The sequence below is a fragment of the Pseudophryne corroboree genome, chromosome 3 (genome assembly GCF_028390025.1).
Source record: "Pseudophryne corroboree isolate aPseCor3 chromosome 3, aPseCor3.hap2, whole genome shotgun sequence".
Taxonomy (NCBI): Eukaryota; Metazoa; Chordata; class Amphibia; order Anura; family Myobatrachidae; genus Pseudophryne; species Pseudophryne corroboree.
This window is the reverse complement of record NC_086446.1, coordinates 628,966,880-629,255,237: the sequence shown is the minus strand read 5'-3', so window position 1 is coordinate 629,255,237 and position 288,358 is coordinate 628,966,880. Positions and strand designations below refer to the sequence as shown.

Below are 288,358 nucleotides of genomic sequence, written 5' to 3'. Positions count from 1 at the left end.
AAACTGCCGTCTTTTTGACAGACAGCAGCTTTCGACTTCAATTGAATATACCCCTATAGCTCTTCCTGATAAACATCATCATTACGGCCAGACGGGTGGTCTTCTGTATGCCGGCGGTCGGGCTCCCGGCGCTCAGTATACCGGCGCCGGGAGCCCGACAGCCGGCATACCGACACTTATTTTCCCTCGTGGGGGTCCACGACCCCCATAGAGGGAGAATAAAATAGTGTGGCGGGCGTAGCGCGCCACCGTGCCCGTAGCTCATTTGCGCTCGCCACACTGTCGGTAAGCCGGCGGTCGGCCTCCCGGCGCCGGTATGCTGGTCGCCGGGAGCCCGACCGTCGGCCAGCCGTAGTGAACCCCGGCCAGACAACAGTAGAGTATTTGAATCAGGGCCATAGAAAAGGTGTAGAATTTCCTGCCACATCTGGAAGACAAGATAATAGCAGATAAATAAAAATAAATAAGATACATTGTTTAAAATTGAGCGCTCAGTATAATTAATTGCAAAAATAATTAGCAATTTTATTTGTAAATGTATGTATCTTAATTAATGGCATAATACAATTATTAAAAACATAAAATATAAACATAAAATATTGTCTCAGTCATCAATTTACAAAGCAGTGGAACCACCATTGGTCGACAGTGAGTAGGTCGACACCTGGAAAAGGTCAACATGGTCTGCAGGTTGACTCAGAAAAGGTCGGCATGGAAAAAGGACGACATGAGTTTTTGAAGATTTTTGGTGTCATTTTCTTCGTAGTGACTGGGAACCCCAATTAGTGCACCGTAAGGTGCCTTGTTCCGCTACGGCTGTGCTCAGCATAGGTTACTATTCCCAATCTTAATCCACGTGGAAAAGTGAAAAAAACGTTTTTTTTTTTGTTTTTTTTTAGAAAACAACGCATGTCGACATTTCCATGTGACATAAGTGATAATGGAAAGACCGGATAACGGAACCACTAGGCTCACCGACTTAATTGAAAGAAGGACTCAAGGATAAAGTTAATTGTTAACTCAGCAACTTGATAAACATGTATAGAAGCATGATGCAGAGCTGAAAGCAATTCAGCTATAATTGCTGCTACATTGTTTACACAGAACCAAGGGCCTAATTCTGAGCTGGACTGAGCGGTGTCTGTGTGTGTGTCTTTTGCTGTTTGCATGTCTGAGACTTTAAGCAGCAACCGTTACATGCCCGCCTTTGAGTCTGATTGTGTAAGGAATGGGACGCCCACTTTGAGCATCTCCAGACATTGTAGTCATGCTTGTTGTGTAATCATGAATGTTGTGTCCATCTTTGGTCACACCATCAAAACTTGCACCCACCCTATGCTATGTGCAGATTCTACATCTTATACTTAAGAAGGATTAGGCATCTGCGTAGGCAAAAACGTTTTGCCTTCTAAATGATTGCTGCTTTAAAAATATGGCAGACTCGCTGGAATTTTTGCACAGCGTGCAGCTCGCAGGTTATTATATGAGCATTCAGAGTTGATCACAGCAGCAAATTTGTTAGCAGTTGGGCAAAACCCTGTGCACTGCATGCGGGGGGCAGATATAACGTGCAGAGAGAGTTAGATGTGGGTGTGGTGTGTTCAAACTGTAATCTAAATTGCAAAATAAAGCAGACAATATTTACCCTGCACATAAACATAATAACGCACCCAAATCTAACTCTGGGGGTAATTCCGAGTTGATCGCAGCATCAAATTTGTTAGCAGTTGGGTAAAACCATGTGCACTGCAGGGGAGGCAGATGTACCATGTGCAGAGAGAGTTAGATTTGGGTGGGTTATTTTGTTTCTGTGCAGGGTAAATACTGGCTGCTTTATTTTTACACTGCAATTTAGATTTCAGTTTAAACACACCCCACCCAAATCTAACTCTCTCTTTGCAAATGTTATATCTGCCACGCCTGCAGTGCAAATGGTTTTTGCCCAACTGCTGACAAATTTGATGCTGCGATCAACTCGGAATTACCCCCTCTCTCTGCAAATGTTATATCTGCCACACCTGCAGTGCACATGGGTGGTCATTCCGAGTTGTTCGCTCGTTGCCGATTTTCGCTATGCTGCGATTTGTTGCTAAATGCACATGCGCATGGTACACAGCGCGCATTCGCTTAGCTATTTAACTAAAAACTTAGCAGTTTTGCTGTTGTTCATGCGGCACTTTTCAGTCGCACTGCTGATCGGTGAGTGATTGACAGGAAAGGGGCGTTTCTGGGTGGTAATTGAGCGTTTTCCGGGAGTGTGCTAAAAAACGCAGGTGTGCCAGGTAAAAACGCAGGAGTGTCTGGAGAAACGGGGGAGTGGCTGACCGAACGCAGGGCGTGTTTGTGACGTCAAACCAGGAACTAAATGGACTGAGATGATCGCAATCTAGGAGTAGGTCTGGAGCTACTCAGAAACTGCTTGAAAATTTTTAGTAGCAGTTCTGCTAATCTATTCTGCTAAGCTAAGATACACTCCCATAGGGCGGCGGCCTAGCGTTTGCAATGCTGCTAAAAGCAGCTAGCGAGCGAACAACTCGGAATGACCACCATGGTTTTGCCCAACTGTTAACAAATTTGCTGCTGTGATCAACTCTGAATTACCCCCCAGGTCAAACCTAAACCTAAACCCCTGCTACCCTTGTCACATACAGTATGTACTCCCAATTCCCTGCCCTTGTCATGTTTGGGTATTATCCTGTATAATAAATATATAAATAACCACAACCATTGCCACATTTTCTTTTAATAAAAAAAATAAATTAGTAAATTGAGACACCGCTAGTTACTCCCACCAGCAGCTATCTTACATCAATAGCTTGTGATTGGATAATTATAGGTGGTCTTGGGGACCTTTGCTGTTAGCACAAATAAATATCTGTTGATGTGAGAGAAAACCCATTAACCATTAATGCTGTGGAGCTGCATTCGTGTTAATGGCTTATTAGGGCCGCAACTAGGGGTGCACAAGTGGTGCACCACCAAGGACACAAGGTGAGGGCCAACCATTGCTTCCGTGGTGACACCTGTAATTTGCTTGCTGTGTGCCTGGAATGACACTCTGCAGCCTGAAGAACTACCCAACAACCACCCAAAAGAGTCATTAACCGATGCTCAAGCTTCCTGGTCCTAGCCCCCTCTTTGTGGATTTCATGACATCACATCTGTGTGTGTGGGGAGGGGAGGAAGGAAGGGTGGGTGGGTGGGTGGGGGGGGTAGTAGCATAGCAGCCTATGGCATTGTGACCATTTAATTTCAATGGCACAACTCCATTTAAATGAATGTCCCATTCCTATGGGAAAACAACAGTAGAATATTGGTGTAACTGCTCTTGTTTATCACTAGTGGGTATGTACAAAGGGTGCTCCTCATGGAGATGTATTGACTTTTTCTAAATTCAGCAAATATGCTTTGAATTTGAGCAGGCAGGTGAAAAAAATAAACACAGCAATGTAAATGCACAAAGAGACAAATATGAAAGCAAATGGGTATAAAGCATAAAAGATTAATTTGCATGTTTTGAATCTGTATGAAACATGCAAGTCAGATGTTAGAAGGTAAGCGACCGAAAATAAAACCTATGTAAGATTTGGTGACATTCTCCTTTGAATAATAAATTGGTAATTTTATATATACATTTTAGAGTATTGTCTCATAGAAAGCAGCAGGGGGAGCAAGATGTTTACATTTAAACATGTTATTAATTCACACCAGTTAGCCAGTACAAGTCCGAAAGGTCACCCACAAATGTATTGTATTAAAGCACAGTTTAGCAATTTCATTCAAAGAGAGATTATAAAATACAATCTTGATTTCTCCCACTCACACTCTGTTGTTTGTTTTAGGGAGTTTAAACCAAAGGCCTCTTGTAGGATTTTTATTTTTAGAAATACCCAACCACTAATGCAGAAGTACAGTATGAGCCAATAAAATAAATAAAGCAAATTCAATACAAAGTGTCACGCTCACACATCTCAAACCTGCACTACTTCTGCTGGGCATACATTATGCAATTATCGGCCCAATCTGTAGCTTATCAGCGGATCGGGACAGTGGGCCTTATTCAGAGCTGATCGCAATCCTTGCGATCCCTCTGAAGCCCGTGGTTTTGGTGTCATGTCAAAGTCAGAAAAATATCTCTATGCACACTACCATATTTGCACCTCACACAGGTCCGTGCTGCGCATGCGTACGCTCTCCCGTACGTGCGCATACTCACAGTCGCGGGCACCCGCAGGCGCACGGTATGCGTATTTACGGTAGAGTTTATGTGATCGTAGCGTGCGACTCAATCATTACATATTTTCACTATATAATGTATTTTGTAGATCATGGTCCCTTTGATAGATTCTGAAAGTTTGGTTAATATAGAATGTTCGTGAACAGAGAAATCCCCCTTTGTTTGATACGAAGGGTCAGACAGGAGTAATACAGTGGTGTTTAGTACCCATCGGAAGAGTATTTAATTAGCAATATTCCGGTGTTGGTTTGAAGCAGATTAATCGCTCGTGCGAATAGTTATGGACATAAGAAGTTTATGAACATTTACTGTATTTGCACTTACTTATCCATGCGGCGGGAAACCCAGTTTCCCTCCCACCTGAGCAGTTGGAAATAGTCACAGCCCACCTGTATGAATCAACCTATGACCTTTTGTTATAATGCGAGGAGGAATTCCTGTGTCCAATGAACAATGAGATTGTAGGGACCATTGAATTGCATTGTGTGTGGGGCATAAATAGACAGGCCGATCGCATCCAGCTCTCACTCTTCAACGGTTATCATTGCTGAAAATCGGGAGCTGGATGTCCAGAGGCGCATGCGATCGTTTCCTTTGTGCGTAAGTTTTCTCCGCAACTATATTGATCTTCTTGTTATTGTGGGCCAATCTCTCTCTCTCTCTCTCTTCTCCTCTTTCTCTCTTATTTTCCCTTAAATAGTAATTGTATTGTATTTCCTGTGTAGTTATCTGGTTAGGTAGTCTATGTTATATTGTAGTGTATGATTTGTATTTGTATTAATTCTTTTGCAAGTATATCATTCATAATATATATATATATTAGGCGTTGGACCCTAAGCCCAGGTATCTGTGTATTTCTTATAGTGTTAAGTATTCTCAGAGCGTTGGTGACGCTAGAACAGCTTTAAAGGTAATAAGGTTATACTGTGTTGCATTTACACTCTATCATTACACTAGGGTTTTATTGCACAATACACTGTTTATGGTTTAGATACAAAGGTTTAACATTGTGAGCGTCAGCGCCGCTGGTGATCTCCTCGTGGTCCCGAGCGTCCGCTACGCTATAGCGAATCATTACGTTAGTCGGCAGCCAATAGCGTGCCTGCCTGTGATCTCTTGGCCGTGAGCGAACGTGACGCTTGAGCGTCTCGACCACGGCTAAGCGATCGTTACGCAACGAGCGTACCCTTACGGTACTTCATACGTAGATAGCGTACAGCGTTCTTAGACCTCATAAAGGGTATTATATAAGATAAATATTTAGCTTTAACAATTGCGGGCTCGTCCTGTCCTTCACATATCTGCACTAGGTAATTTCAGCAGACATTATCCAGCAGCAAAGGGCGGGAGATCATATTCCTCGTAGTGCTGTTTGGATAAGCGTCTGCTTCTCTTAGTAAAGGGTGCTGAAGGAATCCGGGAACCGGAGGTAAGAACAACACGCTAGTCTCTTTTAAAACTGTTTATTTCTCTGTCTTGCGTACACACGCACGCACACATATATATCTGCATTTCTTTTTTTTTCATTTATGTATTTTCGTATATCACTCTCCTGTTTGCCAGTTTTATAGTTGATAAACGTGCTAAGAGAGATTTGCCGCTATTTCATAGTTTAAGAGTAAAGGTAACATAGTTAAAGTATAGACAAACACACAGGTTTGCCTGAGAGACAAGGCGAAGTCAGTGTGGTGCGTGGTAGATGATAAAGGATCATCTACATTGATAAACGTATAAATTGTGTTACGGTGGATCTTTGCTTTGCGTACACGTGTCTCTAACAAAGGACTGAGACTTGCGTACACAAACCAAAGGCCGACGCACGCAGCGTATATCACGCAGCGGAGCGTCCGGGTACGCCCACGTAACTCAAATCACAAGTGTTAATTTTTTTTCAACGCGATAAATAGCGCAACGCGGTAAATAACGCAAGGCGATAAATCGCGCAAATCTATTTTAACATTCGAAATTTAAATTAATAGATCCTTCTCCTAATTTGTAACACATCTGGTCTAAAGAGAAATTTCTGCGCAGAAATAGAAATAGAAACAAAAGTGTATATGTGGTGAGTGAGTGTTTGTTTTTACAATTTTTGAGGTTGAACCACAAGAAAAGTCGAGTTCTCGTGAGGTACATGCGTGTAAGTGACGTACATGGTGGCTAGGGAGGCATCCCTGGTTAAAACATACAATTTGAGCATTAGAGTGTAGCAGACCAGGAGGTCATACTGTAACAGACCAGGAGGTCATAGCAGACCAGCAGGTTCAGGTACAGCAGACAAGAAAGTCCGCTATACAGTCCACAGGCACAACACCAAGAAAGGGTTGGTGCAACACCCATATAGGCCATACAAGCTCTGGCTGAAGGAATTCGCAGCCGTAATTTTCGATTCCACTGGTCGCTCCGTACATAAGATTAGTTGCTTATGTGCTGAACGATTGTACCGCACGTAATTGTGTGCATTAGTAAACCTGACCGGTACTATTTGTGTACGAAGGTCATAAACGCTATTTGTACATTCTAACGTGATTTGTGTAATTTATTTTTATTTTAAGGGAGGTTCGCTGCTCACTCAGGAACTATCCAACAACCAATAGTTACTGGAAAGAGTAAGTGTTCTTCGGATCACCCTCACAGGTTCCAGTAAATAGAGGTTCAGGTCGCAGGGGCCCTGGGTCGAGTACGCCAGCACCATATCGGTGTGATCAGGTCGTATTGGTCGGCGTGGGCGAGTGAGTGGGGTACTCGGTAAACCGCCACCGTCAGCCTATTTTGAACATTTTGGTTTGCGTAAGGGTTGGCTGAATAAAGCAACACCTTCGAACTATGGGGGCCACTTGTTCAGGTAGGGGGCGATCAACCTCGGTTCGGGTTGATTCAGTGAACCGACCAGTCGGGTCGGCAAGATACGTAATGTGTGAGAAATACGGAAGTCACACAGAAGCTTTATGTGATGAATGGGAGAGAATGACAATACATGACGGGGAGAAATTCCCAAGAGTAGGTAGCTTCAGCACAGAAGTGTTAACGAATTTAAGGAGAAGGATATGTCTCATTAAATCAGCAAAGAGACGAATCAAGCATTATGATTATTTACAGTTGTGGCAACAGGAGGGTGACATACAGAGAGGATTGGCTCAGGCGGCGGGATCTGGCTCGATCAGAAAACTGATAGCCACGGCCCCACCGCCACCATATATATCGGGAGAAAAATTGGTTGCGGAGAATGACGCACTAAGGTGTAACACACAAACACTTAGCAACTGTGTAAATGTTAAAGATAATGTTAACCAATTAACCAATGCAAGTATTAACCCGTGCAAGTTGTACCCTGTTTTGAACTTTCCTCAGGAGTGTGATCAAGAGGACGAATCGTCAACAATTTCAGCGCTCTCTCTAGCAGCCACCATAGCAGAGACCACAGTAGGCACAGCTCCACCCCCGAGATTAGTAACAAAGGCCCCTAGCGGAGGGATAGGTGAGGTCGTATCAACGGGTAAGTACGGCACCATACACTATGCTGAAACTATTTCACCACAGCCTGTAGAATCTACACAGAATGAGGTTGTTAGAGTTAATCCTGTTAAGGTAATAGTAGTTCCAAATGGGAAAACAGACACTTCAGGAGTCACTCCTGTTAGGAACATTGCCATGTACAGCCCATTTTCCCGAATGGAATTAAGGACCATAGTGTCGGAATTCCCTGACCCTAGAAAAGACTTAGTTGCCAGCCAAAAATACATCAGAGACCTAGGTAACACTGTAGAGCCCAACAACAAAGACTGGCAGATATTGCTGAGAGCATGTTTACCCTCCAATGTCGACGCAGCTCAATTTTTAGCTGACTGTGGATTAGATCAGGATGTACCTCTTACAGATGTGTACAACAAAGACAATGTAAAAAGAATAAGTTTACAGTTAAAGGAGTATTTCCCAGCCGTAGTTAAATGGAACAAAATATTCTCCATTAAACAGAAGGAGTCAGAAACAGCTGCAGAGTATTTTCACAGAGCATTATCAGAAATGGCAAAATACACAGGCATAGAGGACATTAAAACAAACATAAACCATCGAGAAGTAGCAGTATCGGTACTGATGGATGGTTTAAAAGAATCATTAAAGACTAGGGTACAGACCACACAACCATGTTGGCGAGGTCTGTCTGTGGCTACTTTGAGAGAGGCTGCTATTGATCACGATAGGAACATCACCAGACACAGGGAACAACAAGGTGATAAGTTAATGGCAGTAAGTATACAGGCCCTGACCACAAGGCAGCCTTTGTTTATATCACCAAACCCTGTGGGTAAGTCAAATGTGGTTACTTGTTACTCTTGTCATAAACAGGGACACATGGCACGAGATTGTAGAATGAAGAATTCACGAAACTCATACCAACCCCCTAGACAACGACACGACACACGACATTGGGAGCAGGGTCCGCAGAAACGGAGTTATGAGCCACATACAGGGGAAACAAAAAGATATCCCCCGAACAGAGACTGGCAAGCCTCTGGTAGCTCCCAATTAACTCCATCACAAGTAGTTGCTGCCAGCGGGATTCAGGGAGGTCACCATACCCAATAGGGGTGTGGCCATACCTGTAATCTGCAGCCAGTAAAATTGATTGCAAGCCTTGGAAGTGAACCAGAAATTGCAATCAATGTAGCTGGTAAATCATTAAACTTTCTTGTAGACACAGGCAGAGCCGGATTAACAATGGGGCGGGTGGAGCTGCAGCTCCAGGCCGTCCATCAAAATAGGCCCACAGTGTCTCCTATACTGCTGCAGCCAGGAAAAGGTTTTTTTTTTTCCTGCTATAGCAGCCTGGCAGTGTCCGTGTGAAGCCCCGCCCCCTCCTGCACGCAGTGACCTGATCCCTACCCTCCCGCGGCCGCCAGGGGATCAAATACCGGCATCTGTAATGGCTGTAGTCACAGTGTCTCGGCGCCGCATGAGGTACCGGTCTATCACTAGTCAGCTCCCAGGAGCTGCAGCCACCCTTTTTTGATGCAAGTGTATCATTGGTCGCGTCAGTGAGCGGAGCTGCTGTACATGAAGGCCGGGTCCTCGGTGAGTGATTGATCATTCAGAGGGGTGTCAGCTCAGTCCTGGCTGCTGCAGCTGGGCGGCACAGTGTTGATCCTGCCTTCTGATCATTCACACTGGTATGCAGGCATTGAAAAGATAAAAAAAATATATCTGTATGTGTATAATTATGTGTTTGTGGGTTTATATGTAGTATATATATATATATATATATATATACACACACACACACACACACACACACACACACACACACACACACACACACACACACACACACACATATATATACACACATACATCTATATCTATATATACTGTGTGTGTGTGTATATATATATATATATATATATATATCTACTGTATAAAATCTGTATTTATATGTGTTCATTTTACTCTGAAATTGTGATTGAGTACTTATATAGAGCAAGATGTACTAATGGGAAAATGCGACCAAAAGCCCATTTTCAGGCTTTGGACACATTTCCCATATGTATTAAGCCTCGTACGCTTGGGGTTCAGTGCGGAGGATAATGCCAGCAAAAGCTGGCAGTACCTCTCATCTGTGCTGTAGAGCGATCCAATCGGATCCCTCCTTGCATTCCCTGCAGCAGCCGTAGCCCTCTCCACATGTGCAGAGCGACTTCCGTGGCCGGAACCTAGAAGTGTGGCTTCGTAAAAGACAGTTCTTATCGGGAAAGCTGTCCTTTGTGATACTAACTGCATATGTAAGTACTTATGCAATTAGTACCGATCTGGTAAGTGGCGGGATGTACCGCAAAGTCTTGCTACATATAAAATGAGTGGGTCTCGGGAAATGCGCTCTGCATACAGCCAATCACCTGCCTGTGACTGCGGCTAATGTCTATCTCCCCGTGACACACTGCGGCTTAATTGGCACCACTGGCAACGCATGGCTGTCTGGACCTTAGTACCCTACAGAACACTAAAGGGCTGGATATATAAAACTGATGTGTATAGAAAATACTGTTTTTAATTTATTTATTTTTTATTTTTTTTGGGGGGGAAGGGGGGGGGGGGTCGGCGGGAAAGCAAACCGAGTGTGCTGCCTGCAGAGTTTTATACCACCCCCCCCCCCCCAAAAAAAAAAAGGTTTTCTGTGTATAGCCCCAGAAAATAACATACAGAAAGTCCTCTCAATTTGCTTTATACATTTTGGCACCATTAAAAAATATATATAACTGACAAATTGAGCCTGATTCTAGTTGGACTCAGGCACGTCCATGTGTACGACTTTATGTTAATATTGGTATGACCCTGGTGTACAGCTATGTGTCTGAATATGCAAGTCCACTTTGAGCTTCTATAGACATTGGTGTGTCTTACAACGCAGTCATCAAAACCTGCACCAGCCCATGCTTGGTGCAGAACCTCTGGCAGACTATGGCCTCCAATGTTAGTAATGAAGCGTCTAAGTAATTTCCCAAACACTTCAGTGACACTCTCATAACATGTGCATAAGGAATTGCTTCTCCATGCTTGTATTAGAGATAAGCAATTCGGTTTTGACTCAGTTTTTCTCTGCAGAATCAGATCTGAAAACGAAGCAAAACACAATCTTTCCAAAGATAAAAAAAAATCTGGAAATCCAAAATGTCCATGAAATATGATATTTTGACTAGTTTTCAGATCCGAATATGACATGAAAAACTGTGTCACAATAGAACCTCTCATCTCTTGTATATATAAACGTTGCTATAAGGATGGGATGATGACCCATTTATTTAACTGATTAGTCCTACTGCTGCTAGTGCCGCTTGCTGAATTAGGAGTATATTCAATTGAAGTCGGATCCATTCTGGCATTCATTTGTCGAAATGGATCCGACCTTAGCTATTCAATGCAATCTCAATTCGACTTTTTAAAAAGTCGAATTGAGATGCGGGAGCAGAGACGGGGGAGAGCCGCGGGCAGACGGGGGAGAGCAGCGCTACAGCAGCTGCAGCTGCTGTCCCCCATCTGCCCAAATTGAGATGGTCGAAAAGGGGGCCGAAACCTGACGGTTTTGGCCCCGTTTTCAACACAAGCATGCGGATCAGCAGCTATTCCGCCGATCCACGTGCTTTTCGACAAGTCGAATTCCTAGTATTAAAAACAATGAGTGCAGGGTGTGCAATGTGGCCCCTCCTGGACACCCTCAAAAAATCAACCACATCCACCACATCACTAGTCACACCCCCACATCGTTTTTGCCCTGCGGCGGCAAAAAATAGGCCCTTTTTCAATTTCAGCTCCAGGCCCATGTGGACCTTAATCTGGCACTGGACACAGGGGCGGCCAAATCAGTGATAAATTCGACAGTGGGCATGAGAACCACTGGTAAGACAATTCCAGCCATAGGGGTAACGGGAGTAGTCCAGCACTACCCTGTTAGCAAACCAGCCGAGATTACAGTAGGGCCTTTACATACCAAGCATTCCTTTTTGCTGGCTGCATCGGCACCGACTAATCTCCTGGGAAGAGACTTACTGTGTAAAATGGGGTGCGTCATTTATTGTACTCCTGAAGGTGTATTCTTGGACATACCTGAGAATCACGCTCAGGAAGTGCGAGACATGTTAGACTCCCCGTCAAAATTAATGTCACATACCATTATGACAAATAGGACTCCCTCCCAAGTAGAAGAAATGACATCTCAGATACCAGAGTCACTTTGGACTAAAGATGGACAGGACACTGGATTAATGGCAAACGTAGCTCCGGTAGTTGTACAAGTAAAAGATGGTAGGATAGGTCCAAAAATCCCACAGTACCCTCTGAAGCCAGAGGTGGAGTTAGGAGTTTACCCAGTAATAGAGCGCTTGCTACAACAGGGCATTCTGGTAAGAACGTCCAGCACTGCCAATAGTCCCATCTTCCCTGTTAAAAAGAGTGGGGGGAGGGGTTACCGGCTAGTGCAGGATCTAAGGGGGATTAACAAAATAGTTGAGAGTCAGTTCCCCGTAGTGCCAAATCCAGCTGTCATCCTAATGCAAATCCCTCCCACTGCGAAATTTTTCACTGTTATTGACCTCTGCTCCGCTTTCTTTTCGGTACCTCTGCACCCTGACAGTCAATATTTGTTTGCATTTACATACAGAGGAGTCCAATACACATGGACTCGATTACCACAAGGATTCATAGATAGCCCAAGTATATTTTCTCAGGCTTTACATGATTGTTTACAGTCTTTCCAACCAGTGAGTGGATCAGTATTAATACAGTACGTGGATGATCTACTACTGTGTTCTGATTCATTGGAAGCATCCCTGAAGGATACGAAACAGCTCCTGTTTCATCTTTCAGACACAGGACACAAGGTTTCCAAAGACAAGTTGCAATTATGCCAAACTAAGGTAAAATATTTGGGACACTGTCTAACACAAGGACTGAGACACCTGACCGCTGATAGAATTCAAGCAATTAGAGACATGACTCTGCCCCAAACCCAGCAACAGATCAGAACATTTTTAGGAATGTGTGTGTATTGCCGTAATTTGATCCCAGGGTTTTCCATCCTGGCGTTACCCTTGCAGGAGATGGTCTCCTCAAACAAACCTGATCGGATTTCGCATACAGACGAGTCTGAGACAGCATTTGAGAGACTTAAACAGTGCCTAACGCAGGCACCAGCATTGGGTATGCCAGACTATGGGAAACCCTTTGAACTATACAGAACAGAAAGTGCTGGTTGCGCGGCAGGCGTACTAACCCAAAAGCACGGTGATGCCAGCAGGCTGGTAGCATATTACAGCGCTCAGCTAGATACGGTAGCGCGATCCCTCCCCACATGCTTGCGAAGCGTTGCTGCGATAGCATTGCTAGTAACGAAAAGCGAAGACGTCGTGCTAGGTCACAACCTCACAATTCATACACCACATGCAGTGTCAGCCTTGTTAAATTCTGCCCAAACCAGACACGTCTCATCAGCGCGGTTTACAAGATGGGAATTGGCACTAATGGCCCCCGTAAACATCACCATAAGGAGATGCAGTGCATTAAATCCTGCAACATATCTCCCAGGTGTGCCTGGACAGGCACAAAGGGTGGAGGATGAGAGTGGTGGGGAAGGAGAATTTAATACAAAGGAAGACACACATGATTGTATGGAATATTTGACCCAAAATTTTACCGCAAGGCCTGACATCAGTGACAACCCACTGGAAGATGTAGAACTTACGTTCTACACGGACGGTAGTTGTCATAGACAGTCAGACTCGGGAGACTTGTGTACTGGATACGCAGTCGTAGATGACCAAGGCACCATAGAAGCGGAACCGCTAGGCCCACCTCACTCAGCTCAGGTTGCTGAACTGGTCGCCCTAACCAGAGCATGTGAATTGGCTAAGGGCAAATCAGCCAATATCTACACCGATTCTAGATACGCATTCGGGGTAGTCCATGAATTCGGAGCCCTATGGCGCCTCAGAAATTTCATGACGGCAGCTGGTACACCGGTAGCGCATGCAGCTCACATAAAAAGGCTTCTAACAGCGATACAGGAACCCGACAGAGTGGCTGTTATCAAATGTAAAGCACACACATATAGCCAAGACCCAGTATCACTTGGTAACAGCCGAGCAGACGAAGCTGCTAAATTAGCAGCTGCTACCCCCAGACAGACAGACACCACACAACTGATGGTACTTAATACCATCAACACACAGAAGTTGTGTGAGATGCAAAATTTGTGTTCCACACAGGAAAAGGCAGTCTGGAAGGCAAAAGGATATGGTCAGGAGTCCTCAGGACTCTGGACGGATGGACACGGTAAACCAGTGGCCCCCAAAGCATACCTTCCATGTTTAGCTGAGGCAGCTCACGGGCTGACTCATCTGGGCAAGGAAGGGATGTGCAAGTTGGTAAGAGCATATTGGTGTGCCCCAGGATTTTCATCTCATGCGAGTAAAAGGGCAATGTCATGCCTTACCTGTCTGAGAAAGAACATCGGAAAGGCAATACCTACAGAACCATCTCATATCCCACCTGCCGGCGGCCCTTTCCAGGTAATACAGATTGACTTTATTCAATTACCCCCTTGTCGAAATTTGAAATATGTACTTGTTTGTATAGATGTTTTCTCAAATTGGGTCGAAGCATTTCCGGCGGCCACAAATACCGCTATGTTTACTGCTAAGAAAATTGTGCAGGAATTTGTATGTAGATACGGTATCCCTAGAATTATCGAAAGTGATAGGGGTACCCATTTTACAGGTGATGTCTTTCAAGGAATGTGTAAATTGATGGGAATTGATAGCAAGCTGCACACTCCATACCGTCCACAGGCGAGTGCGAAAGTGGAAAGAGTGAACAGCACTATTAAAAATAAACTGAGTAAAGTGATGGCAGAGACAGGATTGACATGGCCAGAAGCTTTACCCATTGTACTGTACAGCATCAGAACCACTCCCAGGTCCCCTCTTAATCTGTCTCCTTTTGAAATCTTGTTTGGTCGACAACCGCATGTTATGATTAACCCTCAGGATGATTTGAAGTGTAACAATGAAGTAACTGTAAAATACTTGATTAACATGAGTAAACAGTTAAGGAATCAAAATGATAATCTGAAGTTAGTGATTCCTGATTTACCAGATAGTAATTGTCATGACATTGAACCTGGGGATTATGTAATGATACGGAATTTTCTACGCTCAGGTTGCCTTATTGACAGATGGGAAGGACCATACCAGGTCTTATTGACTAGCACTACAGCATTGAAGGTTGCTGAGAGAGAGACTTGGGTTCATTTGTCCCACTGTAAAAAGGTTGCTGATCCAGAGAGGCCCCGTGATAAGGAACAGACGGTAGAGGTTGTATCACTGGAGTGTCTGTTCCAGGAGGATTGAGGATTGAGGATTGAGCATTGAAAATCACAAGACCAAAAGCAGTTGTCGATCCCCTGTCCCCTTTTATTGTTTTTCTCCAACTTCCCATCCCATCTCCCTCAATTATTTTTTTCCCCCTTCTCATTCTTCTTCGTTTCCTCCTATAAGATGGACTTGCCCCAAGAGACTGTGATCCGGATTTTCCTGTTGACCATGATGTTGACCAGAGCAGTCTGTTCCGGCGAGAGTATCATGGAGGTCGAGAGAGGTTCTGGAATGGGTTCTGATGACAGAGATGGAGGCGTAGTTTTCCAAGAACAACATAATCAACAAGCAAAGGCGAGTATCAGAAAACGATCCGATAGCATTGACCATAGAAGGAATTGTGAAGGATTGTTAGCTGAAGAAAACTGTATCTGTCGGCTCTCAATGTCATTGAGGATGGGTGCATAAAGAAATGCCAATCCAGTTTTAATATCCATATGGACCGGCATCCATTGAGTGACTATCACTCCTTAGTTGGTAGTGTGTTAAATAAAACAGATTGTTGGGTATGCTCTCAAGTACCTCAAGGTCATAGCAAATCAGGGCTAGTACCATTTCCTTTAACGTTAGGGGAGGTACTTGAGTTAAGTGGTGGGAGACCGGTGGACAGGAGGTTTAATATCTCCAGCCCTCCTAGTTTGAAGCTCCACCAATACCATGTGGATAGGTCCCTATTATGTTTTAACATCTCCAATCCCCGAAAGCCGGGAAATTGGGAAGTGTCATGGAGTAATCAAACCATGACCTTTTCGCATAGAGCAGATAGAATGCCTACAGATACAGAGCTTATACGCCACATAGCCAGTAGAGGAAAATCTTTCCGGTATAGGTATACCTTAGGAAATAGGATTACTAGAGTTGGAGAGGTATCACCAGGATACTGTGCACATATCGTACAACCTGATACGTGTACTAAGCAGATGGAAGAATTAGGGTTAGGAGATTTCACATGGAAGGTGTGTAATATGGTTATGTCCTACTCCGTCCCATATGTTCTCCCCGATGATGCATATTTCATATGCGGGAGAAAGGCGTATAAGTGGCTTGCCCCAAACTCTGAAGGATTGTGTTATATTGGAAAAGTACTGCCTGAAGTAATGACTGTATCACATGACAAAATGAAAGACATACACCGTGTTGCCCAAACTCCTTATACTCACACCCATTACGAGCACGTAGTTAAACGGCACCTGATAGAAAGAACAGAGCATCCGGCCTCTGACATGATCCATGAATCCACCGGGATTCAGTTTCTAATCGCGTTAGATATCACTCGCACCGCTAGAGGAGTGTTGAATTATAAATACATATCTGCGCTCACCAATTTGTTAGATAATATCACTGAAATGTATGATGACACGTTTAGGTATACTGGAAGAGAACTTCAGGCTTATAAAACAGAACTGGTACAGCATAGAATGGTTCTTAATTACCTCACAGCAGTGACAGGCGGATATTGTGTCACACTGGCAACACAATACGGCGTGAAATGTTGCACATATATTACGAATAGCACCGAGGACCCGGTCGAGGTCATAGACCAAAAGATGGACGATATTCTCCAACTGAAGTGGGAATTTCGCAGGAGACACAATCTCACTCTTGCTGCTGTAGGTAATGAGCTGACTGGTTGGGGGTCATGGTTGAACCCGCGAAATTGGTTCTCTGGTTTAGGAGACTGGGCTCAAGGAGTCATAATGGATGTTGGGAAGTTTCTCCTATGTATCTTAGGTGTTATCATAACGATTGGCTTGATATTTAGATGCGGTCAGGCTTTAATGAGGTGCAATCGTCGTACTAGGGTAATGAGTTTAAGGAGTGAGGAAACTGTAATTCCAATGGATTTGATTTATGACCCAAATGTAGAAACAATGATGGGATGAAAATGCGATTTCTACGGTCCGTTTCTTTCACCTGTTTTTCCGTTTCCTCCAAGGTAAAAAGACCCACTTGGACGAGGAATTTGATGAGCCGATATACAGACAACAGAGGGATTAAAGAAGAAGTTTTGACAACCTGATACACAGATTTTCTGATGAACTATGCCATGGATCCCCAGTTTCCCTAGAAATTTTAAAATTACGCTAGCCCAACACTTTTGTAAATCTATGGACATTGACAGCTTTTGCTCGCACCTTATGGGCAAAAGCACAAAGAAGACTGCATTCAACAGACACCAAACAAGACCTCAATCGACGAATGTACATTTACCTGACATAGAATACCACCGCATTTACCGTAATTATGTCTTTTCTTCATTTCTACAACCCTCAGGTAATGACACACATAGTCGATAGGGAATACAGGCACAGATATCAGCAACCACATATCTCCCCCATTCATGTATCATCAACTAAAATGTGCTCCCCCATTTTGTTACAACCAAAGCCGAAAAGAGCTCGGTAAAGTTTGACAGCCCATCCACAGACCCGTACCACGGGATAAGAAGGAATTCAAATGTATACTTCGCAATACCTCGAAGCTTGATTTAAAACACGTACGGCACGATGATACATGACCCCCAAGCACGGGTTCATACACACATGCTTCTGCTATCTCACTAGGTCATACCCTTTTCCTACCTTCTCCTCTCCTCCCCTACCCAACCATGTAAATGTATTAACCCCTGACATATATTTTTCTCCTTTTGAAATGTTTTAGAAGGTGGCAGTTATTGTTGACTGCCAAAGGGTGGACTGTCAAAGTCAGAAAAATATCTCTATGCACACTACCATATTTGCACCTCACACAGGTCCGTGCTGCGCATGCGTACGCTCTCCCGTACGTGCGCATACTCACAGTCGCGGGCACCCGCAGGCGCACGGTATGCGTATTTACGGTAGAGTTTATGTGATCGTAGCGTGCGACTCAATCATTACATATTTTCACTATATAATGTATTTTGTAGATCATGGTCCCTTTGATAGATTCTGAAAGTTTGGTTAATATAGAATGTTCGTGAACAGAGAAATCCCCCTTTGTTTGATACGAAGGGTCAGACAGGAGTAATACAGTGGTGTTTAGTACCCATCGGAAGAGTATTTAATTAGCAATATTCCGGTGTTGGTTTGAAGCAGATTAATCGCTCGTGCGAATAGTTATGGACATAAGAAGTTTATGAACATTTACTGTATTTGCACTTACTTATCCATGCGGCGGGAAACCCAGTTTCCCACCCACCTGAGCAGTTGGAAATAGTCACAGCCCACCTGTATGAATCAACCTATGACCTTTTGTTATAATGCGAGGAGGAATTCCTGTGTCCAATGAACAATGAGATTGTAGGGACCATTGAATTGCATTGTGTGTGGGGCATAAATAGACAGGCCGATCGCATCCAGCTCTCACTCTTCAACGGTTATCATTGCTGAAAATCGGGAGCTGGATGTCCAGAGGCGCATGCGATCGTTTCCTTTGTGCGTAAGTTTTCTCCGCAACTATATTGATCTTCTTGTTATTGTGGGCCAATCTCTCTCTCTCTCTCTCTTCTCCTCTTTCTCTCTTATTTTCCCTTAAATAGTAATTGTATTGTATTTCCTGTGTAGTTATCTGGTTAGGTAGTCTATGTTATATTGTAGTGTATGATTTGTATTTGTATTAATTCTTTTGCAAGTATATCATTCATAATATATATATATATTAGGCGTTGGACCCTAAGCCCAGGTATCTGTGTATTTCTTATAGTGTTAAGTATTCTCAGAGCGTTGGTGACGCTAGAACAGCTTTAAAGGTAATAAGGTTATACTGTGTTGCATTTACACTCTATCATTACACTAGGGTTTTATTGCACAATACACTGTTTATGGTTTAGATACAAAGGTTTAACATTGTGAGCGTCAGCGCCGCTGGTGATCTCCTCGTGGTCCCGAGCGTCCGCTACGCTATAGCGAATCATTACGTTAGTCGGCAGCCAATAGCGTGCCTGCCTGTGATCTCTTGGCCGTGAGCGAACGTGACGCTTGAGCGTCTCGACCACGGCTAAGCGATCGTTACGCAACGAGCGTACCCTTACGGTACTTCATACGTAGATAGCGTACAGCGTTCTTAGACCTCATAAAGGGTATTATATAAGATAAATATTTAGCTTTAACAGTCAGCACACGTGCACCGGCCGTAGTGCGCATGCGCAGGCTATAATGATGCAATTGCATCCAGAGGTGGTGATGCGGCATTGGGGGGAGGAGGGCTAGAAACACAGGTGTGTCATGGGTGATGATGTTGTCTGCATTTCCTACACGTGGAAACATGGTGGGCGATGGCGTCGCCTGCATTTCTTACATGTGGAAACATGGCGGCGGTGCCTCTACCTACACAGCCAGGCTGTGTAGACTGGGGTCAACCTCTGTTCGATGTAATCGCAATTAATTTGTGATTGCACTGCGGGGCTGCGCCACACATGCTTGGCGGTCTTGCCCTGTGCTGGGCAGCCCCCAGCATGTGAGTATATGGTCGCAAATGTTAACCCCCTGTAATTGCATAATGTATGATCATGACAGATCAGTAGTTTGTCGGACATGATAAAATCATCCAGCACGTCCAATAGATCTGATTATTGGTCGGCCCCACTGGCAGTGTATGTGCTGCCACCCACCCAATGATTTTACTGTACCTTCACAGCGGAGGAATGGGGAAATGTCACCTCCCTAGAGAAGGAAAGCAGATATTGTGTGGCCTATCATGGTGAGATATCGCACAGTGTATGACCACAATACAGTATCTGATTGGTTTCAGAATGTCAGATATCTGATAGTGTAGGCCCAGCATAAGGAAAGTAATGACCAGAAACATTAAAATAGTTTTGTTCAATTAACATTGCAACTGTTTCTCTAGAATATTGCAGATATCAACATTGGTACAGAATCAGATTATATATAAACTAATTATTAAGCCGGGTACACACTAGCCGATGTTTTGGCCGATGTCGACGTTAGGGGAGTGACAGGGGGAGCGGGGGCCATGCTGCAGCTGCGGCATGGCCCTTATTACCGAGGTCCTCCCTCGGCTTGACTGTTCAGATGAGGGAGGGGGTAGTTAACAATGCGCAGGAGCGCGCATCATTAACGATATTGATATTGATACACACTAGACGAGATAGTAAAAGATATCGCTCAGAATGGCCCTTCTGAGTGATAGCCATAACTTTCTTGTCTAGTGTGTATGGGGCTTTAGACTAAAAAACTATGCATGGGTGTTTTCTGTTATGCCCACCATTCTATGTAAGCCAGGCATCCCCAACCTCAGTCCTTAAGGCACACTAACAGTCCAGGTTTTAGTGATATCCATGCTTAACCACAGCTGACTTAGGACCTAATTCAGACCCGATCGCTGCAATGGCGAAAGCATCTCACTGGTGTATTCGCCTCTGCCTGATTGACAGGCAGAGGCAGTTATGGGGTGGGAGGGGACATTGGGGGGGGCACTGTTGGGACAAAGCAGGCATGGCTGGACTGTTGCTGGTGCGGGCTGCGGCGGCTGCGTGGTGTCACACGCAGCCGCCGAGACCCAGAACGTGGCGGGTAGCCGTCTGCCAGTGTAGCTAGGCTCCGCAGGCAGGGAGCTACTCGGCGGGTGCGAAAGCTTCACTGCTGTACAGTGCTTTCGCACCCGTGCGGGAGGGGGTTAGGGCCTGTGCTGGGCATCCCCCCACATGTCAGAGAATCTGATCGTAGATGTGCTAAATTTCACCCCCTTAATTAGTACCTCAGTTATTATGATTTTACCATCTGTGCTCAAGCATGGATATCACTAAAACCTGGACTGTTAGTGTTCCTTAAGGACCGAGGTTGGGAATGCCTGATGTAAGCTCTACAGTTTGTGTGTGACATCACGGGAGAGCAGCAGTTTCTGAGATACTTAATGCTCATCATCTGGCACCGACAATCATTGTCCTCTGTTGTGCATCATATTATATATGGCACTGAATGGAATCTACAATCACATGCAAGGAGTCAGCAGGAAAAGACAAGAGGTTGCAGGATTCTCCAACTGAATTACATCTCCATGAGTGCTGCTTTCATTTTTTTTTAATGAAATCTCTTTATGCTTAAACTCGTTTAAACTAGCCTAACCCCCAACCTTAACCTCAAAGATAATTCTACTCTATGAAACAACCTCAGCATGATTACAACACAAAATATGTCCTGATAACCTCAAACCTATGCCTAACTCTAACCCCCAAGCCTTAATTAAAACCTTACTGGGGATGTTAAAAATGTGATTATATTTCAAAACTGAAACCAGCACCTTTGAAGAGTAGTCTGAACGATCACACAAACCCAACCCGTTTGAAATATACTGGGTGGGTTAAAAATATAAAATGGACAATTAGTGTAAAAGCCAGCTGTAATAGAGAGTATAGACAATAGAGGGAACACTGGGGAAAGCAATCATCTGCTATCACTGGGATGTGGAGGAGTCAGCAGTACTGGGAGGAGCCAATCAAAATGGAACACAGAGGAGTAAAGCTGGGTATTCTACAATCTTGGTAGTTTTGACCAATCTGCACAACCTAATCAATCATTTAAATATATAATTCATCATATCGTCTCACCTAATTAGCTGCAAGTCAAATGGGACGAAGCAATGTATGATGTGGTGCACATTGTGTAGTGTGTACGCATGACCATATGACCACACAATGGGCCTAATTCAGATCTGATCACTCGCTAGCGTTTTTTGCAGTGTTGTGACCAGATCAGAACTGCGCATGCGTATGCACCACAATGAGCAAACGCATTGCACGGGTACAAAGCAGATCGATGCTGTGCAATGGGTTTTATGAAGAATCCATCCGCACAGCTGAAAGCAAGGAGATTGACAGGAGGAAGGCGTTTGTGGGTGGCAACTGACCATTTTCAGGGAGTGGTTGGAAAAACGCAGGCGTGTCCAAGCGTTTGCAGGGTGGGTGTCTGACGTCAATTCCGGCCCCGGACAGGCTGAAGTGATCGCAGCGGCTGAGTAAGTCATGGGCAACTCAGAAACTGCACAACGTTTATTTGTACTGCTCGGCTACACAAGCGTTCGCACACTTGCATAGCTAAAATACACTTCCCTGTAGGTGGCGACTATCTGATCGCAGCGCTGCAAAAAACTGCTAGCGATCGATCAAGTCTGAATTACCCCCAATATGCGTCACAATATCTGAAGTTTGGCACTGTTCTTCTGTACTGTGAAAAAGTTTTAGGCAGATGTTGAAAAAATGCTGCAAAGTAAGATTGCTTTCAAAAATAGAAGTGTTAATGGTTTATTTTTTTATCAATGAACATAATGCAAAGTGAATGAGCAGAAGAGAAATCTAAATCAAATCAATATTTGGTGTGACCACCCTTTGCCTTCAAAACAGCATAAATTCTTCTAGGTATTATTATTATTATTATTATGTATGATAATTTTGTAGAAAAAAATTAAGTAAATATGTTCACAGAACCTAAGATTCATGGGAGGTTACATCATAGTTTCCTACCCTCCCTCATTCTGCAGGAGACTCCCTGAAATAGCAGCAATCTCCCTCACTCCCTGAATAGACCAGCAATCTCCCTGATTGCACCTTACACCCATTATGTAGCTGTTACATTCTTGGGGGTGGGGGATAAATCATAGATATACAGTATACATTCAAATGGGATCATTAATGCCATGTGATACAGTTTCGAACCATTGTTTCTGAGCTCCGCTTGAATGATGATGCACTAAGACCCGCCTTTTGGGAGGAACTTTCTGGAAGAATTAAAAATGAAGTTGCTTCCTGCGACCTACTAGATGAATTGATTTCTCTTTGTGTCAAAATTGGTCTTCGTATTTATGAACAGACTGAAATCCCGGGATGCTTGATTCAACTCACGTGCTATTCCTCAAAAAAATAATAATAATAATAATAATAATAATAATAATAATAATAATTTCAGGATTGTACCCTTATGCTGCCACAGAGACGATTTTTGAGAGGATGTGCGAAAATTGCTGAATGAACAGGTGCAGGGATTAGTGTAGAGACGCCTACCAGAGGCTTCGCGGCTGCCCACTGCTTTGTACACATTTGCAGCATTTATGCAGATCTGGAAAATATTGTAGTGTGATGTTTATTTGGTATTACTATCACATGTTCATTTTATACTTTGATGTTGTATTGTGATAAATATGTTGTATTGATATAATGATGGTTGTGTGAAATAAGGAATAGCAGTGTGAAGATGTGGTGTTAATAGTGCTGTATTGAGGCACAGTTACAGCTGCAATTACAGTGCAAATTGTGGTATTGTAGAGTAATGTGACAAAAGTAGCAATGGAAAGGTTTTTTTTTTGGGGGGGGAGGGTAGTAAGTTGTAAAATGAGTTTAAAATTGATGCTTTTTCTTATAATGGTTTTTAGGATGGTATATCTAATGGGTGTGGAATGGAAGGTCGACCACAATTGGTCAACAGTAACTATGTCGACAGGGTTTCTAGGTCGACATGTTGTAGGTCGACAGGTCAAAATGTCGACATGAGCTTTTTAAAAAAAAATTGGGTGTAGTTTTCTCCATATAGTGACTGGGAACCCAAATTAGTGCACCGTGTACCCTCGTATGGTGAGCAAATTCGGGCAAGGTGCCTTGCTATACTACTGCTGCGCTCAGCACAGGTTACTATTCCCAATCGTAGTCCACGTGGATCGTTATGTATAAAAAAGTTCAAAAAAAGAAAAAAATTGTGAAAAACTCATGTCGACCTAGTTACTGTCGACCAATAGTGGTCGACCTAGACATTGTCGACCTAGAGACCGGATACCATATGTAACCTCCCATGAATCTTAGGTTTATGAAAATTGAAAGGGCATGAGCACTTAAAATGGTAAAGAAACACTGCAGTAGATGAACTCTGAAAACTTCTGGAGGTGAATTGTGTGTTGACCCTACTGCATTGTGAAAGTCTATGTTGTACTGTGATGTTCTGCTGTGTGACATGAGGCAAAGATGGAGAAGTGGAGTAAGTATGTGATAATGCAGGGGAATGGCATGTTACCAAATATTCCGCTGTCTAGTATGTGTGTCTATTTTTAGCAGGGAGTCATTTTCAAGGTTCTCATTGCCTACCATATGGTCTAGTAAGGATCATGTGTACATCTACTAATCACCCTCAGAAAGTCTGGCACAGTTTTGATGGGCAAGGATATTTACAGAAGGGTGGGATTAGTTAAAGAACACCTCTAAACACCTGCATTTACCAGATAGTAAAAGAACATGTTCCATGTTTGTTTCTCAATGAAAGCATGTTATAGAAGATTCTGAAAGCGTTGCTAATATTAATAAAATTGTAATAAATACTCAACTGAAATATAAACTGTTTTGTAAAGCAAACATAATATGTACCTTTTATTTTTGCTAAACAAATTCCACACAAAATGAATATTTGGGGAAAAAGTGATGATAAAGAAAGAAAATAATGAGGTATCAGTACTTAGTCAAACTTAATAACTATGGTCAAGTGATGAGGAATGCTACATACCAAGTCTTGTGCAGTTTCAGTCTCTCTGTTGCCCTCTGTAATGTACGACAGTCGGTATGATGCCCTTTGGTGGTCACTGTGATGCCCTCAGTATTACATGATGTTCACTATATTTGATGCTCTCTTCTGTATTATATGACAGTCACTGGGATTCTATCTGTATTGTATGACAGTTACTGTGATGCTCTGTGTATTGTATGGTGGTCACGGGGATGCCCTCTATACTGTATACTCCATGTATTAAATATCGGTCATGGATACTCTCTGTTGTGGGTTAAATAGTGTTATAAAGGCTCACTTGCTTTTTGTCACACTTCTGAGATATAGTATCCAGTCTGACTAGGGCTAGCACTGGCAGAGTTGAGACACACTGTCTAAAGAACACCCTTGGTATTCACCATGAACCGCCACAAGGTCAAATGGACATCGCAGATCATGAACCTCAAACTGCCCTGTAGAGAGTGCAGGTATGAGGGTGCAGGCAGTGGAATGGTCAAGCAGGCAAGGATAAAGGTCACAGGTTTAGAACAAACAAGAAAAAGTTCATGGTCACTAATCAAGGTGCACTGGTGATGTTCAGCTGACATCACCAGTCAGTGACTGATTTACACACACAGTGGATCACAAGGTTTACTTATAGTTTTGATAGCACAACATTGTTTACTGGGGGTCATTCTGACCTGATCACACGCAGCAACTTTTTGCTGCCCGTGCAATCAGGTAGACGCCACCTATGGAGGAGTGTTTTTTTTGCATAGCAAGGCTGCGTTCGCTTGTGCAGCCGTGCTATGCAAAAAAAGTTTTGTGCAAAAGTAGACTAGGGCTAGACATACTTACCTTGTGTGATCACTTCAGCGTGGCAGGTCCAGGAATTGACGTCAGACATCCGCCCTCCAAACGCCTCGACACGCCTGTGTTCAGATCTCCACGCCCCAAAAATGGTCAGTTGACACCCAGATCCGCCTTCCTCCTGTCAATCTTCTTGCGGTCGCCGCTGCAACCGCTTTCTTCATTGGAAGCGTTATTGCCCGTCGCCGGGCAATGATGCACCTGCGCAATGTGGCCACAGCACATGCGCAGTTCCGACCTGATCACACGGCTGAGAAGAAGCGCAACGTGCGATCGTGTCAGAATGACCCCCATTATCACAAAGTAGTTGGCCACCACAAGGTTCTTAAAACCAATTCTTAATTCTTTTTAGGCCAGCATAGCCCGAGAAATTAAACTGGTGAGTCCAAGTCAAGAGCTTAAGGAATGAAGCTCAGGAGGCACAAATGTCTTCCCAATGGAATCTTAGAATTAATGTACATAGTATTGGCTAGAATAACATACCCTGGTTCCAGAATTGATTTAGGCTATATATGTCATGTCAGTGGCATCAAAAGACTGAGAACAGAGCCCATGTGGATGGCATTTGCTATCGTTCTGTTGTTGGGATAATACTGCCCCAACTGTAAAAGAAACGTCCCCTTCCAGAAAAAAGTGCATTGAGATATCTGGCCGACAGGGCCGGCTCTACCATTAGGCAGCTTTAGGCTGTGCTGACATGTGTAACATAAAGTCATGTGAAGGCACATAGGGGAGGATGTAACTGTGGATCCCGGGGGGGCACCCCTACGTCCGCTTCTCATAGCCCTGATGCACCTCCTCCAGGCCCCTAGATCCCAGCTCTCCAGCAGCAAGCAGCACCTGACTACATGTCAGCTCCCAGCAACGTCGCTGTAATGCTGCTGCCGCCTGTAAGAGGAACCAATCACCAGGAAAAACAAGGAAACAACTTTTAGGTAAGTAACCCATGGGGGTTCTGTGGGACCACAGACAGTGCTGATCTTACAGCCCGATGGGTGGTTTGCACTTGTAAACAGTTTAATAGGGAAAACACAGGCAGTGGGGCACAATGCAGTACATGTGGAGGTAGAGGGGTCAGTATTGAACTTACAGATGGGGGAATGGAACACAATAAGGAGCAAACAACTATATGTATGTGTGTGTGTGTGTGTGTGTGTGTGTATATGTAGCAATACACATCTAATTAAATATCCCCACCAGACCCCATATGCAGATGCATATGCATATCTCGGCACTTAGAGAAAATGTGAAATTGGCCCCAGTGTACTATACAATCCCTAACATGCCGGCTAGCGTGTATACATAGGCAGAAAGAATGGTCGCCACTCAAGGATTTGAAAGTGAAAGTACAGTATACTGTGAACAAAGTCACAAAATGTTGTGATTTTGATTACAATATACTTTTTCACCTTAAAAGTCCTTGAGTGTTGTCCCTTTCCTCTGTATAAGTATAATGATGCAATTCACCCCAGCCCACCTAGTGGCCAACTGCATCTACCCTCCGAGAGGTGGTGGTGAGGTTTTTTTTGCAGGTTAGGGGGCGCCAGGCTGAAGCTTTGCCTGTGGTGCAGAGAGACCTTGCACCGACCCTGCTGGCCGATTGAGAATAGGAATGCTGACAAATGCTTTCTGTAATCTTTTGAAGGTTTGAAAGACCTTATCTGGCCAGTTTTTTGGGTTAGCACCTTAGCAGGCGAGAGCAGTAATGGAAGCAATTAGTGATGAGTACCTCTTAATGAACTGTCTACAATAGTTTGTGCACGCAAGAAAACACTGGGTAGAGTTCAACTGAGATGATTAAGGCCATTCAAAAATAACTTTAATGTTCTTGAGATCCATTTGTACACCCTGTCTTGCAAGAATGCAATCAATAAAAAGGAAAGGTTTGTTCAAAAATGCACTTTTCAAATTTGCTATACAGTATAAATGATTGTATCTTAACCATTGTAAAACTTCTCATACATGGAGATGATGAATGGAGAGAGACTTGGAGAACATCATAATGTCCAAATAGAGATCCATTGAGATCCATTCTTCTAGGGAATGTCTCTAAAGATTACTTTCACAAAATTCTATTAAACCGCAAGAGCATTACTAAGGCTGAATGGCATTACTAAATATTCATTATGTCTGTCTTTAGTATAAAATAGTGTTTTCCATTCATTACCAGGTCTGATGCAAATTATATTGTAAGCAATTCATAGGACTCGCTTATTGATTTAGGCCCTTTTAGGCAATCAAAGAGTACAGATGAGGGCTAAAGTGTATTTATATTTTGATTGTTATAGAATACAACCATTATAGACAATGGAAGTATGAAGAAGGCTCCCATCCTTCTTTTTTTACAATAAAGAATCCTGCTCCTGCAGAAAATTACAATTTCTTTATAAAACTATGTTACAAATGTTTCTTAATGTAGTTCCACATGACATATGTTCCCAGGGATCAGGTCGATGGTACAGTCATTAAGTTCTATGAGAAAGAAGCTTCTCAGTCTGTTGTTTATTAAAGATGTCAGCATAAGCTATATATTGTGATGGTATATAAAGCCTGTTTTCAGGAAAACCAACCATGGCCCATCTATAGGATAAGATTTCTTACTTCACAGACCATGACAAATTGAACTCTGTGATAACACCTGATCCATCTTTCAGCTGAGATTTGAAGAATGTAATTGAAGTGAAGGTAAATCCAAAATGATGGGGTTTTGATTGTGAACTAAATGGCACCCAACGAAAGTTTGTTCCTATCAATGCTTATCAGACATATTGTTGTTATGTTCTCTGTACTTGGAACCCAGGAGACAGGTTGGCGGCAGAAGAATTCCAAGTACAGATGCATGAAACTGCGACAGAACTGGGATACGCAGCAATACCTAACGGGAATCCTGACTCTATTGTCTCTCCCAAGTGGTCGGTCAAAGCCTGCGAGACTATGGTTTCTTAGGCCCACGGCAGCCGCGTTTGATGGGTGGATTATGTCTGCCCGACTCCGATGCCCCCCGGTCTTAGTAGGTGACAAGGCGTTAACCGAGACAGAGAGATAACAAGGAGAAAACTAACTAAGACAGACACACAAGAAAATCAGGGGAAACCACTAAAAAACAATAAACTAGTATATGTGCGGCGCGGCCGCCAACAAAACTTACCAAGGTAATACTGCCCGAACACCAAACACGACACCGTCATAATTCGTCGAGGACAGCAATAGCAGAAACGTCCGCAGAGAAACACAAAAGCCAGAAAGTAAGAACAAATACGGCCACAGCCGTAAGGTGCAGCAGAGCCGCTACTCACGACACTGGTAAGGGTGCACGCAGAAGGAACAGGAACCCCAAGGCTGCATATACAGGATAACAGGACTGGAAGGCTGGATAAAAATTCCAATGATCAGTCTCCGGACACCAGGACTCAGGATACAGAATTTACTGGCTGCACAGGAACAATCCAGGGGCAAGCCACAGCTCCACAAGAAGCTGACAGGTTCTCACTGAAGGTAGGAACGCAGGTGGAGAGTAATGAACTCCAGATTATGTCAGAACTGAGTACACAGGATTCCAGCTGGATACCACATGGAATATAATAGCACCAATACAGGATTCCACTATCAGAAAGGGGCCTGGACACAGATGCAATACTGGACATAAAACTAACCAGGAACATACAGGAATCATAACAAACTTCTATTACCAGCACTGGACTGCAGGTCTAGCTGGGTAATAAGGGAAGCATGCCCCAATCAGGATGGCTGGAAGCCAGGCACAAGGTAATGGGCAAAATACTGGCAGGTGAGGTTACACAGACAAAAGCCAGACTGCAGTACACAGACTCACCACATAATGACCAAATATCTGACTCACCACATAATGACCAAATATCTTAATACATAGAAACAGGCTGCAGTTACACAGACTCACCACCGGCGGCCAACAAGAGTCTTCTAAACAAGTACAAGAGAAATCCTGAAATGCAAAAAGAACTATAACATAAAATTCATGAACAGAAAGCAAACAGGAATGAACCACTGCTTCTGGTTCATAACAGTACCCCCTCCTTAAGGGTGGACTCCGGACACCCCATAAAAGCCAAGGGAAACAGAACAGAAGTATAACACAAAATACATAACTAAAATGCAAAACAGGAATGAGCCACTGCCGTGGCTCATACCACATACTAGTTGTGGTAGTGTTCTAAGGGGGTTACTCAGAGTTGTTAGCAAGCCAATAAAGTTAGCAATTGGGCAAAACCCCATTGCACTGCAGGTGGGGCAAATGTAACATGTGCAGAGAGAGTTAGATTTGGTTGGGTTGTACTGTTTCTGTGCATAGTAAATACTAGATGCTCTATTTTTACATTGCAATTTCGATTTTCAGTTTGAACACACTCCACCCAAACCTAACTCTCTCTGCACATGTTACATCTGCCCCACCTGCAGTGCAACATGGTTTTGCCTATAAGTGTGCTTTTTTGGTTTACTAACAACTCTCAATAACAGCCTGAGACACAATTGCTTCACTAGTTGAGCACTTATAAAGTTTTCCCCAGCTCAAGTATCCATAAACCCAAAAGTGTTAAGATTCTATTAAGCAGAACTAGAGAAATTTGACTGGAAAACTGAGACAGAACCTAGAATATCTTCTCTCTCACTTTCTAGGCGTTGGAGTTTCTCAGCTTATTGCCTAATCAATGCTATGATCTGGGGTTCTACAATAAAGACACAAATTATTTTTCAGATGTTATCTCTCCAAGGTTGAGATAATTTAAGGCCCATACACACTAGCCGATTTTGAGCTCAAAGTTGCTCACTTTTGACGTTTTGAGCTACTTTGAGCTCAAACTCGGCCAGTGTGTATGGCCAGTGTCAGGAATCGACTTACCGCTGTTATGTCTGTCCGCCGGAGCGGACTCCGTCCGGGGTCACTGCATGTTGCTGTCACCTGTCGCCCTGCTCGTGGATACCATCTCAGGCCTGGGAGCGCCCCTGGAGTCAACGGGCGTGTGGGCGCGCCGCGTCCCAGCCGGGCTGCGTCATGGGCGCCGCCATGACAGTTTTCCCCAGTGTAACTGCGGCAGCCAATCCGGAGCTTGGCCGCACCTCCTCGTTTCACTCCAGCCAATACCTGCCGGTCAGGGGGTATATCAGGAGCTGCAGGGTGAGTCAGAGGTTGTCCTGAACTTTGTGTCACTCCTGCGACCCGTGTGTCTGGACCTGTTCTCCTGTTCCTCCGTGTTCCTGGATATTCTCCTGATCCTCCGTGTTCCTGGATATTCTTCAGTACCTATTACTTCCGTGGAACTACAAGTACCAGCACCAGCAATACCTTTCTGGCTTCACACCTTCTACACCTGCAGTGTGCTCCAGCCTACAGCAGTAGAGACTCTCTCTCCAGGTGCATTCCGTCATCTCACCTGTGATTCAGCCTGCATGCTGATTGTGCACTTCCAACAGCACAGTGAACATTACCATCCAGTCTCCTGCATTGCTACCAGGTTTGCTACCATTATTCCACCTCTGCTGGCTCCACGTTTTAATTACTCTGGTTCCATTTCTGCATTACAAACTCTGCCATAGACTTTCAGTTTCAAACCATATTATATCATTGCCATTACCATTGCCGTTACCATTGTCATTTCCATTGCATTCGTTTGTTTACTTTCTGCTGCATTATTATCTGGACTTTCTGTTATTAATAAATCTACATTGTGCACATGCGCAGAAACCCAATACTGCCTCCTCACTTCATTTCACCTACCTCCACTGACCCACTAGCGCCCCCTCCGGGGACACAAACTAAACCGACTCTGACAGTAAGTTCAGGACCGATGGACTCGGACGGTGGTCAGAGTGTGGGGTCAGGGGCCTTACAAAACCTGGTCTCCCGTTTGGATGGACAAGAGGCTGTGCAGCAGCAGATATTCCAGTTTCTGCAAGGGATGTCCTCCCGGATTGATACGTTACAACAATCTCTGCTAAGTGCGCCTGCACCTCCAGTTCCTGTTACCTCTGCACATGCAAGTGTAGGGGGTTCTTCTTCTCCGGCTACATCTGCTCCTGTATCTCGTTTGCACCTGCCTGTGCCTAGCAGGTATGATGGCAGTCCGAAGTTATGCCGTGGGTTCCTCAACCAGTGTGAAGTCCAGTTTGAACTTTTACCTCATAATTTTCCCACGCCAAGATCCAAGGTTGCTTATATCATTTCACTGCTCTCTGGATCAGCCCTGAGCTGGGTGTCTCCTCTATGGGAACGTGCCGACCCGTTGATGAACAACTATGCTGAGTTTGTTTCCATCTTCAGACGCATCTTCGATGAACCGGGTCGTGCAACATCAGCCTCCGCAGATCTTCTCCAGCTCCGTCAAGGGACTCGCAGTATGGGCCAATACGTCATCCAGTTCCAGACGCTAGCCGCAGAGATCCAGTGGAATAACCAAGCCTTGGTAGCAGCCTTCTGGCATGGACTCTCGGAGAGGATAAAAGATGAACTGGCAACCCGTGATATCCCTGTGCAATTACCAGAATTAATCTCCCTATGTATCAAGTTGGACTCTCGCATCCGCGAACGCAATAGTGAGCGTGCTCGTGCTGAGTGTCGCAAACCAAGAATGGTACCTCCTGTACAGTTTCAGCCTCCACCTTCTGACGAGCCTATGCAAATTAATAGGTCCTGCTTAACCTCTGAGGAGCGGTCAAGGAGACTTCGTGAGAGACTGTGTCTGTATTGTGCTGCAGTAGGTCACCAAATAAATTCTTGTCCAGTGCGTTCGGGAAACGCCAGATCCTGACTTGTAGGGGAGGAGTCAAGTTGGGATCTTTCAAGCAAGCTCCTTCAACCCAAGATTTCATTCTCCCTGTGACCTTAGAGACGGCGGCTGGACTCCAATCTGCAACTGCGTTGGTAGACTGTGGTGCAGCGGGGAATTTCATCACTCAAGCTGCGGTAGACAAGTTTCATCTGCCGGTCTATGAACTTCCATATCCAGTCTACATCACGGCAGTTGATGGTAGTCGTATTTCTAAGGGGTATATCACTCAACAAACCCGGCCAGTGATACTGGGGGTTGGGTTCCTGCATTCTGAGTTAATAAAATTTCTAGTTATTCCTCAGCCAACTCAGGAGATTGTGTTAGGTATGCCCTGGCTCCAGCTACATAACCCACAGATTGATTGGGCTACCTTACAACTAACTGCTTGGGGTTCACATTGCCGTCAGTCCTGTTTAGCCCAAGTTGTTCCTGTCAAGACTTCTGAAATCAAGACCCAGTCTACTCTTCCTATGGCCTATCAAGATTTCGCTGACGTCTTCAGCGAGAAGGCCGCTGATGTCCTGCCGCCCCATAGAGAGTGGGATTGCCCCATCGATCTCATTCCTGGTAAAAAACCACCTAGGGGGCGCACCTACCCGTTATCTGTTCCTGAAACCGAAGCGATGAGCGAATACATCAAAGAAAACCTACAGAAAGGATTCATCCGTCCCTCATCATCACCTGCTGGGGCAGGTTTCTTTTTTGTTAAAAAGAAAGATGGAGGACTACGTCCATGTATTGACTACCGGGGACTTAATGATATTACCGTTAAGAACAGCTACCCGTTACCTCTTATTACCGAGTTATTTGATAGAGTCAAAGGAGCCCGCATCTTCACCAAGTTAGATCTCCGCGGTGCCTATAATCTCATCAGAATCCGCAGCGGTGACGAATGGAAGACAGCTTTCAATACTCGGGATGGCCATTACGAGTACCTGGTAATGCCATTCGGGTTGAGCAATGCTCCAGCAGTGTTTCAACACTTTGTTAATGAAATTTTCCGTGACGTTCTATACAAGTATCTCGTTGTTTACCTGGACGATATCCTCATCTTCTCTCAAGACCTCCCTTCTCATCGTCTCCAAGTCCGTGAAGTCCTCCGACGTCTTCGTGAGAATTGTCTTTACGGCAAATTATCTAAGTGTACCTTTGAGGTTACCTCCATACCCTTCCTGGGGTATATAATCTCTGGATCGGATCTCCAGATGGACCCAGCAAAATTGGAAGCTATTGCCAATTGGTCCATTCCGAACACTCTCAAGTCCATTCAACGATTCCTGGGCTTTGCCAATTATTATAGGAAATTCATCCGAGGCTTTTCAACTCTCATTGCTCCTATTACTAGCTTAACTCGGAAAGGGGCAGATCATTCCAACTGGTCAGAAGATGCCCTGGCTGCGTTTCAAAAAATCAAGATGGCTTTTGTTACCGCTCCAGTTTTGTTACAGCCCGATATTAATAAGCCATTCGAGTTGGAGGTGGATGCTTCCACAGTAGGAGTGGGAGCTGTTCTCTCTCAGTTGGGAGCTGACGGGAAGATTCATCCCTGTGGATTCTTTTCCCGTAAGTTTCTTCCTGCAGAAGTTAATTATTCCATCGGAGATCAAGAGCTTCTGGCGATTAAACTGGCCCTTGAGGAATGGAGGTATCTCCTGGAAGGGGCGAAGTTTCCATTTAATATCTATACGGATCATAAAAACCTGCTCTACTTGAAGGCAGCTCAGTGCCTTAATCCTCGCCAGTCCCGATGGGCTATGTTCTTCTCCCGTTTTAAATTCAAGCTCCATTTCCGCCCAGGTTCTCAGAATACCAAAGCAGATGCCTTGTCTCGATCCATGGAATCTGAGGACGAGATATCCGATCCAGTACCACGCTCCATCCTGGATCCTGTTGCTTTTGCCTCTTCACAAGTTTCTCCAGCCCCGCCTCCTGGTAAGACTTTTGTTGCTCCTGAACTCCGTCCTAAGTTGTTGTCTTGGGCTCATCAGTCTAAATTTACTGGGCATCCTGGTGTCCTAAAGACTTTTAAATTTCTCTCTGAAACATACTGGTGGCCGAAGATGAAAGTCGACATCAAAGACTTTGTGGCGTCTTGCCCTAAATGTGTGCAGCACAAAGCTCCTCGTCAGTCTCCAGCAGGTCAGTTACAGCCGTTATCCATTCCCAGCCGTCCTTGGTCACATCTGTCTATGGATTTCATCTCTGACCTTCCCTCCTCCCAAGGATTCAATACCATCTGGGTAGTGGTCGACAGATTTACCAAAATGGCTCATTTTGTTCCACTCCAAGGACTTCCTTCCGCTCCAAAACTGGCTCAAATCTTCCTACGGGAGATTTTCCGTTTACATGGACTACCCACTGAAATAATATCTGACCGTGGAGTTCAGTTTGTGGCAAGGTTTTGGAGAGCTCTCTGTTCTGCCATGCAGGTCCATCTCAAGTTCTCGTCAGCGTATCATCCTCAGACGAATGGGCAGACAGAGAGGGTAAACCAGGAGTTGGAAACTTTCCTGAGACTGTACATATCATCTTCCCAAGATGACTGGGTAGATTTGCTCCCGTGGGCTGAATTCGCTCACAATTTCCGCTACCACACAGCTACTGAAACTACTCCGTTCTTCGCTGTTTATGGGCAGCATCCACGAGTTCCTGATTTTCAAGACCTTCCTAGCATCGATGTTCCTGCTGCCACTACTGTCCTCAGTCAGTTCTCAACAATCTGGAGGAAGATTCATACTTCACTCAAAAAGGCTTCTGCCCGGTACAAATTCTTTGCCGACCGCAAGAGACGTGCAGTTCCCAGCTTGAAACCTGGGGATAAAGTCTGGCTGTCAACCCGGAATCTTCGTCTTAAAGTGCCTTCGATGAAGTTTGCACCACGCTTCATTGGTCCTTTCTCCATTGAAAGAGTTCTAAATCCTGTGGCTTACAAGCTCAAGTTACCCTCTTCATTGCGTATTCCTAATGCTTTCCATGTCTCTCTCCTCAGACCATTAGTCCTAAATCGCTTCCAAAGAGCTCTTCCAGCTGGCCCCAGCATTCCAACTCAGCGGGGCATAGAGTTCGAGATAGAGAAGATCCTGGACTCCCGTCACCGGTATGGTCGTCTGCAATATCTCATCGACTGGTCCGGCTATGGTCCTGAGGAGAGGAGTTGGGTGAACTCTGCTGATGTCCACGCTCCCAGGTTGGTCCGTGTTTTCCACAGGTCTCATCCTTCCAAGCCACGTGGGTGTTCGGTGCCCACCCATAAGGGAGGGGGTACTGTCAGGAATCGACTTACCGCTGTTATGTCTGTCCGCCGGAGCGGACTCCGTCCGGGGTCACTGCATGTTGCTGTCACCTGTCGCCCTGCTCGTGGATACCATCTCAGGCCTGGGAGCGCCCCTGGAGTCAACGGGCGTGTGGGCGCGCCGCGTCCCAGCCGGGCTGCGTCATGGGCGCCGCCATGACAGTTTTCCCCAGTGTAACTGCGGCAGCCAATCCGGAGCTTGGCCGCACCTCCTCGTCTCACTCCAGCCAATACCTGCCGGTCAGGGGGTATATCAGGAGCTGCAGGGTGAGTCAGAGGTTGTCCTGAACTTTGTGTCACTCCTGCGACCCGTGTGTCTGGACCTGTTCTCCTGTTCCTCCGTGTTCCTGGATATTCTCCTGATCCTCCGTGTTCCTGGATATTCTTCAGTACCTATTACTTCCGTGGAACTACAAGTACCAGCACCAGCAATACCTTTCTGGCTTCACACCTTCTACACCTGCAGTGTGCTCCAGCCTACAGCAGTAGAGACTCTCTCTCCAGGTGCATTCCGTCATCTCACCTGTGATTCAGCCTGCATGCTGATTGTGCACTTCCAACAGCACAGTGAACATTACCATCCAGTCTCCTGCATTGCTACCAGGTTTGCTACCATTATTCCACCTCTGCTGGCTCCACGTTTTAATTACTCTGGTTCCATTTCTGCATTACAAACTCTGCCATAGACTTTCAGTTTCAAACCATATTATATCATTGCCATTACCATTGCCGTTACCATTGTCATTTCCATTGCATTCGTTTGTTTACTTTCTGCTGCATTATTATCTGGACTTTCTGTTATTAATAAATATACATTGTGCACATGCGCAGAAACCCAATACTGCCTCCTCACTTCATTTCACCTACCTCCACTGACCCACTAGCGCCCCCTCCGGGGACACAAACTAAACCGACTCTGACAGCCAGGCAATGAGCGCTGATGTGTGCTCCAGCATCATCGCTGGCTGCCGCCGTCCTTCGGGCTGTTTGAACAGCCGAGTGAAACACTTTCCACAGTCTCCTCCCCCCCACCCCCGTGAACATCGCTGGGCACAGGAAAAATAGCTCAGGGTGTATGCACTGAGCTGTTTTCCTGCCAGCGATGTTCACGATCATCGCTATCCATACACGCTGGACAAAAATAGCCCAGTGTGTATGCACCTTTAGAGTAATCCAACTGCATGGGTTCCTCAAAAGAGAGTGTAGGAGAAGGTGATTACGGCACCAAAGGAGTCTGCATGCCAGTTCAAACTGGTTCTTGGTATCAGATCCTTTCTCTTGATTGTGACAAATAACCATCTTGTTATAACTGCTAAAGAGCAGAACTTTTTGGAGTTTAACAGAGATTTGTTAGTGCCCTGTGCCAGAAAGAGAACTGGCCCAGTTTTTCCAATAGGGACATAAGGCACATACTCTCATGGAGAAAGGGCATGACAACATTGATCTCTGAGAAGCCCATGCTATGATACCCCTTCCCACATTATATACACATTATATACAGCATATATACACACACCATGGGGTATATTTACTAAGCTCCCGATTTTGACCGAGATGCCGTTTTTTCTTCAAAGTGTCATCTCGGTTAATCTCGGTAATTTACTAAACACTAATCACGGCAGTGATGAGGGCATTCGTAATTTTTTGCAAGTTCAGGTAAAAAATTACGAATGAATACACCATCGGTCAAAACGCGGCTGTTTAAGTATGAATCTCGGTCATTTACTAAGAAGTGCAAAGCCAAAAAAGAACAAACACTGCCGTGAAAAATTACAACTCGTAAAAAAGTGCTAAAAAAAAACAGACCTTTTTTTTTTATTCGTGATTGGATAGGCATGCACGGATCCATGAGATCCGTGCATGTATATCAGTGGGAAGGGGTGGGAAAGTGCTTATTTTTTCAAAAAAAATTGCGTGGGGTCCCCCCTCCTAAGCATAACCAGCCTCGGGCTCTTTGAGCCGATCCTGGTTGCAGAAATATGGTGAAAAAAATGACAGGGGTTCCCCCATATTTAAGCAACCAGCATCGGGCTCTGCGCCTGGTCCTGGTCCCAAAAATACGGGGGGAAAAAAGAGTAGGGGTCCCCCGTATTTTTAAAACCAGCACCGGGCTCCACTAGCTGGACAGATAATGCCACAGCCGGGGGTCACTTTTATACAGCGCCCTGCGGCCGTGGCATCAAAAATCCAACTAGTCACCCCTGGCCGGGGTACCCTGGGGGAGTGGGAACCCCTTCAATCAAGGGGTCCCCCCCCCCCAGCCACCCAAGGGCCAGGGGTGAAGCCCGAGGCTGTCCCCCCCCATCCAATGGGCTGCGGATGGGAGGGCTGATAGCCTTTGTTGTAAAATAAAAGATATTGTTTTTAGTAGCAGTACTACAAGTCCCAGCAAGCCTCCCCCGCATGCTGGTACTTGGAGAACCACAAGTACCAGCATGCGGCGGAAAAACGGGCCCGCTGGTACCTGTAGTACTACCACTAAAAAAATACCCAAAAAAACACAAGACACACACACCGTGAAAGTATAATTTTATTACATACATACACACATACATACATACTTACCTTATGTTCTCACGCAGGTCGGTCCTCTTCTCCAGTAGAATCCAAGGGGTACCTGTTGAAGAAATTCTACTCACGAGATCCAGGGGTCCAGGCTCCTCGGCAAATCCAGGGATAATCCACGTACTTGAATAAAACAAAAAAACGGTTGCCCGACCACGAACTGAAAGGTGACCCATGTTTGCACATGGGTCACCTTCCCACGAATGCCAGAAACCCACTTTGCCTTCTGGCTAAGTGGGTTTCTTCAGCCAATCAGGGAGTGCCACGTTGTAGCACCCTCCTGATCGGCTGTGTGCTCTTGTCCTCACTGACAGGCAGCACACGGCAGTGTTACAATGTAGCGCCTATGCGCTACATTGTAACCAATGATGGGAACTTTCTGCCCTGCGGTTGACCTAAAGTGACGTCACCGCTGAGCAGAAAGTTCCCATCATTGGTTACAATGTAGCGCATAGGCGCTACATTGTAACACTGCCGCGTGCTGCCTGTCACTCAGTACAGGAGCACACAGCTGATCAGGAGAGTGCTACAACGTGGCACTCCCTGATTGGCTGAAGAAACCCACTTAGCCAGAAGGCAAAGTGGGTTTCTGGCATTCGTGGGAAGGTGACCCATGTGCAAACATGGGTCACCTTTCAGTTCGTGGTCGGGCAACCGTTTTTTTGTTTTATTCAAGTACGTGGATTATCCCTGGATTTGCCGAGGAGCCTGGACCCCTGGATCTCGTGAGTAGAATTTCTTCAACAGGTACCCCTTGGATTCTACTGGAGAAGAGGACCGACCTGCGTGAGAACATAAGGTAAGTATGTATGTATGTGTGTATGTATGTAATAAAATTATACTTTCACGGTGTGTGTGTCTTGTGTTTTTTTGGGTATTTTTTTAGTGGTAGTACTACAGGTACCAGCGGGCCCGTTTTTCCGCCGCATGCTGGTACTTGTGGTTCTCCAAGTACCAGCATGCGGGGGAGGCTTGCTGGGACTTGTAGTACTGCTACTAAAAACAATATCTTTTATTTTACAACAAAGGCTATCAGCCCTCCCATCCGCAGCCCATTGGATGGGGGGGGGACAGCCTCGGGCTTCACCCCTGGCCCTTGGGTGGCTGGGGGGGGGGGACCCCTTGATTGAAGGGGTCCCCACTCCCCCATGGTACCCCGGCCAGGGGTGACTAGTTGGATTTTTGATGCCACGGCCGCAGGGCACTATATAAAAGTGACCCCCGGCTGTGGCATTATCTGTCCAGCTAGTGGAGCCCGGTGCTGGTTTTAAAAATACGGGGGACCCCTACTCTTTTTGTCCCCCGTATTTTTGGGACCAGGACCAGGCGCAGAGCCCGATGCTGGTTGCTTAAATATGGGGGAACCCCTGTCATTTTTTCCCCATATTTCTGCAACCAGGATCGGCTCAAAGAGCCCGAGGCTGGTTATGCTTAGGAGGGGGGACCCCACGCATTTTTTGGGGGGATTTTACATTGTTTAATTAAAAATAAAAAATAAAAAGAACCCCAGCACGGATCACACAGATCCGGCCGAGATTGATTGTAAAAAAAACGGCAGTGTTTTGCTAATCACTGCCGTAAAATTAGGAAAAAAAAAACGAATGACATCGACATCGGAAGAAAAGAAAAACACGAATACGACAGCTTAGTAAATCCATCGTAATAAATTCAAAAAGTTGCAGTTTTACACTCTCGATGTCATTCGTGATTGAACTTTGACCTATTTTCGGAAATTACGAATGTTAGTAAATATACCCCCATGATTTAAACCCATGCCCTGTGGCATTCCAGTCAAACATCCCACTCATTAAGTTATGTTTTTCTGCATAAAAACTATCAAACTATGAGTTTCTAACTATAATCAGCATTGCAATAGAGCAGATCTATGTAGTGTGCAGCCACAGATGCAATCCCTTACAACCACACACTGCATAGATCTGCTCAGCGTTTCACAAAGTGCAAGGTATCTTTCAAATAGTTAGAATTCTCTAGCATAGAATGTTCTAGCTTTCTATGTAAAGGCAGAGAGCTCAATGAATAGAGTGTCTGTATTATCAAGACTACTCAGTCTCCTGGGTTATAAAGTGGGACCAGGTGATGCTCACGCAATTACCCCTTGCCCAGCGGTCTTTTAGCCTCATGTGATGCTAGGCTTCTCCAATAGCAGCCACCTTTCCAGGGTGAATTAGGTTCACCCCGTACTCAGATGCCCCTAGGTTTTATGTATGGACAAGTTGACTATTGGAGGCTGGGCAAGAGTAAATGCAGTACTGTGAGATGTCACAGGACAACCTTGATAACCCTGCCCAATACTCAGACAGGAATAAAAAACGAACTGTACACAGGTGCAACAATGCACAGGGTGATATTATAACAAACACTCAAAGAATATAAAATGCAACAATGCACAGGGTGGTACAATAAGTGATGCTAATGATATGTAAATGCAACAATGCAAAGGATGATATGAGCAACTTAGCTAAATACAGTATAAATGCAATAATGCACAGGGTGGTATAATAATCCAACACATATGGTATTAAATGCAACAATGCACAGGATGATATTATAATCAACCAATACAAATACAAGTAACCAATGAAAATAACCAATGAAAAATCCAAGTACATAGCTTAAACTGTCTGATGTGGATTCTGAAGAAGCCCAGAATTTGGAACTGGAACAGAACCCCCTGAAGGGGAGCAGAGATCCAGAGACACTGAGACTGAGACCGGCTTCAGAGCAGGATTACACTGTGTGAAGTGATAGCAGGCTTGGCAACTGGAACAGCCAGCACTAACTGCACAGATTCTAGATTCCACCAAGGACAGGGATCGGACACAGGTACAAACAGGAAACAGGAAGCTTCAAGCTATAACCGGCCTCAGATGAAGGGAAGGCTGGGTAATAAAGGAAGCAAGCCCCAATCAGGATGGCTGGAAAGCCAGACAAAAGATAATGGTCTAATTATCTGACAGGTGAGACTGCACAGGCCACACATACAGGAGACAGGCTGCAGTTACACAGACTCACCAAAGGCGGCCCGCAACCGTAACCCAAACAAGTACATAAGAAAACCTGGAATGCTAACATAAATACAACAGACACAACATAAAAACATAAACAGAATGCTAGCTGCATTCGCAGCTTGTAACAGTCTAACTGCATTGCCACATTTATGGGTTTGAGTCCCAAGTATGTCAGCATCTTGAAATGTAATAAAGGACAGTGTGACTGAATAACAAAAAGCTCTCAAGTTTATGAATGTTGTATAGGTATTAGCGATGGAAGGGGTGAAGGAAGGAGACAGGAGTGGTCAGAAGATGCTGGGTTTCAAAAAGGGGGGAAGCTACAAGTGAAAGTAATTAAAACAGATTATTGATAAGTGCTACCAACAGCGCTCCCTACCCTGCAGCCCCATGTGCAGTGGCACACACCGTGCATACCTTCCTGTATGGTTGGGAGAAGTTGCTCTTGTTGAATGTTTTTGTACCATTGTGTATTCATGGCTATGTTGCTGAGAAGCAACCCCGCACATGAATGGTCTCAGGATGCTTTACTGTTGACATGTCACACGACTGATAGTAGCACTCACCTTTCCTTCTTTGGACAAGGGCTGCAAAGAAGACTCTTCTCTCCAGGAAAAAACATTAGGGACAGACTGATTTTCTGCAAAAAGTACAGGGATTGGACTGCTGAGGACTGGGGTAAAGTAATTTTCTCTGATAAATCCTCTTTCAGATTGTTTGGGGCATCTTGAAAAACACTTGTCTGGAGAAGAAAAGGTGAGCGCTACCATCAGTCCTGTGTCATGTCAGCAGTAAAGTATCCTCAATCCTCAAGAGGTGGGTGGACAAACAAAACCCCACAAATTCTGACAAACTTCAAGCATAGATTAGGCAAGAATGGGCGGCCATCGGACAGTATGTGGCCCGGAAGTTGATTGACAGCATGCCAGGACGAATTGCAGAGGCCTGAAAAAGAAGGGTCCACAATGCAACAGCATATACTTAATGTAATTGTCAACGAAAGCCTTTGACACATATGAAATGCTTGTAATTTTACTTAAGTATACCATAGTAACGTCTGACAAAATGATCTAAAAACACTGAAGCAGCAAAGTTTGTGAAAACCAATACTTGGGTCATTCTCAAAACTTTTCGTATTCTGACTGCCAGGATTCTGACTGCCAGGATCCCAAAAGCCGAGATCCTGACCAGATCCCACTACATCTACGGCACCTCCTTGATGTATTATTTTAGTCATAGAGTCAAACAAGTCAATAAGATGTGTTTGGCATATTCTTCCAACAGTAAATCCATGCTGTTTGGGACCCTATAAATTGTTTGATTTAAGATATTCCACAACTCTTTCTTTTAAGAGAGTGTTTCCATTACTTTCCCTACTACTAATGAAAGGCTTACTGGTTTGTAGTTGCTTCATCCTTCCTTCCTTCCTTCCTTCCTTCCTTCCTTCCTTCCTTCCTTCCTTCCTTCCTTCCTTCCTTCCTTCCTTCCTTCCTTTTTTGTGCAGTGGCACTACATTCACTCTTTTCCAGTCCTCTGGAATTGCACATGTAGCTAGTGACTGAATCAGAATAATTTTTTTTTTGGGGGGGAGGGGGGGGGGAGTAAATAAGCATATACAAGGAATTTTTCCTGATTTTCTGGTGGAATAATTCTGTTAATGATGCTACCAGCACGTCTTTTAGCTCTTTTAGTATCCTTGGATGTATCCCATCTGGTCCTACTGATTTAGCCACTTTAAGTTTTGAGAGTTCGGTTAGGACTTTCTCCTCTATAAATGTACTTTTATCTACCTTATTTATATGAATGTCCTTGCAACTTAACTGTGGCCCATTCCCTTCTCCTTATCTAGTGAATACTGAGCAAAAATAATTATTTAGATGATCTATTGCCTTGTCTCCCTCCACCAAATTCTCACTCTCTGTACTAAGTCTTATTATTACTCCATTTGATTTTCTCCTTTCACTTACCTTTCACTTATATACTTAAAAAAAGGTTTGCCCCCTTTATCTACTGACTGAGCCATCTTCTCCTCAGCTTCTGCCTTTGCACGCCTGATGGCTTTCTTAACCTCCTTCCATCTAGCAAGATACATTTCTTTGTCTTTATTATTCTGAGTCTGTTTGTATTTCCTAAAGGCCATCTTTTTTGCTTTCAAACTAGTTGATACCCCTTTTGTGAACCACACTGGCTTCATTTTCCTGGTGCTTTTCCTAACCCTTTTGATACAAAGGTCTGCTGCTTTTAGTATTGCACTTTTTATTTTTCTCCTGCAGACTTATCCAACTCTTGCTGCATCAACAGTATACAATGATCCACAAACCTCTCCAATACACCAGGCACCTTGGAATGTAGAGAGAGATGAGCATTTGATTATCTTCAGCTACTTGTTTACCAGAGAGTAGAGGTAATCTGTGATGCGGCTGTTCTCAGTCACTTGGCATGGAGCATGCTGCATACTTACTGTCACAGTCACCATGCAGTGCGCTCCCAGGTTATCAGTGCCTGAGAGCAACTGTATCATGGGATCCATCTATTCTACATGCAGCTGGAAGAGCCTGAGAGGCCAGAATCCAGAAGGTACCTGTTATCTCACTGCCCCCAGTCCAGTGTGTTTTGATACTGTAACAAGCAGGATTTATGGATTAGAATCCTGGGTATTTTTGGGACTCAAAAACGTCTGTGATCCCGTGATCAGGAATCCCGGGATTGGCATTGGGTATTTAAGAAAGATTTGGGGGCAAAATTTTCAAGCATATGAAAAAAAAATGAATACCTGGTTGGGCAAGTATAGCAGATCTTCAATTCTGGAATAGTGGACGTCTTGAAACTGGTTTTAGAGGGGAGGAAAATCCTGCTAGATTGGATTTATTGTTAGTCTGTCCCATATGGTGAAAATTGTCTTAATTGTTGGAACTGCAATAGACTGAGGCTGGACTGTGTTTCTTTGGAAGCCAAGGAAGCATTTCCAGACTGTTTTCATCTAGAACATCCCTCTCAATATCTTTCCATTTATTAACTCCAGCTGGCATATAGTGGAGCAGCTTGATAATATCTGCAGAATATTGTGATATTAGTGCTTTTGATCATATTGACCTTTTATATATTTCCAAATAAACGTATTGCAATGTTTTTGTATAGAATTGAGGGTTTAGGTTAGCGAATAAAACTGGAGCAGATACAATAGTTGTGGAAGGGAAATCATTATTATATTCTATTCTATATTATATTCTCTCATAATGCTATATGATGATTCAGTAGAATTAATAATTAAGATTAAACCAGCCGTGGTGGAGGGTGCCATTTCTCAGATATAGGTAAGTTTACATGCGCGGGGGGCATTTTTATCACATTTACTTAATGTGATATGCTTTATTTACGATAAATATACTGTATATATCGTATATGCATGGATTTTCACAAATGAATACATTTATTGCTGAGTAAACATTAGCACAGTATGGCAAATGAGTAAAAACTGTCCATCTCTTGCACAATTTCCAGCATACATAGTAAATTCTCCTGCTCAACCTCATGACTCCATAATTTTGCCATATCCTATCTCACACTGTAGACTTAGTATGTCACAATGTACTCTCCTAAAGGCCTGCACATAGCACGAGCCGTAACTAGACATTTTGGTACCATGTGCCAGGAAGAGCGTTGATTCCCCCCCCCCCCCCAATATTTAAAATAAGGGTATTATGTGCCTTAGGCTTCGTGGTCTTGTGGGTAAGGGCATGACCACACAATAGTACCCCCAGTTGAAAATATTCCATATAGTAGTAGTGCCCCTTACATGTTATACCACACAGGAGTAGTGCCCCTTACACGTTATGTCACACAGTAGTAGTGCCCCTTGCACATTACACTATACAGGAGTAGTGCCTCTTGCCCATTATGCCACACTGTAGTAGTGCCCCTTGTACATTACACCACGTAGTAGTAGTGCCCCTTACATATTATTCCCACAGGTATGCACTATGGGGATTTCCCTGTGTAGCCCTGCAGTGGCTAACCGGAATCCTCCAGCCTGCATGTATTGCTCCTGAATAGCTTCCTTTACACTGCTGAGAAAGCACAGTGACTGCGGTGGTTCCCAGCTAGATGACTCACTCTGGCACTGGGTGATCGGTGGTGGGTGGCTGGGGTACAGTTATCCCCAGAGGAGATGGTGTACAGTATGTTGGCGGTGGGCAGGGGTGTATCTTCCTATTGGCCAGGATGGCACTCGCCAGGGGCGCCAGCCGAGGAGGGGCGCCGTCCTGAGGTGCCGCCCGCGGGCAGTAGGTAGATTCACTTTTAGAGGCAGCAGCTATCCCCCCACCCCTGTGTAGTTCCTCACCAGTAGGGACGCCCGGTAATTATCACAGCATGCAGCAGTGGCTGCTGGGAGGTGTAGTTTATGTGCTGCTGCTGCTGCTGCTGCACTCTTTGATCATTAATGGGCATCCCTGATGTTGAGGAACTACACGAGGGTGGGGGGATAGCTGCTGCCTCTAAAAGGGAATCTACCTAAAAGTGCTGCCTTTAATAGTAAAATCAACATGGGGGCATACGTGTGTCTGGCACTGTGGGGGCATACGTGTGTCTGGCACTGTGGGGGCATACGTGTGTCTGGCACTGTGGGGGCATTTGAGTGCCTGGCACTGAGGGGGCATATGTGTATCTGGCATTGTGGGGCATATGTGTATGAGGCACTATACTCTGAGGCATTATGTGTATCTGGCACTGTACTACTGGGGTCATTATGTGTAACTGTCACTATACTGGGGGACATTACGTGCATCTGACACTATACTGGGGACATTATGTGTAAGGAGAACTACTGTGGGTATTGTGTGTAAGGCTGCTAATTGTGTGTGTGTGTGTGTGTGTGTGTCGGGGGTGTGATTATATATTTATAGTTTGATATAATAATATAAAATTGTGAGGCCACACCCACATTCCAAGGAGCATGCCCGCCTTCCCATATATATATATATATATATATATATATATGGGCCCTACTGTATGGCATAATGTGTATAAGGGGTACTACTGTGTAGCATAACGTGAATAATGTACATTACTGTGCTGTGTAATGTGAGTAAGGCACACTAACAGTGGCGTAGCTTTGCAGACAGGGCCCCATGCCGCGTAACAGGCCCGCCCCCCGCTGCCGCCACGCGTGCACCTCCCCCCCCGTGGATTACTCCATAGAAACCCCTTCCCCACAACACTCACCATTAGGGCTGCACTTCCACCTCATCCGCTCTCCTGGCCGGCCCGGCTCCACCTCATGTCTCCTCACAGACTCTGGGAGGAGGCGTGGCTGTGGTCCAGGAATGTCCCTGCAGAGTCAGACACGCCTCCTCCCAGCATTAATACTCAGGAGAGGCGGAGCTGGTGGCCGGGTGAGCAGGTGTGGCTGCAGTGTGCAGCAGCACACCGAAAGGTAAAAGATGCCAGTACCGAGGCTCACTCAGTAACTACAGTAGGTGCATAGCAGTCGCATCCCCTGAACCTATAGTAGCTACGCCCATGCACACTACTGTGGTGTAATTTGAATTGGGGTACTATTGAGTGGCCACCCCCTTTTTTAGGCACACGTGCCTACCCTATTTCAAATGAGGGGGGGGGACGACGACCAGTCCTTTACTTTGCCAGGGGCGCTTGGACCCCTAAATACACCCCTGGCGGTGGGTAATGGTGTTCAGTTCCACCCAGAGGCATCTGCACTCTGTGCGACAACACCAGCTACACAACCCTACCCGTACGTCTCTGAAAATACCTTTAGAATGCTAAATTCATAATGCTACCATATAGTTTCATACACTACTGTATACTCTCATTTCACACACTACTATATAGATCAGCTCCAGTCCCCGAGAGCTACCAACAGTTAACGTTTTCCAGGTCTCCTCACAGCATCACAAGTGAAGTAATTTGCTCCACCTGTGGATCTTTTAAAAGGTGTCAGTGAGTAATGAATACACTTGTGCACCAGCTACGTGGTCTGGAAAACATGAGCTGTTGGTAGCTCTCAAGGACTGTAGTTGACTACCCCTGATATTGACTCTCTATTGTCCCCTCTTTACTCTTCTCTCTCTCTTCAATGCCCTACCATTTTTCTTCTCTCTTTCCTGCCTCCTCTCTTTCTCCACCTTACACATCTCCCTCTTTCTTACTTTCCTTTCCACCACTCTCTCTCTCTCTCTTAACTGTTTCCTCTGTTCACCCCTTCTGTCTTGCTCTTTAACCCCCCCCCCCCCCCCCACTCATTATCCTATCTATGTGTCAGGGGCTATCTTAACAGCATTGAAGGGCCTAATCAAAACAATGCACTGAGGCCTCTATGCACCAATTCATGGGAATAAATAATAAAAAAATCATAACTTACCCCTCCTGCTGCCCCGCACCGTCTCCCCACCCAATCAGTAAGCTGACAGCCATTTGCACTCTGGCTGTAGGCTGGGAGACAGGTAGAGAATGCTGCTGGCCACTCTTTTTTGAGACTTCAATATCACCTCTTTTGCTGGCCTATCTTCAGTTCTTCCAGCCGCTGTCAAGCCAACCAGCGACTGGCTGTGGTGCACTCTTTTCATGACACTGTGGCCTCTGCTTATGTGTATGGTGGACCTAATGTGCATGTGCACATGCTTGATTGTGTTTTGAAATTTTATGAAGAGCTAGTTTAATCATTTTGTATTTTTTATATGAGGGGTGCAGAAGTGGAAAGAGTGTGAGGAAGTTTTTTTTAAGTTTTAGAAGACTCAAAGAGCTGGTTAGGTTTTGCCAACATGGTTGTATCATTTTATTTTATCAATTATTTTTAGCATTATGGTGTGGCGTATAAAAAAAATTGCAGAAAAGCCACAATCCACAAAATTATATTGTTGCTATTTGAAAATAATGGGTAGGTTGTGAGGTAAAAATTGTCACGATCCGGGTATCTGGACGCCATTTCTTACCCATCAGATGCCTCCTAAGGCTGGCTCAGCGCTCCAGGACCGGATCCCATCTGTTATCCTAATGTTCACATTCCTGCATCCTCTCCTGTCTCTCTGAGACGCTGTCACAGTAACGCCTTATTACATCTGGCATGGCGTCTCCCGCGGCCTCCGCCGCCGTCCCTGAGCTTCTGCATGCAGAGTGTCAGAGTGGCGATTACGTCAGCCGCGGCCTCCGCTGTGTCCGCGTGGTTGGATGTGCACTTGTCAGCCTGGCGTCTCCTGTCTCCAGTGGCCGGCGCCGCCATTACTGTTTTCATTACCACATGGATTACAAACCAAACTTCCCTCCAAGTGTCTGCATGGGCGCAGCCATCTTGGATTCTGTCAGCTGATCATTTCCTCCAATCTGTTGTCAGTATTGTTAATCTGCATAATTGCCTAGCCAATCCCTTCCTTGCTGCAGGTATAAATACACTGTGCCTGAGCAAGGAAGGCGTCAGTGCTTTGGTTGTCAAACCTAGTTCCTGTTTGTCTCTCTCCTGTGATTGTCTTCCAGGTTCCAGCTCCTGTCTCAAGACTTCCACCATAGAGACCCGCACCAGCATTCCACCTGCGGTGTAGCCTGACTCTCCAATCCATTGTGGATTCATCTGTTTCCAGCTACAACATTACCTGCTTCCAGCTCAGCTTCCAGCAGAGTACAGCTTCCCTTAAAGGGCCGGTGTCCTTTCTACACTTTACCACTCTCCACCGGTATTATTATTTCTCCGCTCTCAAGTTCTACATTTCAGTTCATATTTCATCGCTCCCAAGTTCATTTATTATTTAACTGGTTCCAGCCAGTATCCACTCCGTGCTAACAACATTCTGGTTCCAGCCAGTATCCACAGCAGCTGTTTTATCTTCAGCAACCCAGCTTTTCCTGGAACACCAGCTGGCACAATCCTGGGTTATCTCCATTGCTACAGTCGGGCCTGGTAAGGACTTTCCATCTAGAAGATCATAAGAACTATCTCACACTACCAGTGCCCTGTGGCTCCTGCCATCCTGTAGTACCCAGGAACTGTATTTATTCTTTGCTGACTTTTACGTTTTCTTTTACTGCTGCTGTGTTGCGGAGTTGTCATAATAAACATCATTTACTTTTATCCAAGTTGTCGTGGTCACGCCTTCGGGCAGTTATTATTCATGTTACTTACATGTCCAGGGGTCTGATACAACCTCCCAGGTTCCGGTACATCTCAGCCCCTACAACTGAGGCTGCCTCCCGTCAGCTCAGGCCCTCAGTTGTGACAGTAAGCACTGACCTAATGAATCCAGCCGGAGACCAGGATCAAGCAGCCAGGCCGATGCAAGAACTGGCAGCCCGACTAGAACATCAGGAGGCTGCACAGGGCCACATCATCCGCTGTCTCCAGGATCTCTCTACTCGGCTGGATGGGATTCAGACAACTCTCCGTGGATCAGGCGCGTCTGGTGCGTCAACCACAGTGACTCCAGCTATAACCCCACCCACCTTACCCATTTCTGCTCCACGTCTTCATCTTCCAACGCCAGCAAAATTTGACGGATCTCCGAGATTCTGCAGGGGATTTCTCAACCAGTGTGAGATTCAGTTTGAGCTACAACCTGGCAATTTTCCCAGTGACCGTACAAAAATTGCCTACATTATTTCTCTTCTCAGTGGCTCAGCCCTTGATTGGGCATCACCGTTATGGGAGAGGTCCGACACCCTGCTATCTTCCTACACTGCCTTCGTGTCAACATTCAGGCGCATCTTCGACGAGCCAGGCCGGGTAACCTCAACTTCATCCGAGATTCTCCGTTTACGCCAGGGGTCACGTACTGTAGGACAATATCTGATACAGTTCCAGATCCTGGCATCCGAACTGGCATGGAACGACGAGGCCCTGTATGCTGCATTCTGGCATGGCTTATCTGAGCGTATTAAAGATGAGTTAGCTACCAGAGACTTACCTTCTAAGTTAGATGAGCTAATCTCACTCTGCACGAAAGTTGATTTACGTTTCAGAGAGAGAGCAACTGAGCGTGGAAGATCATCTGCTCCAAAATCTTCTGCTCCTCCTCCTCGTCAACTGTCACCATCTAAAGATGAGCCCATGCAACTTGGCCGTTCCCGTTTAACTCCTGCTGAGCGCCGAAGACGTCTCTCCGAGTTTCTCTGTCTCTATTGTGCAGCTCCGTCTCACACCATTAATGCCTGTCCCAAACGTCCGTGAAACTCCAAATCCTAGCTCGCCAAGGAGAGGGCCGGCTAGGAGTAATGATCTCCTCTCCATCTCCTCAAGATTGTAATCTCCCAGTCTCACTTCAAGTTGCTCAACGTTATCGGAACGTCATTGCCCTCCTTGATTCCGGAGCAGCTGGGAACTTTATTACCGAAGCCTATGTTAAACGGTGGTCCCTACCCACCGAGAGACTTCCTTCGTCCATTTCTTTAACTGCCGTGGATGGCAGCAAAATTTTTGATGCAGTTATTTCTTTGAGGACTCTACCAGTTCGTCTGAGAGTGGGAGTTCTTCATTCCGAACTTATTTCTTTTTTAGTGATTCCAAGAGCCACACATCCTGTGGTCCTGGGCCTTCCATGGCTCCGTCTTCACAATCCTACAATTGATTGGACGACTACGCAAATCCTGGCATGGGGTTCCTCCTGTGCTGAGACATGTTTGTTTAAAGTATTGCCTGTCTGTTCTTCCTCCCCCAGGTCGTCTGATGTTCCACCTCCTCCATATCAAGATTTCGCGGATGTGTTCAGTAAAGCTTCTGCTGATATCCTTCCTCCTCATAGAGAATGGGACTGTCCGATTGATCTCGTTCCAGGGAAGGTTCCACCTCGAGGCCGAACTTATCCGTTGTCTCTGCCTGAGACGCATTCTATGGAGGAATATATTAAAGAGAACCTAGCAAAGGGGTTCATTCGACCTTCTTCTTCTCCAGCCGGCGCAGGCTTCTTTTTTGTAAAAAAGAAAGATGGTGGTCTGCGGCCGTGCATCGACTACAGAGGTTTGAACGACATTACCATCAAGAACCGTTATCCTTTACCCCTGATTACTGAGCTCTTTGACAGAGTTAGCGGAGCTACCATCTTTACAAAGCTGGACTTGCGAGGTGCATACAATCTCATCCGGATCCGTGAGGGTGACGAGTGGAAGACCGCCTTTAACACCCGTGACGGACATTATGAGTACCTCGTCATGCCCTTCGGATTGAGCAATGCTCCAGCTGTCTTCCAGCATTTTGTCAATGAGATCTTCAGAGACATTCTATACCGTCATGTCGTGGTCTATCTAGACGATATCCTCATTTTTGCCAACGATTTAGAGGAACATCGTTTTTAGGTTAAAGAGGTTCTGTCCCGTCTCCGTGTCAATCATCTCTATTGCAAATTAGAAAAATGCGTCTTTGAAGTCAAGTCCATTCCGTTTCTAGGGTACATTGTGTCCGGTTCCGGACTAGAGAAGGATCCTGAGAAACTACAAGCAATCCAAAATTGGCCGGTACCCTTAACCCTCAAAGGGGTCCAGAGGTTCTTAGGGTTCGCCAACTATTACCGAAAGTTTATACGAGACTTTTCCACCATTGTGGCGCCTATTACTGCTTTCACTAAGAAGGGTGCTAACCCGTCCAAGTGGTCTGAAGAAGCCATGCAAGCATTTCATCTTTTAAAACAAAGGTTCATCTCTGCGCCTGTTCTGAAACAGCCTGACATCGACTCTCCTTTCATCTTAGAGGTGGATGCCTCCTCCGTTGGAGTAGGAGCGGTGTTATCTCAGAGGGCTAAAGATGGCCATTTACACCCTTGCAGTTTCTTCTCCCGGAAGTTCTCCCCAGCTGAGCGCAACTATGCCATTGGCGACCAGGAGTTGCTAGCCATCAAGCTCGCTCTAGAAGAGTGGAGGTATCTGTTGGAGGGAGCTTCTCATTCAATCACCATACTTACAGACCACAAGAACCTTTTATACCTGAAGGGCGCACAATGTCTCAACCCTCGTCAGGCCAGATGGGCACTTTTCTTTTCCAGGTTCGACTTTAAACTCCAGTTCTGTCCGGGCTCTCAGAATCGCAAGGCCGATGCCCTTTCCTGCTCATGGGAGCAAGAAAATGAGTCAGAGTCTTCAGACAAGCATCCTATTATAAATCCGTTGGCATTCTCCACGGTAGGGATGGACTCTACGCCCCCATCAGGGAAAAGTTTTGTGAAGCCGATGCTAAGGAAGAAGCTCATGCATTGGGCCCATGCTTCCCGTTTTGCCGGACATACAGGTATCCAAAAAACCCTGGAGTTTATCTCTAGGTCCTATTGGTGGCCAACTCTGAAAAAGGACGTCTTGGAGTTTATTGCATCTTGCCCAAAGTGTGCCCAACATAAAGTATCCCGCCAGTCGCCTGCGGGGCAACTGGTTCCACTATCCGTTCCCCGTCGACCATGGACCCACTTGTCGATGGATTTCATTACAGACTTACCCATGTGCAACAAGTTCAATACCATCTGGGTGGTAGTTGACCGGTTCACCAAGATGGCACACTTCATTCCTCTCACCGGTCTTCCGTCAGCTTCCAAGTTGGCTCAAGTATTCATACAAGAGATCTTCCGACTCCACGGTCTTCCTGAAGAAATTATCTCAGATCGAGGAGTTCAATTCACAGCCAAATTCTGGCGAAGTTTATGTCAAGTCCTCCAAGTCAAGCTAAAGTTTTCCACGGCTTACCATCCTCAGACCAATGGTCAAACCGAGAGGGTGAATCAGGACTTGGAGGCCTTCCTCCGCATCTATGTGTCCTCCTCTCAAGATGACTGGGTTCAATTACTTCCCTGGGCCGAGTTCTGTCATAACAACCAGTATCATTCATCATCTGCTTCAACACCATTCTTCACTAACTTTGGATTCCACCCTAAAGTCCCTGAGTTCCAACCGCTTCCAGCAACTTCTGTTCCCGCAGTGGATATCACCTTGCATCAATTTGCCAATATCTGGAAGAGCGTACGATCAGCTCTGCTCAAGGCATCGTTCAGGTACAAGAAGTTTGCGGATAAGAAGCGTCGAGCAGTTCCTGCTCTCAAGGTGGGTGATCGGGTATGGTTATCCACGAAGAATTTGAGGTTAAGAGTTCCCAGTATGAAGTTTGCACCTCGCTATATCGGTCCTTTCAAGATTGAACAAGTCATCAATCCTGTTGCTTACAGACTCCAGTTGCCTCCCTTCTTAAAAATACCCAGGACATTCCATGTTTCCCTGTTGAAACCGCTGATCTTGAATCGGTTTCATTCCTCACTTCCTCCAACTCCGAAAGTCCAAACTCAACGAGGCGTTGAGTATGAAGTGGCCAAGATCCTGGACTCACGTCACCGTTACGGTCAACTACAGTATCTTATTGACTGGAAGGGTTACGGCCCTGAGGAACGTTCATGGACCAATGCTTCTGATGTCCATGCTCCTGCCTTGGTCCGGAGATTCCATTCCAAGTTTCCTCAAAAGCCAAAGAAGTGTCCTGGGGCCACTCCTAAAGGGGGGGGTGCTGTCACGATCCGGGTATCTGGACGCCATTTCTTACCCATCAGATGCCTCCTAAGGCTGGCTCAGCGCTCCAGGACCGGATCCCATCTGTTATCCTAATGTTCACATTCCTGCATCCTCTCCTGTCTCTCTGAGACGCTGTCACAGTAACGCCTTATTACATCTGGCATGGCGTCTCCCGCGGCCTCCGCCGCCGTCCCTGAGCTTCTGCATGCAGAGTGTCAGAGTGGCGATTACGTCAGCCGCGGCCTCCGCTGTGTCCGCGTGGTTGGATGTGCACTTGTCAGCCTGGCGTCTCCTGTCTCCAGTGGCCGGCGCCGCCATTACTGTTTTCATTACCACATGGATTACAAACCAAACTTCCCTCCAAGTGTCTGCATGGGCGCAGCCATCTTGGATTCTGTCAGCTGATCATTTCCTCCAATCTGTTGTCAGTATTGTTAATCTGCATAATTGCCTAGCCAATCCCTTCCTTGCTGCAGGTATAAATACACTGTGCCTGAGCAAGGAAGGCGTCAGTGCTTTGGTTGTCAAACCTAGTTCCTGTTTGTCTCTCTCCTGTGATTGTCTTCCAGGTTCCAGCTCCTGTCTCAAGACTTCCACCATAGAGACCCGCACCAGCATTCCACCTGCGGTGTAGCCTGACTCTCCAATCCATTGTGGATTCATCTGTTTCCAGCTACAACATTACCTGCTTCCAGCTCAGCTTCCAGCAGAGTACAGCTTCCCTTAAAGGGCCGGTGTCCTTTCTACACTTTACCACTCTCCACCGGTATTATTATTTCTCCGCTCTCAAGTTCTACATTTCAGTTCATATTTCATCGCTCCCAAGTTCATTTATTATTTAACTGGTTCCAGCCAGTATCCACTCCGTGCTAACAACAGTCTGGTTCCAGCCAGTATCCACAGCAGCTGTTTTATCTTCAGCAACCCAGCTTTTCCTGGAACACCAGCTGGCACAATCCTGGGTTATCTCCATTGCTACAGTCGGGCCTGGTAAGGACTTTCCATCTAGAAGATCATAAGAACTATCTCACACTACCAGTGCCCTGTGGCTCCTGCCATCCTGTAGTACCCAGGAACTGTATTTATTCTTTGCTGACTTTTACGTTTTCTTTTACTGCTGCTGTGTTGCGGAGTTGTCATAATAAACATCATTGACTTTTATCCAAGTTGTCGTGGTCACGCCTTCGGGCAGTTATTATTCATGTTACTTACATGTCCAGGGGTCTGATACAACCTCCCAGGTTCCGGTACATCCCAGCCCCTACAACTGAGGCTGCCTCCCGTCAGCTCAGGCCCTCAGTTGTGACAAAAATCAGTTCAAAAACATGAATTGTTGCTGCCACCAAAATATGTATATACCAAGTGCGTGATATTTGAATATTAGGTTTAAAAAGAGGAGTGTGCCACTGCACAGACTCCAGTCATCCTATTCTCCAGGAAAGTTTCATGCCATATCCCAAGATGGCCATAGGGACCTCTACTAAGCACATGCCGGAGCCATTTTGAGACTGTATGAGACTGTGTACAGTGACATGGTGGGAGACAGAAGTCTCCTGCTTAACTCTTATGTGAGATTTTGTTTAACAGAGATGTGCGGGTTCAAATTTACTTGGTTCTTAACACCAAATTAGCGCAAGTTTGGATTTATCTGGAATTTTCTTATCGGCTATCCAAAACAGCCAGATAGCCAATACGATGCCATTTTGAGATCTGAGTAAATCCGAGTAAATACGAACCCGCACATCTCTAGTTAAAGCCTACATATAAAACTGATCTATTAGAGCATGCATGGCCAACCTGTGGCTCTCCAGCTGTTGTGAAACTACATATCTCAGCATGCTTTGCCAAAGGTTTAGTATTCCCTAATGGCAAAACTGTTGCAGGGCATGCTGGGATTGTAGTTTCACAACAGCTGGAGAGCAACTGGTTGGCCAGGCCTGTATTAGAGGGTTAGTTACCTGGTAGAGTAGGAACATGGATAAACATGGCAGCTTGGTTTGTTTCTATAGAAACTACACCAAGATCCGCCCTGCTGCCAATTATATTTAGTGTGTCAGGCACTGGTGCAGAATACGGAATTTGGGATCAGGTACCAAGTGGTTGACATTACCCAGAACAGATGCGGAGTCTAACACACCGGGAGGTTTTCACCAGGGAACTCTGCAAGGGGATATGGGCTTGGCAGCTCCTGACGTGCAGGTCGCGGCCCCCTGACTGGGTCACTTGATACCTGAACTGGACTAGAGTTATGTCAGAGGTGTTGTATGATAGTCCAGATGTATATGACAAACCGCAGGGGTACGCAGGAACAAACAGGAACTGGAGACGGTGGCAGGGTGCGTACGGCCAGATGGTACACTGGGGCCGTGGAGATGGAACAAAGGCAGGAACTCTAGGAGAGACACAGGAGGTAGCGGTACATGGACGGACTGGAGTGCAGACACTTGGAGACAGGGTAACAGTAGTCGGCAGACTACGTTCATCAGCAAGATGGTGAAGCTGGAATTCAATGCAGGAGCATGGCAAAATGCACTGGACAGATGTACTGAGACCAGAGAGGAACCAGAGAGCAGAACACCATATGGAGTAGCTATAACTGGCAAAGCATCTTGGGATTGAGAGGCTTAAAAGAACAGGCTTGACCAATCAGCTGTGAGCACCAGACAGGCCCCCAAGTAATTGATATATCATGCAGCTGCAGTGCAGACTGAGCAGGCCGACAGGCTGAATAGTAGGATTCAGGTAACCAGCTGTAATTACATAATGCAGACACCTGTGGAGTCAGTTGCTGAATGCAGGAGCAGAGGCACTGGGAGACAACTATGCAGGAGCTAGCTGTGACCTGTAGTTCCACAAACTGAGGCAAAGATAAATCATAAGAATAACTAGCAAAACATGAGTAATATGCTCAGGAAAAAACAGTATCCCCCCCCCCCCCCTCCCCTGAAGAGGGGTTAAGAAGCCCTAGAACCATGCTTATCTGGAAATTCATGGAAGAAAGACCTCTTAAGTCTGGGTGCATGAAGAAACCTCTCTGGTACCCAGGTTCTCTCTTCCGGACCATGACCCTTCCAATGTATGAGGAAATGTACTTGACCCCTCCTGAACTTGGAATCCAGAATCTTTTCCACAACAAACTCCTGGTGACCTTGAACCAACACAGTGGCAGGCCTTCTGGAAGGAGATCTTCTAAATCTCTGGGACAGAAATGCTGGTTTCAACAAGGAATAGTGGAAATTGTTATTGATCTTCAGTGATTTCGGTAAAAGGGGTTGCGGTTGGAGAGACCCCCCAGCCACATGTGTAATGGTGGCCGTGGCACTGAAGGGGTTAACCCCTAGCTGCCCAGCGCCATTATGAGGGCAATGGGCGCTTGGCGCCACTTTTAAACTTGCTCTGGCACTAGGCGCCATCTTTAAAATGTATTGCAGGTGCTAGGCGTCATGTATTTAAAAAATGTATTTTCATGTGTGCCGCGGTCCCGGACCTCTCCAGTGAGGGTAGCCCCGGCACACTGAGAAGGGGGAGCTTCTGCAGCCGGGAGATCAGCTCCCACTGCAGCGCTCAGTGTGTGTGCTCACGCCAGCCAAGACGAGCGTCCCGGGCTGCAGGGGGGTGTGCCGCTCATGGGGGACTGGGCTAGCCGGCTCCCAATGCGACGGGGGGTGAGCAGGATGTTGAGCGCTGGGGTCCGGGAGCTGTGCGCTGGGCACATTACAAGTAAAAACAATGTGTTTAAATGTAACAAATAATATATATTGTATGATGAGGCACTGCAGTGCCTTGGTGTGTGGAGCCTGTGCAGGGCACAGGCTCAGTGTATTTAAACAGACATGTATGTGAAGTGTATTTTAATGTATTTTAAGGTAAAATGCACTTACTTGGTTATTGTGTCCCAGGAGGGGTGACTCCATGGCTGTGCAGGCTGTTGGATTCCCCCAGTCCTTTTCCTCAAAACCGAAATTACTTCTCCTCTAGCCTCCCACATCAAAATAGCATGGGGAGAGAGAGGAGAAGCTCAGCTCTCCAACAAGCTGAGTGGTTTTCTGGAGCTCCATAGAAATCACCCCCGGTGAGCAGGAAACTCTGACCGGGGATCTAGACTGTCCAGCTCTGGAGCCCAAATTCAAGCTGCAGATGGTATGCTAGGTCCCGGGCAGAGTTATGGAAGTAAGTTTAGGCAGGAAAACTTCCCTCCAGCTAGACTGAACGTCACCGGGGCGGATACAGATTCTCCAGGATGGGGCGGTCAAAGGAGAGTGACCACTCCCCACTGTCCATAGATGACAATGGTAGCTGTTCATGTGACCAAGGCATGCACAGCACCTGAGTAAACAATGATTGGTTGTAAACCACAGGGCAGACTTACCCCCTGTGGTACTGTGTGGAAAATGGACATAAAAAGGAGGCCTGCGAGCCTCCAGAGTTGTATTATACCATTTTCACTCTGCTGTAACATCTTGCTGTATTGCTGAGTCTTATTGTAGACTGTATTGGGCAAATAAAACATCTTCTGCCTCAAGACGACCGCTTCATCTTGTGACCTGCAGGGCTAGGCGAACCCTAGCTCCATTTTCTAGCTGTCCGGGGTACAGTACACCCAGCGTCTCCAAGCTCCGCATTCCACCTGCTACCGTGCTGTGCTTAGGCAAGTGACGATTGGAGAATTCGTCAACACCACACAGGGGTGGTAAGACAGCGTGTCGACGCATACAGAGCAGAACAGTGGTTCCAGACGCCATGGTGTATAGGAGTCTGGTTGTGGCAGTGTAGTATCCATCCACTGCGCAGTGGGTGGAGTCAGTAAAAGGCGGTTACTGACGGTAAGCGGGAATCCCCTATGTGGACAGGTCCCGTGTGACCTAAAAACCCCATTCTGTGACTGGGGACGGGAAGCGAAGTGGTGAGGGCTCTCGTACGGGACCGTCCGGTCACAAGAGTTGAAAGGCTACTGGATTAATCTTTCTAATAATCCAGAATGGACCAATGAACCTAGGCACAAATTTATGACAGGGCTGGCGTAATTTGATATTTCAGGTGGACAGCCACACCAGGTCACCTACTTTAAAAGTACAAGGTCTTCAATGTCTATCAGCAAATCTTTTGGAACAAACAGAGACTTGGTTGAGTGCTAGATGTACTCTCCTCCAAATTTTCCTCAGACGAGCTAAAGGATCAAGGGAAGAAGTCTGTTGCATACAGGATGTCAAAAGTGTTAGACCTAGGATGGAAACCCGAGAGACAAAAGAAGGGTGACATGGATGAAGAAGAGTGACTGGAATTATTTTAGGCAAATTCAGCAAATGCCAGATGGTCCACCCAATCGTTATGGTACTTGGAAACATAACAACGGAGATACTGTTCAAGAGACTGGTTCACTCGCTCAGTCTGTGCATTGGATTGTGGATGATAACCAGAGGACAGACTAAGATTAATATCCAAGGCTGAACAGAAAGCTCGCCAGAATCGAGCAATAAACTGAGTTCCTCTGTCAGAGACGATGTCCTGTGGTAATCCATGTAATTTAACGATATGTTGGATAAACAACGTTGCCAATTCTCTGGCACTGGGGAGCTTGCAAAGAGGAACAAAGTGAGCCACCTTAATGAACTGGTCTACCACAACCCAAATGGTATTGTACCCTGATGATTTAGGAAGATCAACCACAAAGTCCATAGAAATGTGGGACCAAGGTCTTGAGGGAACTGCAAGAGGCAGAAGATGTCCCATGGGAGCTTTACGAGGAGTTTTATGTTGAGCACAGATCTCAAAAGCAAGAATGAACTCTCTAACGTCTTGGCACATGGAAGGCCACCAAACTGAACGAGACAATAAATCCAGAGCCTTAGAAATCCCTGGATGTCCAGAGACTCTTTTTGCATGACATTCAGAGAAACCTGCTGTTCTGTACTCTTTAGGGACAAAGAGGAGTCCTGAGGGAGTCCTCATGGTTGCGAGAGACTGTTTGGCTTGAATCTGGGAGACTAAATCTTAAACAAGACCATCATGGATATTGGAAACAGGAATAATTGGTTTCAAAGAGCAGGATAAATTTTGAATTGGAAGGAAGCTTTGTGACAAGGCATTTGCTTTAAGATTCTTTGATCCTGGCCAATAGGAGATCACATAGTTGAATCTAGTGAAGAATAACACCCATCGTGCCTGTCTTGGATTCAGTCTCTTGACTGACTCAATATAGGATAGGTTTTTATGGTCAGTGAGGATTGTAATCACATGTCTCACCCCTTCCAACCAATGCCTCCATTCTTCTAGAGCCCACTTGATGGCAAGCAGTTCACGATTCCCAACATCATAGTTGGCTTCGGCAGGAGAGAACTTTCTGGACAAAAAAGAGCATGGGAGAAGTTTAGAATCCACGGGATCTTTCTGCGATAGGACTGCTCCCGCTCCCACTCCCACTTCAGAAGCATCCACTTCCATAATAAAAGGCAGATCAGGATTTGGATAACTAAGAACAGGTGCGGATATAAAGGCTTTTGTTTAACTTGATAAAAGCTTGTAGAGCTGTAGGTGACCAATGTGATGGATCCGCACCTTTCTTGGTCAAAGCAACAATAGGTGCAACAATGTCTGAAAACGAACAAATAAATCTCCTGTAATAATTAGCGAATCCAAGAAAGCATTGTATAGCTTTAATGTTAGTAGGTTGTGCCCAATCTTGAATTGCTTGAAGCTTACTGGGATTCACAGAGAACCCCTTAGGAGAGATGATGTAGCCTAAGAAAGCAACTTCCTTCACTTCGAAATCCCATTTTTCTAACTTGGCGAATAGATGGTGCTCCCGGTGTTATGAGCCACGGCTGTGGCTCATTCCTGTTTTGCATTTTTGTTCTGTATTTTATGTTCCCCGTGGGTGTCATGGTGTGCTCGGAGCTCACCCTTAAGGAGGGGATACTGTTATGAACCACAGGTAGTGGTTCATTCCTATTTTATGTTTATAAAGTTGTCTTGCATGCCAGGATTTCCCGTTGCTCTGTTTTAGAATACTCTTGTCTGCTGCCGCTGGTGAGTCTGTGTAATTGCAGCTTGTTCCCATGTGTTCAGCCTCACCTGGCTGCTAATTGCATCTTGTCAGTTTAGAGTCATGCAACAGGGCAGCTGCATGGGATTATTAATTAGGCCTCTCTGTTATATGCTGGCTGTTTGCAATTCACAGATGCTGGTGATATTCCTTGGTTTGCAGTCTGCTTGAAGTGTGAGCTGGTTCCTGTCAGTCCCTGTGTTGATTCCTGTGTCAGTCCCTGTGTCGATTCCTGTGTCTGATCCCGTGTCCTCCTGTGAGGCGTTCCTGCCCTGAGGTCCAGTGGCTTTGCCTGTCCCTGGTCAAGTCTTCTGGCTTCCTGGTGTCCACCGGTCTGTCGTTTGGGATTCTACCTGTCCTCCAGTTCTGAGAGTCGGTGTCGGCAGCATTAGAAGTTCCTGTCCGTTTGCCAGTATTTCGTACCGGTTCCGTGAGTAGCGGCTCTCCCGCGTCCGTTGGCCTAGGCCGCTGTATTCCATTATTGTTTCTGTCCCTGGTGTTTTGCAGAGGGTTCTGCTTATGCTGTCACCGCCGGTACACAAAGGTATTGTGTCGGCGTGTGATCAGCATTTCCTTTGTTGTTCTTTTCCTTTGGCGGTTTTTCCACACATACTTTAGGTTTTTAGTTAGCTTGTAGCCCCTGGCCTGTTTGCTTAGTTAGAGGTCCTCTTGTTATCATTCTGCCTCGGATTTCCCTTTGTCTCTCATTAAGACCGGGGGGCACCGGAGTTGGGCAGACATAATCCGCCCTTCAAACGTGGCTGCCAAGGGCTCAAGAAACCATAGTCTCGCAAGGGATTTCCGATAGCACGGGTGAGACAACAGAGTTAGGGCGCCAGGGGCTATTCCCTTTCCATTCCCCTTTCCCCGCGTTCCGTCCTGGTGCTCTGGACTCACTTCATGAACATCTCCCTTGTTCTGAGCACCAGGAACCTAACATTCGGAGCTTTTGCAATACCATCTGGACATGGACTCGATGCTGCTCAAGTGACCGTGAATATATCAGGATGTCATCCAAGTAGACCACAACAAATTTTCCCAGTAATTCTCGGAGCACATCATTGATAAAATCTTGGAAGACGGCAGGAGCATTTGACAATCCAAATGGCGTAACAAGGTGTTCATAATGCCCAGAATGAGTGTTGAAGGCCGTCTTCCACTCGTCACTGGCCTTAATTCGTATGAGGTTATATGCCCCCCGATGATCAATTTTAGAGAAGATTTCTGCCATCTGGAGTTTATTGAACAACACGGAAATTAAAGGCAATGGATAAGAGTTCTTAATAGTGATCTTGTTGAGTCCTCTATAATCGATGCATGGATGTAAGGAGCCATCTTTCTTTGCCACGAAGAAGAATTCTGTTCCTACTGGTGATTTTGAGGGACGAATTACTTAGGTTCTCCCAGGATATAATCCTCCATAGTTTTGGTTTCCGGCAAAGAAAAAGCATATAATCTACCCTTAGGTAATTTATCTTCAGATACCAGACTGAGTATCCGCCTTTCTTTCTTGGAGAAGACATCCACAAATGAATGATATGGAGTCGGTAGCCCTCCTGGTATAAGTTGAGAGGATCACACTGGCAAGGACAGACACCTTCCTGTACACTCCGTTCACCACTGTAAGAGTTCTCCTGTCTTCCAGCAAATGGATGGATTATGGGATTTCAACCATGGAAGGCCTGAGACTATGGAAGCCATGGGGCAATTGAACAGGAGGAAACTAATCTTCTCCAAATGCAGAAGACCGGTAGTTAAATGAACAGGAGGAGTTTGCTGAGAAACTTGCCCAGGGGGTTACTGTCCAGGCCACAAGTAGTCACAGGAGGCTCCATCCTTAGATATCTGCAGTCAAGCAAGCTGCCCTCTCACCAGAAAATGATGAATATTAAGCCCACTCCACTATCCACTCCTTCCCTGCATCTTAAACACCCCATACCACCCTGGAAGTCATGTACCGGAACACCTACATTGAGCTCAATGACCCCTTCTACAGTTTAGTGTTCTCCCTCCTGCACCATCACCCACCATCTGTGCAGTAAAGGAGCAATTAGCAGAAATTACTGCTCCAGGTTCTACATACTGAGCAGAAGATAGAACACCCCCTACAACCTGCAGGACATCAAAGCTGCCACTGATAGCACCCCTACCGCTGGAGTATGGGTAGGGGCCCCAGTGCATTGCTTTTCCCAGGAGCAAACACTGCTGTTAAGATGCCCTGCCTGATTATGCCTCCTAAAATGTCTAAAATGTCAAAACCTGCCTCTCAGGTCGCTTTCTTCAAGCCATCCCCTGAGGCCTCTAAGGGAGCTAGGCATCTACTTCCCCAAAGAATCCTCCCACACCTTCCCCTAGAGATGCTGCCACATATTCGATGCTCTCACTGTTGGCACTTTTAAGTATCTCCTGTCCCAATTTAAAGAGGAAGTGGCTACTGATGTCCGTGCCATGCTTCAAGTATGCCAACAATCTATAGATGAACTTGATCATCTGGAGACTAAAATGGGAGAGGTAGTGAGTTCTCACAATGATCTGATCATGTCACATGAGACCTTACAAGCAGAAGTGACTGCCCTTCAAAACAATGTTAGCCACCTGCCTCTTTGCATAATTACTGGTCTATAAAATTACAGGTCTATAGCTTTGCTGAATACTGATGTTAAAGTATTTGCAAAATTAGTAGCTAACCGTGTGTGCCCCCTTCTGCCTACCCTTATTAAATCTGACCAGGCAGGGTGTGTGTTAGACATGCAGGCCCCAGACAATACGCGCAGGGTTCTAAATGTTATCGGACATTGTGTGTTCAAGAAGCTACCCTTATTAGTCCTGTCATTAGATGTCGAAAAGGCATCTGAGAGACTTCACAGGGGTACCCAAGACTCTATATGTGGCCCTATTATTGGAGGTTCTTCACATAAGATAAGTCTGTTTGCAGATGATATCCTACTGTGTGTGCTCCGCCCTGAAGCCTCTCACCCCGAGTTACACACGATTTTAGACAGGTACGTGGCGGTCTCATATACTACTAAGACGAGGCCCTCCCATTTAATATTCCTGAGGATTCTTTGAAAGAACTGAAGGAAATTTATAGCTATGTTTGGCAGCTCAGGTTTCTGAAATATTTAGTTGTTAATTCAGCAAGTGATAACATTATAACTATGCCCCCCCCACTCCCCCCCCCACTCCCGTCTGAAGGCTTTTGAAGGTCTGACTGCAGAGTGGATGATGCATGAGGTGTCTTGGCTGGGACGGATTGATGCAACGCAAATAGTACTTCTTCACAAATTAATGTATTTATTCTATGCCATTCCCAGCCCACTTCCAAAGTCGTTTTATAACAGATATAGTCAGATTTTTGTTACATACATTTGAAAGGGCTCCAAGTCTAAGTTTGCAAAGAGTACTCTATCTCTTCCTCAATTTGTAGTCTTCCCCAGTGCTTAAAGTGGTCCTAGAGAGGTGGTGGAACTCACCCCTCTTCCCCCAGCGCCCATGTAATAAAGGTATTGCGTGCACCAAAAAGGGGGCGTGGTCTCAAAAAGAAAGGGGCGTGGTCACACAATAGTAATAATGCCCACAGTAGAAGCACCCCTAATACACATAATGCCCACAGTAGTAGCACCCCGTAATACACATAATGCCCACAGCAGTAGCGTCCCTTATACAAAGCCCACAGCAGTAGTACTCCTTATGCAATGTCCACTGTACTGGTAGTGCCCACAGTGGTACTGCCCCTTATATAGAGCCCATAGTAATGGTGCCCCTTATGCAATGCCCCCAGTAGTAGTACCCCTTATGTCCCCAGGAGCGATGCCCCTTATGAAGTGCCCCCTTTACAACGCCCTCATTAGTAATACCCTTAATGATAATGGCCCTGTGTAGTATTGCCCCAAGTAGTAATGTCGCCTGTAGTAATGCCCCCTGTAGTTTAGCCCCTGTAGTTATGCCCCCAGTAGTTTAGCCCCCAGTGGTAATGCCCCTGCAGTTATGACCCCAGTAGTTTACCCCCCCAGTGGTAATGCCCCCAGTAGTTTAGCCCTCATGTAGTTTGCCCCATGTAGTTTATCCCCCCTGTAGTTTAGCCCCCAGTGGTAATGCCCCCTGTAGTTTAGCCCCTGCAGTTATGGCCCCAGTAGTTTAGCCCCCCTGTAGTTTGCCCCCGTTAGTAATGCCCCCAGTAGTTTAGCCCCCCTGTAGTTATGCCCCCTGTAGCGTAGCCCCAGTAGTTTGCCCCCTTGTAGTTTAGCCCCCAGTAGTAATGCCCATGTAGTTATACCCCCAGTAGATTAGCCCCCTTGTAGTTTGCCCCCTTGTAGTTTGCCCCCTTGTAGTAATGCTCCCAGTAGTAATGCCCCCCTGTAGTAATGCCCTCAGTAATTTAGCCCCTGTAGTTATGCCCCCAGTAGTTTAGCCCCCTTGTAGTTTGCCCCCAGTAGTTTATCCCCTTGTAGTTTGCCCCCAGTAGTAATGCCCCCAGTAGTAATGCCCTCAGTAGTAATGCCCCTGTAGTTATGCCCCCAGTAGTAATGCCCCCTGTAGTTTGCCCCCTTGTAGTTTGCCCCAGTAGCTAGCCCGTCTAGTTTGCCCCCAGTTACTTGACCCCTCATAGTTTGCCCCCAGTAGCTTGCCCCCTTGTAGTTTGCCCCAAGTAGCTTGTCCCCTTGTAGTTAGCCCGTCTAGTTTGCCCCCAAGTAAATTTCCCCCAGTAGTTAGTCCCTGTCTAGTTTGCCCCCTCATAGTTTTCCCCATTGTAGTTTGCTCCCAGTACCAGCGCCTCTTACACTGAATCATATTTAAAAACAAAACACCATACTTACCAAGCCTCTCTCCCACGTCCGACCGCAGCAGTCCTCCCGGCTTCCGCTCCTCGGCACTATGAGAGAGACGTCATGACGTCTCTCTCATAGCGCGCACTGATAGGGCCGGAAGCCGGAGCTCAGTAGTGAGCTCCGGCTTCCGCTGTGGAAAGCGAGAGCCGGGCGATCTCAGCGGGCGCCCGGCATCTCCGTTCGGCGCAAGGCACCCATCGGGTTAGGGGAGCCGGTGGAGGCGGAACTGTGTTCCGTCTTCGAGGGGAACTGACGGAATGCAGTTCCGCCCCGTTTCCGGCTCACTTTAACCCCTGGTCTTCCCAGACATGGAAGAATATCACTCTTCTTGTCTTTTGAGCCAAGCAATCTCCAAACCATGGGTCCTTATAAATACTGTAGATGCATCACACGTCCTTTAGCCCTCCCAGACTTGTTTTAGATGCCTCCATCTGTTGTTCCCACGCTGTCGGGCTTATGTAATGCAGTTAGGATCACATTAGTTGCTTAGCATAAGGTGGTTTCTTCCAGTGCAGAAATCACTTTACAATCTCCAGCTTTATCACTAAAGACCATAGTGACCCTGATCCTGAATCTACTACTTGACACTTGGACCAGGGGCGGTCTCTCCACGTTAGGCAATTTATTTTTAAGAGATAAACCTTCAGGAATGGTATGGTGTCCAGAAGCAGGACTTTTTTAAGTACTTACAATTGTGACATTGGCTAAGCTTCAGACTAATCTTCCCTCACTACTTGTTGTTTTGCCCATACACCTAAAGATTCCTCTACTCATAGGTGAGGAATCTCCTGGTGGTCAAATTACCAACTTTCAGAAAGAAAGAAGGGAAAGTTGGTATACCAGATGAACTAGAATTACTTTTTTTAGGACTTTTTTGGAAGAAGAGTGGGGTGTTATATTTCGTACTTGCTTTAAACTCTCCAAATGTATTAACCTCTCAGAAATGTGTTATAAGTTGATCCAGGGAGCATACTTCACTGCTGAGCACAAAATTTGGCCTTCTATTTCTCAGTATTGTTGGAGCAACTGCGGTGGTGTGGGTGACATATTTCACGTCTTTTGGGTGTTTCTGCACCTGCGGGCGCTCAGGAGTGCAGTGTTACTTATGGCCAGTAAGGTGATTGGAATAAGAGTTATTATAATGAACGCTAAATGAAACCTAAAACTCTATATCATCACCTAATATAATCAGGCCAATGGCCGCATGAATATTGTAAAAGTATAAAAAAATTTATTAAAAGCAGTGTCGGACTGGCCCACAGGGGTACAAGGCAAACTCCCGGAGGGCACTGCTCACTGAGTACCCACCCTCTCGTCTAGGGATCAGGTTCCTGAATGTGCACATGATTTAAACTAGTGATGTGCACCGGTCATTTTTCGGGTTTTGTGTTTTGGTTTTGGATTCGGTTCCGCGGCCGTGTTTTGGATTCGGACGCGTTTTGGCAAAATATCACCGAAATTTTTTTGTCGGATTCGGGTGTGTTTTGGATTCGGGTGTTTTTTTTCAAAAAAACCTAAAAAACAGCTTAAATCATAGAATTTGGGGGTCATTTTGATCCCATAGTATTATTAACCTCAATAACCATAATTTCCACTCATTTCCAGTCTATTCTGAACACCTCACACCTCACAATATTATTTTTAGTCCTAAAATTTGCACAGAGGTCGCTGGATGGCTAAGCTAAGCGACACAAGTGGCCGACACAAACACCTGGCCCATCTAGGAGTGGCACTGCAGTGTCAGGCAGGATGGCACTTCAAAAAAATAGTCCCCAAACAGCACATGATGCAAAGAAAAAAAGAGGCGCACCAAGGTCGCTGTGTGACTAAGATAAGCGACACAAGTGGCCGACACAAACACCTGGCCCATCTAGGAGTGGCACTGCAGTGTCAGACAGGATGGCACTTCAAAAAAATTGTCCCCAAACAGCACATGATGCAAAGAAAAAAAGAGGCGCACCAAGGTCGCTGTGTGACTAAGCTAAGCGACACAAGTGGCCGACACAAACACCTGGCCCATCTAGGAGTGGCACTGCAGTGTCAGACAGGATGGCACTTCAAAAAAATAGTCCCCAAACAGCACATGATGCAAAGAAAAAAAGAGGCACACCAAGGTCGCTGTGTGACTAAGCTAAGCGACACAAGTGGCCGACACAAACACCTGGCCCATCTAGGAGTGGCACTGCAGTGTCAGACAGGATGGCACTTCAAAAAAATTGTCCCCAAACAGCACATGATGCAAAGAAAAAAAGAGGCGCACCAAGGTCGCTGTGTGACTGAGCTAAGCGCCACAAGTGGCCGACACAAACACCTGGCCCATCTAGGAGTGGCACTGCAGTGTCAGACAGGATGGCACTTCAAAAATATTGTCCCCAAACAGCACATGAAGCAAAGAAAAAAAGAGGCGCACCAAGGTCGCTGTGTGACTAAGCTAAGCGACACAAGTGGCCGACACAAACACATGGCCCATCTAGGAGTGGCACTGCAGTGTCAGACAGGATGGCACTTCAAAAAAATTGTCCCCAAACAGCACATGATGCAAAGAAAAATTAAAGAAAAACGAGGTGCAAGATGGAATTGTCCTTGGGCCCTCCCACCCACCCTTATGTTGTATAAATAGGACATGCACACTTTAACGAACCCATCATTTCAGCGACAGGGTCTGCCACACGACTGTGACTGAAATGACTGGTTGGTTTGGGCCCCCACCAAAAAAGAAGCAATCAATCTCTCCTTGCACAAACTGGCTCTACAGAGGCAAGATGTCCTCCTCATCATCATCCTCCGATTCCTCACCCCTTTCACTGTGTACATCCCCCTCCTCACAGATTATTAATTCGTCCTCATTGGAATCCACCATCTCAGATCCCTGTGTACTTTCTGGAGGCAATTGGTGGTGAATGTCTCCACGGAGGAATTGATTATAATTCATTTTGATGAACATCATCTTCTCCACATTTTCTGGAAGTAACCTCGTACGCCGATTGCTGACAAGGTGAGCGGCTGCACTAAACACTATTTCGGAGTAAACACTGGAGGGAGGGCAACTTAGGTAGAATAAAGCCAGTTTGTGCAAGGGCCTCCAAATCGCCTCTTTTTCCTGCCAGTATACGTCTGACGTGCCTACTTGGATGCGGTCACTCATATAATCCTCCACCATTCTTTCAATGGTGAGAGAATCATATGCAGTGACAGTAGACGACATGTCAGTAATCGTTGGCAGGTCCTTCAGTCCGGACCAGATGTCAGCACTCGCTCCAGACTGCCCTGCATCACCGCCAGCGGGTGGGCTCGGAATTCTTAGCCTTTTCCTCGCACCCCCAGTTGCGGGAGAATGTGAAGGAGGAGATGTTGACGGGTCACGTTCCGCTTGACTTGACAATTTTCTCACCAGCAGGTCTTTGAACCTCTGCAGACTTGTGTCTGCCGGAAGAGAGATCCAACGTAGGTTTTAAATCTAGGATCGAGCACGGTGGCCAAAATGTAGTGCTCTGATTTCAACAGATTGACCACACGTGAATCCTGGTTAAGCGAATTAAGGGCTCCATCCACAAGTCCCACATGCCTAGCGGAATCGCTCTGTTTTAGCTCCTCCTTCAATGTCTCCAGCTTCTTCTGCAAAAGCCTGATGAGGGGAATGACCTTACTCAGGCTGGCAGTGTCTGAACTGACTTCACGTGTGGCAAGTTCAAAGGGCTGCAGAACCTTGCACAACGTTGAAATCATTCTCCACTGCGCTTGAGTCAGGTGCATTCCCCCTCCTTTGCCTATATCGTGGGCAGATGTATAGGCTTGAATGGCCTTTTGCTGCTCCTCCATCCTCTGAAGCATATAGAGGGTTGAATTCCACCTCGTTACCACCTCTTGCTTCAGATGATGGCGGGGCAGGTTCAGGACTGTTTGGTGGTGCTCCAGTCTTCTGTACGCGGTGGCTGAATGCCGAAAGTGGCCCGCAATTCTTCGGGCCACCGACAGCATCTCTTGCAAGCCCCTGTCGTTTTTTAAATAATTCTGCACCACCAAATTCAATGTATGTGCAAAACATGGGACGTGCTGGAATTTGCCCAGATGTAATGCACGCACAATATTGCTGGCGTTGTCCGATGTCACAAATCCCCAGGAGAGTCCAATTGGGGTAAGCCTTTCTGCGATGATCTTCCTCAGTTTCCGTAAGAGGTTGTCAGCTGTGTGCCTCTTCTGGAAAGCGGTGATACAAAGCGTAGCCTGCCTAGGAACGAGTTGGCGTTTGCGAGATGCTGCTACTGGTGCCGCCGCTGCTGTTCTTGCTGCGGGAGGCAATACATCTACCCAGTGGGCTGTCACAGTCATATAGTACTGAGTCTGCCCTGCTCCACTTGTCCACATGTCCGTGGTTAAGTGGACATTGGGTACAACTGCATTTTTTAGGACACCGGTGACTCTTTTTCTGAGGTCTGTGTACATTTTCGGTATCGCCTGCCTAGAGAAATGGAACCTAGATGGTATTTGGTACCGGGGACACAGTACCTCAATCAAGTCTCTAGTTGCCTCTGAATTAACGGTGGATACCGGAACCACGTTTCTCACCACCCAGGCTGCCAAGGCCTGAGTTATCTGCTTTGCAGCTGGATGACTGCTGTGATATTTCATCTTCCTCGCAAAGGACTGTTGGACAGTCAATTGCTTACTGGAAGTAGTACAAGTGGTCTTCCGACTTCCCCTCTGGGATGACGATCGATTCCCAGCAGCTACAACAGCAGCGCCAGCAGCAGTAGGCGTTACACTCAAGGATGCATCGGAGGAATCCCAGGCAGGAGAGGACTCGTCAGACTTGCCAGTGACATGGCCTGCAGGACTATTGGCTTTCCTGGGTAAGGAGGAAATTGACACTGAGGGAGTTGGTGGTGTGGTTTGCAGGAGCTTGGTTACAAGAGGAAGGGATTTAGTGGTCAGTGGACTGCTTCCGCTGTCACCCAAAGTTTTCGAACTTGTCACTGACTTATGATGAATGCGCTGCAGGTGACGTATAAGGGAGGATGTTCTGAGGTGGTTAACGTCCTTATCCCTACAAATTACAGCTTGACAAAGGCAACACACGGCTTGACACCTGTTGTCCGCATTTGTGTTTAAATAATTCCACACCGAAGAGCTGATTTTTTTTTGTATTTTGACCAGGCATGTCAATGGCCATATTCGTCCCACGGACAACTGGTGTCTCCCCGGGTGCCTGACTTAAACAAACCACCTCACCATCAGAATCCTCCTTGTCAATTTCCTCCCCAGCGCCAGCAACACCCATATCCTCATCCTGGTGTACTTCAACAGTGACATCTTCAATTTGACTATCAGGAACTGGACTGCGGGTGCTCCTTCCAGCACTTGCAGGGGGCGTGCAAATGGTGGAAGGCGCAAGCTCTTCCCGTCCAGTGTTGGGAAGGTCAGGCATCGCAACCGACACAATTGGACTCTCCTTGGGGATTTGTGATTTAGAAGAACGCACCGTTCTTTGCTGTGCTTTTGCCAGCTTAAGTCTTTTCATTTTTCTAGCGAGAGGATGAGTGCTTCCATCCTCATGTGAATCTGAACCACTAGCCATGAACATAGGCCAGGGCCTCAGCCGTTCCTTGCCACTCCGTGTCGTAAATGGCATATTGGCAAGTTTACGCTTCTCATCAGATGCTTTCAATTTTGATTTTTGGGTAATTTTACTGAACTTTTGTTTTTTGGGATTTTACATGCTGTCTACTATGACATTGGGCATCGGCCTTGGCAGACAACGTTGATGGCATTTCATCGTCTCGGCTATGACTAGTGGCAGCAGCTTCAGCACGAGGTGGAAGTGGATCTTGATCTTTCCCTATTTTAACCTCCACATTTTTGTTCTCCATTTTTTAATGTGTGGAATTATATGCCAGTATCAATAGCAATGGCCTACTACTATATATACTGCGCACAACTGAAATGCACCACAGGTATGGATGGATAGTATACTTGACGACACAGAGGTAGGTAGAGCAGTGGCCTTCCGTACCGTACTGCTATAAATACTGGTGGTCACTGTCAGCAAACTGCAAAACTAAAATGCACCACAGGTATAGAATGTAGATGGATAGTATACTTAATGACGACACAGAGGTAGGTACAGCAGTGGCCTTCCGTACCGTACTGCTATATATAGTATACTGGTGGTCACTGTGTCAGCAAACTGCAAAACTAAAATGCACCACAGGTATAGAATGTAGATGGATAGTATACTTAATGACGACACAGAGGTAGGTACAGCAGTGGCCTTCCGTACCGTACTGCTATATATAGTATACTGGTGGTCACTGTGTCAGCAAACTGCAAAACTAAAATGCACCACAGGTATAGAATGTAGATGGATAGTATACTTAATGACGACACAGAGGTAGGTACAGCAGTGGCCTTCCGTACCGTACTGCTATATATACTGGTCACTGTGTCAGCAAACTGCACAACTGAAATGCACCACAGGTATAGAATCTAGATGGATAGTATACTTAATGACGACACAGAGGTAGGTACAGCAGTGGCCTACTGTACCGTAATGCTATATATTATATACTGGTGGTCACTGGTCAGCAAAACTCTGCACTGTACTCCTCCTATATAATATTATACTGGTGGTCCCCAGTCCCCACAATAAAGCAGCACACTGAGCACAGATATAGAGTGTTTTTCAGGCAGACAACGTATACTGGTGGTCACTGTCAGCAAAACTCTGCACTGTACTCCTGCTATATAATACAGCTGCTCCCCAGTCCCCACAATTAAGCAGTGTGAGTACAGATATATGCAGCACACTGAGCACAGATATGGAGTGTTTTTCAGGCAGACAACGTATTACTGGTGGTCACTGTCAGCAAAACTCTGCACTGTACTCCTCCTATATACAGCTGCTCCCCAGTGCCCACAATTAAGTAATAAGCAAGCACAAAATATTTGCAATGCATCAACATAAACGGAGAGGACGCCAGCCACGTCCTCTCCCTAACATTTCCAATGCACGAGTGAAAATGGCGGCGATGCGCTGCTGCTTATATAGAATCCGAATCTCGCGAGAATCCGACAGCGGGATGATGACGTTCGGGCGCGCTCGGGTTAACCGAGCCATACGGGAGAATCCGAGTATGGCTCGGACCCGTGTAAAAAGGGTGAAGTTCGGGGGGGTTCGGTTTCCAAGAAACCGAACCCGCTCATCACTAATTTAAACATACATAAGTTACCTTAAACTGCACTGGACTATGGTGTATGTTCTACAGTGTATTGATGTTATTAATTTGGTACATTATCATGATGCACTAGCAGTACTTACTATAGCTATCAAGGGGCCCAGACCATGCAATATCTAACGGTTAGCCAATCCTCTGGCCACAGTGCATTTCCCCGTTGGGCTCTTCTTGCCTAAGTCTGACACTGATTAAAAGTTACAAATTCGCACAATACCAGAGCAATGTTTACTCAATACAAATTTGTATTTTGCCCCTATTGTGAGGGTGCTAGTGTTCAGTTGTGATTCCTCATAATGGATCTTTACAGCTTATGTTACTTTACGCGTTTCATCTCTGTACGATATTTGATCAGTGGTATCTCTTACCAATGGGGCAACCTGGAAAAAAACTCTGGGGTATCGAAAAAGGTTTATCAAGCTGATGAATCCCCAGGCAGATTCCAGCTTCTTAGCTTATAAGGGGACATCACATGGTAAACTTGTATGTACCAATTCACATCGCCAAAGTAACCCGGCTTTTTCCCGGGTTGCTGCTGAGTCGACCCGGGTAGAGGCGCAGTGTGAATGCGCCAGGTTGAATATCCCGGGTCGTCTAACCCAGTATTTGTTCCCGGGTTAAAAGAAGGGTTGTACATGTGTCGGACCGGGTTATTTTGCTCTAAAAAGGTACAGTCCCGGGATATTCGTCCCGACCCTGAAGCAATAGCGCTGATTGGCTGTTTGTAGTCAGCTGAGGTTTGTTTACAGTACTACTCTGCAAGCACACGTGTCTTAAAGCAACCTGCACAGCTTAGCATTCATTTGGACCAGTTCAGCACTTATTATTTGGACCAGTTCAGCACTCTTTGGACCTCATTAACCATGACAAACTGGGGTGATGATGAAGTCAGTGAATTTCTGCGGATCAGGGGTGAGGAGGAAATCCGTTGGCAGATAACGGGTACAGTCAGGGATGCGATAACATATTGCAGCATCACAAAAATGCTTGCGGCATCAGGCTTTATTAGGTCCCAACAGCAGGTGGTCAATAAATTGAAGGCACTCAAGAAACACTTCCACAAGGTTACTGACCACAATAGGAACCGCAGTGGTGGTGCCTGCATGGATTGGCAGTATTTTGAGTTGTGTGTCCATGCAGTTGGCCATACCGCCTTAAGCAACCCTGTGACATTGTCATCCAGTCTGGCTGCTGCTGAAACAAGCAAGGCCTGTGCTGCAGAACCCCTCAGTCCTTTAGTGACCCCAAAGACACGGTCATCTCCGCCACTTGCATTGCTTGTGGATGAGCCAACACCCATGGCGGATGATCCACTGCTGATGGGAGAAGCTGGTGTGCTGCCTACACAGGCTGATGAGATCCAACCTGGACCTAGTGTGGGCGCAACAACACCAACATCAGCAACCCCAATGCAGCCTTTAATCAGAATCAGCTTTATTGGCCAGGTACACTTGCGTATACTAGGAATTTGTTTTCGGTTTACAGTGCAGCAGCCAGGGGGGAACACGTAGACAAGAGGGGGGGGGGGAAGGAATATATGTAGTATACAGATTAAGTAAAAGTACACAGTGTTCATTCCAATCAGAAGATCGGAGTAGAGCAACTGGACAGTCAGTCAACCCAGCGATTTGTCAGGAGTTCAGCAGGTGGACTGCTTGAGGAAAGAAGCTTCTATTGGTTCTGGTGGGAATGGCCCTGTATTTTTCCCCGGATGGCAGCAGGTTGAGCTCGCCATAGCCCGGGTGTGGCGGATCATTGACTATTCTAGTCGCCCATTTTTTGGCTCTGGACCGGTACAGGTCATGGACAGGTGGGAGGTCAACTCCGAAGATCTTCTCAGCAGACCTTACCACTCTTTGGAACCTGCGTTTGTCTCTCTCGCTGGCGGAGCTATACCAGACGATAATCGAGGAGCACAGGACAGATTCTATGATTGTGGAGTAGAAGAGGAGCAGAAGATTCTGTGGGATGTTAAACTTCTTAAGTTGCTTTAGGATGAACAGCCTCTGCTGCACCTTTCCGATGGTGGCATTTGCATTTGGTCCCCACTTGAGGTCTCTAGAGATCGTAGTCCCCAGGAACTTGAAGGAGTCCACTAGCGGCTATGATTAGTGGGGGTGCTTCAGCTGGTTTCTTCCTAAAGTCTACTACCATCTCGACAGTTTTAAGTGGGTTGAGCTCCAGGTTGTTATATTTACGAGGACCATGTAAATTAACGATTATTTATTTTCACCAAAATCTGGACTATAGTGGCCAATCCCGGGATCGGGATCGGCGGGATCCCGGGATTTAGGCCCAAAAATGGCCGGGATTCAATCCCGGGATTGGAAGCTCCAATCCCGGGGATTGAGGGATCAGCATTGAGCGTCCACAGGACGCTCAGACGCTGCCCGGCTTCCTCTTTCCGGGTCCCCAGCGCAGCGTGAGAGGTCACGCTGCACTGTCACCGGCTCCCAGCAGCGATCAACGGATGTTCCCCTCCCTCCCTCCCGCCCGCGGTATATGGTAACTTATATGTGCGGGGTGGGTGGGGCGAGGGGGCGGCCACCTAGCTAAAAGCCAATCCCGGGTATCCCGGGATTGGCCATTTTTCAATCCCGATACCCGGGATTGAAAAAATGGCCCGGGATTGGCCACCCTAATCTGGACATACACTTGTTTTATTATTTGGCTACTTGTCAACCGATTCTAATGTATTTGCCAGAGAAAACGTGTAGTAAGTGGCCAAATGATAAAATATTCAAAAGTAACTGGAGAAGAATTACAACTATAATAATATTAAAAATGATAAATATTGCAGTGTATACAGTGTGTAGGTGGGTGGAGACCACAGACATGCTTGCTATCATCACTGCAGTTTTCTCTAGCCTCACTGCAATTACCAGAAATTTTTGATCTCTTGTGCCCACAGTATATAGTGTACCGCCACACAGGAGGAGGCCTAACAAGACAGAACAGGCAGCCAAAGCCATGACGACTGTTCTGCTGGATAAGCTGGAGCAAATGGACGCAGCCATGGCAGCCAGGGAAGATTCTCGCTTGGACCGTTTCCTGGCAGCGGAACAAACCATGCAGAACCAGGAGTTTCTCACATCTCTGTTTGTGTTAGGGTCTCCTGCTCTGTGCTGCCACGTCGTCATGGCAACCGGGAGACAAGTGCTAGCGGAGTAACCTGAGCGTAGCTGATACTCCGGTTCGGGTCTTTTGCTGTGCAGTGGTTACAGGCTCTGTGCACGGCAGGGGATCCGGTGCTGGTTTTTGTGCTCACAGTCTGTGAGGTCTGAGTGGGGCGTGGACAGCACCTGCTATATAAACCCTCTTCTCAGGTTAGGCAGATGCTGCTGAATCTTTGTTGGTTAGTCAGTTCCTGAAAGCTAGCTAGTACTGTGTAAACTTTGTATTTGTTTGTTGCTTGCTGCAAATAGGCCTTGGGATTTGGTATTACACTCTGCCAATCCAGACCTAGCAGTAAGACTGGAGTCAGTCGTTTAACCTGCTGGGGTTCTTTTGCTACTCTGTGAACCTAGCAAGTTTGCGGCTGTATTCTCAGACTTGCCTGCCAAAATCCTTTCTCACTGTGCAAGGTGTTCAGGTGTCAGTTTAGTGGCAGTAAACTGAACCAGTGCACTGCAAGTGAGGACTAGGATTGTGGAGACTCTCCTTGTGTCTATTATTCCATCTCTGACCAAGGAGTTTACTGCCACACCCGTTGGTAACCCTTTAGGGTTTTGCTGTTGCCCTTAGCAACAGCATTTCGGGTTCTCTACGTATTAAATCACTACATCTCGCTTCTTTCCATCTGAGCATTCCTAATACTAGGGAGACACCCAGTTTCTTAGCCTTTGGGCTTCTCTGTTCACTTTGTGTTTATTTTGTTACCCTATCACCTTCTGTGTATGTAATGTCATATTCCCCAGTCTGTCTGTGAGTTCATATGTTTTGCATCCCACACCGTTCAGACACCAGTACATTCCTGCTGGCACTGGTGTGCATAAAATATTCAGCAGCCTAATACTCCTGTTGAAATTTTGTGGGAATATGGAGCATACCCCTCAAAATACTTTGCAACAGGTGGTCGATCAGGTGCAGGTCCTGACTCGACAATTTAATGATTTGTCCATTAGAATGCACACCTCACAGGCCGCTGGCGGAGCTCCCGCAGCAGCAGTACCTTCAGGGGTTAAATAGCCGAAAGTAAATCTCCCGGATCGTTTTTCTGGAGATCGCTCGCAGTTCTTTTGTTTCAAGGAGAGCTGCAAGCTATATTTCCAGCTTAGGCCTCAGTCTTCTGGGTCGGAGAGTCAGCGGGTGGGTATAGTGATTTCCTTGCTACAAGGAGACCCACAGGTCTGGGCATATGGGTTGCAGCCTGACTGTCCGTCGCTTAAAAGTGTTGATGCTTTTTTTACGGCACTGGGCATGTTGTATGATGACCCTGACAAGACGGCCTCAGCCGAGGCTCAGATTTCGATCCTTAAGCAAGGGCGAAGGCCAGTTGAGGTTTATTGTACGGAGTTTCGGAGGTTGGCCCATTATACCCAGTGGAATGACCCAGCCCTGAGACACCAGTACCGAAGAGGTCTTTCTAACCAGTTAAAAGACCAACTGGTACAATATCCCTTGCCTGATAGCTTGGATCAGCTCATGCAGTTATCCATTCGGGTGGATAGACGGCTGAGAGAGCACAGGCTTGAAAGGGAGACCGAGGTTTCCTTCTTTCCCAAGGGAACCTCAGACTCTGAGGAATTTTCCGAGGAGCCTATGCAGATTGGGGCTACCCGCCTCTCCTCGCGTGAGAAGACGCGGAGGAGACAGCAGGGGTTATGTTTGTACTGTGGGAATAAAGGTCATGTGGTAGTATCATGCCCAGAAAAGCCGGAAAACTTCAGGGCCTGAGGGTGATGGGAAATATCCTGTCAGGCCAGAAGTCAGAATTTCCCAAGAAGACTTTTATCATTCCGGTGACCTTGAAGATCCTCGGTCAAACTGTCAAGACTGAGGCCTTTGTGGACAGTGGGGCCGACGGGGTTTTTATGGACCGCCAATTCGCCCTGAAACACTCTGTTCCCTTAGTACCCTTGGCATCGGAAATTGAGATTTGTGGGTTAAACGGGGAACCATTATCCCAGGGTAAAATTACCTCTTGCACTAGCCAGATTTCTTTGTTTATTGGAGCCACACACTCTGAAAAATTGTCCTTTTATGTGACTGTCTGTACTTTTGCCCCATTGGTGTTGGGGTTACCCTGGTTAAGGGCCCACAATCCTCAATTTGACTGGGTCTCTGGGGAGATTCTTAGTTGGGGTACTGATTGTTTCAGGAGTTGCTTGAGCCTTCCAGTCAGGCTTTCGCAGCTAAGTTTGCCAGGATTGCCAGGATGTTATGCAGATTTTGCGGACGTGTTCTCCAAAAGAGTTGCAGAGGTACTACCTCCCCATCGCTTCTATGACTGTGCCATTGATTTGTTGCCGAATGCTAAGCTTCCCAAGAGCAGGTTGTACTCCCTGTCACGTCCTGAGACTCAGGCTATGGCAGAGTACATTCAGGAGAACTTGGCTAAGGGATTTATCAGACCTTCACAGTCTCCAGTTGGGTCGGGGTTCTTCTTCGTGGGTAAAAAGGATGGTTCGTTGCGACCCTGCATCGACTTCAGGGAATTGAACCGTATCACGATTAAAAACTCATACCCACTGCCTCTCATTTCGGTCTTGTTTGACCAGCTTCGTACTGCCACCATTTTTTCTAAGATTGACCTACGCGGTGCGTACAATCTAATCCGAATAAGAGAGGGGGATGAATGGAAGACTGCCTTTAATACCCACTCAGGGCATTATGAATATTTGGTGATGCCTTTTGGGCTCTGTAATGCCCCGGCAGTCTTCCAGGACTTCATGAACGATGTGCTCAGGGAATATTTGGATAGATTCTTAGTTGTATACTTAGATGACATCCTAATCTTCTCCCATTCCCTGGAGGAACATCGGAAGCATGTACGCTTAGTCCTCCAGAAACTCAGAGACCACCGGCTTGGGGCGAAGCTGGAGAAGTGCGAATTTGAAGTTCAGCAAATCGCATTTCTAGGATATATTATCTCCCCAGAAGGTTTCCAAATGGAGGGTTCCAAGGTACAGGCAGTCCTGGATTGGGTGCAGCCCACTAATTTGAAGGCGCTTCAGCGTTTTCTGGGCTTTGCGAATTTTTATAGACGATTTATCGCTGGATTTTCGTCTATAGTGGCGCCCTTGGTGGCACTCACTAAGAAAGGGGCGGATGTTGCTCACTGGTCTTGTGAGGCCAAAGCGGCTTTTGCCCGTCTCAAAAGGGCATTTGTCTCCGCCAAGGTGCTGCGACACCCAGATCCAGAGCGTCCTTTTGTGGTGGAGGTGGATGCCTCTGAGATGGGTATTGGGGCAGTGCTCTCTCAGATGGGGGTGTCTGATAATCGCCTTCATCCCTGTGCTTACTTTACCCGTAAATTTTCGCCTGCCGAGATGAATTATGACGTGGGTAACCGGGAATTGTTGGCTATTAAGGATGCACTCGAGGAGTGGAGACACTGGCTTGAGGGGGCTAAGTTTGTGGTCTCAATTCTCACCGACCATAAGAATTTGGCATATTTAGAGTCAGCGAAGCGCCTCAATGCCAGGCAGGCACGATGGGCTTTGTTTTTTGCTCGCTTTAATTTTCTGATAACATATCGCCCTGGGTCAAAAAACATCAAGGCTGATGCGCTCTCGCGGAGTTTTGCTCCAATCCAGGAGACCACCGAGGAGCCATTGCCCATTGTGTCCCCATCATGTATTAAAGTGGGCATTACCCAGGACCTCTTATCATTAGTCCTTAGAGCACAGGAGCAGGCTCCTCCAGACCTTCCGGTAGGTCTTTTGTTTGTGCCTCCTAGGTTAAGACAGCGAGTGTTCCTGGAATTCCATGCCAAGAAGTCGGCAGGTCACCCGGGTATTGCCAGAACTCGTGAGTTGCTATCTAGGGCGGTGTGGTGGCCCTCGGTGGCTAGGGATGTGGATCAGTGGGTTCGGGCATGTGACATCTGTGCCCGAAATAAGACTCCTAGAGGGGTTCCTGTTGGCCCATTACATCCACTCTCTATTCCATCTAAGCCATGGACCCACATTTCAATGGATTTTGTGGTGGATTTGCCCAAATCCTCGGGGATGACAGCCATTTCATTGTTCCCTTTTAAAACGGGCGATTAGTAATCCTTCTTCCAGTGGAAGACCTTCCCCTCTTCTGATACGTGGCCAGAGGGAGTTTGTTGTTGAAAGGATTCTTGACTCCAAGATGGTTCGGGGTCGGCTGTCATTTTTGGTGCACTGGAAGGGGTATGGCCCGGAGGAGCGGTCGTGGGTGCGCAGTTGTGATCTTCATGCCCCCAGACTGTTACGCTCTTTCTTCTCGCAGCTCCCCGATAAACCCGGTGGTAGGGGTTCTTTGACCCCTCGTCAGAGGGGGGGTACTGTTAGGGTCTCCTGCTCTGTGCTGCCACGTCGTCATGGCAACCGGGAGACAAGTGCTAGCGGAGTAACCTGAGCGTAGCTGATACTCCGGTTCGGGTCTTTTGCTGTGCAGTGGTTACAAGCTCTGTGCACGGCAGGGGATCCGGTGCTGGTTTTTGTGCTCACAGTCTGTGAGGTCTGAGTGGGGCGTGGACAGCACCTGCTATATAAACCCTCTTCTCAGGTTAGGCAGATGCTGCTGAATCTTTGTTGGTTAGTCAGTTCCTGAAAGCTAGCTAGTACTGTGTAAACTTTGTATTTGTTTGTTGCTTACTGCAAATAGGCCTTGGGATTTGGTATTACACTCTGCCAATCCAGACCTAGCAGTAAGACTGGAGTCAGTCGTTTAACCTGCTGGGGTTCTTTTGCTACTCTGTGAACCTAGCAAGTTTGCGGCTGTATTCTCAGACTTGCCTGCCAAAATCCTTTCTCACTGTGCAAGGTGTTCAGGTGTCAGTTTAGTGGCAGTAAACTGAACCAGTGCACTGCAAGTGAGGACTAGGATTGTGGAGACTCTCCTTGTGTCTATTATTCCATCTCTGACCAAGGAGTTTACTGCCACACCCGTTGGTAACCCTTTAGGGTTTTGCTGTTGCCCTTAGCAACAGCATTTCGGGTTCTCTACGTATTAAATCACTACATCTCGCTTCTTTCCATCTGAGCATTCCTAATACTAGGGAGACACCCAGTTTCTTAGCCTTTGGGCTTCTCTGTTCACTTTGTGTTTATTTTGTTACCCTATCACCTTCTGTGTATGTAATGTCATATTCCCCAGTCTGTCTGTGAGTTCATTTGTTTTGCATCCCACACCGTTCAGACACCAGTACATTCCTGCTGGCACTGGTGTGCATAACAGTTTGGTAGCCAAAGTCAATGTTTAGGGCACCCACATAATGTGCCTCCCCAATACAGTCACTCATATCCCCATTTCAATCCTGCACCATACCCAGCACCATATCAGTATACTCATCCCCAACCACCCCCCACACAGAGGTCGGTGGACCCTAATGCTCCGGTGTACCCAGCACCGTATGAGTATACTCATCCCCAACCACCCCCCACACAGAGGCTGGTAGACCCTAATGCTCCGGTGTATGAAAATATACCCTAATCTCCTTGCCTTTTAATTTATTACCAGAGTATTTGCAGACTTGTTGTTGCTGTTGGTAATTTGTTTTAGAAAAACGTTAAAACATTTATAATATGCTATATGTTAACATAGTATTGTTATTTTGTATGTACAGTTCTTGTTTTGTACAGAGTAAAAAGGTGTCACACCTGTTTTGTAAACTCCACTGAAATGTAATTTTGCAACCAAAAAAAAGAGTATCACACAATCAGTTGAACATGGGCACAGAAGTTGAATGGGCAAAAACTGGGAACAAATCAAGTCCTTTGAAAATTACATCACACTGGTTTTAACATGGGTGACCCCGGTTGAGCAAAAAGGCACCAACACTGCAATAACCCGGGAATAACCCAGGTCAGTATTGCGATGTGAACGTCTCTTACCTGGGTTGGAGCCGGGTTGGAGCCGCGTTCAAATCCCAGATCTGATCCAGGTTTGCGATGTGAAAGGGGTATAAATGATGACCACCAAGCAAGCCAGACTTAGCAGAATCCACTAAATGGTATAGGAGGATAAGAGTGCTTGGGTCTGTGTAAAACAATTTGCCACCCAGCATACAGAGACACAAGACCATGCCCAATTAGCTGTGACCATGCTCCCTTTTCATGGGCACATGCAGTCACATCCCTCGCAGATACTTGTATGTACGGGCGACCCGCCAACTGACCCATATGCCATCGTTAGATTGGCCGGCTGATCCATTGGCCAAGTGTGCAGAGCCGGTCATAGGCATAGGCAAACTAGGAAATTGCCTAGGGCATTTGATATGCCTAGGGGCATCAGCAGCTTTTGCTGATTAAAATGATATGCGGCATGCCTATATTCTGTGTGTAGCATTTCATATGCAGATACAGCCACAGTCTCACACAGTATATAGGCATGCTGCATATCATTTTAATCAGCAGAACCTGCTTGTGCATCCTAGCCACATAGCAATGCAAATATGATGCATTTTCATAGAAAAAAGGTGCTCGACATTAGCACTGAGGCAAGATTTATGAGGACACATCTGTATTAAAGCAGAGGCAGAGGTCACAGTGTTAGTTGCCATGTGAGTCCTGTGTGCATGTGAGTGGGTTGGTTGTGCAGTAGTGTTTGGAATATGTGTGTCATGTAAAAATGCATTAATAATGTGCAACATATGTGTAAAGGGGCACTATGTGTGTCATTATGTGTATAAGGGCATTAATAATGTGCAGCATATGTGTAACAGGGTACTACTGTATGTGTGTCATTATGTGTATAGGGGCACTAATAATGTGCGCAAATGTGTAGGGGCACTGTGTGTGTCATTATGTGTATAAGGGTGTTAATAATGTGCGGCATATGTGTAAGAGACATTACGTGTAAAAGGGCATTAATAAAGGTTGTCATATGTGTAAGGCACATTATGTTTATAAGGACATTAATAATGTGTCTCATGTGTAACGGGCATTACTGTGTAGAATTATGTGTATAAATGCATTACTAATGTGTGGCATTATGTGTATAAGGTGCTCTACTATGTGGCATTGTGTATAGAAAGGGCACTACTGTGTCATCTAATGTGAATAAAGAGCAATAGGGTGTGATGTAATGTGAATAAGGGGCTCTACTGTGAGGAGTAACGTTTATAAGGTAAAGTGATACTTCTGTGGGATGTAATATGAATTATGGACACTATCGCATGACAAAATGTGAATAAAGTTGCAGTACTGTGTGGTGTAGTTGGAATTGGGGTTACTATTGTGTGGCCATGACCCTTGCCAGCAAAAACACGCCCCTTTTTGGGCTGTGCGCCAAATGTGCGAACTGTTCCTATTTAAAATATAGGGGGTACAAACACCAAAATAAGGACTGCTATGGGTGAGGGGTGATGGTGCTGGGAAAGAGGTGCAAGTTCAGAGGTGGAACCAGCGGTGGTGCTAGGGGGCACCAGACAAAATCTTGCCTAGGGCATCATATTGGTTAGGGCCGGCTCTGCAAGTGTGTACCCAGCTTTATATAGTACAATCATTCAAGTGGTATTATTAGGCAGGAAAAACTCACAATAATCAATGCATGAAACATACATAAGAAATTCATCAAGTCATTAACATGTTTCACTAAGTGCAATATACATGGTTTGGCATTCCTGTAAAAGCTGTATCTATTCAATGAGGAAATAACCATAATTTACTGCAATGTACGAAGCAGAAAATGGGCAACATGTACTTTATATGGAGAAATGTTCTACCACAAAAGTAATGCCCAGTTTCTTTTTCTGCAGCAGTATGTATGTTTTAAAATTATACACAATATTTTAAAAATGAGGCTTGGGGATGTGTGTGTGTGTGTGTGTGTGTGTATATATGTATGTAAATATATATATATATATATATATATATATATATATATATACATACATACACACAGTTATATGAAACATATGAGTACATGATGGTTGCCAAAAGATAGACCTTCCGCCCCCCAAATTGTAGAGAAACACAGAAAAGGCCTCTCTTTTTTTAATGTAAAAGGAAGAGAGAGAAATAAAGTAAAAAAAAAAAAAAAAAAAGACATTTTGCAAAAGTTCCCCACTTCTATACCACGTGACCCCCCCTCCTCAAGGAACAAAAATAGTTCCTAGATCTAACTAAAATATCCTTCCGCCTGAAACTTGGTTTCTCTCTCTTCGCTAGTTAACAGAGATTCACGTCTGGGTTACTAAGTACCGACCGGCCACAAGCGGTCGCATTGAGGCCGGAGGGGTTGCTGAGGCTGTACGGCGAGGCCTCTGGTGGGGTGATGTGGCGCGGACTATATAGCCGGCGGAAGGATACAATTAAAAACAGAGACGACAGCGGAAGGATACGCGAAACCTCCTCGCTGACTCTCGCAGGGAAGCCATGATGGGAGCCTGAGCGTGCAGCAGCAGCGGAGACATGAGACGCGGCAGGCGGGCTCCTGCACCGACCAGACCGGTCCTTCCCTCACCGGCCGTCTAACGGTCCAGCGGCCAGGAGCAGCCGCGAGAGGCAGGGAGCATCGGGCCCGGACACACGGCTTCCCCGCAGCAGGATCAGCAGCAGGATCAGCAGCAGAGCGAGCCCGTGCAGGGTGGAGGGGGCACCCGGGAGGTGCCCGTGTACCCCGAGCTGCAACCGAGGACGGGGCTGTCATTGCTGGGTACCCCGGGACTCTATCATTGTGTGCGGCCCGGAGCAGCAGGCCGCATCCCCCCCACTTGCCCCCTTTTCCCTCCCGGCCATACTCTGGCCTCCCCCGGCAGCCCCCGGAGCAGCAGCAGCACCAGGAGGAGGAGAAGGGGGCGGAGAGGGGACCTGAGCGGCCGGGCAGAGGAGGCAGATCACGGAGCCGGGGCCGCTGCTGCCGCCCCCCACCAGCAGCAGCACCTCTCGGCCCCCCTCTCCTCCTTCTTCCCCACCCCCAGGCTCCCCGACATGACCGCCATCATCAAGGAGTTCGTCAGCAGGAACAAAAGGCGATACCAAGAGGATGGCTTCGACTTGGACTTGACATGTATCCCTTTATGTAGCCCTGTATCTGATCCCCCATCCCCCTCATGCCCAACCTGGGGCAACTGGAAGGGCTCGCTGCTGGGCACCCTTACTCCAGGGGCATGGGAGACCTGGTATGGGGTGTATGGGAAGGGCTTTGGGCAGAGTTGGAGATCATTGTTGGTATTGGAAAATTACATTGGTTGAGGTGTCTACTTCCTTCAATGAATTCTAGTAATTGGATCCATCTTGGACCTGTTTGCCTCCAGCATGGTTGTCTAGGATCAGATGCGGAGTGTGTATGGAGGCCAATGGTTTTCCAAGTGTGTCAGTCAAGTAACGATGGATTTGAAAGTATTTGGCTTGCTAGGATCATGTATTTAATCTGGTATGTATCTGGGGAGCATGCTGGGCCATCCGGTGCAGAGAGGGCTAAATCAGTCATTTGTTGCATACAGCCCTTTAGATGGTAATGTTAATCTTTTGGATTGCACTTGAGCCAATAGTCCTGGATCAATATTGTAGGTGTGTCAAGATGGTCTACCACACTGCCAGTGTTTCAGATCTTAGTTTGTGATCTGTTGTAGTAGTCTTTGTGGCGCCTTGTACCTAGCCAGCATTTTTCCTTTGGTATTACAGGGCTTTATGGTGCCATTATTATTTGCAGGTTGTTTTTATGGATGACGTGTTTATAGGACGTTTTTAATATAGGTAGGGTTATATGTTATTTTTGTACGTTGCTGCGTGCACATGTATGTTGAAGAGCATTTAGGCATTTTATTCTGTATGTGCAAAGGCTGCATGATCTGTTTTGAGTCTTAAAGCTAATCTGAAGTGTTGCATGCTTTTGCCATTTTATGACAGAAATCTGTTTCTTATATGAATAACGTACTCCATTTGGTGATCTGTGCAATCCTCCATCCTTTGAAAGGCAACGAAGATCTCATTCTTCAGTCTTCTATTTACCATTGAAAATAAACCCAGCATGAAAACCTATTGTTGCGTCCAGATCTTCAGTTTTGAAATATCTGGAACATTTGGCCATGAAACAATGACATCATCAGAAATTAATATTCCTATATTGCCAGTGTCAGTGATTTAGATTAATGTACTGGCCTGCTTGACTCTACTGTGGCTCTGAGCAGGGTCCCATAGAGTCTGATTACTGGTGCATGTCAGGAAGTAGCCATCACCTGAGGTCTAATATATGTCAGATGAGTCAGCCTGCACTGAATTTACAGTACATCAATCCAGACACCTACACTATAGTGATAAGCGCTAACCTTTTTCCTTAACTAAAACGGATCAGCAGCATCACTTTTCTAGCATAAAATCCTGTGCATGCAATCTTCTCTATGATTACGTAACCTTTTCATTACTCTTTTTAATATCGGTTTGGATACATTTTACTTTATAAATGATGGGATTAGATACTAAGGAATAGTTTGACATGTTTGTCGATCTGTTTGGGTCATCGGCTGTTGCTTCTCTGCTCTTAAATGATATGAAAGAATTACATTGTGTGTGTAGCCAGAGCTCAGTCATAGATCAGATTAAAATGAAAATTAAGGTTGCACGTACAAGGATTGCATCAGACTCCTTGCAGTCATATTTTTTTTTTGTTATTTTTTTTTTTTTTTTGTTCCCTTGGTAGAAAGAAAAAAGCTGGTGGACTGAAAACTTTAGCTGCTACGACCTCAAATTTAAAACCTGTTTGATTTTTCAATTTGGTTATGTAGATGAAATGCTCCTGGTTTCTGCAACTCTAAAGCATATCAATGGCATCCGTTTTGAAGCATTTGTTTTCAAGTCTGCATTTCCTGTTTGTTTTTATTTATTTTAACTTTATTATTTAGGGAACTAATTGCAAATACATTGGTGACGTCATAGTCTGAGCTCTACTTTGGTGTTTTTTTGCAGTTTCCGAATTACTATGCAAATTTGTAGTTTCAGGAGAAAATGAAAATGTGTATCTTATTTGTATATATTTTGTTTTCTTTACATTTACAGTAAGATTTTAGGTCTAAGTAACTAACTTGTTTAATATTCATTTTCATGCTGTGTAGCAAACACTGTTATACTGAATTCGGTCTTCTCCATAAAATAGATGTTTATGGGTATTTTTGCAACATCAAATGTGGTTCTTGTGTACCTTTCTCATTCTGAAGGTACAGTATGTTGCCTCAGCATTCATATTTTAGGTTAGTGGCTGTATGCCTCAAGGGTACAAGTCTGTCATACCTTTGGAAATGCTCATGTGGCTTATTAGTCCTGTATGAGTTTGCATACTCATCCAATCCCCCCCAACACACACACACACACACACACACACACACACACACACACACACACACACACACCCACACCTTACTGCAGACAGACCACTGTATTGAAATGCTTGTAGCTGTACCATGTGAAAAGACTGCTGGCATTGGATTATTTATCCACTACTTGCTCAGCTGGTCAAGAATATCATGTTAGTTATACTTGCTGCTGCATCATTAGACTTGTATGAGTATCCCAAACTGTGCTAAGTATTCCCATTAAATAGAGGAGACTTCAAACCTGTCACTCGCATGTCTACCACTCCCAGGAACCTGAAGCTTCACTCCATTAAGCATGAAATCTGTCCAGCATAGCTAGGGACATCACATCCTTCTCCTAAGTGCACCTCAATGATGGTTTTTATGTGCTGTTTACTAGGAATTTGCTTCTAATCATGTAAAAAACCATACCCAGTACCATTTTGTTAGTGTCTGGTTTGCGTCTCGTCCTGAATGCAATGTGTCTTTTTTACTGTTACTATGGCTAAATGTATTGGAGCCAGCAGGAAGTGTTACAAACCTCCTGACATGTTTGCGTCAGTACTGATGGTGTAATGGTTAGCATTACTGCCTCACAGCACTGAGGTCATGGGTTCGGTTCCCGCCATGGCCCTAACTGTGCAGAGTTTGTATATTCTCCCCGTACTTGCGTTGGTTTCCTCCCACAATCCAAAAATATTTTAGGTTAATTGGCTCCCAACAACATTAATACTAGTGTGAATGTGTCTGTGTGTACATGTGATAGGCACTATAGATTGTAAGATCCACTGGGGAAGAGACTGATGTTAATGGCCAAAATATTCTCTGGAAAGTGGTACGGAATATGTGTGCGCTATATAAATAACTGGAAATAAATAAATAAATGGCAGTTTTGTATGAGGCCTCATTGCAAGTAGCTGCCTCTTATATTGTACAGTGTAGGAGAATGTTTGTGCCATATAAGTATTTCATATACATTTGTTGCCTAATGCTCGGCATACACAATATACTTATCTGGCAGATAATCTGCCAGATCTCGCTGGTTGGACTGAAAATCTGGTAATGGATGAGTGTAAATGACAATTGAACATTTGCTCCCAAACACTGAAAACAGAAAAAACTGGTGTGCATAGAAATTGGTTAAATCCTTAATTTAACCAATTATGTCTGAACGACAGGTTTTGTCTATTTTCCAATGTTTAGGAGCAATTGGTCAATTGTTTGCTCTCATTCATTACCAGATTTTAGAGTCTATTTACTAAGCCCTGGATGGAGATAAAGTACCAGCCAATCTGCTCCTGTCATTTTTTCAAACCCATCCTGTGACATGGCAGTTAGGAGCTGATTGGCTGGTACTTTGTCTCCGTCCACTTTATCTCCATTCAAGGCTTAGCAAATGGGCCCCTTTCTTTCCAACCAGCCAGATCTGGCAGAATATCTGCCAGATAATTGTATAGTGTATGCCCAGCATTACTCTTAAGGCCCTATGCACTGGACGATTTGAACAATTGAATAGCGCCGGGAATTAGCTCCCGTTGCTACTCAATTTTGCTCATGTTAAGTTGGCGAATGCCCGTTCTCCTGTACTTAACAGGTTGATTTGTCGGTAGAACGGGCATTCTCCAACTTAACTGCCCAGCGCGATGCTGATTCCCGACAGAATCAGCCTCGCGCTGGCCGCATGCCAGCACTTTAATCGGATTTCTGGAATTCCCGACAATTAAGTTTCACCTGGTGCTGTATTGAATAGCGCCGGGAGCTAATTCCCGGCGCTCTTCAACTGTCGGCAAATTGAATTGACCCCAATGAACGATTTTTCAGTAACAAATTTTTGCATACCAACTGTACGATTTGTATGAACAATTTGACATTGCAAACATCGATATCATCCAAATTGGCTCGGAGTGATAAACGATGATAGACCTATGAGGAACGACTGTAGGGACGCGCATCGTTCATCATCTGTACCTCCACACTGAACGATGTATCACTCATTTTTGAACGTTATCTTTCATATCTTTCTAAAATGTCATCCAGTGTGTAGGGCCCTTTACTGTTTTTTAAAATATTGCAAACATCGAGGAACTTGCTTGTGAGTATTTATTTACTCTCATGATGATGTAAATGGCTAAATGTCTGTAGTATTGTGTTTGGACACATTTATAACAGTAAGTTTTAAGTCTGGTTTCCTTGTATTCTGTTGTTGAAAGATTGTTTCTATATATAAATGGAAGGACTGTTATCCGGCGGTTGAGTTACTATGTATTGGATTCTGGACAGTTTTGTGACTAACCTTGTGTAACAGTCATGATTTTGGTTGTTTGCTTCCTTTTTTTTTTTTTTTTTTTTTAATTAAAATATTAAAAACATTACATTGCTTGCCATTGCTAAAATTCTGTGACATGCCAGATCATAAAATTGTGTGTTAATTCTAGTCTTCTAGCTGTGGCAACTTGCTACCAGTGCATTTTTAAAAACTACTTAATGTAAAGTGAATTTGCTGAAATAACGAATAATGAGTCAGATTTTTTTTTTCCCCCCTTCACCTGATCAGCTGCATTCTTCATACTGGAATACCCAGCCTTTATGTTTCTCGCCTTTCAGGTTTTTTGGAACAGATTCTAAAGGGAATTTTCAGTAACTGACTTTCCTTTTCAAGAGTTGTGTAGTCTTTCAGTACACGTTTGTGTCTTACTGACTAGTAGGGAATTGGTGTTTGGCAGGGCCTAACCACAACCTCCCCCCCCCCCCCCCCCCCCCCCCCCCAGTAAATTTCTATTTAATGTTAAATGCTTCAGAATAATAAAAATTTTGCTTAAAATATTAAGAAGCTCTTTTATATACACTTAAGTTATTACAGTTGGTTTTCATTTTTAGCTCCCCTGCGTTTCCTCTAATTTAATGTTCCTCATTGATGTTTAGCAAAAATAGAATGTAGCCAGAGGCAGTTTTAATTTCATGATTCTACATCTAAAAGCCATAATGCTGGTCGGGTTCCTTCTCACAATGGGGTCGATTCTATTCGGCAACTAATGAATAGCGCCGGGAATTAGCTCCCGACGCTATTCAATTCAGCAACTAGTTACGTCGGCGATGGCCCGTTCTCGCCGACAAAACAGGTTGAATTGTCGGGAGAACGGGCATTCTCCGACTTAACTCCCCGGCGCGAGGCTGATTCCCGACAGAATCAGCCTCGCACCGGCCGCGAGGCAGCACTTTTGTCGGGTTTCTCTTCTCATCCCCCGGGGATGAGAGAAGAATTCCCGACAATTGCAGGTAATTAGTTGCTGAATTGAATAGCGTCGGGAGCTAATTCCCGGCGCTATTCATTAGTTGCCGAATAGAATCGACCCCAATGATGGTATAGTACTTTTTTTATTAGTGTTTTAGTGGAGTGCTGCTGCCATTTTACTGGGAGAGCACTACAGCTCAGCTGGTTGTGCCAGACTCTCTGGGGCCGATTCAATTGTTTTACGCCACAGCTACCACTAGGAGGCACAAAATGGAACAATTCAATTGTTGCTCCATTTAGACGCCCAATAGCTGTGGGGGTGACATTTCATCTCAAAGCCTCCTCGGGTGCGAAAAGAAATCTACGTGGCACTTTGGGTGTTCAAATGGGAGTTTGGGCGCCTAACGGAGCTGTTCAGTTTTTCCTCTGTTCAGGCATGAATGGCTGCCGGCGTCTGCATTTTAGTTTACACGTCCCAGGGGTGGCAAGCTGAAATACACACAAAGTGAGCCATTTGGGTGCCCAAACAGCATTTTCGCAATTGCGCCCTACACTTTGGTTGGGTTGACATCTATGGGCGCAATAAATATACAATTGAATATCGCCTCCGTGATCTTCCATCACTTTAGACAGATTGGCATGATAATCAATTTAAAACCACCCAAATAGGGCCAAAAAAAAGTTTTATACATGTATGGACTGGGTACTATGTGCCATTGACTGTCTGATCAGTTTGGGGTGTATCCAATTGCTTGCAATGCCATTTCGGCAGGTGAAAACGGCAGGATATTGTGATTACCGCAGTATCCTATTACATGCCTTTTCCAGTTGGCGGAAACGGACCTGCAATCGCACGATGACACATGGGGGTCGATTCAATTCTCCGACAGTTGAACAGCGCTGGGAATTAGCTCCCGTCGCTATTCAAGTCAGCTCATGTTAAGTTGGTGAATGCCCGTTCTCCCGGACTTAACAGGTTGATTTGTCGGGAGAACGGGCATTCTCCGACTTAACTCCCCGGCGCGATGCTGCTTCCCGACAGAATCAGCCTTGCGTCGGTCACGCGGCAGCACTTTTGTTGAATTTCCTCTCGCGTCCCCGGGGGTGAGAGAAGAATTCCCAACAATTGTCACTTGGCGCTGTATTGATTAGCACCAGGAGCTAATTACCAGCGCTATTCAACTGTCGGAGAATTGAATTGATCCCTTGCGGATTATGCTTCGGGTGCCAAAGGCATCAAGGGGAGGAGCAAACCGCATTGGGGCTTATAGAATAGACTCTGGCGATACAATGAACCCCCGCTTTGCGTATGATGCTATCCACTTTCAAGAAACAGGAGTCTGATTATAATGAGATGGATATCTTAGAGAAGGTTTCTGCCATCTACTTGGGGTATTCAGCTGCTTTTTATAATGTTGAAATTCTTGCTGACTACACTATTTTAGCATATATGTTATCTGGTTTTGTTTGATACGCTCACCAAGTGGCACCAAAACTGCTCCATAAGGCAGGACAAGATGATTTGGCTGTGATACATTTGGTCTGACATTGTGTATATTGTCTTTAAATGCTTTTGCTAGATCTGTGAGATTTGACTCTGTATTGCTGAATCTGATTTTTTTTTTTTTTTTTTGTGGTTGCTTTTACGGAGCATATTTCCTAATCTTGTTCTTGGAATAATACCACAGAATGAGATTACATTGAAGCAATGTCCAGTTTACAGCATCGCGTCCAGCACTTACTGTGAATCAGGAAATACTGTTTATCCCAACTAAGAGCCATGCATTAGTCATGGTAAATGGCATCTCATGACGTAAAGTGTTAGGTACGATGCTGTCAATTGAATAAATCCGGGTGCTAAACCTAGGAGCTACATCACCGTGTTATGAATTGAATTCCCCCCATAGGTTGGATGTATTTTATTATAGCTGCCATTACAGTTATGTGCACTGTTTTTCTTGCATCACAAGATGCAGGAGTGATAGGATTATAGAATGTGCAGATGGCTAATAAGTGTCATGCTGGTTAAACAATCATGACTAAATTGGTTAACCTGCTGTACAGACTGTATATATACTCTTCTGAAGGATTTAAAACCAGTATTACATTGTAATGTATCACCCTTTTTGTGTAGTACAAAAAAGTACCAGATTTAACTTTTCTGTTTTATGGATTTTATTAAAATGTTTCTACTTTTGCAGCATCAGGTCTGTAGCTGCTCCGTGAAGGTCTACATTAACGAACATCTTTAGTTTAATTCATTTCTGAAGCCACCTTATTTATTCCTTCAGTTGCAAATGGCTAGTTGCGTGTATTTTGGATTTTATGGGCCAGATTAAATTCTTATAGTTCATTTCAGCTTGCTACCCCCGAGGGTGGCGAGCTGAAATGTGCCTTATGAGACCTGTTTGGGCGTCCAAACGGATCTTTTCATGCTTGCGCCCATTAGTTTAGTCGGGGTTGGGTGCTTTGCGCTCCTAAACCTGAGTGTAATGGGCGCGATTAGGGGGGGCAATTGAATATCGCCCAGCAATCTCCAGTCTCTTTATTTGATCCAGTCTCCCATCTAATCAGTTGAATTTCCTCCTATAATTCTTAAGGGGGGTACTCACGGAGCGATATTCTAAGCAATCTGACTAGATTGCTTAGAATATCGGCAGGATCGCTCCGTGTGTAGCCCCCTCGGCGATAGCGATGCGCGGCCCCGCACATCGCTATCGCCGCTGCTAGATTGGCCTGCATGCAGGCCAATCTAGCGGGTCGCTCACTTCACCCGCTGGGTGAAGTGAGCGGCCCCCCCGTCTCCCCCCGCACGCTCAGCACAGATCGCGCTGTGCTGAGCGGCAGGAGAGATGTGTGCTGAGCGGTTCGCTCAGCACGCATCTCTCCTTGATCGGCCCGTGAGTACTGGGCTTTAGGATGAGTGTCTAAAGTGCTTAGGTAACCGTGCTAGTAAAAGTTACGTACAGGCAGGGAACCAATAAATCTATCAAAAGAGCCAACTAGCAAGAAAATTCAGAGTGCTATTTAAGGTTTAAGTAATGTATACTGTAGAATTAAAGTAGAAAACTGTGGTAGTCTCTCTTTTTAAAGGAACACTTAAGTCAGAAATTGAGTGTTACATCCTTGCTCCTCTGTTTAGGTTAGGGCTACATAATCCTAAGGGCAATGTAGCCAATGCATGTCATAACAGCTCTTGTTGCCTACAATATGGGTGGTATTTAATTGTTCCGCTGGCAGCTAGTAGATTGCGCCTAAGAGAGCTATTGAATTCAGTGTTTGCAAAAATGCGCTATAGCGTGTATTTTACGTGCTATAGTCAGTGAGTGACTCAATTTTAAAATATAAGCGGGTCCTGCAGGACGCGCTCTGACTCCCTAACCTATCATCACCACCGTTAGCGTCCCCCCGCCTGAGTAAATCGCCGCCGGCAGCGTCCCCCACCTGAGTCTCAGCGAATCACCACCGGGCCCGCCGTGTTGCAGGCGCAGCTCCTCCTCCAAGACTCCTGGTCACCGGAGCTGTACTGCGGGGAGAGAAGGCAGCGGAGGTCCGCTGCTGTGTACCGTGCACCTCTCACTGCGCCTTGATCAGCCGGGGGAGGCTTCCTGGCTGCTGTGTCCCCCCCCCTGCCAGCGCCAGTGTGCCCCTACCCCCCTGCCAGCTCCAGTGTGCCCCCTCCAGCGCCAGTGTGCCCCTACCCCCCTGCCAGCGCCAGTGTGCCCCTACCCCCTGCCAGCGCCAGTGTGCCCCTACCCCCCTGCCAGCGCCAGTGTGCCCCTACCCCCCTGCCAGTGTGCCCCTACCCCCCTGCCAGTGTGCCCCTACCCCCCTGCCAGCGCCAGTGTGCCCCTACCCCCCTGCCAGCGCCAGTGTGCCCCTACCCCCCTGCCAGCGCCAGTGTGCCCCTACCCCCCTGCCAGCGCCAGTGTGCCCCTACCCCCCTGCCAGCGCCAGTGTGCCCCTACCCCCCTGCCAGCGCCAGTGTGCCCCTACCCCCCTACCCCCCCTGCCAGTGTGCCCCTACCCCCCCTGCCAGTGTGCCCCTACCCCCCCTGCCAGTGTGCCCCTACCCCCCCTGCCAGTGTGCCCCTACCCCCCCTGCCAGTGTGCCCCTACCCCCCTGCCAGTGTGCCCCTACCCCCCTGCCAGTGTGCCCCTACCCCCTGCCAGTGTGCCCCTACCCCCTGCCAGTGCCAGTGTGCCCCCTACCCCCCTGCCAGTGCCAGTGTGCCCCCTGCCAGTGCCAGTGTGCCCCCTGCCAGTGCCAGTGTGCCCCCTGCCAGTGCCAGTGTGCCCCCTGCCAGTGCCAGTGTGCCCCCTGCCAGTGCCAGTGTGCCCCCTACCCCCCTGCCAGTGCCAGTGTGCCCCTGCCAGTGCCAGTGTGCCCCCTACCCCCTTGCCAGTGCCAGTGTTCCCCCTACCCCCTGCCAGTGTGCCCCCTACCCCTGCCAGTGTGCCCCCTACCCCTGCCAGTGTGCCCCCTGCCCGTGCCAGTGTGCCCCCTGCCCCCCTGCCAGTGTGCCCCCTACCCCCCTGCCAGTGTGCCCCCTACCCCCCTGCCAGTGTGCCCCCTACCCCCCTGCCAGTGTGCCCCCTACCCCCCTGCCAGTGTGCCCCCTACCCCCCTGCCAGTGTGCCCCCTACCCCCCGCCAGTGTGCCCCCTACCCCCTGCCAGTGTGCCCCCTGCCCTCCCCCTGCCAGTGTGCCCCCTGCCCTCCCCCTGCCAGTGTGCCCCCTGCCCTCCCCCTGCCAGTGTGCCCCCTGCCCTCCCCCTGCCAGTGTGCCCCCTACCCTCCCCCTGCCAGCGCCAGTGTGCCCCCTATCCCCTCCTGCCAGCGCCAGTGTGCCCCCTATCCCCCCCTGCCAGCGCCAGTGTGCCCCCTATCCCCCCCTGCCAGCGCCAGTGTGCCCCCTATCCCCCCCCCCCCCCCCCCCCCCCCTGCCAGCGCCAGTGGGTCCCCTCGTTCCTGGCCCTGGGTGGTTGGTACCCATTCCCTCTCTGCCCCAGGTGGATGGTTCTAGTCGGTCTTTGTTCTGCTATAGACCAGATCACATCAAGCTTGGTACTGCATATAGCAGGGGGTAAATTTACTAAGATGGGAGTTCTATTTAAGATGGGATGTTGCCCATGGCAACCAATCAGATTCCGGGTGTTAACTTCTAGAAGGTGCTAGATAAATGAGAAGGAGAATGTGATTGGTTGCTATGGGCAACATCCCATCTTAAATAGAACTCCCATCGTAGGAAATTTACCCCCAGGTCTTTGTGTGTAATCACGCTGACTAAATGTTTTTTTTTTTTGGGTTGTTTAATGTATGTCTATGTGCTTTACCTGGTGCAGTGTGTAGAATGTGCGCTGCCTTGCGCAAAGTGTATAACGCGCTCTACTTGGCGCAATGTGCATAACGTGCTCTACCTGGTGCAATGTGCATCACGTGCTCTACCTGGTGCAATGTGCATCACGTGCTCTACCTGGTGCAATGTGCATCACGTGCTCTACCTGGTGCAATGTGCATCACGTGCTCTACCTGGTGCAATGTGCATCACGTGCTCTACCTGGTGCAATGTGCATCACGTGCTCTCACGTGCTCTACCTGGTGCAATGTGCATCACATGCTCTCACGTGCTCTACCTGGTGCAATGTGCATCACGTGCTCTACCTGGTGCAATGTGCATCACGTGCTCTCACGTGCTCTACCTGGTGCAATGTGCATCACGTGCTCTACCTGGTGCAATGTGCATCACGTGCTCTACCTGGTGCAATGTGCATCACGTGCTCTACCTGGTGCAATGTGCATCACGTGCTCTACCTGGTGCAATGTGCATCACGTGCTCTACCTGGTGCAATGTGCATCACGTGCTCTACCTGGTGCAATGTGCATCACGTGCTCTACCTGGTGCAATGTGCATCACGTGCTCTACCTGGTGCAATGTGCATCACGTGCTCTACCTGGTGCAATGTGCATCACGTGCTCTACCTGGTGCAATGTGCATCACGTGCTCTACCTGGTGCAATGTGCATCACGTGCTCTACCTGGTGCAATGTGCTCTCACGTGCTCTACCTGGTGCAATGTGCTCTCACGTGCTCTACCTGGTGCAATGTGCTCTCACGTGCTCTACCTGGTGCAATGTGCTCTCACGTGCTCTACCTGGTGCAATGTGCTCTCACGTGCTCTACCTGGTGCAATGTGCTCTCACGTGCTCTACCTGGTGCAATGTGCTCTCACGTGCTCTACCTGGTGCAATGTGCATCACGTGCTCTACCTGGTGCAATGTGCATCACGTGCTCTACCTGGTGCAATGTGCATCACGTGCTCTACCTGGTGCAATGTGCATCACGTGCTCTACCTGGTGCAATGTGCATCACGTGCTCTACCTGGTGCAATGTGCATCACGTGCTCTACCTGGCGCAATGTGCATCACGTGCTCTACCTGGCGCAATGTGCTCTCACGTGCTCTACCTGGCGCAATGTGCTCTCACGTGCTCTACCTGGCGCAATGTGCTCTCACGTGCTCTACCTGGCGCAATGTGCTCTCACGTGCTCTGCCTGGCGCAATGTGCTCTCACGTGCTCTGCCTGGCGCAATGTGTATAACGTGCTCTGCCTGGCGCAATGTGTATAACGTGCTCTGCCTGGCGCAATGTGTATAACGTGCTCTGCCTGGCGCAATGTGTATAACGTGCTCTGCCTGGCGCAATGTGTATAACGTGCTCTGCCTGGCGCAATGTGTATAACGTGCTCTGCCTGGCGCAATGTGTATAACGTGCTCTGCCTGGCGCAATGTGTATAACGTGCTCTGCCTGGCGCAATGTGTATAACGTGCTCTGCCTGGCACAGAGTGTATAGGAGGTTCTACCTGGTGCAATGTGTATAAGCGGCACTACTTTGTGGTGTAATGTGAATTGGCACTATTATGTGGCCATGCCCCTTCCCCACGAAGCCACGCCCCTAAATTTGGCGTGCACTATCCCTTCTTTCGGAAATAGGAGGGGGAGCACCAATTAATTTTCTGCCAAAGCGCACCAAAATGTCTACTTACAGCTCTAGTGCAGTGTCCTGTATGCTACACAGCCCAGCAACTGTGTGTGTCCCCCCCGCCCCCCCCCACCTGCAACCCTTTTTTGTTTGCAGTGTCCAAATCAACTCTGTTTTTATATTTGAATCATTTAATAAGAACCTTAATTCCGGTGGGACCCAGAAAAGGACAGTTACGACCCCAGTTTGTAAAAGTTAGTGGTCCCTGGGACCCACTTTTTTTTTTTTTAGATACAATCCAACCTCTCTGCGCTCCACAATCATGATAAACAGAAGCAATTGAATATCGAACGCCTTCACTTTAAATGGGAGATTGTTTATCGTTCCCAATCGAATACCGCCCTATGACTGTTAGTTGACATGATGCGTACACATCATCTCTAGCACCATAAAAGTTCATGCTGAACGCTAGATTTTATTAACATTGCATTACATTGTTTTGCCCACTTCTGAAGAAGAGTAATATTGCTACTGAATCCCGGCACCTCCATTGTCCTGCTGCCTAACCAGCATGATTTCCTCTTTACCCTCACTGTCATTTGATGAAAAGAAGTTGCTTCCATTAGGCTCAAATATTCTTCTCTATACTTGGTACCTGTGAGCCTTAGGGTGGGTACACACTAAAACGATATAGGGACTATTTGCGCGACAACTCATCTAGTGTGTACACACAATTGTGGGTCGCATGCAACATCGTCTGGGTGGCCGTGCTGTACGGTCAATCAGACAATATTGTATGCCCAAAACTAGAAGGTGATAACTGGGAATTTGCCGGCTTGATAGACCTGGCAAATTCCCTTGCTGCATGTGTCAAAGGGGATGTAGTCAGGATCCCGGTGTCGAAATCCCGACTGTCAAAATACCGATTCTGGGAACCTGACCGTCAGAATGCCGGCAGCGCCGCCGCAGCTATTCCCACTCCTGGGTGTCCATGGGGTGGGAATAGAACAGAGTCTGCAGTGTGGTGAGCCCACAGCGTTGCGAGTGAAGTGAGCCAGCGTTGCGAGTGACACTCGCGCTCCCCCCCCTTCCCTCCGGCATTCTGATGGTCAGGATTCCAGTGTCGGTATTTTGACCGCTGGGATTCCAACCGCCTGGATCCCGTACCCAACCTGTGTGAAAGAGCTATAACTTTGCACCATGGTAAAACCGTACTGCACTGCATGTGAGGAAGATTTAACATATGCAGAGAGAATGTAGGCCTTCATACATCTGGCTGCCAATTCCCAGATTTGCCGATCCTGACCATTTTCGGGTTGGAATTGGTGAATCAAGATCTTTAAACCTGTTGTATAGTCGAGTAATCATTAATATTCAACAGGCATAGGTAATTGAATCAATCCGACGCAGATGTATGGAGGGGTGCTATAGATTTGGGAAAGGTGTGTCCAAAAGCAAATCTAAACTACAGCATTTCTGGATTGCATGCAAAAGCAGCAAAAATGATTTACACCGCTTCCATTGCAACATAGGAGCCGATTCAGTTGTTGCGGCTGCCACTAGAGGGTGCAAAACGGCAGGAATTCTGTTGATCTGCCATTTAGGCACCCAGCGCCCGCGGAGGACACCTTTTTCTCGAAGGCTCTTGAGGTGCGAGTATTTGTTGAAACTGGGCATGGGGTTAAGAAGGGTTTAGTTGTTTTAGACGGCTCAACCCTGTTTGGGCGCGACATGTGTGATGTGCATGGGCGCCCAAACACAATCGAATAAGACTTTTTAGATGCCCAAAACAGTTGAATTTCCATATACATTACTTCTTGTTTTGCTTTGCTTCCTACAAGAATCAGCCTTAGACATGTTACAGTATGTTCCGGTTCAAGCTGCATTTCTTTACAGGTGCTGGCTCTTTGCATGATTTAACCAGTAGCTGATGCAGCCAAGCTACATGCAGCTCGGTGATGATGTCTTGATGCAAGACAGTGCTGTTTCAAAATGTGTATTTGCACTGGACTATGTAAATTGTAAGTTCCTGCCCCAATCATTGCACATAGTGATATCACTGCAAGTTGCCATTTCCCACTACAGTTAGTGACCGGAGCTCCTACAAAAAGATATCTCTGTGGTGACAGCAATGAAATGGAAACACATTTTGGGCACATTTCAGCCATTTAGGATGATGAGCTGTATTGTTAGTAAAGTGAGCCAACAGCATGAAGGATCTTTCTCTGGCTGGGTGCACAGGATTATCCACAGGATAACATTGGGATATTGTCGAGCGACAGTGAAAATGGCACCAACACGGTCACAAGCTTTCTGGCCTCCCAGGATGCATTGGGGCCTCCACTATATAGTCCCGCCCACTGACTCAGTCAGATCAGTTTTTTGCTTGGTATGGCAGGAAGCCACATGGTCACAGGGCTGCTGTGGAGCAGCCTCAAGTTTTCATTACTTTATTTTTATAGGCTTACTATAATGTTTTTTAGAGCGACTTCTCTTAACAGCGTCTTAAACGCATATTAGAAAGAGTCGCTCCAACAACTCCCCACCGGGTCGCAACAACGCTTACCTTCGGGTATCAGTGCTGTCTCGACGGGCGTCTGTGTCGGATGTTCTAGCAGGTCCAGCAGACGTAACCAGGCTGTGGCCGGAGCATGGGGAGACGGTGAGTCTATGGACTTCCTCTTACTAGAGGGGTCAGGACACAGCTACACTGATTTGGTGGAGACTACAAACAGTGTGTTGATGCGCCGAACATCTCGAGTGTGACAGCGTTACGCTCCGGGGATCATAGGCGCCAGGACTAGGTAGAGGCCGCGATCCTGGGAGTTTGTCAACAGGGGGAGTCAGATGCTCTCCTGGCCGTCCCTCCGAGTTCATGGCCAGTTCCCGAGTGTCTCTCGTTTCATGAACTGAATTACCTCACTTCCGGCTCAGACGCTACCACGAGGGTACTCGGTCGCAGTTTAGACGCTGCGGTTGTGTACATTGGAGATAAAACCCGCCAGACCGAGTCGCAGGCCTTAGCGTCTGCATACACGTGGAAGTCGCTCAGCGTCCGTGTCCGTTGGTGAGCGTCCGTGTCCGTTATCAGTTACCAAGAGCGGCAGTGTACACCAGTAGCGTCTGAATCCATTCGGCGTCTTTTATGAGCGTATTTGCTTGGATATGGAAGTGTGGTGAGTCTCCCTGTATCCCGCTCTACGGAGGCAGGGTATACAGTACTAAAGATTCTCTCTACTTCTTAGTATGCATTGTTAATTTTTAGTACCTATTGCATATGAGACCTGTATATTACTGTGTTTTTTGCATGCTATGTTGAAAAAAGAACCAGTTTAAAATAGAAGTCCAATTTTCCTACTTATGTATAAGTTGTTATGGAGGTTGTATTCTCATATGACAATGTCTAATGCTTTAACATGTGACTGACTGCTAGTATGTGTGCTGACTTTTCTGTGTAATGTCAGTCTTGTTCTGACCCTCAAATCAGGTGCACTGTGGTCAGATTGATCTCACCTCTATATACTGACATATAGGGTGTTTTTCAGTCACAAAATTGTGTAGTCAATAACAGATTATTACTATGTCTGTGAGCGGCAAAAGTGATGAGCAGAATTTATCAAGCACTCCTATAGCCCTAACATGTTTATCTTGTAAGTCGGGGGTAATTGATATGAATCAATTGGTCACTTATGAGGGATTGTGTGCAAACTGTTTCGCTTTTCAGCGAAGTAAAAAACAGGAGGTGGTTCAACCACCAACAGAGCCACCATGGAATATGTTCGCGAAGACTCTATCTTCTATAGCGGACAAGTTAACGACTAGCTCCACCTCAGGGGTTAGGTTACACTATGAACCCATACATGCAGCTCCCTTCCTATGGTTTGGTTCCAGTAGCCTCTACAAGCAACCAAGGGGCAGGTAAGACTAAGACAGATACGTCTGTGTGGCAGACTACACAAGATGATATATCGGATGATGATCAGTCGCAGAGTTTTAGTTCAGATGATGTAGCTGAACTTATTAATGTTGTGAAGGCTGTTCTTTCGTTGGAAGAGCCAGCCAAGACAGTGTTAAAATCTAAAGCACCTGTATTTAAACGAACAAAATCAGTGAAAGCTGAATTACCAGCGTCAGATGAGTTGACGGAAATGATGGAAGAATCTGCCCAGTATTTAGAAGAAGCAGCAATTGATGTAGGCACTGTTGCTTCTAAAGCTTCAGCCTTGACAGTAGTCGCTCGCAGAGCAGTTTGGCTACGGACCTGGAAGGCGGATGCGGAGTCCAAGAAAGAATTGGAAGCATTGCCTTTCGTGGGTAATATATTATTTGGAAAACCTTTATCGGATATCCTAGAATCAGAGGCTGATTTCCGGCTGCTTATAACCCTAAGTCCAAGGGTTTAAAATTTAGCTCTTTTCGTTGGCAAAGCGAAAGCTAAAGAGGAGCCTAAGCAACCCCAGTTTAAATCCAGGGGTAGGAAGCAGTGGGCTAGCAAGAAGCCAGCTTCCAAACCTGAACAGAAACCCTCAGCCTGAAGGGACGGGCCTCCGCCTGGAGGATTCCAGGGTTGGGGGCCGACTCCTTCAATTTGCACACATATGGCAACAGTCAACAACAGATGCCTGGGTGCAGAAGGTAGTATCTCAGGGGTATGGGTTCCCATTCAGGAGGCAGCCTCCTCAAAGATTTTTTTGCACCAGCCCGTCTCGTATAGAGTCGAAGGCCAATGCCCTGCAAGAAGCAGTCCAAAAATTACTGCACTCAGGTGTGATTGTCCCAGTACCTCCATCACAAAAGGGACAGGGGTATTACTCCAATCTATTTCTTATCCAGAAACCAAATGGGTCATATCGACCAATTCTAAATCTGAAAAAGTTGAACAGATACATATGGATACCGAAGTTCCACATGGAGACGTTACGCTCCATAATGTTGGCTACGGAACCGGGAGATTACATGGTATCTCTGGATGTACGGGATGCTTACCTACATGTGCCTATAGCACTATCACATCAGTGTTACCTCAGGTTTGCCATCCTCAAGGAACACTTCCAGTTCCAAGCTCTGCCCTTCGGGCTAGCTACAGCACCCAGGGTGTTTACCAAGATCATGGTGGTTATGGCAGCTTGTCTGCGCAAACAAGGGATAAGAATATTCCCATACCTAGACGACCTATTAATCTTAGCACAGTCGCAAGATTTACTGTTGAGCCATCTCCAACAGACGATAGTTTGTTTACAGAGACACGGGTGGCTCATAAATTGGGAAAAGTCGTCCCTGAATCCGTCACAGCGGATGGTTCATTTGGGAGCCATATTGGATTCAGACCTACAGAAAGGTCTCTTACCAGAGAAAAAGATAGTCAAGGTGCAGGTCATAGCTCAGGAAGTGTTGCAAGCCCAGACAATTTCAGTCCATGCAGTAATGCGACTGTTGGGTCTGATGGTATCAACCTTCGACATGGTGGAATATGCGCAATTCCACTCCAGACCGTTGCAGCATCTCATTTTCACCAAATGGAACGGAATTCATCAAACGATAAAGAAGCAGATGATAAAGATTCCACTAAATGTAAAAAGGTCTCTAGCGTGGTGGCTACAGACAGACCATTTAAACAAGGGGAGACCCTTTTGGATAAGAGTGGCAAGTCCTGACAACAGATGCCAGCCTGCAAGGCTGGGGAGCGGTACTCTGAAGCCTATGGTTCCAAGGAAAATGGACCGCAAGGGAAAGTCGCCTGCCGATAAATCTGTTAGAAATAAGAGCCATTTACTTGGCTCTGGTTCAGGCAAAGGACAATCTACAAGGAAGACCAGTCCAGATCCGCTCAGACAATGCGACGGCAGTAGCATACCTCAATCATCAAGGAGGAACTCACAGCAAGAGATTGATGGAGGAAGTAACTCCCATTCTAAAATGGGCTGAACTCCATCTCCCGGCATTGTCAGCAGTATTTGTTCCGGGTGTGCTAAATTGGGAAGCGAACAAAGTTCCGAGGTACGGATCAAGAACAAGGGACCCAGGAGCGGTCCTGGTAGACGCACTGTCAGTAGAATGGAGGTTTCAGCTGGCATATCTGTTCCCACCAATATCTCTGTTACCCAGAGTAGTGAGAAAGATAAAACAGGCAAAGGGAGCAATCATTCTAATAGCTCCAGCTTGGCCAAGAAGGCATTGGTACACAGATCTGTTGAGAATGTCCGTGGAAGCACCGTTACTGCTCCCTCAACGTCCAGATCTGTTAATGCAGGGTCCTTGTTGTCACAGTCATCTGGACCGCCTATCATTTACGGCGTGGCTGCTGAAACCTCTATCTTAGAGGCTAAAGGATTTTCGAAACAAGTAATCCAAACCATGCTTAGAGCAAGAAAGCCGCCTTCGGCTCGTGTGTATCATAGAATATGGCAAGCCTATATTCACTGGTGTACTGAAAAAAATTACAATCCGAGATCTTTTAAAGTAGCTAGGATTTTGGATTTCCTTCAGGCAGAATTGGATAAAGGGTTGAAAGTTGCTTCCTTGAGGGTGCAAGTCTCAGCGTTAACTGTATGGTTTCAGCAGAAGATTGCTGACCTACAGGATGTACGTATGTTTTTCCAAGGAGTAGTACATATTCAACCTCCATTTGTTCCCCCTGCAGCTCCCTGGGATTTGAATTTAGTTCTTAAATTTCTCCAGGGTCCTCTGTTTGAACCACTTGATAGAGCAGATCTTAAGTGGTTAACGGTTAAAGTTCTTTTTTTACTGGCAATGGCGTCAGCCAGAAGAGTGTCAGATTTAGGAGCATTATCATGTAAGTCTCCTTTCCTAAGTTTTTTTCCAGACAGAGCAGTTCTCAGAACGAGATCTAGTTATCTTCCAAAGGTGGTATCAAAATTTCACCTGAATGAAGAGATTGTAGACCCAGCTTTTCAGGTATTGGGACTATCTGCGGGAGAAGCGTCGCTGGACGTGGTCCAAGCTTTGAGAATCTACATAGATCGTACTAGTGCCATCAGGAAAATAGATTCTCTCTTCATCCTATATGGATTCCATAGAAGAGGATGGCCTGCTAGTATACAGACGCTGGCGAGATGGCTCCGAATGGTAATATCAGAAGCTTATTCTCATGCAGATCTCCCTATTCCGGCTAATGTCTTTGCACACTCTACACGTAAGGTAGGTCCTTTTTGGGCAGCACAACAGGGTGCTTCAGCAGAACAGATATGTAGGGCAGCCACATGGTCTTCCATAAACACATTCATCAGACATTATGCCTTGGATACTTTTGCCTCTCATGACACAGACTTCGGGCGAAAGGTCCTCCTGTGCAATCAGGAGCGTCCCCACTACTAAAATGGCTTTGGGAATCCCAATGTTATCCTGTGGATAATCCTGTGGACCCAGCCAGAGAAATATACGTTATGGTAAGAACTTACCATTGATAACGTGATTTCTCTTATATCCACAGGGATCCCACCCTGACGCATCTGATTTGAGGATCTAGACAATCACTAAAACCTCTTCCTCCTTGTATGGAAGGGTGTGCATGTGTCTTCTTATCGCCTGTACAGGTCTCTACCTAATGTTCCTGCCTAAAATCGCTGTGGAAAGAACTGATCTGACTGAGTCAGTGGGCGGGACTATATAGTGGAGGCCCCAATGCATCCTGGGAGGCCAGAAAGCTTGTGACCGTGTTGGTGGCATTTTCGCTGTTGCTCGACAATATCCCAATGTTATCCTGTGGACATAAGAGAAATCACGTTATCAACGGTAAGTTCTTACCATAACGTATATTTTTTAGTGCGCTAGTTAGCATACATTGTCAAGTTCACCAGCAGTAGCTGTCATGCCCTGTCATTATGTACAGCAGTAGCAGAAATGCTCAGCAGTATGTACACCAGCAGCAGTAGTCAGAAATATGCCTACATTAACAGTAATACCAGTAATGAAAAATGGCACCAGTCAGTTACTATGCTTCAGTAATACCGACAATAAGATATCTTTAAAAGAAATAAGCTACCAGTAGCGAATGTAAATATGCCTCATAAATAGTAGTAATCAAGAAAATGCCCACAGTAATAGTCCCCAGAAATATGCCAACAGTAACAGTATTTCCCATAAATAAGCCATGTGTATTGATGCCCAATAAAAGGTTGCCATAGAAGTTGTGCCCAGCAATGTTAATAGTAACATTATTGCCCTTTCATACAGCAAATGTAGTGTTACAGCATAAAGAACGAGCAATTTTCAATGACGCAAGATTAACACTTCTATAAGGCTGACCCTCCCTCTCGTTCCTGCCTATTATTCCCAGTAAACTGGTTGTGGTGCTGGGAGTACAGCGGTGCTCACGGTCTCTTGATGTGAGGACTTTGCTGCCATCTTCTAATCGCCCACTGTCTGCGTCCAATTACACTGGTTGGTACACATTCTTGTTGGTGGCAGGAGGTAAAGGTGTATTTTTAATTGTAAATTGTTTAGCCTCCCTTCACCTTCCCTTTTTATTTTTTTATTTTAATTTTTTTAAATATGTTGAGAGGATCATCCCAAATCATGTCCTTGTCTGCAAAGGCAACCCAAGATACCGCCAGCTGCTCAAAGGGGGCAGTTCATTTTGTCAAGGTCACTGCAATGCACAGTTATAGAAAGGAACATTACATTTAATTGGATTGGCCCCAAGTAGTTTAGATGCTAGTAACATTTAAGCTACTGTTAGAGGATGCTTATACAGGTTGCGTATCCCTTATCCAAAATGCTTGGGACCAGAGGTATTTTGGATATCGGATTTTTCCGTATTTTGGAATAATTGCATACCATAATGAGATATCATGGTAATGGGACCTAAATCTAGGCACAGAATGCATTTGTGTTACATATACACCTTATACACACCGCCTGAAGGTCATTTTAGCTAATATTTTTTATAACTTTGTGCATTAAACAAAGTGTATCTACAGTCACACAATTCATTTGTTTCACATACACCTTATACACACAGCCTGAAGGTCTTTTTAATACAATATTTTTAATAACTTTGTGTATTAAACAAAGTTTATGTACATTGAGCCATCAGAAAACAAAGGTTTCACTATCTCGCTCTCACACAAAAAAGTCTGTATTTCAAAATATTCCGTATTTTGGAATATTTGTATATGGGATACTCAACCTGTATATGACCTACCACTAAAATATGGTTCAGAGAGCCACTTTAGGAGAGTGGTTATAGAGCACTTTTCATTGCTGTTGCAGTGGCTGAATTTGGTTCTGGGTATGGTTCCTGGCCTTAACTTGGGTACTAGTGTCTGTCAGGGACAGAATGCAAGCACAATTGATGCGCATATATATTTCTCTAACGTCCTTGAGGATGCTGGGACTCCGTAAGGACCATGGGGAATAGACGGGCTCCGCAGGAGATAGGGCACTTTAAGAAAGCTTTGGACTCTGGGTGTGCACTGGCTCCTCCCTCTATGCCCCTCCTCCAGACCTCAGTTTTTTTCACTGTGATCAGAGCAAGATGGGTGCACTGCAGAGAGCTCTCCAGAGTTCTCTGCCTAGAAGCATTTTTGTTTGGATTTTTTTTCTACCTTTTACTACTTTTTCACAGGGAGCACTGCTGGCAACAGGCTCCCTGCATCGAGGGACTGAGGAGCAGACCTTCTTGTCAAAGATAGGCTCTGCTTCCTCGGCTACTGGACACCATTAGCTCCAGAGGGGGTGAACGCAGGTTCTTACTGGGCGTCCACCCCCGGAGCCGTGCCGCTGTTCTCCTCACAGAGCTAGAAGTACAGAAGACAGAAGTCGTCAGGCGGCAGAAGCCTTCAGCTTCACTGAGGTAACGCACAGCACTGCAGCTGTGCGTCATTGCTCCCATACACCTCACATACGCCGGTCACTGTAAGGGTGCAGGGCGCAGGGGGGGGGGGGGGGGGCGCGCCCTGAGCAGCAATATAAACCTCTGCATGGCAAAAAGACTATATACATGTACAGGTGGGCTCTGTACATGTATATAAAAGAGCCCCCGCCATATTGTTTGAGTGGGACAGAAGCCCGCCGCCGAGGGGCCGGGCCTTCTCCCTCAGCACACACCAGCGCCATTTTCTCTCCACAGCACTGCTGAGAGGAAGCTCCCCGGACTCTCCCCTGCTTACACACGGTGAAAGGGTGCTTAAAAGAGAGGGGGGAGCACATAATTGGCGGTTTACATATTATACAGCGCTGCTGGGGAAAAACATTTTGTCGGTCTCCAGGGTTATTGGGCTGGGGTGTGTGCTGGCATACTCTCTCTCTGTCTCTCCAAAGGGCCTTGACAGGGATACTGTCTTCAGGAAAGGGGTTCCCTGTGTGTGTGTGAAGTGTGTCGGTACGCGTGTGTCGACATGTTTGACGAGGAAGGCTCGCTTAATGTGGAGGGGGAGTGCTTGAATGTCAGGTCGCCGTCGGCAACCACGACACCGGAATGGGTGGATATGCTGAATGTCTTGAATGCAAATGTCAATCTATTGCATAAAAGATTAGACAAGGCAGAAACTAGGGATCAGTCAGGTAGCCAGTCCATGCCTGTCCCTGGGGCGCCAGAAGCGCACCATATCCCAGATCGATGACACAGATACTGATTCTAGTGTCGACTATGAAGATGCTAAATTACAGCCGAAGGTGGCTAAGGGTATACGGTACATGATTATTGCCATTAAAGAGGTTTTGCATATTACTGAGGAACCCCCTGTCCCTGACACGAGTGTACACATGTATAAAGGGAAAAAGCCTGAAGTCACTTTTCCATCCTCATTTGAATTAAGTGACTTGTGCGAAAAGGCTTGGGAATCACCGGATAGGAGACCACAAATTCCCAAAAGGATTCTCATGGCGTATACTTTTCCACAAACTGATAGGATACGCTGGGAATCTTTGCCAAAAGTTGACACGTTTGTCCAAAAAGGTGGCACTGCCTTCTCAGGATACGGCTTCCCTCAAGGAACCTGCTGATCGCAGGCAGGAAATTACCTTAAAGCACATTTACAATCATTCAGGTACTATTGCTCGACCGGCTATGGCGTCGGCCTGGGTTTGTAGTGCGGTTGTGGCATGGGCAGATTCCTTATCTACGGAAATTGACACCTAAGATAGGGATGCCATTCAAATGACCATAGAGCATATCAGAGATGCTGCCTTGTATATGAGGGATGCTCAGAGAGACATTTGTTTATTAAGCTCCAGAATAAATGCTATGTCTATTTCTGCTAGGCGGCTCTTGTGGACCCGACAGTGGACGGGAGATGCCGATTCAAAGCGGCATATGGAGTCCTTGCCTTACAAAGGGGTGGAGTTGTTTGGAGACGGCCTCTCGGATCTTGTCGCTACGGCTGGTAAGTCAAATTTCTTACCTTATGTCCCCCCGCAGCATACAAAAAAGGCACCTCATTATCAAATGCAGTCCTTTCGTTCCAATAAAAACAAGAAGGTACGTGGATCATCCTTTGTTGCCAGAGGGAAAGGCAGGGGAAAAAAGCTGCACACAGCTAGTTCCCAAGAGCAGAAGTCCTCCCCTGCGTCTGCAAAGTCCATCGCATGACGCTGGGGCTTTCCGAGGGGAGGCAGATCTGGTGGGGGCTCGTCTTCGGTTTTTCAGCCACGTCTGGGTTCACTCGCAGGGGGATCCCTGGGCATTAGAGATTGTTTCTCAGGGATACAGGCTGGAATTCGAAGACTTGCCACCTCGCCGATTTTTCAAATCTGCTCTGCCGGCTTCCCGTCAGAGAGGGAGCTAGTGTTGGCAGCAATCCAAAAATTGTATATTCAACAGGTGATTGTCACAGTTCCTCATCTCCAGCAAGGAGAGGGATATTACTCAACCCTGTTTGTGGTCCCGAAACCGGACGGTTCGGTCAGACCCATTTTAAACCTGAAATCTTTGAACCTGTACTTGAAGAGGTTCAGGTTCAAAATGGAATCACTCAGGGCGGTCATCGCCAGCCTGGAGGGGGGGGATTGGATGGTGTCCCTGGACATAAGGGATGCTTAACTTCATGTTCCGATATTCCCCCCGCATCAGGCGTTCCTGAGATTTGCAGTGCAGGACTGTCACTACCAATTTCAGACGTTGCCGTTTGGGCTTTCCACGGGCCCGAGAATTTTCACCAAGGTAATGGCGGAAATGATGGTGCTCCTGCGCAGGCAGGGGGGTCACAATTATCCCATACTTGGACGATCTCCTCATAAAGGCGAGATCTCGGGAGAGGTTGCTGGACAGCGTGTCTCTGTCCATGAAGACGTTGCAGATACACGGCTGGATTCTCAATATACCTAAGTCCCAGCTAGTCCCTACAACGCGTCTCACCTTTTTGGGGCTGATTCTAGACACAGACCAGAAAAAGGTTTTTCTTCCGATCGAAAAGGTTCAGGAACTCGTAGCCATGGTCAGGAACCTATTAAAGCCAAAAAAGGTTTCAGTGCATCATTGCACGCGGGTCCTGGGGAAGATGGTGGCTTCCTACGAGGCCATCCCTTTCGGCAGGTTCCATGCGAGGACTTTTCAATGGGACCTCTTGGACAAGTGGTCCGGGTCCCATTTACAAATGCATCAAAGGATCACCCTGTCTCCCAGGACCAGGGTATCTCTCCTCCAAGAAAATAGATTTACCGGTAAGTAAAATCTTATTTTGCCCTGCTGCACCAAAGGGTTAAATATAGTGCTATCATTTGTTACTTGCACTATTTTGAGGGAACTACGTAAACATTTAATTACATTTTAAACTTGTATGTTTCTTTGCATTAATTTCATTATTATTCATAGTTGTGATTACAAATACTTTATGAATCTATCTATTTTCTTTGTTTGCCTATTTCCATACCTATATTGAGATGACACTTAAATGTCCATATCAAGCTTTCCATATGAACCTGACGATGTTTGTATATTTTATGGCACTATACTTTGTTGGCTGTTTGAGTAGTTAAAACCCTTGTATACATGAGCCGTTCGTTCTAATTTGCTGTTATGTAACAGATGCAGTGACAGTAAATTGGAATACGTGATCTTGGTGTAGATGACAATTAATTCAATTAGTCAGGTCTAATATAAGATCAAGCAAAGATGCTGGATTCTACACAATGGTGATGAGGTGCCCTATTTACCTTGAAGGGGCCAGCTGTATTCAGTGTTGAGTTGCAACCCTGAATATGCTCTTTTATACATTTGACCTTACACCATATGGTAATCATTGATGTATGACAGCCAAAGGGCACAGTACAGATGTTGAATATGGGGGATGGATGGTAAAAGTTGCATTTTAGCATAGTTTTACGAAATACTTGCATTTTTATTGCACCTCTTTTGATCCGTGCACTGGGCTAAAGCTTTGTAAGAGAAGACATGAAGCTTTCCCAATAAATTCCATTCAACTCCCATGTCCAAATAATGTATTGCTGTTTTGTTTTTGTTTTTTCCCTTCCCTTTTTCTGATCTTTTTGTAGCAGCTAAATTATTTCATTATAACCGTGATTGACATATTTTGGTTTATTCATTCTAAAGTTGGATACACACAGATACAGATCTGTCCAGTCTTACTGTTTGGAGCAAAAATCTGGTAATGTATGTGAGTAAAGGACAATCAACCATTTGCTTCCAAAAGCCAGAAAATGGTCAAAAATGGTTATTCAAATAAATTAACTTAACAAATTTGTCTGAATTGTCATTTTGTCTGTTTCCAGTGTTTGGGAGAAAATGGTCTATTGTCAGAAAGATTGGACAGAATTTTTTTTAGTGTCCAGCTTTGGAAATGTGATTGCATGCTCAGCTCCACCCATCAGACACATAGGGCTTGATTCAATTCAGCACGGATTTAATAGTGCCGTTAATTAGCTCCTGGTGCTATTCAATACAGCGAGCGGTCATGTTGGGAAAGGACAGTTCTCGCAGACTAAACGGGGTGTTTTTTGCGAGAACCGGCGTTCTCCGTCTAAAGTGCCCAGCACGATTTTGTTTCAGCTGCGCTAAGGGTTAAAATCAACACCAGCACTTTTGTCAGATTTCTGCTCGCAATTCCGGAGGGGTACGAGAAGAAATTCTCATTGGGTGTCACAGTGCGCTGAATTGAATAGCCCCTGGGATTTAATTCCCGACGCTATTCAATCCGCACTGAATTGAGTCCAGCCCATATAGTACTTCAATCACTACTAGTTTTCCTGTGCATCTCCATGGGGTTTAGAGGGAACATGGGATGTGGATTGAGACTATGGGCCATACCGGAATGGTACATTTTATCATCGTCCCCCCACTGTGGATTGAATTGCTCCCATTGTGAGCATTTGAATATGACTTTTCCAAATGAGCTCAGCAGAATAGTTGCACTACATGGTATGCATAAATAAAGCATAACTTGCAGTGGTAGTACTGTTTTTAGTTGGGATCTTATGAGTCCATTTGTGGTACAACATTGTGTAAATTTCTTAATCCGTCTTCCTTGCCCACGTGATGTTTGATCCACAAGTACTCTCTACTATTAACTTTGGGGGCGTAAAACAGGCATTCTTAGAAGAACATTTCTGAAAGAGTTTCAAGCCAAAAAAGGATTATTTCCTGCCCCAGGATTTGAAGTTTAGAATATAACAGTGCTGTTTTCAAGTACAGTCACTTCAGAAATGGGCTTGGCAGACACCATGAATATATCCCCTATGCTGAAAATACCAAAGGCGTTTTCCTTGGACTAGCTGTGGCAGTCGGAGCACAAAGTGCTCACTGTTGAAAGAGGAGATACTGCAGAAAGTCTGCACTACGGCTGAGAACAGACACCGCTTTATATCCCCCTTTAGGCTGGTATTTTTAACTCCTTTTTCCTCTGCAGACCTGAAAGTTCATTACTGGTTCAGTGTCCAATCAACCACTACGTTTGTGATACTTTTCCATAGTATGTAAATATTTTACTGTTGAAGATGCTCCGCATTGAAATTCCCATCCTCTTGCAATTAGTTGAAGTTAAACCAGTGGGCGACCTGATGAAACTAGTTGCCAGATTGGCCCAGCTGGGATTGAAAATTGTGAAGCACTTGTCTTTACTGAGCAATGGCTGATTTTTCTCATTTTATGCAAGTAGAAGTAATGCTGCATTATTTATCCTATGTATAAGAGGCAGATCTGTCTATATGTTACGATTATTATGAATTTTTAGATTTAGGGAGCAATTCAATTCGGGTCTTGGCTATGTAGCTCCTGGATCAAGTTCCCAGAAGTATGAAATTGCTCCTGTGATAAATCCACCCCAAGCATACAAACGCTGGTATCCTTAAGTTGAATAGCTCTGGCCTCTTAACCCAGGAGCTACATCCCCGCCATATAAATTGTATCACCCCCTTTAATGTGTTTAAAAGACAGATTTCATCTAAAAAAACAGATGTTTGTCTTTGTATATAATTAGCAAAATGAAAGTATGAAGTATCTGTTTATTTCTCTAACGTCCTAGAGGATGCTGGGGACTCCGTAAGGACCACGGGGATAGACGGGCTCCGCAGGAGACATGGGCACTTTAAGAAAGAATTTAGTTCCTGGTGTGCACTGGCTCCTCCCTCTATGCCCCTCCTCCAGACCTCAGTTTTGATACTGTGCCCAGAGGAGCTGGGTGCTTTTCAGTGAGCTCTCCTGAGTTTACTGATAGAAAGTATTTTGTTAGGTTTTTTATTTTCAGGGAACTCTGCTGGCAACAGACTCCCTGCATCGAGGGACTGAGGGGAGAGAAGCAGCCCTACTCTCTGAAGCTAGGTCCTGCTTCTTAGGCTACTGGACACCATTAGCTCCAGAGGGATTGGTACGCAGGATCTCACCCTCGCCGTCCGTCCCAGAGCCGCGCCGCCGCCCCCCTTGCAGAGCCGGAAGATAGAAGCCGGGTGAGTATGAGAAGAAAAGAAGACTTCACAGGCGGCAGAGGGCTTCATGATCTTCACTAGAGGTAACGCACAGCACTGCAGCTGTGCGCCATTGCTCCACACACCTCACATACTCCGGTCACTGTAAGGGTGCAGGGAGCAGGGGGCGGCGCCCTGGGCAGCATTTGGGACCTCATGTTGGCAAAAGTACACATATATACAGCTGGGCACTGTATATATGTATGAGCCCCCGCCAAAATTACTGTATAAGCGGGACAGAAGCCCGCCGTCGAGGGGGCGGGGCTTCTCCCTCAGCACTTGCCAGCACCATTTTTTCTCCACAGCACCGCTGGGAGGAAGCTCCCCGGACTCTCCCCTGCTGATACACGGTAGAAGAGGGTTGAAAAGAGAGGGGTGGTACATAATTAGGCGCAAAAACTATACATACAGCAGCTACTGGGTTAACATTAAGTTACAGTGTTATTCCTGGGATATTATAGTACTGGGGTGTGTGCTGGCATACTCTCTCTGTCTCTCCAAAGGGCCTTGTGGGGGAACTGTCTTCAGAAAGGACATTCCCTGTGTGTGTGTGGCGTGTCGGTACGCTTGTGTCGACATGTCTGACGAGGAAGGCTATGTGGGAGAGGAGCGGGAGCAAATTAATGTGGTGTCTCCGCCGACGGCGCCGACACCTGATTGGATGGATATGTGGAAGGTTTTAAATGATAATGTTAATTCCTTGCATAGAAGATTTGACAAGGCTGATGCATTGGGACAATCAGGGTCTCAACCCGTGCCTGACCCTCTGTCGCAGGGACCGTCAGGGTCTCATAAGCGCCCACTATGCCAAATTGTTGACACAGATACCAACATGGATTCTGACTCCAGTGTCGATTACGATGATGCAAAGTTACAGCCAAAATTGGCTAAATCCCTTCGATATATGATTATAGCAATAAAGGATGTTTTGCACATCACAGAGGAAACCCCTGTCCCTGACACGAGGGTGTATATGTATAAGGGAAAGAAGCCTGAGGTAACTTCCCCCCTCACACGAACTGAATGAGGTATGTGAAAAAGCTTGGGAATCTCCAGATAAGAAAATGCAGATTTCCAAACGGATTCTTATGGCGTATCCTTTCCCGCCAACGGATAGGCTATGATGGGAATCCTCCCCTAGGGTGGACAAAGCTTTAACACTCTTATCCAAAAAGGTAGCCCTGCCGTCCCAGGATACGGCTACCCTCAAAGATGCTGCTGACCGCAAACAGGAGGTTACCCTGAAGTCCATTTATACACATTCAGGTACCTTACTAAGACCGGCAATTGCGTCGGCCTGGGTGTGTAGTGCTGTAGCGGCATGGACGGATACTTTATCTGAGGAATTGGATACCCTAGATAAGGATACTGTATTATTGACCCTGGGGCATATAAAAGACACTGTCCTATATATGAGAGATGCTCAAAGAGACATTAGTCTACTGGGTTCTAGAATAAACGCTATGTCGATTTCTGCCAGAAGGGTCCTGTGGACTCGGCAATGGACAGGTGATGCCGACTCAAAAAGGCATATGGAGGTTTTACCTTACAGGGGTGAGGAATTGTTCGGGGAAGGTCTCTCGGACCTGGTCTCCACAGCTACAGCTGGAAAGTCAAATTTCTTGCCTTATGTTCCCTCACAGCCTAAGAGAGCACAGCATTATCAAATGCAGTCCTTTTGTTCACAAAGAAACAAAGTCCGAGGTGCGTCCTTTCTTGCCAGAGGAAAGAAGCTGCACAACACAGCTAGTTCCCAGGAACAGAAGTCCTCACCGGCCTCTGTAAAATCCACCGCATGACGCTGGGGCTCCACTGGCGGAGTCGGGCCCGGTGAAGGCACGTCTTCGGAATTTCAGCCACATGTGGGTTCACTCCCAGGTGGATCCTTGGGCAATAGAAATTGTGTCTCAGGGTTACAAGCTGGAATTCGAAGAGGTGCCTCCTCGCCGGTATTTCAAATCGGCCCTACCATCTTCCCCCCAAGAGAGGGAAATAGGGTTAAACGCAATACAAAAAATGTATCTTCAGCAGGTGGTGGTCAAGGTTCCCCTCCAACAGGGAAGGGGTTATTATTCGACCATGTTTGTAGTCCCGAAACCGGACGGTTCGGTCAGACCCATATTGAATTTAAAATCTCTGAACCTATACTTGAAAAGGTTCAAGTTCAAGATGGAATCGCTAAGAGCGGTCATCGCAAGCCTGGAAGGGGGGGATTTTATGGTGTCACTGGACATAAAGGATGCGTACCTTCATGTCCCCATTTATCCACCTCATCAGGCGTATCTAAGATTTGCGGTACATTATTGTCATTACCAATTTCAGACGTTGCCGTTTGGTCTCTCAACGGCCCCGAGGATTTTCATCAAGGTAATGGCGGAAATGATGGTGCTCCTGCGGAAGCAAGGTGTCACAATTATCCCGTACTTGGACGATCTCATAAAAGCGAGATAAAGAGAGCAGTTGCTGAATAGCGCATCTTTCACTGAAAGTGTTACAGCAACACGGCTGGATTCTCAATATTCCAAAGTCGCAGTTGGTTCCTACGACTCGTCTACCGTTCTTGGGCATGATTCTGGACACGGACCAGAAGAGGGTTTATCTCCCGATAGAGAAGGCCCAGGAACTCATGACTCTGGTCAAGAACCTATTGAAACCAAAACAGGTGTCCGTGCATCATTGCACTCGAGTACTGGGAAAGATGGTGGCGTCATACGAGGCCATTCCTTTCGGCAGGTTCCATGCGAGGACTTTCCAATGGGACCTACTGGACTAGTGGTCCGGGTCACATCTTCAGATGCATCGGTTGATCACCCTGTCCCCCAGGGCCAGGGTGTCACTACTGTGGTGGCTGCAGAGTGCTCACCTACTCGAGGGCCGCAGATTCGGTATTCAGGACTGGATACTGGTGACCACGGACGCAAGCCTCCGAGGTTGGGGAGCAGTCACACAGGGAAGAAATTTCCAGGGTCTTTGGTCAAGTCAAGAGACTTGTCTTCACATCAACATCCTGGAGCTAAGGGCCATATACAACGCCCTACGTCAAGCGGAGACCTTACTTCGCGACTGACCAGTTCTGATCCAGTCAGACAACATCACCGCAGTGGCTCATGTAAACCAAGGCGGCACAAGGAGCAGAGTGGCAATGGCGGAAGAATCACGTGCTAGCACTGTCAGCAGTGTTCATTCCGGGAGTGGACAACTGGGAAGCAGACTTCCTCAGCAGGCACGACCTCCACCCGGGAGAGTGGGGACTTCATCCAGAAGTCTTCCAGCTGATTGTAAATCGTTGGGAAAGGCCACAGGTGGACATGATGGCGTCCCGCCTCAACAAAAAGCTAAAAAGATATTGCGCCAGGTCAAGGGACCCTCAGGTGATAGCTGTGGACGCTCTAGTGACACCGTGGGTGTACCAGTCGGTTTATGTGTTCCCTCCTCTTCCTCTCATACCAAAGGTACTGAGGATAATAAGAAAGAGAGGAGTAAGAACTATACTCATCGTTCCGGATTGGCCAAGAAGGACTTGGTACCCGGAACTACAAGAAATGATCTCAGAGGACCCTTGGCCTCTGCCGCTCCGACAGGACCTGCTACAGCAGGGGCCCTGTCTGTTCCAAGACTTACCGCGGCTGCGTTTGACGGCATGGCGGTTGAACGCCGGATCCTAATGGAAAAGGGCATTCCGGTTGAAGTCATTCCTACGCTGATAAAAGCTAGGAAGGATGTGACCGCAAAACATTATCACCGCATATGGCGAAAATATGTTGCTTGGTGTGAGGCCATGAAGGCCCCAACAGAGGAATTTCAGCTGGGTCGATTTCTGCACTTCCTACAGTCAGGAGTGACTATGGGCCTAACATTGGGATCCATTAAAGTCCAGATTTCGGCCCTGTCTATTTTCTTTCAAAAAGAACTGGCTTCACTGCCTGAGGTTCAGACGTTTGTTAAGGGAGTGCTGCATATTCAGCCCCCTTTTGTGCCTCCAGTGGCACCTTGGGATCTCAACGTAGTGTTGGATTTCCTAAACTCACATTGGTTTGAGCCACTTCAAACCGTGGAGTTGAAGTATCTCACGTGGAAGGTAGTCATGCTGTTGGCCTTGGCCTCAGCTAGGCGTGTGTCAGAATTGGCGGCTTTGTCCTGTAAAAGCCCATATCTGATTTTCCATATGGACAGGGCAGAATTGAGGACTCGTCCCCAATTTCTCCCAAAGGTTGTATCAGCGTTTCATTTGAACCAACCTATTATGGTGCCTGCGGCTACTCGGGACTTGGAGGATGATTCCAAGTTGCTGGACGTAGTCTGGGCCCTGAAAATCTATGTTTCCAGGACGGCTAGAGTCAGAAAAACTGACTCGCTGTTTATCCTGCATGCACCCAACAAGCTGGGTGCTCCTGCTTCAAAGCAGACTATTGCTCGCTGGATCTGTAGCACGATTCAACTTGCACATTCTGCGGCTGGACTGCTGCATCCTTATATCAGTAAAAGCCCATTCCACGAGGAAGGTGGGCTCTTCTTGGGCGGCTGCCCGAGGGGTCTCGGCTTTACAACTTTGCCGAGCTGCTACTTGGTCGGGATCAAACACTTTTTTGCAAAATTCTACAAGTTTGATACCCTGGCTGAGGAGGACCTTGAGTTTGCTCATTCGGTGCTGCAGAGTCATCCACACTCTCCCGCCCGTTTGGGAGCTTTGGTATAATCCCCATGGTCCTTACGGAGTACCCAGCATCCACTAGGACGTCAGAGAAAATAAGAATTTACTCACCGGTAATTCTATTTCTCGTAGTCCGTAGTGGATGCTGGGAGCCCGTCCCAAGTGCGGACTTTCTGCAATACTTGTATATAGTTATTGCTTAACTATAGGGTTATTGTTCTGAGCCATCTGTTGAAGGAGGCTCAGTTGTTGGTCATACTGTTAACTGGGTATAGTTATCACAAGTTGTACGGTATGATTGGTGTGGCTGGTATGAGTCTTACCCTGGATTCCAAATCCTTTACTAGTAATGTCAGCTCTTCCGGGCACAGTTTCCCTAACTGAGGTCTGGAGGAGGGGCATAGAGGGAGGAGCCAGTGCACACCAGATATAGTACCTAATCTTTCTTTTAAGAGTGCCCAGTCTCCTGCGGAGCCCGTCTATTCCCATGGTCCTTACGGAGTACCCAGCATCCACTACGGACTACGAGAAATAGAATTACCGGTGAGTAAATTCTTATTTTTACTTACCGGTAAATCTATTTCTCGTAGTCCGTAGAGGATGCTGGGCGCCCGTCCCAAGTGCGGACTTCTTCTGCAATACTTGTATATAGTTATTGCTTCAATAAGGGTTATGTTATAGTTGCATCGGTCTTGAACTGATGATATGTTGTTTTTATACTGTTAACTGGGTAGTTATCACAAGTTATACGGTGTGATTGGTGTGGCTGGTATGAATCTTGCCCTTGGATTAACAAAATCCTTTCCTCGTACTGTCCATCTCCTCTGGGCACAGTTTCTCTAACTGAGGCCTGGAGGAGGGGCATAGAGGGAGGAGCCAGTGCACAGCAGGAACTAAATTCTTTCTTAAAGTGCCCATGTCTCCTGCGGAGCCAGTCTATCCCCATGGTCCTTACGGAGTCCCCAGCATCCTCTACGGACTACGAGAAATAGTTTTACCGGTAAGTAAAATCTTATTATTTCTCTGACGTCCTAGTGGATGCTGGGACTCCGTAAGGACCATGGGGAATAGCGGCTCCGCAGGAGACAGGGCACAAGAATAAAAGCTTTAGGATCAGGTGGTGTGCACTGGCTCCTCCCCCTATGACCCTCCTCCAAGCCTCAGTTAGATTTTTGTGCCCGAACGAGAAGGGTGCAGGCTAGGTGGCTCTCCTGAGCTGCTTAGAATAAAAGTTTATTTTAGGTTTTTTATTTTCAGTGAGTCCTGCTGGCAACAGGCTCACTGCATCGTGGGACTAAGGGGAGAAGAAGCGAACTCACCTGCGTGCAGAGTGGATTGGGCTTCTTAGGCTACTGGACATTAGCTCCAGAGGGACGATCACAGGTTCAGCCTGGATGGGTCCCGGAGCCGCGCCGCCGGCCCCCTTACAGAGCCAGAAGAGCGAAGAGGTCCGGTGAAATCGGCGGCAGAAGACGGTCCTGTCTTCAGACTAAGGTAGCGCACAGCACCGCAGCTGTGCGCCATTGCTCTCAGCACACTTCACACTCCGGTCACTGAGGGTGCAGGGCGCTGGGGGGGGGAGCGCCCTGAGACGCAATATAAACAGATAATACCTTAGGTTGGCAAAAGAATACATCACATATAGCTCCTGGGCTATATGGATGTATTTTAACCCCTGCCATTTTTACAGAAAAGAGCGGGAGATAAGGACGTCGTGAAGGGGCGGAGCCTATCTCCTCAGCACACAAGCGCCATTTTCCCTCACAGCTCCGCTGGAAGGACGGCTCCCTGACTCTCCCCTGCAGACCTGCTACAGAATCAGGGTAAAAAAGAGAAGGGGGGGCACTATTGGCAGCTAATAATAATAAACAGCAGCTATAAGGGAATAACACTTATATAAGGTTATCCCTGTATATATATATATATATATATATAGCGCTTGGTGTGTGCTGGCAGACTCTCCCTCTGTCTCTCCAAAGGGATAGTGGGGTCCTGTCCTCTATCAGAGCATTCCCGGTGTGTGTGCTGTGTGTCGGTACGTGTGTGTCGACATGTATGAGGAGGAAAATGATGTGGAGGCGGAGCAATTGCCTGGGTTAGTGATGTCACCCCCTAGGGAGTCGACACCTGACTGGATGATCGTATTTAAAGAATTAAGTGATAATGTCAGCACTTTGCAAAAAAACTGTTGACGACATGAGACAGCCGGCAAATCAATTAGTGCCTGTCCAGGCGTCTCAGACACCGTCAGGGGCCCTAAAACGCCCGTTACCTCAGTGGATCGACACAGACCCAGACACAGATACTGAGTCTAGTGTCGACGGTGAGGAGACAAACGTAATGTCCAGTAGGGCCACACGTTACATGATCACGGCAATGAAGGAGGCATTGAACATTTCTGACACTACAAGTACCACAAAGAAGGGTATTATGTGGGGTGTGAAAAAACTACCAATAGTTTTTCCTGAGTCAGATGAATTAAATGAGGTGTGTGATAAAGCGTGGGTTTCCCCCGACAAAAAACTGCTAATTTCTAATAAATTATTGGCACTATATCCTTTCCCGTCAGAGGTTAGGACGCGTTGGGAAACACCCCCTAGGGTAGATAAGGCGCTCACACGTTTATCTAAACAAGTAGCGTTACCGTCTCCTGATACGGCCACCCTCAAAGAACCAGCTGATAGAAGGCTGGAAAATATCCTAAAAAGTATATACACACATACTGGTGTTATACTGCGACCAGCAATCGCTTCAGCCTGGATGTGCAGTGCTGGAGTCGCGTGGTCGGATTCCCTGACTGAAAATATTGATACCCTGGATAGGGACAATATATTGTTAACTATAGAGCATTTGAAGGATGCATTACTATATATGCGTGATGCACAGAGGGATATTTGCACCCTGGCATCAAGAGTAAGTGCTATGTCCATTTCTGCCAGAAGAGCGTTATGGACGCGACAGTGGTCAGGGGATGCGGATTCCAAACGACATATGGAAGTATTGCCGTATAAAGGGGAGGAGTTATTTGGGGCTGGTCTATCGGACCTCGTGGCCACGGCAACGGCTGGAAAGTCCACCTTTTTACCCCAGGTCACTTCACATCAGCAGAAAAAGACACCGTCTTTTCAAACTCAGTCCTTTCGTTCCCATAAGTACAAGCGAGCAGGGCTCACTCGCAAGTGGACCCCTGGATTCTACAGGTAGTATCGCAGGGGTACAAACTGGAATTCGAGGCGTTTCCCCCTCGCCGGTTCCTGAAGTCTGCTCTACCAAAGTCTCCCTCCGACAGGGAGGCAGTTTTGGAAGCCATTCACAAGCTGTATTCCCAGCAGGTGATAATCAAGGTACCCCTCCTACAACAGGGAAAGGGGTATTATTCCACGCTGTTTGTGGTACCGAAGCCGGACGGCTCGGTGAGACCAATTTTAAATCTGAAATCCTTGAACACTTACATAAAAAGGTTCAAATTCAAGATGGAGTCACTCAGAGCGGTGATAGCGAACCTGGAAGAAGGGGACTATATGGTGTCTCTGGACATCAAAGATGCTTATCTCCACGTCCCAATCTACCCTTCTCACCAAGGGTACCTCAGGTTTGTAGTACAAAACTGTCATTATCAGTTTCAGACGCTGCCGTTTGGGTTGTCCACGGCACCTCGGGTCTTTACCAAGGTAATGGCCGAAATGATGATTCTTCTTCGAAGAAAAGGCATCTTAATTATCCCTTACTTGGACGATCTACTGATAAGGGCAAGGTCCAGGGAACAGTAAGAAGTCGGAGTAGCACTATCTCAGGTAGTGTTACGTCAGCACGGGTGGATCCTAAATATTCCAAAATCGCAGCTGATTCCAACGACACGTCTACTGTTCCTAGGAATGATTCTGGACACAGTCCAGAAGAAGGTGTTTCTCCCGGAGGAGAAGGCCAGGGAGTTATCCGAGCTAGTCAGGAACCTCCTAAAACCAGGCCAGGTGTCAGTGCATCAGTGCACGAGGGTCCTGGGAAAAATGGTGGCTTCTTACGAAGCGATTCCATTCGGAAGATTCCATGCAAGAAATGCAAGCCTGAGAGGCTGGGGAGCAGTCACACAGGGAAATTTCCAGGGCTTGTGGTCAAGCATGGAAACATCTCTTCATATAAACATTCTGGAACTAAGGGCCATTTACAATGACCTAAGTCAAGCGAAACCCCTGCTTCAGGGTCAGGCGGTATTGATCCAATCGGACAACATCACGTCAGTCGCCCACGTAAACAGACAGGGCGGCACGAGAAGCAGGAGGGCAATGGCAGAAGCTGCAAGGATTCTTCGCTGGGCGGAAAATCATGTGATAGCACTGTCAGCAGTGTTCATTCCGGGAGTGGACAACTGGGAAGCAGACTTCCTCAGCAGACACGACCTCCACCCGGGAGAGTGGGGACTTCACCCAGAAGTCTTCCACCTGATAGTAAACCGTTGGGAAAAACCAAAGGTGGACATGATGGCGTCCCGTCTAAACAAAAAAAACTAGACAGATATTGCGCCAGGTCAAGGGACCCTCAGGCAATAGCGGTGGACGCTCTGGTAACGCCGTGGGTGTACCAGTCAGTGTATGTGTTCCCTCCTCTGCCTCTCATACCAAAAGTACTGAGAATCATAAGAAGGAGAGGAGTAAGAACTATACTCGTGGTTCCGGATTGGCCAAGAAGGACTTGGTACCCGGAACTTCAAGAGATGCTCACGGACGAACCGTGGCCTCTACCTCTAAGAAAGGACCTGCTCCAGCAGGGGCCTTGTCTGTTCCAAGACTTACCGCGGCTGCGTTTGACGGCATGGCGGTTGAACGCCGGATCCTGAAGGAAAAAGGCATTCCAGATGAAGTCATCCCTACCCTGGTCAAGGCCAGGAAGGACGTAACCGCAAAACATTATCACCGCATTTGGCGAAAATATGTTGCGTGGTGTGAGGCCAAGAAGGCCCCTACAGAGGAATTTCAACTGGGTCGTTTCCTCCATTTCCTGCAAACAGGACTATCTATGGGCCTAAATTTAGGGTCCATTGAGGTTCAAATTTCGGCCCTGTCGATTTTCTTCCAGAAAGAACTGGCTTCAGTGCCTGAAGTTCAGACATTTGTAAAAGGGGTACTGCATATACAGCCTCCTTTTGTGCCTTCAGTGGCACCTTGGGATCTCAATGTTGTGTTGAGTTTCCTAAAGTCACATTGGTTTGAACCACTCACCACTGTGGACTTAAAATATCTCACATGGAAGGTGACGATGCTGTTAGCCCTGGCTTCAGCCAGGCGTGTGTCAGAATTGGCGGCTTTATCATATAAAAGCCCTTACTTAATTTTTCATTCTGACAGGGCAGAATTGAGGACTCGTCCTCAATTTCTACCTAAGGTGGTTTCTGCATTTCACATGAACCAACCTATTGTGGTACCTGCGGCTACCAGGGCCCTGAAAATATGTTTCCAGGACGGCTGGAGTCAGAAAATCTGACTCACTGTTTATCCTGTATGCACCCAACAAACTGGGTGCTCCTGCTTCTAAGCAGACGATTGCTCGTTGGATTTGTAGTACAATTCAGCTTGCACATTCTGTGGCAGGCCTGCCACAGCCAAAATCGGTAAAAGCCCATTCCACAAGGAAAGTGGGCTCATCTTGGGTGGCTGCCCGAGGGGTCTCGGCTTTACAACTTTGCCGAGCAGCTACTTGGTCAGGGGCAAACACGTTTGCTAAATTCTACAAATTTGATACCCTGGCTGAGGAGGACCTGGAGTTCTCTCATTCGGTGCTGCAGAGTCATCCGCACTCTCCCGCCCGTTTGGGAGCTTTGGTATAATCCCCATGGTCCTTACGGAGTCCCAGCATCCACTAGGACGTCAGAGAAAATAAGATTTTACTTACCGATAAATCTATTTCTCGTAGTCCGTAGTGGATGCTGGGCGCCCATCCCAAGTGCGGATTGTCTGCAATACTTGTATATAGTTATTGTTACAAAAATTCGGGTTATTATTGTTGTGAGCCATCTTTTCAGAGGCTTCCTTTCGTTTTATCATACTGTTAACTGGGTTCAGATCACGAGTTGTACGGTGTGATTGGTGTGGCTGGTATGAGTCTTACCCGGGATTCAATATCCTTCCTTATTATGTACTTTCGTCCGGGCACAGTATCCTAACTGAGGCTTGGAGGAGGGTCATAGGGGGAGGAGCCAGTGCACACCACCTGATCCTAAAGCTTTTATTCTTGTGCCCTGTCTCCTGCGGAGCCGCTATTCCCCATGGTCCTTACGGAGTCCCAGCATCCACTACGGACTACGAGAAATAGATTTATCGGTAAGTAAAATCTTATTTTTGATCAAAATCGGGTTCCTTAGAGTTTGTATTTTCTATGAATAAAGGTGCCTCTGCTACTGAAGGTCCTGTGGCCATGATAGTCTCTCCCTGGTCTTAGAAGCAGGTGGACTGGTGTGATGCAAGTTCAGGGAATGAGTGGTAAGATATACCAGCAATGACTGAATACAATGTCCTATTTCCCAAAGGGAAATAACAATGCAGTGTTACTTTTTATTGTCTCGTACCATCAGAACCCCACCCCCCATCCACTGGTGTTGCACTTAGAACCATTTGAATGCGCCTCTGTCTTGGTGACTGATATGTAGCTTGCTGGCTTGTAAGCTACATCCAAAAGGACTTTTTAGCTTGATTGAGTGGCAGACTAGACATCATTCGGTGATATTTGTAAACAAGTTTTGATCTTATAAATTATTGGTGTATACTGTGTGGCTTTATCTATAGAAATTTCTTTTTTTATTTAGAAAGTGCTTTATACGAACACTACTTTATTAATACAGTGTGTATTCTGTTTTAAACTACTCTGATCTGTTTAGATATCTAGGAACAAAAATGAAATACTCTCCCAAGGTAACATAAAGTCCTTAATGAAACATACAGAAACTCAACAATGCTTAGCGAAGGTTCTGTACTAACTAGTAACACAATCCTCCCTTACTTATTGTGAGGGGATGTTTTATGGCAAGAAAAAAAAATCATGACTGATAGCGAAGAACCACCAGTTATGTATTGAGCTTTAAGAAGTTTTACATTGCAGAAGTCATAATGTGCGGAATATAAATGTTTGTCCGCTGGCAGCCACTAGATGGCGCCCAAACGGGCTATTCAATTGTAGCTCCGTTCGTGCACAATGGCTGTCGGCGTCTGCAGTTCATCTCGTAGCCCTATGGGTGGCGTACTGAAATGTGCAAAAAGTGACCTGTTTGGGCACCCAAACGACACTTTTCACAATCGCGCCCAGCACTTTGGTCGGGTTTAGCTGCTTTACGTGTCTAAACCAGACTTCTGTAGGCGCGATCAGCGTTATAAAGTAAAACTCGCTGCGAACAATAATCTGCGAGTCTGGCGGTACCGTAATTTAAATGCGGCATATAACTGAACTTACTCGCAGGTGTGATTTAATTCCCCCCCATAATGTGTTTTTCATGTTTTACTTGTAATGCTGCTGGTAACATGAAAAATAAATTATGCTGACTCTTCATTCTATTTTACATGTAAAAAAAAAAAAAAAAAACATTTGTGAGAGTCAGTAGTAAACTATATTGTATGTTCTTTTCCTGTACATTAGTGTATTGCACTTGTAGATGCACTACTTACCTGGCTATGTGGCTGCTGATACCACTTTTCCACTGTCTTCAAAACCCCAGGTTTTTGCAAGTGAATGCACATATACCCAGGTTTTTGCTCTGTAAAAACAGCTCCTTCCACAAAAAAACCCAGGTCCAGTGTCCTGATAGCAAGGATGGTTGGACCCATTCGCGCAGCATCCAATGCACAGAGCGGGCAGCTGCCAGAGTGCTTGGCTTATCCCCAGCGTGACATGTACATAGGGGTTTGACATGCAGTCACGTTCCTAAAACCAGCATCAATGAGGGGTGTGTGGCTTAATGGGACCAAGGCCACATCCCCCGATCTACCGGATTTCCCAGTGCCTGGAGATATCATCATCTCCAAGCAATGGCAGAAGGGACACTGTACCCGTGTGCAGCATAAACTGCACCGATCCGGGCATAAACCGTGTCAGAGCCACAGTGGGAGCGGAGACTTACCTGAATTGGAACAGTGGAAAAGGGGTACTGGTGTAGTGGCCACTACTGTGTTTTCAGTAAGAGTACAATATCCAAAAGAAAAAATACCTTTTGAATGTCCATTGATACAGAAGTAAAAATAATTACAGTATTTGATATTTTAAAATGGTAATATAATTGTGGATTATGTAGCCTTTTAGGTACTAATATCTTGTTCAAGTGGTTCTTGTTCACGTACAATTAGCAGGAAACATTTGTGACGGGAAGGTTTAGGGAATATACAATAAATTACTGTATTTAGAAGGGCAAGCAGTTGAATGACTTGGTAAGCTAAACATCAGTTACATGCATTTTCTAAGGAGCAATGTACACTCCAGTATTGTAGTAAAGATGTACAGCATGTGTTGCTTTGAATCCCCCTCTTTTTAGGCTTGATGTTCGTTCAAAGCAAACAGTTATATATTTTTTTTAACTACATCCTATAGTAACACTGCCTTCACTTCATCATATTCACTCTGCAGAATTGTTCATTTAAATGTATTTAATAATTTAACTTTTTGTAACGCCACCTAGTTTTGTGGGTTTTTTTTGCGATGTGTTTTAAGCTGGGAGCGCTGAAATGTGCTGTGGCCTTCACTTTGCTCATAGCGTTTTCATGTTTCAGAAGTCTCCTTTCACTGGCTGATGATACGTACGGTCAGCCTGGGCGCTGATCAAGTGGATCTTTCCAATCTGATCACTTGTGTGGGTGGTAAAATTAGGGTGACGTGCTGAGATGTGTGGTCTCCCTAACCAGGGGGTTAGATGGGTTTAGTCGCTTTACATGGCTAAACCTGCTGCTTTGGAGTGCGACAAGCTCAATAATTGTCACCCAAGACAGCTGATTTTAGTCGGGTGTGCATTAATTAGCATGGCGCCTATAACAATTAAATCCCCCACTCCCACATGGAGTCTCGCTGTGCAAATGGGTTTCAGTATGTACTGTAAGTGAGCTTTTCATCAATACATGTGCAAAACTGATGTAGATTATGGGGGGAACTCAGTTGTTTTGTGGGCGCCCACCGGTGCAATTCAAGTGTCGTTGCGCTCCCCCTCCTTGAGCACGCTTGCCATGTGTGCACGCCAATTAGTACCGAGTTTAGGTGCGAAAAGCGGCGAAACTCATCTAAAGTTCTATATAGGGCACTCAAATTCCTGTTAGTGCCCAAACCATTGTGTACTGGCACATTTCAGCTCTCACCTCAGGAGGAGACTGCAAGCTGAAATGTGTCCCCCTGCTGCATGCGTGCCCGGAAGGAGAAACAATTGAATTGTTTCTATCAGGTGCTTTCTAGTGCACTCGGGAGGGAGGGGGGCAATTGAATTCCCCCTTGTATTGGATACAATTTATATACATGTCGGTAGTATCTATTTTAAATATATTTTGGCAGATATTGTGTGGATTTATTTATTTGGCAACATGCTATGTGGATGTGATATAAAAAGTTTGCTTGTATTGCAGGTATGTAGCACAAACAAGATTTTGGCTATGCACAGGACAACCATGTTTTACATATCTGGTAGTTTGGGGATTAGGTTTAACAGCTGGATCATGACACTTCTCACATTAGTCAAGGTGGATACTGGATGACCACATTTTGGCTTGGCAGAACAAACTGTTCCCTTGGCCATGTGTCACATCCGATTATTATAAAATTATCAAAATGGCAATATTCAATTGTGCTTGGGCTGTCTCTTATGCACATGATCCATTTTATTGCTGGAATTAACATGTTAATAACTACCAAACTACTGTAACAGCCGATACTGGTGTGGAAACTGTCTGGATTATCTACAGGATACCAATTACGAAATGTTGTTAGTTTTTTTTTTTTTTTTTTTAAATCTCTTAAAATACAGTGATCACTATCTTGTTTCCTTAACTGCCAATTCTCAGATATTTATCCCAACATAATTGCCATGGGTTTTCCGGCAGAAAGACTTGAAGGTGTATACAGAAACAATATAGATGATGTAGTAAGGTAAGTAGTCCTTTCCACTCTGCTTTTCAAATATTGTTGATATATGGGTGTCTGCTTTGTGTCCAGTGTGTGTGTTTTTTTTTTTTTTTTTAATGATATTGATGTTATTTCCTGAGATGCTTTTTCTTTGTTTACCTTGGTGGTATATCCTGCTGCAGTCTCTAATCTTGTCTGTTATTCTTCATTCCCACCACCCCTTCTACATTTAACGGGAGCTCCTGGGGTGCAATTTATTTAGTTCCGATGTTCTGCAGGATATTACTGCTACCCACATCTGGCATATACGGTACATGCAGCATCGCTGTTTTTTCTACGCAACTATTCTAGGCCCTGATATGCTGTTCCTGAAAGGCACGTTGCAGCCATTGCCACTAATTGAATTTGTCCCTTCTGTGTGCTATAGAGCATATATGTAATAAAATGTGTTCTAGTGTTCATAATCTTTCTCAGTTTTACTAGAGATTGCTGAGAAGCAAACGTCATTTATTTCCATGCAAACAATATATATTTTAACATGGCTGACCTAAAAGTAATCATGTACAACCAGTAGCAACATGACCCTCTTCTAAACTGTGATCTTTCCTTAAGGCAGTGGGTTTCTGCTGTATTGTTTGCATGGAAATAAATGACGTTCTAAACTGTGATCTTTCCTTAAGGCAGTGGGTTTCTGCTGTATTTTCACGTGAAATTAGTTATTGCAGAGTGACAATCTGTTATGTGCGTCATGCTGAATATATGACTGTATAAAGCTATATACCATTCTCGATCACATTACTTCATAATGAATTCTCTATTTTCAGGTGTCATTCACTTTTAATATTTCCAATTTAAAATGCTTCTTTGTTCTCTGTATTTTGTTGGTATATTGACATGTCGGAATTGCAACTGTTGGTATCCTGGCTATGTTGGGATTTTGAACATGTCGGCATAATGAATGTTTGTATTTTGACCGTGTCGTTATTTTGACTGTAGGTCAGTGGCTGTTGGGATTATGACCATCGGTATTGTCCGTCGGTAAATCATGCTGAACCCGTGTAACAATGTATAATAGCCTTTTACATCCATGCGAAACGTGCCAGTTACTGGAACGTCTTCCCTTTTACATATGTTTTCACCCTTGCTTGGTGATATACTTTTCTCCTTTTACCTATCTGCTACAAATGAACTATATGTGACCCAGGTTGCATTGTCTAAACAACTTCCTTCATTTTTTTAACAGGATGTTCTGCTACACAAAGGCACCAAAATGCCATCCATGGTAAATCGCGTCATAAGGCTGGTGGTTCCTGTATGCCTTTGTTCTGTTTTATAATCAAATTAGGTTTAGCTAGAGGCAGGAGGCTTTTGTAAATCTGTGGTTCCATTATGTAGCGTACAGTAAATGTTTTGCAAAGTATATATTTGGGTTGTCCAGGCCAAAAACTGATCAAGGGCCAGTTTCTGTTTCAAGCATTTAATTTCTGGTGTATGAGCAGAAACAAAGTAATCGGTGCAGCCTTATTGAAGCTCCCTTTTTCTCTAACAAGAAAAAATAAACTAAAAAAAGTCCGTATTTTTCTTTTTAGCTAAAGCAAATGCTAGGAACAGGTTTTGTATACTTTATGGGGCCAAGTCAATTAGTAATTACGTCCTGGTAGTAGCATCAGTGTTCTGTTTCTGCATGTTCTTAAGGTTATAAACGATGATGTGAGCATCTACTATCCCGGTAGTGTGTAGATAAATACAATTTGCCAAGCTGCTACAAAGCTTCACGGCCAATTGAATCGGACTCTTGAGTATTTGTGTGTTTTGTATATTTTTTTTGTTTCTTTTTTAAAGTTTGGTTATTGGTGTCAGACAGGATGGCTTGTGTATCTCAGAAACTGATGATCTCTTGGGAATGTGGGTTTAACGGATTGGTAATGAGTGAGAATGATTGCACAAGATCAAGCTCATAGGAAGGTTGACAGTAACTCACCCATGGGGTCGATTCAATTCTGCAACAGATGAATAGCGCCGGGAATTGGCTCCCGACGCTATTCAATTCAGCTAACGTTAAGTCGGCGAATGCCTGTTCTCGCCGACTTAACAGGTTGAATTGTCAGGAGAACGGGCATTCTCCGACTTAACTCCCCACGGCGATGCTGATTCCCGACAGAATCGGCCTCGCGCCGGCCGCGCGGCAGCACTTATGTCGGTTTTCTTCTCTCACCCCCAGGGGGTGAGAGAAGAATTCCCGACAATTGCGGGTAACTAGTAGCTGAATTGAATAGCGTCGGGAGCTAATTCCCGGCGCTATTCTTCTGTTGCCGAATTGAATCGACCCCCATGTGTTTATACAGTCTGCATGCATAGTATACTAAACCTCTCTGGATGGGCCATGACACCACACTGGGTTCCATACATATTCCCTAAGAGCAGGAGCCTGTGCCTTACCAAAAGTGAGTTTTGAATGAGGCATAGGCTCCTCAAAGGGGTCAATTCTATTCAGCGACAGTTGAATAGCGCCGGGAGTTAGCTCCTGACACTATTCAATACAGCGCCAAGTGACACCAATTGTCGGGAATTCTTCTCTCACCCCCGGGGGATGAGAGAGGAAATTCGACAAAAGTGCTGCCGCGCGGCCGGCGCGAGGCTGATTCTGTTGGGAATCAGCATCGCGACGGGGAGTTAAGTCGGAGAATGCCCGTTCTCCCGACAATTCAACCTGTTAAGTCGGCGAGAACGGGCCTTTGCCGGCTTAACATGAGCTGAATTGAATAGCGACGGGAGCTAACTCCCGACGCTATTCAACTGTCGCTGAATAGAATTGACCCCAAAACTGGAGTTCAGTTCAGCGGGAAGTGCCGCTGGACACTGCTGCAATACCTAACTGGCACATTGTGTCAATGTTTAATTAAATCCACCCAACAGATTGGGAAAATGAAGCTCTTAATATCAATTTTTCATCGTTTAAATCTTTTAAGGAAAGTTTCCAGTACCTTGTTGCATCCACACCACGAAGAGCTCTGGCTGTTCATGGGAAAGGGGTACTGAATAAAGGTGCCACGTAGTATTCATTGGTATTTTAAATTCTAAAGGCATCCCTTAAACTATTTGCGCTAGTTATTGGTTTCTTGATTTTGTTATATTGAATGTGATTAGTGAGTGAGCTGGCTCCTCTGACTGAATCCCTGCAGCTATATAAGAATGCCATTGGCTATTTTCACAGTTGAGCTGTCTGTCCCAGGAGCTGCGCTGCAGGTTCACCGCTCCTAATTCTCTGAGGCAGTAGTTAGAGCCAGGACAACTCCCGAAATGACTGTGGTGGTCCGTTTCTGCAGAACATTATTCATGCTCAAATAGAATTAACTGTTGTAAGGAGACAGGCTGTTAAAAAATATTTAAATCAGGGTTGGCTGGTTTTGACTATAGTGTAAACCAAACCCTATTGTACTAAAAAATAGTGGTTTTATTCAAAATGTTTAATGCCAGTGGTATGCACAGTGCTAATGCTCAACTCCTCCTTTTCTTATGTGTGTTTCTCTGAAAAGAAAAAAACTTTATTATGACTTTTTAGATTTATTCAATTATAAGTAATTAGGACTAATTCTTAACATTAACTTGTTCTTATTTTCAATTTAATCTCTCACTTTGTATATTTTAATGTTTAGTCTACATACATTTAATCAGCTGTATTAGGCGTAATAATCAGTAAAAAGGTTTTATTTAAATATGTAAAATAATATCAAAGCCTAATAACTTTTGGTTGTTAGGGCGGTATTCAAATCATATATCATGCCCAATCTCCTTTCTGTGATCCCCGTCATTGCGCATATTGCGCCCATAGTAATTGGGTTTAGCTGCATAAATGGTTGGGTGCCTCGCTACCTCAGGGGTAGCAGGCTGAAATTATATAACACCCATCAGCAGAAACAGAACGGGTGTGGAAGGGGGTGAAAATAATTGAATACCGCCATTATTGTTAGAAAGCATTAAAACATGGTTGATCAAAGTTTCTAATACATAGCAAAGTTTCACAGTATTAATAAGCAAGATTCAATTTTTTTCCATTAAAACATGAATGCAAAAAACACTGTTTAAAAATACTTTTATTTTAAACTGTTCCCCCCTCCCCCCCCCCACAATACTGATTTAAATGAGTAATTATAGAGAAACATAAGGCAACGTACATCAGACAATATACAGCCATTTTTGGCAATGTGGTACAAAAACGTGGGGTTTCTTGTTCAGGAAAGTAGTTTGGTGACTAACTACTTTGTGTAAACCTGATACACCTCACCTTATGTTGCAAGCCTAAAGCTCTGCCTCCAGGGAACAACCGCACAGAGCTTTGTATTATGCTGATGTGATTCTGCAGCCATGGTGATAACAAGCCTTTAGCTCATTCCAAAATGAGACCTGCAATATCTATTAACTGCAGACAAGTGTATATCTGTTGGGTACTGTTAGTGCAGTCAGCAGCTGTCATGTGAGGTACACTGAAGCACATGGCTTGTTGGGCAATTGGTCTGTAATCCGTGCCAGTTTCCTAACAGAAAGCACATAGACCTTCTTATGTTTATTGTATTACTCTAATCTGGGACTTTTTTTGTTTTTTTTTAAACCATAAAAAGAATTCCTTAGGTAAAGTTTTATATGCAAAATATTGATCTCTAAACTGTTTTCTATTTGGTATATACAGTATAGCAATTATGATGAGCAATATTTGGCCATGTGCCCTAGAATAACTTCAGACCTCGAATATTTGCAGCTACTGATTTTAATGTGGGACTTGTAAAGTGGGCATTTTTAAAAAAATATTTGTAAATAGTTTGCATTAAATACTCTAGTATTATGTTCTGTTACCAAGAGCTTAGTAGGGCAAAGAGGTATATACCGAACATATTACCACTTGCACAGTACCAAGATAGGGGTGTACTATGTGATCCCGGCGCCCAGCATACCAGCGCTGGGATTCCGACCGGCAGCGGGGCGAGCGCAGAAGTGCTCCTTGCAGGCTCGCTGCGCTCGCCATGCTGCGCTCGCCACGCTGCAGGCACTGTACGCACCACGCTATCTGTTCTGCCTCCAGGGATGTCGTGGACACCCCAGGAGGGAGAATAGTTGGTATGCTGGCTGTCGGGATCCCGGTGCCAGGATCCCGACAGCCGGCATATCGTATGCCTCCCACAAGATATGGTAGAAAGGACATTCATGCAGTAAACTTTTAAAATTTATTCATTATTGAATTCTGTACAGTAGGCTTAATGAAGCAATCGTGATGCCCAAAGTCTGTCTTCAAGTAGCTTTAACCAACATTAAAGACAAGGGGTGTGGTGTATTCAATAGCTGTCGAGTCCTTTCCAACGGAAAGGACCCGATGGCTCTCTATTCAATGCCAGGCCAAACCGTGTCAATCCGACTTTCTGCTGCGGGGGAACGCTGGGCTCCACAAGGATTAACATCGGGGTGTAGAGTAGGATCTTGATCCGAGGCACCAACAGGCTCAAAGCTTTGACTGTTCCCAAGATGCACAGCGCCGCCTCCTCTATAAACCTGCCTCCCTGCACAGGAGCTCAGTTTGTAAGTTGGTGCCATGCAGTAAGCAGGCAATCAACAGGAGGGCTGGTCCTGCAGCCCATTTTCTAAGGCCCTTGTATTTACCAGGACTGGCTTTGACGGCATGGCTCTTGAAGCTTCCATCCTGAGGGCCAAGGGTTTTTCTGAGGCGGTTGTTCAAACTATGTTGAAGGCCTGTAAACTGGCTTCTGCTCGGATTTACCATAGGGTCTGGAATGCTTATTTTACTTGGTGTGCGTCTCACAATCATGACGTTTTCAAGTTTAGCATGGGCAAACTGTTGGCCTTCCTACATCAGGGCCTGGATTTAGGCGTCTGGCTTCCCTCAAGGTTCACATTTCGGCCTTGTCGGTTTGGTTTCAGAGAAAGATTGCTGCCCTTCCTGATGTTCATACATTCACTCAGGGCGTGTTGCGGATTCAGCCTCCTTGTGTTCCTCCTGTGGCCCTTTGGGATCTGTCGGTGGTGCTGGAGGCCTTGCAAGAGTCCCCATGTGAACCTCTTGCTTCTGCTGACCTTAAGTGGCTTTCCCTTAAGGTGCTATTTTTGCTGGCTATTGCTTCAGCTAGACGGGTCTCTGACTTGGGTGCCTTATCCTGTAAGTCCCCCCCCATTTGATTTTTCACCGTGACCGGGCGGTTCTTAGAACGTGACCGGGTTATTTACCTAAGGTGTCTTCCTTCCACCTTAACCAGGGGATTGTGGTTCCGGCCTTTAATTCTCCTGAGTTGTCTTCCAAAGAGCGGTCTTTAGATGTGGTACGGGCTCTCTGTATCTATGTGAAGAGAACATCCTCCATTAGGAAATCTGATTCTCTGTACTGTTTGGTTTTCACAAATGTGGCTGACCTGCTTCCAAGCAGACCCTGGCCAGATGGATTAGAATGGTGATTGCACATGCTTATTTACAGGCTGGTCGTCCAGCTCCTGCTACCATCAAAGGCCCATTCTACTCTGTTGGTTGGACCTTCTTGGGCGGCCCACCATGTTGCGACCCTTGAACAATTGTGCAAGGCGGCTACGTGGTCATCAGGGAACACGTTTATAAGGTTCTGTGCCTTCGATACTTCCGCCTCCCAGGATGCTTCCTTTGGACGCCCGGTTCTTGTGCCCGCTTCAGTGCATCCCCTCCCATAAGGAACTGCTTTAGGACATCCCCGATGTTAATCCTTGTGGAGCCCAGTGTACCCCGCAGCAGAAAAAAAGATTTATGGTAAGAACTTCCTGTTAAATCTTTCTGCAAGGTACACTGGGCTCCACAAGGCGCTCACCCTGACGCCCTTAGCTTCTTTGGGTTGGTGTGGCATATTTGCTGACACCCTCTCCTGTGGTGAGTGTGTGGTGTAATTGGCTACGAGCGATTGTCGTCTCTAGTGCCTGTTACTGCATTGGGCTGGTTAACGAAACTGAGCTACTGTGCACGGAGGCGGGGTTATAGAGGAGGCGGTGCTATGCATTCTGGGAACAGTCAAAGCTGGAGCCCAGTGTACCTCGCAGAAAGATTAAGGTAAGTTCTTACCATAAATCTCGTTTAAAAAAAAAAAAAAGTTGGATTGGCATTGTCAGAAACGGGGCTAAAACCTGTATGGTATGGCCCTGCTTCCGACAATACACGTGGTCTGCCAATCCACGTGTATTCTGACAAGTCGGATTTCCCGACTTGTTGGAAGAAACGGCCTGACTTTGAATAGGTCGTAACCCCTTCCGACCTCAATCAGTCGGAAACTGCTGTCTTTCCGACAAGACGACAGTTTCCGACTCTTATTGAATATACCCCCAAGTCCGCCTTTTGTCTGTAGTCCCATAGAGATCTTACTCATATGGACATTGCCTTACACATTGGAGCAGTTACTGATTTGCAGATAATCTTCATGCTTGGTTATGTGTAATACCATGCACACTCTCTACATCATGCATTCCAAACCTTGGTCCTCAAGGCATACTAACAGTCCAGGTTTTAGAGAGATCCATGCTTGAGCGCAGGTGTCCTTGTGAACTAGCCAATAGGAAGGTGAAACATATGTTAAGGACGTCTGTGCATTGCGTCGTTTCTGGTAGGCGGACGTACGAACTCTGAAATGCGAGATTTCCCTGGTTCATGAACGAGCGGCACACACGTCAGTATCCATACCCAGCACTCCATTGTAAACACAGTGGCCACATGCGGGCACGATAACTGCACCACCTCCCTCCTTTTTTCCCGCTCTGTTGCAGGTATTGCCGCCGATGGTCGGACCACTGCTTACAAGTGACTGAGCTGCGTGAACCTTTGTCTAAGCCTAATAGAGCATACACACTGAGCTATTTTCCCAAAGAGCAAGAGATTTCAGGAGACGAAAGACTTTGCTGAAAATCTTTCATTAGAAAGGCTATTTACATAACGGGCTGAGTTTAGTTTGAATTCCAAGGGTGGCAGCATGGGCCAATTTAAAAAGGGGGACTCTGCTGCCTTAATGTGTAAAAACGGGGAGCCTAATTCAGAGTTGATCGCAGCAGAAAATTTGTTAGCAGTTGGGCAAAACCATGGGGCTGATTCAGACCTGATTGCTGCTGCTCGTTTATGCACAGCGTGCGATCAGGCACAAACTGCGCATGCGTATGCACCACAATGCACAGGTACGTCGCACGGATACAAAGCGGATCGTCGCTCAGCGATGGGTTTGTGCAACGGATCCGTTCACACGGGCGATCGCAAGGAGATTGACAGGAAGAAGGCGTTTGTGGGTGGCAACTGACTGTTTTCAGGGAGTGTCTGGAAAAACGCAGGTGTAGTAGACAAGTGGGGCCTACCAGATGTAGACCTGATGGCGTCTCGACACAATCACAAGGTTCCGGTCTTTGGAGCAAGGACAAGGGATCCTCAAGCAGCGTTCGTGGACGCACTGGCAATTCCATGGAATTTTTGGCTGCCATATGTGTTTCCTCCAGTGTCACTCCTGCCCAGGGTAATACGGAAGTTTAAGCAAGAAGGAGGAATACTACTTGTAATTGCTCGAGCGTGACCCAGACGGCATTGGTTCTCAGACCTGCAGGGTCTATCGATAGAGCGTCCTCTTCTACTTCCTCAACACTCAGACCTCCTCGTTCAGGGCCCTTGTGTCTACCCGGACCTGGTCAAAATGGCTTTGACAGTGTGGCTCTTGAAGCATTACTCCTGAGAGCAAAAGGATTCTCCGTGGCGGTCATTCAAACTATGTTGAAAGCCTGTAAACCAGTTTCAGCTCTGATTTATTACAGGGTTTGGAATTTTTACTTCACTTGGTGTGCCGATAAGAATTATGATGCATATACTTTAAAAACTTCCAGGCTTTTGGCTTTTCTACAACAAGGCCTAGACTTAGGCCTTCGTCTGTCCTCCCTCAGGTTTCATATATCTGCCTTGTCGGTGTGGTTTCAGAGAAAAATTGCGTCTATTCCTGACGTTCAAACTTTCACTCAGGGTGTTCTAAGGATTTAGTCTCCCTATGTCCCTCCTGTGGCTCCATGGGATCTGTCTGTCATCTTAAATGCCCTGCAAGAGTCTCCATTTGAACCTCTTGAGTCTGTGGACCTTAAATGCCTTACGGCTAAGGTCGTGTTTCTGTTGGCTATTGCCTCTATAAGGGTGTCGGACTTAGGTGCTCTGTCCTGTCGTCCGCCCTTTCTGATTTTTCACCACGACCGGCAGTTCCTCAAACTCGACCTGGTTATTTACCAAAGGTGGTATCATCTTTTCACCTTAACCAGGAGATTGTGGTTCCGGCCTTCATCTCTCCAGGTTTGTCCTCTAAAGAAAGATCTTCGGACGTGGTTCAGGTTTCGGACTGCCTCTATCAGGAGGTCAGATTCTCTTTTTGTACTTTTTTTGGTTTTCACAAACGTGGCTGACCTGCGAATAAGCAAACCTTGGCCAGATGGATTAGAATGTTGATTGCACAAGCTTATGCACAGGCTGGGCTCCCAGCTCCTGCTGCTATCAAGGCCCATTCTACTCGGTCGGTTGGACCTTATTAGGCGGCCCGCCGTGGCGCGTCCGCAGAACAATTGTGCATGGCGGCTCCGCGGTCTTCAGTGACCACGTTCATTAGGTTCTATGCCTTTTGATACTAACGTCTCCCAGGATGCTTCCTTTGGGCGCCAGGTTTTTGTGCCCGCTACAGTGCGTCTCCACCCATGAGGCACTGCTTTAGGATATCCACGATGTTGTTCCCTGTGGAATACCAGTGTACCCCACTGCAGAATAGGGGATTTATGGTAGACTTACCATGGTTAAATCTTTCTGCGGGGTACACTTGATTCCACAGGGCGCCCACCCTGACGCACTTAGCTTCTTTGGGTTTGTATGGCATTAGCCGCTAGTCCCTTCTCCTGTCATGAGAAAGTGGTTCTATGTGACTAATATCTACTGTCTCTCTTACCTGCTACTGCATTAGACTGGTTAACAAAACTGAGCTCTAGTGCCTGGAGGCGGGGCTATAGAGGAGGCTGTGCAGTGCATCCTGGGAACAGTCAAAGCTTTAGCCTGTTGGTGCCTCTGGATCAAGATCCAACTCTACACCCCAATGTTATTCCCTGTGGAATACAGTGTACCTCGTAGAAAGATTTAACAATGGTAAGTCTACCATAAATATTTTTTTTTTCCCCTTGTCTGTACAGTAATTGCCTTGTTAGTAAACAGAAGACATTAATCTGAACATTGCTTCCACCAGCTTATGTGACTAAAAAGACCCCATAAATCAGACTGCTGTTTCCCCAATACGCTGATCAAAAACACACACTGCCAGCCATTGATGACAGGTGATTTGTTGGGGATTGCGGAAATTCTACATGTTAAAATTACCATTTTTGGTTGGGATTGGCAAATCTGGAAAACTCAACATACTGACATTGTGCAAATCTGTAGCAGATATTAACACAATTGGGAGAAATCAATTGTTTTGGGTGTTTTTAAAATCCTGTCTAAACGGGGCTGTTTAGACACCCAAACAATTGTCACTCACTTGTTTGGGAGCACATGCACATGACGTGTTCAAACAGACCGGGTTTAGCTGTGTAAAATGGCTAAACTGGTCTATAGTCTAGATGTATGGGGGCCTTTATTGGGCGCAGATCAGTTTGCTTTTTTCTAGGTTAAAACTGTGAATTCACTTGTTTCCTTACTTCAGTGCGGATATCAGGCAGCCAAGTGTCTCGGATTCGATCACAGTTGTATATAATCTATGTTGGGCATCCATTGCTAAAGTAGTCACATTTTCTTAATATCTGAATTTACTGTGCCCATGTTGTGAAGGATCATAAAGTCCTTTTTGCAGCCAATTATGTCTAAACTTGCTAATTAGCTGTCAGAATTGAGAGTATGGGCAATACGAGGTGCCATGTTCTAAATAAACAAAGCTATTAACTCAGATAAATTTAGAGAACAATGTAAAGTATAATAGGATTACTTAAGCAAATATAGTATTGAAGTAAACATTGGGTTGTACTGATTGAGCCAGCCTGCCCATCATATTACTGGTTGTAATCTACCTTTTTCAGCAGATTTTATTTAATTTTTTTAGCCATGTTTGGATGTTTGTCAGATACTTTACGATGGTATGTAAAAAAAATAAAAATAAAATAAGGGTAAGTTTAGAACAATTGAGTCTATATCTATTTTCTGAAGGATCTTTTAAACCCTAATCTAAAGTGCAAGATGGACAGTGATTTTAAATAAACTTCTCCAAGAAGGGGTTAACTGGGAAGTCAGGGAAGTCTGTGATGATGATGAAACAAAGCTAGAGTTGTGTGGAGGCGGTGGGCACAGGAGTGTCTAGACAGGAGCGGGGGAGTGCTACAGCATACCTTTGCCATGTCTGGGGAGGAAGTAAAGACCTTTTTGGTGTTACGAATTTAACCACTTCACTGTCAAAGGAAATGATCATGACACTTTCTTCAGTAGACAAACCAAAGCTGTGCACTTCATGTTACAAGAGCAGACTGAAGTGTCCTGCATACATGGGTTTTACGCCCACCTGATGCCTGCACTAGGCCGTCTTACTGCTTTTATGTTTTATTACTCCACAGGCAGTACTGGGTGGTAACAAGTAAAAATGTAATGCTTGACACTTACACTAACGTGTTTTATTATCTAACATGTGTGGAGTTCAATTTTGTGCAATGGTGGTTGTCCGTGCCGGTCACCCAATGGAGCAGTTCAATTGTTGATTCGTTGGAGTGCAAACAGCTGCCAGTGTCTGCATTTCTGATCACAGCCCCCTGGAGCTGCAGGCAGAAATGTATGAATAGTGTCCCATTTGGGTGCCCAAAACGCACTTTTCGTGTCGTGTCGCGCCCAGCACACTTTGGTCAGGTTTAGCCGTTATGCTGCTAAGCGTAGTCCGTCTTAAAGCGACAAGTGTCTTAAATAAAAAAAAACCACAAACCATTGAGTTGCATCCCCTATCTCCCATCGCTTTAGATTGGATGCGCATCGACATTTGAATTATACCCTGTTTCTGATTTCCTAACATTTCAGTGCCTTTTAAAAGACTTCTGCAGTTGGGCAATATTGTTGTTTTGTTAGGTCACTGAGATCTGAGTCTGGAACCACCTTCAGGGCCTTCACGCGATGTGTCCTCATCCACACAGTACTGGCAATTGTCTCCTCATCTTTCAGACTGAATAGTGTAGGGGTTTGGCTGTGAGCCAATCTGTACAATGACAAATAAAGGTGGAACATATTGTGGATACCAGTTACACAAGGATCACCCGTACGGAGATAAGAATTTGTATAATGCAGTGATTATGCGGTGTAGGCTACTCATGTTCCCTAGCAAGAATGAGGAAGTTCTATATTGCTGCTAAAACTAATTTCTCTTTCCTTTTCATGTAAAAAAAATAATAATAATAATAATAATAATTAACTCAATTTTTTGGTTCTTTACAGCAATGTTTAGAAATGCATAGGTTTCCCTTTAAAAATATTTTAATTTTTTTATTTTTACACGAACCTCCAATAAAAATCCACAACCTCTACTAAAATGCATTTATAGGAGTCAAAGTAACAGCCTGCGAATAGTAGACTGCCATACGATTTTAGCAATGTACGCTGGACCTTTTAAGTGGCATTTAAATGTTTGTGCTCTAAATTACCGATATCCCATGTCTGCCTGCAACACACAGGCTATTACATTTACACTACAGTTTTATCCTAGTACTATAGTCTTAAATATACACTGTATTACCTGGTTATAAGAGCAGCAAAACTATGCTTTTTGGAAGTGACCTGACACATTGTCATTGTGATTTGTAAAGACAAAAAAAAGTTCACTGAGAAAACTGTTTGAGCACAAGTTTTCATCCCCCCCCCCCCCCTTTTACTGATTGACTGCCTAAAAACACACACACTCACATGACTCTCCTTGTCCTGTCTTGCCACTGGGTCAGTTTTAAGCATTCAGTGTTCCTTTGCAAGACATCTGTTGTCTCATTCTTCATTTATGGGACTCTAAAGTGTAGCAATGCCACAACGGGAGATCCCACAGAGTTGTGGCTCCACTCGCCTGGTTTGCAGCGTATTGTGTGTTTTTGACTGTTTTTTGTGGACTATATTTTTAACTTACGAAGCATACAGCAAAATGGACAAAGAGATACGACCGAAACTGAAGCAAAATACGTGTTATCTCCAATATTTATTTATTCATTCATTTGTGTATGTTGATTAGCAGTTTCCAATATGTCAAGCAGTATGTCTAAAAAAGAATATGCAAGAAAATGCAAAAGAAAAGTGTCCTAGAAAATAAGATTTTAAACCTACCGGTAAATTTTTTTCTCCTAGTCCATAGAGGATGCTGGGGACTCCGTAAGGACCATGGGGTATAGACGGGCTCCACAGGAGACATGGGCACTATAAAGAACTTTTTAGTATGGGTGTGCACTGGCTCCTCCCTCTATGTCCCTCCTCCAGACCTCAGTTAGAGAACTGTGCCCAGAGGAGATGGACTATATGAGGAAAGGATTTTGTTAATCTAAGGGCAAGATTCATACCAGCCCACACCAATCATACCATATAACCTGGAATACACGCAACCAGTTAACAGTATGAACAAAAACTGTATCAGTCAAAGACTGATTCCAACTGTAACATAACCCTTATGAAAGCAACAACTATATACAAGTCTTGCAGATGCAGTCCGCACTGGGACGGGCGCCCAGCATCCTCTACGGACTAGGAGAAAAAGATTTACCGGTAGGTTTAAAATCTTATTTTCTGTTACGTCCTAGAGGATGCTGGGGACTCCGTAAGGACCATGGGGATTACACCAAAGCTCCCAACCGGGCGGGAGAGTGCGGATGACTCTGCAGCACCGACTGAGCAAACGCAAGGTCCTCATCAGCCAGGGTATCAAACTTGTAGAATTTAGCAAGTATTTGAACCCGACCAAGTAGCAGCTCGGCAAAGCTGTAATGCCGAGACGCCTCGGGCAGCCACCCAAGAAGAGCGCACCTTCCTAGTGGAATGGGCCTTTACCGAATTTGGTAACGGCAATCAAGCCGTCGAATGAGCCTGCTGAATCGTGTTACAGATCCAGCGAGCAATAGTCTGCTAAGAAGCAGGAACGCCAACCTTGTTGGCTGCATACAGGACAAACAGAGCCTCTGTTTTCCTAACCCTAGCCGTCCTGGCAACTTAAATCTTTAAGGCCCTGACTACATCCAGGGACTTGGAGTCCTCCCAGTCCCCCGTAGCCACAGGCACCACAATAGGTTGGTTCATATGAAATGAAGAAACCACCTTAGGCAAAAATTGAGGACGTGTCTTCAACTCTGCTCTATCCACATGGAAAATCAAATATGGGCTCTTGTGGGACAAGGCCGCCAATTCGGACACCCGCCTTGCAGATGCCAAGGCCAATAACATGACCACCTTCCACGTGACAAATTTTAATTCCACTGTTTGAAGAGGTTCAAATCAGTGAGATTTCAGGAAACTTAACACCACGTTAAGGTCCCACGGTGCCACTGGGGGCACAAAGGGGGGTTGGATGTGCAGCACTCCCTTCACAAACGTCTGGACTTCTGGGAGAGAAGCCAATTCCCTCTGAAAGAATATAGATAGGCTCCATTAAGGTACAGATTTCAGCCCTAACTTCAGGCCCATATCCACTCCTGTCTGTAGAAAGTGGAGAAATCGGCCCAGATGGAAATCTTCCGTAGGAGCATTCTTGGCCTCACACCAAGATACATACTTCCTCCAGATACGGTGATAATGCTTTGCCGTCACCTCCTTCCTAGCCTTTACCAGAATAGGGATAACTTCCTCTGGAATACCTTTCCCAGCTAGGATTCGGTGTTCAACCGCCATGCCGTCAAACGTAACCGCGGTAAGTCTTGGAACACACATGGCCCCTGCTGTAACAGGTCCTCCCTGAGAGGAAGAGGCCACGGATCTTCTGTGAGCATTTCCTGAAGAGCTGAGTACCAGGCCCTTCGAGGCCAATCTGGGACAATGAGTATTGTCTGCACTCTTCTTTGTCTTATGATTCTCAATATTTTTGAGATGAGAGGAAGAGGAGGAAATACATAGACCGACTGAAACACCCATGGCGTCTACTGCTACTGCCTGAGGGTCCAGAGAACTGGCACAATACCTCCAAAGCTTTTTGTTGAGGCGTGACGCCATCATGTCTATTTGAGGAATTCCCCAAAGACTTGTTATCTCTGCAAAAACTTCTTGATGAAGTCCCCACTCTCCCGGATGGAGATCGTGTCTGCTTCCCAGTTGTCCACTCCCGGAATGAAGACAGCTGTCAGAGCGCTTACGTGATTTTCCGCCCAGCGAAGAATCCTGGCGGCTTCCGCCATCGCCACTCTGCTCCTTGTCCCGCCTTGGCGGTCTACATGAGCCACGGCTGTGACGTTGTCTGATTGAATTAGAACCGGTAGGTCGCGAAGAAGATTCTCCGCTAGTCGTAGGCCGTTGTATATGGCCCTCAATTCCAGTATGTTGATGTGTAGACAAGCCTCTTGGCTTGACCATAGTCCCTGAAAATTTCTTCCTTGTGTGACTGCTCCCCATCCTCGGAGGCTCGCGTGGTCCGTGGTCACCAGAACCCAGTCTTGAATGCCGAATCTGCGACCCTCTAGAAGGTGAGCACTCTGCAGCCACCACAGGAGATCCACCCTGGCCCTGGGGAACAGGGTTATTTTCTGATGTATTTGTAGATGGGGCCCGGACCACTTGTCCAGAAAGTCCCACTGAAAAGTCCTCGCATGAAACCTGCCGAAGGGGATGGCCTCGTAGGCTGCCACCATTTTCCCCAGAACTCGAGTGCATTGATGAACAGACACTCTTTATGGTTTTAGCAGGTCTCTGACCATGTTCTTGAGATCTTGGGCTTTTTCCATCGGGAGAAAAACCCTCTTTTGTTCCGTGTCCAGAATCATGCCTAGGAATGATAACTGAGTCGTTGGAACCAATTGTGACTTTGGCATATACAGAATCCAACCGTGCTGTTGCAGCACTTTCAGGGAGAGCGACGCGCTCTTCAGCAACTGGTCTCTCGATCTCACCTTTATCAGGAGATCGTCCAAGTATGGGATAATTGTGACTCCCTGCCTGCGCAGGAGCACCATCATCTCTGCCAATACCTTGGTGAAAATCCTCGGGGCCGTGGAAAGCCCAAACGGCAACGTCTGAAACTGGTAATGACAGTCCTGTACAGCGAATCTCAGGAACTCCTGATGAGGGGGTATATGGGGACATGAAGGTATGCATCCTTTATGTCCAGTGACACCATCAAATCTGGGGGGAAGGGGGGGGCCTTCCAGGCTGGATATTACAGCTCGGAGCGATTTCATCTTGAATTTGAACTTTTTCAAGTACAGGTTTAGGGATTTTAGATTTAAAATGGGTCTGACCGAACCATCCGGCTTCAGGACCACAAACAGGGTTGAATAATACCCTTTTCCCTGTTGGACCAGGGGAACCTTGACCAGCACTTGCTGTTGACACAGCTTTTGAATTGCAGCTAACACTACTTCCCTCTCCGTGGGTGAAGCTGGCAAGGCCGACTTGAAAAATCGGGGGGGGGGGGGGGGGGCACCTCTTCGAATTCCAGCTTGTAGCCTTGGGAAACAATTTCCATCACCCAAGGATCCACGTCTGAAAGAATCCAGATCTGGCTGAAAAGTCGAAGGCGCGCCCCCACTGGTGCGGACTCCCTTAGGGGAGCCTCAGCGTCATGCGGTGGATTTTGTAGAAGCCGGTGAGGACTTCTGCTCCTGGGAACTAGCCGAAGCAGGTGTTCTCTTTCCTTTACCCTTACCTCTGGCAAGGAAGGAGGAGCCCCGACCTCTTCTGGATTTATGCGACCGAAAGGACTGCATCTGATACTGTGGAGTTTTCTTTTGCTGTTGGGGAACAAAAGGTAAAAAGGTAGATTTACCCGCGGTAGCTGTATCAACCAGGTCCGCGAGCCCCTCCCCAAACACTTCACCCTTGTAAGGTAAAACCTCCATATGCTTCTTCGAGTCTGCATCACCCGTCCATAGAGCTCGTCTCGCAGAAATAGCCATGGCATTGGCTCTGGAACCCAGCAGCCCAATGTCTTTGTGCGTCCCTCATATACAAGACTGCGTCTTTAATGTGGGCTAAGGTTAATAAAATGGTATCCCTGTCTGGGGTATCGAGGTCAGCTGACAAGGTATCTGTCCATGCTGCAACTGCGCTACATACCCACTCGTTAAGCTCATGAGATGGGGGAAAGGTTACCTCGGGTTTCTTTTCCTTATACATGCGCACCCTCGTATCGGGGACAGAGGGGTCATCAGTGATATGTAAAACATCTTTTATTGCAATAATCATGCACTGAATACTTTTTGCTACCCTTGGGTGTAATTTTGCATCATCGTAGTCGACGCGGGAGTCAGAATCCGTGTCGGTACCAGTGTCCACTATTTGGGATAGAGGATGTTTTTGAGACCCAGAAGGGCCCTGTGACCCAGTCCAATCCGTGGATTGACTCCCTGCTTTCTCCCTGGACTCTGCTTTGTCTAGTCTTTTATGTAATGAGGCCACACTCGCATTTAACATATGCCACATATCCATCCAATCATGAGTCGGCGTTGCCGACGGAGACACGCCACACATCTGCTCCTCCACCTCCTTGGACGAGCCTTCCGCTTCAGACATGCCGACACACACGTACCGACACCCCCACACACACAGGGATATATCTATAAGGGGACAATTCCCCAACGAGGCCCTTTGGGGAGACAGAGAGTATGCCAGCACGCACCCAGCGACAAACTGACACTGGAATAACCCAGATAGCGCTTTTTATATATATAATCAATTTTATACACTCACTGCGCCTTAAACATGCCCCCCCCCCCCCCCCCCTCTTTTCAGCCCTCTGTTACCGAGTTCAGCAGGGGAGAGTCCAGGGAGCCAGCTTCTCTGCAGCGTTCTGTGGAGAAAATGGCGCTGTTGGTGCTGAGGGATCAAGCTCCGCCCCCTCCAGCGGCGGGCTTCGGTCCCGCTTCAATATTCAAAAAATGGCGGGGGATCTCTTCATTTACTGCCTCCGCAGCCTAATGTAGACTTTTTTTGCCAGACCAGAGGTGTATTGCTGCCCAGGGTGCCCCCCCCTGCGCCCTGCACCCATCAGTGCCCGTTCTGTGTGTGTAGCGTGTGGGAGCAATGGCACGCAGCGTTACCGCTGCACGCTTACCTAAGTGAAGATCTGAAGTCTTCTGCCGCCTTGAAGTTTTCTTTTCTTCTTATACTCACCCGGCTTCTATCTTCCCGCTCTGCGAGGAGGACGGCGGCGCGGCTCTGGGACGAACGGCAGGGTGAGACCTGCGTTCCGACTCCCTCTGGAGCTAATGGTGTCCAGTAGCCTAAGAAGCAGAGCCGATAATTTAAGTAGGTCTGCTTCTCTCTCCTCAGTCCCACGATACAGGGAGCCTGTTGCCAGCAGTGCTCCCTGAAAATAAAAAAACCTAACAATTCTTTTTCAGAGAAACTCTGGAGAGCTCCTCTGTAATGCACCCTATCTCCTCTGGGCACAAAATCTAACACCGGTCTGGAGGAGGGGCATAGAGGGAGGAGCCAGTGCACACCTATACTAAAAGTTCTTTATAGTGCCCATGTCTCCTGCGGAGCCCGTCTATACCCCATGGTCCTTACGGAGTCCCCAGCATCCTCTAGGACGTAACAGAAATCTATTTACACCAGCAGGAATGTGATTTACATCTGCAGTTAGCCAAACAACACTATAAACCATTGAAAAAGTTATGCTCATATGTTTAAGAGCAGCATGGTTTGTTTAATGGTTAGCATTGCTTGCCTCGCAACACTGAAGTTTGAGAGTTAGTTTCCCACCACGGCCTTGTGTGGCGTTATTATATTCTCCCCATCGTTGTATGGGTTTCCTCCCACTCCAAAAATATGCTGGCATGTTAATTTGCTTTTAACCGTTGTCTGTATGTATGTTATAGGAAATATAGATAGTAAGTTCCACAGTGGCAGAGACTGATGTGAATAGACAAATATTCTCGGACAAATGCTGCGAGTTATGGGAGCGCTATATAAATAACTGTTAGTGCATAATAAGATTTCTAAAAAGCAAATAAAAAAAAACATACAACTTAACAAAATGATTGCCCCTGTAGAACTCCTGCCCAGCCCCAGACTATCCAGATGAGCAGCTGTAGTAAAGGAAACTCCAACTATGTTGCTGCTGCTGATGATGATATTATTATTATTATTATTATCCTCCTCCTCCTTTATATGGCGCCACAAGGGATCCACAGTGCCCATTACACAGTACATAATCAAACGAGCAAACAAGAAAAAAGCACTTACAGTTCAAGACAATATAGGACAGGTATTGAAAACTCGGGGTTAGGTGCCATCAAAGGGAGTATGGAGTAAAAGATAGTGTAAGTAAGAAAAGTAAAGGCACATGAGGAAAGAAGTCCCTGCTCTTGTGAGCTTAGACCAAATACGGTCTAATTTGGCTATAACATTCCTGCCAATGTAAATAAATGTCTCATGGCTAATTGTAGTATTAAACAGGGACACCCATTCAGGGAAACGTATGGATAGCTTTTAGTAATCCCAGAGACATTGCAGTCGCTCTTGTCATTTGAAATGGCTGATAGTAGAGGAATAGTTTACACAGGATTGCAGAATATTTAGGTGACCATACAAATAAAGGTGACCACTTCTGATAGCTCCAGACTCACTGATTTTTGATCTGAGTCCCATAGGGTGGCATAACAAAATCTACCTGTCCAGGGTGAGGTCCACAGCTGTCAGATCTGCGCTGCTGTAATGGCAGCTCACTCCTAATTGAATGGACCCCTTAAACGTTTCTTGTGTTAAATGTGAAATATCCCAAAGTTTATTGATATATGGGATATTTACCCATCCGTATATATGTACCTGAGGAACAATTTTATTAGGTGAAAGGCTAAAGACCCTGGGCTATTTGTCGCTTCCGGATGAAGCAATAAGCTCCCTGGAAAGCCTGTTCCTGCAGGCTATACAGCTATGGAGCCAAACAGGAAGTTAGTAACAGATGGAGTGAAGGGAGAGCTGGTGTGGAAAAATGCTATCGATTTGGAGATCAAAGACCCCCTCACCCATTTCTAGAGATAATTAGAATTTAAGTACAATGTCTGTTTTGCTTTTTATTTGCTGCTAAGAGAGATCCCCACTGTCATTTCTGTGCGTCTTTTTGTGTGATTGTGTATAGCTCTCATTATTGTACAGTTCTGATGATTTAATTATATTTCTCTGACGTCCTAGTGGATGCTGGGAACTCCGTAAGGACCATGGGGAATAGCGGGCTCCGAAGGAGGCTGGGCACTCTAGAAAGATCTTAGACTACCTGGTGTGCACTGGCTCCTCCCACTATGACCCTCCTCCAAGCCTCAGTTAGATTTCGTGCCCGGCCGAGGTTGGATGCACACTAGGGGCTCTCCTGAGCTCTTAGAAAGTAATAGTCTTAGATTTTTTTATTTTCAGTGAGACCTGCTGGCAACAGGCTCACTGCAGCGAGGGACTAAGGGGAGAAGAAGCGAACTCGCCTGCTTGCAGCCGGATTGGGCTTCTTAGGCTACTGGAACACCATTAGCTCCAGAGGGATCGACCGCAGGCCCAGCCTTGATGTTCGGTCCCGGAGCCGCGCCGCCGTCCCCCTTACAGAGCCAGAAGCAAGAAGATGGTCCGGAAAATCGGCGGCATGAAGACTCAATCTTCACCAAGGTAGCGCACAGCACTGCAGCTGTGCGCCATTGCTCCTCTCACACACTTCATACTTCGGTCACTGAGGGTGCAGGGCGCTGGGGGGGGGCGCCCTGAGGCAGCAATAAAAACACCTTGGCTGGCTAAAATACCTCAATATATAGCCCCAGGGGCTATATATGAGGTAAATACCCCTGCCAGAAGTCCATAAAAAGCGGGAGAATAGGCCGCGAAAAAGGGGTGGGGCCTATCTCCTCAGCACACTGGCGCCATTTTCCCTCACAGCTCCGTTGGAGGGAAGCTCCCTGGCTCTCCCCTGCAACAGAAAAGGGTTAAAAAAAGAGAGGGGGGGCACTAAATTTAGGCGCAGTATACATTATATATATATATAAAAACAGCAGCTATAGGGGACATAACTCAGTTAGTCCCTGCAGTATATAGCGCTCTGGTGTGTGCTGGCATACTCTCACTCTGTCCCCCCAAAGGGCTTTTGTGGGTCCTGTCCTCGTTTAGAGCATTCCCTGTGTCTGCGGTGTGTCGGTACGGCTGTGTCGACATGTTGAATGAGGAGGCTTATATGGTGACGGAACAGAGGCCGATATATGTGATGTCGCCCCCGGTGGGGCCGACACCAGAGTGGATGGTTAGATGAAAGGTATTAACCGACGGTGTCAACTCCTTACATAAAAGGGTGGATGACGTAACAGCTGTGGGACAGCCGGCTTCTCAGCCCGCGCCTGCCCAGGCGTCTCAAAGGCCATCAGGGGCTCAAACACGCCCGCTCTCTCAGATGGCAGACACAATGTCGACATGGAGTTTGACTCCAGTGTCGACAAGGTTGAGACATATACAAAATCCACTAGGAACAGCCGTGACTTGGTCCCGGCAATAAAAAAATGTGTTATACATTTCTGACATTAACCCAAGCACCTCTGAAAATGGGTTTTTAGGTTTGGGGAGAAAAAAACAGGCAGTGTTTTGTTCCCCCATCAGATGAATAAATGAAGTGTGTGAAAAGCGTGGGTTCCCCCGTTAAGAAACTGGTAATTTATAAAAAGTTACTGATGGCGTACCCTTTCCCGCCAGGAGGATAAGTTACGCTGGGAGGTATCCCCTAGGGTGGATAAGGCGCTCACACGGTTGTCAAAAAAAAGGTGGCACTGCCGTTTTAGGAACGGCCACTTTGAAGGTACCTGTTGATAAAAAGCAGGAGGCTATCCTGAAGTCTGTATTTACTCACTCAGGTACTAGACTGAAACCTGCAGATCGTGCTGCTGCAGCGTGGTCGGTGACCCTGTTAAGCATACTAGTTTGCTAATATGAGAACATATTAAAGACTTCGTCTTATATATGAGGGATGCACAGAGGGATATTTTGCCGGCTGGCATCCAAAATGAATGTAATGTCCATTCTGTCAGGAGGGTATTAGAGACCTGTCACTGGACAGGTGATGCTGACTTTAAAAGGCACATAGAGATTCTGCCTTATAAGGGTGAGGAATTATTTGGGGGTGGTCTCTGGGACCTCGTATCCACAGCAATGTGCTGGGAAGAAATATTTTTACCTCCGGTTTCCTCACAGAAAAAGGTACAGTCCTGTCGGCTTCAGAAAAGCAAGCGGGTCAAATGGCGCTTCCTTTCTGTACAGAGACAAGGGAAGAGGGAAAAAGCTGCACCAGCAGCCTGTTCCCAGAATCAAAATTCTTCCCCCGCTTCCTGTGAGTCCACAGCATGACGCGGGTGCTCCACAGGTGTAGCCAGGTATGGTGGGGGGCCGTCTCAAAAAATTTCAGCAATTAGTGGGCTCGCTCACAGGTGGATCCCTGTTTCTTTCAAGAAGTATTTCAGGGGTACAAGCTGGAATTAGAGATGTCTCCCCCCAGCCGTTTCCTTAAATATGCCTTGCTGACAACTCCCTCAGGCAGGGAGGCTGTGCTAGAGGCAATTAATAGGCGGTATTCCCAGCAGGTAATACTCAAGGTGCCCCTACTTCAACAAGGACGGGGTTACTATTCCACACGGTTTGGGGTACCGAAACCGCATAGTTCGGTGTGACCCTTCTTATATTTAAAATCCTTGAACACATACATAAAAAAATTCAAGTTCAAGATGGAATCGCTCAGGGCGGTTATTGCAAGCCTGGACGAGGGGGATTACATGGTATCCCGGGGCATCAAGGATGCTTACCTGCATGTCCCCATTTACTATCCTCGCCAGGAGTACCTCAGATTTGTGGTACAGGATTACCATTACCAAGTCCAGACACTGCCGTTAAGACTGTACATGGCACCGAGTGTGTTTTATCAAGGTAATGGCCGAAATGATGATACTCCTTCGAAAAAAGGGAGTTTTAATTATCCCGCACTTGGACAATCTCTTTATAAGGGCGAGGTCCAAGGAGCAGTTGGTAGTCGGGGTAGCACTATTTTGGAAAGTGCTACAACAGCACGGTTGGATTCTAAACAGTCCAAAGTCACAGCTGGTTCCTATGACACGTCTACTGTTCCTGGGGATGGTTCTGGACATAAACCAGAAATAGTTTTCTCCGGGAGGAGAAAGCCAAGGAGTTGTCATTCTCTAGTCAGAGACCTCCTGAAGCCAAAACAGGTAGCGGTGCATCATGGCACGCGAGTCCTGGGAAAAATGGTAGCTTCCTACGAAGCAATCTCATTAGGCAGGTTCCATACAAGAACTTTTCAGAGGGACCTGTTGGACAAGTGGTCCGGATCGCATCTTCCGATGCATAGGCTGATAACCCTGTCTCCAAGGACCAGGGTATCTCTACTGTGGTGGCTGCAGAGTGCCCATCTTCAAGAGGGCCGCAGGTTCGGCATACAGGACTAGGTCCTAGTGACCATGAATGCCAGCCTTTGAGGCTGGGGGGGCAGTCACACAGGGAAGAAACTTCCAGGGACTTTGGTCAAGTCAGGTGATTTCCCTACACATAAACATTCTGGACCTGAGGGCCATTTACAATGCCCTGAGGCCGGCAAGGCCTCTGCTTCAAAACCAGCCGGTACTGATCCAATCAGACAACATCACGGCAGTCGCCCATGTAAACCAACAGGGCGGCACAAGAAGCAGGATGGCGATGGCAGAAGCCACAAGGATTCTCCGATAGGCGGAAAATCATGTGTTAGCACTGTCAGCAGTGTTCATTCCCGGAGTGGACAACTGGGAAGCAGATCTTCTCAACAGACACGACCTCCACCCGGGAGAGTGGGGACTTCCTCCAGAAGTCTTCCAAAGGATTGTACACCATTGGGAAAGGCCACAGGTGGACATGATGGCGTCCCGCCTCAACAAAAGCTATAAAAGATATTGCGCCAGGTCAGGGGACCCTCAGGCGATAGCTGTGGACGCTCTGGTAACACCGTGGGTGTACCAGTCGGTTTATGTGTTCTCCCCTCTGCCTCTCATACCAAAGGTACTGAGAATAATAAGAAGGCGAGGAGTAAGAACGATACTCGTGGTTCCGGGCTGGCCAAGAAGAGATTGGTACCCAGAACTTCAAGAATTTATATCAGAGGACCCATGGCCTCTGCCACTCAGACAGGACCTGCGGCAGCGGGGGCCCTGTCTGTTCCAAGACTTACCGCGGCTGCGTTTGACGGCATGGCGGTTGAACGCCGGATCCTGAAGGAAAAGGGCATTCCGGAGGAAGTCATTCCTACGCTTACTAAAGCCAGGAAAGAGGTTACAGCAAATCATCATCACCGCATATGGCGGAAATATGTTGCATGGTGTGAGGCCGAAAGGGCCCCAACAGAGGAATTTCAACTAGGTCGATTTCTGCATTTCCTGCAAGCAGGAGTGACTATGGGCCTTAAATTAGGTTCCATTAAGGTACAGATCTCGGCTCTGTCGATTTTCTTTCAAAAAGAACTAGCTTCAGTACATGAAGTTCAGACATTTATAAAAGGAGTGCTGCATATTCAGCCCCCGTTTGTGCCTCCTGTGGCACCTTGGGACCACTAAAGACTGTGGATCTGTAATATCTCACTTGGAAAGTGGTCATGTTATTGGCCTTGGTTTCGGCCAGGCGAGTATCAGAATTGGCGGCTTTATCATGTAAAAGCCCTTATCTGATTTTCCATATGGATAGGGCAGAATTGAGGACTCGTCCCCAGTTTCTCCCTAAGGTGGTGTCAGCGTTTCACCTGAACCAGCCTATTGTGGTGCCTGCGGCTACTAGGGACTTGGAGGACTCCCAAGTTGTTAGACGTGGTCAGGGCCCTGAAAATTTATGTTCCAGAACGGCTGGAGTCAGAAAATCTGACTCGCTGTTTATCATATATGCACCCAACAAGCTGGGTGCTCCTGCTTCTACGCAGACTATTGCTCGTTGGATTTGTAGTACAATTCAGCTTGCACATTCTGTGGCAGGCCTGCCACAGCCAAAATCTGTCAATGCCCATTCCACAAGGATGGTGGGCTTATCTTGGGCGGCTGCCCGAGAGGTCTCGGCTTTACAACTTGCCGAGCTGCTACTTGGTCAGGGGCAAACACGTTTGCAAAATTCTATAAATTTGATACCCTGGCTAAGGAGGACCTGGAGTTCTCTCATTCGGTGTTGCAGAGTCATCCGCACTCTCCCGCCCGTTTGGGAGCTTTGGTATAATCCCCATGGTCCTTACGGAGTTCCCAGCATCCACTAGGACGTCAGAGAAAATAAGAATTTACTCACCGGTAATTCTATTTCTCGTAGTCCGTAGTGGATGCTGGGCGCCCATCCCAAGTGCGGTTTATCTGCAATACTTGTACATAGTTATTGTTAACTAAATCGGGTTATTGTTGAGCCATCTGTTGAGAGGCTCAGTTGTTTCATACTGTTAACTGGGTTTCATATCACGAGTTGTACGGTGTGATTGGTGTGGCTGGTATGAGTCTTACCCGGGATTCAAAATCCTTCCTTATTGTGTACGCTCGTCCGGGCACAGTATCCTAACTGAGGCTTGGAGGAGGGTCATAGTGGGAGGAGCCAGTGCACACCAGGTAGTCTAAGATCTTTCTAGAGTGCCCAGCCTCCTTCGGAGCCCGCTATTCCCCATGGTCCTTACGGAGTTCCCAGCATCCACTACGGACTACGAGAAATAGAATTACCGGTGAGTAAATTCTTATTATTTATTACCAGTTATTTATATAGTGCACACATATTCCGCAGCAGTGCTTTACAGAGAATATTTGGCCATTCTCATCAGTCCCTGCCCCAGTGGAGCTTACAATCTATATTCTCTACCACATGTACACTATGCTAGGGTTAATTTTTTTTGGTTGTTTTTTTGTTGGGAGCCAATTAACTTACCAGTATATTTTTGGATTGTGGGAGGAAACCAGAGTACCCGGTGGAAACCCACGCAAGTACGGGGAGAATATACAAACTTCGCTCAGTTAGGGCCATGGTGGGAATTGAACCGATGACCTAAGTGTTGTGAGGCAGGAATGCTAACCATTACACCATCCATACTGCCCCATTTATAATAGATAAAAACAGGCGCAATTGGGTATTTTTTTTTAGAAAGGTCTTTCTAGGTGATAAAATCAAACTCAAACGTTGATAAAATTGGCTTTGGAGACTTGTAAATATAATACTACAGGTCTGATTAAAAGTTAAGGGCTGCTGTTGAATGCTCTGTTGGGATGCCCACTACCTTACTATTGTTGAGAAGTGACAGTAAAATGCACTTTTAAATTAGAGAATCTTTTAGGAACCGCAGCACACAGGTGCTTTTACAATACTTATTTTATTTTTGCCTAATTATGGAGGTGCGTCTTTCTACTGGTAATAAACTCTTAATTAATTTCTTGTTTCTGAATGATTGAGGTGACAATATATTGATTGCTAGTAAATTGTCACCTATTTCACACTGGATAATTTACCCTAATCTGCCAATGCATAAAGAATGGGCTCAACGTATGCAGCAATATATTTATGATAGACCACATTTGTAGTCATAGGGGCAAATTCAGTTATTGCGGCTGCCACAAGAGGGCGCCCAACGGCAACATTTCAATTGTTCTGCTGTTCGGGCTGCTGCGGAGGACACCTTTTTTTTTTTTTTTTTTTCTTCTCGCAGCCGCCTGAGGTGCTAGAAAAGAATGTCTGTAAACTGGGCACTTTGGGCATCCAAAGCAGGGAATTTAGACGGCTAAACCCAGTCTGTTTAGGCGCAACGTGCATGGGTGCCCAAGTACAATTGAATTGTGACAATTGTTTGGGCTTCTAAAATATTGATTCGGCCCCATAGACTTTGATCAGTGAAGCACCTAGAACAGGGGTGGCCAGACTTTTGGAGTCGGCAATCTACTTTGAAAGCTAAAAAGCTTTTGTGATCTACCTAGGAGGAATAATAATGTGCGCCGTAGGCGTGCGTGCAAAAAGGGGGTGTGACATAACAAAAAAGGGGGCGTGGTATAACAAAAAGTGGGCGTGATATAACAAAAAAAAGGGACGTAGCCTTGCTGCACAGTGTAATGACTGCCTCACACGAAATAACACATTGGCCCCCACAGGTAAAAACTTCAAACACACATGCTCCCACAGTGCCAGATACACACATGCCCCCACAGTGCCAGATATGACCCCACAGTGCCAGATACAGATATGTCCCCACAGTGCCATGTGCCCACAGTGCTAGATATGCCCCCACAGTGCCAGATTATAGATATGCCCCCACAGTGCCATATATGCCCCCACAGTGCCATGTGCCCACAGTGCTAGATATGCCCCCACAGTGCCAGATTACATATATGCCCCCACAGTGCCATGTGCCCACAGTGCCAGATATGCCCCCACAGTGCCATGTGCCCACAGTGCCAGATATGACCCCACAGTGCCAGATACAGATATGCCCCCACAGTACCAGATATGCCCCCACAGTGCCAGATACAGATATGCCCCCACAGTGCCATGTGCCCACAGTGCTAGATATGCCCCCACAGTGCCATGTGCCCACAGTGCTAGATATGCTCCCACAGTGCCAGATTATAGATATGCTCCCACAGTGCCAGATATGACCCCACAGTGCCAGATTATAGATATGCCCCCACAGTGCCATGTGCCCCCAGTGCCAGATATGCCCCCAGTGCCAGATATGCCCCCACAGTGCCATGTGCCCACAGTGCCACATATGCCCCCACAGTGCCAGATATGCCCCCACTGAGCCATGTGCCCACAATGCCAGATAGATATGCCCCCATAGTAGAGCTCACAGTTACTGTGTGGTGAGCGCAGCGCGCTTCTCCTGCCTGCCGCCCTGCTTTTCAGTCTGATCTCCAGCGGTGATGGCAGCCAGCGTGTATGTCTCAAATCAGGCGCCGGTCCGCGAGCTCTCATTGGCTAACGAACCGGCACCTGATTTGAGCCATACACTCCGCCGTCACTGCCGGAGACCAGACAGAGGGGCAGGGCGGCAGGCAGGAGAGGTGCGGCTTCGGGTGGCTGGGCGGAGGATCGCGATCGACTGGTCACATGTCCGCAATCAACCAGTCGATCGCGATCGTCTGTTTGGCCACCCCTGACCTAGAATGTTTTGTCTTATTTTCTTTATCCACGGTTGTAGGTAGTAAACCTACAATAAAAGAAATTAGGGAATATTAGGGATAGTAAGCAAGGCTAGCATGGAAGAGGCGAATATTGGGGTGCATTTGGTGCAACTGCTGAAAAAACGGGCCTTGAAGCGCATATTCCAGCATGCAGATATCGTTACATTCTTGTGGTGCATGGAAAAACAGTTGTACAATCGCAAAATCAATTGACTGCCAGTGTCAGAATATGATGTTACATAATGATATTAATAAAGTACTTCATTCCACAGAACATGGTATCTCAGTCTGCTTGTAGTGCGAAAGCCGCTCATCACGTCTGCCAATGAACGTCTTGTGAGTTCAGTGGTAGAGCATGGGCTGTGCACTAGTGAGTAGTAGAGGAATGTGATATGTCAGATGAATTCATTCCTTTGCTATGTGGTTGACAGTGAGCTGAGTGCGCCAGTGGTGCCAAACTAAAAAACTTTTAAGTAATGAGTTTGTTTCCAACATTAATTGGTTCTGTAATATGGGAAGCATTTTCCTGCCATGGCTTATGTGCAGCATTTTACAATAAATTCTGTATACAGTGTCAATATAGGTTAAAACAGTGGTAGGCAACTTCAGACACTCCAGCAGCCTGGAACTACACACCCCAGCATGGCCTGCCACCATTTTGCTACATGGTACAACTGGTAAGGTAAGCAGGGGTGTATATTATAGAGTTTACCTCTGGCTAAAAGATGGTTCGCTACTAAATGTAGCTAGCTTTCTCCAAATGGAACTTGGGATTTCCGAACTTCTACTATTATTATTATTATTATGATGATGATGATGTCATTCAGGCACTTAAGTTACCGTCAAATCCCAAAGTGTAATAATTCAGATATGTCCTTAAAATCCATAGGCCTTTGTTAAACTTAGTCCATAGCTGCTCTGCTTAAAAAGTAAATTATTACCTCCCCACTCACTGAAAGGGGGATCTTATAAAAAAAAATGTGGCCACCTGATTTGCTGTGACATCGCTGGCCCTGCCCTTGTTCATTAAAACAACCAATCCACATTGCACATTCCTGTGTAGTAAGTTTGTTAAGCAGGCTGGTCAGTGTATCCCCACTGTGTTCGAGCCCTCTCCCTTCCCCCTGCTCCAGATATTGCATTTCATTTATGTTGCCAGCACACCAGTTAACACAACCTTTGAAATAAATGTGGACAAATGGCTTTACTTGTTTACTGAAATCTAGTTTTCTCTATCGTCCTAGTGGATGCTGGGGTTCCTGAAAGGACCATGGGGAATAGCGGCTCCGCAGGAGACAGGGCACAAAAAGTAAAGCTTTTCCAGATCAGGTGGTGTGCACTGGCTCCTCCCCCTATGACCCTCCTCCAGACTCCAGTTAGATTTTTGTGCCCGGCCGAGAAGGGTGCAATCTAGGTGGCTCTCCTAAAGAGCTGCTTAGAAAAAGTTTAGCTAGGTTTTTTATTTTACAGTGATTCCTGCTGGCAACAGGATCACTGCAGCGAGGGACTGAGGGGAGAAGGAGTCAACTCACCTGCGTGCAGGATGGATTGGCTTCTTGGCTACTGGACATCAAGCTCCAGAGGGACGATCACAGGTACAGCCTGGATGGTCACCGGAGCCGCGCCGCCGGCCCCCTTGCAGATGCTGAAGTCAGAAGAGGTCCAGAATCGGCGGCTGAAGACTCCTGCAGTCTTCTAAAGATAGCGCACAGCACTGCAGCTGTGCGCCATTTTCCTCTCAGCACACTTCACACGCGGTCACTGAGGGTGCAGGGCGCTGGGGGGGGGCGCCCTGGGAGGCAAATGTAACCTATATAAAGGCTAAAAATACCTCACATATAGCCCCTAGAGGCTATATGGAGATATTTAACCCCTGCCTGATTTCTCTAAATAGCGGGAGACGAGCCCGCCAGAAAAGGGGCGGGGCCTATCTCCTCAGCACACGGCGCCATTTCCTCTCACAGCTCCGCTGGTCAGGACGGCTCCCAAGCCTCTCCCCTGCACTGCACTACAGAAACAGGGTAAAACAGAGAGGGGGGGGGCAAATTTATGGCGATATTTTGATATAACAAAGCAGCTATAAGGGAGCACTTATTATAAGGCTATCCCTGATATATATATATAGCGTTTTTGGTGTGTGCTGGCAAACTCTCCCTCTGTCTCCCCAAAGGGCTAGTGGGTCCTGTCTTCGTTAGGAGCATTCCCTGTGTGTCTGCTGTGTGTCGGTACGTGTGTGTCGACATGTATGAGGACGATATTGGTGTGGAGGCGGAGCAATTGCCAAATATGAGGATGTCACCCCCTAGGGAGTCGACACCAGAATGGATGCCTTTATTTATGGAACTACGGGATAGTGTCAACACGCTAAAGCAGTCGTTTGACGACATGAGGCGGCCGGACAATCAATTAGTGCCTGTCCAGGCGACTCAAACACCGTCAGGGGCTGTGAAACGCCCTTTGCCTCAGTCGGTCGACACAGACCCAGACGCAGGCACTGACTCCAGTGGTGACGGTGACGAATCAACCGTATTTTCCAGTAGGGCCACACGTTATATGATTTTGGCAATGAAGGAGGCGTTACATTTAGCTGATACTACAGGTACCACTAAACAGGGTATTATGTGGGGTGTGAAAAAACTACCTATAGTTTTTCCTGAATCAGAAGAATTAAATGACGTGTGTAATGAAGCGTGGGTTGCCCCTGATAAAAAGCTGATAATTTCAAAGAAATTATTGGCATTATACCCTTTCCCGCCAGAGGTTAGGGAACGCTGGGAAACACCTCCTAGGGTGGACAAGGCGCTAACACGCTTATCTAAACAAGTGGCGTTACCCTCTCCTGAGACGGCCGCACTTAAAGATCCATCAGATAGGAGGATGGAAAATATCCAAAAAAGTATATACACACATGCAGGTGTTATACTACGACCAGCTGTAGCGACTGCCTGGATGGGCAGTGCTGGGGTAGTTTGGTCAGAGTCCCTGATTGAAAATATTGATACCCTGGACAGGGACAATATTTTACTGTCGTTAGAACAAATAAAGGATGCATTTCTTTATATGCGTGATGCACAGAGGGATATCTGCACACTGGCATCACGGGTAAGTGCTATGTCCATTTCGGCCAGAAGAGCTTTATGGACGCGACAGTGGACAGGCGATGCGGATTCAAAACGGCATATGGAAGTTTTGCCGTATAAAGGGGAGGAGTTATTTGGAGTCGGTCTATCAGATTTGGTGGCCACGGCTACAGCCGGGAAATCCACCTTTCTACCTCAAGTCACTCCCCAACAGAAAAAGGCACCGACTTTTCAACCGCAGCCCTTTCGTTCCTTTAAAAATATGAGAGCAAAGGGCTATTCATATCTGCCACGAGGCAGAGGTCGAGGGAAGAGACAGCAACACGCAGCTCCTTCCCAGGAACAGAAGCCCTCCCCGGCTTCTACAAAAGCCTCAGCATGACGCTGGGGCTTCTCAAGCGGACTCGGGGACGGTGGGCGGTCGTCTCAAAAATTACAGCGCGCAGTGGGCTCACTCGCAGGTAGATCCCTGGATCCTGCAGATAATATCTCAAGGGTACAGGTTGGAATTAGAGACAGATCCACCTCGCCGTTTCCTGAAGTCTGCTTTACCAACGTCCCCCTCCGAAAGGGAGACGGTTTTGGAAGCCATTCACAAGCTGTACTCTCAGCAGGTGATAGTCAAGGTACCTCTTCTACAACAAGGGAAGGGGTATTATTCCACTCTTTTTGTGGTACCGAAGCCGGATGGCTCGGTAAGGCCTATTCTAAATCTGAAGTCCTTGAACCTGTACATAAAGAAGTTCAAGTTCAAGATGGAGTCACTCAGAGCAGTGATAGCGAACCTGGAAGAGGGGGACTTTATGGTATCCTTGGACATCAAGGATGCGTATCTCCACGTTCCAATTTACCCCTCACACCAGGGGTACCTCAGGTTCGTTGTACAAAACTGTCACTATCAGTTTCAGACGCTGCCGTTCGGATTGTCCACGGCACCTCGGATCTTTACAAAGGTAATGGCCGAGATGATGATTCTTCTTCGAAGAAAAGGCATATTAATTATCCCATACTTGGACGATCTCCTAATAAGGGCAAGGTCCAGAGAACAGCTAGAGATGGGATTAGCACTGTCTCAAGAAGTGCTAAAACAGCACGGGTGGATTCTGAATATTCCAAAATCCCAGTTAATGCCGACAACTCGTCTGCTGTTCCTAGGGATGATTCTGGACACGGTTCAGAAAAAGGTTTTTCTCCCGGAGGAAAAAGCCAAGGAGTTATCCGAGCTTGTCAGGAACCTCCTAAAACCAGGAAAGGTGTCTGTACATCAATGCACAAGAGTCCTGGGAAAAATGGTGGCTTCTTACGAAGCAATTCCATTCGGCAGATTCCACGCAAGAATTTTCCAAAGGGATCTGTTGGACAAATGGTCAGGGTCGCATCTTCAGATGCACCTACGGATAACCCTGTCTCCAAGGACAAGGGTGTCCCTTCTGTGGTGGTTGCAGAGTCCTCATCTATTGGAGGGCCGCAGATTCGGCATACAGGATTGGATCCTGGTGACCACGGACGCCAGCCTGAGAGGCTGGGGAGCAGTCACACAAGGAAGAAACTTCCAGGGAGTATGGACGAGTCTGGAAACGTCTCTTCACATAAACATTCTGGAACTAAGAGCAATATACAATGCTCTAAGCCAGGCAGAACCTCTGCTTCAGGGAAAACCGGTGTTGATCCAGTCGGACAACATCACGGCAGTCGCCCATGTGAACAGACAGGGCGGCACAAGAAGCAGGAGTGCAATGGCAGAAGCTGCAAGGATTCTTCGCTGGGCAGAGAATCATGTGATAGCACTGTCAGCAGTGTTCATCCCGGGAGTGGACAACTGGGAAGCAGACTTCCTCAGCAGACACGATCTTCACCCGGGAGAGTGGGGACTTCATCCAGAAGTCTTCCACATGCTGGTAACCCGTTGGGAAAGACCAATGGTGGACATGATGGCGTCTCGCCTCAACAAAAAACTGGACAGGTATTGCGCCAGGTCAAGAGATCCGCAGGCAATAGCTGTGGACGCGCTGGTAACGCCTTGGGTGTACCAGTCGGTGTATGTGTTTCCTCCTCTGCCTCTCATACCAAAAGTATTGAGAATTATACGGCAAAGAGGCGTAAGAACGATACTAGTGGTTCCGGATTGGCCAAGAAGGACTTGGTACCCGGAACTTCAAGAGATGATCACGGAAGATCCGTGGCCTCTACCTCTAAGGAGGGACTTGCTTCAGCAGGGTCCCTGTCTGTTTCAAGACTTACCGCGGCTGCGTTTGACGGCATGGCGGTTGAACGCCGGATCCTAAAGGAAAAAGGCATGCCGGAAGAAGTCATTCCTACTTTGATTAAAGCAAGGAAGGAAGTAACCGTGCAACATTATCACCGAATTTGGCGAAAATATGTTGCGTGGTGCGAAGATCGGAGTGCTCCGACGGAGGAATTTCAACTGGGTCGATTCCTGCATTTCCTGCAATCAGGATTGTCTATGGGTCTCAAATTGGGATCTATTAAGGTTCAAATTTCGGCCCTGTCGATTTTCTTTCAAAAAGAATTGGCTTCAGTCCCTGAAGTCCAGACCTTTGTTAAGGGAGTGCTGCATATACAGCCTCCTGTGGTGCCTCCAGTGGCACCGTGGGATCTCAATGTGGTTTTGGACTTTCTAAAATCTCATTGGTTTGAACCACTAAAAAAGGTGGATTTGAAATATCTCACTTGGAAAGTGACCATGCTTCTAGCCCTGGCTTCTGCCAGGAGAGTATCAGAATTGGCAGCTTTATCTTACAAAAGCCCATATCTGATTTTCCATTCGGACAGGGCAGAACTGCGGACTCGTCCGCATTTTCTCCCTAAGGTGGTGTCAGCATTTCATCTGAACCAGCCTATTGTAGTGCCTGCGGCTACAAGTGACTTGGAGGACTCCAAGTTACTGGACGTTGTCAGAGCATTAAAAATATATATTGCAAGGACAGCTGGAGTCAGAAAATCTGACTCGTTGTTTATATTGTATGCACCCAACAAGATGGGTGCTCCTGCGTCTAAGCAGACGATTGCTCGTTGGATCTGTAGCACAATCCAACTTGCACATTCTGTGGCAGGCCTGCCACAGCCTAAATCTGTAAAGGCCCACTCCACAAGGAAGGTGGGCTCATCTTGGGCGGCTGCCCGAGGGGTCTCGGCATTACAACTTTGCCGAGCAGCTACGTGGTCAGGGGAGAACACGTTTGTAAAATTTTACAAATTTGATACTCTGGCTAAGGAGGACCTGGAGTTCTCTCATTCGGTGCTGCAGAGTCATCCGCACTCTCCCGCCCGTTTGGGAGCTTTGGTATAATCCCCATGGTCCTTTCAGGAACCCCAGCATCCACTAGGACGATAGAGAAAATAAGATTTTACTTACCGATAAATCTATTTCTCGGAGTCCGTAGTGGATGCTGGGCGCCCATCCCAAGTGCGGATTATCTGCATAAATTGTACATAGTTATTGTTAACTAATTCGGGTTATTGTTGAAGGAAGCCATCTTTCAGAGGCTCCGCTGTTATCATACTGTTAACTGGGTTTAGATCACAGGTTGTACGGTGTGGCTGGTATGAGTCTTACCCGGGATTCAAAATCCTCCCTTATTGTGTACGCTCGTCCGGGCACAGTACCTAACTGGAGTCTGGAGGAGGGTCATAGGGGGAGGAGCCAGTGCACACCACCTGATCTGGAAAAGCTTTACTTTTTGTGCCCTGTCTCCTGCGGAGCCGCTATTCCCCATGGTCCTTTCAGGAACCCCAGCATCCACTACGGACTCCGAGAAATAGATTTATCGGTAAGTAAAATCTTATTATTTACAATCTAGGCAAATTTAACGTTTAATCACATTGATTTCTTTAGCATTGTTTGAGCTCCCAAAAGGGTAATTTTTTGCGCTGATGTCTTGCCCGTCGACATCAAGATTTGAATCTCGCCCAATGTTTGGCTCCTTGTCTTCATAACTTTGTTACAATGGTAATTGTTTTCTTTGCATCCTTGTTCGCCTGTCTAGCTGTGGTCATTTCTTAAGGAGTATGGCTATCTATGAACATTGCCTTTATTCTGATAAGGATGAGCTGTGTGACCATGCATATTTTCCTTTTAGAATTTTTTTTCAGAGCTTCAATAAAAATGAGAAAAGCCTTCTAAATTGCATTACATACTTTGTTTTGTTCTTTCTGTAAAAATGGCCATAATATGTGGTTCAGCAGGTAAAATAAAAAAAAGTATTATTTTCAAGACTGTTAATGGGGGAGATTTATATGTTTGAAAAGTCAGTTGGGTGTCTGTTTTGTCCTGTCTTTTAGATAGGAAAAAACAGACACCCAACCGACTTTTCAAACATTTGAATCTCCCCCAATGTTAATATAAGCTGTCTGGAGCTAATTCGTTATGACTCCCTGTGTCCCATGGCATCAGAGAAAGCACATTGGCTAATGAGATTTATTATATTTTTTTTTCTCCAAGGTTTTTGGACTCCAAGCATAAAAACCATTACAAGATCTACAATCTGTAAGTATATTTTAAAATGCCTCCTTTTCCAAACACCATGGTTCAAATATTAACCCTGAGTGAAAGTGGAATGCTTTTAATTTCTATAGACTAGAGTGGCAGGGTATTGTTTTACCAACTTGCAAGTCTGAAACAATTAGTTGGTGGAGCCTAATAGAGAGTTTTGTTAGCTCAGTTGTGTTGGTGGAGTGATGAGGTTAAATGGAATTTTGGCAGGCGTTCATGTTACTTGATCTACTTTTAAATGACTTGGAATGGAGCCCACTTCATGGCCTGTGACCATGTGTTGAATGGAAATAGAATGCATGGACAATACATTTGACTTGTGAACTTTTGGGTAGAGCTCCTGGAAATCACACAGGTGGATGTATTTATTTAGAATGTGTTCTCCATCTCCCCTCTTGGTTGTGATTCAGAATCTTATTGTGTAAATTCACACATTTTTACTGACACTGAAAAGATAGCTGTATATGATAGATAGAGAGGTGTGTGTGTGTATATTATCCTTTATTTATATGGCACCACAACAAGGATATATGGATGTACATAAAAATCCAAACACATGCATTACCCTTTTCTAAGCTCTACCGACTATTCTTGTGCAAAGGTGGGAGAATATTACAACACCTATTTAATTAATCTCCTTTCAGGCCACATTTTGCGGGTCGCACCCGAGATCCGCAAACGGGTGCTTCCTGGGTGTGACCTGCTCAGGCCCCTTTCACACTGGCATCCCCAGCCCGGCATATTGCCGAATCAGGGTAATCAGCGGTGACGCTTGCGGAGGCGGATCTTGGAGATGATCATTTGATCTCCAAGCGCCGCCCGTCCATACAGTGTGAACTGGAAACTGGTCGCTACCAGGGTTGAAAGGTTGCTCGACCCGGGATATTTCCCCTCATATCTTTCAGACCGCGCAGCAACCTGGTTTACTGCGCACACATATGCAATAACCTGAGTTACAAGCTGGCGGTCTGAAAGGGGTATTACTAGCAGTTCCGGTAGGAGCCTAGTCGTAGACTTGATATAGATAAATGTGGTTGAGCTGGACATTAAGTGGGAAGGCTGGGGGGTGGGGGAATTTCTGGTAGAACTTCTCATCTGTCATAGCAGTTCAGATTTGCAAAGCTGAAAAATAGGGAACAATATTTACAATTCCTATTAGTGGGTTTGGCTTAAAATTGCCTTTTTGCAGCGTTTTTTCTCACTGCTTTTTTAAGTCACTAGAAATGTTTTGATCAGACGTGACTGAAAGGACCCCAATGCTAGAAAATTGTTTCCCCTTAATAGAAATATCAATTACTCTCATATGTTAGAGATCTGATATCTTCAAATTATTTGGTTTAGAAGGTCTTTCTGCTGCGGGGTACACTGGACTCCACAAGTCTGGACAATGGGGTGTAGAGTAGGATCTTGATCCGAGGCACCAACAGGCTCAAAGCTTTGACTGTTCCCAGAATGCACAGCGCCGCCTCCTATATCACCCCGCACCCAGCACAGGAGCTCAGTTTGTCAGTTGGTGCTGCAGTAAGCAGGCACTTAACAGAGGGTCTGCTCCAAGCAGCCCTGAGAAAAGCTTTTTATGAGGTAAACAGTGAAGACTTCAAGGGCAGCAGCGGTGGTAAATATCTTGTTCACTGCTGCAGCTCCAGCTCTCCCCAGCGGCGCTGTACACTCCCGAGCCCTGGTTGCCGGGTACCTACAGCGGAGGCTCCGGTTTTCTTCATGTAAGACACACACGGCTGGGGCTCTCCAGGATCGCGTGGCCGTGCTTCGGGAGGTGGTAACTGGGTCCCGCTCGCGGGACCTGGTCTTTATCGTGGTCAGTGGGAGGCGGGCCGCGCACGCTGGCGGTGGACACAGGATACAGGCGATCCCGCTAGATCGCCAGGGCATGGGCGCAGGTCAGGTTTTCTCTTAAAACCGATTTTAATATCGCCCACAGTACCCGGCGGTTTTGCCAACAAGGGGGATAAGGCTTAGACCTGAAGCCCCTCCCCCAGCCCCAGGGCGCCATTTCCAGCAAGTGTTCCCGCCCTGGAGCTGCATCTGTCTTTTCCTCACTCCCTGTCAGTGTCTGCGGCGCCATTACTCCTCAGCTCACTGTTCCTGGGACTGCTTGTGCAAATCCTCCTATGTAAAGCCGCCTGGTTGTCAGCGCTGTGCCTTTACATAACACTTAAGTATTCTACCTGCCTTTTTAGTCAGTGTTGGTAAGACACTGCATTTAGTCAGGGGTTTATAGTACAATTACCCTGTGATATACATCCAGTTTCTTACTGTGTAGTGTTATATCTATTGACTATATAGCTGTGTAAGCTAGTCCAGTGCAGTATTATTGTCTGTAATAACCTCTGCATTGTACAAACTGTGACTATTTGTGTGTGCATTGATAGCTGAGTGGTGTCCATCTCGTGTCTTTCACTCAACTTGCTATCCCTATATTCTATAACCTGAGGGGGCTTGGTGCGTCAGGTGTTATTTAATATAGGATTTTCACAAAGATATACTGCATTACGTATTTTTCTCTGATTTAGTCACCATATCTCTCCTTTATCTCTGCTGGTGCTGACTACACTGCGCAGGGGTTTGGGTTTAGGGATATAGTGCTGCTAATAATTGTACTGTGTTACCTCATACTGCAAGTTATATCATGTCTGCTTCTGAGGGTAACGGTTCTGGGGCGGAATACACTGCTGGTGTTGCTGAAGCCACAGGCACATATGGGGAGAATATAGCAGCTGTGGGCTCTGGTTCTGGGGGCTCCTTGCCCCCCAGTGGGACTGTGGCAACGGAGGCACATACTGACCCTCCATGGACCGCTTTTTCCACGCTTCTGCATACGCTAGTTCATAAACTAACACCCCCTATGGGACCCCCAATGCCGGTACAACCGTATGTGGTTCCTGCAGCTAACCCGCCGTGGGCGGTCGATTTATCTGCTCAATTAAAGAAGTTGAACCAGTCCCTGACTACTAAAAAGTCTGACCATCGCTCGCCTAAGTCCAAGAGGTCCTCTAAGCGAGTGCTCGTCTCCTCACAATCCACTGCTGTCACTGACACCTCGTCTGATAAAGACAGCACATACACTGACCCCACAGGTTCTGACTCGGATACGGCTGATGGGGAGGGTAGTTCACATGTGGATGTTCCTGATCTTTTGGAGGCTATTAAGTTAATTCTGCAGATTACGGATGATCCCGAGCCATCCGTTCCTCATAAGAAACCAGATAGGTTCAAGCATCAGAAGGTGATTAAACAAGTTTTACCTCACTCTGACCACCTAGTGCAGTGGTTCTCAAACTCGGTCCTCAGGACCCCACACAGTGCATGTTTTGCAGGTAACCCAGTAAGTGCACAGGTGTATTAATTACTCACTGACACATTTTAAAAGGTCCACAGGTGGAGCTAATTATGTTACTTGTGATTCTGTGAGGATACCAGCAAAACATGCACCGTGTGGGGTCCTGAGGACCGAGTTTGAGAACCTGTGACCTAGTGGATATACGTCAGGAACCCTGGCAAAGCCCGGGTACGAAGTTAGTGCCTCAAAAGAAGATGCTGGCTCGCTATCCCCTCGCGCCAGAGCTGTCTAAGAATTGGGAAACGCCTCTTCCAGTAGACTCACATGTGGCTAGGATGGTGGTTTCCTCAGCTCTACCTGTCACTACCGTCACGTCTCTAAAAGAGCCTACGGATAAACATGTCGAGGGTTGTCTAAAAGCGATTTACACCCTCACGGGTGCTGCACAAAGGCCCACTATTGCAGCTACATGGGCGGCAGAGGCTATTGAAGCATGGACCTTGGAGTTAGAAGCTGAAATCTCCTCTGACCATGCTAGACAATGCTTGTCATATATTGTCACAGCTTCTCGCTATATTAAAGAGGCGGCTTCTGATGCCGATATCCTAGCAGCCAAGGCCTCTAGTACGTCAGTCTTGGCTCGCAGGATATTGTGGCTGAGATCCTGGTCTGTGGATCTGGACTCTAGAAAAGCCCTGGAGGTACTCCCTTTCAAGGGGGATATTCTGTTTGGGGAGGACTTAAATAAGATAGTGGCTGACTTGGCTACTGCCAAAACTGCCTGTCTGCCTAATACAGCTCCTTCTGTGTCGAAGGCCAAAGGCACGTCCTTTTGCCCCTTTCGTCCTTCAGGTAAAGCAAAAGGTCAGGCGTACCATAAGCAGCCCCGCACTTCCAAACCTGGTAAGCCGAAGCCCAAAAGAGCCTGGGCTGCCCGTCAGCCAGCAGCCAAGACCGATAAGCCTGCCGCATGACGGGGCGGGCCTCCCCCTGGGGGATCCCAGGGTGGGGGGGCCCGGCTTCTAGGGTATACCTACGAATAATTGAAGACTACTTCAGATGCCTGGGTACGGGAAGTCGTCACTCGAGGTTACGCCATAGCCTTCAAAAACCGACCCCCTCATCGATTTTGCAAGACAGACGTCCCGTCGGACCAGACAAAGGCAAAACACTCTGCTTTCGGTGGTACAGACCCTCCTGGATACAGGAGTCGTAGTACAGGTGCCTCTTGCTCAGAGGGGCCGGGGGTACTATTCTCCGCTGTTTCTAGTCCCGAAACCAAATGGGTCCTCCCGGCCCATTCTCAACCTCAAGGCACTGAACAAGTTTGTGAAGGTTTCCAAGTTCCGTATGGAAACCCTTCGCTCTATAGTTCTGGCCTACATGGTCTCCCTGGACATACAGGATGCTTACCTGCATATTCCTATAGCAGTGTCGCATCAACAATACCTGAGGTTCGCTATTGGCAACCTCCATTACCAGTTTCGGGCGTTACCTTTTGGTTTAACAACGGCTCCGCGAGTCTTCACCAAAGTTATGGCGGTGATGACGGTGGTACTCCGCCGTCAAGGGGTCAGGATACTGCCGTATCTGGACGACTTGTTAATCCTGGCAAATTCCCCAGATCTTCTCCTGCATCATTTGGATATGACGGTCCGGTTTCTACAAGCCCACGGGTGGCTCATCAACTGGAAGAAATCCTCCCTGGTCCCTGCTCAGAGCATGGTGCATCTGGGAGCGCTGTTGGACACTCACAACCAGAGGTTGTTCTTGTCTCAGGAGAAAGTCCTGAAACTTCAGGACAGGATTCGTTGCTTCCTTTCTCGTCCGCAAGTGTCGATACATTCGGCAATGCAGGTGCTGGGCCTCATGGCATCAGCATTCGACATGGTGGAGTATGCTCAATTCCATTCTCGCCCCCTCCAGAAGCTGATTCTAGCCAAGTGGGACGGCCTGACTCACCGGATCAGGTCTCAAATGATCTCTTTGACTCCAGAGGTTCGTCTGTCGCTGCTCTGGTGGCTCCAGGACCGACAATTGTGCAGAGGCCGTCCCTTCTGGATATCCAACTGGGTCCTGTTGACGACAGATGCCAGTCTAAGAGGTTGGGGCGCGGTGCTGGAGCAGCACTCCTTGCAGGGTCGGTGGACCAAGGAGGAATCTCTCCTCTCGATCAACATTCTGGAATTGCGGGCGGTCTTCAATGCGTTGAACCTACCCCAGCATTTGATTCAGAACCGTCCTGTTCAAGTACAGTCGGACAACGCCACCACAGTGGCTTACATAAATCATCAAGGCGGCACTCGAAGCCGTTTGGCAATGAAGGAAACCTCACGGATTCTACGTTGGGCAGAATGCCATCTATCGGCAATATTCATTCCGGGAATCCTGAATTGGGAAGCGGACTTTCTCAGTCGTCAGGACGTGCATGCCGGCGAGTGGGGCCTCCATCCAGAAGTGTTTCAACTCCTCGTGGAAAGGTGGGGTCTTCCAGATGTGGATCTGATGGCGTCTCGACACAATCACAAGGTTGCGGTCTTCGGAGCAAGGACAAGGGATCCTCAAGCAGCATTCGTGGATGCGCTGGCAGTGCCGTGGAAGTTTCGGCTGCCGTACGTGTTCCCTCCAGTGTCACTCCTGCCCAGGGTCTTTCGGAAGTTCAAGCAAGAAAAAGGAAATCTGCTTCTCATAGCACCGGCATGGCCCAGCCGGCACTGGTTCTCAGACCTGCAAGGCCTATCGTCAGAGCGTCCACTTATACTTCCACAACGCCCAGACCGCCTTGTTCAGGGCCCCTGTGTCTACCAGGACCTAGCCCGGCTGTCTTTGACGGCGTGGCTCTTGAAGCTTCCGTCTTAAGAGCTAAGGGTTTTTCTGAAGAGGTCATTAAAACTGTTGCGGGCCCGGAAACCGACCTCTGCTCGGATTTACCATCGGGTCTGGCATTCCTACTTTGTTTGGTGCGCGTCTAACCATTATGACGTTTCCAAGTTTAGTACAGCCAAACTTTTGGCTTTTCTACAGCAGGGCCTAGATTTAGGCCTGCGTCTGGCCTCCCTCAAGGTTCATATTTCTGCCTTGTCGGTGTGGTTTCAGAGAAAAATTGCGACTTTACCTGATGTTCATACTTTCACTCAGGGTGTGTTGCGTATCCAGCCTCCCTATGTCCCGCCTGTGGCTCCTTGGGACTTGTCGGTGGTTTTGGAGGCGTTGCAGGAGCCTCCATTTGAACCTCTTGGTTCAGCTGACCTTAAGTGGCTTTCCCTTAAGGTGGTGTTCTTGCTGGCTATTGCCTCTGCTAGAAGAGTGTCGGATTTGGGTGCCTTGTCTTGTAGTTCCCCATATCTGATTTTTCACCGTGACCGGGCGGTTCTTAGGACTCGTCCCGGATATTTACCTAAGGTGGTTTCTTCGTTCCACCTTAATCAGGAGATTGTGGTTCCAGCTTTTGTCTCTCCTGATTTGTCTCCCAAAGAGCGGTCTTTGGATGTGGTAAGGGCTCTCCGTATCTATGTGAAGAGAACTGCTTCTATTCGAAAGTCTGATTCTCTTTCTTTTGTTTGGATTTCACAAACGTGGCTGGCCTGCTCACAAGCAGACCCCATCCAGGTGGATTAGAATGGTGATTGCGCATGCTTATGTGAAGGCTGGTCTGTCAGCTCCTGTTCACATTACGGCCCATTATACTCTGTCTGTTGGACCTTCTTGGGCGGCCCAACGTGGTGCGACCCTTGATCAATTGTGCAAGGCGGCTACGTGGTCCTCCGGGAACACATTCATAAGGTTCTATGCCTTCGATACTGCCGCTTTCCAGGATGCTTCCTTTGGACGCCGGGTTCTTGTGCCCGCTACAGTGCGTCCCCTCCCATAAGGAACTGCTTTAGGACATCCCCATTGTCCAGACTTGTGGAGCCCAGTGTACCCCGCAACAGAAAACGAGTTTTATGGTAAGAACTTACCCTTGTTAAAACTCTTTCTGCGAGGTACACTGGGCTCCACAAGGCACCCACCCTGACGCACTTAGCTTCTTTGGGTTGAAATGGCATTAGCCGCTGACACTTCTCTTGTCGCGAGAGTGTGGTGTATGTGGCTACTAACCGTTGTCGTCTCTTTTCCTGCTACTGCATTGGGCTGGTTAACTAAACTGAGCTCCTGTGCTGGGAGGCGGGGTGATATAGGAGGCGGCGCTGTGCATTCTGGGAACAGTCAAAGCTTTGAGCCTGTTGGTGCCTCGGATCAAGATCCTACTCTACACCCCATTGTCCAGACTTGTGGAGCCCAGTGTACCTCGCAGAAAGAGTTTTAACAAGGGTAAGTTCACCATAAAACTCGTTTTTATATGTATACGATTTGCAGAGGTGTATTCTGCTGTTCTTAAACAGTTGTTTAAGATCCTCTACTGTCACCTGTAATAAGGCTTGAAGGACGGAATTTTATCATGGAGGAAAAAAAATCTAAACTTTGGGAGGTATCCTTTTAGCTGAGCAAAAAACATGTTTTATTGCGAAAGTCCCCTATCCTATTGTCCATAGGTTTTAATGCAATTTGGTTTTCACCACCTCTGAGCACTTGACAAGTTGGTGAAAATCCCCATTTAATATAAAATTATGAGGATTTGGTTCAGACCCCCTCGAATACCCCCCGAACGACTAATTAGAAACATAGACTTTTTTAATTATTTTGAATTAACCAATAATGACATGAGTGAAACAGTGCAAAGGGATGGAAATTGGGGTAGAAGGTATGGGACGGGTATATTGGAGTGCTTTATGAATGGGACAAGTGGTTTTAGGCTTACAGGTAGGAGTAATAAGGAGTATACAGGTGCGCGGCCAACAGCAGCAGGTAGGAGGAAGGTCAGTTCCTCAAGATTAAACAGTAAAGGGAAAAAGGTGTGTACCTGCGTTGGCTGAATATATTAAATTAATAAATTAAATAAAAACAATAATAATAATAAATAATAAGAATAACAATAATAATAATGAAAATGGATGGTTTGTTCTATATAAAAAAGTAACAATTTAATAATAACATACCACATCAAGCAATTGTTAAAAATAAGGGAATTCCTCTTGCCACTAGGTGGCAGTAAAAACTTGGATTAGCTTATCTGGACAATAATGAGTAAATTTTATGGTCTCCAATGTTAGAATTGTCCATTCCTATAGGCTAGGACATCCTCCCTCTGCGCATTCACTGTACTCAATATGTATTTACCAGATCCCCTCGTTGGTAAGCATCAGCCTTGGAACAAGTCCTTTGTATAGCTGTAGGGGTGAAGCCAGGTAGAGATAAGATCCAGTGGTGGGAGATGCGTCCAAATTGTGCCAAGGAGGACACGGCTTTTGCAGGCCGCTGTGGAGAACGGAGTCCAGAAAAAGCAAATGTACTCAAGTCCAATGAAAGAAAGCTCAACGCGTTTCACTGGTAAGATCCAGCTCCCTTAGCTCCTGAGGAATTATTTTTAACAATTGCTTGATGTGGTATGTTATTATTAAATTGTTACTTTTTTATATAGAACAAACCATCCATTTTCATTATTATTATTGTTATTCTTATTATTTATTATTATTATTGTTTTTATTTAATTTATTAATTTAATATATTCAGCCAGCGCAGGTACACACCTTTTTCCCTTTACAGGTAGGAGTAATCTGTTTTTTTTTTTTTGTGGAAGTTTTTAAAGTCTCCTAAAATGACCCAAATATATATATTTAGACCCATTTTTTATGTACCCCAAATTCAATTTGAGAACGAATTTTGCTGAAAAACACTTGCTTTCTATAATTTTTTTTTACTTTAAAAAAAAATGCATTTCAAAATGCATTTCAAAGCCATTTGACCCAATTTAACTACCCCAAATTATTTTATTATTGCCACGAATACACACCTACACTGCTAGCCTATATTAATTTAGCCTTTATTTGAGATACAGGCAGATTTCTCCATTTTCCCCTACATTTTTCACTGGTTTTGCTGGCTAGAATTATCACAAAAATCCCCGTTTTTGCACTTGCAGTAGGATAGTTTGAAAAACAGGAGCATGCACACCCGTGAAAAAATGTTTTCATACAGTAGGTGCGAAAAGTTGACCTGATAAATTGCCGTGTATTTGCGGCTAATAGGATACCCGCCTTTGTCTCATAACCTGACAAGTTCCTGAGCGATTCCACTATGGGGTATATGCAATTAGCGGCGAATCGCAGCAATTTTTCGGCCGTTTTTTAATTCGACACAATTGGACCGTCTAATTTCGGCAAGTGGGTGCCGAAATTGACCATATTCAATGAAAAACGGATTCGACAGTCCCGCTGACGAAAAACGGCCGATTTGACGGATTTTATTCCGATTTTTTTAAAACTGGAAAAAACGGGGGGGAAAATGGCGTGGGGTCCCCCCTCAAAAGCATAACCAGCCTTGGGCTCTTCGAGCCGGTCCTGGTTCTAAAAATCCGGGGGGGGAAATGACAGGGGATCCCCCGTATTTTTAAAACCAGCACCGGGCTCTGCGCCTGGTGCTGGTGCAAAAAATACGGGGGACAAAAAGAGTAGGGGTCCCCCGTATTTTTTACACCAGCATCGGGCTCCACTAGCTGGACAGATAATGCAACAGCCGGGGGTCACTTTTATACTGCGGCCGTGGCATTAAATATCCAACTAGCCACCCCTGGCCGGGGTACCCTGGGAGAGTGGGGACCCCTTCAATCAAGGGGTCCCCCACCCACCCAAGGGCCAGGGGTAAAGCCAGAGGCTGTCCGCCCCCCCCCCCCCCTATCCAAGGGCTGCGGATGGGGGGCTGATAGCCTTTGGAAAAATAAAGCATATTGGTTTTTCCAGTAGTACTACAAGTCCCAGCAAGCCTCCCCCGCAAGCTGGTACTTGGAGAACCACAAGTACCAGCATGCGGGAGAAAAACGGGCCCGCTGGTACCTGTAGTTCTACTGGAAAAAAAATACCCAAATAAAAACAGGAGACGCACACCGTGAAAGTAAAAGTTTATTTCATACATGCCGACACATACATACCTATGTTGACCCGCCGACTGCCACGCCCCCCTCGTCACTGAAGAATCCGGGGTACCTGTGAGAAAAATTATACTCCCCTCAATCCAATGTCCAGGTTATAATCCACGAAAAAAAAAAAAAAAAAAAAATGAACACCCGAACCAAACGGACTGAAAGGGGTCCCATGTTTACACATGGGACCCCTTTCCACGAATGCCGGGACCCCACGTGACTGCTGTCACAGAAGGTTCCTTCAGACAATCAGGAAGCGCTACTTCGTGGCACTCACCTGATTGGCTGTATGCGCGTCTGCTGTCAGACAGCGCATCGCACAGCTCCCTCCATTAGTTTCAATGGTGTGCGGGTAGCGGTGGGGTTACCCGCGGTCAGCCGCTGACCGCGGGTGACTTCACCGCTGACGCAAAGTTCCCACCATTGAATATAATGGAGAGGCTTTGCGATGCGCTGTCTGACAGCAGACGCGCATACAGCCAATCAGCATAGTGCCAGGACGTTGCGCTCGCTGATTGGCTGAAGATACCTTTCTGTGACAGCAGTCACGGGGGGGGGGCGGGGGTCTCTGCATTCGTGGAAAGGGGTCCCATGTGTAAACATGGGACCCCTTTCAGTCCGTTTGGTCCGGGTTGCCGTTTTGTTGTTTTGCCAAGTACGTTGCTTATAACCTGGACACTGGATCAGGTGAGTAGAATTTTATTCACAGGTACCCCGGATTCTACTTGGACAAGTGGACCGAACGTCGTGTCAACATAGGTAAGTATGTGTGTGTCGGCAGGTGTGAAATAAAGTTTCTCTTTCACTGTGTGCGTGTCCTGTTTTTATTTGGGTATTTTTTTCCCAGTAGAACTACAGGTACCAGCGGGCCAGTTTTTCTCCCGCATGCTGGTACTTGTGGTTCTCCAAGTACCAGCTTGCGGGGGAGGCTTGCTGGGACTTGTAGTACTACTGGAAAAACCAATATGCTTTCATTTTTCCAAAGGCTATCAGCCCCCCATCCGCAGCCCTTGGATTGGGGGGACAGCCTCGGGCTTCACCCCTGGCCCTTGGGTGGCTGGGACGACGACGACCCCTTGATTGAAGGGGTCCCCACTCCCCCAGGGTACCCCGGCCAGGGGTGACTAGTTGGATATTTAGTGCCACGGCCGCAGGGCGCTGTATAAAAGTGACCCCCGACTGTGGCATTATCTGTCCAGCTAGTGGAGCCCGAGGCTGGTGTAAAAAATACGGGGGACCCCTACTCTTTGTCCCCCGTATTTTTTGCACCAGGCGCAGAGCCCAGTGCTGGTTTTAAAAATACGGGGGATCCCCTGTCATTTTCCCCCCGGATTTTTAGAACCAGGACTGGCTCGAAGAGCCCGAGGCTGGTTATGCTTTGGAGGGGGGACCCCACGCCATTTTTTTTCGGGATTTTACCATTCCATTTAAAAAAAATATATATATATTTTTAAAAATATATAAATAATACTTGTGCCTCCAAAATAGACAAACCAAGTACCTAATCCCTTCTAATATAAATAGATATGCTATTACCAATAAAAAAAACACCAAAAAAAACCATGTTTTAAATTTTTTTTATTAGATTCCCCCACCAAAGTGGGGCGGATTGAAAATGACGAATTTACTGTCTAAAAGCACTGTTGTCGAATTTCCAAACTTCAATTGAATATACTTTTGGCGAATTGCTGCATTTGTACCATTGCAGAAATGTCAAATTTAACAAATGTCGAATTTCAAAAAGTCGAATTTTGAAAGTCCGTTTTTTTTGACGGAAAGTACTGAATTGCATTGTCGATTTTTTTTTTTTTGGTGAAAAAGTCCAGTTTTTCGACAATTTCGGGAATTCGACCGCAATTACATATACCCCTATATAGGCAGAACACGTGTTCTGATAATAAAATGCTGTGTGTGGGTTTAGAGAGCTGATAAATGCTGTTGCCTATATACAGTACTAGTTGCCAGCCCGTCAAAAAGACGGAACAACATAATTGTAATGTCAGCACCGGTGGCTGTGCGTGCCCGAATGAAACCACTCTTGAATTGCTCTGTTTGGGCGCCATCTAGTGTCTGCCGGTTCTCTTGAATCTCCCCATAGAGGTGAGGCGCAGCTTTAACCTTCTATTATGTTTGGTGTAGGATATTTTGGTGTTAGTCGCTAGTTTCCTACTGAATAGCTAGGCTGCATTATTAGCTCTGCCCATACAATAAAGCTCTTTGTAGCTGCAGACTCTATTGTACAAGGTATTCACCCAATAATTCGCTATTGGCTGCAGCTTGTGACTGTTTACTACTGTGCCTCATTGGGAGGCTGCTATAAGATGCTGCAAACTGCAAGCAATGTTCTCTTCTTAAAATGTCAGCATTTAGGGGGTGTGTGACTTTAAATATTCCTATTGTCCCTAATGTGTGTATTGCCAACAACATATTAAACAATCTGTACATTATGGGATTCCTAGATATAAATTAATATTTTTATTGCTATGTAAGGGACTGGAAAACGTAACATATGTAGTAGTTGTGTATTTGTATATATAAAATGTCACTTTTTTTTTTTTTTTACTTTTAAATGTACGCGAGCGCTATAAATGGACATTTCTCATACGACCTAGAGGATGCTGGGGTCCACTTCATGACCATGGGGTATAGACGGTTCCGCAGGAGCCATGGGCATTAAGACTTTTCAAAGGGTGTGAGCTGGCTCCTCCCCCTGTGCCCCTCCTCCAGACCTCAGTTTTAGAAATGTGCCCAGGCAGACTGGATGCACTCCAGGGGAGCTCTACTGAGTTTCTCTGAAAAGACTTATGTTAGGTTTTTTATTTTCAGGGAGAACTGCTGGCAACAGTCTCCCTGCTTCGTGGGACTGAGGGGGCAGAAGTAGGAACCAACTTCCTAAAGAGTTTCATGGCTCTGCTTCTGGCTGACAGGACACCATTAGCTCCTGAAGGGTACTGAACGCTAGCCGTGTCTAGATGCTCAGTCCCACAGCACGCCGTCACCCGCCTCACAGAACCAGAAGACAGGTGAGTGTAAGAAGATAGATCCACAAGCAAGAAAGTGACGGCTAAGGTACAGCGCGGCTGGCGGGAGCGCAGCGCGCCAGTGCTGCCCACACAGGCACTGCAGGGCGAGGGGTGCCCTGGGCAGCAAAATACCTTATGAAACTGGCTAAAAGGGGGAATAAGATGCCCAGGCACAGCCCTACCCCTGCCAGTATAAATATTATGTGAAGACGCGCCATTGCGGGGGCGGAGCTTCCTCAGTCAGCCAGCACACTGCTCAGTGCCATTTTCTCCCTCTCCTCCGCTGCAGAGACAACTCTGGTCCTCCTCCACTTCTGACTACAAGTATCAGGGTGCAAAACGGGGGGGGGGGGGGGGGGGGGGGCAGTGAATTTGGTGCTTTACAGGTGTATTTACAATGTAAAAAAGCGCTGCATCTCAGTGGGCATTTTGTGTTCACAGGCATTATATGCTGGCACTGGGATTGTGAACTGGCTGCTCCTACACTGTCCTTCTGACAGATTTTACTGTGGGTCCGTCCCCTGTAAGTCCCAGAGTGTCTGTGTGTGTGTTGTGCACGAGTGTGACATGTCTGAGGCAGGGAGTTCTTCCCCTGAGGAAGCCATTTTAGGGACACAGAGTTCTAATGTGGTGGCGCTGCCAGCACACCAAGAGCCTGCATGGGTGAAAGAAATACGTGATAGTATGCATCATATCAATAGGAGGTTGGATAAGTCTGAATCTCATGCAGAATGCTGGAGAAAGTCTGTGGAAGATGTGATTTTTCAGGGTTCTGTTCTTCCATCCACAGATGACCCCTCTGGGTCACAGACCATTTGCAAATATTGTAAATACTGATACAGACACGGACACTGATTCCTGTGTCAACGATAGTGACTCCAGAGAAATAGATCATAAGTTGGCGAAAAATATACAATATATGATTGTGGCTATAATGGAGGTTCTGTAAGTTACAGAAGCCACTCCTATACCTCAGGAGAAGGCCTATTTCTATAAGGAAAAGAAATCTAAGGTGACCTTCCCTCCTTCCACGAGCTAAATACTCTCTTTGAAGGGGTGTGGGTGAATCCTGAATATAAATTTCTCTATCGTCCTAGTGGATGCTGGGGTTCCTGAAAGGACCATGGGGAATAGCGGCTCCGCAGGAGACAGGGCACAAAAAGTAAAGCTTTTTCCGATCAGGTGGTGTGCACTGGCTCCTCCCCCTATGACCCTCCTCCAGACTCCAGTTAGATTTTTGTGCCCGGCCGAGAAGGGTGCAATCTAGGTGGCTCTCCTAAAGAGCTGCTTAGAGAAAGTTTAGCTAGGTTTTTTATTTTACAGTGATTCCTGCTGGCAACAGGATCACTGCAGCGAGGGACTGAGGGGAGAAGGAGTCAACTCACCTGCGTGCAGGATGGATTGGTTTCTTGGCTACTGGACATCAAGCTCCAGAGGGGCGATCACAGGTACAGCCTGGATGGTCACCGGAGCCACGCCGCCGGCCCCCTTGCAGATGCTGAAATCAGAAGAGGTCCAGAATCGGCGGCTGAAGACTCCTGCAGTCTTCTAAAGGTAGCGCACAGCACTGCAGCTGTGCGCCATTTTCCTCTCAGCACACTTCACACGGCAGTCACTGAGGGTGCAGGGCGCTGGGAGGGGGGCGCCCTGGGAGGCAAATGAGTACCTATAAAGGCTAAAAATACCTCACATATAGCCCTAGAGGCTATATGGAGATATTTAACCCCTGCCTAATTTTTCTAAATAGCGGGAGACGAGCCCGCCGGAAAAGGGGCGGGGCCTATCTCCTCAGCACACGGCGCCATTTCCTCTCACAGCTCCGCTGGTCAGGACGGCTCCCAAGTCTCTCCCCTGCACTGCACTACAGAAACAGGGTAAAACAGAGAGGGGGGGGCACATTTATGGCGATATTTTGATATAACAAAGCAGCTATAAGGGAGCACTTATTATAAGGCTATCCCTGATATATATATAGCGCTTTTGGTGTGTGCTGGCAAACTCTCCCTCTGTCTCCCCAAAGGGCTAGTGGGTCCTGTCTTCGTTAGGAGCATTCCCTGTGTGTCTGCTGTGTGTCGGTACGTGTGTGTCGACATGTATGAGGACGATATTGGTGTGGAGGCGGAGCAATTGCCAAATATGAGGATGTCACCCCCTAGGGAGTCGACACCAGAATGGATGCCTTTATTTATGGAACTACGGGATAGTGTCAACACGCTAAAGCAGTCGTTTGACGACATGAGACGGCCGGACAATCAATTAGTGCCTGTCCAGGCGACTCAAACACCGTCAGGGGCTGTGAAACGCCCTTTGCCTCAGTCGGTCGACACAGACCCAGACACAGGCGATGACTCCAGTGGTGACGGTGACGAATCAACCGTATTTTCCAGTAGGGCCACACGTTATATGATTTTGGCAATGAAGGAGGCGTTACATTTAGCTGATACTACAGGTACCACTAAACAGGGTATTATGTGGGGTATGAAAAAACTACCTATAGTTTTTCCTGAATCAGAAGAACTAAATGACGTGTGTAATGAAGCGTGGGTTGCCCCTGATAAAAAGCTGATAATTTCAAAGAAATTATTGGCATTATACCCTTTCCCGCCAGAGGTTAGGGAGCGCTGGGAAACACCTCCTAGGGTGGACAAGGCGCTAACACGCTTATCTAAACAAGTGGCGTTACCCTCTCCTGAGACGGCCGCACTTAAAGATCCATCAGATAGGAGGATGGAAAATATCCAAAAAAGTATATACACACATGCAGGTGTTATACTACGACCAGCTGTAGCGACTGCCTGGATGGGCAGTGCGGGGGTAGTTTGGTCAGAATCCCTGATTGAAAATATTGATACCCTGGACAGGGACAATATTTTACTGTCGTTAGAACAAATAAAGGATGCATTTCTTTATATGCGTGATGCACAGAGGGATATATGCACACTGGCATCACGGGTAAGTGCTATGTCCATTTCGGCCAGAAGAGCTTTATGGACGCGACAGTGGACAGGCGATGCGGATTCAAAACGGCATATGGAAGTTTTGCCGTATAAAGGGGAGGAGTTATTTGGAGTCGGTCTATCAGATTTGGTGGCCACGGCTACAGCCGGGAAATCCACCTTTCTACCTCAAGTCACTCCCCAACAGAAAAAGGCACCGACTTTTCAACCGCAGCCCTTTCGTTCCTTTAAAAATAAGAGAGCAAAGGGCTATTCATATCTGCCACGAGGCAAAGGTCGAGGGAAGAGACAGCAACACGCAGCTCCTTCCCAGGATCAGAAGCCCTCCCCGGCTTCTACAAAAGCCTCAGCATGACGCTGGGGCTTCTCAAGCGGACTCGGGGACCGTGGGGGGTCGTCTCAAAAATTACAGCGCGCAGTGGGCTCACTCGCAAGTAGATCCCTGGATCCTGCAGATAATATCTCAGGGATACAGGTTGGAATTAGAGACAGATCCACCTCGCCGTTTCCTGAAGTCTGCTTTACCAACGTCCCCCTCCGAAAGGGAGACGGTGTTGGAAGCCATTCACAAGCTGTACTCTCAGCAGGTGATAGTCAAGGTACCTCTTCTGCAACAAGGGAAGGGGTATTATTCCACTCTTTTTGTGGTACCGAAGCCGGATGGCTCGGTAAGGCCTATTCTAAATCTGAAGTCCTTGAACCTGTACATAAAGAAGTTCAAGTTCAAAATGGAGTCACTCAGCAGTGATAGCGAACCTGGAAGAGGGGGACTTTATGGTATCCTTGGACATCAAGGATGCGTATCTCCACGTTCCAATTTACCCCTCACACCAGGGGTACCTCAGGTTCGTTGTACAAAACTGTCACTATCAGTTTCAGACGCTGCCGTTCGGATTGTCCACGGCACCTCGGATCTTTACAAAGGTAATGGCCGAGATGATGATTCTTCTTCGAAGAAAAGGCGTATTAATTATCCCATACTTGGACGATCTCCTAATAAGGGCGAGGTCCAGAGAACAGCTAGAGATGGGATTAGCACTGTCTCAGGAAGTGCTAAAACAGCACGGGTGGATTCTGAATATTCCAAAATCCCAGTTAATGCCGACAACTCGTCTGCTGTTCCTAGGGATGATTCTGGACACGGTTCAGAAAAAGGTTTTTCTCCCGGAGGAAAAAGCCAAGGAGTTATCCGAGCTTGTCAGGAACCTCCTAAAACCAGGAAAGGTGTCTGTACATCAATGCACAAGAGTCCTGGGAAAAATGGTGGCTTCTTACGAAGCAATTCCATTCGGCAGATTCCACGCAAGAATTTTCCAAAGGGATCTGTTGAACAAATGGTCAGGGTCGCATCTTCAGATGCACCTGCGGATAACCCTGTCTCCAAGGACAAGGGTGTCTCTTCTGTGGTGGTTGCAGAGTGCTCATCTATTGGAGGGCCGCAGATTCGGCATACAGGATTGGATCCTGGTGACCACGGACGCCAGCCTGAGAGGCTGGGGAGCAGTCACACAAGGAAGAAACTTCCAGGGAGTATGGACGAGCCTGGAAACGTCTCTTCACATAAACATTCTGGAACTAAGAGCAATATACAATGCTCTAAGCCAGGCAGAACCTCTGCTTCAGGGAAAACCGGTGTTGATCCAGTCGGACAACATCACGGCAGTCGCCCATGTGAACAGACAGGGCGGCACAAGAAGCAGGAGTGCAATGGCAGAAGCTGCAAGGATTCTTCGCTGGGCAGAGAATCATGTGATAGCACTGTCAGCAGTGTTCATCCCGGGAGTGGACAACTGGGAAGCAGACTTCCTCAGCAGACACGATCTTCACCCGGGAGAGTGGGGACTTCATCCAGAAGTCTTCCACATGCTGGTAACCCGTTGGGAAAGACCAATGGTGGACATGATGGCGTCTCGCCTCAACAAAAAACTGGACAGGTATTGCGCCAGGTCAAGAGATCCGCAGGCAATAGCTGTGGACGCGCTGGTAACGCCTTGGGTGTACCAGTCGGTGTATGTGTTTCCTCCTCTGCCTCTCATACCAAAAGTATTGAGAATTATACGGCAAAGAGGCGTAAGAACGATACTAGTGGTTCCGGATTGGCCAAGAAGGACTTGGTACCCGGAACTTCAAGAGATGATCACGGAAGATCCGTGGCCTCTACCTCTAAGGAGGGACTTGCTTCAGCAGGGTCCCTGTCTGTTTCAAGACTTACCGCGGCTGCGTTTGACGGCATGGCGGTTGAACGCCGGATCCTAAAGGAAAAAGGCATGCCGGAAGAAGTCATTCCTACTTTGATTAAAGCAAGGAAGGAAGTAACCGTGCAACATTATCACCGAATTTGGCGAAAATATGTTGCGTGGTGCGAAGATCGGAGTGCTCCGACGGAGGAATTTCAACTGGGTCGATTCCTACATTTCCTGCAATCAGGATTGTCAATGGGTCTCAAATTGGGATCTATTAAGGTTCAAATTTCGGCCCTGTCGATTTTCTTTCAAAAAGAATTGGCTTCAGTCCCTGAAGTCCAGACCTTTGTTAAGGGAGTGCTGCATATACAGCCTCCTGTGGTGCCTCCAGTGGCACCGTGGGATCTCAATGTGGTTTTGGATTTCCTAAAATCTCATTGGTTTGAACCACTAAAAAAGGTGGATTTGAAATATCTCACATGGAAAGTGACCATGCTTCTAGCCCTGGCTTCTGCCAGGAGAGTGTCAGAATTGGCAGCTTTATCTTACAAAAGCCCATATCTGATTTTCCATTCGGACAGGGCAGAACTGCGGACTCGTCCGCATTTTCTCCCTAAGGTGGTGTCAGCATTTCATCTGAACCAGCCTATTGTAGTGCCTGCGGCTACAAGTGACTTGGAGGACTCCAAGTTACTGGACGTTGTCAGAGCATTAAAAATATATATTGCAAGGACAGCTGGAGTCAGAAAATCTGACTCGTTGTTTATATTGTATGCACCCAACAAGATGGGTGCTCCGGCGTCTAAGCAGACGATTGCTCGTTGGATCTGTAGCACAATCCAACTTGCACATTCTGTGGCAGGCCTGCCACAGCCTAAATCTGTAAAGGCCCACTCCACAAGGAAGGTGGGCTCATCTTGGGCGGCTGCCCGAGGGGTCTCGGCATTACAACTTTGCCGAGCAGCTACGTGGTCAGGGGAGAACACGTTTGTAAAATTTTACAAATTTGATACTCTGGCTAAGGAGGACCTGGAGTTCTCTCATTCGGTGCTGCAGAGTCATCCGCACTCTCCCGCCCGTTTGGGAGCTTTGGTATAATCCCCATGGTCCTTTCAGGAACCCCAGCATCCACTAGGACGATAGAGAAAATAAGATTTTACTTACCGATAAATCTATTTCTCGGAGTCCGTAGTGGATGCTGGGCGCCCATCCCAAGTGCGGATTATCTGCATAAATTGTACATAGTTATTGTTAACTAATTCGGGTTATTGTTGAAGGAAGCCATCTTTCAGAGGCTCCGCTGTTATCATACTGTTAACTGGGTTTAGATCACAAGTTGTACGGTGTGATTGGTGTGGCTGGTATGAGTCTTACCCGGGATTCAAAATCCTCCCTTATTGTGTACGCTCGTCCGGGCACAGTACCTAACTGGAGTCTGGAGGAGGGTCATAGGGGGAGGAGCCAGTGCACACCACCTGATCGGAAAAAGCTTTACTTTTTGTGCCCTGTCTCCTGCGGAGCCGCTATTCCCCATGGTCCTTTCAGGAACCCCAGCATCCACTACGGACTCCGAGAAATAGATTTATCGGTAAGTAAAATCTTATTTTAATATTCCCAAGAGGATTCAGATGGCTTATCCTTTCCCAGCAGAGGACAGGAAAAAATGGGAGTCGCCCCCAGTGTTAGACAGTGCACTGTCAAGGTTGATAAAGACTTCACTAAAGGAGCCGACAGACCGCAGAATGGAGACTACGTTAAAATCCATTTATGTGGCCAATGGTACGCTGCTCAGGCCCACAATTGCTTGCGCGTGGGTGAGTTGCGCTATTGAAAAATGGTCAGACAGCTTGTCGTCAGAAATTGACAAGATTGATAAAGATGAGATACTCCTTAAGTTAGGGAATATCAAAGACGCTGCCGCATTTATGCTAGAAGCGATGAAAGATATTGGACTCTTGGGTTCAACAGCCGCTACCATGGCAATATCGGCTCGGCGGGCGTTGTGGATTTGCCAGTGGAACGCGGATTCAGATTCCAAAATGAATATGGAGGCTCTCCCATATAAAGGTGAGGCCTTATTTGGTGATGGACTGGATGCGTTAGTCTCGGCGGCTACCGCAGGTAAGTCGATTTTCTCTAACGTCCTAGTGGATGCTGGGGACTCCGTCAGGACCATGGGGAATAGCGGCTCCGCAGGAGACGGGGCACAAAAGCAAGCTTTTAGGATCACATGGTGTGTACTGGCTCCTCCCCCTATGACCCTCCTCCAAGCCTCAGTTAGGTTTTTGTGCCCGTCCGAGCAGGGTGCAATCTAGGTGGCTCTCCTAAAGAGCTGCTTAGAAAAAGTTTTTAGGTTTTTTATTTTCAGTGAGTCCTGCTGGCAACAGGCTCACTGCATCGAGGGACTTAGGGGAGAGATTTTCAACTCACCTGCGTGCAGGATGGATTGGAGTCTTAGGCTACTGGACATAGTTCCAGAGGGAGTCGGAACACAGGTCACCCTGGGGTTCGTCCCGGAGCCGCGCCGCCGATCCCCCTTACAGATGCTGAAGATCGTGGGTCCGGAAACAGGCGGCAGAAGGCTCTTCAGCCTTCATGAAGGTAGCGCACAGCACTGCAGCTGTGCGCCATTGTTGCTACACACTTCACACTGAACGGTCACGGAGGGTGCAGGGCGCTGCTGGGGGCGCCCTGGGCAGCAATAATTAATACCTTTTATGGCAAAGAATACATCACATATAGCCATTGAGGCTATATGTATGTATTTAACCCAGGCCAGATATCTCAAAACCCGGGAGAAAAGCCCGCCGAAAAGGGGGCGGGGCTTATTCTCCTCAGCACACAGCGCCATTTTCCTGCTCAGCTCCGCTGTGAGGAAGGCTCCCAGGACTCTCCCCTGCACTGCACTACAGAAACAGGGTAACAAAGAGAAGGGGGGCATATTTTGGCGATATTTATATATTTAAAGCGCATATAACAGAAACAACACCTTTTAGGGTTGTTTATATACATTTTATAGCGCTTTTGGTGTGTGCTGGCAAACTCTCCCTCTGTCTCCCCAAAGGGCTAGTGGGGTCCTGTCTTCGATAAGAGCATTCCCTGTGTGTCTGCTGTGTGTCGGTACGTGTGTGTCGACATGTATGAGGACGATGTTGGTATGGAGGCGGAGCAATTGCCGGTAATGGTGATGTCACCCCCTAGGGAGTCGACACCGGAATGGATGGCTTTAATTATGGAATTACGTGATAATGTTAGTACATTACAAAAGTCAGTTGACGAAATGAGACGGCCGGAAAACCAGTTGGTACCTGCTCAGGCGTCTCAGACACCGTCAGGGGCTGTAAAACGTCCCTTACCTCAGTCAGTCGACACAGGTACCGACACAGATGAATCTAGTGTCGACGGTGAAGAAACAAACGTATTTTCCAATAGGGCCACACGTTATATGATCACGGCAATGAAGGAGGCTTTGCAGATCTCTGATACTGCAGGTACCTCAAAAAGGGGTATTATGTGGGGGGTGAAAAAACTACCTGTAGCTTTTCCAGAATCAGAGGAATTGAATGACGTGTGTGATGAAGCGTGGGTTAACCCCGATAGAAAACTGCTAATTTCAAAGAAGTTATTGGCATTATACCCTTTCCCACCAGAGGTTAGGGCGCGCTGGGAAACACCCCCTAGGGTGGATAAAGCGCTCACACGTTTATCAAAACAAGTGGTGTTGCCGTCTCCTGATACGGCTGCCCTCAAGGATCCAGCAGATAGGAGGCTGGAAACTACACTGAAGAGTATATACACACATACTGGTGTTATACTCCGACCAGCAATAGCCTCAGCCTGGATGTGCAGTTCTGGGGTAGTGTGGTTGGATTCCCTGACTGAAAATATTGATACCCTGGATAGGGACAGTATTTTATTGACTTTAGAGCAATTAAAGGATGCGTTTCTTTATATGCGAGATGCTCAGAGGGATATTTGCACTCTGGCATCGAGAGTAAATGCGATGTCCATATCTGCCAGAAGAAGTTTATGGACGCGACAGTGGTCAGGTGATGCGGATTCCAAAAGGCATATGGAAGTATTGCCATATAAAGGAGAGGAATTATTTGGGGTCGGTCTATCGGATCTGGTGGCCACGGCAACTGCCGGCAAATCCACGTTTTTACCTCAGACTCCCTCCCAACAGAAAAAGACACCGTCTTTTCAGCCGCAGTCCTTTCGCTCCTATAAAAACAAGCGGGCAAAAGGACAGTCTTATCTGCCCCGAGGCAGAGGAAAGGGTAAGAGAGGGCAGCAAGCAGCCCCTGCCCAGGAACAGAAGCCCGCCCCGGGTTCTACAAAGCCATCAGCATGACGCTGGGGCTTTACTAGCGGACTCAGGAGCGGTGGGGGGTCGACTAAAGATTTTCAGCAATCAGTGGGCTCGCTCACAGGTGGACCCGTGGATCCTGCAGATAGTATCTCAGGGTTACATGTTGGAATTCGAAAGGTCTCCCCCTCGCCGGTTCCTAAAGTCTGCTTTACCAACGCCTCCCTTAGAAAGGGCGACGGTATTGGAAGCCATTCACAAGCTGTATTCTCAGCAGGTGATAATCAAGGTACCCCTCCTACAACAGGGAAAGGGGTATTATTCCACACTATTTGTGGTACCGAAGCCGGACGGTTCGGTAAGACCTATTCTAAATCTGAAATCCTTGAACCTGTACATACAGAAATTCAAGTTCAAGATGGAGTCACTAAGAGCAGTGATAGCGAATCTGGAAGAAGGGGACTTCATGGTGTCCCTGGACATAAAAGATGCTTATCTGCATGTCCCAATTTACCCCTCACACCAAGGGTATCTCAGGTTCGTGATACAAGACTGTCATTATCAGTTTCAAACGCTGCCGTTTGGTTTGTCCACGGCACCTCGGGTCTTTACCAAGGTAATGACCGAAATGATGGTTCTTCTACGAAGAAAAGGCGTATTAATTATCCCTTACTTGGACGATCTCCTGATAAGGGCAAGGTCCAGAGAACAGCTGGAAGTCGGGGTAGCACTAACCCAAGTAGTGCTTCAACAACACGGGTGGATTCTGAATCTTCCAAAATCTCAATTGACACCGACAACACGTCTGCTGTTCCTGGGAATGATTCTGGACACTGTTCAGAAAAAGGTGTTTCTCCCGGAGGAGAAAGCGAGGGAGTTATCCGAACTTGTCAGGAACCTCCTAAAACCAGGAAATGTGTCAGTACATCAATGCACAAGAGTCCTGGGAAAGATGGTGGCTTCTTACGAAGCAATTCCATTCGGCAGATTCCACGCACGAATATTTCAGTGGGATCTGCTGGACAAATGGTCCGGATCGCATCTGCACATGCATCAGCGGATAACACTGTCACCAAGAACAAGGTTGTCTCTCCTGTGGTGGTTGCAGAGTGCCCATCTGTTAGTGGGCCGCAGGTTCGGCATACAGGACTGGGTCCTGGTGACTACGGATGCCTGCCTACGAGGCTGGGGAGCAGTCACACAGGGAAGAAACTTCCAGGGTGTATGGTCAAACCTGGAGAAGTCTCTTCACATAAATATACTGGAGCTAAGAGCGATCTACAATGCTCTAAACATGGCGAAACCGCTGCTTCAGGGTCAGCCGGTGTTGATCCAGTCGGACAACATCACGGCAGTCGCCCACGTAAACAGACAAGGCGGCACGAGAAGCAGAAGAGCAATGACAGAAGCTGCAAGGATTCTTCGCTGGGCGGAAAATCATGTCATAGCACTGTCAGCAGTGTTCATCCCGGGAGTGGACAACTGGGAAGCAGACTTCCTCAGCAGACACGACTTTCACCCGGGAGAGTGGGGACTTCATCCGGAAGTTTTCCACATGATTGTGAACCATTGGGAAAAACCAAAGGTGGACATGATGGCGTCTCGCCTCAACAAAAAACTGGACAGATATTGCGCCAGGTCAAGAGACCCTCAGGCAATAGCTGTGGACGCTCTGGTAACACCGTGGGTGTACCAGTCAGTGTATGTGTTCCCTCCTCTGCCTCTCATACCAAAGGTACTGAGAATTATACGGCAAAGGGGAGTAAGAACAATACTAGTGGCTCCGGATTGGCCAAGAAGAACTTGGTACCCGGAACTTCAAGAGATGCTCACGGAAGATCCGTGGCCTCTACCTCTAAGAAGGGATCTGCTTCAGCAGGGACCTTGTATGTTCCAAGACTTACCGCGACTGCGTTTGACGGCATGGCGGTTGAACGCCGGATTCTAAAAGAAAAGGGCATTCCAGGGGAAGTTATTCCTACCTTGATTAAAGCTAGGAAGGAAGTGACCGCACAACATTATCACCGCATTTGGAGAAAATATGTTGCGTGGTGTGAAGCCAAGAAGGCCCCAACGGAAGAATTTCAATTGGGTCGATTCCTACATTTCCTGCAGGCAGGATTGTCTATGGGCCTAAAATTGGGGTCTATTAAAGTTCAAATTTCGGCCTTATCAATTTTCTTCCAGAAAGAATTGGCTTCAGTGCCTGAAGTACAAACTTTTGTCAAGGGTGTACTACATATACAGCCCCCAATTGTGCCTCCAGTGGCACCGTGGGATCTAAACGTAGTTTTGAATTTTCTCAAATCTCATTGGTTTGAGCCTCTCAAATCGGTAGATTTGAAGTATCTTACATGGAAAGTAACCATGCTACTGGCCCTGGCTTCAGCCAGGAGAGTTTCAGAGTTGGTGGCTATATCGTACAAAAGCCCATATCTGATTTTCCATTCGGACAGGGCAGAACTGCGGACACGTCCTCATTTTCTCCCTAAGGTGGTTTCGGCTTTTCACTTGAACCAGCCTATTGTGGTGCCTGCGGCTACTAGCGACTTGGAGGACTCCAAGTTACTGGACGTTGTCAGAGCATTGAAAATATATATTTCAAGGACAGCTGGAGTCAGAAAATCTGACTCGTTGTTTATCTTGTATGCGCCCAACAAGATGGGTGCTCCTGCGTCTAAGCAGACGATTGCTCGTTGGATCTGTAGCACAATCCAACTTGCACATTCTGTGGCAGGCCTGCCACAGCCTAAAACTGTTAAAGCCCACTCCACAAGGAAGGTGGGCTCATCTTGGGCGGCTGCCCGAGGGGTCTCGGCTTTACAACTTTGCCGAGCAGCTACGTGGTCAGGGGAGAACACGTTTGTAAAATTTTACAAATTTGATACTCTGGCTAAAGAGGACTTGGAGTTCTCTCATTCGGTGCTGCAGAGTCATCCGCACTCTCCCGCCCGTTTGGGAGCTTTGGTATAATCCCCATGGTCCTGACGGAGTCCCCAGCATCCACTAGGACGTTAGAGAAAATAAGAATTTACTTACCGATAATTCTATTTCTCATAGTCCGTAGTGGATGCTGGGCGCCCATCCCAAGTGCGGATTGTCTGCAATACTTGTACATAGTTATTGTTACAAAAATCGGGTTATTATTGTTGTGAGCCATCTTTTTTTAGAGGCTACTTCTGTGTTATCATACTGTTAACTGGGTTCAGATCACAAGTTGTACGGTGTGATTGGTGTGGCTGGTATGAGTCTTACCCGGGATTCAAGATCCTTCCTTATTGTGTACGCTCGTCTGGGCACAGTACCTAACTGAGGCTTGGAGGAGGGTCATAGGGGGAGGAGCCAGTACACACCATGTGATCCTAAAAGCTTGCTTTTGTGCCCTGTCTCCTGCGGAGCCGCTATTCCCCATGGTCCTGACGGAGTCCCCAGCATCCACTACGGACTATGAGAAATAGAATTATCGGTAAGTAAATTCTTATTTTTTTTTGCCTTCTGCTCCTGCATCGGCAAAAAAGACATATCACTCTCACATGCAGTCCTTTCGGCCCAATAAATACAAAAAGGCGAAAGGTTCCCCCTGCTTTGCTGGAAGGGGAAAGGGAAAGAAGTGCCACAGTGGCTTCAGGATCCCAGGAGCATAAGTCAACCTCTACTTCTGCCAAATCTACAGCATGACGCTGGGGCTCCCTTGCGGGAGGCCGCTCGGGTGGGGGCACGTCTCAAATTGTTCAGCCAGGGTTGGATTCAATCTGGCCTGGACCCCTGGGTGTTACAAATAGTGTCCCAGGGGTACAAGCTGGAGTTTCAAGACGTTCCCCCATGCCGATTTTTCAAATCGACCTTGCCAGCTTCTCTTCCAGAAAGAGAGGCGGTAACAGCGGCAATTCAAAAATTATGTCAGGATCAGGTCATAGTCCTGGTACCTTTGTCACAACAAGGGGAGGGGTACTATTCAAGCCTCTTTGTAGTTCCGAAGCCGGGCGGCTCGGTCAGACCGATCCCAAACCTAAAAAATCTGAATCTCTACTTGAACCGGTTCAAGTTCAAAATGGAATCAGAGGGCAGTGATTTCCAGTCTGGAGGAGGGGGACTACATGGTGTCAGTAGACATAAAGGATGCTTACCTGCATGTTCCCATTTATCCTCCTCACCAGGCTTATCTGAGATTCGCGGTCCAGGATTGCCATTACCAATTCCAGACGTTGCCTTTCGGCCTCCACGGCGCCGAGGGTATTCACCAAGGTGATGGCGGAGATGATGCTCCTCCGTCAAAAAGGAGTCAATATAATTCCTTATCTGGATGATCTCCTGATAAAGGCAAGATCCAGGGAGCAGTTGCTACAGAACATCACACACTCCCTGTTCATACTCCAAAAACACGGTTGGATCATAAATTTTCCAAAGTCACAGTTTGAACCGACGACAAGATTGTCTTTTCTCGGTATGATCCTGGACACAGAAGTTCAGAGAGTATTTCTTCCTGGGGAAAAGGCTCTGGAAATCCAGAAAATGGTAAAACAGATATTGAAGCTAACAAGTGTGTCGATCCATCAGTGCATTCGGTTGTTGGGGGAAAATGGTGGCGGCCTACGAGGCCATACAGTTTGGCAGGATCCATGCCAGAGTATTCCAGTGGGACCTGTTGGACAAGTGGTCGGGTTCCCACATACACATGCACCGGAAGATAATCCTGTCCTCCAAAGCCAGGATTTCGCTCCTGTGGTGGTTACACAGTTCTCACCTACTAGAGGGACGCAGGTTCGGGATTCAGGACTGGCTCCTGGTAACCACGGATGCAAGTCTCCAAGGCTGGGGAGCTGTCACTCAGGGGGTAAGCTTCCAAGGAAAATGGTCAAGTCAGGAAGCCTGCCTTTACATAAACGTGCTGGAATTGAGAGCCATTTACAACGGCCTTCGACAGGCGGTACATCTTCTTCAAAATCATCCCGTGCAGATCCAGTCGGACAATGTAACAGCAGTCGCGTACATAAACAGGCAGTGCGGAACGAAAAGCAGAGCGGCAATGGCAGAGGTGACCAAAGATCCTCCTCTGGGCAGAAAGACATGTAAAGGTCTGTCTGTGATTTTCGTTCCGGGAGTAGACAACTGGGAAGCAGACTTCCTCAGCAGAAACGATCTCCATCCAGTAGAGTGGGGCCTCCACCAAGAAGTCTTCGCAGAGGTGACAAGTCTCTGGGGAGTTCCTCAAGTAGACATGATGGCATCTCGTCTCAACAAGAAACTTCAGAGATATTGTTCCAGGTCGAGAGACCCTCAAGCAATAGCAGTGGATGCACTGGTGGCCCAGTGGGTATTCCGGTCGGTGTATGTCTTCCCTCAACTTCCGCTGATCCCAAAAGTTCTCAAGATAATAACAACAAGAGTTCGAGCAATCTTCATTACCCCAGACTGGCCAAGGAGGGTTTGGTACCCAGATCTTCAGGAGTTGCTCATAGAAGATCCTCGGCCTCTTCCTCCTCGCAAGGACCTGCTGCAGCAGGGGCTGTGCGTGTATCAAGACTTACCGTGGCTACGTTTGACGGCATGGCTGTTGAGCGCCGGATCCTAGCCCGAAAGGGTATTCCCAAGGAAGTCATCCCCACGCTTACTCAGGAAAGGAGTAACGTCTAAACATTACCACCGTATTTGGAGAAAATGTGTCTTGGTGTGAATCCAAGAAGGCTCCTACGGAAGAGTTTGAGTTGGGACGTTTTCTCCATTTTCTGCAGGCTGGTGTGGATGCGGGCCTTAGATTGGGGTCAATCAAGGTCCAGATTTCGGCCTTATCAGTTTTCTTCCAAAAACAATTGGCCTCTCTTCCAGAAGTTCAGACCTTCGTGAAAGGGGTTCTGCACATCCAGCCTCCATTTGTGCCTCCAGTGGCACCTTGGTACCTTAATTTGGTGTTGCAGTTCCTTCAATCACATTGGTTTGAACCTCTTCAGGAGATAGAGTTGAAGTTTCTCACTTGGAAAGTGGTGATGCTTTTGGCCTTGGCATCCGCATGGCGGGTGTCTGAGTTGGGGGCCTTCTCTCACGAGCCCTTACCTGATCTTCCATGAAGATAGGGCAGAGTTGAGAACTTGCCAACATTTTCTTCCAAAGGTGGTTTCGGCTTTCCACATAAACCAACCTGTTGTGGTGCCAGTGGCTACTGACACGCTCACTGAGTCAAAGTCTCTAGATGTGGTTAGGACTTTGAAGATTTATGTAGCTAGAACAGCTCGGATAAGGAAAACAGAGGATCTGTTTGTCCTGTATGCTCCCAACAAGATTGGGTGTCCTGATTCAAAGCAGACTATTGCGCGCTGGATCAGAAGTACGATTTGGCAGGCTCATTCTACGGCTGGATTGCCGTTACCAACGTCTGTGAAGGCCCATTCTACTAGGAAGGTGGGCTCATCCTGGGCTGCTGCCCGGGGGGTCTCGGCATTACAACTTTGCCGAGCAGCTACTAGGTCAGGGTCAAACACCTTTGCAAAGTTCTACAAGTTTGACACCTTGGCCGATGAGAACCTCAAGTTCGGTCAATCGGTGCTGCAGGGTCATCCGCACTTTCCCGCCCGTATTGGAGCTTTGGTATAAACCCCATGGTCATGAAGCGGACCCCAGCATCCTCTAGGACGTATGAGAAAACAGGATTTTAATACCTACTGGAAAATCCTTTTCTCCTAGCCCGTAGAGGATGCTGGGCGCCCGACCCAGTGCGTTCTTTACCTGCAGTTTTGTTTAGTGGAGTTACACAAGTTGTGTTATGTTAGTTTTCAGCATGTTGCTGTAATTGGTTCATGCCTGTTGGCGTGTGTTATGTTGAATGCCATGTTGTGCGGCATGGTTGAGGTGTGAGCTGGTATGCATCTCACCATTAGTATTAAAGTAAATCCTTTCCTCGAAATGTCCGTCTCCCTGGGCACAGTTCCTATAACGGATGTCTGGAGGAGGGGCATAGAGGGAGGAGCCAGTTCACACCCTTTGGAAAGTCTTAGAGTGCCCATGGCTCCTGCGGAACCGTCTATAGCCCATGGTCATGAAGTGGACCCCAGCATCTTCTACAGACTAAGAGAAAAGGATTTACCGGTAGGTATTAAAATCCTATTTTCTCTTTTTTAAAAGTGCTTGTTCTACAAGACGTTATCAAAGAAGGGCAGACATGTCCTTCACATAGGCCACTTTCCAAAGTCAGGCTCCCAGTGTAATGAGTAAGGAGCCAGGCCAATAATGACATCACAAGGCATTTGCACTGTGAGAGCAGTCCAAGATCAATGACTTGGGTCTTAATTGCATATCTCTTTAAATAATGCAGAGTAATGTGTTCTACAAGAACATACTGCAAATGGGAATTAGAAATGATTAGAGCTATTTTCTGCTATCACCAAATAGATTGCTCGATTTACAATTGCACCAACCTTCGTGTAGGGAGTCCTTTATGGTACACTCTGTGTAATGTAAATACTTGTCTAAAGACTTTTTTATCTTCTAGATGTGCAGAAAGACATTATGACACCAACAAATTTAGCTGCAGAGGTAAGTTATTTTTATTTATTTTTTTCATTCAAATGTTGGCATAATTCATAGTTTATTTAAAAGTACATTTAACTGGTCAATTCTAATTTCTCACATGGCTCTGTTTACTATGAAGACTTCAAGGTTTTGCCTAAAGAACACAACACTACCATAAATTGCAAAAGCAAAACAGTGTTCCCGTTCTTATAAATGATATTCAGAGAGTTTAGTTCAGATGTTTGTAGGGGTGTGCAGTTTGAGGGATTTTATTTGCCTAGATTGTTTGCATTGTTATGTGCAGAGTTGCAGCTCCTAACAGTCGCCACAAAATAGCACCACAGGTGTAGTAAAGATCATAAGGTGCCAAGTTAGTAGAGCAATTCCGCGTTCTGCCACATGAGCGATTGCAGGTCAGGTTCACCTGTGTAGCCCGACCCTTTAGCTGTTTGGTTAAGGTAGAAATGTTTTTTTTACAATGACTATTGCTAATGCACAAGCATATGGAACTTTTCTAATGCTCCTGTTTCAGTAATCTAAAGAAAAAGTAATGTTTACCATACCAATTGTTCATACAGTTGCACAGTATCCTTTTGAAGACCACAATCCACCACAGTTAGAGCTAATCAAACCATTTTGTGAAGATCTTGACCAATGGCTAAGTGAAAATGACAATGTAGCGGCAATCCACTGTAAAGCTGGTAAAGGACGTACAGGAGTAATGATTTGTGCTTATTTGTTACATCGAGGCAAATTTCTGAAGGCACAAGAAGCACTAGATTTTTACGGAGAAGTGCGGACTCGGGATAAAAAGGTTAGTAGCTCTTTGGCCTGCCATCCATCTTATAAAATAAAATTTAACTCTACTACTATTTGGCATCATTATAACGAAAGTATTTGTGTGATTTATATAGCATGTTATTTTTAAATAATGGATGAATGAGTTTGGGACACTGCAGACTTCTGTGATTAGCTCGCGGTTTGGTTACTTGGCCTGCGATGTTGAAACCACAAATGTCAATATTGCGACTTTGGATTGTAGTGTTGCTGCTACAATGCAAGCAGGGCAGGGTGCTTACGTACGAACCGTGCTTCCTATAAAGGGGGCATGGCCTTCCAAAAAGGTGGCAGGGGTGCAGATCTGGTGGCGTCACTCTTGTGGGCTTGCTTAGCACTTACCCAAGATCTCCCCTCAATGTTAATACATGCCGTTCTAATGCGCGCGGCTTCTATTCACACAGTGTTGAGCGGCCTGCGGGTGGGTACGACAACAGGCAGGCTGTTTTAGCAGGATGCCTCCATTACAAGAGTGTGGTGCCCTGCTAAAACAGCCTTGTGGGAACTCTAGGATTGGTTGTCCTTCTCAAATCCCCTCCCATAGCCATTGCACAGCATTGAACAACATTTTTACCAGTTTATGTAGTAATGCTGCCTTAGGAATATTTGTAACTCGCTAGCCTATTGATCCATATCTGCAGCTTTTTGCTTTTTGTATGTTTTTATAACGTTTTCCACAAATAAGATCAAAGGAATACATGGAATTTTGGTATCTTTTTAAGATGTTTCTAGGGGTTTATTTCAAACTACAAATTTTAACTTCTGAAATGCTGCTCTCATTGTGCAGTATAACAAAGTCCCATTGTCGTTGCTGTTGCAGGTGTCTTATAAAAACTGCATTTGTGTACTTAGGTGTGTTACAATAGATTTTCTCCCAAAGATTAAAAAGAATGTTAAGCAAGGCAGAGAAGCTATAAACTGCTACAATGTACACAGCAAATGTTAACAAACTCTTTCCTTGTATATTTTTAGGGTGTGACAATTCCCAGCCAAAGGCGCTATGTATATTACTACAGCTACTTGTTAAAAAATAATTTGGATTACAGACCAGTGGCACTATTGTTTCACAAGATGATGTTCGAAACTGTTCCGATGTTCAGTGGCGGAACATGCAGTAAGTGTAAGAAATATATTTTCTCTTTTCATTGTTAGAAAATTGTTACCAAGTAAACAATGTGAATATATAAATAGTATTAAGATTTGTATGTGTACATTATTGCTATATTTCCTTAATTTGCTATAGTGCTAGAGCCCATGTGGTGGCTTTTTATTAAAAATATATGTACTTAGTGTTGGAGAGAGATTCTTTTGATAAATGTATGAGCTGTCATACTGAATGTTGTCTTTTTGTTGTGCTGTTTCTAACTAGTTTTAACTAAAGTATGGCTATTATGGCAGCGATATTTTAAAAGTGCATTCTCCTAACATGGTACCCAAAAAAAAAAAAAAAAACATATTAAGGATATAGCTAACTAGTGAAGTGGATTGGTTTAAATGGTTGAAAATAGTTTGAAAATACATAAAAAATAATTAACTGGTTGTAAGAAAACAGTAGATTCTGGCCTTTGTTTGATCCCAGATTGATGGCAGGTGTTAACACTCAAGAATTGTTTCAGCATTTGTGTAATTGTAGTGGCAGGTGTGAGTCCTGCTCTGCGAAGTGAGGTCTCCAAGCAGAATGGTGGAGGACCACCTCTGCAAGTCCTTTTTGCAGATGCATGCTGCACATTATGTAGATGCAAGTCCATTTTGCAGGTATTTCCCTGCATACACACAATGTGGGGGAAATTGCGATTGACTTGCATACAGCTCTGCATCATTCCCTTAATGCACAAAGATGATGATCAGCTAATCTTCCAGGGGACCCCCATGCGCTCCTTTTTGGCTTTGGATCTCTGGAAAACTTTTTTGCTGCAATCGCAAATGCTCTGTTTCTCCTGCAAATCAGTGGTGATGCAGTATTTTAATTAAAAAGTAAAAAGTGATCATAATCCTGTAGAGATGTCAAGAGTGTGTTTTGAGTAGAAAAAAAAATCCCAAGGCATGATGAATATGACCGCAGTTAACCTGTCTTTTCATTTTTATATATAGATAGATATATTTTTATTTTTTTTGTTACTCCAGATAATGATATTTCTCCTTGAAGAAAAGTTCTAACACCCCCAGATCCCTCTTTCTTTTTCATCCACTAGGGGTCACTGGAGTACTCTTGGGATATGGACGGCTTTAGCAGAACAAAGGCACTTTAATATTTAAATTTAGAACTCTCAACCCCTCCATATCCCCGAGTACCCCAGTGTTTTTTCTGTGCTCACAGCACTAACCAGGCTTGTGTGGAGTTCCCACACTTAGTTGAAGATTTTATTAATTTTTACTTTTTCACTTAGCACATCCCTTCCCAGTTTCTGTAAAAACATGGGTCCGGGATAGTGCCGCTGCACGGACAGCGCATGGCGTGTCGGTCCTCACAAAGAGCACCCTCACAGCCACAGGCAGCCCACTGCCTACTGCAACAGCTGGACGGAGCTTACAGATAGAAGCCCCGTCGCAGCCATAAACTGAAGAGCTCGGAGCTTACAGATAGAAGCCCGTCGCAGGCCTCCCTACAACAAGGTATGCTGGGGAAACGGGGCGGTCAGCGCAGGCTGCCGCCCCGCTGTGTGGGGTCCGTGTTGTAATGCTGCCCGCTCCCGCCGCTCATACAGCCGGCCCGCCCCAGCCGCTCCGTCCGGGCGCCCCAGCCGCTCCGTCCGCCCGCCCCAGGCGCTCCGTCAGCGCTGTATTGCAAGTGCCAGCTCTCAGAGGGGGAGACCCGCCGCAGCTCGGCTAGCGACGCCGGAAGCCGCTCCTCTGCTCTGCAATAAGTGTCCCTCGCCTCCCTGCAATGAGCTTCCCGGCTCCCCGCTGAGACACAGCGCTACAGGGAGTACAGGGGGGAGGGGGGGAGGGGGGGACCTGGCTGATTACAGCGCGGCTGCAAGGGGGAAAATGTAAGGGAAAGAATAGCATGGCAGGCTGCCATATCTATAGGTGGTATTAATAGAGAGCCTATATTAAACTGCAGTCAGCAGGCAGAGCCTATATTAACACTGGAGCATGTATTGTGACCTGCCTGTGATTATCACTGTATAATAGGCTATTGAGCCTATATTAACACTGGAGGCATGTATTGTAACCTGCCTGTGATTATCACTGTATACTAGACTGTGATTATCACTGTATAATAGACTATTGAGCCTATATTAACACTGCAGCAGGTATTGTAACCTGTCCTGTGATTATCAGTGTAAGCATGGCATGGGGGCCATTTTAACCATGCTTCCTGTTTCTTCCAGTTTGTAATTCCAGAATGTTCCTGCCCTACATCTCTACTCCACCGGAGGCGCAGGGGTGTTAGTGGGAATTTTGGTTCAGGTTTCACATAGGCTGGCCATGTGAACTGTATTTCGGCCATAAATATATATATATATATATATTACACACCTTAAGTAAAAATTTTTACTGAGTCGTGCAAGTGTCTGTCCTTTGGCTATTGTGTTGTCTGTCTGTATAAGGAGTAAGGCTCCAGCACAGACTAAAATTAAGTTTTACTACAATGTCTGTACATAAATCTACCACATGTTCAGTATGTTTTGTAGGTTTCCACTCCGGAAGCCGGTTCATTCCCAGATCCTATGTTAAGCATTGGCAATTCAAATTGACTCAGCTCGACAGGAGCGGTAAGATCGGAGTCTCGGAAGTTACTCCGCCAGCTCTAACGGAGGAGTCTCAGCCTTTCCAAAGGTCCAACTTCACTTTGGGGGGTGTTAATTTAACTGGTCTTATAATTTAAACATTTCTGCTATGTTGCAGTCCGACAATTCTATGTCAAACCTCACAGCGCTAAATACGAGTGAGGAGGGCACATTAGACCAGCAGTCAGATAGTGCGGGTTTTGACAACCATACATTGCTAATGACCAGTGAGTCAGTCTCTGAAATTTACAGAGACTAAGGAGCCTCTAACATCTAATCCGTCGTATTTACTAAATGACAGATCTTCAATGGGCTTCTTATTTAGGATATCTTACTAAGATTTAAGTCTATTTACCCGTTTCCACACAGTGACATCTAAATTGGAGAATCCGCCATTGGTGAATTCGTCTGTGTCAAACCTTATAAAGACCCAAGATACATTTGGGTCACTAGGGCGTTCTGTGTATGGAAACAATGACGATCACGTTATACTTATCGTTAATCACATCTGAGAAGCTGCTGAGTATCTCTGTACAGCTTCTGCTGCCGCCTGTTAGCTCGCTTCTCGCTTTTCATCGTCGCTAGTTTCAGCACGACAAGGCCAGAAGTTGTTTGGTCCTAAATTTGACAAATGCATTTTTCAGGGGGGGGTGGGGGGGGGGAGTCTAGTTTCCCGCCATTGCCTCCTCCGGTATCAAGACGGAAATACTCTGGTCCGGCGTTTAAAGCCTTTAGACTTCAGTCTTGTCAAGGCTGTGGTACAAAAACAGTCATGCCTTGTAACGCCAGGGCGCTAAAGTCACAACAAGCCAGTGGCTTGACAGGCTCCCAGCCCATCTCGAATTTCCAATTGTGGGAGCGCGCCTTTACACGTTACATTTGCCGGGTTTCCAGACATCCACTCATGGATGTATCCGCTATTTACGGTTAAAAGAAAGCTGTCTCCCGCCACTGCGGTTTTTCAAGGCAGGACTGCCTCTGTCGGACGACAAGAAGGCGTTTTGGCAGGTTGCCATTCAGTCTCTGCTGGATTCAGCAGTTTTTAATTCCAGGCCTGGTACACCAACAAGGTCAGGGTTATTATTCCCGTCTGTTTGTGGTACCGAAGCCGGAGGGCTCCGTCACAGTCTCAATCAGTAAGTCACTTACTACAGATTGAAGATGGAATTTCTGCGGTCAGTATTTGCATATTTGGAGCCACAAGATTGCATGATTGCGCTTGATCTCCAGGATGCGTACTTACACATTCCGGTTTGGTCACCTCATCACAGGTTCTTGCGTTTTGCAATACGCCACAACCATTAACAGTTTCAGGCTCTACCGTTTGGCCTCTTGTCAGCGCCTCGGGTATTCACCAAAGTGATGTTTGTGATGATAGCTCATCTCAGATCCCTGGCAGTGACAATCGTTCCATACTTAGACGATCTGCTCATAAGAGCTCCGTCTCAACAGATGCTCCTCCGACTTGCGCTGGTAACGTACACCACGGTTGCAGTGTCAACTTCAAAAACAATCGCATCTAATTCCGTCTCAACGACTTCAATTCCTAGGTATGATTCCAGATACGGTAAATCAAAGAATTTACCTACTACACCAGAAAGTACAGATTATACGCCATCTGGTACAATTAGTGCTCAAGCCACAAACACTATCGGTACATTTGTGTATTCGCCTATTAGGAACAATGATGGGCTTTCGAAGCGCTTCAGTTCGGAGGTTTTCACTCGCGTCCATTTCAACAGCAGTGGTCGCCCTCACATAGGCAGATTTCCCACAGGGGGGCGAGGGTGTGTCTACTCTGGGCGAGAGTCTCAAATGGTCAGCGACAGGGTCTCTAGACGGATCACGACAGATTGCTGTCTATAAATGTCCTGGAACTCCGTGCAATTTACAATGCACTACATGCTTCGCTCTCAGACTGTCCAAGTGCAGTCAGACAACGCGACGGCAGTCGCATACACAACAACCAGGGAGGAACGAGAAGCCGCATGGCAATGCGGGAAGTAGCTCGAATCCTCAATTGCCCAGAATACCACAAGGTGATATTGTCGACTGGGTTCATTCCGGGAGTGGACAACTGCTAGACGGATGATCTCAGCAGTTGGGATTTTCATCCAGGAGACTGGGCATTAAATCCAGAGGTGTTTCACATGTTGGTCCACAGGTGGGGTTACCCTCAGGTGGACCTGATGGCATCTCGCCACAATTACAAACGCCCCAGTATGTGTCCAGAACGACAGATCCAAGGGCAGTGGCGGTGGATGCTCTCACAATCGTGTGGCCGTACAGCCTCGTGTATCTGTTTCCACCGTTTTCCGCTGCTCTCTGTTGCTAAAACGGATCAAAAGAGAGTCCGTCACAGTCATACTAGTGATGCCTCATTGGTCTCGGAGAGCTTGGTTCTCGAATCTCCGCGGACTACTCGCAGACGATCCTTGGCCGCTCCTACTACGTCCAGACCTGTTACAACTGGGTCCGTTCTTTTACCCCTATTTAGCGCGGCTGCGTTTGACGGGGTGGTTGTTGAGACCGCCCTCTTAAGAAGAGAGGGCATTACAGTATCGGTTATACCAACCATGTTACGAGCTAGGAAGCCGGTTACGGCAGCTCATTATTACAGAATTTGGCGTGCCTATATAGGTTGGTGTGAAGCTCGGAAGTTTCCGACATCATCTTTCAAGTTATCCCGTATTCTGTTATTTTTACAGACGGGGTTGGATGGAGGACTGCGTTTATCTACACTGAAGGTGCAGGTATCTGCGTTGTCAATTTATTTTCAAAGACGATTGGCTCTATTGCCGTCGGTACACACTTTTCTGCAGTGTGTCCTCAGAGTACAGCCTCCATTTATTCCACCTACAGCGCCATGGGACTTGAATCTGGTTTTAGATTTCTTACAGTCTTCATATTTTGAACCCTTACAGCAAGTGGATATTAAGTTTCTCACTTGGAAAACGATTTTTCTTCTAGCCTTAGCTTCGGCAAGGCGTTTTTCAAATTTGGGTGCCTTGTCATGCAAGCCACCGTATTTGGTGTTTCCTTATGACAGAGCGGAACTTCGGACGAATCCCGATTTCTTACCAAAGCTAGTGTCCTCTTTTCACATCAATCAACCAATAGTGGTTCCTGTGTTGACAGCACATTCTAGAACTCTGAATGTGGTACGCGCATTACGCGTTTGTGTCCCGAACGTCTACAGTTCGTAATACGGATACGTTGTTTGTTCTCTATGATGCTGCCAAGTGGGGTTGGCCAGCTTCTCAGCAGACCTTATCCAGATGGATAAAACTGACTATACGTCAGGCTTACCTTAAGGCTAGGTTACAGTCGCCTACATCAGTAATAGCTCATCCCACAGGTTCTGTGGGAACGTCATGGGCAGCTGGTCGTGGAGCTTCTACGACGCAGCTTGACCGTGCTGCTACATGGTCTTCAGTGCACACGTTTGTGCGCTTTTACAAGTTTGATACGTTTGCGGCATCAGCATCTAGCTTTGGCCGCCTAGTGTTACAGGTGTCAAACAGCTCTCCCGCCCACGGGGGAAGCTTTGGTACGTCCCAAGAGTACTCCAGTGACCCCTAGTGAATGAAAAAGAAAATAGGATTTTGGTACTTACCAGGTAAATCCTTTTCTTTGAATCCATAGGGGGCACTGGACGCCCACCCAGAGCAGTTTTACCTGGGTTGTATTAAGCTCAGGGGATCTTATGGTAACACATTTTCACCGACTGGTTCAAATTATAAGGTTCTATCGGTTATGGTGTCAACTGTTTCGTTGTCAGTAACGTTATGTGTCAACTTTGTTGTTGTCCGTTATGTTATAGGTAATTCTCCATTGTCAACCTCTCTATAGTTCCTGTTCGGCTCAGTAAAAAACACTGAGGTACTCTGGGATATGGAGGGGTGGAGAGTTCTAAATTTAAATATCCAGTGCCTTTGTTCTGCTAAAGCCGTCCATATCCCAAGGGTACTCCAGTGCCCCCTATGGATTCAAAGAAAAGGATTTACCTGGTATGTACCAAAATCCTATTTTCTTTCTTTCTTTCTTTCTTTCTTTCTTTCTTTCTTTCTTTCTTTCTTTCTTTCTTTCTTTCTTTCTTTCTTTCTTTCTTTCTTTCTTTCTTTCTTTCTTTCTTTCTTTCTTTCTTTCTTTCTTTCTTTCTTTCTTTCTTTCTTTCTTTCTTTCTTTCTTTCTTTCTTTCTTTCTTTCTTTCTTTCTTTCTTTCTTTCTTTCTTTCTTTCTTTCTTTCTTTCTTTCTTTCTTTCTTTCTTTCTTTCTTTCTTTCTTTCTTTCTTTCTTTCTTTCTTTCTTTCTTCTTTCTTTCTTTCTTTCTTTCTCTTTCTTTCTTCTTTCTTCTTCTTTCTCCCTCTCTCTAATATGCAAATATGGCCAGACTGACATTAGCACTAGCACACATGTCAAACTAGTTCTCGCTCTTGGATTTCTATAGGGCAGGGTGCTGATTCACTGAGGAGGGCAATTTTTTTTTATTGCGAGGGGCACGTTTTTGATATTGCACTAAAGATAAAATGGGTAGTCAGTGTGCTATTCACAGCACGTGTCCATAGCTTATATACCCTACATAAACCTAAAATAATATTTATCTTGCGTCCTAGAGGATGCTGGGGACCACATTAGTACCATGGGGTCTAGACGGGTCCACCAGGAGCCATTGGCACTTTAAGAGTTTGAGAGTGTGGGCTGGCTCCTCCCCTTTATGCCCCTCCTACCAGACCTCAGTTTAGAAAATGTGCCCGGAGGAGCCGGTCACAGCTAGGGGAACTCTACAGAGCTTCTCTAGAAAAGTTTAACTTTACAGTTTTTTATTTTACAGGGAGGTTGCTGGCAACAGCCTCCCTGCAGCGGATGACTAAGGGGGGGAGCATAGTGTCCACCCTGCGGGGTCTGAGCCACTGTGTCCGCTGACTGGACACTGAGCACCAGAGGGGTGGGATCGCTCCCCCGCCCACCGGGGATTGCTCGCCCCAGCAGCATGCCGCCAACCCCTTACAGAGCTGAAGAATTGGTGAGTGAGACACCAACCCCCCTAGCAAGCGGGGGCCCGGTGTGAAGATGGCGGCAGTGGGGAGAGAGCGCGGTATTAACTGCGCTCCTGGGAAGGCTCAGCGGTACGTGGTGAGGGGCGCCCTGGGCCAGCACTTACCCCCTACACTGGTCCAGAAGCCTGTCGGGGTCCTCGGATCTCAGCCAGTATAATCCATGAAGAGCGGGAAGACAGCGTCATTAAGGGGCTCATTAAGGGGCGGAGCTTCTCAGAGCCGACCCAGCAGCGCTTCGGCGCCATTTTCCTGCCTGCATAGCTTTGAGAAGGAGAACATGTCCCTCCACAGCAACTCCAGCTATCTGTACACGGTACCAGGGGGTTGTAGAAGGGGGGGGGGGGGGGGGGGGGGGGGAGGCTGTAATACGACTGTGTGTCCTATTAAGGTGCACAGTCAGCGCTGACGAGGGGTCTCCCTTTGGTAAAAGCGCTGTGTGGGTTGGCTGCAATCTCTGTGTCTCTCTTGCCATTCTTGGGGGGGAATCTCTGTCTGCCCTCGTGTGTGTGTTTTGAGTGTTTGGTGGTCTCCTTTAGCTATGTCCAGGGACACTGTGTCATATGCTGTAGAGCAGTGATTTTCAACCTTTTTAAACCCGTGGCACACTGAAAAAGATTTTATAATTGGCAAGGCACACCATCAGTTTTTTTTTTTTTAAATCAAATATAATATATAATTACAAATCTCAACATATATTAGCCAACACTGTAATAAAACTAATGCTTTCACCCTCACTGTAATAAAGCACATTGGCCCCCACAGTAATAAAACACATTGGTCCCTACTTTAATAAAGAACTTTGGCCACCAGAAGTAATAAAGCACATCAGTCCCTGCAGTAATAAAACACCTTGGCCCCCACATTAATTCCACACACTGCTCCCCATAGTAATTCCACTCATTGGCCTCACCTCCCCCTCCCCCTTTCCAGTAAACCTACAAACTGTCCCCCCATATTATTCCACAGTCTCCCCCCCCCCCATCAATTCCACACACAGCTCGCCACCCCTCCCCCCCAGTAATTCCACACACTCTGTAGCCTGCCCCCCCATGTAATACCACACACAGCTTGCCTCTCCCCCCCCCCCCCCCCCCAGTGATACCACACACAGCCCCCACACCAGTAATAGCACACACAGCCTGCCTCCCTCTCTTTCCTACTCCCCCCTTCCCCCGCACAGTAATTACACACACAAATAAAAACATCATTCATTTAATTTACCCTGCTGCTGTACATAAAAAAAGAGTTCTCCCTCTCAGTCTGTGGCAAGAGCAGTGACTAACGCTGAGAAGGGACGGAGACTCCGGCAGCAGCAGGCGGGTGGCAGGGCTACGTGACGTGCGTGACCTATGAGTCACGCACGTCACCATAGGTCTGCCTGCGGAAGAGGACATCGCTGGCCGAGGCAGCGAGTGATGGCAGCGGCATCCACCTCTGACAGGCGGCGGGCATTTCCGGTGGGTGATGTCAGCGGCGGGCAGCGGCACACCTGGCAACCGCTCGCGGCACACTAGTGTGCCGCGGCACAGCGGTTGAAAAACGCTGCTGTAGAGGATTTATCCTCCCAGGATGATCCCATTCCATGTAATCAGGATAGCACTGGTTTAGCACAGATACCAGCAAGGGAACCTGAGTGGTTTTCCTCTATCAAATCTTGGATTTCTCAGATTTCTGACAATGTTGCAAATAATGAATCTGCAACCCAGGTATTACAGAGCTCTATGGCCGTATGGGCGGTTTCTGGTACCTCTGGACGCTCCGCTGTATACCCCCATAAGCGTGCGCTTGTGCATGTCACACAAGACGACACGGATACCGATTCTGACACCACAGACGGTGATGGGGATGTGTTGCGGGGGTCTGCATCTCTTGCAAAGGAGATGCAATTGTTGATAGAGGCTATCAGGGATGTGTTGAATGTTAATGATGCCACACCTGAGCAGGTTGAGGAGGCCTTTTTTCACTGAAAATAAAAAAAAGCCTCGCTAACCTTCCCAGCGTCAAAGGAGTTAAATGCTATATTTGAGAAAGCATGGGAAAATCCTGAGAAAAAATTCCAGGTCCCTAAAAGGGTACTGGTGGCGTTTCTTTTCCCTGAGGATAGGAAAAAAAATGGAAAAACCCGCCGGTTGTTGACGCATCTGTGTCCAGACTCTCAAAGAAGCTGGATTTGCCTGTTCCAGGATTTACCGCCTTAAAGGAGCCGGCTGATAGAAAAATTGATAACACACTTAAATCAATGTACACTGCTTCAGGGGGCATATTACGTCCCACTATTGCTAGTGCATGGATTGCAAAGGCAATAATAAGTGGTCAGCTACCTTGCTTGAGGATTTGGATACGATGGATAGGGATGATGTGGCATTATATTTACGCAACATACATGATTCAGCAGGTTTTATGGTAGCATCCATGAAAGACCTGGGTTCCATGGCTGCTGGAATCTCTTCCATGTCTTTCAGCTCGTCGGGGACTGTGGCTGCGCCAGTGGTTGTCAGACGCGGAATCCAGAAAAAGTGGAGTCCCTACCCTATACCGGTCAGGCTCTCTTTGGGGAAGCTCTAGACGCGTGGATATCTACCGCTACAGCGTGTAAGTCTCCGTTTCTTCCCTCAGCAGCACCTGCTCCGAAGAAATTATTTTCTTCATCTGCAACGCAGTCCTTTCAGCCTAACAAGCCTAGAAAGGCCAGAACGTCCAATACCTTCTTTAGGGGGAGGGCGAGTTAGGTCCAAGAAACCTGCCGCTGCAGGTTCCCAGGAACAAAAGCCTGCATCAGGTGCGCCAAAGTCCTCTGCATGACTGTGGACCGCGTGACCTGGAGGTGGGGCCGGTGGGAGCGAGACTCAGACGCTTCAGTCACGTCTGGGTATCGTCCGGCCTGGATTCCTGGGTGATAGTTATTGTATCCCAGGGATACAGGCTGGAATTTCAAAGTCTCCCCCCTCATTGTTTTTTTAAATCATGCTTACCAACTCTGTTGGAAGACAGCACTGTACTTACAAGGTCATTGTGCCAGTACCACCTCACATGCAGAACAAAGGATACTATTCAAACATTTTCGTGGTACCGAAACCGGATGGTTCGGTCAGGCCCATTCTGAACCTATAATCATTGAACCCCTTTCTAAAGGAGTTCAAGATGGAGTCTCTCAGGCGGTGATATCAGGTCTGGAAGAGGGGGAATTCCTGGTATCCCTGGATATCAAGGATGCGTACCCTCCACATTCCGATATGGCTGCCGCATCAGGCTTATCTCCGTTTCTCATTGCTGGACTGTCATTTCCAGTTCCAAGCCCTGCCGTTCGGGCCTCTCCACAGCACCGAGGGTGTTTACCAAGGTGATGGCAGAAATGATGGTTCTCCTCCGCAAACAAGGGGTGAAAATCATTCCATATCTGGACGATCTGCTGATAAAGGCATCGTCCAAGAAGAAGCTGCTGCAGTCCATTGTTCTCACAACATGCCTCCTCAAGAGTCATGGTTGGATTCTGAACCTTCCAAAGTCACATTTGGAACCAACCCAGAGGTTTCTTTCTTTCTGGGAATGATCCTGGACACAGGAGTGCAGAAGGTGTTTCTTCCGCAGGAAAAGGCGGTGATACAGGCTATGGTCCGGGATGTCCTGAAGCCAGGCCAGGTGTCGGTTCATCAATGCATTCGCCTATTGGAATAGATGGTGGCCTCTTACGAGGCTCTCCAGTACGGGAGGTTCCACGCTCAGACCTTCCAACTTGATCTTCTGGACAAGTGGTCGGGATCTCATCTCCACATGCACCAGAGAATTCGTCTGTCGCCGAGGGCCAGGATTTCGCTCCTCTGGTGGTTGCAATTACCCTCACCTTCTGGAGGGCCGCAGGTTCGGGATTCAGGATTGGGTCCTTTTAACAACGGATGCGAGCCTTCGGGGCTGGGGTGCAGTCACTCAAGGAGTAACCTTCCAAGGATGGGGGGTCAAGCCTGGAAGCCGGCCTGCCCATCAACATCCTGTAACTAAGAGCCGTCTACAACGGTCTTCTTCAGGCGGCCCCTCATCTATGGAATTAGGCCATTCAAGTGCAGTCGGACAACGTAACAGTGGCTTACATAAACCGACAGGGCGGAACGAAGAGCACAGCGGCAATGTCAGAGGTGACAAGAATACTCCTCTGGACAGAAAAGCACGCGTTGGCGCTGTCAGCCATCTTCATTCCGGGAGTAGACAACTGAGAAGCAGACTTCCTCTGCAGACACGATCTCCATCCAGGGGAGTGGGGTCTCCATCCGGAGGTGTTCAAGGAAATAACAGACCATTGGGGATTACCCCAAATAGACATGATGGCCTCTCGTCTCAACAAGAAGCTTCAGCGTTATTGTTCCAGGTCGAGGGACCCACAGGCAGTGGCAGTGGACGCCCTGGTGTCTCCGTGGGTGTTCCAGTTGGTGTATGTGTTTCCACCACTCCCACTCATCCCAAGAATCCTAAAGCTCATAAGGAGAACAAGGGTTCAAGCGATCCTCATTGCCCAGACTGGCCAAGAAGGGCTTGGTACGCGGACCTTCTGAATCTACTGCAAGAAGAGCCGAGGCCTCTTCCTCTTCGGGAGGACCTGCTACAGCAGGGGCTGTTTGCCTATCAAGACTTACCACGGCTACGTTTTGACGGCATGGAAGTTGAGCGCCCTGATACTTGTTCGGAAGGGGCATTTCCGAAGAAGGTCATTCCTACCCTCATACAGGCTAGGAAAGGGGTAACGTCTAAACATTACTATCGTATTTGGAAGAAATATGTCTCTTGGTGTGAGTCCAAGAAGTTTCCTACAGTGGAGTTTCAACTTGGATGTTTTCTCCTCTTCCTGCAAGCAGGTGTGGATATGGGCCTGCGGTTAGGATCTGTGAAGGTCCAGATTTTGGCCATATCCATTTTCTTTCAGAAACAATTGGCTGTCCTCCCTGAGGTTCAGACTTTTTTGAAGGGAGTTCTGCACATCCAACCTCCCGTAGTATCACCTACAGCGCTTTGGGACCTTAATGTGGTGTTGCAGTTCCTCAAGTCGAATTGGTTTGAGCCTCTACAGGAGGTTGAGGTCAAATTTCTTACATGTAAGGCGGTCACGTTGTTGGCCTTAGCTTCTGCTAGATGCATGTCCGAATTGGGGGCTTTAGCCTATAAAAGCCCTTACTTGATCTTCCACGAAGATAGAGCTGAGCTTCGGGACATGTCAGCAGTTTCTTCCGAAGGTTGTGTCGGCATTTCCTATCAACCAACCTGTTGTGGTGCCAGTGGCTACTGACTCCTCAATTACATCAAAGTCCTTGGATGTTGTAAGGGCTCTGTAGATATATGTGAAGAGAACTTCTTGTCACAGAAAGTCGGACTCTGTTTGTCCTATATGATCCCAAGAACATTGGGTGTCCTGCTTCCAAGCAGACTATTTCTCGCTGGTTTCGGTTCACTATCCAGCACGCTTATTCTACGGCAGGACTGCTGTGTCCAAGATTGGTTAAGGCCCACTCTGCTCGTAAGGTGGGGTCTTCCTGGGCGGCTGCCCGGGGTGTCTCGGCTCCCGAAGAGGAAGAGGCCTCGGCTCTTGCAACTTTGCCGAGCTGCAACTTGGTCTTGGTCGAACACGTTTGGAAAGTTTTAAAAGTTCGATACTTTGGCCTCTGATGATCTGAAGTTCAGTCAATCAGTTCTGCAGTAGCCTCCGCGCTCTCCCTCCCTCCCATTCTGGGAGCTTTGGTACATCACCATGGTACTAATGTGGACCACAGCATCCTCTAGGACGTAAGAGAAAATAGGATTTTGTTTATCTACTGGTAAATCCTATTCTCGTCCGCGTAGAGGATGCTGGGCATCCGCCCAGCGCTTCGTTTTCCTGCAAATGTTTGGTTCAGTACAACTTCGTTTTACTTGAGTACTGCATTGTTACTTGGTAAGTAACGTTTAAGCAGTTGCTGAGTAGTTCAAGCTGCTTAGCTTGATGTGCCTTGTATGTGTGAGGTGGTATGAATCTCTCCACTATCTGTGTTGAATCCTCCTGTCGAAGATGTCCATCTCCTCTGGCACAGTTTCTATAGAGGGAGGAGCCAGCCCACACTCTCAAACTCTTAGTGCCAATGGCTCCTGGTGGACCAGTCTATACCCCATGGTAGTAATGTGGACCCCAGCATCCTCTATGGACTACAAGAAAAGGATTTACCAGTAGGTACCCAAAATCCTATTTTAGGGATCCCGTCCTCCATTTACAACCTTGTTCACAGTTTTGAACATTTGCAGTATTTTAACACTGCATTTCATGACTACATCACATGAAATCCCTGGTCTGTGTCTAGCAACATAACACCAGTATTATATAGCTGATATAGCCAGTGGCTCAGGAAATTGCCTTTGTGCAGTTGCCAGAACAGAAAATTCATGTTGGTTATTTGATATTAATTCTTAAAGTTTAAATTGATGTACCAGTGACTGTATTTAGATGCTCAGCCTATGTGCCCGTGTCCGGACTATCTTGGCAGGATAAAAATGAACCTAAATTCTACAAAGTACATTGAAAACATATAAATTGTTCCAGATGGCAGAACTTTAGGCATTATCAACCCCCCCCCCCCCCCCCCCAAAGCATTCTTCTTCGCTATGCGCTCTAGCAACCAGTCTCTAGCACAGGCAGCCACGGATGACAGGCACAGCTGGCAGGAGCACCAAGGGACGCAATAAGCTGCTGTGGCATTACAAGGCCACTTTGTAAGACTGAGTAAGGGGTAAAGATGGCACACACACCCACCTTATCGTAGGTGACTAAGGTTGTTGAAGCTTCTGAGACAGGTCAAATACTTCTCTACGGTCATGTCTACAACTATCCTACCGGTGCTTATATTTGTACAGACACAGTGCCAAGCAACAGCAGTCAGTAAGATAGTAAATTAAGTTCGATGGATCCTGCCTGTGGCCAAGTTGAAAATCTGTGCATGTGCGCAGCAGAATCACTCTCGGCACCACGTGACCAGCAGGTGTCAGCGAAGAACTGTGCTGGGAGGTGTGGGTGCTCTAGCCGCACTGTCCTAGTTACACTGCCTTCACAAGGGCAGGAAACATTACAGGGTGCAGAACATCGCTAAAAACAGCTTAGCGGGAATGCTAGCAAACTATGCAATTGTAGTCTTTGGTTTTAAAAGTTCTTTTCTCTTGTCATTTTCAGTTTGTCTGAAAACTTCAGTCCCTTTTTGTAGTGTCCCAATTCTGCACACCGTTGTGGTTTTATTTTCTGGCTTTTGTGCTGTGGGTTTGTAGCCTCCACCCTTCCTGTTCTGAATACCTTGGGCATTTTGGTTTTGTGTTTCTGATTAGTGTGACCTAACCGAACTCTGTACTAAGTTACCACTTCTGATTATTTGTACATATATCATCCTCTGCTGCTAGATGAAGCATTCCATCTACATAGTGAGATTTTACAGCTACAAAAAAATCCATGTTGGCTAAAGCTTTGTAGGCTTTGACTCATTAAGAGAGAAAATCTGAAGCCTGTGGTTTTCCACATTTACAAATCTTAAATAAAAAATTGCCCTGTAGATTACCTTTATTATTCGTCCCAAAACATTTAAGAAGTTAGTGTTCATTTTAGCACCCAGCATCTTTCAAAACCTGTGCAGTTCCTCTCTACTGCCATGGGTGTGACTCTGGATTGGTGCTTCTAGCACAGCACAGGTCACTCTGCATTGGTGCTTCAGCACTGAGATACAGACCAGACTGTTCTAGATGCATCACAGTGGAGAGCAACACCCCAGGCTATCCAATTGTTTTTATGGGGCTTATCACTTTTAGAGGAGTTTGGTTTAGCCATGTGATGCAGCTGGGGGGAAAGGAAGGGGGGGGGGGGGTTACGAGGTGAAATGTACAGAGCGGTACACACAGAAAGATTTGTGCTTAAAGTCTAAGTAATCTGACTAGATTGCTTAGATATTAAGCACGGATCTCCGTGTGTAGTGTGCCGGCAACAGCGATGCACGTCCCCGCGCATCGCTATCACCGGCTCTAGATTTGGCATGCATGCCAAATCTAGTGAGATCACCCATTTCACTGCTGGCTGAAATGAGCGCCCCACCTCGCTCAGCACACATCGCGCTGAGCGTCTGTGGTAGATCGCTCAACACGCATCTCCCCTGTGTGTACGGGGCTTTAGAGCCAGCAGATGATCATGCCTGAACGGAGAAACAATTGAATAGCTCTGTTTGGCACCATCTGCTGGCTGCCGTCTCCTCCAAACAATTGAGTTTCGCACTAAGAAGGCAATATTTCATACATGGATTTCATATAGAGATTTATTGCTGTTATCTCAATTTTTGAATGTACCTGTAGGTCCGTGATGGGGAACCTTTGGCACTCCAGCTGTGGTTGAACTATACATCCCAGCATGCCCTGCTACAGTTTTGCTATTGGGCCATGCTAAAACTGTAGCAGGGCATGCTGGAATGTGTAGTTCAACCGCAGCTGGAGTACCAAAGGTTCCCCATCACTGCTGTAGGTGGGCATATTGTATACTTACAGTATATGAACATACTCCAGTGTTTTTTATACGTTTTATAGAACAGTAATCTTTTTGCTGTACTTCGGTTGTAATGCCCTGCAGCGCTTGATGTTTTCTGTTTTTATTTATTTACATATGGTCCCATTTTCCTCTACTGATCAGGGTTAATTTTCTGTCTTTAAACACCAGGGGTTAAATTTACAAAGCAACACTTCTCAAAACCACTGTATTTAAAGGGCAAATAATATTAGATCCAAAACACACCTGGTCAGGGCTGCCATCAGCAATTGTGGGGCCTGGAACTAACAAAATAGGCCAGGACCCCCCTGGCCGGGATGAGGGCTGGGCAAGAGGAAAAGTGATAGGTGCACAAGGGAAAGGTGATTGATGGGGCAGTGTTAATGGAGACGCACACTGGTGACTGGAGGGGCCAGGCATGGAGACGCACACTGGTGACTGGAGGGGCCAGGCATCGAGACATACACGGTTGGTGAACAGCTGTCCCTGAGGGAGCACATGGAGACATTATATAATGTACACAGGATACTGGGGGGAGGGGGGTGAAGGATAGTGCCTGAGGGGGACATGGAGACATTATATTTTATATGTGTGTGTGCGTGCGTCCGGCTCTTGGCTGCTGGTCCGCAAGCTCTGATTGGCTCGCAACTGGCTCCTAATGTGAAATGCCGCCAGCACTGCTATATCTGCATGACTGCCTGCGCTGCAACAATCAGTTGGCTGCACCAATTTATACTGCTGCCCTTCTCTGTCAGGGCCCAGGACGCCAGACCCCGCAGTATCCCCCTGATGGTGATCCTGCACCTGGTTCTGTAGTATTGCCTCCTCAAATCCAGCATCTGACGATGTGGTGGCTTTAAAAAGTGCTTTTTAGTTATTGACCTCTAGGTATTTTCAGCATTTACCGTTAATATTTAAATGCTTTAAGCATATGTGGCGTCTGTAGTATTCACCTGGTAGTATCCCCTTGAAATGGAATTGAGTTTGATAGGTAAATAGTCTCTAGAAGTAATCATGTGTTTAGTAGTGACCAGTACGTGATATAGAAAATTTTATGCCCATGTTAAAAATAAAAAAATAAAAATAAAAGTTGGCTACTAAGCAATATCATTCTATCAGACTAATGCTGGCCATACATCAGACCAACTTTCCTTCAACCATCCAACTGACCAACTGTCCAACTTGTCTACCCAATTAAAACGCCACCCTACATACACCCTTTTTTGCATCAGTCCAGACTACTTCTTGGTTTGTGTAGACTGGTTTATACTGCATAAAATTGTGAATTGTTAAATCTGATGGTTTTTTTCTTTTTTTTTTTCTTCTCCCCCTTCTGTAGATCCCCATTTTGTCATCTATCAGCTGAAGGTTAAGATATTTACATCATCCACAGGACCCACCAGACGTGAGGAGAAATACATGTATTTTGATTTCCCGCAACCTCTTCCTGTTTGTGGGGACATAAAAGTGGAGTTTTTCCACAAGCAGAACAAGATGATGAAAAAGGTTTGTTACCGTTCTTTTCACGGAGGCTATTTTAAAACCATGCAAAGTTTGTTTTCCAGGCAACTGTTTCAAAAGTAAAATTTGTACTGATGAGCAGATTAGGGCTGATTTAAGTATATTTTTTAATCTTTTGCATTACCACTGTGAACATGAATAGGGTGACTAAACTTGGGTGAGGAGAGCTGGGGTGTAACAGCCTTTACATAATAGCTGCTGACTGTGCTGGTGAGGCTACTTAGTGCAAATGGAGCTGTGAGGTTTTACAGCTATTTTAATCAATCCATCGTTTAATGCAAGGACATAGTTAAACCACAAGGTATAGTTTCCTCCCCTTCCTCTATGGTAATTTTTCTACTTTTTACATTTCTTTTCAATATTTTACAGTTATAACTTTTCTCGCTATGGCACCATTACTTTATTAATGCTCTGTATTGCTATACTCAAACTGCATTAATACTCAATGCTTTCATACAGGAGTATGTATCCCTGTGTAGCTTGGGTAACCTGCATTCCTTATGTGCGTGCTGTGTGCCATTCCAGGGTGATTTCTGCAGTGAGTTGCTTGTCTGGCATAAATTGAGGAACTGGCCACACTGATCCCACATTTCTTTGCCAATATGGAGATGAATAGACATGGATTGCATCTGGTAGATATGTAACAGCAGAGTCTAGTGCTTGGTAGCTGTGTCACAGAATGAGTGCAGAGGAAGGTCTGACGGCCCTATGAATGTGCCAAATTGGGCTATAGTGGATATTTTTTTACGTAGTAGTGTCTATGTAGTACAATGCTACCACTTGCAACAGGGTAATGACTTTCTGGGTGAGATTCAAATGATATATCACGCCCAATTTTCTTTCTAAAATGATCTCCATTATCGCACATATTGCGCCCATAGTAATCAGGTTTAGCTGTGTAAAGGGTTGGGTGCCTCGCTACTCCGTGGGTAGAGCTGAAATAATGATACCACGCCCCTGAGGGCAGTAACAGAATGGGTGTGGAAAGGGGTGAATAGAATTGAATCCCGCCCAATGTCTAGAAGTGGTAGTAAAAATATTAAATATAAGGAGTCTCCCAAACTAAATAGGTAAACAAGAATAATTGATGCTTGGAGAGAATTATAATTGGTATACTGTAAATAAGACTTAGGGCCGTATTTATTTGGCAGTGATAATTTACTTCATAAGGAAAAGGGTGGTACCCTCAAGCTTTTATGCCCGAGCAGATTCACTTACAGACCCTTTTTCTTGTGTTGTCCATTTTCTGCTTCTACGCAGTTATCCGTAGGTTCCAGGATAAGTCCCCGAGCTGTAGATCAACACATTTGCGATAAGAGCACTTATCACAAATTTTTGTTCGAGCCTCACTCAGGCTTGTACAGAAATCCACATTTAGTGTGGCCTTCAAGCTTTTCATGGGCTGTAGTTGAATAGCCCTGGCAGACCCATTAGCTCATAGTTAATTGGCAGGGATTAAATCAGGACTCTTAATTTTAAGCAAGGAAGAATATAGCATTTTTAAGAGTGATACTAGGCCAAAAAAAAAAACCCCTGTGAGAATATTTGAAGATTATGAAGCTATAATGTCTGTTGGTAGGTATACATGAACAAATAGATACCAGTAAGATACTAATTATGTTGTCTTTTATATACAGGTATAACAGCTGTTGTACAGGGAATAGTGATCACAACAGTGGTCAGATTTGAGTATAAATGTAATGGAGCTACAAAAAGTATAAATGTTTAAAAAGGGCCAGTGTGAGTAGGTCCAGAGAAGCATTGATGTTTGTGGGTGGTCTTCAGTAAGCCGACTGTCGGGATCACGGCGCACAGTGTACCGGCGCCGGAATCCTGACAGCCGGCATACCGACACTTTTTTCTCCCTAGTGGGGGTCCAAGACCCCCCGGAGGGAGAATAAAATAGCGTAGCACGCGCCACCGTGCCCGCAGCGTGCCCGCAAGGGGCTCATTTGCGCTTGCCACGCTGTTGGTATGCCGGCGGTCAGGCTCCCGGTATACTGGTCGCCGGGAGCCTGGCCGCCGGCATACCATACTACAGCCGATGTTTGTGTACTTGTAAAGACATGAAGATCAAATGGGAAATTATCATTTAAAACCAAAAAATGTTGACATGAGTACTAAATGAAGATAAACATTCTAGGACTAAAGGCCTCCAGGTAGATGTAAAAATAAAAAAATATGTATGCATCTGAGGCACTAAAGCAGAAAAAACCAGGACGTGTACCAATTATCTAAATGGTTCAGGATGCACTGGTTAGTACCAGAGCCAGATTTACACAAAATGAGCGCACTGGTGCATGTGTGCATTATACACAGGTGCAGCAGTATATACTGCTGGAAATTCGGTGAGTTTTGATCAGAGATGAATGGAAGGGGTGGTCTTCAGTATGCCGACTGTCGGGATCTTGGCGCACACTATACTGGCGCCGGAATCCCGACAGCCGGCATACCAACACTTTTCTCCCTCGTGGGGGTCCACGACCCCCCTGGAGGGAGAATAAAATAGCGTGGCGCGTGTAGCACGCCTGCAGCGAGCCCGCAAGGGGCTCATTTGCGCTCGCCACACTGTCGGTGTGCCGGCGGTCGGGCTCCCGGCGCTGGTATGCTGGTTGCCGGCCACCGGCATACCATACTACACCCAACTGGAAAACATAGGCAGGGCAGGCACAGCCTCGCCTACCATAGACTATTTACTAGAGATGAGCGGGTTCGGTTCCTCTGAATCCGAACCCGCCCGAACTTCAGGTTTTTTACACGGGTCCGAGCAGGCTCGGATCTTCCCGCCTTGCTCGGCTAACCCGAGCGCGCCCGAACGTCATCATCACGCTGTCGGATTCTCGCGAGGCTCGGATTCTATCGCGAGACTCGGATTCTATATAAGGAGCCGCGCGTCGCCGCCATTTTCACACGTGCATTGACAGTCATAGGGAGAGGACGTGGCTGGCGTCCTCTCCGTTTAGAGAAGAGAGAGACACAGTATTTTCGGGGAGCATTATTAGGAGGAGTACTACTGTATACTACTATACTACTTGCTGAAGTGATATTTATAGATTAGATAGTGTGACTGCAAGTGTATTATCTGACTTGTGGGGGAGACACTGACAGTGGGGAGCAGTTAGAGTCTGAGAGCAGGACTCAGGAGTACATATAACGTACAGTGCACACTTTTGCTGCCAGAGTCAGTGCCACACTGCCATTGTTGTGACCACACTGACCACCAGTATAATAATATATTTTGTGATTGTCTGCTTAGGCCTCGGAGTACTAGTTGCAAGTTGCAACGTGACCTGTCCTGAAGTGACCACCAGTTTAATAATCAATCACCACCAGTTTAATATATATATATATATATATATATATATATATATATATATATATATATATATATATATATATATATAAAATTGTATATAATATATATATATAATATTGTATACCACCTACCCGTGGTTTTTTTTTTTTCATTCTTCTTTATACATACTACTATAGTAGCTTACTGTAGCAGTCTGCGGTGCTGACCTGACAGTGTCCAGCAGGTCCGTCATCAGTCATTACATAATAAATATATATAGTACCTGTCCGGCTGCAGTACTAGTGATATTATATTGATTTCATCTCATTATCAATAATTTATCATCCAGTCTAGACTCTATATTAGCAGCAGACACAGTACGTTAGTCCACGGCTGTAGCTACCTCTGTGTTGGCACTCAGCAGTCCATCCATAATTGTATACCACCTACCCGTGGTTTTTTTTTTTTCTTTCTTCTTTGTACATACTACTATAGTATAGTAGCTTACTGTAGCAGTCTGCGGTGCTGCTGAGCTGACAGTGTCCAGCAGGTCCGTCATCAGTCATCATTACCTAATAAATATATTATCTACCTGTCCGGCTGCAGTACTAGTGATATTATATATACATACATATATATATTGATTTCATCTCATTATCAATCATCCAGTCTATATTAGCAGCAGACACAGTACGTTAGTCCACGGCTGTAGCTACCTCTGTGTCGGCACTCGGCAGTCCATCCATAATTGTATACCACCTACCCGTGGTTTTATTTTTTTCTTTCTTCTTTGTACATACTACTATAGAGTATAGTAGCTTACTGTAGCAGTCTGCGGTGCTGCTGAGCTGACAGTGTCCAGCAGGTCCGTCATCAGTCATCATTACCTAATAAATATATTATCTACCTGTCCGGCTGCAGTACTAGTGATATTATATATACATACATATATATATTGATTTCATCTCATTATCAATCATCCAGTCTATATTAGCAGCAGACACAGTACGTTAGTCCACGGCTGTAGCTACCTCTGTGTCGGCACTCGGCAGTCCATCCATAATTGTATACCACCTACCCGTGGTTTTATTTTTTTCTTTCTTCTTTGTACATACTACTATAGAGTATAGTAGCTTACTGTAGCAGTCTGCGGTGCTGCTGAGCTGACAGTGTCCAGCAGGTCCGTCATCAGTCATCATTACCTAATAAATATATTATCTACCTGTCCGGCTGCAGTACTAGTGATATTATATATACATACATATATATATATTGATTTCATCTCATTATCATCCAGTCTATATTAGCAGCAGACACAGTACGGTAGTCCACGGCTGTAGCTACCTCTGTGTCGGCAGTCCATCCATAAGTATACTAGTATCCATCCATCTCCATTGTTTACCTGAGGTGCCTTTTAGTTGTGCCTATTAAAATATGGAGAACAAAAATGTTGAGGTTCCAAAATTAGGGAAAGATCAAGATCCACTTCCACCTCGTGCTGAAGCTGCTGCCACTAGTCATGGCCGAGACGATGAAATGCCAGCAACGTCGTCTGCCAAGGCCGATGCCCAATGTCATAGTACAGAGCATGTCAAATCCAAAACACCAAATATCAGTAAAAAAAGGACTCCAAAACCTAAAATAAAATTGTCGGAGGAGAAGCGTAAACTTGCCAATATGCCATTTACCACACGGAGTGGCAAGGAACGGCTGAGGCCCTGGCCTATGTTCATGGCTAGTGGTTCAGCTTCACATGAGGATGGAAGCACTCAGCCTCTCGCTAGAAAACTGAAAAGACTCAAGCTGGCAAAAGCACCGCAAAGAACTGTGCGTTCTTCGAAATCCCAAATCCACAAGGAGAGTCCAATTGTGTCGGTTGCGATGCCTGACCTTCCCAACACTGGACGTGAAGAGCATGCGCCTTCCACCATTTGCACGCCCCCTGCAAGTGCTGGAAGGAGCACCCGCAGTCCAGTTCCTGATAGTCAGATTGAAGATGTCAGTGTTGAAGTACACCAGGATGAGGAGGATATGGGTGTTGCTGGCGCTGGGGAGGAAATTGACCAGGAGGATTCTGATGGTGAGGTGGTTTGTTTAAGTCAGGCACCCGGGGAGACACTTGTTGTCCGTGGGAGGAATATGGCCGTTGACATGCCTGGTGAAAATACCAAAAAAATCAGCTCTTCAGTGTGGAGGTATTTCAACAGAAAAGCGGACAACAGGTGTCAAGCCGTGTGTTGCCTTTGTCAAGCTGTAATAAGTAGGGGTAAGGACGTTAACCACCTCGGAACATCCTCCCTTATACGTCACCTGCAGCGCATTCATAATAAGTCAGTGACAAGTTCAAAAACTTTGGGCGACAGCGGAAGCAGTCCACTGACCAGTAAATCCCTTCCTCTTGTAACCAAGCTCACGCAAACCACCCCACCAACTCCCTCAGTGTCAATTTCCTCCTTCCCCAGGAATGCCAATAGTCCTGCAGGCCATGTCACTGGCAATTCTGACGAGTCCTCTCCTGCCTGGGATTCCTTCGATGCATCCTTGCGTGTAACGCCTACTGCTGCTGGCGCTGCTGTTGTTGCTGCTGGGAGTCGATGGTCATCCCAGAGGGGAAGTCGTAAGCCCACTTGTACTACTTCCAGTAAGCAATTGACTGTCCAACAGTCCTTTGCGAGGAAGATGAAATATCACAGCAGTCATCCTGCTGCAAAGCGGATAACTGAGGCCTTGACAACTATGTTGGTGTTAGACGTGCGTCCGGTATCCGCCGTTAGTTCACAGGGAACTAGACAATTTATTGAGGCAGTGTGCCCCCGTTACCAAATACCATCTAGGTTCCACTTCTCTAGGCAGGCGATACCGAGAATGTACACGGACGTCAGAAAAAGACTCACCAGTGTCCTAAAAAATGCAGTTGTACCCAATGTCCACTTAACCACGGACATGTGGACAAGTGGAGCAGGGCAGGGTCAGGACTATATGACTGTGACAGCCCACTGGGTAGATGTATGGGCTCCCGCCGCAAGAACAGCAGCGGCGGCACCAGTAGCAGCATCTCGCAAACGCCAACTCTTTCCTAGGCAGGCTACGCTTTGTATCACCGCTTTCCAGAATACGCACACATCTGAAAACCTCTTACGGCAACTGAGGAAGATCATCGCGGAATGGCTTACCCCAATTGGACTCTCCTGTGGATTTGTGGCATCGGACAACGCCAGCAATATTGTGTGTGCATTAAATATGGGCAAATTCCAGCACGTCCCATGTTTTGCACATACCTTGAATTTGGTGGTGCAGAATTTTTTAAAAAACGACAGGGGCGTGCAAGAGATGCTGTCGGTGGCCAGAAGAATTGCGGGACACTTTCGGCGTACAGGCACCACGTACAGAAGACTGGAGCACCACCAAAAACTACTGAACCTGCCCTGCCATCATCTGAAGCAAGAAGTGGTAACGAGGTGGAATTCAACCCTCTATATGCTTCAGAGGTTGGAGGAGCAGCAAAAGGCCATTCAAGCCTATACAATTGAGCACGATATAGGAGGTGGAATGCACCTGTCTCAAGCGCAGTGGAGAATGATTTCAACGTTGTGCAAGGTTCTGATGCCCTTTGAACTTGCCACACGTGAAGTCAGTTCAGACACTGCCAGCCTGAGTCAGGTCATTCCCCTCATCAGGCTTTTGCAGAAGAAGCTGGAGACATTGAAGGAGGAGCTAACACGGAGCGATTCCGCTAGGCATGTGGGACTTGTGGATGGAGCCCTTAATTCGCTTAACAAGGATTCACGGGTGGTCAATCTGTTGAAATCAGAGCACTACATTTTGGCCACCGTGCTCGATCCTAGATTTAAAGCCTACCTTGGATCTCTCTTTCCGGCAGACACAAGTCTGCTGGGGTTGAAAGACCTGCTGGTGAGAAAATTGTCAAGTCAACCGGAACGCGACCTGTCAACATCTCCTCCTTCACATTCTCCCGCAACTGGGGGTGCGAGGAAAAGGCTCAGAATTACGAGCCCACCCGCTGGCGGTGATGCAGGGCAGTCTGGAGCGACTGCTGATGCTGACATCTGGTCCGGACTGAAGGACCTGACAACGATTACGGACATGTCGTCTACTGTCACTGCATATGATTCTCTCACCATTGAAAGAATGGTGGAGGATTATATGAGTGACCGCATCCAAGTAGGCACGTCACACAGTCCGTACTTATACTGGCAGGAAAAAGAGTCAATTTGGAGGCCCTTGCACAAACTGGCTTTATTCTACCTAAGTTGCCCTCCCACAAGTGTGTACTCCGAAAGAGTGTTTAGTGCCGCCGCTCACCTTGTCAGCAATCGGCGTACGAGGTTACATCCAGAAAATGTGGAGAAGATGATGTTCATTAAAATGAATTATAATCAATTCCTCCGTGGAGACATTGGCCAGCAGCAATTGCCTCCACAAAGTACACAGGGAGCTGAGATGGTGGATTCCAGTGGGGACGAATTGATAATCTGTGAGGAGGGGGATGTACACGGTGATATATCGGAGGATGATGATGAGGTGGACATCTTGCCTCTGTAGAGCCAGTTTGTGCAAGGAGAGATTAATTGCTTCTTTTTTGGTGGGGGTCCAAACCAACCCGTCATTTCAGTCACAGTCGTGTGGCAGACCCTGTCACTGAAATGATGGGTTGGTTAAAGTGTGCATGTCCTGTTTATACAACATAAGGGTGGGTGGGAGGGCCCAAGGACAATTCCATCTTGCACCTCTTTTTTCTTTAATTTTTCTTTGCGTCATGTGCTGTTTGGGGAGGGTTTTTTGGAAGGGACATCCTGCGTGACACTGCAGTGCCACTCCTAGATGGGCCCGGTGTTTGTGTCGGCCACTAGGGTCGCTTATCTTACTCACACAGCTACCTCATTGCGCCTCTTTTTTTCTTTGCGTCATGTGCTGTTTGGGGAGGGTTTTTTGGAAGGGACATCCTGCGTGACACTCCTAGATGGGCCCGGTGTTTGTGTTGGCCACTAGGGTCGCTTATCTTACTCACACAGCTACCTCATTGCGCCTCTTTTTTTCTTTGCGTCATGTGCTGTTTGGGGAGGGTTTTTAGGAAGGGACATCCTGCGTGACACTGCAGTGACACTCCTAGATGGGCCTGGTGTTTGTGTCGGCCACTAGGGTCGCTTAGCTTAGTCATCCAGCGACCTAGGTGCAAATTTTAGGACTAAAAATAATATTGTGAGGTGTGAGGTATTCAGAATAGACTGAAAATGAGTGTAAATTATGGTTTTTGAGGTTAATAATACTTTGGGATCAAAATGACCCCCAAATTCTATGATTTAAGCTGTTTTTTAGTGTTTTTTGAAAAAAACACCCGAATCCAAAACACACCCGAATCCGACAAAAAAAATTCGGTGAGGTTTTACCAAAATGCGGTCGAACCCAAAACACGGCCGCGGAACCGAACCCAAAACCAAAACACAAAACCCGAAAAATTTCCGGCGCTCATCTCTACTATTTACTACAGTAAATACTAAGATGTTAATTGAATAAACACTTTACTATTCCTGTTACAATACCAAATATTATGTTTTACTTCAATTTAGTCATGGTTGTGTTTTTGCACTAATGTGCTTTTGCTGCTTTGTAACGTAAATTGGTATGTACCCTAAGACAAAAAATGGAAAGAAAAATGACTTCATAGAAAGGGTAGTGGATAAGTGGTAGAGGCTAGACAGTAGAACAATTTAAACACGCTTGTAATGGGCAAATGATTATGCTCCGTACTGTGGATCAAGTGGGGTTGGGGTTACCTAAAGGTAAAAAAAAACAACAACAAAAAAACCAGGGGTGGGGGCATACTAGATGGGCTAAGTGGTTTGTATCTTCTGTCAAATTCTATGTATCTGTAACGTAATTAATCTCTATGCTACTAATTGGGTGCCACTGGGTGTAACGGATTTCTTTATACTGTCTTATTTTTATTTTTCTTCCTCCAACTTACAAAACCTGAACTGTTACTTGCCCTTGCATCAAGTCCAAGTTCTATTTTGTTAAAGCAGCAAGTCTTTGCAGTAATCATATTGAAAAACAGATCCTTGGATCTCAATGTTTGCCCAGAACACTTCAACCAGGGCAGTTTATCCACACGTCCCTCATAATTTTGGAGATTCTTAAGGCTGGCATTTTTTTTTTTTGTTTATTTTAGAACAAAGCTGTTTTCCAGGCAGAAACCTGCGATATGCTGAAGTGATCCTAGTCCTGCATGTAGTGGTGTGGCAACTAAACTGCTCTAGTGGCATTCCCCAGTAACTTAAATGTCACCCAGCAAGTGCATTTCAGGATGGAAAACCCCAGACTATTGTAGAACTACCATGTGACTTAGTCATCCGAAAAAACTCACCTTATTCCCTAAGTTTGTTATCTGCTGTCAGTTTTGTTGTATTGATGCAGGAATGTGAACATAGGCACCTGTAAGTGTAATTAATGGTGTAAATTACCAGTGCTTATCAGTTCTACTTAGGAGTACATGTAGGATTCATGAGCTGAATACTGGATTAAATATTTACATACCACCTGCTTGCCAGCGCATGTTGAGTAATAGATCCAAACCCTAGTTTAAGGTTGACCTCTGTCTTATGAGTAACATTGCTAAATTCCTCTTTCTGTGACCTTTAATTTGCAGGTCATGTGAAACAGGTGAACTAGTCCTTATATGCCTGGTTTTAGATCAGGTCACTTTCTTTGTATTGTAATATAAACATTGTGGACACACACCTGCATATTAGCCAGATGTCTGAGCGGTGCTGTCATTTTGTTGTGTTTTGGTACAGTCTATAGTTTCTACACCACTGTGCACGTCTGCATGTATTCAGCCATCGTATGAGCCATTCTAAATATTCCCGAGGATTAATAAGTGTCAGTGTGATAACGGTGACGCATCGAACTGCCAACTTTTAGCATGTTGGCTTTACATGTCCACATGAGATTGATACTGTTATACACACAAGCGGATAATTGATCGCATTTAAGAGAGGAGACAGGGGCATGGTTGTAGCTGGTTCTCCGTAATGGTAATTTTATATTGCAGTCTAGCTTGTACTATTAATGTTCAGTTTCTTTCAAACCAGCATGATACATTTCTAAAAATACTGACTGAACCTAGTATGGAGGCTATGAATGAAGCATTGAAGGCATGTTGTGTGGTATAGTGTGGCGCTATTGTGCATATTATTAGATACCCCTTTATTTAGAGCTAGGAAAAACAAAGTTGAAGATACAAAACCAGATTTATTTAGAAGTTTTGTACTAGTTATTCGTCGACTTGCAGGTTATTGTATAAAGTGTACTTGTACCGCCTTTGGTGCAGGCTGATTTCAGTTCATAAAATCATAGTTGGAGATCAGTCTGCTCAGCACATCATCCACCATTCAGAATTATTTTCTCCTTCATCAGCCACGGAGAAGTCATGTTGAAACACTGCTTCCATTTCAGCTGCACAAGATGGCTGTAACTTGAAAAGTGCATTCTAGGAAATTGTCTAACTAATAAGTCCTGAGCAGTCTACATTGTATTTATTTCATAATAAAAGCAAAGGCGGACATCGAGTTGTCAGATTACTTAGGTTGTGTTTTTGATGGGCTCTCCACTATAGAGAAGCAACATTGTGCTATTCTAACCAGTTTTGCTTTGTTTAAGGTGTGGGAGGGAACTGCGCAAAAGCTATAACCTGTAATTGGCCATATGCATTGATCAATATAATGGAAGTTATACTACTGAAAGGTGGTTGCTATGTGTTACAGCACAGTTGGGTGTTTAATGGCTTCAGAACGCCCATCTGGCTTAGTTACAGGCAAGGGAAAATTGAAGCAGGACCAGTAATTCACACCTCGCTTGACAGGTGTCTCTGCTGAATGGAAAACAGTTGACCTTTTTGTGCTGGCTATGTTGAGACTAAAACTAATTTACATACATAAAGCAAGACATGAATTGAGAAGCCATTTAACCCTTCACTACTACAGTAATTTGTAGGATGTTAATGCATGCTTAGGTGTGGCTGTAAAATCTTCTCTACCGGTTTTTCTTACACTGCTTGCTTTCCCTTTTCCACTATTGAATAACCTTACTCTGTATTCCAGAATGGGAAGGATAGAACTTCCCCATAACCTTAAACAGAAAGCCATTTTGCGCTGTGGCTCTCAGCGCTGCTGTGAGTGATCCATTACATAGCTTTCAGTAGTGCAGTGGGTGTTCGGCAGGGTTTTGTGGTACAGGTAAGAACTGGTTGAGAGCAGACCATGTTATAATTATGAATGGGGCTGAATACGTCTTTGTGCTCGCATGATTAATGGTATGATGAACTGCAAATTATTTCTGTGCATTAATAATGTTTTATGGTCCATTACTACAAGACAGCATGTTAAGGCAATTGCAGTGTGTTTAATTATTTTTCTTTCTCCTCTTAGGAAAAAATGTTTCATTTTTGGGTAAATACATTCTTTGTACCTGGCCCTGATGAATATTCAGAGAAAGTAGAGAATGGAACGTTAGTTGGAGAGCAAGAACTTGATGGTATATACAGCACCGAACGTTCGGATAATGACAAGGAATATCTCACCCTCACGTTAACAAAAAACGACCTAGATAAAGCTAACAAAGACAAGGCCAACAGATACTTCTCACCAAACTTCAAAGTAAGCCCTAATGGAATTACATTGTTTTAAATTTACTCGTTACTAGAACCATGGGAAAGCCGTTCACACCAGCTCTTCTTTGTTTGTCCTCTTAAGATGCATGTTTTGCTGAGCGAGCCAGACGTATCATAAGGCTGTTCAGCACTTAGGCAGTATTATAATCATAAGCAACTTCCATGATTCTCCTCATCGTTTCACCACATTTGATTTAGAACGTGTAACCTACATAAATGTCTGAGCAACACTTTTTGTTTTTTCTCTTACGTCCTAGAGGATGCTGGGGACTCCAAAAGGACCATGGGGTATGGACTGGATCCGCAGGAGCTTGGGCACACTAAAAAGACTTAATCTGGGTGTGAACTGGCTCCTCCCTCTATGCCCCTCCTCCAGACCTCAGTTAGACTTTGTGCCCAGGACTGACTGGAAACTCACAGGGGAGCTCTACTGAGTTTCTCTAGAAAAGGACTTTTTGTTAGGTTTTTTATTTTCAGGGAGACCTGCTGGCTACAGGCTCCCTGCAGCGTGGGAGTGAGGGAAGAGAAGCAGACCTACTTCTTCTTAGTTTAAGGGCTCTGCTTCTCGGCTACTGGACACCATTAGCTCCAGAGGGTTCGATCACTTGGTGCGCCTAGCTGCTTGTTCCCGGAGCCGCGCCGTCGCCCCCTCACAGAAGCCAGAAGTCGGGTGAGTATGAGAAGAACAGAAGACTTAAGGACGGCAGAAGACTTCAGTAAAGGTACAGCACAGCGGCAACGCTGTGCTCCATGCTCCCACACACATCACCAACGGTATTTCACTGGGTGCAGGGCGCTGGTGGGGGGGCGCCCTGGGCGGCATGTTACTGGAGTTGAGGGCGGCATAAAGAGATTGTAGGTGCCTCTGCACCCTTTACAGACCCCCGCCAGCATTTTCTTTCAATTTTGAAATTGGCGGGCCGAAGCCTGCCGGGAAGGGGGCGGTGCTTCGTCCCGCAGCTCACGGGCGCCATTTTCTCCCTACACGCGGCTGAGGGATAGACGCTGCCAGGACCTCCACGCTTCTCTACAAAGTAACGGGGGGCATTTCCAAAGGGGGATCGCAGTGTGGTGCTTGAATTTAACAAAGGCAGCGCTGGGTACATATATTGTTTGTGTCGATATATGGGCGCTGGGGTGTGAGCTAGCATACTCCCTCTGTTCTCTCTCTGGGCTTCATTGTGGGCCTGTCACCTAGCTGGGACGTTCTGTGTGTTGGGGTGTGTCGGTACTACGTGTCGGCATGTCTGAGGCTGAATTTTATTCACCAGAGGAGGTTATTGGGGGTGTGGATGCGGGGCTAGAATTGGGACTGTCGACGCAGCCGACACCTGATTTGCTAGCACTGCTCAATACGATAAATTCCAATGTAGCTTCCTTATCAAAGAGGTTAGATAAGTCTGAGTCACAGACGCAGGTGTGGAAAAAGTCCATGGAAGAGGCTTTGTCTCAGGTACAGACCCCATCCGGGTCCCATAAGAGGCCATTTACTCAAGTGGTAGATACTGATACCGACACGGACTCTGATTCCGAGGTCGATTTCACTGAGGCAGTTTTACATCCACGGTTAGTTAAGAGTATTCAGTACATGATTGTGGCTATAAAAGATGTTTCTCTGACGTCCTAAGTGGATGCTGGGGACTCCGTCAGGACCATGGGGATTAGCGGCTCCGCAGGAGACAGGGCACAAAATTAAAAGTTTGACCACTAGGTGGTGTGCACTGGCTCCTCCCCCTATGACCCTCCTCCAAGCCTCAGTTAGATTTTTGTGCCCGGCCGAGAAGGGTGCAATCTAGGTGGCTCTCCTAAAGAGCTGCTTAGAATAAAAGTTTGTTAGGTTTTTTATTTTCAGCGAGTCCTGCTGGCAACAGGCTCACTGCAACGCGGGACTAAGGGGAGAAGAAGCGAACTCACCTGCGTGCAGGATGGATTGGCTTCTTAGGCTACTGGACACTAGCTCCAGAGGGACGATCACAGGTACAGCCTGGATGGGTCACCGGAGCAGCGCCGCCGGCCCCCTTACAGATGCTGAAGAGAGAAGAGGTCCAGAAATCGGCGGCTGAAGACTTCCCAGTCTTCTTAAGGTAGCGCACAGCACTGCAGCTGTGCGCCATTGCTCTCAGCACACTTCACACCGCGGTCACTGAGGGTGCAGGGCGCTGGGGGGGGGGGGGGGGGGGGCGCCCTGGGCAGCAATGTAATTACCTTTACTGGCTAAAAATACATCACATATAGCCCCTGGGCTATATGGATGTATTTAACCCCTGCCAGGATTACAGAAAAAAACGGGAGAAGAGCCCGCCGTGAAGGGGGCGGGGCCTATCTCCTCAGCACACAGCGCCATTTTTCCCACGCAGATCCGCTGGTGGGAAGGCTCCCAGGCTCTCCCCTGCACTGCACTACAGAAACAGGGTTAAAACAGAGAGGGGGGGCATTTTTTGGCGATATTATTATATATTAAGCTGCTATAAGGGAAAATACTTACTATAAGGTTGTCCCTGTATAATTATAGCGCTTTGGTGTGTGCTGGCAAACTCTCCCTCTGTCTCCCCAAAGGGCTAGTGGGGTCCTGTCCTCTATCAGAGCATTCCCTGTGTGTGTGCTGTGTGTCGGTACGTGTGTGTCGACAGGTATGAGGACGATGCTGGTGTGGAGGCGGAGCAATTGCCTGTAATGGGATGTCACCCCCTAGGGAGTCGACACCGGAATGGATGGCTTTATTTATGGAATTACGTGATAGTGTCAACACGCTACAAGGTCGGTTGACGATATGAGACGGCCGGCAAACCAATTAGTACCTGTCCAGGCGTCTCAAACACCGTCAGGGGCTTTAAAACGCCCATTACCTCAGTCGGTCGACAGACACGGACACTGACTCCAGTGTCGACGGTGAAGAAACAAACGTATTTTCCAGTAGGGCCACACGTTACATAATCACGGCAATGAAGGAGGCGTTACATATTTCTGATACTACAAGTACCACAAAAATGGGTATTATGTGGGGTGTGAAAAAACTACCTGTAGTTTTTCCTGAATCAGATGAATTGATTGAAGTGTGTGATGAAGCGTGGGTTACCCCCGATAGGAAGTTGCTAATTTCAGAGAAGTTATTGGCATTATACCCTTTCCCGCCAGAGGTTAGGGCGCGCTGGGAAACATCCTCTAGGGTAGATAAGGCGCTCACACGCTTATCAAAACAAGTGGCGTTACCGTCTCCTGATACGGCCGCCCTCAAAGATCCAGCTGATAGGAGGCTGGAAAATACTCTAAAAAGTATATACACACATACTGATGTTATACTGCGACCAGCAATCGCCCCTGCATGGATGTGCAGTGCTGGGGGGGGGTGGTTTGGTCGGAATCTCTGACTGGAAATATTGATACCCTGAATAGCGACAATATTTTATTGACTATAGAGCATTTAAAGGATGCATTTTGTTTATATGCGAGATGCACAGAGGGATATTTGCACTCTGGCATCAAGGGTAAGTGCGCTGTCCATTTCTGCCAGAAGAAGTTTATGGACGCGACAGTGGTCAGGTGATGCGGATTCCAAGCGGCATATGGAAGTTTGCCGTATAAAGGGGAGGAATTATTTGGGGTCGGTCTATCGGACTTGGTGGCCACGGCAACAGCCGGAAAATCCACCTTTTTTACCTCAGGTCACCTCCCAACAGAAAAAGGCACCGTCTTTTCAGCCTCAGTCCTTTCGTTCTCATAAGAACAAGCGGGCAAAAGGCCATTCATATCTGCCTGAGGCAAAGGAAAGGGTAAGAGACTGCAGCAAGCAGCTCCTTCCCAGGAGCAGAAGCACTCCCCCGCTTCTGAAAAGTCCTCAGCATGTCGCTGGGGCCTTACAAGCGGACTCAGGTCCGGTGGGGGGGTCGTCTCAAGAATTTCAGCGCGCAGTGGGCTCACTCGCAAGTCGACCCCTGGATCCTGCAGGTAGTATCACAGGGGTACAGATTGGAATTCGAGACGTCTCTTCCTCGCAGATTCCTGAAATCTGCTTTACCAACATCTCCCTCCGACAGGGAGACGGTGTTGGAAGCTATTCACAAGCTGTATTCCCAGCAAGTAATAGTCAAGGTACCCCTACTACAACAAGGAAAGGGGTATTATTCCACGCTGTTTGTGGTACCGAAGCCGGACGGCTCGGTGAGACCTATTCTAAGTCTGAAATCTTTTGAACACTTACATACAAAGGTTCAAGTTCAAGATGAAATCACTCAGAGCAGTGATAGCGAATCTGGAAGAAGGGGACTTTATGGTGTCCTTGGACATCAAGGATGCTTACCTCCATGTCCCAATTTGCCCTTCAAACCAAGGGTACCTCAGGTTCGTGGTACAAAACTGTCACTATCAGTTTCAGACGTTGCCGTTTGGATTGTCCACGGCACCCCGGGTCTTTACCAAGGTAATGGCCGAAATGATGATTCTTCTTCGAAGAAAAGGCGTATTAATTATCCCTTACTTGGACGATCTCCTGATAAGGGCAAGATCCAGAGAACAGTTAGAGGCCGGTGTAGCACTAACCCAAGTAGTGCTGCAACAGCACGGGTGGATTCTAAATTTTCCAAAATCCCAGCTGAGCCCGACGACACGTCTGCTGTTCCTAGGGATGATTCTGGACACAGTTCAGAAAAAGGTTTTTCTCCCGGAGGAGAAAGCCAGGGAGTTATCCGAGCTAGTCAGGAACCTCCTAAAACCAGGAAAAGTGTCAGTGCATCAATGCACAAGAGTCCTGGGTAAATGGTGGCTTCTTACGAAGCGATTCCATTCGGCAGATTCCACGCAAGAACCTTTCAGTGGGATCTGCTGGACAAATGGTCCGGATCGCATCTTCAGATGCATCAGCGGATAGCCCCGTCTCCAAGGACAAGGGGGTCTCTTCTGTGGTGGTTGCAGAGTGCTCACCTTTTTGGAGGGCCGCAGATTCGGCATTCAGGACTGGGTCCTGGTGACCACGAATGCCAGCCTGAGAGGCTGGGGAGCAGTCACACAGGGAAGAAATTTCCAGGGAGTGTGGTCAAGCCTGGAGACTTCACTTCACATAAATATACTGGAGCTAAGGGCAATTTACAATGCTCTAAGCCTGGCAAGACCTCTGCTTCAGGGTTAGCCGGTGTTGATCCAGTAGGGCAACACCACGGCAGTCGCCCACGTAAACAGACAGGGCGACACAAGCAGCAGGAGGGCAATGGCAGAAGCTGCAAGGATTTTTCACTGGGCAGAAAATCATGTGATAGCACTGTCAGCAGTGTTCATTCCGGGAGTGGACAACTGGGAAGCAGACTTCCTCAGCAGACAGGATCACCACCCGGGAGAGTGGGGACTTCATCCAGAAGTCTTCCACATGATTGTGAACCGTTGGGAAAAACCAAAGGTGGACATGATGGCGTCCCGCCTCAAAACTGGACAGGTATTGCGCCAGGTCAAGAGACCCTCAGGCAATAGCTGTGGACGCGTTGGTAACACCATGGGTGTACCAGTCAATGTATGTGTTCCCCCCTCTGCCTCTCATACCCAAGGTACTGAGAATTATAAGGCGAAGGGGAGTAAGAACGATACTCGTGGCTCCGGATTTGCCAAGAAAGACTTGGTACCCGGAACTTCAAGAGATGCGCACGGAGGATCCGTGCACTCTACCTCTAGACTTACCGCGGCTGCGTTTGACGGCATGGCGGTTGAACGCCGGATCCTGAAGGAGAGGGCTCCGACGGAGGAATTTCAACTGGGTCGATTCCTACATTTCCTGCAAACAGGATTGTCTATGGGCCTCAAATTGGGGTCCATTAAGGTTCAAATTTCGGCCCTGTCGATTTTCTTCCAGAAAGAATTGGCTTCAGTTCCTGAAGTCCAAGCTTTTGTCAAAGGAGTACTACATATACAGCCCCGGTTGTGCCTCCAGTGGCACTGTGGGATCTCAATGTAGTTTTGGGATTCCTCAAATCCCATTGGTTTGAGCCACTCAAATCGGTGGATTTGAAATATCTTACATGGATAGTGACCATGCTACTGGCCCTGGCTTCGGCCAGGAGAGTGTCAGAATTGGCGGCTTTTTCGTACAAAAGCCATATCTGATTTTCCATTGGGACAGGGCAGAACTGCGGACGCGTCCTCAGTTTCTCCCTAAGGTGGTATCAGCGTTTCACCTGAACCAACCTATTGTGGTGCCTGCGGCTTCTAGCGACTTGGAGGACTCCAAGTTGTTCGACGTTGTCAGAGCCTTAAAATTATATATATATTTCAAGGACGGCTGGAGTCAGAAAGTCTGACTCGCTGTTTATACTGTATGCACCCAACAAGCTGGGTGTTCCTGCGTCTAAGCAGACGATTGCTCGTTGGATTTGTAGCACAATTCAACTTGCGCATTCTGTGGCAGGCCTGCCACAGCCAAAATCTGTAAATGCCCACTCCACAATGAAGGTGGGCTCACCTTGGGCGGCTGCCCGAGGGGTCTCGGCATTACAACGCTGCCGAGCAGCTACGTGGTCAGGGGAGAACACGTTTGTAAAATTCTACAAATTTGATACCCTGGCTAAGGAGGACCTGGAGTTCTCTCATTCGGTGCTGCAGAGTCATCCGCACTCTCCCGCCCGTTTGGGAGCTTTGGTATAATCCCCATGGTCCTGACGGAGTCCCCAGCATCCACTTAGGACGTCAGAGAAAATAAGAATTTACTTACCGATAATTCTATTTCTCGTAGTCCGTAGTGGATGCTGGGCGCCCATCCCAAGTGCGGATTGTCTGCAATACTTGTACATAGTTATTGTTACAAAAATCGGGTTATTATTGTTGGAAGCCATCTTTTCAGAGGCTCCTCTGTTATCATGCTGTTAACTGGGTTCAGATCTCAAGTTGTACAGTGTGATTGGTGTGGCTGGTATGAGTCTTACCCGGGATTCAAAATCCTTCCTTATTGTGTACGCTCGTCCGGGCACAGTATCCTAACTGAGGCTTGGAGGAGGGTCATAGGGGGAGGAGCCAGTGCACACCACCTAGTGGTCAAACTTAATTTTGTGCCGTCTCCTGCGGAGCCGCTAATCCCCATGGTCCTGGCGGAGTCCCCAGCATCCACTACGGACTACGAGAAATAGAATTATCGGTAAGTAAATTCTTATTTTCTCTGACGTCCTAGTGGATGCTGGGACTCCGTCAGGACCATGGGGATTAGCGGCTCCGCAGGAGACAGGGCACAAAAATAAAAGCTTTAGGACTAGGTGGTGTGCACTGGCTCCTCCCCCTATGACCCTCCTCCAAGCCTCAGTTAGGTTTTTGTGCCCGTCCGAGCAGGGTGCAATCTAGGTGGCTCTCCTAAAGTGTTGCTTAAAAAAAGTTATTAGGTTTTTTATTTTCAGTGAGTCCTGCTGGCAACAGGCTCACTGCAACGAGGGACTTAGGGGAGAAGAAGTGAACTCACCTGCGTGCAGGATGGATTGGCTTCTTAGGCTACTGGACACCATTAGCTCCAGAGGGATCGAACACAGGCCCAGCCATGGAGTCCGGTCCCGGAGCCGCGCCGCCGACCCCCTTGCAGATGCCGAAAAGTGAAGAGGTCCAGAAACCGGCGGCAGAAGACTTTTCAGTCTTCATGAGGTAGCGCACAGCACTGCAGCTGTGCGCCATTGTTGTCAGCACACTTCACACCAGCGGTCACTGAGGGTGCAGGGCGCTGGGGGGGGGCGCCCTGGGCAGCAATGATAATACCTTGTTCTGGCTAAAAATACATCACATATAGCCCCTGGGGCTATATGGATGTATTTAACCCCTGCCAGGTCTCACAAACACCGGGAGAAGAGCCCGCCGAAATAGGGGGCGGGGCCTATCTCAGCACACAGCGCCATTTTCCTGCACAGCTCCGCTGCGAGGAAGGCTCCCAGGACTCTCCCCTGCACTGCACTACAGAAACAGGGTAAAAAAACAGAGAGGGGGGGCACTTTTTTGTCGATATTGATATATTAAGCTGCTATAAAGGAAACAACACTTCTGTAGGGTTGTTCCTATATATTTATAGCGCTTGGGTGTGTGCTGGCAAACTCTCCCTCTGTCTCCCCAAAGGGCTAGTGGGGTCCTGTCTTCGATAAGAACATTCCCTGTGTGTCTGCTGTGTGTCGGTACGTGTGTGTCGACATGTATGAGGACGATGTTGGTGTGGAGGCGGAGCAATTGCCGGTAATGGTGATGTCACCCCCTAGGGAGTCGACACCGGAATGGATGGCTTTGTTTATGGAATTACGTGATAATGTCAGCACGTTACAAAAATCAGTTGACGACATGAGACGGCCGGCAAACCAGTTAGTACCTGTCCAGGCGTCTCAGACACCGTCAGGGGCTGTAAAACGCCCTTTACCTCAGTCGGTCGACACAGACCCAGACACGGACACCGAATCTAGTGTCGACGGTGAAGAAACAAACGTATTTTCCAGTAGGGCCACACGTTATATGATCACGGCAATGAAGGAGGCTTTGCATATCTCTGATACTGCAAGTACCACAAAAAGGGGTATTATGTGGGGTCTGAAAAAACTACCTGTAGTTTTTCCTGAATCAGAGGAATTGAATGAAGTGTGTGATGAAGCGTGGGTTAACCCCGATAGAAAACTGCTAATTTCAAAGAAGTTATTGGCATTATATCCTTTCCCGCCAGAGGTTAGGGCGCGCTGGGTAACACCCCCTAGGGTGGATAAGGCACTCACACGCTTATCAAAACAAGTGGCGTTACCGTCTCCTGAAACGGCCGCCCTCAAGGATCCAGCTGATAGGAGGCTGGAAACTACCCTGAAAAGTATATACACTCATACTGGTGTTATACTGCGACCAGCCATCGCCTCAGCATGGATGTGCAGTGCTGGGGTGGTTTGGTCGGATTCCCTGACTGAAAATATTGATACCCTGGATAGGGACAGTATTTTATTGACTATAGAGCAATTAAAGGATGCTTTTCTTTATATGCGAGATGCTCAGAGGGATATTTGCACTCTGGCATCGAGAGTAAGTGCGATGTCCATATCTGCCAGAAGAAGTTTATGGACGCGACAGTGGTCAGGTGATGCGGATTCCAAACGGCATATGGAAGTATTGCCGTATAAAGGGGAGGAATTATTTGGGGTCGGTCTATCGGATTTGGTGGCCACGGCAACAGCCGGGAAATCCACCTTTTTACCTCAGGTCCCCTCCCAACAGAAAAAGACACCGTCTTTTCAGCCGCAGTCCTTTCGTTCCTATAAGAACAAGCGGGCAAAAGGACAGTCATATCTGCCCCGAGGCAAAGGAAAGGGTAAGAGAGTGCACCAAGCAGCTCCCTCCCAGGAGCAGAAGCCCTCCCCGGCTTCTGCAAAGCCCTCAGCATGACGTTGGGGCTTTACAAGCAGACTCAGGGGCGGTGGGGGGTCGACTCAAGAATTTCAGCGCACAGTGGGTTCACTCACAGGTGGACCCCTGGATCCTGCAGGTAGTATCTCAGGGTTACAGGTTGGAATTCGAGAAGTCTCCCCCTCGCCGGTTCCTAAAGTCTGCTCTGCCAACGTCTCCCTCAGACAGGGCGACGGTATTGGAAGCCATTCACAAGCTGTATTCTCAGCAGGTGATAGTCAAGGTACCCCTCCTACAACAGGGAAAGGGGTATTATTCCACACTATTTGTGGTACCGAAGCCGGACGGCTCGGTAAGACCTATTCTAAATCTGAAATCTTTGAACCTGTACATACAAAAATTCAAGTTCAAGATGGAGTCACTCAGAGCAGTGATAGCGAATCTGGAAGAAGGGGACTTTATGGTGTCCCTGGACATCAAGGATGCTTACCTGCATGTCCCAATTTGCCCTTCACATCAAGGGTACCTCAGGTTCGTGGTGCAAAACTGTCATTATCAGTTTCAGACGCTGCCGTTTGGATTGTCCACGGCACCTCGGGTCTTTACCAAGGTAATGGCCGAAATGATGTTTCTTCTGCGAAGAAAAGGCGTATTAATTATCCCTTACTTGGACGATCTCCTGATAAGGGCAAGGTCCAGAGAACAGCTGGAGGACGTAGTAGCACTAACCCAAGTAGTGCTGCAACAGCACGGGTGGATTCTGAATTTTCCAAAATCTCAATTGACCCCGACGACACGTCTGCTGTTCCTGGGAATGATTCTGGACACGGTTCAAAAAAAGGTGTTCCTTCCGGAGGAGAAAGCCAGGGAGTTATCCGAACTTGTCAGGAACCTCCTAAAACCAGGAAAAGTGTCTGTGCATCAATGCACAAGAGTCCTGGGAAAAATGGTGGCTTCTTACGAAGCGATTCCATTCGGCAGATTCCATGCACGAACTTTTCAGTGGGATCTGCTGGACAAATGGTCCGGATCGCATCTGCAGATGCATCATCGGATAACTTTGTCTCCACGGACAAGGGTGTCTCTTCTGTGGTGGTTGCAGAGTGCTCATCTGTTAGAGGGCCGCAGATTCGGCATACAGGACTGGGTCCTGGTGACCACGGATGCCAGTCTGAGAGGCTGGGGAGCGGTCACACAGGGAAGAAACTTCCAGGGAGTGTGGTCAAGCCTGGAGATGTCTCTTCACATAAATATACTGGAGCTAAGAGCGATTTACAATGCTCTAAGCCTGGCAAAACCCCTGCTTCAGGGTCAGCCGGTGTTGATCCAGTCGGACAACATCACTGCTGTAGCCCACGTAAACAGACAGGGCGGCACAAGAAGCAGGAGGGCAATGGCAGAAGCTGCAAGGATTCTTCGCTGGGCGGAAGATCATGTGATAGCACTGTCAGCAGTGTTCATTCCGGGAGTGGACAACTGGGAAGCGGACTTCCTCAGCAGACACGATCTACACCCGGGAGAGTGGGGACTTCATCCAGAAGTCTTCCACATGATTGTGAACCGTTGGGAAAAACCAAAGGTGGATATGATGGCGTCCCGCCTCAACAAAAAACTGGACAGGTATTGCGCCAGGTCAAGAGACCCTCAGGCAATAGCTGTGGACGCTCTGGTAACACCGTGGGTGTTCCAGTCAGTGTATGTGTTTCCTCCTCTGCCTCTCATACCAAAAGTACTGAGAATTATACGGCAAAGGGGAGTAAGAACGATACTCGTGGCTCCGGATTGGCCAAGAAGAACTTGGTACCCGGAACTTCAGGAGATGCTCACGGAAGATCCGTGGCCTCTACCTCTAAGACGGGACCTGCTTCAGCAGGGACCGTGTCTATTCCAAGACTTACCGCGGCTGCGTTTGACGGCATGGCGGTTGAACGCCGAATTCTAAGGGAAAAAGGCATTCCGGAAGAGGTCATCCCTACCCTGGTAAAAGCCAGGTAGGAGGTGACTGCACAACATTATCACCGCATTTGGAGAAAATATGTTGCGTGGTGTGAGGCCAGGAAGGCCCCGACGGAGGAATTTCAACTGGGTCGATTCCTACATTTCCTGCAAACAGGATTGTCTACGGGCCTCAAATTAGGGTCCATTAAGGTTCAAATTTCGGCCCTGTCGATTTTCTTCCAGAAAGAATTGGCTTCAGTTCCTGAAGTCCAGACTTTTGTAAAAGGAGTACTACATATACAGCCCCCGGTTGTGCCCCCAGTGGCTCCGTGGGATCTTAATGTAGTTTTGGATTTTCTCAAATCCCATTGGTTTGAGCCACTCAAATCGGTGGATTTGAAATATCTTACATGGAAAGTAACCATGCTACTGGCCCTGGCTTCAGCCAGGAGAGTGTCAGAATTGGCGGCTTTATCGTATAAAAGCCCATATCTGATTTTCCATTCGGACAGGGCAGAACTGCGGACGCGTCCTCAGTTTCTGCCTAAGGTGGTTTCAGCGTTTCACCTGAACCAGCCTATTGTGGTGCCTGCGGCTACTAGCGATTTGGAGGATTCCAAGTTGCTGGACGTTGTCAGGGCATTGAAAATATATATTTCAAGGACGGCTGGAGTCAGAAAATCTGACTCGCTGTTTATACTGTATGCACCCAACAAGCTGGGTGCTCCTGCTTCTAAGCAGACGATTGCTCGTTGGATTTGTAGCACAATTCAACTTGCACATTCTGTGGCAGGCCTGCCACAGCCTAAATCTATCAAGGCCCATTCCACAAGGAAGGTGGGCTCATCTTGGGCGGCTGCCCGAGGGGTCTCGGCATTACAACTCTGCCGAGCAGCTACGTGGTCGGGGGAGAACACGTTTGGAAAATTCTACAAATTTGATACCCTGGCTAAAGAGGACCTGGAGTTCTCTCATTCGGTGCTGCAGAGTCATCCGCACTCTCCCGCCCGTTTGGGAGCTTTGGTATAATCCCCATGGTCCTGACGGAGTCCCAGCATCCACTAGGACGTCAGAGAAAATAAGATTTTACTTACCGATAAATCTATTTCTCGTAGTCCGTAGTGGATGTTGGGCGCCCATCCCAAGTGCGGATTGTCTGCAATACTTGTACATAGTTATTGTTACAAAAAAATCGGGTTGTTATTGTTGTGAGCCGTCTGTTCAGAGGCTCCTACGTTTGTCATACTGTTAACTGGGTTCAGATCACAGGTTGTACGGTGTGATTGGTGTGGCTGGTATGAGTCTTACCCGGGATTCAAAATCCTTCCTTATTGTGTACGCTCGTCCGGGCACAGTATCCTAACTGAGGCTTGGAGGAGGGTCATAGGGGGAGGAGCCAGTGCACACCACCTAGTCCTAAAGCTTATATTTTTGTGCCCTGTCTCCTGCGGAGCCGCTAATCCCCATGGTCCTGACGGAGTCCCAGCATCCACTACGGACTACGAGAAATAGATTTATCGGTAAGTAAAATCTTATTTTTACACATTTCTGATGAACCTGCGGTACAGGAAACAAGGATTTGCTTGTTCAAGGAGAAAAAAAATCTGAGGTGAAGTTTCCCCTCTCTCATGAAATGAATACTCTTTGTGAAAAGGCTTGGGAGTCGCCGGATAAGAAATGGCAGATTCCCAAGAGGATTTACATGGCGTATCCGTTCCCCTCTGATGACAGGGAAAAATGGGAGACATCTCCAAATGTTGATCAAGCTCTATCCCGTTTGTCTAAGAAGGTGGCACTTCCGTCTCCTGACACGGCAGCTCTCAGAGATCCGGCGGATCGCAATTTGGAGATGTGTCTGAAGTCCATTTTCGCTAATTCGGGGGCTTTGCTCAGACCCGCTGTGGCGTCGGTATGGGTGAGTATTGCTAAATGGGCTGAGAATTTAGCTAGTGATATGGATACCCTTGACAAAGATAATGTCCTTTTAACTCTGTTATATTAAGGACCCTGCAGATTACCTAAAGGACGCGGCGAGGGATGTCTGTCTCTTGGGTTCAAGAACCAATGCCATGTCGATATCTGCCAGGAGGGCCCTGTGGATCCATCAATGGAACGCTGATGCCGACTCCAAGAGGTCTATGGAAGCACTACCGTTCAAAGGTACTGTCTTGTTTGGGGACGGCTTGGCGGACCTGGTCTCGACCGTGGGTAAGTCCTCTTTTCTTCCTTATGTGCCCACACAACAGAAAAAGGCACCACATCAGCAAATGCAGTCCTTTCGTCACAATAAATACAGGAGTGGAAAAGGTTTGTCCTTCCTCGCTTCAAAGGGTAGAGGAAGGGGAAGGAAACCTCCTGCAGGCTCAGGCGCACAGGACCAAAAGTCCTCCCCTGCTGCTACCAAGTCCACCGCTGGGGCTTCCCTGGGGGAGTCCGGACCGGTGGGGGGCCATCTTCGGATATTCAGTCAGGTCTGGATTCAATCAGACCTGGATCCTTGGGTGTTAGAGATCGTGTCTCAAGGATACAAACTGGAGTTTCAGGAGATGCCCCCTCACCGGTTCTTCATTTCGGCATTACCAGTAGTTCTTCCGGACAGGGAGGTGGTGCTAGCAGCAATTCAAAAATTGTGTCTACAGAGGGTCATTATTCCTGTTCCCTCGTCCCAGCGGGGGGTTCTACTCGAGCCTCTTTGTGGTGCCGAAACCGGAAGGTTCGGTCAGACCAATTCTAAATCTAAAATCCCTCAATCCATACTTGAAAGTGTTCAAGGTGGAATCCCTTCGAGCGGTGATTGTCAGCCTGGAGGGGGGGGATTTTATGGCGTCAGTCGACATAAAGGATGCCTACTTACATGTGCCGATATATCCTCCTCATCAGGCTTTTCTCAGGTTTGCGATACAGGATTCTCATTACCAATTTCAGACGTTGCCGTTTGGGCTTTCCACGGCTCCGAGGATTTTCACCAAAGTCATGGCGGAAATGATGGTGGTTCTTCGCAAACAAGGGGTTTCAATTATCCCGTACTTGGACGATCTCCTGATAAAGGCGAGGTCCAAGGAACGGTTGCTGAGAAGTGTAGGGTTGTCACTGTTGGTTCTGCGACAGCACGGTTGGGTGCTCAATTTGCCAAAATCCCAGTTGATTCCGACCACTTGGCTTCCTTTTCTGGGCATGATTCTGGAAACTGTTTTACAGAAGGTATTTCTTCCAGAAGAAAAGGCTCTGGAACTGCAGACGAAGGTCAGGGAACTTATGAGGCCGACGAGTGTGTCGATCCATCATTGTACTCGGGTTCTGGGGAAGATGGTTGCGGCGTACGAAGCCATACCATTTGGCAGGTTTCACGCCCGGGTGTTTCAGTGGGACTTGCTGAGCAAATGGTCCGGGTCTCACCTTCACATTCACCGGAAGATAAGTTAATCTCCCAGAGCCAGAATTTCTCTCCTGTGGTGGCTACAAGGTCATCACCTCCTAGGGGAACGCCGATTCGGTATCCAGGATTGGGTACTTCTGACAACAGATGCAAGTCTCCGAGGCTGGGGCGCAGTCACCCAAGGAAGAAACTTCCAGGGAAAATGGTCGCTCCAGGAAGCCTGTCTCCACATAAATATTCTCGAGTTAAGAGCGATTTACAACGGCCTGCTACACGCAAGAAGCCTTCTTCAGGGTCGTCCTGTCCTGGTACAGTCAGACAACATCACAGCGGTGGCACATATAAACCGTCAAGGCGGAACAAGGCCATGGCGGAGGCCACAAAAATCCTTCGCTTCGTGGAACAACACGTGAGCGCACTGTCGGCGGTCTTCCTACCGGGGGTGGACAACTAGGAAGCAGATTTCCTCAGCAGACACGATCTCCATCCGGGTGAGTGGGCTCTTCACCAAGATGTATTTGCAGAGGTGACAGAACGCTGGGGAATTCCGTTGATCGACATGATGGCGTCTCGTCTCAACAAGAAGCTCCCGAGGTATAGTTCCAGGTCAAGGGACCCCCAAGCCAGTGCAGTGGACGCCCTGGTGTCTCCGTGGGTGTTCCAGTCGGTGTATGTGTTCCCTCCACTTCCTCTCATTCCAAAGGTACTGGGGATCATTTGCCGTGCAAGGGTTCAGGCGATTCTCGTCGTCCCAGACTCGCCAAGAAGGGCCCGGTACCCGGATCTTCAGGACTTACTGGTGGAAGATCCTTGGCCGCTTCCTCTAATCTGTTGTTGCAGGGTCCATGCGTGTTTCCAAACTTACCGCGGCTGCGTTTGACAGCATGGAGGTTGAGCGCCAGATCTTAGCTCGTAAGGGTATTCCCAGGGAGGTCATTCCAACTCTCATTAAGGCTAGGAAGGAGGTTACGGTGAAACATTATCACCGTATTTGGAGGAAGTATGTTTCCTGGTGTGAGTCTAAAATGGCTCCTGCAGAAGATTTTCACTTGGGTCGCTTTCTCCACTTTTTACAGTCGGGCGTAGATGCAGGCCTGAAAATGTGTTCCATCAAAGTGCAGATTTCGGCTTTGTCTATTTTCTGTCAAAAAGAATTCGCTGCCCTCCCAGAGGTTCAGACCTTTGTGAAAGGAGTAATGCATATCAATCCTCCGTTTGTACCTCCATGGGACCTTGATGTGGTCTTACGTTTCTTATGTCTTCCTGGTTTGAACCTTTTGCGTAAGGTTGAGTTGAAGTTTCTCACTTGGAAGGTGGTTATGCTTTTGGCACTGTCATCTGCCAGGCGGGTGTCAGAGTTGGCGGCTTTATCTCATAAGAGCCCGTACTTAATTTTTCATTCGGATAGGGCGGAATTGAGGACTCGTCAACAATTTCTACCGAAGGTGGTTTCTTCATTTCACATTAACCAACCTATTGTGGTTCCGGTGGCGATTCCAAAATCTCTGGATGTTTTAAGAGCGTTGAAGATCTACGTTTCTAGGACAGCTGTTGCTAGGAAGACTGAAGCGTTGTTCGTCTTGTATGCTGCCAACAAGATTGGTCATCCCGCTTCAAAATAGACTATTGCACGCTGGATTTGTAGTACGATCCAGCAGGCTCACTCTTCGGTCAGACTACCGGTGCCGAAGTCAGTAAAAGCCCATTCTACCAGGAAGGTGGGCTCATCTTGGGCGGCTGCCCGAGGCGTTTCGGCGTTACAACTTTGCAGAGAGGCCACTTGGTCGGGGTCTAACACATTTGCTAAGTTCTATAAGTTTGATACCCTGGCCGATGAGGACCTGGCGTTTGCGCAGTAGGTGCTGCAGAGTCGTCCGCACTCTCCCACCCGTTCTGGAGCTTTGGTATAATCCCCATGGTCCTTTTGGAGTCCCCAGCATCCTCTAGGACGTAAGAGAAAATAGGATTTTGGTACTTACCGATAAATCCTTTTCTCCTAGTCCGTAGAGGATGCTGGGCGCCCGTCCCGGTGCGGACTATTACTTGCAGTGTTTTTCTTGCTGGCTACATTGATTTATACACGGGTTGTGTATTGTTTATTGCAGCTTGTTGCTGGGGTTAATGCATACTGTTATCTGGTTTAAAGTTACTCCGGTTGTACGGTATGTTTGTGGTGTGGGCTGGTAGTTTTGTAGCCCTTAGTTTAAACAAAAATCTTTCCTTGAAATGTCCGTCTCTCCTGGGCACAGTTCTTATAACTGGGGTCTGGAGGAGGGGCATAGAGGGAGGAGCCAGTTCACACCCAGATTAAGTCTTTTTAGTGTGCCCAAGCTCCTGCGGATCTCGTCTATACCCTATGGTCCTTTTGGAGTCCCCAGCATCCTCTACGGACTAGGAGAAAAGGATTTATCGGTAAGTACCAAAATCCTATTTTCTGTTTTTTTAACATGCCCATTGTATTTACTGCCCCACCCCTTCTTGTGAGAAATGGTGTTAAGAGCAGTCCACCTTACAATCAGTTCTGCTAGATGTTAGAGCATTGATGATTATCTATTACAGACTTCCCCTAGCAACTATAAGTAAAAAAAAAAAAAAAAAAATGAAGGGTTTCAATTAGAGATGTGCACCGGAAATTTTTCGAGTTTTGGATTCGGTTCCGCGGCCGTGTTTTGGATTCGGACGCATTTTGCCAAAACCTCCCTGAAATTTTTTTGTCAAATTCGGGTGTGTTTTGGATTCGGGTGTTTTTTTTACAAAAAACCCTCAAAAACAGCTTAAATCATAGAATTTGGGGGTCATTTTGATCCCATAGTATTATTAACCTCAATAACCATAATTTCCACTCATTTTCAGTCTATTCTGAACACCTCACACCTCACAATATTGTTTTTAGTCCTAAAATTTGCACCGAGGTCGCTGGATGGCTAAGCTAAGCGACACAAGTGGCCGACACAAACACCTGGCCCATCTAGGAGTGGCACTGCAGTGTCAGACAGGATGGCACTTCAAAAAAATTGTCCCCAAACAGCACATGATGCAAAGAAAAAAAGAGACGCACCAAGGTCGCTGTGTGACTAAGCTAAGCGACACAAGTGGCCGACACAAACACCTGGCCCATCTAGGTGTGGCACTGCAGTGTCCGACAGGATGGCAGATTTAAAAAATAGTCCCCAAACAGCACATGATGCAAAGAAAAAGAGGTGCAATGAGGTAGCTGTGTGACTAAGCTAAGCGACCCAAGTGGCCGACACAAACACCTGGCCCATCTAGGAGTGGCACTGCAGTTTTCCAGCGAGAGGATGAGTGCTTCCATCCTCATGTGAATCTGAACCACTAGCCATGAACATAGGCCAAGGCCTCAGCCGTTCCTTGCCACTCCGTGTCGTAAATGGCATATTGGCAAGTTTACGCTTCTCATCAGACGCTTTTAATTTTGATTTTTGGGTCATTTAACTAAACTTTTGTTTTTTGGATTTTACATGCTCTCTACTATGACATTGGGTATCGGCCTTGGCAGACTACGTTGATGGCATTTCATCGTCTCGGCCATGACTAGTGGCAGCAGCTTCAACACGAAGTGGATCTTGATCTATTTTAACCTCCACATTTTTGTTCTCCATTTTTTAATGTGTGGAATTATATGCCAGTATCAATAGCAATGGCCTACTACTATATATATACTGCGCACAACTGAAATGCACCACAGGGTATGGATGGATAGTATACTTGACGACACAGAGGTAGGTAGAGCAGTGGCCTTCCGTACCGTACTGCTCTATATACTGGTGGTCACTGTCAGCAAACTGCAAAACTAAAATGCACCACAGGTATAGAATCTAGATGGATAGTATACTTGACGACACAGAGGTAGGTAGAGCAGTGGCCTTCCGTACCGTACTGCTATATATACTGGTGGTCACTAGTCAGCAAAACTCTGCACTGTACTCCTCCTATATAATATACTGGTGGTCCCCAGTACCCACAATAAAGCAGTGTGAGCACAGATATATGCAGCACACTGAGCACAGATATGGAGCGTTTTTCAGGCAGACAACGTATACTGGTTGTCACTGGTCAGCAAAACTCTGCACTGTACTCATCCTATATAATACTGCTGGTCCCCAGTCCCCACAATAAAGCAGTGTGAGCACAGATATATGCAGCACACTGAGCACAGATATGGAGCGTTTTTCAGGTAGAGAATGGATAAAACTGGTGGTCACTGATCAGCAAAACTCTGCACTGTACTCCTCCTATATAATACAGCTGCTCCCCAGTCCCCACAATTAAGCAGTAAGCACAAACAGAGAGGACGCCAGCCACGTCCTCTCCCTAACATTTCCAATGCACGAGTGAAAATGGCGGCGACGCGCGGCTCCTTATATAGAATCCGAATCTCGCGAGAATCCGACAGCGGGATGATGACGTTCGGGCGCTCTCTGATTAACCGAGCCATACGGGAGAATCCGAGTATGCCTCGGACCCGTGTAAAATGGGTGAAGTTCGGGGGGGTTCTGTTTCCGAGGAACCGAACCCGCTCATCACTAGTTTCAATTATGCTTAATGATTTTCTTCAGTTCCTGTTCATTATAATTTAATTTTCCATCTGCTGAAACGGAAGTGAATGTGCACATACTTGCTATAATTTAGTCTGATGTAAATTACGTATGGGAGGATTCGGAGTGTACTCATGTTAATGCAAGGAGACCATCAAACTCCACACATTTCACACTGTGGTCAGAATTATTTCCAATTATTTCCAAGTCTTCCAGCACCTCAACCGTCATGTGAACCTCATTGAACGCACATATTTCCTTTTGCCATGTTAAATTAATCTGTTTGTGTATGGCACCATGAAGCTGCAGGCCAAAGAACTTTCTTAAAATAAGCACTTTTCTTAAATTCTTAGTTCAGAGGTTTGGTCTACATAATTAATGAATCCATATCTATTTCATGGGTCACTCTGGCCAAGCAGAAAATAGAGTAGTCTAGTCAGATGTGCTAATTTCCCTCCTTAGGCTGAATCGATTATGCAGCAAACTTTGCCAAATTGAGCCAGAAGTGATATCTTCTAATGAGGGTAAATTATGAATATTTCAGTGTGTATAATGAGAAAATATATATATATATATATAATGTGTGTGTATATATGTCACATTTTTTTACATTATGTTTTTTTGTTTACAGGTGAAGCTATTTTTCACTAAAACAGTAGAAGAATCTTCAAATTCTGAGGCTAGCAGCTCCACCTCTGTGACACCGGATGTTAGTGACAATGAACCTGATCATTATCGATATTCTGACACCACTGACTCTGACCCAGAGAATGAACCTTTTGATGAAGATCAGATTACAAAAGTCTGAATATTTTTCTGTTTTTCCTTGTCTTTTTTTTTTTCTTCCTTTTGTTGTCTCTATATATATTTTTTTTTTTTTTTTAATCGAGGGAATTAAAACCACAGAAAAAGACAAACTTGAATAAACTGAAAAAGGACCTTTTTTTAAATGGCAAATGACATTGTCAGACTACCAGTTATAGGAGCAATTATTATTATTATTATTTTTTTTTTTCCTTGACCAATGTTGTTTTGCCCCACAGGGTTTTTGGCACTGTTGTCCAATGGAATGAGGAAAAAAAAGAAGCAAAAAAACCAACAAAAAAACAGTAAAATTAAAAATAAGAAAAGGTTATGTAGCAATGTTATGTAAATATCCTTTTCGTGTCAAAAGAACATTCAAATCTTAATTAGGATAAATAAAGATGGCACTTTCCATTTTATTCCAAGTTTTTTTTTTTTTTTTTTTTTTTTTAAGTGGAGATGTGTATAAGTAAGGTTAATTTTTTTCTTCCTTTTTGTGTTTTGTCACCAACTGAAATTCAATATGGGCTTTGTGAAATACCAGGTTCACTTCCTGCCTCTTCACAGCCTGTTTGGCAACAGATAACACTTTAACTGGCTAAGAAATGTTCATGGGTTACTTTGTTATATGCATATATTAAATGCGGTGGATAATGAATATTTAAAACTGAATCTACTTCCGGCTTGATTCATGTACCATCTCAAGTTTAAAACATGCTCCTTTGTTTAGCGTGCTACCGTAAATCCCGAACATACAAAGGAATTGTCCACTGTCACTGCTTATTGTTTGTGCTTCTTTTATAATTTTTTTTTTTTCTATTTTAAGCATAATGGTGCTAGAAAAGGCAGCTATAGGGAGCATTCTTTTAAGAGGTACAGGATTGAACCATATAAACCTTCACAAGCAGACTTACATATACATTCTATAATATACATGCTCACAAATATATTGGCATTGACAGCAATGTTTTATCCACACAAATATGGAATGTTGTCCACAGTGAAATTTACCCAATTGTTTTAAAACAAAAACTATAGCCGTTTTAACTCCTGAAACTTTCCCAACCACTCCAAACTGTTGCAATGATGCTTTCCATCCCTTGTGTTATCAAGGCCAGTGCAAAGTTTGTAGACCTTAACCATATGTACCATTAGGCTCTTCAGTGGTATACATAGTGTTATTGAGGACATCTTGGTACATAATAGTTAATCAGAGTCCAATTATTGCATTCTTTCCCAATCATACCTGCTGTGAATGCTTTAAGTGCTGCCTGCAAGCTTCTGATTTTGTCTCCCATCTCCTCATTGAATATGAACTTTTAACAGTACAGGAAGTTTCAGTGTATGATTCTAACAGATCTTTCTGCAAAGAAGGAAAAAGGAGAGGCCTGATGCATTTATTGCATAGCTGTCAGCAGATCCACCTTTTTGACCTTACATATTCTATTACAATGAGTTTTGCAGTTTTGCACACTTAAACTGTTAGGGAATTTTACTTGAAGAATGTTTAGTAGCTTCAATGTCTTTTTTTTATATACATATATATATATATTATATATATTTTTTTTCTTTTACATTACACATGGTTATGAAGTCAGTGTTGCTTTAAAAGTTTCAACACGGAACAGATATAAAATGGTGTATATCAAAACTATAAAGTGTCCCAAATATTCTATGTAGTTATTTTACTATTAAAATATTCGATTTCTGAACTGGCAGTGTTCAATCACTACTTACAAATGCATCCTGGTATTCCACTTTTTAATGTGGATCAGGTTTTATTTTGCACGCCAGACTGCATATTAAGCTTACCACAACTGCTGTTTTTTTTTTCCAAGCTTTCAGTTTCCAGATAAAATGCTATATACTTTGATATTTTATAAAATACAGTTCATAACAGTGTAAAATCCCATTTTATTTTATTAACCGAAGTTTGACATAGTTATTAACAGAAGCTGAAATTCAAATTGAAGTATTTGGAAATGGTTAACAATTAGATGGGGTAGTTGTGATTTTTGTTAGACGGAAGTTCTACTTTGTATCCAGACATGCTTTAGAGAATTTTATAACTGGCACTTACTGTACTAAGCAAAACAATAATCCATTGATGCTCTTATGGAGGTAAATTGTGCCTATGTGTGCATCTTACAGGCTATTACATTTCCCCTACGGTATTTTGTCAAACGGAGTGTATAGAACGCCCATATTGAGTTCTAGAATTCCAAGGTTCTCCTTGGGAATTTAAAAACGCCTTTTCATTTTTAAGTATTGAAGAGCATTTTAATTTTTGGGGTATGCTCTCTTGAGCTCCTTGACAAAGTATGATTTTTAATTGGTCTGGAGATGCAATGTGTGTTTCTAGATTATGCTCTTACTCGGTGTGTTGGCACAAGTAAGCCTTCCAGGAAGAGTTGTAATCTTCTAGTGTATTTTGATCAGTGTTTTTTGTTTTTGTTTTTTTGTTTTTTTTTTTTACATAAAAATTTTTGCCTTCAAGAGGTTTGAACACCTGCTCGGTGTAGAGATTTGTTTGTTTTTAAATCTTTAGAGCAGAATTTTTTAGTGCAAATTTGACATTAAAATTATGCTACAAAGTCCACATCTGCAGCTTTATGCATACATTGCATGTTTAATGGAGTTCTTAATGTTTATAATGGGGATCATTGAGCTATGTTTCAAACAAAGATGCATTCTCATGCTTTTTTTAATTATAATTATTACTACTGCGTAATCTGTAATTACTCCACAGTTTGTAGTGATGGTTACGGTATGATATACCGGCAGACGGAATGCCGGCTGTCAGCCTACATCTCTCGCTGTAAATTACAAATCAGTGCTCCCTAATAAAATCTCCATTGGAGCCTGATTTACCATGCTATTAAAACTCAGGAGGGCCACTTAATTCCAGTGTGCGTGAGCACTAGAAGAGGAGTCATCAGCCACCCGTAATAATAATATAGGTGTTTTACATTTGGCAGGTGGTAGTCGGCCAAAGCTAGATTGCTAAATGCTGGCAATTTTTACTATTCATGATGTAGGGTGCCCCTGTGCTGGAGCACTCTAGTGCATAAGTACTGAAACTTTCTGGATTTTTGTGGTCATTTTACCTTCAGTCAATACGTCCATGTACACTGGAGAAATTGTAGTCAGAGTCACTTAAGTCAAATATCAGTATGGTGAGTTATTAAAAAATGGAAACTCCCCTTGCAGTTGTGTTATGCCTGCGTTTCATATGCTGAAGCCCATTATTAGATTTCCATCCAGAAGACAGCACATGGATAATCGACATCATAATGGAGCTTGGCTGCATTATAATTCACATTTTTGTTTAGTCAGTACAGGTTGAGTATCCCTTATCCAAAATGCTTGGGACCAGAGGTATTTTGGATATTTGATTTTTCCTTATTTTGGAATAATTGCATACCATAATGAGATATCATGGTGATGGGACCTAAGTCTAAGCACAGAATGCATTTATGTTTCATATACACCTTATACACACAGCCTGATGGTCATTTTAGCCAATATTTTTTTACAACTTTGTACATTAAACAAAGTGTGTCTACATTTACACAATTAATTTTTTTCATATACACCTTATACACACAGCATGAAGGTCATTTAATACAATATTTTTAACAACTTTGTGTATTAACCAAAGTTTGTGTACATTGAGTCATCAAAAAACAAAGATTTTACTATCTCAAAGGGGGTAATTCTGAGTTGATCGCAGCAGGAATTTTGTTAGCAGTTGGGCAAAACCATATGCACTGCAGGGGGGGCAGATATAACATATGCAGAGAGTGTTAGATTTGGGTGTGGTGTGTTCAATCTGCAATCTAAATTGCAGTGTAAAAATAAAGCAGTCCGTATTTACCCTGCACAGAAACAAAATAACCCACTCGAATCTAACTCTCTCTGCACATGTTATATCTGCCTCCCCTGCAGTGCACATGGTTTTGCCCAACTGCTAACAAAATTCCTGCTGCGATCAACTCAGAATTACCCCCAAAATCCGTATTTAATTCTACTATTTCAGAATATTTGGATATGGGATACTCAACCTGTATATTGGTCCACTATGGTAAACGAAAGTTGAAAAATCCTGGATGGCAATGAGACTTGAGCAAAACTTGATTTGGAAATGCAATTTGGCACTCTGTATTCTTTAGCAGGCACTATGAACACATACCACAAGGGATGTTTGCAAACTGGTTGCCTAACTATATTAATAAGCACTTTGAAAACTTCTTTTCTTTTTTTTGACTGCCTACTGTTAATAAAGCTAAATATTAACAGCATTTTATTATAGGCTGCTTATGGGGGTTTTTGTCCATATTTTTGATCTGTGCTGTCACAACAAAGTAGAATGCTTAGTTAGCACTTAACAGTCAATAAGAAAATAACATTTCCAATCTGTGTTCTGAATGGCTGCATGCAGATTTTCATTATGCTTCAGCTCATTTGTTGCCTTATCGACATTGCCAGTGGTGAAGACGTGGCATGTACAAGATTGCACTAAGTTGAGGAGTCAACAGTGATTCGGGCATGGATGTTGTGTGTGTGGAGTACATATCTGCTGTTACTGTGTAGAGCTGTCACCTGGTCAATAGATTAAGAGGGGGAGGGAGAAAGCCAATTTATTCAAATCCTTCCCAGTTTATTAGTGGTTGTATGTTTCCTGTGAGAGTGACCATTTAGAAGCTGCATTTCTGATCTGTAAAAGCTGTTGCTTGTCCACTAATTTAAACCTATGCCAACCTCCTCAAATCTTCAACCAGCCAAAATTTAAATAATGGGATTTTGCACTGTTTGTTTGTTTTTCCTCCCCCATTTTTTTTTTTTTAAAATATTAAAATCCTGTTCTTTTGAGTCTTTATTGAAAAGCCTTGCTAATGTTTTTATGGTATAGTCATCCGAAGTGGGTAGAAATGGCATTATATATGTATTAAAATAAAATATATATAACGTACTCCACTTTTTCCTTTATTTTACCATCCCCTCAGATTTTGACAAGAATTCCTATGACTGAATGATTTTGTTCTTTTCATTTCTGAATTACATCAATTTGATCATATTTTAGCTGTCCTGAATCTACTGGCAGGTTCTATTTAATGCTCATGGTCCAAGGACAAAATGACCTGTAAGCATGTGAGCTATGTTGAACCAAAGGGATTGCATAGTAGTAAAAAAAAGAAAAAAAATGTTTTGCTTTAAGTATCTTCAATGGTCAGTGTCAGGGCTTGTCAGTGTCAAGATCTGTTGTCAGTCTCAACAGTACCACAGAAATTAGACTTGTGTATATAAACTTCCGTGTTCTGTCTGAGGCCATCAACTCAAGTGGAGTTTGCAGGCAGTATCAAATAAAAAATTTTCCTTCCTTCATAACTTCATTATTTTTTATTATTATTACTGTTTTTACACTATTATGCCAGTAAGCAAAAGTAAGTTCCCCTTTAATTCTAGCAAAATTTGTGCAATATGTCTAACGATGCCTGTGGTTGCCACAAAGTGCCTCGTTTACCTCTTTTTCTGTTTAAATACTGTTAAACTTGTCATGCATGCAAATGGAATGGGTGGAACTGTGCACTATCAAGAGGCTTCAACTGGAGACGGGCATATTCTATTCCATCATTGTGCTCCCGAATATTTGAGGAATTCCCTAAAAATGTATATTTGCTTTTGTTGGGGGGGGGGGTTAAGGGTGGATCCTTTTTATTTGATTTTTTTAATTTCCTTTTTTTTTTTTTTTTTATTGTTTTGGTCCTATCTCCGGTTCAGCCTCTTCAAATATTATTGTGCTGTGCAGCAGTGACTCTGTGTGTAATGCTATGCACTGAGAATATACAACAAATTACATGTACAGGATAATGCCTCATACAAATCACGTGTCCATTTGTTATTGTATGTGTGTTAACATCCCTTTATCTTAGTGTTATAAACTCCACTTAAAACTGATTAAAGTCTCATTCTTGTCACTGTGTGGGTGTTTTATTGAAGAGGTCAATACCCAAACTTCAAAAACGTAAGGGTGTTTTAATGCTAATCTGTCTGCAGAGCCGAGAGTACCAAATTCTAACTCTAGTTTCCAGTGTTTTTCTTGTGGTCTTAGCAAAAGAGATGTGTATTAAACTATATATAAAATAAATAGTATATTTAAGAAAAAAAAGCATCCCACAACTTTGTGTTTTTCTTCTTCTTGGATTTATACCATCTGTGTTTTTGTTTTTTAATTTAAAAATATAAATACCGAATTGTATTCTGAAATCTAATTTACAAATCTGACCTTTGATCACTGGCCCCAGTCAGTTTGACACAGAACATTAATTGATCCTTGCCTAAGATTAGACAGGCTCACCCCCACTGAAACAGGTAGACTTGAGAGCCCCCTCAAAAGCAACACTGATTGTGTCAGTCCTGACCACTAGCAGGTAGACCAGATAAGTCTTACTTCTAATACAACGGGAAACAGACCAATTCTTTTTTGCATAAAGCTGGGCACACACTTGTACAATCACACTTCGTATGCAATTTCACTCAATTTCACTTCAGAAGTCTGGATCACAGTGCCAATATATGCGAACACACCATTACAATCTAACTTGCGATCTTCAACCCCCATCTGTCTAATATATAACATGAAATGGCAGCAACACCAGCAGAATAGGCAGCAGTGCATACACATTTTGCTTTTAGTCTGATTGTTGTGTCTAATGAATATTAAACTACACACAGAACCAGATCTTCAGATGGTACCTGTTTTCTTCTCACACAATCAAAGGTGAGTACACACTCTTAAGATATCACATGAACGGGTTAGGAATTGATAGAGCAGTCTGGCCATTGTATAATTGTGTAACCAGCTCAAGTCTAGGAGAACTTTATGGCAACTGGAAACCATAGTCTGTAGTTGGAAGTCATGAAAGTTAGGACCTCTAGTGGCAACTCTGCCAACTTGATGTAGGCCAATGTAATGAAGTAAGGTTCTGTTAATCTTTTGCTCATTAAGTATAAGTAAATAAACACACATTTAATATATAGTTATATTGAAATAACTCCCCAAAAGGACTTTATTGTTGACTTAATTTGTACTTATAGTCAAGTGTTAAACTTGTAACCTTAAATGGATAATTGGAACTACACTATAACCCTGTTGCAGAAGAACTGTGAATTTAATCTATCATTGGGGATAGTTACAATCCATCAGTTTGTGAAAGCTGCTGATCATTGACTGGTTTGATAGATGGATTTAAAGTGGCAACAAAATATTTTGTTAAACTAGGCTGGCTTATTTATTTCTGTTGACTTTTTTTTTAAATATACTTTCAAAGCTATTACTGGCATCTTTGTCAAACCAATGAATGGTCAATATACCCCCTTGACTCTCCTGTTCCATTTTGTTAATGACAAGCGATTATACATGTCGGGTGTGATGTAACTGGTTGAAGTTTAAGAAAAGTCTGGCGCAGTCCAGTCAGTCTGTGGTGTGGCTTGCACATTTTCTATTAAAGTCTACACACCGCCCTTACTGAAATGTATGTGGCAAGGCTGAAAACAAGATCAGTTATGTTAGACATTTTTCCCAATTTAAAATTGGCTTTGTGTCAAACTCAAGTGGAATGGACAATGTTCAGAAAATAAAAATTCTAATTAAAACCCTGATTGCTTGAGTGTACGCACACTTTCATGGTGATGCCGTTGGGGTTCTGACAGACTGACGGTGGTGAATGCTAGGGATGGGAATCGAAGCCGCTGGGATCCTGATACTGTCCCCCTTCACAATGGGCCTGTGGTTAAGTAAATGAATACTCAAAACAATGTCCAAAAGGGGTGGTATTCATGTGACCGACGGTCACATGACCACCAACATCCTGTCCCCTCACAATCCCGACGGTCGGCATGCCGACCAACAGGGACTATTTCCACACGTGGATGGCCACCGAGCCCACAGCGCGCCGAGCGCACCCTCCCTCCCCCACCCACCGGGATCCTGGCGTCTGTATGCTGACCAGCAGTCCGGAGACGTACCACACCCGTCCAAAAGTAGTTGGCATTCACCTGCCATCAATGAAAGACTGAAAAACAAAACAATCCTGTCTAAATTTCGCATTAAAGTAGTTATAGTAAACCAACCCTACGCTTGAGGTCTTCCTGCATCTTGCCCATAGGAAGTAACCCTGTGCCATAAGGCCATTTCTCTGTGTACTATTTAGAACTGTTTGCAGTACAAATCTGTATACTGTCTTCCTCTGACTCTCAGTAGTTGTACTCCATAAATTACTCAGCTGTTGATTATGGGCATAGGTGGGAAAACCCTGACTCAGAAACCAGAACGAGGCAAAGCGTCATCATCCCGCTGTCGGATTCTCGCAGGGTTTGGATTCCATATAAGGAGACGCGCGTCCCCGCCATTTTCACTCCGGCATTGGAGAGTGTATAGAGAGAACGTGGCTCCGTCCTCAGTGGTAGTGTCTTTTGCTACATCTGTCCAGTCACTGGTTGTCCTCTGCTGCCATATATCCAGTGCTGCTGTATAAGTCCAGTCCAGTGGTGCTGTGTTGTGCTGCATCAGTCCAGTGTTGGTGTCTTGTGCTGCATCAGTCCAGTGTTGGTGTCTTGTGCTGCATCAGTCCAGTCACAGTAGGGGTGTAAGTCCAGTGATACTGCCGTATAAATTCAGCGATCCCGCTGTATAATTCTAGTGGTACTGGCGTATAACTCCATTGATTCTGCCATACAATTCCATTATATATATATATATATATATATATGTGTGTGTGTGTGTGTGTGTGTGTTTATATATATATGTGTGTGTGTGTGTTTATATATATATATATATATATATAATGTGTATGTATATAAAATCATCTATATATATATATATATATATATATATATACCCTGTTGCAAAGCCGATTACTGAGGCCATAACAACTATGCTGGTATTAGACGTGCGTCCGGTATCCGCCATTAGTGCAGTGGGACTGCAGTGCCAACCCTAGATGGGCCAGGTGTTTGCGCTGCACACTTGTCGCTTAGCTTAGTCATACAGCTACCTCATTGCCCTCTTTTACTTCTTGGCATGATGTGCTGTTTGGGTAATATATATGTTTTTTTAGTGCCATCCTGTCTGACACTGCAATGCCACTCCTAGATGGGCCAATTGTTTGTGTCGCTTAGCTTAGTCATACAGCTACCTCATTGCACCTCTTTTTCTCTTACGTCCTAGAGGTTGCTGGGGTCCACATTAGTACCATGGGGTATTGACCGGTCTACTAGGAGCCATGGGCACTTTAAGAGTTTAATAGTGTGGGCTGGCTCCTCCCTCTATGCCCCTCCTATCAGACCCAGTTTAGAAAATGTGCCCAGAGGAGATGTTCAATGCTAAGGGAGCTTCTAGGAGTTCTTTTAGTTTTATTATTTTTTTAAAGTTAGGTACAGGGAGGCTGCGTGGGACTTAGGGGGAGGAGTTGGAGCCAACCCTCTGAGGTTAATGACCCCTATCTCCGCTGACAGAACACTGAGCTTCTGAAGGTGTCGATCACAAGCCCCCGAGGTGGCCGCTCGCTCCCGCAGCACTGCCGCCACCTCCTAACAGAGCCAGAAGACGGTGGTGAGTAGGACGTCTGCGCCTTGACAAGCGCGCAGCCGGTGAGAATGGCGGCATCAGGGTGGGAGCGCAGCGCTGATGCTGCGCTTCAGAGGGTACAGTGAGGGGCGCCCTTGGCCAGCGCAAACACCCTTACACTGGTCACTATTGCTATCAGGGACATCTTTACTACTAGTGCCATTACCTCAGGCCAGTATAATCTGTATAAGTGCGGGAAGATGTGCCATTTTAGGGGGTGGGGCTTCTCAGAGCGGATCCAGCACTCACCAGCGCCATTTTCTCCCTGCAGATCACACTACAGAGACGCGGACAGGGAACACTGACCCTCCACATAACTCCAGCTATCCTGTGCGGTACCAGGGGGGTGAGAGTGTTTATTCACATTACTGTGTAGTCTGTTTAGGTTACTCAGCGCCAGGCATTTATTATTATAACTGTCTACTGGGGCGCTGTGTGGGCTGGCTCCCTAACTCTGTGTCTCTCTGAAGGTACTTGGGGGAAACTGACATTTTCCTGTGTGTATGCTATATATCACATTACCATGTCTAGGGACTCTGTATCTTGTGCTGCAGAGTATGTATCTTCTCCAAAAGAGTCTATTCCATGTACCCAGGAATACAATTTACTGTCTCAGCCCTCTGAATCCAAACCCCAGTGGGTGGCTTCTATTAAGGGTATGATATCCCAGATTTCATCAAGGATAGTTTATTATGAGACTGAAAAACAGGTTTTAAAAAACTCTGTAGAGGTTTTGTCATATTCTACTCCCACTACCTCAACAAACTCTCCTAGTATATGCCCAAAAATGCGTGCTCTTGCCCAGGTAATGCAAGTCGACACGGATACCGATTCTGATACGGGTGATGGGGATGTACTGCGGGAGGAGGCATCCCTTGCTAAAGGGGTGCAGCTAATGATTGAGGCCATTCGGTACGTTTTACACATTACTGACAAGGTACCTGAACAAATCGAGGAGGCTTACTTCACAGACAATAAGAAAGTCTCCCTTACATTCCCTGCGTCTAGGGAATTAAACGCATTATTTGAAAAATCCTGGGAAAACCCGGAGAAAAAATTCCAGATCCCAAAGAGTTCTGGTTGCTTTTTCTTTCCCTGAAGAGGATAAGAAAAAGTGGGAAAACCCTCCTATAGTAGACGCTTCTGTTTCTAGATTGTCTAAAAAGGTGGTTTTAACTGTCCCTGGGTCTACCGCTTTGAAAGAACCGGCAGACCGCAAGATTGAGACTACGCTCAAATCCATATACACTGCTTCAGGTGTGGCGCTTAGGCCCACTATTGCTTGTGCATGGATTTTTAAAGCCATAGTAAAGTGGTCAGGCATGTTACTAGAGGATTATGATACTATGGATAGAAGTGACATTGAAATGTTAACGTCACATACAGGATTCTGCGGGTTTCATGGTGGAGGCCATGAAGGACCTTGGTAATCTAATTGCACGAACATCTTCCATGGCTGTCTCGGCACGCAGGGGACTCTGGCTGCGCCAATGGGATGCGGAATCCAAGAAGAGTGTGGAGAACCTACCCTACACAGGTCAGGCTCTGTTTGGGGAAGCTTTGGATGCGTGGATCTCCACTGCAACCGCGGGTAAGTAAACCTTTCTTTCCTCAGCCACTCCGACGCCGAAAACATCCTTCTCTGCGTCTTCAATACAGTCCTTTTGGACCACAAAGGTTAAGAAGTCTATGTCCCCTTCCACCTTCTTCAGAGGTGGTCGGGGAAAATCCAGAAAACCTGCACCGGCAGGTTCCCATGAACAGAAGCTGGGTTCTGTTTCCTCAAAATCCTCAGCATGACTGTGAACCTCCCAGCCTGGAGGTCAGGCAGGTGGGAGCACGTCTGAAAAGCTTCAGTCAGGTCTGTGCGTCCTCAGGCCGGGACCCCTGGGGTACAAGATATTGTATCAGGGGTACAGACGAGTTTCAAGAGCTCCCACCTCACAGATTTTTCAAATCAGGCTTACCAGCTTTGCTGAAAGAAAGGGCTATCTTAAAGGAAGCCATTAAAAAATTGAGAGGGCAGATGTCATTGTTCCAGTTCCACCTCACCTGGAAAACAAGGGTTACTACTCAAACCTTTTTGTGGTACTGAAGCCGGATTGTTCGGTCAGACCAATATTGAACCTCAAATCGTTAAATCAATATTTGAGGGAATTCAAGTTCAAGATGGAATCTCTGAGAGCGGTTATCTCAGGCTGGAGGAGGGGGAATTCCTGGCATCCTTAGATATCAAGGATGCATACCTTCACATTCCTATTTGGCCACCACACCAGGCTTATCTCAGGTTTGCGCTGTTGGACTGTCACTGTCCATTCCAGGCGCTGCCATTCGGTCTGTCCACGGCACCGAGGGTGTTCACCAAAGTAATGGCAAAGATGATGCTTCTACTCTGCAAGCAGGGAGCGAACATATTTCCATATCTGGACGATCTGCTGATAAAAAGCATCATCCAGGGAGAAGTTGTTGCAGTCCATTGTTCTCACAACTCGACTGCTCCGGGATCATGGTTGGATCCTGAATCTTCCAAAGTCACATTTGGAGCCGACAAGGAGATGGTCTTTCCTAAGGATGATTCTCGAGACGGAAGTGCAGAGAGTATTTCTACCACTGGAGAAAGTGTTGGTGATACAAACAATGGTCCGGGATGTCTTGAAGCCTACCCGAGTATCGGTTCATCAGTGCATTCGTCTTCTGGGGAAGATGGTTGCCTCCTACGAGGCTCTACAGTACGGAAGATTTCATGCACAGTCCTTCCAACTGGATCTTCTGGACAAGTGGTTGGGATCCCACCTGCACATGCACCAGAGGATACGTCTGTTGCCGAAAGCCAGGATTTCACTCCTATGGTGGCTGCAAATACCTCACCTTCTCGAGGGCCGCAGGTTCAGGATTCAGAACTGGATCCTTCTAACCACAGATGCAAGTCTCAGAGGTTGGGGCGCCGCAACCCAAGGGGAAAACTTCCAAGGAAGGTGGTCAAGTCTGGAATCCATCCTTCCAATAAACATTCTGGAACGGAGAGCCATATTCAACGGCCTTCTACAAGCGGCACATCTTCTGCAAGGTCAGGCCATTCAGATGCAGTCGGACAATGTAACGACGGTGGCCTACATCAACCGACAAAGGGAACGAAGAGCAGAGCTGCAATGACAGAGGTAACAAAGATCCTCCTCTGGGCAGAAAGACACGCGATGGCGCTGTCAGCAATCTTCATTTCATGAGTGGACAATTGGGAAGCGGACTTCCTCAGCAGACACGATCTCCATCCAGGAAAGTGGGTACTCCACCCAGAGGTGTTTGTAGAGGTGACAAGTCTTTGGGGCGTACTTCACATAGACATGATGGCCTCTCGCCCACAAGAAGCTTTGCAGGTACTGTTCCAAGGATTCTAAAACGTATAAAAAGAACAAGAGTTCAAGTGATCCTCATTGCTCCGGATTGGCCAAGAAGGGCTTGGTACGCTGATCTTCTGGAGTTACTGCTGGAAGATCCGAGACCTCTTCCTCTTTGGGAGGACCTTCTGCAACAGGGGCCGTTGGCTTATCAAGACTTACCACGGCTACGTTTGACGGCATGGAGGTTGAACGCCAGATCTTAGCTCGGAAGGCATTCCAAAAAAGGTTATTCCTTCCCTGATCCAGGCTAGGAAAGGAGTAACACCTAAACATTACCATCGCATTTAAAAAAATTGTATCTTGGTGTGAATCCAAGAAGTTTCCTACGGTGGAGTTTCAACTTGGGCGGTTTCTCCTCTTCCTGCAAGCAGGTGTGGGTGTGGGCGTACGTTTGGGCTCCATAAAAGTCCAGATTTCGATTTTGTCCATTTTCTTCCAGAAACAGTTGGCTTCCCTCCCCTGAGGTTCAGACTTTCTTGAATGGGGTGCTGCACATCCAGCCTCCCTTTGACGGCATGGAGGTTGAACACCAGATCTTAGCTCGGAAGGCATTCCGAAAAAGGTTATTCCTTCCCTGATCCAGGCTAGGAAAGGAGTAACATCTAAACATTACCATCGCATTTGAGTGCAATGTTCCTGCAGAACATTGCACTCAAATAACTGCTGGTAATTCCATCTTCTACACTCCTGCAGAACATTGTACTCAAATAACTGCTGGTGAATATATACTTGTCTAGGTTTATTGTAAATGAGAGCTGCAGATTATCACTACTGTTGCACTGAAATAGTAATTAGCAAATTGGGTGTTAAGAATTATAGCATTGCTATAGGCATAAGGCATCTGCTTTTATATTAGATTGCTTATGCACATGATGGGTTGCTATTGATAAATTGGAATGTTATCTCCTGAGTATAGGCATGAGGGCATGACTGTGATAAATCTCGGTTGGTTTGTTCGCTTGTTTTCTTAAAACTTTTATTACTAGTCATTGCTGGGGGAGGGTTCATTGGAGTTTGGGTGTATTCACATGCTTGGTCCATTACTTAAAGAGCATGAGGAAGGCTTAGGCCGTAGGCTTGTGGGCCATTACTTCAAAGGACATTATTCAAAGGATAACTACAAATTTAAAAATAATTTCGACGTTACACCGACGTAAAACAGAAGGACAACAATCAATCCACAATCTGGACCACTGAAGGACAGCTTTCAAACAAATGTGAGTCCAGTTCCTCTACACATCCAACACATCCAACTACTCCAGCCTGGCTTCACATCTTGACAAAGGGGTTTAATTCCCCGAAACGTTGATGTTCACTGTTTTGATGTCTTAATACAAAGACTATTTTTCATAAGACCCTGAGTGCCGCTGGTTTACTTTTTTGTATATATATATATATATATATATATATCAAACACTGAGCAACATCCCCAAACAGGTAATTTCAACTTTAAACTTGTCCTTTATTTTGTACAGTCTGGACATGGCTACTAATAACAAATGCACAGACAAAATTCTTAAAGCTATGTGTGCAAATGCTAGGAGCTTAGGAGACAAAATTCCAGAGCTAATTGTGATAATGACAAGGGATAACCTGGATTTTGTGGCAATTACAGAGTCATGGTGCAATGAAAATCATGACGGGACATAGCTATACCAGGATACAATTTATTTAGGAAGAATAGGAGGAGGGGTAGCAATGTATGTGAAAAAAAGCATAAATGCTACTTTAATACAAAATATTGAAGACAAAACTGAGGCCCTTTGGGTCACCATAGAAACCGGGGAGAAGGATGTTATTCGCATTGGGGTGATCTATAGACCACCAGGCCAGGGGCAGGATTTGGACAGGAACCTATTGTTGGACATCACTAAAATGGCTTTAAAGGGAGAAGTCATAATCATGGGAGACTTTAATTTACCTGATGTAAATTGGGAGGGGTCTTTTGCAAGTTCAGCTACAAGTGGCAAATTTCTACATTCCTTACAGGGAGCATCTCTCAAGCAATTGGTGATGGAGCCCACTCGCAAAGATTCAATATTAGATTTAATTCTTACAAATGGTGATAGGATATCCGACATATATGTGGGTGAGCACCTGAGATCCAGTGATCATCAAGCAGTATGGTTTAATATAAAGACAGGATCCAACTCCTGTCACACAAAAACAAAGGTGTTGGATTTTAGAAATGCTGATTTTGCAAAAATGGGGAGATGTTTAAGTGATTCATTGGCGGACTGGTGGAACTTGGAAGGAGTGCAGGAGAGGTGAGAAAAACTGAAAAGTGCAATACTAAGTGCAACTGATCTTTGTATCAAAAGGGTTAGGAAAAGCACCAGGAAAAGGAAGCCAGTGTGGTTCACAAAAGAAGTATCAACTAGTGTGAAAGCAAAAAAGATGGCTTTTAGGAAATACAAACAGACTCAAAATAATAATGACAAAGAGGTGTATCTTGACAGACGGAAGGATGCTAAGAAAGTGATCAGACGTGCAAAGGCAGAAGCTGAGGAGAAAATGGCCCAGTCAGTAGATAAAGGGGGCAAAACTTTTTTTTAAGTATATAAGTGAAAGGAGAAAATCAAATGGAGGAATAATAAGACTTAAGACAGAGAGTGAGCATTTGGTGGAGGGTGACAAGGCAATAGCAGATCACCTAAATAATTATTTTTGCTCAGTATTTACTACAGAAGAAGGGATGGGGCCACAGTTAAGTTGCAAGGACATTCATAAAAATAAGGTAGTTGAAAGTACATTTAAAGAGGAGAAGGTCCTAACAGAACTTTCACAACTAAAAGTGGATAAATCAATGGGACCAGATGGGATACACCCAAGGATACTCAAAGAGCTAAAAGATGTGCTGGTTACACCGTTAACAGAATTATTTAACCAGTCACTAAATACAGGTGCTATTCCAGAGGACTGGAAAAGAGCAAATGTAGTTCCACTGCACAAAAGTGGAAGCAAGGAAAAAGCAAGTAACTACAGACCAGTAAGCCTTACATCAGTAGTGGGGAAAGTAATGGAAAAACTATTGAAAGAAAGAGTTGTGGAATATTTTAAATCAAACCACTTACAGGTTCCAAAACAGCATGGATTTACTGGTGGTAGATCATGCCAAACAAATCTTATTGACTTTTTTGACTCTGTGACAAAAATAATAGATCAAGGGGGAGCTGTAGATGTAGCATATCTAGACTTTAGTAAGGCATTTGACACTGTCCCACATCGCAGACTGCTAAATAAACTTGAAAGCGTGGGGGTGGATTATAAAACAGTTAAATGGATAAGAACCTGGTTGCACGATAGGAAACAGACAGTTGTAGTTAATGGAGTGCAATCTATGGAGGGAAATGTTACCAGTGGAGTACCCCAGGGATCTGTACTTGGTCCAGTTCTCTTTAATATCTTTGTTGGTGACATTGCAGATGGTATTGAAGGGAAGGTATGCCTTTTTGCAGATGATACAAAGATATGCAACAGGGTAGACAACCGGGAGGGGTAAAACAAATGATTGATGACCTAGGTAGGCTTGAGAAATGGTCAAGAACGTGGCAACTACAGTTTAATGCTAAAAAATGCAAAATCATGCACTTGGGTCTCAAAAACCCAAAGGCTAAATATAGTATCAAGGGTACTATAATGGAAACTACTGAGGAGGAAAGGGATTTAGGAGTCACTATTTCAAGTGACTTGAAGGCAGGAAAGCAATGCAACAAAGCAATGAGAAAGGCAAGTCAGATGCTTGGTTGCATAGGGAGAGGAATCAGTAGTAGGAAAAAAGAAGTGATAATGCCACTGTATAGGTCATTGGTGCGGCCCCATCTGGAATACTGTGTCCAGTTCTGGAGACCATATCTCCAGAAGGATATAAATACATTAGAGAGTGTACAAAGAAGGGCAACTAAAATGGTGTATGGCCTACATCACAAAACGTACCCGGAAAGGCTAAAAGATCTTAACATGTATAGTTTGGAGGAGAGAAGGGAAAGGGGGGGACATGATAGAAACTTTCAAATATATCAAGGGTCTTAACAAAGTTCAGGAGGGAAACATTCTTCAAAGGAAGAGAAATATTAGAACTAGAGGACATACACTGAAACTGGAGGGGGGGGAGGTTCAGGGGAAATTTAAGGAAAAATTACTTCACAGAAAGGGTAGTGGATAAGTGGAATAGTCTCCCATCAGAGGTGGTAGAGGCTAAGACTGTAGAGCAATTTAAACATGCTTGGGATAGGCATATGAATATCCTTACAAAGAATTAAGGTTCAAAAAGGGTTGAGATTACCTAAAGGATAAAAAAAAAGGGGCAGACTAGATGGGCCAAGTGGTTCTTATCTGCCGTCAAATTCTATGTTTCTATGTTTGACCTCCTACGGCACCTTGGGATCTTAACACGGTGTTGCAGTTCCTGCAATCAGATTGGTTTGCCTTTACAGGAGGTTGAGGTCAAGTTTCTTACTTGGAAGGCAGTCACACGGTTGGAATTAGCTTCTGCTAGGCGTGTGTCTGATTTGGGGGCTTTGTCCTGCAAAAGCCCCTACTTAATTTTCCATGAAGATAGAGCTAAGCTCAGGACGCATCAGCAATTTCTTCCGAAGGTTGTGTCGGCTATTCTTATCAACCAACCTACAGTGGTGCTAGTGGCTACTGACTCCTCAATTACCTCAAAGTCATTGGATGTTGTAAGATTTATGTGAAGAGAACTTCTTGGCACAGAAAGTCAGACTCTGTTTGTCCTTTATGACCCCAACAAGATTGGGTGTCCTGCTTCTAAGCAGACGATTTCTCGCTGGATCAGGTTCACTATCCAGCATGCTTATTCTACGGGAGGATTGCCGTGTCCAAAATCTGTTAAGGCTCACTCTACTCGTAAGTTGGGTTCTTCCTGGGTGGCTGCTTGGGGTGTCTTGGCTTTACAACTTTGCCGAGCAGCAACTTGGTCAGGGTCGAACACGTTTGCGAAGTACCACAAGTTCGATACTTTGGCCTCTGAGGATCTAAATTAGTGTTTTTCAACCACTGTGCCGTGGCACACTAGTGTGCCCTGAGCAGTCTCCAGGTGTGCCGCCATAGAAACAGAGCCAGGACTGTCAGTGTTTTGCCGCTACTGAGGCCCTGGAACAATCAATACTGGTGGGTTTAGTGGTTGCAGAGGCAGTTCTAATTTTGGGCCCGGGCAGTGTTCGGCTTTCTCAGATGTGGCTCAGGCGTTACCTATGGAGAAGCTGCGACATGACATCCTAGGACACGCAACTTCACCATGCATAACCATTTTATTTGAGTGTGCCTTGGCAATATTTTGATCTTGTTCAGTGTGCCGCGAGTTGTAAAAGGTTGAAAATCTTTGACCTAAAGTTTGGTCAATCGATTCTGCAGGAGCCTCAGCGCTCTCCCTCCCGTACTGGGAGCTTTGGTACTAATGTGGACCCCAGCATCCTCTAGGACGTAAGAGAAAATAGGATTTTAATTACCTACCTGTAAATCCTTTTCTCGTAGTCCGTAGAGGATGCTGGGCGCCTGCCCAGCGCTTAGTTTTGCTGCAGTTGTTACTTGGTTCAGTACTGTTGTTCAGCTGTTGCTGAATTGTTTCAAGAAGGTTAGCTTGGTTTGCCTTGTTATGTGTGAGCTGGTGTGAATCTCACCACTATCTGTGTATTTCCTTCTCTCAAAGTATGTCCGTCTCCTCAGGCACAGTTTCTAGACTAGGTCTGGTAGGAGGGGCATAGAGGGAGGAGCCAGCCCACACTGTTAAACTCTTAAAGTGCCCATGGCTCCTAGTGGACCCGTCTATACCCCATGGTACTAATGTGGACCCCAGCATCCTCTACGGACTACGAGAAAAGGATTTACTGGTAGGTAATTTAAATCCTATTTTCTTCTTTGCATGATGTGCTGTTTGGGGCCTAGTTTTTTTTAAGTGCCCATCCTGTCTTCCACTGCAGTGCCTTTCCTAGATGGGCCAAGTGTTTGTGCCGCACACTTGTGTCGCTTAGCTTAGTCATACAGCAACCTCATTGCAATTCTTTTTCTTCTTTGCATGATGTGCTGTTTGGGGCCTATTTTTTAAATCTGCCATCCTGTCTGCCACTGCAGTGCCACTCCTAGATGGGCCAGGTGTTTGCGCCGCACACTTGTGTCGCTTAGCTTAGTCATACAGCCACCTCGGTGCAACCTTTTGGCCTAAAAACAGTATTGTGAGGTGTTCAGAAGAGACTGGAAATAAGTGGAATTTTTTTTATTGAGGTTAATAATACCGTAGGATCAAAATTACCCCCAAATTTTGTGATTTTAGCCATTTTTATGTGTTTTTTTTTTTTAAATCATCCAGATCCAAAACACGAAGGGGTGGTTTTGGCAAAACCAAAACACTAGCGGGGAATTAGAACCAAAACACGAAATGTACCCATCGCACATCTCTAATTGTGCTGTGCTAAAACCATTATATTTGAGCTTTTGAAGCAGTAAGTATTCCCAGATGAAGACATCAGCAAGTGACTGCCTCTTTAGCAAAGAGTTCCAGCTGTTTTTGTCTCCAATTGCGTTAAAGTAATTTACTCTTATGTGGGTTACACACTGGAACAACCGATTTTAGTATTTTGTTAACAATGCCCACCACAACCAATCGGCCCCTCGCTATGTCTGGTCAGAAGAACCCATTTATATATATGCCCAGCTAGTTTTAATGTCTTTTGCAATGGATCCTGAAGTCACCATAACGCACGGTCCAGTGCCGTAACTAGACCTTTTAGCACAGTATACAAGAAACTGCATTGATGCCCCCCTCACTATGTAAATAGGGGCAATGCGTGCCAAAAATATACGGGCGTGACCACAAAATAATAGCAATTCATATTATGGTGCACAGTAGACCCCATTATTCAATTTACGCCGCACAGTAGCGCCACTACACCTGGTAAAGCCCTTTTTATACATTATGGCAGACAGAGCCCCCCTTTCCCCCATAGTCCCACTGCACAAAAGTGGAAGCAAGGAAGAGGCAAACAACTACAGACCAGTGAGTCTTACATCAGTAGTAGAGAAATTGATGGAAACACCCTTAAAAGAAAGAGTTGTAGATTAACTCAAATCCGGCAATTTACAGGATCCCAAACAGCATGGATTTACTGGGGGGAGATCAAGTCAAACAAATCTTATTGACTTTTTTGAATATGTGACTAAAGTGATGTATAAAGGTGGAGCCATGGCTATAGCTTATCTAGACTTTAGTAAGGCTTTTGACACTGTTCCACATTGTAGACTGCTAAATAAACTTGAAAGTTTGGGACTGGATATTAGGATTATTGAATGGATAAGATCTTGGTTGAAGGATAGAAAACAGAGAGTTGTGGTAAATGGAGTGCATTCACAGGAGGGAAATGTTATCAGTGGAGTACCCCAGGTATCTGTACTTGGACCAGTGCTTTCTCTTACGTCCTAGAGGATGCTGGGGACTCCGTAAGGACCATGGGGTATAGACGGGCTCCGCAGGAGACATGGGCACTCTAAAGAACTTTAGAATGGGTGTGCACTGGCTCCTCCCTCTATGCCCCTCCTCCAGACCTCAGTTAGAGCCTGTGTCCAGAGGAGACTGGGTGCATTGCAGGGGAGCTCTCCTGAGTTTCTCTGTAAAAAGAATTTTGTTAGGTTTTTATTTTCAGGGAGTCCTGCTGGCAACAGGCTCCCTGCGTCGTGGGACTGAGGAGAGAGAAGCAGACCTACTTAAGTGATAGGCTCTGCTTCTTAGGCTACTGGACACCATTAGCTCAAGAGGGATCGAAACGCAGGTCTCACCCTATCCGTTCGTCCCAGAGACGTGCCGCCGTCCTCCTTGCAGAGCCAGAAGATAGAAGCCAGGTGAGTATAAGAAGAAAGAAGACTTCAAAGGCGGCAGAAGACTTCTGATCTTCACTGAGGTAACGCTGCGCACCTTTGCTCACACACACACACACACACACACACACAATACAGGCACGGATGGGTGCAGGGCGCATGGGGGGCGCCCTGGGCAGCTATAAACCTCTTGGCTGGCATTATTAACGGTATATAAGGCTGAGGCATTAATATATACGATCCCCCGCCAGTTTGTTTTATTTTTGAGCGGGACCGAAGCCCGCAGCTGAGGGGGCGGAGCTTGATTCCACAGCACTAACCAGCGCCATTTTCTCCACAGCACGCTGCTAAGAAGCTGGCTCCCCGGACTCTCCCCTGCTGAACACGGTGACAGAGGGCTTTAAAAGAGGGGAGGGGGCACATATATTTGGCGCAGTCAGAGTATATTTAACATATATAAAAAAGCGCTGTATATCTGGGAATTGTGTTTCCAGGGTCATTTGGCGCTGGGTGTGTGCTGGCATACTCTCTCTCTGTCTCTCCAAAGGGCCTTATTGGGGAATTGTCTCCAGATTAGAGATTTCCCTGAGTGTGTGTGGGAGTGTCAGTACGTGTGTGTCGGCATGTCTGAAGCGGAAGGCTCTTCTAGGGAGGAGGTGGAGCAAATGAGTGTGGTGTCTCCGTCGGCAACGCTGATTGGTTGGATATGTGGAATGTTTTAAATGCAAATGTGAATTTATTACATAAAAGGTTGGACAAAGCGGAGTCCAGGGAAAATGCAGGGAGTCCATCCTTGCCTTTTACTATGTCACAAGGCCCTTCTGGGTCTCAGAAGCGCCCACTATCCCAAGTAGCAGACACTGATACCGACATGGATTCTGACTCCAGTGTCGACTACGATGATGCAAGGTTGCAGCCAAAGTTGGCAAAAAGTATTCATTATATGATTATTGCAATAAAAGATGTGTTGCATATCACGGATGACCCCTCTGTACCTGACACGAGGGTCCACATGTTTAAAGAAAAGAAACCTGAGGTTACTTTCCCCCCTTCCCATGAGTTAAATGAGCTGTTTGAAAGGGCTTGGGAAACTCCAGACAAGAAACTGCAGATTCCCAAAAGGATTTTTATGGCGTATCCTTTCCCGGCTAAGGACAGGATACGGTGGGAATCCTCCCCCAGGGTGGACAAAGCGTTAACGCGCTTATCCAAAAAGGTGGTGCTGCCGTCGCAAGATACCGCAGCCCTCAAGGATCCTGCTGATCGCAGGCAGGAGACTACCTTGAAGTCAATTTATGCACATACTGGTACCTTGCTCAGACCAGCGATAGCGTCGGCTTGGGTTTGTAGCGCTGTAGCAGCGTGGACAGATACCTTGTCCGCTGACATTGATACCCTGGATAAGGATACCATTTTACTGACCTTGGGTCATATAAAGGATGCTGTCCTATATATGAGAGATGCTCAGAGAGACGTTGGCCTAAAGGGTTCCAGAGCTAACACCATGGCGATTTCTGCTAGGCGAGCACTGTGGACCTGCCAATGGACGGGTGATGCCGACTCAAAGAGGCATATGGAGGTTTTGCCTTACAAGGGTGAGGACTTATTTGGGGAAGGTCTCACGGACCTGGTTTCCACAGCTACTGCAGGTAAATCCGCTTTTTCACCTTATGTTTCCTCACAGCCAAAGAAAACGCCACATTATCAGATGCAGTCCTTTCGGTCGCATAAATCCAAAAGAGTATGGGGATCTTCCTTTCTCGCCAGAGGTTAGGGCAGAGGAAAAAAGCTGACAGCTACAGCTAGTTCCCAGGAGCAGAAGTCCTCCCCGGCTTCTACTAAATCCACCGCATGACGCTGGGGCTCCACTGAGGGAGTCCGCGCCGGTGGGGGCACGTCTTCGACTTTTCAGCCACGTCTGGGTTCAATCACAGGTGGATCCCTGGGCAATAGAAGATGTTTCCCAGGGTTACAAGCTGGAATTCGAAGATGTACCTCCTCGCCGGTTTTTCAAATCTGCCCTACCAGCTTCTTCCCCAGAGAGGGAGGTAGTTTTAAGTGCAATTCAAAAACTGTGTCTTCAACAAGTGGTGGTCAAAGTTCCCCTGCTTCAACAGGGGACGGGATACTACTCAACCCTGTTTGTGGTCCCGAAACCGGACGGTTCGGTCAGACCCATTCTGAATTTAAAATCCTTAAACCTATACTTGAACAGGGTCAAATTCAAGATGGAATCGCTCAGAGCGGTCATCGCCAGCCTGGAAGGGTGGGATTTTATGGTGTCTCTGGACATAAAGGATGCATACCTTCATGTCCCCATATATCCTCCTCATCAGGCGTTCCTGAGATTTGCTGTACAGGATTGTCATTACCAATTTCAGACGTTGCAGTTTGGGCTTTCCACGGCCCTGAGGGTTTTCAGCAAGGTAATGACGGAAATGATGGTACTCCTGCGCAGGCAAGGAGTCACAATTATCCCGTACTTGGACAATCTCCTGATAAAAGCGAGATCAAAGGAGCAGTTGCAGAAAAGCGTGTCGCTCTCCCTGAGAGTGCTGCAGCAACATGGCTGTATCCTAAATCTACCAAAGTCACAGTTGGTTCCAACAACTTGGCTGTCTTTCTTAGGCATGATTCTGGACACAGAACAAAAGAGGGTTTTTCTCCCGATGGAAAAAGCCCAGGAACTCCAGAACATGGTCAGAGACCTGTTAAAACCAAAAAGAGTGTCAGTTCATCAATGCACTCGAGTACTGGGGAAAATGGTGGCGACCTACGAGGCCATCCCCTTCGGCAGGTTTCATGCGAGGACTTTTCAGTGGGACCTTCTGGACAAGTGGTCCGGGCCCCACCTTCAAATACATCAGAAAATAACCCTGTCCCCCAGGGCCAGGGTGTCTCTCCTGTGGTGGCTGCAGAGTGCTCACCTTCTAGAGGGTCGCAGGTTCGGCATTCAGGACTGGGTAGAGTGGGGTCTTCATCAAGAAGTTTTTGCAGAAATAACAAGTCTTTGGGGACGTCCTCAAATAGACATGATGGCGTCACGCCTCAACAAGAAGCTTCCGAGGTATTGTGCCAGGTCAAGGGACCCTCAGGCAGTAGCAGTGGACGCCCTGGTGACACCGTGGGTGTTTCAGTCGGTCTATGTGTTTCCTCCTTTTCCTCTCATCTCAAAAATATTGAGAATCATAAGACGAAAAGGAGTACAGACAATTCTCATTGTTCCAGATTGGCCTCGAAGGGCCTGGTATCCGGATCTGCAGGAAATGCTCACAGAAGATCCGTGGCCTCTTCCTCTCAGAGAGGACCTATTGCAACAGGGGCCCTGCGTGTTCCAAGACTTACCGCGGCTGCGTTTGACGGCATGGCGGTTGAACGCCAGGTCCTAGCTGGGAAGGGCATTCCAGACGAGGTCATCCCTACTCTGATAAAGGCTAGGAAGGAGGTGACAGCTAAACATTATCACCGTATCTGGAGGAAGTATGGGGTATATTTACTAAGGTCCCGATTTTGACCGAGATGCCGTTTTTTCTTCAAAGTGTCATCTCGGTAATTTACTAAACTCAAATCACGGCAGTGATGAGGGCATTCGTATTTTTTGGGAAGTCCAAGAAAAAAATTATGAATGAATACACCATCGGTCAAAACGCGGCTGTTTAAGTATGAATCTCGGTCATTTACTAAGAAGTGCAAAGCAAAAAAAAATAAAACACTGCCGTGAAAAATTACAACTCGTAAAAAAGTGCTAAAAAAAAACAGACCTGCTTTTTTGATCCGTGATTGGATAGGCATGCACGGATCCATGAGATCCGTGCATGTATATCAGTGGGAAGGGGTGGGAAAGTGGTTATTTAAAAAAAAAAAATTGCGTGGGGTCCCCCCTCCTAAGCATAACCAGCCTCGGGCTCTTTGAGCCGATCCTGGTTGCAGAAATATGGGGAAAAAATTGACAGGGGTTCCCCCATATTTAAGCAACCAGCATCGGGCTCTGCGCCTGGTCCTGGTTCCAAAAATACGGGGGACAAAAAGAGTAGGGGTCCCCCGTATTTTTAAAACCAGCACCGGGCTCCACTAGCTGGACAGATAATGCCACAGCCGGGGGTCACTTTTATATAGTGCCCTGCGGCCGTGGCATCAAATATCCAACTAGTCACCCCTGGCCGGGGTACCCTGGGGGAGTGGGGACCCCTTCAATCAAGGGGTCCCCCCCCCAGCCACCCAAGGGCCAGGGGTGAAGCCCGAGGCTGTCCCCCCCATCCAATGGGCTGCGGATGGGGGGCTGATAGCCTTTGTTGAAAATGTACAGATATTGTTTTTAGTAGCAGTACTACAAGTCCCAGCAAGCCTCCCCCGCATGCTGGTACTTGGAGAACCACAAGTACCAGCATGCGGCGGAAAAACGGGCCCGCTGGTACCTGTAGTACTAATACTAAAAAAATACCTAAAAAAAGACAAGACACACACACCTTGAAAGTAAAGATTTATTGCATACATCCACACAAACATACATACATACTTACCTTATGTTCACACGCAGGTCGGTCCTCTTCTCCAGTAGAATCCATGGGGTACCTGTTGAATAAATTATACTCACCAGATCCAGGGTACCAGGCTCCTTGGCGAATCCATTTGTAATCCACGTACTTGATTAAAATAAAAAAACGGAGACCCGAGCCACGCACTGAAAGGGGACCCATGTTTTCACATGGGTCCCCTTTCCCAGAATGCCAGAAACCCACTCTGACTTCTGTCTAAGTGGGTTTCTTCAGCCAATCAGGGAGCGCCACGTTGTGGCACCCTCCTGATCGGCTGTGTGCTCCTGTACTGATTGACAGGCAGCACGCAGCAGTGTTACAATGTAGCGCCTATGCGCTCCATTGTAACCAATGGTGGGAACTTTCTGCTCAGCGGTGAGGTCACTTTCGGTCAACCGCTGAGCAGAAAGTTCCCACCATTGGTTACAATGGAGCGCATAGGTGCTACATTGTAACACTGCCGCGTGCTGCCTGTCAATCAGTACAGGAGCACACAGCCGATCAGGAGGGTGCCACAACGTGGCGCTCCCTGATTGGCTGAAGAAACCCACTTAGACAGAAGTCAGAGTGGGTTTCTGGCATTCGGGGAAAGGGGACCCATGTGAAAACATGGGTCCCCTTTCAGTGCGTGGCTCGGGTCTCCGTTTTTTTATTTTAATCAAGTACGTGGATTACAAATGGATTCGCCAAGGAGCCTGGTACCCTGGATCTGATGAGTATAATTTATTCAACATGGGTTCTACTGGAGAAGAGAACCGACCTGCGTGTGAACATAAGGTAAGTATGTATGTATGTTTGTGTGGATGTATGTAATAAATCTTTACTTTCAAGGTGTGTGTGTCTTGTCTTTTTTTAGGTATTTTTTTAGTATTAGTACTACAGGTACCAGCGGGCCCGTTTTTCCGCCGCATGCTGGTACTTGTGGTTCTCCAAGTACCAGCATGCGGGGGAGGCTTGCTGTGACTTGTAGTACTGCTACTAAAAACAATATCTGTACATTTTCAACAAAGGCTATCAGCCCCCCATCCGCAGCCCATTGGATGGGGGGGACAGCCTCGGGCTTCACCCCTGGCCCTTGGGTGGCTGGGGGGGGACCTCTTGATTGAAGGGGTCCCCACTCCCCCAGGGTACCCCGGCCAGGGGTGACTAGTTGGATATTTGATGCCACGGCCGCAGGGCACTATATAAAAGTGACCCCCGGCTGTGGCATTATCTGTCCAGCTAGTGGAGCCCGGTGCTGGTTTTAAAAATACGGGGGACCCCTACTCTTTTTGTCCCCCGTATTTTTGGAACCAGGACCAGGCGCAGAGCCCGATGCTGGTTGCTTAAATATGGGGGAACCCCTGTCAATTTTTTCCCCATATTTCTGCAACCAGGATCGGCTCAAAGAGCCCGGGGCTGGTTATGCTTAGGAGGGGGGACCCCACGCAATTTTTTTTTGTGATTTTACAGTGTTTATTTAAAAAAAAAAAAATGAACCCCAGCACGGATCACACAGATCCGGCCGAGATTCATTGTGATAAAGTCGGCAGTGTTTTGCTAATCACTGCCGTAAAAAACGGGAAAAAAACACGAATGACATCGACATCGGAACAAATGAAAATGCAGAATACGACAGCTTAGTAAATTAGTCGTAATAAATTCAAAAAGTTGCAATTTTACACTTTCGATGTCATTCGTGATTGAACTTTGACCTTTTTCCGAAAATTACGAATGTTAGTAAATTTACCCCTATGTCTCTTGGTGTGAAACCAAGAATGCTCCTCCGGAAGATTTCCATCTGGTCCGTTTTCTCCACTTCCTACAGACTGGAGTTAATATGGGCCTAAAATTAGGCTCCATTAAGGTTCAGATTTCGGCCCTATCCATTTTCTTTCAGAAGGAATTGGCTTCTCTACCAGAAGTCCAGACTTTTGTGAAGGGAGTGCTGCATATCCAGCCTCCTTTTGTGCCTCCAGTGGCACCATGGGACCTTAACGTGGTGTTACAATTCCTTAAGTCTCCCTGGTTTGAGCCTCTTCAATCCGTGGAATTAAAGTATCTCACTTGGAAGGTGGTCATGTTGTTGGCATCGGCAAGGCGAGTGTCTGAGTTGGCGGCTTTGTCTCACAAAAGCCCCTATCTGATTTTTCCTCAATTTTTGCCTAAGGTGGTTTCCTCTTTTCATATGAACCAACCTATTGTGGTGCCTGTGGCTGCGCGGGCCTTGGAGGACTCCGAGTCCCTTGATGTGGTCAGGGCATTGAAAATTTATGTAGCCAGAACGGCTCGGGTTAGGAAAACAGAGGCACTGTTTGTCCTGTATGCAGCCAACAAGGTTGGCGCTCCTGCTTCTAAGCAGACTATTGCGCGCTGGATCTGTAACACGATTCAGCAGGCTCATTCATCGGCTGGATTGCCGTTATCAAATTCGGTAAAGGCCCATTCCACTAGTAAGGTGGGCTCTTCTTGTGCGGCTGCCCGAGGCGTCTCGAAATTGCAGCTTTGCCGAGCGGCGACTTGGTCGGGGTCAAACACTTTTGCTTAATTCTACAAGTTTGATACCTTGGCTGAGGAGGACCTCATGTTTGCTCAATCGGAGCTGCAGAGTCATCCGCACTCTCCCGCCCGGTCTGGAGCTTTGGTATAATCCCCATGGTCCTTACGGAGTCCCCAGCATCCTCTAGGACGTAAGATAAAATAAGATTTTAAACCTACTGGTAAATCTTTTTCTCCTAGTCCGTAGAGGATGCTGGGCGCCAGTGCGGACAACTTTCTGCAAGACTTGTATATAGTTATTGCTTGCTTAAGGGTTATGTTACAGTTTTGATCGGTCTTTGACTGATGCTGTTTGTTTCATACTGTTGACTGGTTCGTATATTCCAGGTTATACGGTGTGGTCTGGTATGAATCTTGCCCTTGGATTTACAAAATCCTTTCCTCGTACTGTCCGTCTCCTCTGGGCACAGTTTCTCTAACTGAGGTCTGGAGGAGGGGCATAGAGGGAGGAGCCAGTGCACACCCATTCTGAAGTTCTTTATAGTGCCCATGTCTCCTGTGGAACCCGTCTATACCCCATGGTCCTTACGGAGTCCCCAGCATCCTCTACGGACTAGGAGAAAAAGATTTACCGGTAGGTTTAAAATCTTATTTTTTAATGTCTTTATTGGTGACATTGCAAATGGCATTAGAGGGAAAGTATGCCTTTTTGCAGATGACACAAAGGTATGCAACAGGGTAAACACACCAGGTGGAGTAAAACAAATGATTGAGGATCTGGGTAGGAATGGTCAACAGTGTGGCAATTACAGTTTAATGTAAAAAAAAATGCAAAATCATGCACTTGGGTCTCAAAAATCCAAAGCCTAAATATAGTATTAATGGCACTATACTGGAAACTACTGAGGAGGAAAGGGATCTAGGAGTCACTGTTTCAGGTGACTTATACCTCTTTTACACTGCACTAAGACCTGGGATCGACCCGGGACAGCCCCATTTACACTGATCCCGGGGTATATCCCTGCAAATGCATATGTATGTCATTAGAAATGGCCTTTTTCTGGCTCACATAGATGAGGTCACACTAGTCAACAAAGGGAGGGGTGGTGCCTGCTCACACCATTGCTGCAGTCATGGCCGACGGAGTACCAGTGTGTATGCCTGAGCTCATGATTCTTTCTGCTTTGCAGATGTTTCATACAGCCAGTGACAGCATGATGCAGCTTGTCACACTGTGCAGTATACTGCACATATATTTTATGAGGAGGAGGAGGAGGGCGCAATTTATGGTGGATAGGGCTGCTAGTCGCCGCCAATATTTGCGCAGGAGGAGAGCCCTCATATCATCCAGGATGAGTACCATCCTGAGCGTGAGTATGGGGCCTAACTGCTCATTTTGGTCCAGAGATCGCCGGCACGGAGAAGCCTTTATGAGGACCGTGGAAGCTTACCAGGATGAGGAGTGGATGGCTAACTTCCGTGTGTCTCGTGCAACCTTTGACTACATCCTGGAATTACTTACCCCAGCACTTGACATGCAGACCACCAGGCTTAGGAGACCCATCGAGGCACGCAGGAGGCTAGCTATTGCATTGTGGTGGTATGCTACCCCAGGAGAGTACCGCTCAGTCTCATGCTTGTTCTGTGTTGCGATCTCCACCTGCTGTGTCATAGTCCACCGTGCCAGCAGCGCGATGAGTGCAGTGATCCTGCAAGGGGCTCATTTGCGCTCGCCATGCTGCTGCCACACTGGCCACTCATACTACACACATAACCGGATGATTAACAATTGTAGATTTGTGCTATGAGTGTTAATTTCTAAACATGTACTTACTGTTTTTCTGTAAAGTTGGGGTGACGGTACTTTGTACAGTCCCACTGTCACTGGTCTGAGCATCCACGACGTCTTCAATGGTTGCAGTTATGCTGTCGTCGTTTCTGGATGTGTTTATGGACGGCTGGGAGGATGTGTCACTGTCCTCAGGTGTGTCGTCAATTAACAACGGTGATGACGGACAGACGTCACTGCTTGTCTGTGTCTCTTCTGGGGTGCCTTCTGTAGCAGTGTACTGTGAATTGGAAGACAGACTCACCGGACTGCATATAGCTGTGTTTCCAAAGATATTGGCGCAGATGTCATAGTACTGCCAGTCGATACGTCCAACACCGCTCTTTTTCCTGTTGTTGTCATGCACCTTCAGAAACTGCTTTTTAAGAGTTTTCATTTTGTTTAACACTTGCTGCTGTGTGCGGATGATTCCCCTGGCTTCCAGCATCTTGGAGATGTTTTTATAAATCACTGCATCTTTAACTGTGCCTGTGATCTGCCTCATTATTTCCTCCTCTCCCCTAATGCTCAGCAACTCTCTAACCTCCTGGTCTGTCCAGGTTGCCATGCTGCCTTCCTCACACGCATCCAGGACGCTCCCCAGGGCTCTGGAAGATGACATCATCTTTTCTGAGCCCATGAAAGCTCCAGTCGGAGGCCTTTTAACAGTCCCGGGTAGTGAATCCCGGGACGGGCCCTTTCACACTACCCAGCTTCCCGGGACGGTCCCGAATTCAACCCTGGTCGAGACCTGGGTTGAAATCCCGGGATGCTCGACCCGGGAAATTGTCCCTGTACCCTTTCACACTGACAAAAAACCCGGGATGATGCGCGTTCACGTGCAATATCCCGGGATTTTCATGCGAGTGTAAAAGGGGTATTAAAGGCAGGTAAGCAACTGTAACAAAGCAATGAGGAAGGCTAGTCAGATGCTTGGTTGCATTGGGAGAGGAATCAGCAGCAGAACGAAAGAAGTAATAATGCCACTGTGTATAGGTCATTGCTATGGCCTCATCTAGAATACTGTGTTCAATTCTGGAGGCTGTATCTTCAAAAGGATATTAATACATTAGAGACTGTACAGAGAAGGGCAACTAAAATGGTGCATGGCCTACATCACAAAACATACACATTAAGAATAAGAAATCTCAATATGTATAGTTTGGAGCAGAGAAGGGAAAGGGGGGACATGATAGAAACTTTCAAATATATCAAGGGTTTTAATTAAAGTCCAGGAGGGAAACATTCTCCAAATGAAGATTAGCAATAGGACACGAGGAGGACATGCACTGAGACTGGAGGGGGGAGGTTCAGGGGAAATTTTAGGAAAAATTACTTCACAGAAAGGGTAGTGGACAAGTGGAATAGCCTCCCATCAGAGGTGGTAGGGGCTAAGACAGTAGAGCAATTCAAACATGCATGGGATAGACATAAGGATATGCTTACAAAGAAATAAGGATCAAATAAGGATAAAGATAAAAATAATGTAAAAAAAATAAAATAAAAAAAAAGGGGTAGACTAGATGGGCCAAGTGGTTCTTATCTGCCGTCACATTCTATGTTTACACATTAGGTAGCCCAGAGTCCCCCTTTTTGCACATTACGGCAGGCAGAGTCCCCCATTTTACACATTACGGCAGACAAAGTCCCCCTTTTTACACATTACGGCAGGCAGAGTCCCCCTTTTTACACATTACGGCAGGCAGAGTCCCCCTTTTTACACATTAAAATAGGCATATGTGTTGTGTGCCACCGGCCCTGGATACATAGATAGGTACATAGACAGGTAGACAGAATAGATGATAGATACTTACTGTCTCTCCGCTAGCTCAGGCAGGCTCTTCGGGGCAGCTGCTGGCAGATCTTGGGCAGGGGAGTAGGGAGGGGGACTCGGGAGCCACAGCAGCTGTTCCTCTCCTTCCACATTGGCTGGCCGATGTCGCGGTGAATCCTGGGATGAATCCTTCCCTGCCCCTGGAGCCGCTCCTCTCCTCGCTTTGTCACACACAGGTGGCTTGTAATGAGTCAAGTCCCCTTGGAACGGGGATGCGGACATTTGCGCCCTCATGGTGACTGCGCTGTGTTCCAGGCACACACATATTTACGGCCCTGGCACGGTTATTTGGTCGTCAGTACACACAATAAGATGTGAACGATAGAGGTGTGGCAGATATTTACAGATATGCATCAATGCTTGGGGAGAGATAAATGGCAACCAATCAGCTCCTAACTGCCATGACCCAGACTCTGTTTGAAAGATAAGCTAGGAGCTGATTGGTTGATGTTTGACCTCTCTCTAAGTGTTTGTGACTTATGCTCCATATAGCATTTGTCAGCTGTGCGAACTATACAGTATATCACTTAGTGTGTACCCAGCATTATAAAAAACAAAAAAAAAAAAATGTTTGTCAAACTTTTTCAATATTCCTGAACTATTTTTAAATTGTTTATATTCCTCTTTTTTGGGGGTGGAGGGGTGGTGTTATCATTTTGTCAACACTTTGCTATAAAAGTCTGGCCATCTTTAACAACATCTGCTTTAGCCATTAATGTAATTCTTCCTTTTAATGGCCTAGGGCTTGTGTTCTAGCTGCAACTGATTAACATCAATTTCCTCCCCTAACGTGAGAGTTAAGTGAACTCAAAATTGTATCCCAGAATTCACAAAACAGCAAGCTAAACATGTACAGGAAGCACTGTTTACATTGGTATAACCCCTTCAGATAGATTTTGTTGGTAAAACAGTTTTGTTTACTCCCTGTGAAAACATGAACAGGGACGTTTACTGTCGATGAGACTGAAAAGTTATAGGAAGAATAATCATCTGAAAATCGTGTGTTGGGGTGTTTTTAAGTCTGTCAGTAATAAGGGTACATTGGGACATGTAGCATTCGGAATACTATAGTACTAGGGTTGATTTGAACAGGATGTGCAATAAGACTTACAACAAATGCCTAATCGGGTCCAGTGATGCAAACTGTGATTGTGATCTTAGGGGTACATTTACTAAGCAGTGATAACAGCGGAGAAGTGAGCCAGTGGAGAAGTTGCCCATGGCAACCAATCAGCAGTGAAGTAACATCTATAATTTGCATACTATAAAATGATACAGAGCCGCTGATTGGTTGATGGGAAAATTTCTCCACTGGCTCACTTCTCCGTTCTTATCACTGCTTAGTAAATGTTCCCCTTAGTCGGAGAGATGCTGCTCCGTACCCGGGAGGGGGGGTCTTCTTATGGCGGGGTGTATTTTTATTGGCTGACATGAATAAAGTCCAAACAAGGTGGCAATAGAAGTTGATAGCGCTGTCCAGTATACACAGAGGAATACGTAGTCTTCCTCTTTATACACTGGACAGTGCCATCAGCTTTTATTCATGTCAGCTGTTTAAAAATACATCTGCTATAAGGTATTACTACATCAAGAGTCAGGGCTCAAATGATCCTGTACGGGAGTATCGGTATTGGCAAACGCCTGCGTTTTGTTATTATTATATAAGAATTTATTTATTCTGTTTTATTAAACATATTACTGTTCCATATATATTGTGTGTTGGTTGTGCCTTAAGCAGCGCCTCCTGATTTTCTTCGTTCCCCCCCCCCCCCCCTTGTATAGAGGGATAGCACTCTTTTTAGGTTGGCTGCTGCCTTTGCACTACTTTATACATTTAATTTCATTCAGGTTTTAGAATACTTTGGCGCCAGGATTATATTTTGTATAGTTTGCCATGTTGAAGCCAGTGGCTGTGTTAATCAACACAGCTTCTCTGGCCCCCGGCTGCATCATTTTGCCAGACATCTTGAGTAACCTGAGGGTCACGCAGTTGATCCGATGCTGTGTCTTTGGATGCAGCAACAGATCAAAGAAGCCGGCAGTGCGCGTCTTTTCAATTAAGATGCCTCCTGCTACTTTCGCATTTTGTAGCACATCCACTGTGTACAAATATGCAGCAGCTGTGCCTGTTATGTACAACTTTGAGTCAGGCCCTGTGAGTAGTAGATCACCTGTCTAGGGTGCTCTATGTTATGCCCGAACTAGATAGCATTTGTGAGTAGTAATGAAAGTTAAAATGGAACAATTATCCCTTCAGTAAAAGCCCTGCTATCTAAACAGAAATAGGCACATTCTTATCTCTGGGGGAGATTTATTAAAACCCTTAAAGAAGACAAATGCAGATATTACCCTTAGCAACCAATCAGATTCTACCTTATATTTCTCATACGTCCTAGAGGATGCTGGGGTCACCATAAGAAGCATGGGGTATAGACAGGATCCGCAGGAGACATGGGCACTTTAAGACTTTGAAAGGGGTGTGAACTGGCTCCTCCCTCTATGCCCCTCCTCCAGACTCCAGTTTAGAATTGTGCCCAGTGAGACTGGATGCACCCTGAGGAGCTCTACTGAGTTTCTCGGAAAAGACTTATGTTAGTTTTTTTCTTTTCAGGGAGAACTGCTGGCAACGGTCTCCCTGCATTGTGGGACTTAGGGGAGAGAGTCAGACCTACTTATAGTGAGTTTAAAGGCTCTGCTTCTTGGCTACAGGACACCATTAGCTCCTGAGGGTTTGATCGCTAGGTACGCCTAGGGGTTCACTCCCAGAGCCCGCCGTCACCCCCTTTACAGAGCCAGAAGTCAGAAGACAAGTGAGTAGAAGAAGCAAAGAAGACTTCAGTGACGGCATTATGAGGTACTGCACAGCGATCGCACGCTGCACGCCATGCTCCCACTACACAGCGGTACAGGGTGCGGGGGGGCGCCCTGGGCAGCATATAAGCCTCTAAATAGACTGGCAAGAGGGGACATAGGTGCAAAGGCACTGTCCTAACCCCCTGCCAGTATGAATATTTAGTTTAAAAAAAGCGGGACTGAAGCGTGCCATTGCGGGGGCGGAGCTTAGTCCTCTCAGCTCACACAGCTCAGCGACATTTTCTCTACACAGGCTGCAGAGACGCTGGTCCTTCCTCACACTGCTGCATAACTATCAGGGTGAAAAACGGGGGGGGGGGGGGGGGGGCACAGTGATTTTGGTGCAATATATAGTTATTATAAAAGCGCTGCAGGTCTGGGGCATTGTTTAGTGTTTCAGAACCGTTGGTGAAGCGCTGGGTTGTGAGCTGGCAAACTCCCTCTGTATCTCACTGACAGACTTTACTGTGGGTCTGTCCCCTATATGCCCAGTGTGTCTGTGGGTGTTTGGTGCACGTGTGTTGGCCATAGGCGTGCGCACGGGGGGTGCCTGGTGCGCACAGGCACCCCCTAATGTCCGGCACCCCCTGCACGTCACACCTGCGATCCGATCATCGCGGTCTGTGTGCTGCTGTTGTAGCAGTGCTACTACAGCAGCACACAGATAGCAACGATCGGATCACTTGAATCGCTGCCCGGCGGTTACATCCCCTCCTCTTGCGCCGCCGCCGGTCAGCTGCGGCAGCCTCATAGTCACTCACAGTGAGTGACTGCCTCGCGATGTGACGTGCGGACGTCACACCGCGCGCCCTCCCTCCCTGGCCGCCCTGTGTTGGTCTCCCTCTCCCGGCTCCGAGTCCCGCCCGCGCTCAGTCCCTCTCTCCAGTCTGGGTGAGAGTCTGCGGGGGGGGGGGATAGAAATCAGCATACAAGAAGGGTTGTTACTTTATATATATATATATATATATATGTATATAAATATATATATATATATATATATATATATATACCAGCTGGACGACACAGAGGCTGAATGAGGAAAATAACTGACAGCTCACAAGCTTGTGAGCTGTCAGTTATTTTCCTCAATCAGCCTCTGTGAGTGCCGTCCAGCTGGTCCTTTGTATATACAGTTCTTCTAGGAGCATGGTGTTTTATACAGTCCACGGGAGTGCCATCTTTTTTGCTGGATATTTACTCTTCTGGAAAGGCACCTGAGCAGTTGGGACGTTTTATATTGAGTGCCGGCAAACTGTGGATGGGTATATATATATATATATATATATATATATATATATATATAAAAATTTATTAGCTGGGCTAAGCAACCCGTAGTTTACTGATTGCACCTACAATCTATCAATGCACTCAGTAAACTACTGATTACTTGGCTCTGCTATATATACTGTATATATATATTAGAGATGAGCGGGAGCGGGTTCGGTTTTACGCAGATTTACTCGGTTATCAAAACGGCATTTTATTGACTCACGGATGTCACGTGTTTTGAATAGCCAATAAGATGCCGTTTTGAGAACCGAGTAAAACCGAACCCGCTCATCTCTAACATATATATATATATATATATATATATATATATATATATTTAGTAAGCAATTCACGGCACTCCTATGTCCTGTATCCAGTATGAAGGTGTTTAATGGCCGGAGCCCTCCGAGGAAAAACGGGAGAAGCCGGTTCCTTAGACAAAGTGCATGTAGCGGCAGCACTCTCGGCGCATGAAGAACTGAAGTAGACACGGCTTGGTGTGATATATATATATATACATATATGTAGTGCTCAAAGTGGGCCAGTATACACCGGTATGGAATAACGGCACTTCGAGCACTGACTGAAGATCCCCGCTGCCGCATCCGCTGGTCACAGAGCTCTCTCAAACCGGCAGCCAATCAGGAGCGGCCGCCTCATCCACTGCACCGTAGTCCAAAGCCTCCGCCACAGCTAAATAGGTAATTTTACCCTGCTGCCTTTTTCTCTCCCTAGTCCCTAATGTATGCTCTTGCTGACCCTGTCCCTCTCCCTCTGTCACTCTCCCTGTCACTATGTCCATGCTGTCACTCTCCCTGAATTTTCTCTCATTCCGTGTGGCATAATGTGAATTTCGGCTCATACCGTGTGGTATAATGTGAATTTTGATTCATACCATGTGCTATAATGTGAATTTCGGCTCGTACCGTGTGCTATGTGAATTTTGATTCATACCATGTCCTATAATGTGAAATTCGGCTCATACCGTGTGCTATAATGTGAATTTCGATTCATACCATGTGCTATGTGAATTTCGGCTCATACCGTGTGCTATATTGTGATTTTCGGCTCATACCGTGTGGTATAATGTGAATTTTGGCTCATATCGTGTGCTATATTGTGAATTTCGGCTCATTCAGTGTGCTATATTGTGAATTTCGGCTCATACCGTGTGCTATATTGTGAATTTCGGCTTATACCATGTTCTATATTGTGAATTTCGGCTCATACCGTGTGCTATATTGTGAATTTCAGCTCATACCGTGTGTTATATTGTGAATTTCGGCTTATATCGTGTGCTATATTGTGAATTTCGGCTCATACCGTGTGCTATAATGTGAATTTCAGCTCATACCGTGTGGTATAATGTGAATTTTGGCTCATACCGTGTGCTATATTGTGAATTTCAGCTCATACCGTGTGTTATATTGTGAATTTCGGCTTATATCGTGTGCTATATTGTGAATTTCGGCTCATACCGTGTGGTATAATTTGAATTTCAGCTCATACCGTGTGGTATAATGTGAATTTTGGCTCATACCGTGTGCTGTATTGTGAATTTCGGCTCATACAGTGTGCTATAATGTAAATTTCGGCTCATACCGTGTGCTATAATGAGAATTTCGATTCATACCATGTGCTATAATGTGAAAGGGGCAACAGTACTAGATAGTATAAGGGGTCCTACTAGTGTGATGTATAAGGGTTATATGGGGTGGTAAACTACACTGAAGGGCAAACCCCCTTTTGAGTGACCACACACCCTTTTCTGGAGAATTTCCACCTTCACTTCTCCATACCCCCACTTCAAAATTTCCACTTCGACAACTGTATGTATGTGTGTGTCTATATATGTATATATGTGTGTATGTATATATATATATAATGTGTGTGTATGGGGGGGCAGAGTGGTGACTGGAGGGGACAATGGCCCTCATTCCGAATTGATGGCTCGCTAGCTGCTTTTAGCAGCAGTGCAAACGCTAAGCCGCCGCCCTCTGGGAGTGTATCTTAGCTTAGCAGAAGTGCGACCGAAAGGTTCGCAGAACTGCTCCAAAATATTTTCATGCAGTTTCTGAGTAGCTGCAGACCTACTCCTACCTTGCGGTCACTTCAGACTATTTAGTTCCTGTTTTGACGTCACATACACGCCCTGCGTTCGGCCAGCCACTCCCCCGTTTCCCCAGGCACGCCTGCGTTTTCATCTGACACGTCTGCGTTTTTTAGTACACTCCCGGAAAACGGTCAGTTACCTCCCAGAAACGCCCCATTCATGTCAATCACTCACCAATCAGCAGAGCGACTGAAAAGAGTCGTTCGACTTTGTGTAAAACTGCATCGTTTGTTGTGAAAGTACGTCGCGCTTGCGCATTGCGTCCCATACGCATGCGCAGAAATGCCGATTTTTTTTGCCTGATCGCTACGCTGCGAACAACGGCAGCTAGCGATCAACCGGAATGACCCCCAATGTGTGTGTGGAGGCAGACTGGCCCTCTCCCACCCCATGTGGTTTGTGCCACTTTTTTATATATATATTTTTACGGAGGGACCTGCGGCAATGTGGTACATTGAAGGGGCATACAGCAGCACTGTCAACGCAGTACTAGCGTGAGGAGGCGATCCAGTCCCTCCTCTCACCTTTTCTTCTCCTCTCTGGTGCTGTTGCCCGACGTTACAATCCAACAGAAAGCAGAAGAGTGGAACTGCTGCTGCTTGTGCTGAAAGGGGGACCCGCCGCTGCCTCAGGTTCCTAGTGCCTCTTGTATTGAAGGGACACACACACACACACACACACACACACACACACACACACACACACAGTGATGCTTGTACTAGGGGGTACGGGGATAGAACGAGCTACACAGTGCCATCTGTACCCCCTCTCTCTCTACCCTGGCCCTCTCCTTCTAAACCCTCTGTCTCGCCTCTCTCTTTTTCTCCCTCTTTCTCTCTGATTGCTAATATATGGTGCTAGGCATGCCCGGTAGGCAGAGCAAGGCACGCCACTCCAGTTGTGCACCCCCTTATAAAATGTGCTGCGCACGCCTATGGTGTCGGCATGTCTGAGGCGGAGTGCTCTTCCCAGGAGGAGACTGTGTTAGGGACACAAACGGCTGTGGGAGTGACCCTGTCGGCACCGCCGACTCCTGATTGGGTAAATGTGTTGAATGCTTTGAATGCTAATGTGGCTCTTATTAATAAGAGATTGGATAAATCTGAGTCTCAGAACCAGGCATGGAAGAAATCTGTGGAGGATGTGTTGTTGCAAGTCCAGACCCCTTCGGGGTCACAAAAAAGATCGTTTGCCCAGTTGGCAGACACGGATACCGACACGGACTCTGACTCCAGTCTCGACTATAGTGATGCCAGATTAGATCCGAAATTGGCAAAGAGCATTCGGTACATGATTGTGGCGATAAAAGATGGATTACATATATCGGAGGACCCTACTGTTCCTGACAAAAGAGTCTGTATGTATAAGGGAAAGAAGCCTGAGGTAACGTTTCCTCCCTCTCATGAACTGAACACTCTATTTGAAAAGATTTGGGAAAGTCCTGACAAAAAGTTTCAGATTCCCAAAAGGATTCCGGTGGCATACCCGTTTCCCTCTGGGGATAGGGAAAAGTGGGAGTCACCCCTTATTGTGGACAAGGCTCTTTCAAGGCTGTCCAAAAAGGTGGCTCTTCCGTCCCCTGACACGGCAGCCCTTAAGGATCCTGCGGATCGTAGGCAGGAAAATACACTGAAATCCATTTATGTCACCACAGGTACGCTGCTCAGGCCAGCCATTGCATCTGCGTGGGTGAGTAGCGCTATTGAGAAGTGGGCAGATAACTTGTCATCTGATATAGATACCCTAGATAAGGATAACATTCTGTTGAAGTCGAAAAATATTGCAGTACACACATCACGTACAAACTACACACAGATGGCCTCCGTGCGCGTACTTGTTCTGCCGTGCGTGCACATATTTGCAATTTGCGTATGGTCGCTCCTGCGGTCCTGCGTATTAGTGCGTGGTATGGGTAATTACGGTAGAGTTTGTGATCGCATGGAAAAGCCATAAAAACACATTACATATTTAATCCAAATAGTGCACAATGTACACATAGTCTCCCTGCACCACACCAGCAAGTTACAATACTTTAAATGGTATCAGAACAAAGGGATTCACCTTTACAGGATAGGAGGGGACAGAACTAGGTTATAAGCTGGTGTTTGGTATCCAGCTGTAGGGTATTTTAAGGGCAATATTCCGGTGTTGGTTTGCAGAAGATCGCATGCTCCTGCGAATAGTTATGCGCAGGAGCAGAATATAAATGTTAACTGTATTTACTGTACATTTGGTATGCGGCGGGAACCCAGAGGAGACCACCTGCAAGTGCACCTGGAACAGACATCGCCCACCTATTCAAACCGACCTATGACCTCTCCTGTACTGTAAATGACTATCCCTGTGTCCAATGGACAAAGAGATTACAGTATCCATTGTGTTAGGTTTTGGACTATTGTATAAAAGGCCAGCTGCATGCCCGGTCATACACAGACTCTGAAGGTCATCTACCCTGATGACTGAGGACCGGGCCAGGAAGCGCAGGCGAAACTAAGACATATGTACCATTGATTGTAGCCATTATTCTATTGTATTGTATTGTTATTGTAACCCTGTTTCAGTAATTATATGTTGGTGTGTCTGAACCCGGCATTTTAAATACAATCTGGTGTCGTGTCCCCTTTTCCCTGCTAAGGTTATAAGTGTATTACAGTCACATGTGTAGCTGCTAAGGGCTCACGGAGTATCATTGGGTGTGTACGCACTGAGTGTACTTTGTACGGCCAGCGCGGCATTTGTACGCAAAGTACATACACGGTACGGGGCTCTGTACGCTAATGGTGTAAAAAGTACGTAGGCTAAGGATTGAGTACAGCGGCCGCAGCAGCTCCATTTAAAGTGTATTAAATGTCTTTTTAAAGTGTTGCTTTTAGTCCTGTATGTAAACCGACGTTTACAGTTCTCTTGACACTAGGTCATATCAGGGACGCTGCAGCATACCTAAAGGAAGCTGCGAGGGATATTGTCCTTTTGGGATCAAAGGCCAATGCCATGGCGGTCTCAGCTAGGAGAGCTTTGTGGATTCATCAATGGAATGCTGATGCTGACTCTAAGAAAAATATGGAGTCGCTACCGTACAAAGGTGGTGTCTTGTTTGGTGACGGCCTCGCTGATTTGGTGTCTTTGGCTACCGCGGGTAAGGCATAATTTTTACCTTATGTTCCTGCACAACAAATGAAAACACACCACTATCAGATGCAGTCCTTTCGGCCCAATAAATACAGAAAAGGCCGAGGTTCTTCCTTCCTTGCTACTAGAGGAAGGGGAAAGGGTAAAAGATCTCCGTCCGTGGCAGGTTCCCAGGAACAGAAGTCCTCCCCGGCTTCTGACAAATCCACCGCATGACACTGGGACTCCTCTACGGGAGTCCACACCGGTGGGGGCACGTCTCAAAACTCTTCAGTCAATTCTGGGTTCGTTCCGACCTGGACCCATGGGTTGTAGAAATAGTGTCCCAGGGGTACAAACTAGAGTTTCAAGACGTTCCCCCTCGCCGATTTTTCAAATCGGCCTTTCCAGCTTCTCTTCCGGAAAGGGAGGTAGTATGCAGCGCAATACAAAAGTTTTGTCAAAATCAGGTCATTGTCAGGGTTCCCCCGTCACAACAGGGAGAAGGCTTTTATTCAAGCCTGTTCGTGGTCCCGAAGCCGGATGGCTCGGTCAGACCAATCCTGAACATAAAATCCCTCAATTTCTACCTAAGAAAATTAAATTCAAATTGGAATCTCTCCGGGCAGTGATCTCCAGTCTGGAGAAAGGGGATTTTATGGTGTCGGTAGACATAAAGGATGCCTATTTACATGTTCCCATTTATCCTCCGCATCAGGCTTACCTGAGGTTTGCAGTTCAGGATTGTCATTACCCATTTCAGACGTTGCCGTTTGGTCTGTCCACGGCTCAGAGGGTTTTCACCAAAGTCATGGCGGAAATGATGGTTCTCCTGCGCAAGCAAGGAGTCACAATTATCCCGTACTTGGACGATCTCCTGATAAAGGCGAGATCCAGGGACCAGCTACTGCAGAACGTTACGCTCTCCCTGACGGTTCTGCAACAACATGGTTGGCTCCTAAACTTGCCGAAATCACAGTTGGTGCCGGCGACGCGGCTGTTGTTTCTGGGAATGATTCTGGACACAGAATTACAGAGAGTTTTTCTTCCAGTGGAAAAGGCTCTGGAAATCCAGAACCTGGTCAAACAAATTCTGAAACCAGCGAGAGTGTCAATCCATCAATGCACTCGGTTGCTGGGGAAAATGGTGGCGGCCTACAAGGCCATTCAGTTTGGCAGATTCCATGCCAGAGTGTTTCAGTGGGACCTGTTGGACAAGTGGTCCGGATCCCACCTGCATATGCACCAAAGAATAATCCTGTCTTCCAAAACCAGAATCTCACTACTGTGGTGGTTACACAGCTCTCAGCTCCTAGAGGGGCGCAGGTTCGGGATCCAGGACTGGATCCTAGTAACCACGGATGCGAGTCTCCGAGGCTGGGGGGCAGTCACAAAGGGGGAAAACTTCCAGGGAAGATGGTCAAGCCAGGAAACTTGTCTACACATAAACGTTCTGGAGTTAAGGGCCATTTACAACGGCCTTCTTCAAGCGGAACGTCTGCTTCGCAATCTGCCCGTATTGATTCAGTCGGACAATATAACAGCAGTTGCGTACATAAACCGCCAAGGCGGAACAAAAAGCAGAGCGGCAATGGCAGAGGCCATGAAGGTTCTCCGCTGGGCGGAAAGACATACAAGCGCCC

The 288,358-nt window shown here is 46.3% G+C and overlaps 1 protein-coding gene across 2 annotated transcripts; it reads left to right on the top strand.

The window, feature by feature from the left end:
- The first annotated feature begins 84,360 nt into the window (after positions 1-84,360).
- Positions 84,361-251,822, top strand: PTEN (phosphatase and tensin homolog). Of its 2 annotated transcripts, none has more exons than XM_063961711.1 (9): positions 84,361-84,894; positions 127,932-128,016; positions 163,857-163,901; positions 194,176-194,219; positions 194,774-195,009; positions 196,005-196,146; positions 213,687-213,853; positions 225,611-225,838; positions 245,669-251,822. In XM_063961711.1, the coding sequence occupies exons 1-9, from the start codon at positions 84,816-84,818 to the stop codon at positions 245,843-245,845; spliced, it is 1,203 nt and encodes a 400-aa protein (XP_063817781.1). In that variant the 5' UTR covers positions 84,361-84,815; the 3' UTR covers positions 245,846-251,822. The 2 variants fall into 2 exon arrangements, with proteins under 2 accessions (XP_063817781.1, XP_063817780.1); XM_063961710.1 differs by having other exon boundaries at positions 84,724-84,894; positions 196,005-196,152.
- The last annotated feature ends 36,536 nt before the right edge of the window (positions 251,823-288,358 follow it).

What these genes read in the sequence shown, in the direction of transcription:
- PTEN (XM_063961710.1), top strand. Translation starts at nt 84,816, where the DNA reads ATGACCGCCATCATCAAGGAGTTCGTCAGCAGGAACAAAAGGCGATAC. An exon ending in TGCGGACTCGGGATAAAAAG is followed by an intron (nt 195,010 to 196,004) that starts GTTAGTAGCTCT and finishes GTATATTTTTAG; the next exon opens with GGTGTGACAATTCCCAGCCA. An exon ending in AGAACAAGATGATGAAAAAG is followed by an intron (nt 213,854 to 225,610) that starts GTTTGTTACCGT and finishes TTCTCCTCTTAG; the next exon opens with GAAAAAATGTTTCATTTTTG.